Consider the following 213,467-nt stretch of genomic DNA (forward strand, 5'->3'; position numbering starts at 1 on the left):
AAACTACGGATTAATGACTGTTACAGACCTATAATTCTGTTGCCTTTGCAGTCCTTATTTTTCCCAGAAAGTATTGATTTAATCTGATGCATCTTTCCCTTTGAAAATATGGTCAACGTTCAGTCAGCATGTTAGCAGTTTATAATAATTGTTTTTCACCAGGCAATTTAAGTTGATGGATCGATTGTGCTTTCATCTCATATATTCCTGAGGTTTTTAAATAATTAATTCTTTATTTCTTTTAAGAACTGAATGCACACATAAAAGTTTCTACATTACTGTCGTAGAAGTAAAATGTCTGGCCCACAGAGACAGCCTAATTTTTCATTTTAAGACATGAAAGCACAGCAACTATCCTTTTATAAAAGTGTACCGTAGTGACATTGACGAATGCATTCAGCACTTGTTTGGCTAAGGCATCACAAATAAAGAATGAAATAAATTGTGTTATTTTGTGGTAATGGTCATCCTGCCAGGGTTTATTTAGCAAAATCAAGCATCTCACTATCTTAAATAGTACAAAAGAATGGGGAATAATGTGTGGCATCTAGGGCATGTTTTTTTTGTAAGATGCTCAATTGCAAATGATTAAATATTAAATTATAACTGTATATCACAAGTCTTTTTTATAAGAAAAATCCCTAAATGAATTAGAAAATTTTTATTGTTTGATTGGAAAACATAGATTTAATTCTATAACTGACATAATCTGCAATCTTCTATACAGGTCTGTAACCCACCATCATTTCATCTTCACCATCTATACTGCCCAGGTCACAAGAACCCCGGAGCAGGAAAACAGCTGACAAAGAAAAGAAGAAGTATTGGCTTCCAGAGAACGATGGATTTTCTAAGAAGAGGAAGATCCCAGTGCCACAAACAACTGTGGAGAACACTGGTGCAGTGAAACAGGGCCTCTGGAACGAGGAATTAAAACCTGACTGATGGTGCCAGGGTCATGCCAGGGGTTCAAGTTGACCCACAGGGGCATCGGAGGTCAGTCTATGAAGCTTTGTAGAAGTGAGAGAGGAAGTTGTTGATGTTATTGTGTTGATTTGGCACATGTTGGGCTTTTATTTAAGGAAGGCATTTTTCTGCCCGCTGGCATTTTTGTTACTTTGGCACTTTACTGACTCTGCAATATATGTCTTCTTGAGTCTTATGTAACAATGATTACAGGAAATTGGTTATAAGAATGAACATTAATTGCCACTGTAGAGAGATAATTATGACTCAATATAAAATGTAGCCCATAAAATAGCAAGTTATTTCATTTTTCTATATGAAAAAAAAAATGTCATTGAAAAGAGCAATTTTGGATTCAGGTTGACTTGTGTGATGTGACGTGGAATCTTTCATCATCCAAAGTCCATCATTAAACCCCCTTTCATTCACATTAGTAATAAGATAAAAGAAGAGGGAACAATAAAGTACATTTCATGCTGGCTAAAATTCTTTCTCGCGTTTTGACAAATGCCCCTGACAATAAATGTCTTATGTAACAGTAATAAAGTAAATTGGTTGTAAAAAAATAAACTTATTGGCACAACGGAGAGATAATTATCACTCAGTATATTAAAAGAGCCATATACCTTTCTGAACAGTAATAAAGGCTCATGAACACTGTCAAAAACAATTCCAATAAAAAGGTTTACACCTCCAGTGCAAAAGTGTTCATTCAGTCCACATACCATTTTATCACTGCAAACACTGAATGCACTTTAAGTTGTATCCATCTTTTGCATAAATATAGAACTTGTGAGCTAAACCTATCCATGTAAATATTGTTTTTCCCAACGTGTGAGCTTGAGCTAACAAAGTCTATGGGTCAGGAAAGCCCTGCCTCCTTTAGAGCCTCCGTTCAGGGCAACAGATGTGACCTGCCTTGTTCTATTATAAAAGTAATTTTCTTTTTTACTCCATTTTCCTCCTTTCCTAAAAGTTCATGACCGTGTTTATTGAAATAGTCTTCAGTAAGGAACAGGCACCTCTCATTGAATGGTGATTATCATCAAAACAGACCTGCCTGGATTAGATACATTTCTGTTCCTTCAGCCAGTCCTGTTCTGTTCTTGCCTTATTCTTTCGTCTCATTTCATCAGCAGGACCCATTTCTGGCAGTAATAATGAAGTCTGAAAGAGGATAAAACACCCCTCCTGAGGTTCTTCTCCACTAGATTACTTATAGAGCGCGGTGCACTGTGAATGTATTTTCAATCTTATAATCTATTAGGCGACCCGGCTCCGTACGAACCTTAATGTCTGCTATAAATCTTATAATTATCAGAAATGTTTTACATCTAAACATGCGAGGTTGTTATTCGTGATCATGCATAATTTGCGGCAAAACAAATAAATTAGGCTCCTGTGGTTGTACAGGTACAGGTAATCACCAGACCTGTATTTCTTGAACTCTAAAAGCAGGAGCTTCGTATGATGCGGGGTAACAGGTGCAATCATCCCAGCAGGCCACACGGCTGCTTATCTGACATCCTGAATGCAGGTGCAGAGAGAAAGTGGCAGAAAAGAACCCAGCATTTCATCTGGGTTACCTGTGGAGATGGCTTTTCCTCGCCACATTTACAAAACCATTACAGGGCATTGTTAGCCCTAGTTAGACGGCACAATTTACTACCATTCACTCCCATTACCTGAGGTCCAAAAACTATGACTTTAAATAGGCTAACAACATCAGACCTGCTCCTACAGATGCTTTATTTGTTCAACTTCCATTTGCACTGCTAGTGACGTTCAATTGAAGCATTTTCTACCTGCATTGTTTTTGGCTTTTAGCTTGAACAAGTTACATTTTGTACAAAGTAGCCTACCAAAATGGACAACGGCACTAAAAGGGTCAGCCGTGTTAGAATAACATCCCCTTGTTGCATTACCTAAATAACACGACAGGACTGATTTTTATTGGATAACATGTTAGTCAATTGTGCTGAAATTGCCCTCTTCTTTATATCATTGTTTCGATAAACGTTGCTTGGTCAAGTTTGCAAGGCTCGCAGGAAGCTGACTTAACATCTATGGGATTTGTAAAGAGGTAATACCAGCTGTGATATATTACGTTTTTCTTTAGTAAAATTAGCATTTTTCTCTACAAATGTACAAGGCCTATATTAGTAAGTTCTTGCAATCACAGCTTTATTTGTTTACATTATTTGATGCATTACCTAACGTAATGAACTATCAATGAACAATATATTTAACAGTAATCATTCAACTTTTTATGTAAGTTGAATTATTTGGGTAAATGTTAGTTTGTTGTGTTTTTTACTTTTAATGTGTAGGAAAGATAAGATAAGATAAATACCTGCTTATGTCATAATTTATGTTAACATAGACCCAAATTGTAAAGTGTTACCCATAGTTTCTAGTGAACTGGAGCTGTAAATTAGGTAAATACGAAGTTAAACAAATGCTTTTTTTAAATACCAATGAAATCTCAGTAAATGAATTGCACAGACTAACTGAATAATAAACACTTTTTTCTTAACATAACCCAGTGCATCTAAATTCAATTGCAAATGTTCTTCAGCAGCATAACGCTGGAGGCGGTGGCTCAAGGGGCGTGGTCAATGACGTGCGCGCTCTCAAATAAGTACGAGCGTTCAGTGACAGAGGGAGCAGAACAGACTTTGGCTGGTTTTCTCACATCTGATCATTCAGCGTTTACAGAGATTGACACACTTTACTTTTATTCTGGCCAGTATCTCCTCAGACGAGACTTCCGCCACATTTAAAGTGACAAGGAAGAGATCAAATTCTCGTTTGGGATACTTAGGTTCCGAATCAGAAATCAAGACGCGCGCACGCTGCCTGTGAGGTTATAAACGCCGACTGCGACAGGTAGGTTCCCTGTCTTTACATGCTTAGCTATAGTGTATGTCGGGGAACTTTAACCACATCGCATTATAATGTAACGTTTACACATTTAATCTCGGATGACACGTGGACTGTTGATATATTGACATGTTAATGTACTTTATGAAGAATGTCACATTAAGTCACTGTAAATAATCACGTTTAATGTTATTTAACACGTTCATGTCATTGCATCGTAATGCAATAAATATAGTATAGATAGAGTCTTCTCAAACAAGTATGATTTCATTAGTGTGTGACAAAGCATCTATGAATATTATCTATGTTTTGTCGAGTTCATTGAAACATCAGGAGGATGACGTATGAATGCCAGCCAGATGCTTCTTTTGGTGTTTATTCTATCTTGAAGTCTCTTTTTAATGGGTACATAACTTAATAAAGAGATCAAAGATAAAAAACAGAACTGCTAAAATACATGCATTTATTTTTTGTTGACTTCATTCGGTGTGCTTGCTTTTTAAATGTATGCACCATTAAAGATTGAAGTTCCTCTCAAGGTTATTTGAGAAAGTTTTACATTTAACTGACATGCTTGTTGTTGTTTGTTTGCCTTGAAAAAACTGTTCCGCTTATTCTTGTCCTGTTTAAAATAACAGCGTCAGATCAATGCGCCCAACATCACTCCAGACTCACTGACCTGTATCTCTACCCTGTTTTGTGATGTATTGCGACAATTCGTGTCCCTCCTAAACCCACCATTGTCATTTTACACATTGACTATATTCTAATAAAAGCAAAACTACCTGTCTTGTCTATTTAGATTTATTTGGCGTGGAGCATGTTACTCCTACAACTTCCGTTGAGGTTATATATAACACATACATATAAGGTTTATACTCTCGAAGGTTCGCATCAGGACCAAAGGTGGTCTTCCTCCTGTTCCCAGGACTCCTGCACAGGGCATGGTTTCCGTCTTGCCTTCTCTCCCTTATCCGTTTCCCGCCAGAGAAGGGAGTAAGATCATACCATGGCCTTGGGCTTTTGTGTTTGGTATGCATTGCTGGCTAGTGGCCGTGTGCTTTTTTCCCTCAAGAGCTGCATCATGGTAAACTGTCTCTCTGTGGAGAATTGATGCGGCGCCGTATGAAGTCTCCACCTCTCCCCTTGTATCTTCCTCTTTGTCGTGGTCTTTCTTACCCTCCTCTCAAATAAACCGTTACTGTAGAGAGGAATAGTTTATGAGGTTTTCAATGGGAAAACAGATTCGTCATTACTACGTCAGGACTTCATGTTCAGTTTCGATAAAGTGTGACGTTTGGTGGCTTTGTGAGCAACTTCACAATATTCAGTTTTGTGAACGGCTATGAATGCATTTGTTTTCACTTATAGTCATTATTCAAGCACTTTGCACATATGGTGCATTTAAGGGTCCAGTGTATGAAATTTAGTGGCATCTAGTGGTGAGGTTGCAAACTGCAACCAACGGCTCACTCCACCCCTCCCTTTCGAAGAACTAAGATGTCCTCACGTCTTCGCTTCTTTGCTGAAGGAGATGACACATTTATGAAACATGTGCTCTTTAGAACAGTTTGTCCGTTTAGGGCTTCTGTAGAAACAACATGTCGAATTCCATGTAAGTGGACCTGTGTTGTATGTAGATAGAAATGGCTCATTCTAAGATGGCTTAAAAATGCATCATTATGTAAGATCTTTATGCACCTCTGAAGACATAGTTATGTATATTATATTGCATTTCCGACAATAGATCCTTCTAAAAATGACACACAGCACCTTTAATATTACTTCTCTCTTGACGTAGTGAAGGGAAGACCTTTAGCAATTTCATATATTGTATGAGAAGCGTCATATTATAATACAACTCCGATAAGAAATTATGTTCAAGTATCAAACTTTACTTGTGTTTAGCCAATTTAATGCTTAATAAGCATTTAACATTCACTGCCTGTTAGGTGCATCAAATCATTTACATCTCTGTGGCTCTTTCATACCTGTCCTTAAAACAAGATTTTAAGCCTTAAGTTATCATCATACAATGTGACACTAATTGGTAACAAAATGTTGCTTTTCTGTGTTTTTTCAGAGGACTTTCTTTTCTTCATGTGATCTCCTCTCTTTCGTCCTGCAGTAATGTGCCCTGTGCAGGGTATGTTTTGGCCATGTGCCTGTCTGCATTGAAACAAAGGTTCAAAAGTCTGTAGGTGACTAAGGTCGACCGTTGGCAGTCCAGACAGACAGCGTCACTAACTGCTCTTCTGTCAAGTGAAATCTACAACAACAGTTTACAGGTTTGTGGATTAGTTCGCAATTACTTTTGATTATTTTCAGGAAGAAATGTATATCATTATCACAGCGCTGTGCCGTGAGAGACAGTGATTTTTGTCTTTCATCTCTGGGGTGACACTACAAAGCTGTTTAAAATGTTTGTCTTGTCCTTATAATGGCCATAATGCAACATTTATTTCACTATAGAATAAAAGGTGCTGTATAGGACTAAACATGGTTTTTGGCTCGTAATCATAGGGAACCACTTTAAGTGCTATATAGAACCATATATTGGTGCTTCCGTGGTTCTTCAACGGTTCTTTGGGATGACTGAGGTGCTGTATACAGTAGAACCTATGAAGAAATATACAGCACCGCTTCCGTATAAAGAACCTGTTAAGCCCCTGTATGGTTCTACAGGAGTTCTACAGCATCTTGGTCATCCTAAATAACCTCTGAAGAACCACTGAAGCACAAAGACATGGTTCCAGTGCTCCAGACTAACTTTTTTTACTAGGAGGGCTGTAGCCCCTGACTGAAATTTTTTAGAGCGCAAGCAGGACATTTAGGGACACACCTTAAATCATCCTGCAATGCAATTATTGACATTTTCCCTCAATATAGCAGTATTACTGAGAAATACTTTGATAACAAATAGACTCAACTCACAGAAATGACAATGTTAGTTTCATTTCAAAGCCGGAATCTGCAGACTTTTTTATTAATTCTGTGCTATAATTTTGGAAAATCTGCAGAGTTCTGTGGAACAGTTTTTGATGTGTATAAATATATATGTATGTGTTTACTACCTGTCTAAGCATTTAACTGCAGCTGACAGTGGTTTGGTTCTGCTCATCATTTAAAAAGAGGCAGAGCCTACAGAGAAGCTTTAGGTGCAAGTTCAGCGTATTTCAAGTAATGAAATCGCTTGAAGAACATGGCACTAGCAACACCAAGGTCATGGGTTTAATTCCTAAGGAACACATGATGATATTCACATGTCACTTTGGGTAAAACATTTCCAAATGAATGGTCTGTTGTTTGATCTAGATTTAAATGTTATTATAGAAAACATCAAAGAAAGTTTGTGAAAATGAAATTAAATCATTGATTTTATTTTATTTGATTGTACATATGTGTAAATTCAGTTATGAATCTGGTCGTTATCTTTATACAACAGTCTTCAGGAATTATCCAGTAGTTTTAAATGAAATCTTGTCACCCAGACAAAGTGAGATGATGGAATTGAGAAGTGGCTTCATCCCAATTAATGATCTCCATAATAGCTCATTTTGTTTATAAAGCCTTATGATAAAAAATCTGATCCTGGTTAATGATCGGTCAAAAGCTGTGTTTCAGCTGTTCCAAAATAGACCGTTTAGTTACAATTATTACATGAGTGATTATACCAAAAACAAATGTGAGATTGTGATTTATGCAACTTATTTTGCATTGTAAAAAAAGGATATACGGCATATTATTAAAAATATAATGTGCCTATATCTTATTTACTATATATAATAAGCAGGGTATATTTTCATTACTGCCATCAAACCAGTGCAAAACTACGAAGAGATAAGATGCAAACGTTAGAATTTAAGTTCCAACATTGGATTTATTCAAGATTTATTCATTTGAGGTCTGTGGAGGTGAAACTTAATATGTATGAAATAATGTTCTGGGGTCTCATTAATAAACGTTGCGCTACTTTCCACTCAAAGGTTGTGATCTATTATAAACAAACTTAACGGGAGAATGTGTGCACCTGTAGGCAAACTCTGACCCATGCGTACGCACATTCTGGAGACAACAGGCGACACAAATGGTTGTGATAGAAACGATTATTAGCAATATTGCCTCACACACATTTCATTTGACCTCATATCCGAGTTATTTGATCTTGTATTGAGTGATAGTTGTTTCATGGACCTTGTTGTAAAATCCAACTCGGATCAGAAAAAAAAAAGATCTATAAACTTCAGAACACAGTGTTAATAAATACTCAAATATATTTTCCTTAAATTCTGTGCATAATCATCATATGTCAGTCTGATTAATATACAAATCAGTATTTACAAGGTGCTTTGCGTTTACTATTTATGGGTTAAAATGGGCGTGTAGAGGGCGGGATATCAGGCTGATTCACATACGCACACTTGCAGGTGATCTATGATCTATAAAGGGAATATTGCTTACAGGTGTGCGTACGCACAATTTTATATGTCGGAATAATTTTACTGTACGCTATTTTTGCCATGCGGGCGCACGCACACTTTTAGTAAGGGTCACGCACAGTTTTATAAATGAGACCCCTGGTGAGTATATTCATAACTGAAGGTGTTGGATTGCATTCTGTTACGCCTAACAGCATACTTTAGATTTGACTGCAGTATCACAGTCTAACAAAACCTCTTGTGCTTCATTGCTTTGAGTTTTATCTAATATTGGAAATCTCTTAACTCATGAGACCTTGATAGAAAATGAATATTTTAATCTTTCAACACGGGTTTATTTTGCAAACAGATTTTACCTGTTGATGCTTGTGTTTGCCCACAAAGGCCTTACTGCTTTATTTCAATATGTTTGTGTTTTAAAGAAAGAACTGTTGACATGGAATAAAAAACTCTTTTCCTTTCCATCAGTTGTCAACCTTTAAAACTGGATATTCCTTTGGATAAATTCAACAGTCCATATAATACTTCAGCATCTACAATTCTATATCCATGACTAAGGGATTAAACATAAGAAACAACAACAGTCCCCTGTTGATGATGCAACAGCTTTGAGCGTAACTGCGATCATCATGTCGGAGTATCCCGAGGAAGAAAACTCTGTACAGCATATGCAGGATGTGGACTCGAGCCGGTTGGGAAGTCATGTCCTATCCCCCATCTTTAACTCAAACTCTCCATCCCTGCAAGTGGAAAGCCACCCCATCTGCATCCCATCACCTTACACTGAACTTGGCCATGATTTCACCACACTGCCGTTCTACAGCCCCACTCTGCTGGGTTACGGCGCGCCTCCCCTTTCTGACTGCCCATCAGTACACCAGTCGCTAAGCCCCACCCTCTTCTGGCCAACACATAGTCACGTTTCTTCATTTGCATTGCATCAACAACAGACACGCCTTCAGCAAAACCATCCGACCAGTGGAGCTTGGGTTGAGTTGACGCCACATGATCACGCCGAAGAGGAAAACAGGTATGTGGATAAATTGATGATATGTATTTTACAATCTTTTAGCTATAAAACATTGACAGCCAATTAAAACCCTTTCAAATGTAAAGGTCTTACATGTTTGTAATAACATTACATCCGTTTGTGCACATGCTTTAAATGTACTGGCCTTTTATCATTACTCTTTTTCATTTTTAATCGGATGAGTTCAATGCTCAAAATGAGATCCTAACTACAATCACAATGGGTACTAAAAGGATACGAATTTGGATGTATAATTGTGATACTTGCATTAACAGCCCCAGATGAATACCTAATAATGAATAAATAATTGGGTCATTCTCATAAAACCATTAGAACATTATGGCAGTTATGATTTGAAATATACTACTTGAGTCAGTAACACAAAAAAATTATCATAATAATGTTCTCTACCTTGCACAAAGAATAATGTTAGTGTAGGAATGAGTTATTTTTGTATTTTATTGCAATTTCTGCAAAAAATCTCTTTACCGTTACATGTCCGTCTATGGACATGATTTTTTAAATGAAAATATTTGCAATTCTGGAAGAAGATATTTGAATTTCTTTCAGAAGCATATACAATCATTTTAACATCTGAGCCAGAAATTGCCATTTTTGGGGATACGGTAGGAAAAGCAAATTAATATGAATCACAATATGTTTCATTATATATGATCCTTCCTGGCTAAAAAGGAATCTGGGCCCACATTTGAAATTTGGCTTGGAGAACTAAATAATGTGCCCCCTAGAAAACTAAGATATAAATTTGCGAATAGACCCAAGACATTTAAAAAATATGGAAGCCAATAAAAATACTAATAGGTCATTTTCAGATATAACTGAAGGAGTCACTGGACAAGGATAAATGTCTGCTCTGTGTGCTTTGACTAAGCTACACTTTCACATTTTTAGGAGAGTTTTCTTATAACATCTGACAATTTGGAACTTAACTAGTTGCTATGGTTCTTGTTACAGGAGGGAGATGTTTCAACTCCTTCTTTATTTATTTTTAAGCTTTGTGTTTGTGTAGGTATGTTTACCCTAGTAAAAAACAATGAATTTAAAACGCATTTATTTCATACTATGTAAAAAATAAAACGGATCTACTGACGTGACTTACTGATATAAAATTATAATTAAACTTCATTCGGAGTACTATTTAATCACAATGCACATTTCTTCATAATAAGCCTGTGTTTAAATAAACATGTGTTCTTATGTCACTATCGATAAGGACATCGTGGCTTCTCTCTTTTTTCTCTCCCAAACATGCTATGAAATGGAAAGTTTTAGGCCGTTACGGTAATTCGATTTTTTATGGTCTTCTATTTCAAAAACGTGTTAACATGACATATGATGTTTTAATGCCTGTAAGAGGAATTTGTTGATGCAAATATCATTTTGTGTAAAAATTTTGTGAGAATCATCCACTTAAGAAAGTTGCTAAATGCTTTTGTCCGCTGTCATCTCCAGCAAACCTCTGGTGAAGAGGACAGCTGATGCTGAGGAGCCCTCTGCATCCTTCAGAAGTAAAGCTGACATGCACTACTGTGCTGTCTGCAGCGACTATGCCTCAGGGTACCATTATGGAGTGTGGTCTTGTGAGGGCTGCAAAGCTTTCTTCAAGAGGAGCATCCAAGGTATCATTCTCTATGAGTACTTTATTGTGTTCTTTTTGTAGTTTTACAAAATATTCTCCCAGGAAGAAGGTAGAACATGATATAATGCCACAATTATGTAACGGGACTAGTTAGATGTTAATTATTATGTTGGGGTGAATGTTTATTTTACAAGCGTAATTTTACAGAATGTCCCTGTTTTTTTGTTGTTGCTTACATATTTTCCACATAAAATGTTTTTTGAAATACTGTTAGAAAATGTAAAATTACAGTAAAAGACCGCAAATTTATAAGAAAATGGGAAAAGCATGTCATTTTACAGGAAAACTGTTATTTTACAGTATATCTCTTTCCTCCAGCTTTTTTTACAATGTTTGTAAACATAATACTTTTCAAGAAGTGATTGGTCTTGTTTTTCTGCATCCATTTAAAGCTAACTTTATACTACACATCTGATGATGGAAAAGTGGCCTTGATGCAATATTACTTAGCTGTTACACAAAACATTGTTTTAATAAATAAAAGTAAGTCTTCTAAATATGTCTTTACTCATTGGGTTTATTCATTTTCTCAGGACACAATGACTATATCTGCCCTGCAACAAACCAATGCACCATTGATAAGAACCGGCGAAAAAGCTGCCAGGCCTGCCGACTCCGAAAGTGCTATGAAGTGGGAATGATGAAATGTGGTGAGGCTCTCTCTTTCTCTCTCTAACAAAGGCCTTTTTACAGTTACCAAATACAACACCAGACCTTGCCAAACCTTGATGACTTTTATCCAATATCATGGACTTTAGTCTGTGTCTCAATATTAGGCATCTATCATGCCGAGAAGATGGATTGTCATGATAGGGCAATGTGATGTTTGGCCCTGGATATTTATTCAGGTAGATATTGGTCAAAGATGGCTTTCACCTAAACAACTCTGAAACAACAAATAGAAAAACTGAAAAGGATTGTGTTTTTTTATTATGTTAGGTATTATGTTTAAGGGCTTGTCCTCTAAAGATAAGTGATCACTCTAGCCACTATTGTTAGAATCAAGCCCTTGTTGCTTTGGAGACATTGCGCTGAAACAGCAATGGATTAGGATAGACAGTAGTGTACTAGCACAGCTTCACTCCAAGGTCAAGGTCTGTTGTCATTGGTTGATTTGGTTGTTTTGAATTATTTACACCAGTGGTTCTCAAACTAGGGGCCCCAAGGTGGATCCAGAGGGGCCACAGATTTTGTGCCGTTTCATGAAATATGGAATTCTTTATAGACTTTGTTATTATCAGAAAAGTAAGACCAACATCCAAAAAGATTGACGTTCCAGCATTGTATAACCGAATATGTTTTTGGGTTATTTAAAATGATAAGTTTAAGATTATAAGTCTTTATTTGGGGGGCCACAAAGCAATGCACTCTACACAAAGGGGGGCTTACAACCAGTGTTGGGTAAGTTACTTTGTAAAGGTAATGAATTACTAGTTACTAAATACATAGTCAATAGTGTAATTTGATTACTTTATAAATGACTCTCTCCAAAAAGTATTTAATTACTTATACTAATTACTTTTTATATCCTACAGCAACATTGATTAGAATTGATTCAAGGATAAGCACGAAACGGCTTATTTAATTCATTCAAATAAATAATAAAAACTACATAAATGTATCTTATTAACTGACCAAAGTATACAAATGTGAGAAGGATACCTTAGCATATATTTTAATGTTAAACTTATTTGTATGTCGTTTCCACCATTAAATATATTACACAGTTTTTATTTAAATTACATCAGAAGTGAATGTTATTATATATTCCGATGAATTTATTGGATAAACCCCTTGAGATGCATCATCTCGTTTTCAAGGGGGTCCTGATACATCGGTGTCTGAAAAACAAAACATACAATTATGTAATTGAATCACAGTAATCCCTTACTTGACTGTTTCAAGGGAAAAGTAATTCAATTAAAGTAACTAATTACTTAGTAACTAGTAACACCCAACACTGATAACAACGAAAACTGCTTTAAACTGCTTTAAACTGTATTTAAACTGCTTTAAACTGCTTTAAACTGTATTTAAACTGCTTTAAACTGTAACTGTGCACTATAATATTTTCTTCTGTTAATCCTTCACATCATTCTTTACACTGAACAACACCTAAAGGTGAAAATTCTGTCATCTTGCCTTTTACTAAATGACAGACTCTTTATTTTTCCTTTAACTTGGTTTGAGCAGCCTTCACTTTGCGAGCACACTAGGTATCGGAATACATATACTCTGTGTTTTCCTGTTAAAGTGAATTGTATACTTGTATCATGTTTTTATAGGATTACGACGAGATCGTAGCAGCTACCAACAGAGAGGAGCCCAGCAGAAGCGACTGGTACGATTCTCGGCCAGGACCAGAGCCAGCGGCCCGAGATCTCAGGAGGTTAAGAGTATCCCACGTCCTCTCAGTGAAAGCGAGGCTGTTTCTATGCCGCTGAGCCCTGGGGAACTAATAGCCCGCATCATCGACGCAGAGCCGCCCGAGATCTACCTGATGAAGGACATGAAGAGACCGTTCACTGAGGCCAATGTCATGATGTCCCTGACTAACCTGGCCGACAAAGAGCTCGTCCACATGATTTCCTGGGCTAAGAAGATACCAGGTGTGTGTAAAAGAAACGATTAAGAACTTGTTTCATTTTTAAGAACAGAGTATTCAGTCCAGTTACCTCGGATGTCGATGATGCTTTGTTTTATGGAACGTTGTAGATTTAGAGAAGTTAATTTACTTACGGGGTGGTTTCCCAGACAGGGCTTCGCTTAAGCCAGGACTAGCCCTTAGTTAAATTAGAACTTTAGTATTTTTTACAAACATGCCTTACAAACAAACTGATATATTTTAAGATGTCAGTGCAAGTTGTTTTTTTGTTTAGTCAGCTCTTACATTTATTTGAGTTTGGGACTAGTTTTAAGCTCTGTCCACGAAACTGCCCCTTGGTGTTCATCGAGTATGAGATTTGATGTCGTTGTTTTGTGCAGGATTTGTGGAGCTCAGTCTTTTTGACCAGGTGCATTTGTTGGAATGCTGCTGGTTGGAAGTTTTGATGTTGGGACTAATGTGGAGGTCTGTCAATCACCCTGGAAAGCTCATTTTCTCTCCTGATCTCAGTCTCAGCAGGTAAGCAGAATTAATTCTGTTTATCTCTCCAGTGGCCTGATTTATGAACAGGCACATCCATCTCCTCATACTTAAATTGTCTGTTTATTCTTGTGTGCTTTAGATCCACTGCAAAAATCATTTTCTTAATCAGTGTTTTGTCTTGTTGTTGTTTTATATCAGTCAAAAGAGGATATTTTATTTGATTTCTTAAAGTGCTTTCACTTTGAATTAAGTTTTACCTGATTTTGTGAGATGAGAACATTACAATGTTAATATTAGTGAATGTAATAGACAGATATTTATCTTAGTAAAAATACAAAGGCGTTTAGTGCCACGTAAAAAAAAAAAAGATTTTGAGAATAAAGTCGAAATATTACGAGAATAAAGTCGAAATATTACGAGAATAAAGTCGAAATGTTACGAGAATAAAGTTGAAATGTTACGAGAATAAAGTCGAAATGTTACGAGAATAAAGTTGAAATGTTACGAGAATAAAGTCGAAATGTTACGAGAATAAAGTCGAAGTTAGTTTGAAAGCAGAACCGAGGCCCATATTTTCATCGGTTTCGCTCTGCTTGTTTGGTGCGAACCAGGGTTAGGTTGGTGGCGTCCACACTCACACAAATAAACCGGACTAACACCGCAAACGCACCAGAGTTTGTTTTAATCGAACCACACATCCCGTATGTGAACACACCCTTACATACACAAAGATAAAAAGTTAGCATACTCAGTCTTTATTTATTTATTTTCACATTGCAGCATAATAGTAAAGTTATATGCTATGAAAAATTTGACCAAATAACAATTGATTTAATTTTGAATCAATATTAAATAGATTTTTTTAAACATGGTTTAACATTTAATCAATTATCTTTGATAACTGGGCAGTTAAGTGAATTTAAACTTTTGAACAGTAGTGTATATAACTTTTAAGTATTTCACATTTAAAGCATATCAAAAGCAGAGTTTGCGTCCATCCTCAAAATCAAATCATGCATAACAAAATTATGATGCAAAATAAATCATAGACGTAACGGAACCAGGTTATGGCGTCAAAATGAAGCTAGATAAATGAAATATAATAATCTAATGTAATATAAATTGTAATGTGTACTCTTTACCCCCTCCTCGCTTAACACGATTATAATGAACTGTGAGGAATTCCTAACAGCTGTTTCTGTTCAATACTTTACTGAATATGGATGTTGAAAACCTGCCCATTAAAACATCACCAGTTTGGCCGGATGGACTCGGAACTGTCACATCATGTTTGAGGAAGCATGGTGGGAACTAGAGAAACGCCAGTACCGTCACGCTTATCCTTTTGTACATCTTAACATGCTGTGTGTTCCTTTAGTAATATGAGATACAAATTAGTTTAGAGATCCAGATGCTCTGCAAATTTTATACTGGACTAAAGCTACAAAACTGTTCTAGTCATGAGTGGTTTCCCTCTTTGTTGGACAGCGCTGTAAATCTGATCTGTCACCAGACATGTTCTGTATTTTGATTGGCTGTGTTTTAGATAAGGAATGCATTGTACTGTAGCCATCTGGGCCCCTGAGTCAAGAAGGTGCAGAAAGAGCACATGCCAGCTTTCTGCCTGCAGTTGCCATGAAATGACTTAACCAGACTTAGCTCATGTCAGTGATGTATCATACTGTACTGTATGAAGAACATCTCTGTGTGTGTAGTGGTTTCCACAGGAAAGAAAAAGCACAAGTAAAATCTTTTTAATATCCCGCATTGTTTTTCTTCAGGACAGTAATGAATTAGATGGAATTCTATGAAATTTCTAGCATCACATATTTTCAGATGGTGGAAATCTCATGTGTCTTGAGATCTCAGCAATGTCTCAGACCGTACTAAGATCTATTTAGACACTAAAGTCTTGTTTTAAATTAAGTTGAAATCTGAATTTTGTCCATTTTAACATTTTATCCAAATGTTCCAATTTTTTTATAATACTTTAGCTGTAACTTTTGTCTCTTTATCGCCTCTTTTTTGTCTTTTTATCTCTGTTTGAATCACAAAATTGCAGGTCATCTTGGAATTTTAAGCTTCTATCTGCCTTCTAAGAAGTTTTGAGATATCAATACTTTTGCATTTGACTGTGTAGATGGAACCTTCTGTTTTATAAAAAAATTCTCAAATGTACACAACGTAAAGAAAAACATCACACATTGTACATACATTGTCACAGAACTGGAATATGTTTTTGTAAAATTTTAGAGGAATGGTCCACCTAAAAATGGAAATTCTGCCATGATTTACTCACCATCTTGTTCCAAATCTGTATACATTTCTTTGTCTGGTTGAACACAAAAGAAGATATTTGGAAGAAAGTTGTGGGGCACCATTGAGTACCATAGTAGGAATATATCTTGTGTAATTTATTTTTTTTGCCTTTATTGGTGATTTTGGAGAGGACAGGAAGCGAAGTGCATGAGAGAGAGGGGGTGGGGTCGGGGAAAGGACCACGAGATGGGATTCGAACTCGGGTCGCCTGGGACGCAACAGCGCCTTATGTCGGAGCACAAACCGCTCGACCATCGGCTCCGACATCTTGTGTAATTTTTTGTTCTGTTGAACACAAATAAAGAAATGTTGAGGAGTTTGGGAAAGCAAACAGTCCTGGGGCACCTTTGACTACCATTCATATTTTTCCTACCATCCCTTAAAGGTGACAACTTGTCTTTGTGTTGAAATACACCTGCCATTTCTTTGCAAAACTGGACCTGACTGCTCAAATTATAAATCATTATTATAAGCTTATGATTGTTCATATATTTGCTCGAAGAAAATTCTACAAAATGCAGCGTTAGGAGAAAGTTAATACCTGAAGTTTCCTCTCCAATGATATAACATTTACTTTAGCTGTTAAACGTAATGTTTCTCACACACAGGGCATCCGGAAAAGCTTGGGTTGTAAATATGATTTGTTTAAAGCTAAAGGAGAGTATCAGTAATGTCTTGATGCTTAAACTTCATTCCCACAAGTATTATTGAAGCTTTTACACCATCACCGCCGAAGACACAACTGCAGCATCTCAAGTTCACTATTGCTATGGTTTACTATCCACATACTGGACAAAATTCAGCCTTCCTGCTTTTATAAGTATGCCAGGTTTGAAATGAAGCTAGCGTGGTTGTAGATTAAGGGCCGGTCTCATGTTTTAGATGGGGTGAAGTTAATTTGCGGGACTAATCCATGCCGTTTTGTTTTGGCAGGGATGAGAGCAGCTGTGTGCAGGGGTTAGTGGAGATCTTTGATATGCTCCTGGCAGCCACATCCAGATTCAGAGAACTGAAATTACAGCGAGAGGAGTATGTGTGTCTCAAAGCCATGATCCTCCTCAACTCTAGTAAGTGTTTTTCTCATTGGAAAACGTTTGGGAAAAGATGCACAGGCAGCTTATGACGGGATCAAATCATTTCCATTTTCATTTTTCTTCATACTGTAGGGGACCGTCCACAGGGCATGAACACTACGACCAAGCCATAAACACGTATAAATCAGTCACATGATTGATACTCTCAAGTAAAGGTCTTGGTTTGGCAAAAAGCATCCTGGACATTTTGGTCCAAATTGACCGGAGATCACAATGACAGACTGATTTGGCTCAAATATAAGTCGCCTTTGCCTTCATCAGTTCCTGTTTTCCGTACCATCTCTATCATCAAAAGGACAACCCCCCCAAAATACGAATAAATTAAAAACATGACTCACCTCCATAGACCTAAAATAAATCTGAGAGGCTTCACTAAAGGCTCGTAACTCTCTTACAAGGTTACTACCATCCTCACTTCAATTGTAGGGAGTGTTGGCATGGCCAAGCGAGAGCAACGCTCACGCACGCTGTAAAATCTTAATGGGGACAACATGCCTGCTTTGATGAGCGTTCCAACCCAACTATCCATTTCATAAAAAAGGTTTAATGTCAGTAACAGGCAGTACCTGGTTAGTGTTGAGCGGATTACAGAAACTATTTCTTCCTGCTCTGATTCCCCTGAACTTTAGATTTCCGTCATACTTGATCTCTTCACGCCAGGCCTCCCCAGCATCATGTGTTTGATATCTCCAGATGTTTCACTGTGTTTCTTGAATGGGACATTTTTCTATTATTTCAAACGCTTATGGATGTTAGTGCCTTCTGACTTTCATCTGCGTCCGTGCGTCATTGCAGACATGTGTTTGAGTTCGTCTGAGGGTGGAGAGGATCTGCAAACCAGGTCTAAGCTGCTGTGTATGCTGGATTCAGTGACGGATGCTCTGGTGTGGGCTATCTCAAAGACCGGCCTGAGTTTTCAGCAGCGTTCCACGCGCCTGGCTCACCTACTCATGTTACTGTCCCATATAAGACACGTCAGGTACAGACACAATCACATTATTATTATTCATAATTATTTATTGTTTATAATAATAATATGTGACCCTGGATCACAAAACAAGTCTTAATTAGCACCGGAAAATATTTAGTAAAAGACAAAAAATACATTGTGTGGGTCGGAATTATCAATTTTTATTTTATGCTAAATAACTTGGATATTAAGTAAAGATCATGTTCTATGAAGATATTTTGTACATTTCCTACCTTAAATATATTTAAAAAAAAAATGTGAATGGATGGCCTACTTCAGTGACCTTGATTAACAACTTCAAAGGCCAATTTCTCAATATTTTGATTTGTTTTGCACTCTCAGATTCCTGAGTTTTAAACGGTATCTTTGCCAGATATTGTCATTTTCTAACAACTCATTCATAAACAGAAAGCTTATTTATTCAGCTTTTGGATTGTGTAAAAATCTCAATTTCGAAAAATTGACCCATAAGACTGGTTTTGTTGTCCAGGGTCACATATAAACAATGCATATTATTATTATTATTAATATTATTATTAATGACTTTTTCAGTGGACCACAAACAAATCATTTTGTTTTAAATGTTATCCTCTATTACCGGGCTAAAAATGGTGAAACTTCCAAAAGCACATACTGTACATGCCCTCATAAAAAAATCAAAAATCAGTTTTGTTACTAAATGTTTTTTTAAGTGAAATGTTTGTCAGACATTTTAGCGTAATTTTTGTATTTTATTAAGTAAACGACACGTTGTGTATTCATAACATACGGTACAAATCTCTTTAGTCTCTATTAAAGTCTCGATAGTGTGTTATATGGTTTCATTTCTGTAGGTCTAAGTGCAAAACCTTCCACTGACATTATATGCACTGTCTGTAGTAATAAAGGCATGGACCATCTCCACTGTATGAAGATGAAGAAGATCGTTCCTCTGTATGATCTTCTCTTGGAGATGCTGGATGCTCATATCATGCACAGCTCACGGCTCTCTCACTCCGTCTCTCGAATGGGCCCCGCTCCCAAAGAAGGCAAATGTACCCAGGAGACCCCTGCTGCCTCTCCCCAGCAAGGAGAGACATTGGGACCGTAATCTGGTGAGACTCAAAAACAGTGTTACTTATGCATTATTATGCAGGTATTGTGACCCCTTAGCTTCCTTCATCGGAAAAAGGCAGTTATCAGCCCAAAATGTATGTGCACATCATATTACAAGCTGAATAAATAGCACATTAATCATGTCGTCCACACAGTTTGCCTGTTCGCTCTATCTCTGTGCTGAAGGATGAGCTATAGTTTTGGGAGGATGGACAAAGACAGCGACGCAAAAAGAGAGGATTAAGATTTCACAAGATGAAACGCACCAATGATAGCATGAGCTTTCGGTCCAGCAGATGAAAAACTCCCAAAGACATTATTTTTGTAGACACACAACATTTTTACAAACCACTAGAGTGGTTCAGATTTCGTTCAAAAGTTGTGTCTGTACGATTTGTCAGGTTTTATAATAAACAATGTATGTAACGTCATAAAGTGTGTGCTAAAGCGCCTGTAGCTGTGTTTGCAACTTGTAAGGAGCACCGCTTGCATGAACAATATAATGATGGACTTAAAGCAAGCTACAATTTTCTGTCCTGTGTTTCCATGCAGTCAGCTTACTGCTTTCATTTGTTGTAGAACACTAGTTTACATCGTACTGTTGTTACATTAGCAACCAATGTAGCTACACCAGATATGGGCTGAACAAATAATCTGAATTGTGAATTACAGTGTGGACCTAAACCTAGACTCGATGCCAAAAACTTGTCAAGTGAAACAAATTCACTTGTATAATGCCTTTTTTCTATCAGCCATAAATGCCTTTTACAAAAACATTTGTATATTTTCTAGCGACAAATCAACTCCTTTAATGTTTAACATGACAATCTGATGACTGTTTCTCTATGAAAAGGCTTCGGATTTATTTCTAAACTGGACCACAACAAATTGAAAAACTTCTTGTACTATTACGCTCTGATGGTTACATTTCTGAAACCTTGCCTCGAGAGCAGTGAAAATATTATTACAGGCCAAAATGTTGGTTTAAAAGTACATGCTAGAAGTTATACGGACGAGTATCCCATCTGGAAAAGTAACACAAGGGCACATAAGTGTTATGTCATTTTAATGAACGCACAAGTGTTTTTAGAAAGTATTTATAAACATTATGCCATCTGCCTGCAATTTGTTTTTTTTTATGGCGAGAAAATGTTTAATCTAGTAAGTAAATACTAGTCTTCGTATATTTTTTAATGATACAATGTTTATTTTCAAACAAGGAATATAAATCTTGATTGGTGACAAAGTTTTAAATTCATTTTCTGTACACACGTCTGTTTTACTTTGCACTTATATTTACACTTATATGCTTATAAATCGCAAGGGTAAATTAACATTTCTTGTGTGTTTCTGACATTATTTAAAAAAAAAAAAAAGAATTTTAATTGGAATGCAAACATGGAAATAAATGTAGGCAAGCTAAATCCGATCGTATGCAAGAATTAAAAAATGAGACGATACCTAAATAGCAGGCATCAATTATGTCGCCATTAAATGCGGTTGGGTTGACAAAGTGGTATGGATGTCCATATTTTCCAGTTATTTTTACATTTTACACCTTGAAACCCAGATGAGCCAAAAGAAAGAAAATTCCCAAAATACCCAAATTCATAAATCAGTTAAATATTTAAACTCTTATAATAATTGACATCTTTCAGTGTCTCTGACAAAAGCAAAGGAACAGAGAGAGTTTGGATCACATCCAAGCTACCAGAAATGAGTCTCAGTAGTCTGGCTTTGAAAGGGGAATAAATAGTATAAAATCAATTACAAAAATAGAATCATTACAAATATTGTGGTACTCCACCACACGCTGACTCATGAGAACAGGACTGATGATTGATCTCTTTGGAGTCGGGCAGCTCATGTCGGTGGAGGGCCGTTGGTGTAGCGTAACATGGGATGGAAAGAGCGGGCGAAATTGTTGGAAAGCGTACAGCTGTTGTCATCCTCTGGAAGAGGGACCATGCAGGCCACAACCAGCAGCAGGAGGAAGAGGATATGCAGAGGAAAAGCGGCTCGCAGGACCCGATAGAAGAACGAACGCCGGGGTGATTGTTCACGCGACGCTGATCTGAAGTGGAGCAGAAAACAAGACCTTGGTTTAGTGCCGTGTATGAAATCGTATAAACTAAAAAATGTATGTTCTCACGATTTTGTTTCTTTTACAAAACATTGCTTCATGTATAGGTAACTTATGTGTACCTAGAGTGTCCTGAGGATGTTGCATCTCCAGTAGCATCAGTCTTGGACTCCTGTAAACATACAACAGATGAGTTTTCCAGGTTATCCCACGAGTTTATAAATCGGGAGTAATGTGGTTATTATGCTCAGAATTTAAAGACACAAATCTGTGCTACAGCTACAATTCAAAAAGTTAATGTTTAACCAGGACACAAAGCAAAACAGAAAAACAGAAGTTAGATCAAATTCAGTTTTTGAGTGGCACTTTACAGTCCTGTTCTACAGTTAGTACATAACATTAGGGGTATTTTGTTGGGTATGTAAACTGTAAATGCGTGTACTGTAAAATAAAGTGTGAAAACAAATAGTTAAAACATCGCACTATTTAATTGTAACAAAAAAAAAATGGTCTGAAGCGATTTGCATGAGATGAGATGAGAAATCGTCTTACAGACATAAAACCATCAACGTTTGAATAAATCCTCAAGATTCTAATAAAACTGTAAGCTTTTCTCTATTAATTTATAGCCTCCCATAAAGCATTGAGAAGTGGGAGCTGCCCTTTTAATTCTCTTCTCTTTGTTGTACAAAGTAGTTAATGGTTTTTGCAGAATGCTCTTACCAATCTCTCCCGAACAGTCTGGAGATCCAGGTTGACCTGGCGTGACAGGAGTCGGAGTTTGTTTCCTATGACGTGAAGTTTTTCTCGGGCTTCAGCGCTTTCTTCACCGCCGGTGTCTGGGAGCAGTTTAGAGGTGATCTCCTGCAGAGAGCTCACCTGCTTCTGCTTGCCCTCCAGCTCCTCTGCCAGAACCTGCCACCAGGGGGAGCAATACATTAGATGCCACTCCGTTGGGAAAATACAGTGAATACTGTATACGATGATCAAGAATGAACAGTCTAAATTTGTTAACATTCAAAATTATTAACATAAAAAGGAAGCATGAACTAACAGTGAGCAATGCTGGTTCTTTATTCACGTAAGTTCATTTTGAATTGACCAATTTTAACAGATACAACTTTTGATTTGAAAAAACTATTATTAAATGCTGATATAAGCAGCGGCCTATTTTATCTTAGACACATAAAAAAATATACCCTTATACCTTCAATAGCAACAAATCTCAGAAATGATATAAAGTCACCTATCAGAAATGTGAAAGACTACGAAAATGCAAAAATCATAGTGAAAAAAATCTGGCTTATTCGATCATATGTTCAATTTTGTATTGTGTTGTTTCAAAATGAATATGAACTATGCAGTATTTAAGGTATGCAAACATTATTTTGACAAGACTGTCCCGTTTTCTGAAAACAATCATTTGGAATTTGGCAGAAACGGTGTCAGAAGTTTACAGAATGAGACCATAATGATAATTGTACTTATTTGCCCCTAGAAATAGTGTATACATAATGCTGAAAATAATTTTGGATTGTTTTCTTCATTTTTTTCCACACCTGTATATTTTAACTCTACCGTAAACTCAGTTACGTTACGTTAAACATTCTAACTTCACATCCTGCTACAGAGAAATAACATTTCTCTTTCATATTACAAATTCACTATTTATAAGTGGTCTGATGCTCTTGTAAAATGTACATCTAATTATGAATCCTCTGTATGAATAACAATGCTCTTAACACACGAGATGAAGCCCCTCTAACTTGAATATTGTATCTAGAAATCCAGTCAAAGTCTATCAATATTTATGGCTGTAAAGAAATGCTTTTGTTGTTTTGAACTCACCTTTAAAGTGTTCCTGTGTTCCTGAAGCTCAGAGAGCTTCACAGAGGTGTCTTCCATGTTTACAGTGTAACGTCTGCTCTCAGCGTGGGCCAGCCACAACAGCAGCGAGTGCACCGTCTCATGAAACTCCTGGATGAACGCAAAGGATCACAACGGGTCAAACTGACACCTTTCTAACCATTGGTCTTCTGTTCTTCATGAATCACAGTTCTCTTACCTGACAGCGCATTAAGGTGTCACGTAGACTGCCCTCCCATCCCTCAAGACCGGCACAAGCCTCTGTCCAGCGGTGGTTCATGCTGCGCAGACCCTCCTGAAGCTTTTGTGCTCCATCACTCGGCCCCTGCTGCCGTTCTCGTCCACCCAGGTTCAGAGACAGCATCATGGTCTTATAACGTGCGAATGTCTTCTGCATTTCCTGTGTCGTTTCAAAATAAAAAGATGTGAACTTGAGAGACTTAAACCCAATCAGTCATGTTTGTAAATGTGAAAGGAATATTTGGAGTGTGAGTGGATGCTGTGAAACTCACTTTGAGCTCTTTGACTCGTGCTTCTAACATCTCTACAGTGGCAGATACCTCAGGCTTCTGGAGTCTCTCCAGCTCAGGGCTGACACGCTCCAGCCAGGAAGTGATGTCATGCAGGTCAGAGGTCAGCTGCTGTGGGTCTCGGGTGCTGCACTGCTCTTTGCTCACTGCTTGTGCTTGTAGCAGCTCCCAACGCTCTATCACTCCTGTCAAACACATTTATCATGAAGTTTAAATATCCATCCATCCATGTATCCATCTATTTATCCTTATCCTGTTTCCATCCATCAATATATTGATTTTGTTTTCATTCTTTCATTTTACCGCTTTTATCCATTCATCCATCCACAGTTTTTATCCAAACATTCATCCATCAATCTGAATGAATCTATCACTTAATTCTTAGGTTATTAGCCCTTCATCAATTCATTCATTCATTCACAGTTTTTTTCCCTCCGTGTATAAACAATAGTTATTCCATCCATTATATTTATTCATTAATCAATCAATCCATCCATCCTTCCATCGTACTTACCCATTTATCCATCATATCCATCCATTCATCTGTCCATCATACCCATCGGTCTATTCATCCATCATATTTTTCCATTAATCTATCCATTAATCCATCATATTTACCCATCAATCCATTAATTCTTCCATCTGTTCATTTATCCATCCATCCACCCATCATATTTATAACTATCATCTTTATTCCTCTACACTGTTTTTATACATCTATCCATCATATCCATTGATCTGATATATTTATCCATCCATCCCTCATATTTATCCATCATTCATATCCATCAATCCGTCATATTTATCCATCCATCCCTCATATTTATCCATCATTCATATCCATCCATCGTTCATATTTATCCATTCATCCATCCATAATATCCATCCAGCCCTATATCTATAATCTATCACCTTTATTCATCTATACTGTATTTATACATCCATCCATCATTTCCATCCATCTATCATATTCATCCATCCATCGTATTTATCTATCCATTATATCCATTCATCTGTCATATTTATCCATTCATCCATCCGTCATATCCATCCATCCATCATATTTATCCATTCATCCATCCGTAATATCCATCCATCCGTCATATTTATAATCTATCACCTTTATTCATCTATACTGTATTTATACATCCATCCATCACTTCCATTCATCCGTCATATTCATCCATCCATCGTATTTAACCATCAATCCATTATATCCATTCATCCGCCATATTTATCCATGCATCCCTCCATCATATTTATCCATCCCTCATATTTATCCATCATTCATATCCATCCATTGTTCATATTTATCCATTCATCCATCCATAATATCCATCCAGCCCTCATATCTATAATCTATCACCTTTATTCATCTATACTGTATTTATACATCCATCCATCATTTCCATCCATCCATCATATTCATCCATCCATCGTATTTATCTATCCATTATATCCATTCATCTGTCATATTTATCCATTCATCCATCCGTCATATCCATCCATCTGTCATATTTATCTATCCATCATATTTATCCATCCACCATATCCATCCGTCCATCATTTGCTTCCATCTGTCATATATATATATCTATCTATCTATCTATCTATCTATCTATCTATCTATCTATCTATCTATCTATCTATCTATCTATCTACCATCTATCTATCTACCATCTATCTATCTATCATCTATCTATCTATCATCTATCTATCTATCTATCTACCATCTATCTATCTACCATCTATCTATCTATCATCTATCTATCTATCATCTATCTATCTATCTATCTATCTATCTATCTATCTATCTATCTATCTATCTATCTATCTATCTATCTATCTATCTATCTATCTATCTATCTATCTATCTATCTATCTATCCATCCATCATATTTATCCATCATATCCTTCCATCCGTAATATCCATCCATCAGTCTTATTTATCCATCATATTTTTCTTTCCATCCATCATATTTTTCCATGAATCCATCCACTGTACTGTCCTTCAGTAGTAATTACATCTATCGTATTTATCCATATACAGTATCCTCTCCATCCATCATATCCTTTATATATCGATCCATGTATCTTTCATCTACATGAAGCTGAAACTAATTTAACTTGCTAATTATAAAGCTCGCTGAAGCTTTTATGCTTTTAAATGTTTCACAGGAGGTACAAGTTGTGCGCCTCTGCATGAGATCTGCGTTGTAAGTGGTTTAGTGTACCTGACTGCTTTTCTGCAGTGGTGAGATCAGTGAGGCCGTGTTCTTCCTGGTGCTCCTCATCATCCAGGATCATAGACACCCTCTTCACGCTCTTAATACTCCCGCTGCACTCAGACATCAGCTGGACCTGCCGATCAGACACACTTCTTTAGATTCAATCCTCTCAGGTGTACAAACTGTGTTGTGATGAAGATGTTTAGAGTGTACTAGAAGGACTCACATAGTCTTGTTTATGTGTGCTGGTGTGTGAAGGTGAGGAGGTCTCCATGTGGAAGGACTTCCTGTCAGACAAGTTTGGAAAGTTCCAGTTTTGTCCTGTGAGTACATGAGAGAGAGAGAGAGAGAGAGAGAGAGAGAGGGAGAGGGAGAGGGAGAGGGAGAGGGAGAGGGAGAGAGGGAGAGAGGAGAGGAGGAGAGGGAGAGGGAGAGGGAGAGGGAGAGGGAGAGGGAGAGAGAGGGAGAGAGAGAGAGAGAGAGAGAGAGAGAGAGAGAGAGATAGAGGGAGAGATAGAGGGAGAGGGAGAGATAGAGGGAGAGGGAGAGAGAGGAGAGGAGAGAGAGAGAGAGAGAGAGAGAGAGAGAGACATTAAACCACTTACTACAAACAAAACACTAGACTGGGATCAACTAAAATAAATACAAAATTCAATTTTAAAAAGCATAAGACCTCAGACGGGAAATATTTCATGACCCCTTTTCATTTCTACATTTTTCACTTTTACTGTGCATTCAAAAAAAAACATTGTTTTATTGTTTGAACTGTATGTTCTCTTGGAATCAAACGTACAATCTTGCCGTTGGAAGCACCAAGCTTTATCCGCCGTGTTACATGAGCTCTTTTAAAAACAATGCATACTTGCATTTCTGATATTGAAACAAATAAATGTTGTTATCTTTTGCATGAGGTTGAAAGCTGCGGAGGGGAATGAACAGGTGCACTGAGCTGCATCAAGCCATTCCCTCCCCTCCCTGAGACCTGGACATGCTCGAGTCACAGAGCCGCCCTACATGACCAAAGCTTTCATGATAAGAGCACATAGCAGAGCAGGGTGAGGACGCTTAGATCCTTTGATTTAGGAGCGAGAAATAGCTCTTCGATGGAAGGCGAAAAGTACCAGGCAAGTTGTTCTATTCAGATGTGCCAATACAGTGAATGTGGAGGATGCTGGGAGGGGTGGAAGAGTGGGATGGGGTTAAAAAAATGCTTAAAAGCTTTTGCAGTTGTGCTAAACTGAAATATCGATGAATGGCTGATTAGAAGTAAGACGCAGCCATCAGAGGAAGTGGACTGCAGGAGAAGTTTGCGCTTCCTGTTTAAATGGACGATACTGCCGCTTTCAACTCTTGGACACTCTTAAAGTTGATTTAATTACCTGACAAGGCAGAGAAGAAGTCAGCGTCCTCATCCTCATCATGTGAAGAAGAGCCACCAACATCCCCGGTGTGATCCCATTCCAGCGGGATAGAGTCTGCACTGACAGGGGTTTCACGACCAGAGAGCTCCTGAGGTGGAGCCAACAGGCACATGGACGGTTGGCTGGTGGATGCTGTGTCATGGCTGGTGCTCCTGGTGTCTAGGACCTCTGGTTCCTGCAATACCTGTTTGTTACAAACGGAGAGTGAAATAAAGTCATTTATGCCACCAAATTATAATGTTAAGAAAATCTGAGATTTAAAGGGATGACCAAAAATAAAATATCTGTTATCATTTACTCACCTTGAGTTGTTTTAAATCTGTATACATTTCATTGTTCCGACTAGCAAAGAGAAATATATTTGGAAGAATGCTTATGACCACGCAATACTGGGGCACTTTTGACTGGAAGTCAATGATAGTTTTTGTCCTACATTCTTCAAAATATCTTCTTTTGTGTTCAACAGAAGAAAAAAAATGATAATGTCATTTTTCCTACTATGGGAGTCAATGGTGGGCGAGATGTGTTTGGTTATAAGCATTCTTCCAAATATCTTTCTCTGTGTTCATCAGAACAACGAGTTGTTTCAAATCTGTATACATTTCTAAGGTGATTAAATGATGACCAAATATCATTTTTTGGGTGAAGTATCCCTTTAAGTGACAAGATAAAAGTACCGGTGGGAGGCTGGTGAGGCGCTGATGGAATCGGGCGACTTTGCCGAACACTTCCTGACAGTACATGTGTAGCTCCTCCAACTCATCTTCAATCTCAACAGCATCTTGAGGACAGCTCCTCTGAATCAGACTCTCGCCAGACACTATCAAAGAATCGATTCTGTTGGTGTTCAGACGGATCTCCTTCTTGAAACTCTGAGGGGTGAGACAAAAGTGTTGGGTTTAGAAGAAAAAGTTGAATTCATTTAAGTTTCATTCAAGTTTGTTCGGCTTTTTACAATTTGCAAAGCAGCTGTACAGAAAAAATGGATAAACAACCATACAATCAATATATATGGCACCAATAACTAATAACTCATAAATAATACATGAACTGAAATGTAAATTTACATGATCTAGTTTAAACTGTATAAATGAATGCATTTAGAGATGTTGCTTTCTAACCTTCAGCCGTTTCATCTTCTCTTGAAGGTCCCGCTCAGACAAGTTCTCCACATTGTTCATCTGAAGGTCTACGTCAGTGAGCCAAGCGTGGAGAACCTTGCGGGTTCCCTCAAACTCTTGTCTCTGGCTTGTGAAGTGCTGAATATGTAAAAGATGACAAAATTATTCAAATATATCTTTTTATAGAAGAAAATGCATAGCTACAGAATACAAGATTACACAACATAAAATGTATCATTTTGGCCTTGTCAACAGCAATGTTTATTAAAAGCATATTTTTATCAACATTCCTACTTCTGTCCACACCGAGACTGCATTTGTAAAAAAAAAAAGAGTTCTGAAAAGTGTACATTAGAAAACTGTTGTTGTGTGAGCTGCGAAAACACAGGCTTTTGTCATTTTTAGTCATTTGATGCAGTCATGTGACCCTTTCAGCCCAAAGCAAAGCTGTTAACTACCCTTCTTTAAGTATGTACTGTATTTATTAAATTTTTGTATTTATTGCTTATATTTATTTTTTCATTTATTTCTACCAATGTTTTTGTTTTGACAAGATCCACAGTCGACATTTTCGCTCGCTCTTGCAACTTTATAGCCTTGTGTTAGATTTTAGCAGGAGAGACAACAAATATATTTGCATAAATTTAGCTAAATACAGTATATAAGCACATTCTGTACCCTGAATACTACGTTGACAACATTTATAGCAGCATTTTGTCTGAAGAGTAATATTAATATAAAATCTTTCAATATAAGATATGTCTGCCAACGTGTTGAAATGTATAAACATGCCGCTATTTCACCAACTGTAGAGCAAATGCATTTGGGAGACATTGAAATAAATGGGCTTCAGTGCTGTGTTTGGAACTATAGGTCGCTCCACGGCACAAGTTACTTCCGCATTCCATTCTTCCAATGGCCGTCTATCCCACCATTGAACTCTGTATTTCAATGGCTCTGTTGAAGATGTAGCAAAATGCAGAATCTAGCTCTTATATAAACAGTTCACTTACTCTGAGTCTGCGCAGTATGGCGGCCGTTTTTCTCTGCAGCGCGTCCCAGCGTTCATTCCCCTGATGTACCATAACCCTGAGTCCCGTATCAGTACGGTTCTCTCTGGCCAGTCGCCTGTACTGCTTATTAATAATCCCTAGCTGCGTCAGACCATCATGAACATGCTTTTGGAAACCCTAAAACATCAACATTAAAAACATTACCATAACCACAAAATCAATATCAGAACCCTTGCAATACTCCACAGAGCATTATAACTACAGACCTCATATTTCTTAAGCTCCTCTTTGGCCTCGGCGTACGGGACATCAGATGAATTGGGTTGGGCAGCAGTTTTCTCGGCTGCATTGAGCCAGGCCTCGAAAGAAGAGTTATCGTCCTGAAACGTACACCACAACCTCCACGTCTCCTCAATCCTGCAGAGACGAATACAGAATAAGCTTTACCGCTCGTTACTCGAGCTACGAAGTTGAGAGAAGAATTTAGTACGGCTTAACTATCCTATACTGGATCCAGATTCTCACCAAATAAATCTGTATCCAGAAAACCCAGTTTGCTGACACTTCCTCCCAATGAGGTGATCCCAGAGAAAGACATCAGGAAGCGGTGTATGAATGTGGAGGTAACAGAATATATGGTCATACCTCATCTTTCTCTCCAGGGAAATGGAGCAGATGTTTCTCCAGCGCTGGTCCAGACTGTGTGTGGTCTGCCGGATGGAGTCATTCTCTCCATCACTGCTGCAGGCATCTTCATCTTGAAGGAGCACATCACACATCGTGAGCACAGATGCTACCCGCTCTGTGTGCTGCTCAATGTCACGCTGCAAGTCCTAAATGCACACAATTTAGAAAACAAACATCTTTGTTGAATAAATCGAGATTTATACAGTGTTTTTCTATATTTCTATTCTTCTATATTTTCATGTTTTAGCTTTGCTGACCTGCTGCTCCGTTAGTCTCTTCTGGATCTCATCTCTATGGCAGACATTGTAGTGAATGGGTTTGGCCAGGTCCGTCTCAATGCGGGTGAGCCAAGAACGAAGGTTGTTCATGTTCTTATCCAACTGCTGTACTGTCACAAGGGTCTCTGTCAACTTTTTCACCCTAAGTGTTTGAAAGAGAAAGCAAATTCATTTTAAGGCCTGACCATGATCAAAAAACTGACAATAGCTACTGTTTTTTACACCTGGATACAACCCAGATTGTCATAAATCAATTTTTGAGCACAAGTTGTGAGGTCAAGAATCTGTCTGAATCTACCTACATAATCTACCTAATAGATCATTTAGTTTCCCTAAAGCTTAACGCTATTTTACTTCACATCAGGACTTTACATCATTGTTTGCTTTGGGTTCCAAACAACAAACAGCTTAATTAGCATTGAAATTCCTGTCAAACTCCACCAGAAAATGGTCAGATAAACCCAGGTCAGATAACGCCAAAACACAGACAAAGGGTGTTCCGCATGGGTTTATCCTGAGCCCTTTTGTGTCATGAGTATAATGCCTCTCATTACATTGTTAAGGAGGGAAGTGACCGCGTGGCCCTTTCAAACCCCCTGAAGAGCCACACCTGCAGATGGTGGACTGTGGTTATAGCGTCCTTGAGTACATACTGTCCCCCTGGCCCCATTGTGCCTCTGTTCATAGGAGTTAATGTAAAATGACAGACCACTGCCCCCATTCCCTCCACCCTACTGTAGCTATACAGAGGGACTCAACCAGGCTACAGATGCCTGAAAAAAGCCATATGGCAAAGCCGAAGCCAACACGACTATGTTAATGCCCTGCTTCTAGTACCATCACCATATGGCTGTTTAAGAGCATGTCACACAGCTGGACCGGCCCACACCAAGACACTGGTGATGTCACACAAAGGAATTTTGAGCTCTTAAATACAAAATGTTTTCTGCTTATCACACCTTGCTCAGGATGATCACATGGTTAATACACATGACTTTATCTGTATTTTGGTAAATTGCAAGGGTAAAGGCCAACGCGTAATTTTAACCATCCAACATTCAATTGAATTGACTAAAACGCTAAGGATATTATTGAGTACTCGTCTCTTTAAAAATTCTCACCTGGCCTCAATGTGGTCGAACAGGTGCTGCCAGCGGTCGTTGACATCCCTTAAGGCCCCGTGAATCTCCGCCTCTTTAGTCTTGTCGCTGGCCAATAGGAGCTGCTCTCCCAGCTGCTTGAGGTGGCTCTTGTTCTCGCTGAAGAGGTTAATCTCCTCCATGCAGTCCTAAACAGAGAGGTACAATGAGAATCAACCCCTCTCATGTGCTTTTGTCATTAACACATCACAACACAAAATCAGCTAACTGCACTTTGTCTCTTGATGGGTCTGCCAGGTGTCAAAACTATAGCCCTTCTCTCAGCATGAGCTCTCTTTGTTTATCAAGCACTTTTCAGGGCCATTTCTATTAAGGAGAAAGAATCATTCTCTCAATAGCATTCTCTGTCATTCGTAAAGTTCTTATTTGAAGGTTCACCTGTTTTGCTTAGTTTCCACCAGTCTTTGAATGTCTCCAGTAACAGAGTCCTTGACTGACAATAGCTGCTTTACTAATGTGCAATCATTAGTGACACTGAGCAAAACCGCTTTGACAGTAAACTATGTGTTAATGACTGCAATGTATGCCAGTGCATTGAGAGAAACCGCATATAGGAGGCCATTGTTGTGTAGAAACAAAGACGTAAACAACCGAACACACTTTTAATGCGGTACAACACTGCCCTCGATTCTATAGTACATGCAATAGATTAGAGTTAAAAAAGACAAAGAATTCCCATGCACAAACTTGAAAATTAAAAAAACTAACATTGTTATATCCATGTAGATATAAAATGGATATTAATATTATAACTGAAATCACATTTGTAGCCTTTTTGAGAACATTGAACAAATAGGATGTACAGTAAGGGGATAAAATGCTGTCAAATTGTGAGGTGGCCCTTGGGGACGCTTTAGCAAGTGACATTGCATTAATCCTTCCAAGATATAAAACCACATGTGAAGAGTTTGGTTCCAAAATGATATAAATAATTTTTATATTTGTGAAAAATCATGTTTTTTTTATTGTGTATTCCAATTAATATCAATCAAACTGCAGTTGGTTTGTTTTGATTCAAGCCATAATAACTAAATAATAAAAGCTTATTAACACAATAAAAACATGATAACACAACGAAAAACTGGATTTTTTTAACATTTTTTAAACACGGAGTTCACATTTTAAAACAAATTCTTCATGTAACATCATAAAGACTAAAGTTACTTAACAAAATATAATCACAAGTCACAATGACAACCGTCTACTTAAACAAATGCTTGTTATGACTTAATACAGCCTGAAAAATTATAACCTTAATTGAACAAAAACAAAATAAAAACAATAATAAACTACCTTTTTAAGTTTCTGCACCATTCCCTCAATACTAAGGTTATCGCCCCTGTGTGCCACCTTCTTCTCCATCTGCGCGAGCCAATCACAGAGCTCCTTGTTCTTTTCATTGAATATAATCCAAGCGTTCAGACGGTCTGCTATTTCCTGTTTGCGAAGTGACACCTACACACAAAATGCAGAGTGAAGGTAAAATCCAATTCAGTGCTACAAACAATGTGCAGTCTAAAAAGTGGACCAAGCAACATTTTCTCTAGTCTCTCTATAAAATTAACTCATATCCATTAAATATAGTAACCTTAGTTTTGGGATTTATTTGTTGTAAAACATAACCACGAATTTAGCACAAATGTAGTTTCCCTCTGGTAACCATAGTATAACCATGATATTTGTAGTAAAAACATATACTTGTCATACAAAAAACTACTTTAACTATAATAAAAGCATGGGCACATATTCTAAAGGGTGGCGTATTTCAAGTTTACAGTTGTTGGGGGAATATTGGTCATTGGTTATAGTCAGTTAAGAGTCACTTGACCATTTCATCTGTGCTCCATTCACATTAATCACATTTATTGTCTCCTCAATGTAATCATAGATCTAGACTCAGATTATAGACGCTTTCAGCGGCAACAATGCTACGTGGCCCAAGCGTAACTTCAAGGAAGACCTCCACAAAGAATCAACTGTTGAGTAGTTTAAATTGAAAACCACAAATATAAAATGTCAATATAAATATTAAATAAACTCTTACATTACAACCAAACTGAAGATTAACTTGCGTGCATCCGATGAAAGTGTCTATAGCAGAACCGGTCACATTAGCCATTCAATTTTATCGTATTTTGAGAAGAGAAACACGTCTTTCACTCTCCGTCCTCTCTGAAGTTTAAAAGGTGCACTTGAACAGTGCAGTTCACTAACCTATTTCAAACGTGAGTCAAAGCTTTAAAATACCTTTATCCAAACAATACAATTTTATACTCTGAAAGCGCAGCACAATGTGCGGCTCAGCGTGAGATAGAACTATCACAGAAGGCCCCGAATTTAAATGGCTTTTAACAAAACACTCGTCTCATGTGGTGAGATTGATGACTGGACTGTGAGCTGAAGTACAGCAGAGAACTTTTAAGGCCTTTGTGTCTGTACTGCTTTCTGTAGGTAAGAGGTTTTGTCTGTTAAGCATGTACGAACACCGAGACACTAGAGAACGACTAACGCTTCGTAGTTGCTTTGTAGTTTTTTATTTTGCTCATGAGATCGAAGAGGCTTACAAGCAGCATTTTAAAAAAGAACGCTACATTTCAGTGAGGTCCATGTGTTTTTCTTTGGTCCATTAATGCCACAATTACGACTAACAACATGACATTAATCAAACTGTATAAAAGCATTAGTGTATTGAGGTTAGTTATTTCAATAAGTTCAGTCTAGGTCTAGTTGTTTTGTTTAATTACTTCAATGAGCTCAAAAACACATGGACATGACACACAAATGACCTGCTTCTAGAAAGACAAGGCCTGGCTTTACCATCTGCCATTAATTCCAGGGAACGAGTCCACCTGCAACCTGTTGGCCACTGACACACATGCGGTCTGACCTCATTAACTTAGAGTTTGTTGTCTTGTCTTCGTTTGAAACTCTGGCCGTCACCCAAGTCACAGCGTCAATGTTGTAAACTGAAAAAACGGTTCAGTAAACAAGGCTCTTCGATGTAATTTGGTGCGATGTCCCAGGGTTGGATGTAGGCCATGCATGATGTGTGATGAATGCAGTCGTTCTGTTTTAATGGCTCTGGTTGTTTACAGTTAAAGCCGATCCATTCACACATAACAGGGCCATTCACATCCTCAACAGCATCACATTGTGCTCTTCACAAGATAATCCCTAGAATCATTAGCTTCACTATGTTTGAACGAAGTTTAACAACATGTTACAGTTTCTTTTTGAGATATTTACAACCAATATATAACCAAGTAGTACTTTCATTATAGATTTTCTCATACAATGATTTTTGAACAGAATGTTGGATCATTGTACCCGGCAACTCTCCCGCCCAAAGAAAATTCACCTATTTATGGTAGTTAAAGTGTAGTAACCATGTTTTTTTTGGTGTGTTCTTTCCTTGGTTACCACTATGGTTGCTGCATCCGAAATCGCAAACTATGACAGTACTTACTGATTTAAATGGAGTACCTACCTATCGACAGTTAAAACAGTATGTTCAATATAGTTTGTGCGGGGGTAGTATGAATAATATTCAGACATGCTGCATCCGCATGTTTTCTTGTCATGTGACCTGTATGCTCCGACGTATTAACAACAACCTGTACCAAGGCGTGGTACAAACGTAATTTATTAACGTAAGTTGCACATGGCATCATGGGATAGAGAGGTGGCCGTCTGATGCACACTCACAAATCTCGCCAGAAGCAGTAGACCATCTGGGTATTTCTCGACTACTGTTTTGTCCATACTGAGGTTTCGGACATATGACAAATACTCATTTTCGCCTTCTGTATAGTATGGAATTCGGATGCACGGATATTGATGCTTTATTAGTGGTTACCATGCTTTTACTCTAGTAAAACCAGTAGTCAAATAGTCAATTTTCGTAAACGTCAATGTCTTAAAGTGGGCTGGTTTATGTCTCTTATATCATTCTACACTTTAAATGCATTTCTTCCTACATGACAAAAGTATTTTAACTCAAATATATTACTTAATAGTTAATATTTTTATGTATTGAATGTGCTAATAAACAGAGCAAATGCACAGCTTCACGTCAACCTTTTATCAATATTAATAATGACCACCTGACTTTACATTTTAAAGCATGTCACAATATACCGGTATTGACAAAAAACGTGATATTAAAAACTGTGACTATCAATATCATGTTTATTGCATCCTACTGGTATGATAATATTATAATTATTCAGCCTCCCTTTGAGTGAGTTTTTAACCATTGTGACTCAAAACTTACTCTTTGGCCAAAACTGAAAAAAACGAACTAAGCTTGAACTAAAAAGATTATTTCATCAATTAAAATCAGTAGATATAACAGTAATATTGTTACCTTGAATTATTTGGGCCATAATAATTGTGTGGTGAAAACTTGATTTTGTGAATTAAAAAATGTAATTGTTAAAGGCATTACACTGTCATGACAAACCAACAGGTGACAACTTTTCCACATGTCCATATCCTGTAACAAACATTACTGCCAGTGTGTCAACAGATTTTGATCCACTTTGTGAACAGATACACAATATAAATTTAGATCTCCATTCATGTAAACCCATTTCCCTCTCTTTTTCTGTGCCATGCGGCATTGTGAGTGCAGGCCGAGGCCCCGGCGGTGAAAGTATTGTGTCTTTTCAAAGTTGCCTGGACAACAGCTCCGTGTCCCTGCTTCCCTCCTATTATTTCCCTCTCCCCTAAACACAAACACACTCACCTTTAGGCACAGTTCCTCCCATTGGATGTGAAGTTCATCCACCTGTCCCTGAAGCAGCGCTACGTCTGCAGGCAGCACGTACTGTGACACGTCTGCCTTCATGTTGCTCAGCTCTTTCAATCCTCCAGCCCAGATCTCCAGCGTGTCCTCGTCCTTCTGCATAACACGACAGGCAGCAACAAATTAACCTCCCCTGCTCTGCTGCACACTAACCCTAGTGCTCTCTCTCTCTCTCTCTCTCACTCTCTCTCTCTGTCCACTGGATTAAGCCTTGGGACGGGGGAGGGCAGGAGGCGGAGAGGGGGAAGAGATGCGGGAGGGCGGTTGGGGGAGGGCACACAACCCATCAAAGCCCGTTAAGGGGTGATGGGGTAAAGGCCAGGCATGTTAAGGACACTATTTTTTTCTTTTGTTTGAGACTTCATCCAATCTGCAGGTCGTTTCCTCCTCATTAAAAATAGTTTCACCAATCATTATGTTAATAACGCAAATCCAAAGCATCATGATTAAATCAACAGGTGCTTTTGCTTGACCAAAGACTTCAATGATATTTTAAATTCATCAATGAACAGAGGGAGAATAGAATGGCTTAGAGATGACGTATTTTTGTATGCAAAACCCGGATGCAACTTCCGGTTCCGTCGCTCCAAAATCTATGGGTTTCTTGAATGGGTTTTGTGGAAATCTCCCGAAATAAGGTCTGTGTTAAACAATACCTCTTAATATTTTCCAGTTTATGCTATGACATAAAACAGGGCAATTATTATTAACACGCTTGTGATTTTTCAAAGGATTATAATGTCTGAAAAGGAGGTAGCTAAAATATAGCTAAAATAGAAGAGTTTTGGCGGAGACGTTAGACGTTATCGCGCATAGAAAGCTCACGAATAATGCATCATGGGAACAAATCTCTTTGCGGATTCATTCATTGAGTAATTACTCACCATGGAACACATTTTTTATAAAGTTTGAAAGAGTTGTCGGAGGTTTGGTGGTGACGTCGATATCGAGCGACCTTAAGTGTAGTCTGTTTATAGCATCGTGTTAGCTTTTAACTTGTGCTGAATGTATTTCAGCTTCAAAAGTAACAAATGCGGTGATTATTTTAAAAGATTATCTCGATAGACAAAACGTGTAAAAATCATAAACCTCTATGGGCCTTACTTACGGGTTAGCCAAAAAAATACTTCATCTCTGAGGTACTGGATACACTTGGCAGATAAATTCACTTTTACGGTATCTTTCAATGGAACACAAATGTGTGAACTGGCACAATTCATGGAGCAGCTGTCCCAAGATGCTATGCACATTTATGTTTCATTTATGTTCAATGTTGACTAATGTTATTACAGTAGGCTCCAAATGTATGGAGTCATTAATAAACTTGTTAATATATTTCTAACAATAAATATGGCTCAATACAAACAAATATATTAAATACAATTATTTAATAAATATAAACGTAACATAATAATTTAACGTAAATCTTCTCAGCATTCAATTTATGTCCTTCTTGATCTCAACACGATACATTTTATCCCCATTAAATATGTTTTATCATCCTAAAGGGTTCATTTAAAAATGATTTGCTTTCAGGCCTTTGAAGCCTGTGTGTCTGCTTCAAATTAATACTAGTTCTGATTTGCTGAATGCGAGTAGCTATCTACTAGGTTCTACTGAGTTCTTTAGATATCACTGTTCAATGTTTGTAATACCTGTATAAGCTCGAGCATCTTTAATTCTTCTAGGTTTTCTGGCAGTGGACTTTTCAATGTTGCTTTGATCTCCTCCAGTTTGAGAGCACTGTTGGCCAGTCCAATTTCACATTGCCTCCAGTTCTGTAGAGAAACACCCGAATTTGATCATTAATTGTAACATTTTCTATATTGTAGATCGCACAATAACAGGAATTAAAGCAGTATTCCAGATTCAGTACAAGCTATGCTTCTTGCAATATTTTGTTAGAAAAAGCTAAACGCAAACATATGAATGAACAAACATCATAGATTTTCATAAATTTTATGTGAAACCACTTTTCTACAGTAAGCGGATTGATTGACTTTAATGATGTGATGGGTGTGGGTGGAGTTTGGTCCATGTGGGTGGAGTTTGGTCCATGTCTGGTGATAGTCGAAAATGTGAAGTCCATTTTCTGGCATCCGTGCATACAGACTTAAAGTCACCATCAAATCAAACAGGAAAATTCGAAGTATTGCAGTGAATATTTTAAATTATTTATCTGTGTACGGTGTATATTTTACTATGCATTGCATGGCCTGGTTTACTTTGATTTTTGTGAGCCACTGGTTTGCTGAAAGTATTCTGGAAACCGTCTTTCACTGTATTATATCAGTTCAGATCTCAGATAGTAAAGAGGGATTTCCCTTTGACGTTTTGTGGATATATACCATCCCCCCACCATTTGCCACATGGACACATAAACACACATCTCACACATCACTCTCTTAACCCTCTTTTGGTTATCAAAACAATGTCAATTCCAAACAAGATGAGAGCCAATCAGAGCTTGTTAAAATGCTAAATAAATTTCACCTAGTTAGTGTGGTTTACAGGAATTATCCCAAAATTTACTCACCCATGCCAGCCAATATGATTCGTTTGCGAGTATTTAAAAAAAAAAACTTTTGTATTTAGCCAAGATAGACTATGAACATGTTTTGTGTATATGAGAAAACTACATGTGTGGTGGCGTCAGCCGTGTTTCAGAATCAATGAGACTGGACATTGACATACGTTGAGCCGGCATTTTGTTTCGCTTCAGAAGACATTAAGACTCTGGAGAATCACTTTCAGCATGGACAAATGTGTTTTTTGGAGTTTTTAAAAAAGGGCTCAATGCCATTACAAAGCTAGGAAGAGATGGGATATTATTTAAAATAACGTCTGGCTTAAGGATGACATGAGGGCGAGTAAATTATATATTGAAATTAAAATTTTGGTTGGATGTTTAGCATAGAGGGTATGCTTTGACGTCATTTTCCCCGTGAACATGTCAGGACACGCCGTGGAACACGCTACACTGGGTGGCAAAACACCCAGCAAAATGGCGAAAGAGCATAAGAGAAACAAAGAAAGCAGGACTAAAACACGTAATTATTTGCGGAACTTACAAGCAGTTGGACTCGACGGTGATCCTTACAGTTTAAGGTGTTCCTGGACACTGAAATGTTACGTGAAATTACGTTTCCTGATCATGTAAACCAGGGTTCCTCAAATCTTACCCCGGATGGCCGGAGCACTGCAAACTTTAGCTCCAGCCCTGATCAAACACACCTGAGCAAGCTGATCAAGTTGTTCAGTATCGCTAGAAAATCACAGGTATGCAAGTTTGATCAGGGTTGGAGCTAAACTCCGCAGTGCTCCGGCCCTCCAGGGTAAGATTTGAGGAACCCTGATGTAAGCAGTCATTTTGCCACTCACGGGGAGCGTTCCGGCATGCTCACGTGGTAAAATGACGACACTTCCGCACCCTCTATTGAGCCCACTTCAGGGAAGTGAACGCGTTTAATGAATACATTAGTGAATTGTTGGGAATTAGGAAGTTATACTCGCATATATGACCGAAGAGATTAGGTTGCTAATACACCAGACCGGATTACCATAATCTGCATCCTCAATTTTCCTTCAACATACCAAAACACTTGACCAACATTCCACATGACATGATGCTTATTAGTTTTATTTATTTTCTAGGTTTCATGCTACAAAATTCACTTAAAGCCGATTTAAGCATTTAAAGGTTTCAATTGCTGTCTTCTGCATAAAAAAGACCTAAAAATATTATGAGTAAGCTAGCATTATACACAACATTTTGTCCATCAAGAGAATTTACACCATCATACTTTGTCTTGATATATGGTTTCAATAAAGTTTCTTGAGTTTCGGAAAACAGAACCTTAATGAAATGAGACAAATTTAAAATTATGTTGGATTTAATATGGCTTCCACTTTACGGCTTCAACCATTGTGGGAAAGCTTGTGATGCTGACAGATAATCCTTAACAGTAAGTGTGCAGTGGTTTAGTCGCAGGGTTTTTTATAACCTTAGTGTGTTATGTGGCCCAGCTGCCTCGTTTATGGATTACAGCGAGATTAACGCTGATCTCTCAGCCTCTTAAATGAAGCACTATATCAGAGAAATAAATGTAGGTCAAATCACAAGACCACCATTCTAACCGTTATTGCCTTCACACTGACGTTGAGGATAAAAAAGTGAAATGTGGAAATATGTCTTGATCAGATTAATCAGAGTCCTTGTCATCTTTATTTCAAACATATTTAACTAAGTTTAGGAAGTTTCACAAACTCAGAAAATGGATCTGCCAAAACTTACAAGACAGCCCCTCCCCTGATTTATATAACGTCTCAGCAAATTCATTCGATATGGTTTCCTCTTGAGAACTCTAATCATTTTCTGCTATTATTTCACAGCTCATTCAAAGCTTTTGTGTATTTTAATAATTCGTGTGAAATAGCTTACTTGAGTTACGGCGTTTGCGAGAGCCTTCCTTTCCTTCACAAGGCCACAGCATCTCTCCCACGTGTCTTTGAGGGCATCAAGTTCAGTCTGCAGGCAGGCTTGCGTCTGCACATCTGCCAGTGCATAAATCTGCCTCCCTGCCTCCACAGTCTGGTTATAAAGTTTTTCATGAAGATGTAGTCGCTCCTCTGTCCGCTGTGGGATGGAAAACACCAATGACATTTATGGTCGATCAATCTATTCTGTCTGACATGATCGTATTAACTAAAATCTAATTGTATCAGTGTATTTGAATGCTCTTACCTCAAAGTCCTTGATGGTGTCTTGAAGCTTATGTAAGGTGCAGGGCACCAGTCCTGTTGGGGGCAGTTGTTCTTCAGATTGTTTGAGAAAGCTTAAAAGTTTCCTCAGGCCTTCATCATAAAACTGCCACTCCATCATCAGTCGCTCCAGATATTTCTCATGTTGCTGGACCCTTTTCTGTGTCCCCTGCCAGCGGCCCTTCAGTCTGCTGAGGATTCGGATCATATGACTCCTGCTCACAGTAAACATGTTGGCGTTGAGATCATTTGAACATAAAAAACAAACTAATTTTATAAAAATTATTCAATTATCATTTAAATTATTTAGAGTTTAGTACATCTAAACAAGATTATTAGGACATCCAAATAAGGTTACAAGATCTAAGCAAGGTTATTATAGTTTGCTCAGTCTAAACCTAAAACTCTTAAAATATTTCTGAAATGAAATAAAATACTGGCTTGAATATTATAGTTATAGATTAAATAATTATAAATGATAATTATTATACATATATTAAATATGTTATATTTAATATATATATTATCAATAAAAATATGTATATATATATACAACTTTTTTATCATAAAAATATTATTATTTATTAATAAAACAATATATAATACATATTTATAATTAAAATCATTATAAATATGATTTATATATTTATACATTTACGTCTAGGCATTAACAAAACACCTATTAAAAATACACAAAACGAAACTACAAAACTACAATATCTTCGCTTGCAATTTTTTTTTTTAATAGAGAATTCATATTAAAGCTGCAATCTGTAACTTTTGGCTCTCTATAGCCATCTATTGCCTCTCTATAGTTTAAAAATGCATAGCACAAAGTTATAGTGAATTAACACTTATGCAGGGATCATGCGATGATATATTGTGTGCTCGAGCTGTACTCCTGCCCTCCTGAATGCGTTCAGGGCGCACCTGTTTTCGGAAAATTTTTTACATCTGTCTTTTATAATGTGATCAAACTAAATACTCTATGAAGATATGAATCTGCATGAAATTGGCTGAAACTGCATTCGTTACGCTTTAACAAAAAAAAGTTTTGGAAGGTCCCATTGATAGCATCAATAATGTAGATGAGCAACACATAAGAGAGATGTAAAAAATTCTACATTGTAGCTTCATTGCTCTCAACAATACAATTGTTAATGCAGTGAAAAACCAGACATCATGTTAAGCCCAATGTAATAACTTGAACGCAGCGGTGCAGGACATCCATCTGAAGCAGCACTTATTGGCTGAAAAGAAACATGATTTCATGCTGTTTCCACTCTGGTAGCACATGAAGTTTCATTTTCCAAAAGTGAGCCAGCTTGAGCTCTAAAGAGCTCTTCCATTCCACATAACTCAAGGAGTTTTGGACTCAGCTGGAACCCGTAGAAAAATTCAGTTGGAGAATCTCCATTTAATTCTCTTTCAGAAAGATTATTACACCGCATTCTTTAATTCTATCCCACAGCTGTCCAGTCAATACGGTATCATTGGGGTTGCAGGGAATATGTTATCGACCGAGCTGCTACATAAGCTCACCTGTCATCAACCTGTGCGCTCTCCAAGAGTTGCAGAGCTTCACTGACCATAGCATCACATGACTGCTGACTGGTCAACATCTCCACTTTCAACCTCTGAAAGATTCATTATTAACATTAATCATTCATAACTCTGTAATAACCATCTCAACTCAGATGAGACTTATTTATGTTTCTCTTTCATATACAATGCAAAAATATTTTGTACATTTTCTTTTTGAATTAGAATCCATTGGCAAAAACATTATTCTTAAACAAAAGCACAACTTTTTTATATTTATCTTCAATCTAAGATTATATCTTGCTCTATGAATGTATAGATAATTGTGATGAAAACACAAAAAACTAAGAAAATGATTAAATGGTGTAGTTTTAAATTCCACAATCTTAGTTTGACTGCATTTTATGCACAAATATATTCAGACTTTAACTGAAATTGGGTCATATTTAAAATTCATTAACTCAACTTCCAGTAACCAGAGAATATTCAGTTTTCTAAAACTATTTTTTTTTACTTTTAACCTTTTGTTTTTTTATTTTGAATTTCATGTAAACATTTTATTTGGAACATCTTCTTTAATGATTATTTCTATATAATGTCAAAATGTAAGTGACCTTGTGTCTTATTTGCTACTAAAAGTAAAAGTAAACCATAAATCAATATACAGCCGTGGAGATAATTAACAGAACGAAAAACAGAACATTTTTAAATCATAAAAACAGTCTCTGAAATGGTATGTGTTTAGGTACAATGATAATTTTTGTCTCTTTCTGCAAACTACTAACAATATTTCTCCCAAATTTCATATAAAATATTGTTTCTATTTGCATTTATTTGCCAAAAAATAGATACCTCAAATACCGCTAAGAAAACAAGTTCATATTCACCTTTTAGCAAAACCATATTTTTTTATTTGATAACCTGGATTTTTATTGGTCATGCTGTCAGTCTTTCACATTGCTGTTGGATGACTTAATCACTCCTGAGGCTTGATTTTGTTAAAATTCAACAAGATTGGAACGGCCACAACACACCAGAAATGCTTATTTGAACGGCCTCTTAATTTTTTCCACGGCTGTATATCAGGATGACCGAATATAGATTACACGTCTAATGGATATAACAGCTTTACCTGATGCACAGCTTGCTGCTCTCTTATGACAGAACGGTTTCCAGAAACATGACAGGACAAACCAGCCTCAATTTTGTCCAGGAGTTGCATCCAGCACTCGCACTTCTCTTGAAAGTTCTGATCACATAGATGCTCTCCATACAGTTTCCTACAGAAATATCATCAACATGACACTTTTGCTTTCAATAATTTCGAGGTCTGACAAGTTTACATAGGGGAAAATGTCAACATGTACAATATGCATAAATAAAGCATTTGAAAACAAAGTGATTCTGGGATCAGATACAAACATGCATTAAGCAAAAATGTTCGTTGAACACTAGCTCAGAAAAGTTGCACTTGCCTGTGCATGTCCATGGCCTTCCAGAAGACCTGAACCCACTGTGTGTTAAGGGTCTGCAGCCTCTCGATCTCTATGGGGCTGAGGGTGAACCAAGGTTCTTCTGATTCAGAACACAAAGGTCAGGGTTCAGCCCACTCACATCTAACAGAACCATCTTATTGACGGCAAGAAAGAGAGAGAGAGAGAGAGAGAGAGAGAGAGAGAGAGAGAATTTACATGAAACTGATTCCATTCCTCTGGCATAAAAACATCTTTCATTTTTATGAGGTTACTGATTTACCTTAAGTCTGTCTATGCTCACATCTGAGGAGCCTGTAACACTTCCAAACATGTTGAGTTGTTGCTCTAATGAATCCAGCTCAGTGATAAAGCTGTGATGTTCCTCCAGCTCCTCCTACAGATCAAGAATAGCACAACACTTGTGTTTATGGGGTATAGTATAGTATGGATGTTAGCCATTGAGTAACAAAATAAATGACAACAGTAAGTCATTTTCAAAGTACACTCCTTAAAAACAAATGGTTCTTGTTGTGATGTCATCTTCACCACATTTCTTTCTTTCATAATCAAATGGATCTTTTCCCCTACAACGTTTATGTTTAGTTTAGTTGGATCTCAAAGGTTCTTTTTGGAACCATTCAGTCAAATATGGCGTCACAAAGCACATTTTCCCTCACCTGAGCTTGTGCTCCAATCTCAGCAAGTGTCTTGGCAAACTGGACCTGGTCACGTGACAGCAGTCTGGTTTGTGATTGGATTAGCAAAGCAGATTGGGGCTTTACGTGGCCAATGAGAAACTTTGCAGTCTCCAGCACTTTTTCAACACGGCTCTGCAAAGCCGTCATGGTTTTCTCCATGACCTGTGGAAGACATTATTTTCTAGAAATCACCGATTTAAAACATAGGTCCACAGGAAATGATTTAAGAGAATAACAGGTTGCTAAAACACCCATTTAAATATTTTCACATAAAATGGAAAAATTGAGTATCTATGTGTTTTCTTTGTGGGAAAACAGAGTACCTTACTGGTATTTTTAGCCGACTAACAAAAGCTCCAGCTCAGATGTTCCCGTCTTTTAAAAGCACTATTAAAGGTAAGTACCCATCTGTGGCCATCTAATGTTTTAGCACTTAACATGCTCGTGCTATAACTGGTGAATATGTCGTACTGAAGACATGTCCTCATTATTACTTTGGAAACTACATTTACAAAAAAAGTACATTTCACAAAAAGTTTAAAATCTTTTTTTTTACTTTTAACCAAAATGTTACAGATTTCAAGTTTCTTCTTTGGACTGGTCTCAATCCTCAACTTGTATCAAGACGGTTTTAACAAAACAACACAAACAAACGTTACTGCGCACATGCGCGTTGGTGGACTGCCCTTAACTTCCGGTACGCATACGCAAATGATAGAGTACCAATAAATTATTTCTCACAACAAGCAATGGAAACCGAGAAAAACCATTACTTGGCCAAACTTGCCTCTCCAGTAATTTGAATTTAGACTGCGATACCAAGCTCAACAGCTAGAGGTCAATGTACCATATTGTTTCTTTTAATGCGACAAAACTACAGGACCCATTCAACAAATTGTTTATTTAATTAAGTTATTATACAATTAAATAATAAGATAAATATATATTAACGTAAATTAAAGTAAACGTGCATAGTTAAATTGTTAGACACTAGCCGGACCGATAAACAAACACAGACCGGAAGTTAACTGCAGTCCAGGCGCACATGTACGATGAAACGGTCTATATTGTATATACTGTAGTATGTGTTACTCACATGAATGCTCTGTATCCTGCTACTGAGATGTTCTGCTGTGTTCTCTACTCCGGTGGGAGAACTCAGAAGTTCTTCAAGTTTCTCCCAGTGTTGATTCAGAAGAGCGTCGCTTTCCCCTATTAGATGTTCATATTCCATCCAGAGCTGCAGTGCATCCTGGGATTTCAGTAAATCTGCACGCAAGTCCTCAATGACTGCTAGACGCCTGACACACGAACACACACAAAGACAAAATCAGACATACTAATATGTCTAACAAAAGTGATTTTTTTAGGTAAACATTTATTAATATATTGGTCCATTACCATTGTTGGGACTTTTTGTTAGCACTGTTAGCTCTGTTATGAATTTAGAAATGTTAGCTTGATTGTGGTTTCACTAATCTGTAACCAGCTTTCTTGGTTAAAAGCAACTCACTTTTTATAGAAATTATACGAGAGATGCAGCAATACTGTTACTTCTAAATTATTTGGAGATTTACAAATAATGTAATTTCTAAGTAAAATGGACGTCTTTGCATGTGCTAGCCCGCCACTTTTTTGACTCAGTCAAATGAAATGCACATTAAAGGGCTAGTGTGCATTGCAGAAAACACCTATGTTTGCATTCTTTGTAAAAGTATACTTCATGCTTAATAGATGTGGGCATGAAAAAAGCTGGCAGAGATTGGAGAATAAAATGAAATACCGTGTTTTCTCCATCTCTAGTCGATCAGACAGCAGTGTGGCTGTACAGGGGTGAAGTTTGTCTCTTAAGTTACAGATATCTTCATTTAAGCAAGTCCATGTCTCTGATCTCTCCAACTCCTTTTCAATCTCCTGTAAGCAAGCAGGACATCATCAATTACAGTGAAATAAATAGGATAATCTTGTTGAATTCTGATGTGTATAGACGGTTTCAAAGCAACAACATAAACAAACAATACTACACATGTACACGTTTGTGAACCAAAAATAACTTCCGGTACACAAACGCAAATAATAAAGTCTCTGTAGATTATATACAAGCAAAATAAAAAAAAATGAATTACATAAACTAGCAAGCTAAAAGTGTTTAGCCAGTATTATTTCGGGTTACCAGTAGAAGAACCGCTACTTGGCTAAAGTTAATGCAACCGTTGCATGACCCATTCAACAAAATGTTTATTAAAACAATTTAATTTTTTTTTTTATTAATTTTAAAAATAAATTCAATGAAATATAAATAGTTATATTATGGTAACACTTTACAATAAGGTGGCGGTGCTGGTATTAGTTAACATTAATAAATGCATTCGCTACCAATGAACAATTTAGTTTTCCAGCATGTATTAATCTTTTTCAATGTTAGTTCAAGTCAATACAGTTATTCGTGTTAGATTACGATTAGTACGATTAGTAAAACATTAACAATTTGATTTCAATTTCTGCAGTTTCGTCAGTCCAACTAACTTGTAAATGTTGCATGTGAGCTCTGCTCTGCTCAGATGAGAACACAGGAACCCTGCAGAGCTCCAGTCTGTAGATCAACCCGGCGGTCTGCATGCCCACTGCATTCATTTCAGATTCAAAGTGAACCCACTCATCCCTGAATGGCTGCAGGTCGGCCCTGAGAGCGTTTATCTACGAGAAGCACATAGCAGTTCAGATGATACGAACATTTTTTTACCCAATGAAATCTGGTTGTTTGAGCCACTTTTAAGCTGATGTAAGAGAGATCCAACTAATGTAATGCCTTTGTAAATAGTGAGTTTAACTTTTAACTACTAACTAAATATATTTATAAGTGGACATCTTTCTGTCTTCTAACATCATGGAAATGATTCTGATGGAAACCATTTAAACATTCAGTGACAAAATTAAGTTGCAAATGTAGCCTGGCAGCTTTAAACAACCTCTTGTGGCTTACTGCAGTTGTATCACAACAAACAATACAAGAACACAGATGCCTTCTGTGTTTAAAACATTACCTGTTCGTTTAAAGCTTGGCGGTCCTGGACGGCTGAATTCACCTCAATGGAGAATGCTTCATCTCCAGGGTGTCGGCCATCCTGCTCTCCAAACACGTGGAGAGCTCCGAGACCGAGTAGCTCAGAGGAACTGACACTCAGCTTTTCCTCCGTCTCCTGAACAACACAGTCAATTTCACTTTCTTATTCTTACCCACCCTCACAGAAACAATCAAAACCAACAAATCAAGAGACAAATCAACAAATCAAACCCCAAATCCTCAAGCAGGTTTTTATGGATAAGAGACCCACCTTACACTCTTGTAGTGCCTGGTCAACTTGTGAACGGCTGTTTGGCGTCTTGCGGTTTCTGACCAATTCCAAACACTGAGAGATGGAGTTGCGAATACGAAGCAATTGCTTCTCTCTCTTTGCACAAACCTGCCATTTGTCCTCTGTATCATGTATCTACAAACAGAGAAAAAAGCAGAACAGAGGACTGAAGACCCGGGTTGTTGAACTTGTCACCAAGTTGGGAATTTCATCAATTTTAGGTTTTGCGCTTATAAACTCCAACATGGATGGATGACTTTAACTTTTGTATTCACCTCGCTGTCAATTTTGCTCTGTAGTATAAGCCATCTCATATTCAGAGCTCCCAGTCGCTCAGCAAAAAGGATGCAATCGTATCGATCGGTGTGTTCATATACAGACTGGTTCAGGAAGTCGAGACAGGATTGATGGCAGGATACCTCAGCCTTGACATCCTAAGAAGCATGAACGCAATGAAAGAAAACATCACAGGGTAAAATACGATTTAGAATAACGTGTGCAACTCGTGATACATAACATGAAGTCTTAATAGACCCAATAAAGATGTTTTCAACTCACATCCTTTGAGAAGAATTCATCTAAAAACCAGAACGACACAATCATACCTTCAAAGCATCTAGATGTCTAGACAGATCGGTGGAATCCAAGAAAAGATGGACTCCAGATCCTTCTTGTTCCAGTCGACTCTCAACATGCTCTAAACAGCAGTTCAACTCATCCAAGATCTGACTCTGAGACTGAATCGCCAGCAGCTAGCAGGAGGTAAAAAAAAAATAGACAGACAATTCCGTTAAATGAAGGAATGTAAGCAGTAATAAGATAGGAAACAAAGGGAGGGAGAGAAAGATATCAATGATCCCTACCTGTTGTCGTTTCTGGTGAAGGGTAGGCAGGACGTTAGCAAGATGTATCCATTCCTGCTCAAGCTGAACCAGACGTCTGCGCAGTTCTGCAGCCTCGCTGTCTGTCAGCTGCGATATACGTGTACCGGCGCACACCGCAGAATCTTTCTGCGCAGATCTGATGTTCAGCTCTCTAAAGAACTCCTGTGATATATGCACACAGACAAAACCATAACTATAAAGACGCATTTACTACAGACGTCAGGACTGCATGGGGTCAACATGACCGGAAAAATATAAATAAACAGGTTCTGGTTACCGTGATATGGCTGAGGATGACTCTGGAGTCCTGAAGGTCAGAATCAGAGACGCTGTTCCACTTTTGAACCTGTTCATTTGTACGACTCATCCACGCTTCTAGTTCAGCGGAGTCTCGCTGAAAGCTACAAAAAACAACAGTAATTTACACCTTTATGTCATTTTTAATAACAATGCTTGTCCTCTAAACAACAACGTATGGCAATGTAATGCTGACTAGATCACAGGCCTGATTTAAAAACATTGTGTATGGAACAGGTAATGTATTTTGACAAAACAATGTGCAGCCAATCATTAAGTGCATTTGTGAAGACATAACTGAAGACCGTGAGTCTCATTTGAACGTATGCACTTAAAAAAGAAAGGCATCTACAATAAATCCTTTCACTTCATATTACTGTGGAATACCATTTAATTCTTCCAACAAAATGACATTATTTCTCTTTTTATCATTTGTTATTATTTGTGCATGGTCTTTTCAGCACCTTTCATAATTCTTTATGATGGTTTTTGTAGATTGGATGTTGCGCTCTAGTTGTTTATGGAGGTTTTGCCAGCGTGTCAACAGCAGTGATCTTGGAGAGGTTTGGCCTGGTCTCTCACAGCAGCAACCTTTGTTCTGTAGGGTCCGGAGTTTGTCATGAATCTCTCCCACCTGAGGTCTCATGTCTTCAAGAGCCTTGCGCAACCCCTGACAATTAGAGAGAGAGTATTTAATTTTCCTACTTTTTATTATATGAAAATTATTATTTATATATATTATAATTTTTTGTTTATTTTATGCTTCTCTTCATACTTTATTCCACAGTATGCAGTATAATTATATACACACTAATCAAAATTAATATATTATTTTATTTAATTTTTAGAAAAATCTATTTAATTTTTTTTGTAAAATTATGTATACAATAATAAAAATAGAGGGGAATCCAAAAAACTATTTTTTAAAGAAAACTAAAAAGTATAAAGTATAATGTAAAGAATTGACAACAGTAATACAAATAAGAATGGAAACATAATTTGTAGACAATAAATATAAATATGACAACAACTGACTCTTAAAATGGTTTATTTCTGACAATAAATAATGCTTTCCCCTAAACATTATTATGAAGTATTGTGTTCTATATCAATATAAATCTTTTTTTGCACATTTTCTTTGCTGCATTATAGTTTATCTGAACAATACTGATATTAAACAAAATACAGCATTTTGTGAATTGAATCACAGTCCTTCTTATTCTTGCACAACACATTTCAATTTGCTCAGTTCTGAATAAAACAAGCAGGAAACATTGGTGGTGATTTGGGTGGTATTAGATGTTCTGATATGGTTAATAATAGCATTGTGCCCTCAAAGATTGAGAAGCACTGCTCAAGCTCATCTCATCTCATCCGCCTCAGCATCTCACCCCTGATCAACTTGAGTGGCTTATAGGGACATGAGTGAGTTGGATGTACATCTATTACAGACACACAAAAGGGTTGCATTCTGTTCCTCCCAAACCAATCCAGTTGAGTAATGAGCTTTGGTAATCAGAAGGGGGAAATAATGCGAAATCAACTTTTCATGGCCTGAGTCAGTGGAGCTGAGAAATGAGCTTTCATAATTGTGAGGGGCACAAATAATACAAGAGCGGCCCATGCAGGCAGCAGAACATGAAGTTCTGCAGATATGGCAACCTTCATTTTAGGTAATTTAATCTGGAACGAAGTGTGCCGGACATGAAAAAAGAGAAGATTCTTATGCAACATATAGCCAGTGAACTGAGAAGATCCCATTTGATTCTCTTTTGCCCTCCCACGCCTACGTGTAGCAAACACTACGATTACCATTGCTGTTTTTGCGCAGAATGCATCCAAAAACAATGACTTCTACATCATTAAAATGTAACAAAATAGTCCAAATATAGTTTTACTGCTGATAATATATTTTCATGACCTACACATTTTCTCCATTCACTCACTATTCATTTAATATTTTTACATAGATAAAACTAACCTCATAGGTCTGCAGCTGTACCTGCATGTCACCCTCCGACCCTGAATCTACTCTCGAGATGTCGGACTCCAGCTCATCGAAGCGCTTACACAGTTTCTCTGTGACATCATCAAACCGAGACCATTCCTGCAACACAGATACACAATGCCATGAAAGATTAATTGTCTATTGCACAGGTCTTTATATGAAACATTACAAACTATATACTTAATTTCCTTTAAATATTTAATAAACATACTTTCATAAACCGAATGATTAACCAATTTAACGAGCTCAGCTAAGCATACAGTTTTAACAAAAGAAAAACACTGAACTGAACTGTTCTGTACCTCAACGTTGTGTTGCATTTGGACCCCAAGGATTTGTGCTTTCTCCTGTAGTTCTGATATTAACTGTTCCACGTCTGCCTGGCCCTGCAGCGCCCCCTCTGGCAGCCTCTGGGACAGCAGCTTTACCATTACAAGCCTCTGTTGCAAATCTCTGAAGAATTTCTGTTACCAATCAAGTCCAAACAATAAGTCAATACAATAAAAATGGACATACGTTTGTAGAGCATAAATTAGCAACATTATTTATTACAGTTGCGTACCTTGTGAGCTATGAGCAGATTGTGGAGCTGGTTGCAGTCATCTGGGTGTGTATCCTGACTGCGCTGCAGCCGTTCAAAACCCAGCTCCTGGAGTTCCCTTAAACCTCTCAGAAGAGCTGCAGAACATCTGTACGTCTCAGAATCACTCCATCCCATTGACTGTCGGCGACAACGTGCCAGGGTTTGTGTGTCACCCTTACATAACATTCAATATTAATAAAGACCAAGTAAACAATCAAATAGACAGACAGCAAGAAATAGAAATGGAACCATGGACTTGCATGAATATTATGTTAGATATAAAATTTATAAAAATAAAATGGCAAGATTTATCTTCTTACTTGCACGGAAACATAGAATGATACCGTTTTAGTGTCACTTTAAAAAAGTTTTTTATTACATGATTATTAGATTGAGTTGTAAAATTCTGAATACAGTCATAGAAATATGAGAATTAAGTAGTATTTGAAAAGTACTTTATAGCTTTGTATGCTTTATTAATAGGGCGTGTACTGTATTTTGACTTAATTCTCAAAATATTATGACTTTCATGTTCTTCTATTTTGTGTGGCACTAAAGTGGTGTCTTACACACGAAAGAAAAAAAGAAAGAAAAATAATTTCTTTAATGTGACGATTTCTTCTATTTTCTGTGGCACTAAAGTGCTGTCTAACAAGAAAGATAAAGAAAGAAGAAAAAAGGAATGAAAGAAAGAAAATAAGGAAGGAAATGAGAATAGCAAGAAAAAAGAAAGAACAAAACGGAAAAAGGGAAGAACGAAAGAAAGAAAGAAAGAAAGAAGAAAAAAGGAAGGAAATAAGTAAAATAAGGAAGGAAAGAAGAATAGAAGAAAAAACATAGAAAGAAAGAATGAATGGAAAGAAAGAAAGAATGAATACAGAGAAAAGAAAGAGAGAAAGAAAGACGAAAATGAAAGAAAGGAAGGAAAGAAATAGAAAGAACAAAAAGATAAAATAAAGATAAAATAAAGATAAAATAAAGATAAAATAAAGATAAAATATTTTGACTTTAATGTGATAATGTTCTTATATTTTATGTGGCACTAACGTGCTGTCTAACAACAAAGAGAGAGAAAATAGAGAGAAAGAAAGAAAGAAAGAAAGAAAGAGGGGGGGGGGTAATGAATACCTTCAGACAGGAAGAGCCTTTGATGAGTTTGGTTAAGGTCTGAGATTCTCTGGCTTTAAACACGTCACTCTCTGACAGATTCTCTATAGTCTGTAAAAAGGGAGTAAAGTAATTTCGAAATACAGAAACAGTCAATTCTCTGAAAAAGACTTTCGACCACTGAACACTACAGATTAACTGCAAACACAATTGCAGACAGAAACAAGTTGACTTAATATAAGTATTTTTGCAGATCTGAAACTGACCCCTGCTGAATCCTGGCATGAGTCTGGAGTCTGCGGTCTTTCCTTTAATCCGAGGAGAATTTGGGCTAAAATCTCTTCATCTTCCTCTCCTTCAGACTGTGCCAAATCACAGAATGATGTTGCACTGCAACACATAAAAAAACTCAATTAAAAAACGATATCCAGTGAATGCTGAGTCTTTCATTAGTCTCTTATTGACATCTCTATGAAAGTCTTAAAATAGGTTTGAGTGGGATTGTTGCTTACAATGTGTGTTGCCGAGGCTGGATGTTGCTCTGTTGAGCAATGATCTCAATCAGATCTTTCTGCTCTTTTATCTCACACTGCATCTCCTACACAGAATATATAGTACATAAATATATATGTTTATGTCTGTTCACATGTGACACTAATACTAAACTGCAATTTAAATGTACCAATAAATGTGAGACCATAAAGATTACCAGTGTCATTTCTTCCTGCGATTTTGTATCTTGTGAAGCAAGCACAATAGACGAAGATGTGAAATCTGGCGGCTGTGTCCTAAGATCAGTTGAAATGTCTCCAGGCTTGTTTTGGTCACCATCAGCAACTTCTTCTGCTTCTCTATCAGATGCCTGTGAGTTTGAGTCTTTCTTACAGACAGGCAGGTTCACTTGATCCCTTTTGTCTGTTTCTATGGTTGTAAATCCTTTGTTCTCATCTAAAGACTCTTTGGTCAAATCACTGGTATCACTGGTTTTTAACATGGTGTTGTTCCAGTCTGATCCAGGCTTTGCAGGGACTGCTGTGGTTACCTTGGTAACCAGATGCTTGTTCTCATCTTCCTCTGTACTTAAAACTGTATCTTTATTCGGTACATTGGGTTCTGGAATACTTTGATTTGTAAACACTTCAAAGTGTGGGAGTGTAGGTGCAGCAGGACAGGTAATGTGCTCAGTAATTGATCTGTCTTCTGTCACAGATATCTCCGAGAGCTGAGGATCTGGTAAACAAAACCCTTGGTTCGATTCCTGCAACACTGACGCATTCTGGGCTGCGGCCAAATCCACCATCACATCTTCTGGCAAAGATTTCTAAAGACAGATACAAGAATATGACATATATTTAGCCAATAAATGTTATTTAGAGCTTCTGGCTAGAGCTAAATTCTACAACCGTTCTGTGTTTCCACAGCATAAGAGACGATTCTGAGCCTTTGGATCAGCACTGGCCCCATAATCCGAGGAAATCTCAAAACAGGAATTACGTCAGAGGCAGAGAAAAGTCTGCGGCTAGACTGATGCTACTCGAATGTAGTCTGCACGCAAGACTAGATAAGTCTATTACATCCATCAAGTTGACGGTTCATTTAGGTCACAATACACAGCCACTTTGTTCCTGTCGGTCTTTGATCAAAATATTTTGCAGTTATATAATACAGCCGCAGACCAATTCAACTCTTTTTATATCAAACCAGCATTTCTAGATGTATTGTGGTCATTCCAGTCCAGTGTTTGTTGAATTTCAACAAAATCAAACCTCAGGAGTGACCAAGTCATCATGTTTAAACTTTCCCTAAATACATGTATAAATATCCCTGTTGTATTGCTCAAAAGTGAATATGAACTTTCTTTGCAGTATTTGAGGTCTGAAAAAAATACAGAGTATCTTTTCTGTTATTTTGACCTGTTTCTCCAGGTCTCATTTTCTGCAAATAAATGCAAAAAGAAACAATATCTTTATTTGAAATTTGGTAGAAATATTCTTAGCAGTTCACAAAATGAAACAAGAACAATAATTTTCCCTTAACATTAAACATCTCCCTATAAATAGTAAAACTTTCAGAAAAACTGAAATTATGCTTTGAAACGGTCTCTTAATTATTTCCCCAATGCATCACCTCCAGCACCATCTGAATGAAAAAAATTGATAAAGTCTATACCTCGGTGACATGCTTTGCTACAGCAGTTGTTTCATTTTCCCATTCTTCTGTTGGTTTCTCATCTAGGTCCTGATACAGAGATAAAAAAAAGGAAATGATCAGAGATGCTGTGTGGTCAGTAAGAGGAATAAACCGTTTACAGGAGCGAAAATGTAGGTAAATTTGCACTCTGCATTGAATGCGTTGGCAGGGCAAATCTGTGGAAAAGCATGTGAAACATAGTCTGAATCATGAATGACTAACAGAACTGACATTTACAGAAACATGAGTCAGAAAAAGGTCAGCCAGGTCTTGTGTTGATGGTGAAATGTGTTAATTAATTCTGTGATAGTGATTGGCTGCTTGTATTTTTATTCAAATAAATGAACATATGCATTAAAGGAGCAATTCTAGCTGTGAGGTTGAGAAATTGCAACCAACGCCTCCCCAAAGCCCTCCCTTTGGAAGCACAACGGTGGATGCACAGAACTAAGGTGTCGTCACATTTTCGCCTCTCTGCCGAAGGAGATAACGTTTACGAAAAACACACTCTGCTGAGCAGTGCGTTTGTCCTTTAAGGGCTACTGTAGAAACATCATGGTGAATTCCATGTAAGGGGACCCGCTGTGTATGTAGATAGAAATAACTCATTCGAAGGTAACAAAAACATAACGCTTCATTATGTAAGGTCTTTAAGACATAGTTTTGTATATTATATTGCATTTCTGTCAATAGATCCTTCAAAAAACTACACACTGGACCTTTAATGCAGTTTGAAGACTACTGAGTGTTACTATATGAGACCTGAAACTAGCACAGTGTAAGCAATTGGTTGTACAATTTTACACAAATGTTAAACAAAATACAACCAACAGAACATTTATAACCAAATCAAAATGTCAAAGAAAGATTTAATTATTTACGTTCTTAAGATTAAAAACGTAAAATAAAAAAATGAAACTGGAAGTGCTTCTGGACCAATGTTTACATCTTGCAAAGGTGTCTACACTTGTTACCAGTTGATGTGCAAAAACACTTTTTTATATTCTTATCGGTAAATATATTTCTTGTCGGTGAAATAATATATGAATGCTGTTGATTAATGATGATGTGGGATAAAAAAAATCTAATTTTGATACCCTTTGAAAATACGTCGAAATTAAAGTCTTTACATAAAGACCCAAATTTGACAGAAAATTGAATCTTTTATTCAGGAAGTGGCAGAGAAATCAATTAAGCCTAAACTTCAAAGTATATGTTTTGAACAGATTCTTAGCACTTCTAGAAAGAAAAGTTATAGATCTTGACAGCTGTACCTCTGGAAGGCTGCATGTGAGTGTTCCTGAGGATGATGAGTGACTGCCGTCGTCTTCATCGTCATTGTAAGAGCTGTCTGATGACACCTGCTTAAAAGTATCGGGAATATGAGGATGAATTATTCCTAAAGCTCATATACACAATAGTAAGCACAGAGCTGATGATCTGAAAGTGCAGTGTTGGGTGTTACTAGTTACCAAGTAATTAGTTACTGTAATTTATTTTAATTTATTCATTCCCTTGAAAAAGTAAAGTAAGGGATTACTCTTATTATTCTGTAGTTTAATTACAGTTCCTTCTGATGTAATTGAATACTGTGTATTATATTCAATACTGGAGAAGACATCAAAATTATAAGTCTAACTTAAAAATGTGTGCTAATGTTTTCTTCTCACATTTGTTTACTTTGGTCAGTTAAAAAGAATAATTTATTTAGTTATTTATTTAATTGAATTAAATCATCCTTGCATCAATTCTAATTAAGGTTGATGTAGGATATAATGTAGAAAGTAATTAGTAATAAGCAATGAAATACTTTTTGGAGAGAGTTATTTGTACAGTAATCTAATTACACTATTGAATATGTAATGAGTAACTAGTAATCAATTACTTTTCAGAGTAACTTTCCCAACACTGATCACGTTTTGGATATTTTGTAAGAAAAAAAGTTACCGCATCTCCAGTGGAGAGGTGTGGCAAAGTGAATCCAGTGGTTTGATCAGAAGTGGGGATCATTTCAGCTGGTTCACAAAGAGAGGCCTGAAGAAAGATACAGCACAAATGATAAAGATCTCAGTATGAGGTTATGTGTTTTATTGCCTTTTTTATAGACGACCCCTTTGACCCCTTAATCGAGCCCATACAAACATCCGGTTATATTCCTGTTATCTTTAATTCTTCAAAGACATTTCAAATGCAAATGGTCAAGCACAAAGATCATCAGATACCAGACTACTATCCTAAAGGGATACTACGGTCTTGATTCCCCAACACAACATACTGAGCATTATCAGAATGTTCCCACACACAACATTTCCCATCTGAGTCTGCTTACAAGCACAGAATGCTTTCCTCCCTTCATCCCTTCAGACTTGAAAGAGAGGTCATGTGCTTCTCACGAACACTACAAAGACTGCAAATTTACTGCACTTTTACAAGATAGACTAATATTATGTTCTAAGCAGTCAAGGTCATGTTAAATAGTAGACTATAAATCTCTTAGTGATGCTGTCATAGGTGAAATAAAACAAAGGATGTGTGTCATGAGCTATTCACAACAAAACGATCCTTACAAAGATGGTTACATTGTGCTGATGGTTATAAAGGTCAGTAACAGTGCAAAGCTTTAAAACCTTTCATCTCATTAAATATCATGTCTTAAATGTATTTTATTTAAGAACATCTTATTTTTATGCTGGATATTCTGATGTTTAATAATCCAGGTTAATTTATAACCTGTCATTGGATATACACCACATTCTTTTTACAAATGTTGATAGTTTTTTGCCTCTTATGAATTAAATAGGCAAAAATGAAATGAATAGTAAGTGTATGAATAGTAGAGAGACAGACCCTGAGCGCTGTGCTCTCCTCCTCACTGAGCTGCTGGAGCTCCTGGATGGGCTGAAGGAGCTCTCGGGCCCAGTGGAAAGCGGTGAGAGTTTGTTCTGCTCCTGCGGGAAGCCCCAGATTTGCCCTGCAGTTCTCAATCTCATCAATTGTCCTCTTCATGGACTGGATGTTAGCTAGGATGATCTGTAAGAGTGGAGAGAGAAGAGTTGATAAGCCCTATTGCAATGCATTCTAAACAAACAAGCAGAAGATAAAATACCTCTCTGTTCTGCAGATGCTCCTCTGGAGATGTGTTCTCGGTGTCATTGGTGGAAAGGATTGCTCTGATCTTTTTCAAATTTGCCTCCATCGTCTTTACTTCTGTTTCAATAGCATCCATCTCCTAAAATTGTTGTTAAATAAGTAAATACAAGAATATAAGGAAGAAAGCGGTTTAAAATGGCTTCAAAGTACTTTATATTAATAACCCATTCTATTCAGGTCTCATTCATCACAAAAAAGGGTTTAGTCGTGACTAATCGTTTGCAAAATCGTTTTTGTTTACATATTATATGTGTGTACTGTATATAATCATTATTTAAAAATAAATACACAAACATGCATGCATCATTTTTTTTATTTTTATATTTGCATGCAGTATAATATAAATGATACATTAATATCAAAATCTATATACACATATACATCATTCATAAATATTGTGTATCCATATATACATAATTGGTATACAAAGTTCGTGCACATATATTTTTTGCCAAAAACTTTTATTCTGCAAACCATTAGTCTCAATTATCACAATTATAGAGGAAAGGGAACAATTTAACAATGAGAAGCGTTTGACCCGACGACAGAGGAGCAGTTTATCTATCGAGGCACAATATATTGCTATACAAATCGAAAATATTTATTAAATATTTCAGCCAATCAGAATCTAGTATTCAAACAGACCATGGTATAAAGTATTTTATTGTGCTTCTACACCTTTAAGAAACCCTCTCTTCAGAATTAGCATTTTTTTTTTATATACTGTGATACTTTTGCATTGTGAACTCATTTTGGTTTACTGTATCAATCCTGAGCTCAATCTATTATTACACTCCATCAATGAATAATATGAGTTTTAATTTCTTACAGCTGCTAGGTGCTGAAGTTGGGACAGAGGCTCCAGAATGCTTTCCTGCATGTTTGTGATTTTCTGAATAGTCTGCTTGAGAAACTTTTCTCGAGAGCTGTTGTCACACACTGGACTGATCTCCTGCTGGACGGCCTGGAAAGCTTCTAGAGATACTCTGTATCCATCTGATTCATCCAGTATCATCTACACGCCCCAACAAAGAGCCATACAAAACATGACAATCCAATTCACCAAGTCTAGTTCACCCTATTCAAAGCCTAGAGCTAAATTAATGTGATCAATTGTAAACCGTGTTTTGAGGCATTCGATCTGACCTTGAGCGAGTTGGCATGGCCTTGGAGACAGTTTGCGGTGGTGTAAGTTCTGGGGGCAACCAGCCAGGACTGAGCCTCTCTCAACCAGCAGGTGGAGCTATTGCGCAAACACTCAAATTCCTGTAGACAGCCAGGGATCTGATGGGGAAGAAGTTTTAAGCCAAAAGGATCATTGAGCCAAAAGGTGTTCAGTATGGTAGATACAGTTTGGTTAAAAAGAGCACTCTAGGTATTATTATTCTAAACAGGCAAACCACACGGATCTCCGCAGCATTATGTGTTGTAAAACAATTATTACGGGTTACATCTTACTTTACTGATGAGGGCTGTCCGTTGCTCTGCCTGCTTGGCTGTGGTCTGGTAGAGCTGCAGTGGTTCAGTGAGCTGGTCCATAAGGACATGTGCTCTCTCGGGCTGCTCCTCAGCCAGCTCCTGAACTTCAGCTTCTAGCTCAGCTATCCGAGTGTGCCACTTATCCAGCTCATCCCATATTCGCTATGCACACATAAACATAAAAGACTTCAATCAGAACAGATACAATATTTCTACATAAATAAAAACGGGTTCAAAAAGTCATACTGTCTCCAGCAGGACAGTATCAATAATGGCAGAATAATTAGAAGTTTTTTTTACTTAATCCACACCTAGCTACACAACAATTATATTAAATAGACTGACCTTCCAACCAAGACTGATGTTTAACTGTACAGTGCTAAAATCTTTTGATGACAATGCGATAGAAGACCTTAGTGGACTTAGTAATTATTTACTGTTATAAGTGAAGTAAAGTAAAGTAAGGGATTACTCTTATTTTTGCTGCGATTTAATTAAAGTTACTTTTGATGTATTTAAACTAAATACTAAATATAAAACTGAATTTTGATGTCAATTCCACTATTGCACACACATATTTAAAGTCTAAATAGGAAATCTTTGCTTTAATGTATAATTCTCACATTTATAATACTTTGGTCAGTAAATAAGAGTCCTTTATGTAATGTAATATTGTTTATTTTAATAAATTAAAACAGCTGTGTCACGTCTATCCTTGAATCACTTAACTAATCAAGGTTAATGTAGGATATAGAATGTAATTACTAATAAGTAACTAAATACTTTTTGGAGTGAGAATTTTTTACAGTAATTTTATTAAACTATTGAATATGTAATTAGTAACTAGTAATTCATTACTTCTTCAGAGTAACTTACCCAACACTGCTCGGGTCCTCACCAAATTTGTATTTACGTCAAATAAAACATGACTTCCACTCTGGCTAAGTCTACACAATACTTTGTACAAAAAAAGTGTAAAGACAAGCACTAAGATACCTTTTGGGTACGTTCAGCTTCAGAGAAAGTTGGGCTTTTTTGCTGCAGCAGGCCCTTCACGCAATTCAACCTGACAGTCACTTCCATCACCCGTTCACCCATTTTGTGAAGAGGACCACTAGTTTCCATAACCACTCCAAACTAAAACAAACAAATCTGTCTTTAGCTTTCCCTCATTTTCTTTGAGGTCTATCGTAATAGCACATTGCGGACATATGTTGTAAAAGGCACCCAACAATATAGCTTAAAAAGATTTTGTAACTGAGATAAATGAAAATTGCAATACTTTTTCTTTCGCCTCCTGAATTAAAACAGCAAGTTCTTCCTGTAAAGTCTGAATCTCTGTGGGCACGCAGCTCCATTTCTTCTGCACCCTGTCCATGACATCCTCCAATCTCGCTTTCTGTGTCACCAGATCCACTTTAACAGCCTATATTGTGTTAAACACCATACGATATAAACATCAATCGCTTCAGAGATTGACTATCCCCATAAACAAACTCAGCCTGTAAAGCACCAACCTGCAAACGTTCAGCAGCCGACTCTGACTGTAAAATATTCAATAGCGAAAGAACATTCTGCTGAATGACACCCATCTCCTCTTGGACCTGACCCAGCTCTTGGATCTCAAAAAGCACCTTTCGACGGATCTCACTGCTCTGATCTCTGATACTATGCAAGACAGTTGAAAATAAAGATTAACACGTTTGATCTTCGAACAAAGTTGCTCATGTACAGTACAGTATATGTGATATACCTCCTGCAGTGACCCTGCACAGACTGCAAGTCCGCACAGATTTGAGGAGACACTTTCAGCTGCTGCAGATTTGAGACCCAAAGCAATCGTGCCATGTGGTGTTGTAGAGATGTCAGGGTGTGGTGCTCCTGTTCAATCCTGTCCTGCAGGTGCTCTGAGAGGTTAAGAACACGCTGAAGCTCCACCAGGGATCCAGTCTCCACAGATAAAGCAGAAAGATCTTTTTGCACTCTGTCAAGACTCTCCTTGGATTTATTTAGCTGCAATACAAACACAAACTGATTAAGAAATTTTTCATAATTTGCATTTGTTCATTTTACTGGGACATAATAGAGAGAAATAAACATCACGATCCTCATGACATTCAATATAAAAAAAATTGCATTCTCCAAAGTGACTAAGTGCATTGAAGGTATATCTTTTATCAGTATGTGCCTTTCCTGGGAATTAAAGTTTACACTGCCAACATGACGATTAAAATTGCATAACGTAAAAGTTACTAACATGTGTTCCCAATTCCTTCCACTCGGCTTCTTTATGAGATGCACTGGCTTTGAGTGATTCCACTTTGCACTGCAATAGAGCCCAACACCTCCACAGATGTCCCAGCATTAGATCAGTGGTCACATTGCAGCGTCGCCCCGGACAGCTCTTACCCAACTCCTCCAACCTTTCAGCAAGGTTCTTCATTTCTGTCTGGAGCACCTGGTGATGAACACGTAGTTAAACATATTTGCTGTTACACAAGAAGGAATGTAGCATGACAAACATAATTATTATATTATTTTGTTCTCAATGGTGCTTCATGTGGATGAGGTTAATAAAAATATAATTTCATTGTACAACTAAATATGAATAAAACTGCTCCCATCATCTGTTGAAAAAGTCCATGTATATTATCAAAATGCGTTGACAAACACCAAAAATAACCAAATAAACAGACATTGAGGGGACAGTTCATTGTTCCAAATCTGTATACATTTCATTGTTCAGACGAACACAGAGAAAGATATTTGAAGGAATGCTTGTAACCAAAAAGTTCTTGGCCACCATTGACTACCATAATAATCAAATGTGCCCCAGAACTGTTTTCTTTCCGACATTCTTCAAAATATCTTCTTTTGTGTTCAACAGAACAAAGAAATGAATTGAGTAATTTGTCCTACTGTGGTAGTCAATTGTGGCTAAGAACTGTTTGGTTAAAAGCATTCTACCAAATATGTTTCTCTCTGTTCATCAGAACAAAGACATTATTACAGATTGGAAATGACTCGAGGGTGAGAAAATGATTACAGAAACCTTTAGTTAATTCTTCCATCCAGGTACTATAAATGGCATTGAAAGGCAACACACCTTTACTTTCAGCTGCTGGTCCTGGCAGGCATCTAAATGAGTCAGTTTTTGGCTTAAACATTTTGAGATTTCAGAATCGATGTTTTTAAGAAGCTGCTTCATTTCGTCATGGTGATCACTGTGCACACTTTGGTCTCTCATGCACCTAAATTGGAAAGGACAAATTGAATTATTACAGACAGCTGAATAAAACTGCCACTGGTACATTTCAGTTAATAGATGTATTCCATTCAGCCTTATATTTCTGGGAAAGACTGATTTTTAAGTACTGCTCATATGGCAGGCATTTGAAGAGCTTTTTGAAAAATTCCTGATTACTTGTACAAGTAATACATATTTTAACCCTTTTTGGTTCATAAACTTGGGAGTATCAACGCGAATCAATCAAAGATACGTTTTTTTTTTCAAATTGGAAATGTCATAAATAGAGGCAGTACGAAAATAACAGCAACGCAAAAAAAAGATCTGAATGTAACATTATGAATAATTGGTGCATTAACATACAAAGCGATTCATTCTCAAATGATAATAACACGTGAAGTGCTAAGATACAATCAACAATTGATGTGATCTAGAGCAGGGGTTCCCAAACTTTTCAGACCACGACCCCCAATATTAGACTGCTGACGACCCGCGACCCCCCCCCTCCTCCCCCTCCTTTCTCCTCTTTGTGTTTTCCTCCGACAGCTTGTAAGGATTTGCGATTTGGTTACATACTGACAGAGCTAAAACAAAAAGGAACACAATCTCTAAACCAGGCTATTTTATTAACAAATTATGGACAAAAACAAATACATCCCATAACTGTGAAATGATTAAAGACAGAATACGAACAAGCTGCCTGTAACACGCATACAACAATAACTTTGTATTCAGAAAAAAACGCCTAATGTGATGGATGGGCGCTGTGCGCGGAGCAAAGCAGATCGCCACCCGCAGATCATATTCCACGTTAAGCCGTGAACTGTGTTTATTCTTAATGTAAATCAGCGCGGAGAATGTCTTTTCGCATAAATACGTAGAGCCAAATTGCATGAGTACATCCAACGCGGCTTTCGACGACTGTGGATATTCCAGCGCAACAGAAACCCAGAACTCGAACAGTTCTATCAGCGCATCTTCCATATCTGACGCCAGATTATTTTCCGTGGTTACATTAAATGGTGACCTTATCCAGTCATATTGGTCGGGAAGTTTTATTTCCAGTTTATTTTAATTATCCTAAATTTATACTCGCATCATTACTACCTTTTTAACATATACAATTTTTTTTTTTTAATTAAGTTTCTGTAAATCATCTCGCGACCCCCCGCCCCCCACTAAGCGACTCCCCGGGGGTCGCGACCCCCACTTTGGGAACCACTGATCTAGAGGATAGTTTAATTTAGTTTTTGATACAGTTTTAGCATTTTACTTTAAGTGTTTAAAGAAAGTTTCTAGCCAGTTTTTATGTTGTGAGGGATGCAACTGATCAATTAGAGCTTGGAAGATCGAAGTGATTTTGAACGCGAATGTCTCTATTATCATAAGTCCTTTCAACGCATCTGCAGCAGCCACGTATTTTGACATGATGCGTGATGCACATAGGTTCACGTGAAGAACTGAATGTGTTTTTGAGGAGGAGGCACCAATCACCAATGATAGAGAGTGTGTGAGAGAGAGAGAGAGAGAGAGAGAGAGAGAGAGAGAGAACCGTTTCAGTAAGACTTACCTTTGTAAGGCCTGGAGCCTAAGATGAGCCTGGGCTTTTAATTTGGCATCTTGGACTAAAAGGTGACTCAAAACCTGGATATGAAGTTGCTCTGTTAGTGGTATGGAGAGACATGAGTGCTGGGGTACGCAAGAACCAACTTCAGCTAAGTGGGCCTGGAAACCCTCAATCAAACTGGTATGAGTCTGATGAATATGCCGCTGTTCCTCCTGGCAGTTTTTGAAGCTGACAGAGGGCTTCATGAGATTGTAATCGATCTGCTGACAAAAGCTCACTGTGCTCTGAATGGCCCAGCGGTAATGTTTCAGTGCTTCCCCAGCCTGGATCAGCTTGTCCTAAACAACCAAACATAAAGATAAAATTGTTCAAATGGACTGTAACCCACTGCTTCTTGGGGCTTATTGCCTAATATAAAGTAAAATATTTTTTCTTTGCATAAAAGAACAACAAGCTTTCTAGCCATGTTAGAGATGTCAAGACTCTTACTATATGCATATGGCAATCTTTAAGAGTTGTTTGGCCAAGACTGGTGGTTGTCTTGTAGTTTTCAGCATTTCCTTGACTCTCGCAGCTTGTCAACATTTGAAGTGCAAATTCCACAGTCCTAACCAGCGTCCAGTACTTTCGCAGCTCTGCATCAATAGCCCGATTATCCGGCTCCAAAACGGTCTCCTTCAGCTCTTGTCTGACACTGTTGAGTAGGTCGCTAAGCTCACCAAGTTCTGTGGAGCTGCTGACACCCTCCATCAGACGGCCCCCTATGGTTTTAGCTTCATTACTGGCTGTGAACTCCAATGAAGCCAGCTGCTCAACTGTCCGACGGATCCTCTGCCTTTCTGCTGTAAGCTGGGATGGATAGAGATCTTTTGCAATGGCCTCCAGGTGATCAGCGGCCTCTTGACATGTCAATTTCAGCAGAGGTAGCTCCACTAGAACCGTCTGACAGAAACGTAGTCTTGCGTTAGCGTCAACGCTCGTATCAACACTCCGTGGCTGACTCTTCTCCACCGCCATTCTGGTGTTCTCCATTTGCTGCCTTAAATTGAGGTACTCCTTCTGCCCTGTGGCTTGCTGGTCCAGCAGATGTATTCTGCTCTGTAAGTCTGTTATCGTGTGAAGCAACTCATTTCTCCGATGTTCTGGACAATGTCGAATTTCTTGTACTTTACACAGAAGCTCCATAACCATGTGCTTGACAGGCTCAAGAGCCAAAAGTGAATCCCTTGTTACAGGATATGTTTGCCTCATGATGTCAGCGTTGATCTGTCTCAAACTCTTCTGAATGATGTTCTGTTCTTCTGCAGAGGATTCTTGAGCATGAAGAAGCTCTTCAAGAACCCAGTGTGAGGCCCATTTACGATTCACAACCTTGGAAACTTCTTCATGTAGGGCTGTAAGCTTGTCAACAAGATGAAATGCTTCTGATACACTTAGATCCTGATTTATGCTCTTGGTTTCGTCTAACAATGTTTGTAGGTTATTCGCTTGTCTCTCAGCTTCCTTTAGAGCTTCTGTGCCTATCTGAAGCTTGACCCTCAATTCAGGAATGGTCGTTTTCAGTTCAGACGCCATGGATTTACCAGACTCCTTCTCCAAAACTGAGGTTAGCCAAGAGCTGCTGTCAACAATCTGCTTCCAAAGTCGTTCTCTGTAGTGCAACATTCTGTTCATTTCTTCAACAGCACTGTTAACTTTCTCTGAAAGATTAGCATATGAATCCTCTAAATAGCGGAGTGTGGGTGACATGGCTATGGAATCGGTTTCACTGAGTCCTGTAACTTCTTGTCTCAGGTCTTTCAAAACAGAAGCCAGCCGACTGCTCTTCTGAGATATTTCCGACTGCAGTTTCTTTACGTGGTTGACCTGGTGACTTGCCTCTTCTGGATAAAGAGACAACCTCCAGCTCCTGTTGATTTTGCACTCAGTTTCTTCGGCCCATGTATAGTAGTCTCTTATTATCCTTATGATGGGTGAACAATCACTGCTGTTGGAGGTGTGAGAGCTGAGCTTCTCTTGAGTCAAAGCAAGTTGAGAAGTCAGACCATGCAGGGCATCCTCCACATCGCCAAGCTCCTTCCTTCCCAGTGGACTTGAAGACAGAACTTGTGAAATTTCAAGGAGGTGCAGGTAATGCTCCTTCAACGCTACCATGTCTGCATATTTTAAAGTTTGCTGGAGTGCATTTTGAGAGTCTAACTGTCCCTGAGATGGGTCTGACTGGGAGACTGACTTCTCGAGGATCTCTAGTTTACATCGTAGCTCTCCAACCTCTTGTAAAAGTGGAGAAACTTCTGCAGTGCAAATGTTAGCTTGCCATAGAGTCTTTCCAGCAGCGCCTTCCAGAGTCTGCCATCTTTCCTGGAGGGTCCTGACAGGTTCAAAGCAGGCCACGGGTCCCTCTGCCTCACCCAGGTGGGTTGAGATCTGGCAGCATGTTTGTAGGAGCTGCTCAAGCATGCCTTTCTTCTTCTGCATACTCTTCAAAAATGCTCTCAGCTTTTCTGCTTGCAGGGCGCTGCTTTCAGTAAAATCTCTTTTGATGAGAACATAGTAGTTACTTACACATAGAAATAAATCACTGAATAAAAAATGCGCACAGACTAAAACATCAAGGAACTCACAGTGTTATTGTGCTGATTTCTTCTTCCAAGGATTGCAGTGTATCTGTAAGAGTACAGGTTTGGTGGCGGTACTGTGTAACCAGCTCAAGCTGTGCTTTTTTATACTCTACTAGGGTAGAGGCATTCTTCAGTGTTGCATTGCATATTCCCTCCAAGCTCGGCTTGGCCTCTGTTGAGGGCTCTCTGGTAGCTTCATAATGAGGTAGTCTAGCCACCTGCTCCAGGACACATTGCCTGCAGGTCTAAAACATCCAGGAGGGCATCACGTTAAAACATAATACAATTTGTTAATGGACATTTGAATGGTTATAGACCTCCAGATTCAATCCAAATGTGGTTTCATAAATGTATCTCAGAAAATGTTATTTAAATATAAATAGAAGTTCAAAGATGAAAGTAAGACATTAAGAAGGTATAGTATATTGAGACAATTGTTCAAAGAGGAAATGTGTCAAAATGTTTGAAGCTATAGTGAACATTCAGTCAGGGTACAGAAGCCGCAACCAACATAAGATCTTTCCGGGTGAATAGCTATAGATGTTTGGAGGAACCACTGCAATGAGAGAATTACTGTACCTTAGCTTCTTCCAGCTGGCGGGTCGCATGTGAAATGCTAAGTTGTGCTGGTCTGTACCGGCATCTGAAAACCTGCAGGAGAGTCCATGCAAGACTGATCTCTGACTCCGTAAGCAATGAGTGCTGAAGGCAGGCAGCCACACCTGACCTGGTCTCCTGTCAAAATTAAAACCAAAGTTTCTCTAGTGAGCATTTGAAAACACAGAGCGAAAAAGACAATTGTGGTTTAAAGCAGCACAGAACACAGGAAATCTCAACAGCCTCCTTCCTGTGTAATTTCCTCTCAAAAGCCTCGAGGGAATAGATGGACATCAATTCCAAGACAGATCACAGACAGACAACATTATCTGATAAAGACCTCTCACACTGTAAGTGTACTTATATTTGAGAGGGAACCTAAAGTTTTGTTTTGTTTTGTGCTTTTAAGTTGGAATAATTTCTATTTATGTCTGTTTATTAAAGAATCTCTAAATGGCTATAAAAGTTTACACTATTTTGTGCATCGCGTGCGACTTGTGATCTGTATTGCATAACATGCATAACATACTATATAATGAAAACATATTCTAAATATAAATGCATCTAAATGAAATTTTCAGTAGGTTACTTCTACCAGGTCAAAAGCTTAAATGTTTACCACACCATAGTTTTCTACAGTTTTTTTGTTTCATTTTGAAAAATAAAGAAAATATGATACATTCATAAACTTACCTCAGAAGCATGGCTGGTCGCCACAAGTGGCTGAACATTAGTGACAGCGTCTCTTAAAACAGCCCACACATGTGCCCCTGCACGGCGCTCTGCCTGCCTCGTCTTATCCTCGCCATCTGATTCTGACCTTATTTTTCGTGAGAATTTGTGCCTCCCAGATTGATCCGGATTAGATTTGTGCATTTCTTCTTCATTCTACAAAATGAGAAAGGGTTGATTCATATTAAATTGCAAAAGTTCACCACAACACAGCTTCCACCTGCTTTCAAAGCTCCATTCGAAACAGCTCTGCTATCAATTCTGTTGCATCACAGTTTCAGAGGGAATAAAGGAATGCTGCCAAATTGGGAGATGAGCCGTCCCATTTAGGTGTGGTGAATTCTTAGGAAAACTCAAAAGAATCACTGTTACAGGAAGTACTGACAACTTAAAAATACAGCAAAAAAAACAGTTATGACTTTACAATTGTTAAGCAGTCACTTTCATTTTTGTATTGATATCCACGCCCACATCTTACAATCCACTCATTACACTCGTATAAGGGCTTTTAGAATTGTTACTTACATAACGGGCTTTATTCCTCATAAGCGACACATCAAAAAATACAATTTTATGTCCTATTAAGAGCCGTCCCTCCTACTTTTGTTGGGTATTATTGCTTCTGGTTTGTGCATTTTGATTAAAATCCTACAAATTATGCTGTCTTTCAAAAACTTGTCGAATCCATAACACGTTATTCCCTCATCTTAAATAGAAAACTTGTGCACAGACGGATATGATTCTGTCCAGGCTTTTGGGTTTAGAAAAATATGAACTAATGGTTCATTATATTGGTAATAAATACATTCTCTCAGAGTTTATATTTCAGGTTTTGACAAAAAATGTCACATCAGTTACACTGGAATTGCCCATAAATAGACCTGGTCTTGCACACATTTATTGTTAAGTAATGTATGTCATCACAGTTTGTACTTCTCATTGTTTTCTACTCTTTGTTTTTCTACTCCTTTTCTGGCTGTTGTATGGATTTACTGTCCGTCTCTGATTTTGTGCCTGTCCGTGACTCTGTTTTTGACTTTGAGCAATAAACACACGTACAGTCACATGCCTTCTGTGCACTCGGTGTTACAGAAATTTTCAAATGGTAAAATTAACATTTTGTCGACGCACATAAAATGAGGAAAATTATTTTAGACATACTGCACATTATAAAAAATTGATGATATTAAATATCTATAAAAAGGCTACTTAAAAACCTTTTAAAGTAAGCAATGAAACTGAAGTTGCAATGGTGTTTTCAGCTAAATGTAATGGATTGAAATGAGAAAAAATATGGGGCGGGCTATATTTAATCCTTCGGCCATCGATTGTATTGTTAGAAGTTGATAGCCTGTTTATTGGACAGTCAACATTGTCACACTCTCAGGCTGAGAGATGTCACACAAACATTTTTTTGGAGGGGATGTTTCTGATTTTAATTGTGAACATAAATAAATAAAAATACCAGACTTAGATAAATCATTTATGGAAAAACACTGCAATTTCCCGTCCAAAAAGTGCTTGAAGATGTTATATATGCCTTAAAAAATTATGTTACCTATGAATTCTTTTTAATGTCAAAGCAAATATAAAATGAATCTCACCTGCATATGGAAACGGCCACCTGAATCATCAGCTCCTTGTTCTTCAGTGTGGATGATTTTGACTTTTGGCTCGGATTTGAGTGTTGTAGGAATTTGTGTGACACACTCAGCTGAAACATCTGTTGGCATGGACTGCACAGATTCCAATGCTGTTACAATCACATCATCTGGAGGACATTCCTCTTTGGCATCAGTGTGGACAGCTCCAGCAAGAATCAAGCTAACCGTCTTTATATGTTTATCCTCAGTCTCTGACTGTGGGCCTACCATTGAATGTTTCTCTACTGTGCCTTCTGTTTTCAACAACACTGTAGTGTCTGGCTGACTAGTGTCAACAGACACATTCAGAGATGAATCTGTGACGTCCAGCAAAGATGTCTGAAGGCTTTCGGAGGTAGCTATATGTATGTCTACCGATTCCACATATGGAATTACATCCATGTCCGCTTCATTATCCTTCTCTGAGACACCTGATATATCATCAACCTTTTCTATAGGGCCTAATCCATGGTCCTCAGGTTTCCAAGAGTCAGAGGAGCTCCTGTGATGACTCTTGATATCTGAACAAGAGTTTTCACTTGTTACAGCATGTTGTTCATCTGTAGCGACATCAACGCATTGTTCTAAATCTTTCAACCTATTCTCCGACATCTCTGTGGTTTCATCATGAACAACTGATGTTGAAGAATCTAGCTGTGTCAATGAGATCTGGTTGGGTTTGGTAGGATCCGAGATCAGTTCAGTGGTAAGAACAGGTTTGGGGATTTCAGGGTTGAGTGAACCGACGCTTGATGAGTCATGACTGACACCTGATTTCACACATGTATCATCAAAGTCATCTCTTATTACAGGTTGAGTTTCATCCCTCTTTTCAGGTACAAACATGAACTGCTGTTTCCCTGTGTCCTCGCCCTGTGGGAGGCTCTTCACATCTGCGGTTTCATGTTGTACTAAGAAAGATGCCTGTGTTATATCTGGTGTACCTCGGTTTTCCTCACTAGGCACGACTGTTTCGCTCCCATGGTCGATGTCATCCACAGCACTGTCAGAGGTCACCTGCAAAACAAGTAAACAAAACTGTTACAGTAAGACTTTGAACTGCGCTCTTGTTCTTTCTTTTGTTGTTGAAGTGCGTTAATCTACAAACTTTCTTCATACAAAACGATTCGCACTCACAGAGATACATTCCATCATTGGTGGACAAAGACACAAACGTTTCCAATAATGTCTTCTTCAGTGTGTAGTCAGACTTACATTAACAGTTTATTCATGCAAAATGTTTTAAATAACTGAAGTAATTTTCATTGTGCCACACACAAAAAAAGAAAACATTTGAAGAATGATAGAAGTGGATGGGTCCACTGTGTTTTAGAATCTGTACTGATAAACATAATCTTACCTGCAAAAGTAGACTGCTGTCCAACACTTCAGGTCTCTGTGGATCAATGTAACTGCTGAGTTTTGACTCTGATGGGAGTGTTGTGGGACTATGTGCTGTTTGTTCAACTCTCACACAAGGTGTCGGATCTGTTGCCACTGGTTGTGAAGCCCATGCATGTGTTGACTGTACTGATGACGTTGAATGGACAACTTCTGAGGGATGGTCATCTGAGGAATTTAAACATGATTCAGAGATGATAAAAGATTTTTGCACAGTGTCCATTCCTCCAGGATGTTTGCATTCTGCTTTTGAAATGTTTGACTGACTAGATTCTGAAGACACAGTCAGTGATGCTTCTGTAGTGTCCTGTGGCTTTAACTCAGAGATCTGAAGGATTTCTGAGTCAGTTGGGCTTTTGGTTTTTCTACTGCAAACACTGCTTGTCTGTTCAGTTTCAGGTGATTTTCTGTTCTTCTTTCTACCTTTAGCAATATTTGGAGGCTTTTGTAGCGGTTCGTTTGCTTCATCTGAGAACTTTTTCTCTTGCGCATGTTTGTACATGTCACCACCAACTTCATTCTCATGAGTCTTAATTATTGAGACGTCAGGCTGAAGAAGTACAGAGCCCAAAGCACTGTCTTCTCCAGTCTGGACTTCCACTTGGTTTGATGTGTTTGTATTTAGGATTGAATGTTGACCTTCTACAGTCTTCTGACGTGGTTCCTCTATTTCATCTTTTCTAATGTCAATCTCAATGACATCAGGTGTTTTCAACTGGGTAAGGGCAACAGACATAGGATCAGGTGATAAGTCTTCCTCAGGTTTAGGACCGATATCAAGTTTAGGACCGAAATCTCCACTAGTAGATTCAACATATTCGGGGAGGATGTTCTCATCAAGCTGATCATCTGAAACAGTAGTTAATTTTGTTTCAAAATTCAGTTTGTTAGAATCCGAGTCTAGTCTTATGGTAAAGACAGGTTTTGGGGTTTCAGGGTTGAGTGGATCAACGCAGTATGAAGCATGAGTTTCACTTGATTTCACTTCTGTATCATCAGTGAATTCTCTGATATCTTCTGTCATTACAGGTCTGGTTTCTTCCCTCTCTTCAAATCTGTATATAATCTGCTGTGGATCTGTGTCATGTTCTGGTGGGATGCTCTCAACATCTGTGACTGATTCTTCTGTTGATTCAAGTGATGCTAATTCATCCTGTGTCCGTCTTTTTTTCTCTATGGGTATACGTTTTATACTTTTATGACCCATGTCATCCTTTCCACTGCCAGTATCCACCTGTAAGATTGTGACCCAATAATAAAAATTGTAAAAGGTATACGCCTACATGATTTCATATTAAATATTTTATTCGTCATTGTGCCAACAGAAAATAGAAAATCAAACTGATTTGGAATTATTATTATTATAAGTAAATTAGTAAAATGGCACAGCATTTGAGTATATCTCATTAAACACTTAGAGAAAAATCTTTGATACTTGTGCATATTAATAAATGTTTTTCTTTGTGAATTGTATTGAGAAAACAAAATCTTACCTGCAAAGATAAACTGCTGTCTGATAATGTGGTCCACTGTGTTTCAGACTGAACGATGAGTTTTGACTCTGATGGGAGTATTGGAGAAATTTGTGTTGTACATTCAGCTCTTACAAAATCTGAGGGTTTTGTTGGCATTAATTTTGAGGTTTCTGAATCTGTTGTGTTTGGATGTTTGGATTGAGGAGTCTGTAACTCACTATCACTGCTTGTATGTTCTTTGCCAGATTTTCTAGTCTTCTTTCTGGTCTTAGTAATATTTCTGGGCTTTTGGGGTGATTTGTTTACTTGACCTGCGAGCTTGGTGTCTGTTGCATTTGTTGTTTTGTCACTTGTGACCTCCTCCTCATGTCTCTCCATTATTGTGACATCATGCTGATGAACCCCAGACACCACATCACTGTCATCTGTAATCAAGTGGCTTGATGTCTCTATTTTTAAGATTGTATGTTGGCCTGTCATTGCCAGCCGTTGTGGTTCCTCTTTTTTAACCTCTCTAATGTCAATCTCCGTGACTTCCAGAGTTTTAGGGCAAATTAGTGTTTCCCTCTGTTCTAGTATAATGCGCTCTTGAGCTTCAACATTAATATTTGCAGATTCATTTTCTGTCAGGGGTCTTTCAGGGTGTGAGACTTCAGGTTTCTCAGTGTTAGTTGAGCTCTTGTGTTGACTCTTGATATGTGAATGAGAGGATTCACATGTGTAAGAGGAATCTTCAGGTTCATCCCAATTCGTTTGCTGCAATGACTGATAACTGTCTGATGGTGCTGTAGGTGAAAAAATATCAGTTCCAGTATCATCCCTCTCTTTAGAGACAGAAATGGATTGCTGTTTATTTGTGTCCTGGCGTGGTTGGGTTGTTCTCTGTGCTTCAGGGTGGATGTCAACTTTTGACACAGAGCATTGTGTGGTAGGAATTTGTGATGCATCAGTTGGTATTACTGTAGAGACTTTAGTGTGTACTGACTGTACAGATTTAACTTCTCTTAAGGCCACATCATCCAGAGAACAGACATCTGTGACATTAGTACCTTCAGCTCCAGCATGAGAGAAGCTAACAGTCACTGAATGTTGATCTAAAGTCTCTGTGTTTGACAGACTAGATTCTGAAGACACTGTCAGTGATGTTTCTGTAGTGTCCTGTGGCTTTATCTCAGATGTCTGAAGGGATTCTGAGTCAGTTGGGCTTTTCATCCTCAGCTCTCTACTGCTAACACTGCTTGTCTGTTCAGTGTCAGGTGATTTTCTGCTCTTCTTTTTATCCTTAGCAATATTTGGAGGCTTGGTTTGTCTAGTCAGTGGTTTCTTTGCTTCATCTGAAAACTCTTTGTCTTGTGCATTTTTGTTTTTGTCAAATGTGACAGGCTGGTGAAGCAAAGACACCACATCTTCTCCACTTTGGTTTGATGTGTCTGTTTTTATGATTGAGTGTTGAACTTTTACAGTCAACTTACGTGACTCCTCTTTTTCACCTTTGCTAATGTCAATCTCTGTGATATCAAGTGTTTGCAGCTGGTCAAGTGTAGTTTGCTTCTGTTCAGGCTGTACTGACACCACATATGGTTTCATTTCCCTCTTGTCTGTGAGGCCTGTATCCAGGTTTTGGTCTTCAGTTCTCTCAGTATTAGAAGAACTCTTGTGTTGACTCTTGATATCTGAATGAGAAGATTCATCTGTGGGAAAAGAGTCTTCAAGATCTTCAAATTGTGTCAGGTACAGTGACTGATTCGGATCTGATGTAGGGTCATCAACATCCAAAACTATAGCAAATACTTTCTTTGCAGCTCTTGTAGCTTCTTTATTCTCTGGGTAAACAGGCACAGAATCAGTCGACGAGTCCTCATCAAGTTTAGGAGCAAAATCTTCCTGAGCAGGTTCAACATGATCTGTGTGAATCCTCTCAGCAAACTGCTCATCTAAAACAGCATTTAGTTTTATTTCAGGATCTGAGAAAGTAACATTCAGGTCGAGTTTGTTAAGATCTGAGTCTGGTTCTGTGGTAAAGACAGGTTTTAGGGTTTCAGGGTTGAAGAGATCACGGCAGGATGAAGCATGAGTTTCACTTGATTTCACTTCTGTATCATCAGTGAATTCTTTATCATCTTCGGTCATTACAGGTCTGGTTTCATCCCTCTCTTCAGGTCTAAATACAAACTGATGTTGATCTGCGTCCTGGTCTTCTGGGAGGTTCTCAATATCTGTGACTGCTGTTTGTGTTGATTCAAGTGAATGTGATTCATCTTGTGTTCTTCTTTTTTCCTCAATGGGTATGACTTTTAAGCTCTTACGATCCTCTGCACTGTCATAATGCACCTACAAAACATACAAGCTTAACTATAAGGTCCCAACAATACCAAATTCTGTAATGCATTAATTTATAAAGAACATTTCATTTTATAATGTTACAATAAGTAAATTGAACAGATAAAAAATGATATGAAAGCAAGTTGGTGAAATAGCACTGTATATGAGTATTTTTTAGTTTAGGTGGTAAGAGAAAGCCATGTGATACTAATTACATAATACTTCCTGTAATTTCTGCACAAAAACAGAATCTTACCTGCAAAGATAAACTGCTGTCTGATAATGTGGTCCACTGTGTTTCAGACTGAACGATGAGTTTTGACTCTGATGGGAGTGTTGGAGGAATTTGCGTTGTACATTCAGCTCTCACAAAATCTGAGGCTTTTGTTGGCATTGATTTTGAGGTTCTATATATGTTAACTGCACAGATTCAACTGCTGTCACATCATCAGAAGGATGATCAGCTGTTGTCTCGGTGTTGACGGGTGTAGTTTGAGTGATGGTAACCGTCTCTGACTGTTAATTCACATTTTCTGGTTGTATGAGTTTTAAGGATGTATCTGTGAGGTCTGGTAGGCTTATGTCAGAGGTCTGAATACATTCAGGGTCTGTTGAGTTTGTATGTTTGGAATGAACAGTGTTCAGCTCTCTACTACTATCACTGCTTGTGTGTTCTTTGCCTGATGATTTTCTAGTCTTCTTTCTACCTTTAGTAATTTTTGTGGGCTTTTGGGATGATTTGTTTGCTTCACCTGAGAGCTCGGGGTCTGGTGTGCTTTTGTCACTGGTGACCTCCTCTTCATGTCTTTCCATTATTGTGACATCGTGGTGATGAGCTCCAGACACCACATCACTGTCATATCCAGTGTGAACATCAAAGTGGCTAAATATGGTTGTTTTCATGATTGTATGTTGGTCTTCTACAGTCGGTTGATGTGGTCCCTCTTGTTTACCTTCTCTAATATCAGTCTCTGTGACCTCAGTGGATTTCTGCTGGGTGGAAGGTTCTGTCTGTCCTAACTGTTTGTCTTCCTGAGCTTTAATATTACCCTCCTCTGATACAGAAACTCTTGGTGTCACTTTGTCATCTTCTGACAGGACACTTTCAGGTGTTAACACTTCAGGTTTCTCAGTGTCAGTTGAGCTCTTGTGTTGACTCTTGAAAAGTGACTGAGAGGATTCATGTGAGCGATAGGAATCTTCAGGTTCGTCACGTGTTTGCTCCAGTGACTGATAACTGTCTGATGGTGCTGTAGGTGAAAAATTATCTGAAATGACAGTACATGCTGTCTTTGCAAGTTGTTTAGCTGATAGGTGTCTGTCAGGTTCGGGTTTGAAATCAGATTCTGATGAAAAATCTCCCTTTATATTTTCAGCATCTCTTATTTCAGGTTGAGTATCATCCTTCTCCACGGAGGCAGAAATGAATTGTTGTTTATCTGTTTTCTGATGTGGTTGGGTTGTTCTCTGTGCTTCAGAATGGATGTCAAGTTTTGACTCTGAAATCAGTGTGGAAGGAATTTGTTTTACACACTCAAATATCCCAACATCAGAAGCATCCGGTGACATTACTGCAAAGGCTTCAGTGTGTACTGACTGTACAGATTTCACTTCTGTTAAGGCCACATCATCCAGAGAACAGACATCTGTGACATTAGTACTTGAGAGATGAGAGATGCTTAAAGTCACTGAATGTTGATCTACAGTCTCAGTGTTTGAATGACAAGATTCTGAAGACACTGTCAGTGATGTTCCTGTAGTGTCCTGTGGCTTTATCTCAGAGGTCTGAAGAATATCTGAATTAGTTGTGCTCTCATGTTTACAGCTAGGTGTCTTCAATTTTCTACTGCTTTCACTGGTTGTGTGTTCTTTGGCAAATGATTTTCTAGTCTTCTGTTTACTCTTAGCCATTTTTGTGGGCTTTTGGGATGATTTGTTTGCTTCACCTGAAACATCTGTGTCTGGTTCATTTCTTGTTTTGTCACTGGTGACCTCCTCCTCATGTCTCTCCATTATTGTGACATCATGCTGGTGAACCCCAGAAACCACATCACTCTCATCTCTAGTGTGAGCATCAAAGTGGCTTAATGTTTGTGTTTTTATGATTGTATCTTTACCTTTAACAGTTGGCTGCTGTGGTTCCTCTTTCTTGTCTTTTCTAAAGTCAAAGGTTTTTAGCTTTATTGGTGTTTTTCTCTGACCTGGTTGGATATCTTCCTGTCTTTCGGGTGTTAAAACTTCAGGTTCCTCAGTGTCAGTTGAGCCCTTGTGTTGACTCTTGATATGTGAATAAGAGGATTCACATGTGTAAGAGGAGTCTTCAGGTTCATCACGTTGTGTTTGCTGCAATGACTGATAACTATCTGATGGTGCTGTAGGTGAAAAAATATCTGAAATGACAGTAAATACTGTCTTTGCAAGTTTTTTAGCTGATGAGTGTTTCTCAGGTTTATGTTTAAAATCAGATTCAGAAGCAAAATCTTCCTTTACTATGTCAAGGACAGCTGTTGGGGTTTCAGAGTTGAGTGGTCCCTCACAAGAAGAGTCAAGAGTGACCCTCGATTTCAAATCTGTATCGTCAGTGGACTCTATTACATCATCTCTTATTACAGGTCCAGTTTCATCCCTATCTTTCGAGGCAGATATAGATTCCTGATTATCCGTGTCCTGACATGGTTGGGTTGTTCTTAGTGTTTCATAATGGCGGTCAAGTTCTGAAACCAGTGTGGAAGGAATTTGTGTTCCATCAGTTGCAATTACTGTAGAGACTTTAGTGTGTACTGACTGTGAAGATTTCACTTCTGTTAAGGCCACATCATCTGGAATAGAGACATCTGTGACATTAGTACCTTCAGCTCCAGTGTGAGAGATGCTAAAATTTACTGAATGTTGATCTATAGTCTCTATGTTTGACTGACTAGTTTCTGAAGACACAGTCAGTGGTGTTTCTGTAGTGTCCTGAAGGATTTCAGAACCAGTTGTGCTCTTGTGTTTACAAATAGGTGTCTTCAATTTTCTACTGCTAACACTGCTTGTCTGTTCAGTGTCAGGTGGTCTTCTGTTCTTCTTTCTACCCTTAGCAATATTTGGAGGCTTTAGTGGTTTCTTTGTTACATCTGATAACTTTTTCTCTTGTGCATGTTTGTTTTTGTCACTGGTGACCTCTTCCTCATGTCTCTCCATTATTGTGACATCGTGCTGATGAGCTCCAGACACCACGTCACTGTCATCTCCAGTGTGAACATCATAGTGACTTGATGTGTCTGTTTTTATGATTTTTTCTTTGCTTTCTACAGTTGGCTGATGTGGTTCCAGTTGTTCACCTTCTCTAATATCAGTCTCTGTGACCTCAGTGGTTTTCTGTTGGGTGAAGGGTTCTGTCTGTCCTAACTGTTTTTCTTCCTGAGCTTTAATACTACTCGCCTCTGTTACAGAAACACTTGATATCACATCATCAATTTCCATCAGGACTCTTTCAGGGTGCAAGACTTCAGATTTCTCAGAGTCAGATGAGCTCTTTTGTTGACTCTTGATATGTGAAGGAGAGGATTCACGTGTGTAAGTGGAATCTTCAGGTTCATCACGTTGTGTTTGCTGCAATGACTGATAACTGTCTGATGGTGCTGTAGGTGAAAAAATATCTGAAATTACATTAAATACTTTCTTTGCAAGTTTTTTAGCTGATGAGTCTTTCTCTGATTTAGGCCTGAAATCAGATTCAGATGCAATGTCGAGAACAGCTGTTGGGGTTTCAGAGTTGAGTGGTTCCTCAGAAGATGAGTCATGAGTGACACTTGATTTCACATCTGTATCATCAGTAGATTCTCTGATATCACCTCTTACAACAGGTAGAGTTTTATCCCTCTCTTCAGAGACAGAAATGGATTGCTGTTTATTTGTGTCCTGGCGTGGTTGGGTTGTTCTCTGTGCTTCAGGATGGCTCTCAAGTTTTGTATCAGAATTTGGTCTGGTAGGAATTTGTGATGCATCAGTTGCTATTACTGTAGAGGCTTTAGTTTGTACTGACTGTGCAGATTTCACTTCTGTTAAGGCCACATCATCCAGAGAACAGACATCTGTGACATTAGTATCTTCAGCTCCAGCATGAGAGAAGCTAACAGTCAATGAACGTGGAAATACAGACTCAGTGTTTGAATGATAAGATTCTAATGACACAGTCACTGATGTTCCTGTAGTGTCCTGTGGCTTTAACTCAGAGGTCTGAAGGGTTTCTGAGTCAGTTGGGCTCTTAGATTTATAACCTTTCATCTTCAGCTCTCTACTGCCAACACTGCTACGTCTGTTCAGTTACAGGTGATTTTCTGTTCTTCTTTTTACTCTTAGCAATATGTGGAGGCTTTCGAAGGGGGTTATCTGAGAACTTTTTCCCATCTGCATGTTTGTTTTTGTCACCAGCCACTTCATCTCATGAGTCTCAACTATTGTGACATCCGGTTGGTCGAGCAAAGACCCCAAATCACTGTCCTCTCCAGTGTGAACATCAAGTTGGTTGGATGTGACTGTTTGTATGACTGAATGTTGACCTTCTACAGTCACCTGATGTGGTTCCTCTATTTCACCTTTGCTATTGTCTATCACCTTGACATCAGGTGTTTTCCTCTGGATAAGTGTAGTTTGTGTCTTTTCAGGCTGTTCTGTATCTTTTTCATCATGAGATTCAAACCTATCCTTTTCTGATGTAGAGATTTTTAATTTGATATAACCCTCGTCTGAAAGATCTCTTTCCAGGTTTTGATCTTCAGTCTTCTCGGTGTCTGTAGAACTCTTGTGTTGACTCTTGATATCTGAATGAGAGGGTGCATGTGTATGAGAAGAGTCTTCAGGATCCTCAAATTGTGTCAGGTTCAGTGACTGAAACTGATCTGATGTAGGCTCATCAACATCCAAAATAATAGTAAATACTTTCTTTGTAGTTCCAGGTCTTGCAGCTTCTTCATTCTCTGGGAAAACAGACACAAGATCCGTCAACAAATCCTTCTCAGGTTTAGGACTGACATCATGTTTAGGACCTATATCTTCCTGAGCAGGTTCAACATGATCAATGTTGATGTTCTCATCAAGCTGATCATCTGAAAAAGTATTCAGTTTTGTTTCAGGGTCTGGGAAACTAAGATTCTGGTTGAGTTTGCCAAGATCTGAGACTAGTTCTGTTGTAAAGACTGGTGTTGGGGTTTCAGGGTTGAGTGGATCACACCAGGATGAAACATGAGTTTCACTTGATTTCAAAGATAAACTGCTGTCTGATAATGTGGTCCACTGTGTTTCAGACTGAACGATGAGTTTTGACTCTGATGGGAGTGTTGGAGGAATTTGTGTTGTACATTCAGCTCTCACAAAATCTGAGGCTTTTGTTGGCATTGATTTTGAGGTTTCTTTATGTGTTGATTGCAAAAATGTCACTGCTGTTAAGGCCACATCATCTGAAGGATCATCTGCTGTATCCGTAAGGAGAGCTGAAGCATGAGTGATGGTATCGGTCTCTGACTGTTCATAATTAATTTCTGTTTGTAGGAGATTTATGGTATCTGTCTGAACGGTGAACAATTCTTCTGGTTGTTTATCTATATTCAATGACACTGGAGTGTTTGACTGACTAGAATCTGAAGACACATCCAGTGATGTATCTGTGTTATCTGGTAGTCTTATGTCAGAGGTCTGAATGCGTCGTGAGTCAGTTAAGTTAGGACTCTTTAACTCTACCTTTCTATCACTGCTTGTATGTTCTCTGCCAGATGACTTTCCAGTCTTCTTTCTGCTCTTTGTAATTTTTGTCGGCATTTGGGATGATTTGTTTGCTTCACCTGAAAGCTCTGTGACTCGTGTATTTGTGCTTTTGTCACTGGTGACCTCCTCCTCGTGTCTCTCCATTATTTTGACATTATGCTGATGAGCTCCAGACACCACATCACAATCATCTCCAGTGTGAGCATCAAAGTGACTTGATGTGTCTGTTGTTATGATATTTTCTTTGCTTTCTTCAGTCGGCTGATGTGGTTCCAGTTGTTCACCTTCTCTAATATCAGTCTCTGTTACTTCAGTGAATTTCTGCTGGGTGAAGGGTTCTGTCTGTCCTAACTGTTTGTCTTCGTGAGCTTTAATATTACTCGCCTCTGTTAAAGAAACACTTGATATCACATCATAATTTTCCATCAGGACTCTTTCAGGGTGCAAGAATTCAGATTTCTCAGTGTCAGATGAGATCTTTTGTCGACTCTTGATATGTGAAGGAGAGGATTCACGTGTGTAAGTGGAGTCTTCAGGTTCATCACGCTGTGTTTGCTGCAATGACTGATAACTGTCTGATGGTGCTGTAGGTGAAAAAATATCTGAAATGACATTAAATACTTTCTTTGCAAATTTTTTAGCTGATGAGTCTTTCTCTGATTTAGGCTTGAAATCAGATTCAGACGCAATGTCGAGAACAGCTGTTGGGGTTTCAGAGTTGAGTGGTCCCTCACAAGATGAGTCATGAGTGACACTTGATTTCACATCTGTATCATCAGTAGATTCTCTGATATCATCTCTTATAACAGGTAGAGTTTTATCCCTCTCTTCAGAGACAGAAATGGATTGCAGTTTATTTGTGTCCTGGTGTGGTTGGGTTATTCTCTGTGCTTCAGGATGGCTCTCAAGTTTTGTATCAGAATTTGGTCTGGTAGGAATTTGTGATGCATCAGTTGCTATTACTGTAGAGGCTTTAGTTTGTACTGACTGTGCAGATTTCACTTCTGTTAAGGCCACATCATCCAGAGAACAGACATCTGTAACATTCGTACCTTCAGCTCCAACATGAGAGATGCTTACAGTCACTGAATGTGGATATACAGTCTCCGTGTTTGAATGATAAGATTCTAATGACACAGTCACTGATGTTTCTGTAGTGTCCTGTGGCTTAAACTCAGAGGTCTGAAGGGTTTCTGAGTCAGTTCCGCACTTCGATTTATAACCTTTCATCTTCAGCTCTCTACTGCCAACACTGCTTGTCTGTTCAGTTTCAGGTGATTTTCTGTTCTTCTTTTTACTCTTAGCAATATGTGGAGGCTTTCGTAGGGGTTTATCTGAGAACTTTTTCCCATCTGCATGTTTGTTTTTGTCACCAGCCACTTCATCCTCATGAGTCTCAACTATTGTGACATCCGGTTGGTCGAGCGAAGACCCCAAATCACTGTCCTCTCCAGTGTGAACATCAAGTTGGTTGGATGTTAATGTTTGTACGACTGAATGTTGACCTTCTACAGTCACCTGATGTGGTTCCTCTATTTCACCTTTGCTATTGTCTATCACCTTGACATCAGGTGTTTTCCTCTGGATAAGTGTAGTTTGTTTCTTTTCAGGCTGTACTGTATCTTTTTCATCATGAGATTCAAACCTATCCTTTTCTGATGTAGAGATTTTTAATTTGATATAACCCTCGTCTGAAAGATCTCTTTCCAGGTTTTGATCTTCAGTCTTCTCGGTGTCTGTAGAACTCTTGTGTTGACTCTTGATATCTGAATGAGAGGGTTCATTTGTATGAGAAGAATCTTCAGGATCCTCAAATTGTGTCAGGTTCAGTGACTGAAACTGATCTGATGTAGGCTCATCAACATCCAAAATAATAGTAAATACTTTCTTTGTAGTTCCAGGTCTTGCAGCTTCTTTATTCTCTGGGTAAACAGACACAAGATCCGTCGACGAGTCCTTCTCAGGTGTAGGACTGACATCATGTTTACGACCAATGTCTTCCTGAGCAGGTTCAACATGATCAGTGTTGATGTTCTCATCAAGCTGATCATCTGAAACAGTATTCAGTTTTGTTTCAGGGTCTGGGAAACTAAGATTCTGGTTGAGTTTGCCAAGATCTGAGACTAGTTCTGTTGTAAAGACTGGTGTTGGGGTTTCAGGGTTGAGTAGAACACAACAGGATGAAGCATGAGTTTCACTTGATTTCAAAGATAAACTGCTGTCTGATAATGTGGTCCACTGTGTTTCAGACTGAATGATGAGTTTTGACTGTGATGGGAGTATTGGAGGATTTTGTGTTTTAGATTCAGCTCTCACAAAATCTGAAGCATTTGTAGGCATTGATTTTGAGGTTCCTATACAAGTTAAATACACAGATTCAACTGCTGTCACATCATCAGAAGGATGATCAGCTGTTGTCTCGGTGTTGACGGGTGTAGTTTGAGTGATGGTAACCGTCTCTGACTGTTTATTCACATTTTCTGGTTGTATGAGTTTTAAGGTATCTGTCTGTACAATGAACAATTCTTCTGGTTGTTTATCATCTATATTCAATGACACTGGAGTGTTTGACTGACTAGAATCTGAAGACACATCCAGTGATGTATCTGTGTTATCTGGTAGTCTTATGTCAGAGGTCTGAATGCGTCGTGAGTCAGTTAAGTTAGGACTCTTTAACTCTACCTTTCTTTCACTGCTTGTATGTTCTTTGCCAGATGATTTTCTAGTCTTCTTTCTGCTCTTTGTAATTTTTGTGGGCTTTTGGGTTGATTTGTTTGCTTCACCTGAAAGCTCTGTGACTCGTGTATTTGTGCTTTTGTCACTGGTGACCTCCTCCTCGTGTCTCTCCATTATTTTGACATTATGCTGATGAGCTTCAGACACCACATCACAATCATCTCCAGTGTGAGCATCAAAGTGACTTGATGTGTCTGTTTTTATGATATTTTCTTTGCTTTCTTCAGTCGGCTGATGTGGTTCCAGTTGTTCACCTTCTCTAATATCAGTCTCTGTTACTTCAGTGATTTTCAGCTGTATTGGTATTTCTGTCTGTCCTGGATGGATATCTTCCTGAGCTTTAATATTACTCGCCTCTGTTACAGAAACACTTGATATCACATCATCATTTTCCATCAGGAATCTTTCAGGGTCTGAGACTTCAGGTTCCTCAGTGTCAGAAGAGCTCTTTTGTTGACTCTTGATATGTGAAGGAGAGGATTCACGTGTGTAAGTGGAGTCTTCAGGTTCATCACATTGTGTTTGCTGCAATGACTGATAACTGTCTGATGGTGCTGTAGGTGAAAAAATATCTGAAATGACAGTAAATACTTTCTTTGCAAGTTGTTTAGCTGATGAGTCTTTCTTTGATTTCGGCTTGAAATCAGATTCAGATGCAAAATCTATCTCTTCTGTGTCAAGGACAGCTGTTGGGGTTTCAGAGTTGAGTGCTCCCTCACAAGATGAATCAAGAGTGACACTTGATTTCAAATCTTTATCATCAGTAAATTCTCTGACATCTATTATTAATGGTCGAATAGTTGCATCCCTCTCTTCAGATATAGATATGAACTGCTGTTGATCTGTGTCCTGGTCTGCTTGGAGGTTCTTGACATCTGTGACTGCTGTTTGTGTTAATTTGAGTGAAGGTGATTCATCTTGTGTTCTTCTGTTTTTCTCAATGGATATGAGTTTTAAGCTCCTATGATCCATGTCATCAACTGTTTTGCCATTATCCACCTGTAAAACAGACAATCTTAACTATCATATAACAAAAATAACAAATTCTGTAATTGGTGTATAAAGAATATGCCATTTACCATGTTACCGTAAGAAAATCGAACACATATGGAATGTTATGAAGTTAAGTAGGGAAAATACCACTGTGTGTGTGTTAAGAGAAAGCTATGTGATACTTATTACATTTTAATTCCTGTAAATTTACCATGAAAACAGAATCTTACCTGCAAAGATAAACTGCTGTCTGATAATGTGTTCCACTGTGTTTCAGACTGAACGATGAGTTTTGACTCTGATGGAAGTGTTGGAGAAATTTGTGTTGTACATTCAGCTCTCACAAAATCTGAGGCTTTTGTTGGCATTGATTTTGTTAACTGTGTTGACTGCACAGATTCCACTGCTGTTAAGGCCACATCATCTGAAGGCCCATCATCTGTTCTATCAGTGTTGACAGCTGCAGTATAAGTGATGGTTACAGTCTCTGACAGTTTATCCTTCATTTCTGGTTGAAGGAGATTCATGGAATCTGTCTGAACGGTGAACAATTCTTCTGGTTGTTTATCATCTATATTCAAAGACACTGGAGTGTTTGACTGACTAGAATCTGAAGACACATCCAGTGATGTATCTGTGTTATCTGGTAGTCTTATGTCAGAGGTCTGAATGCGTCGTAAGTCAGTTGAGTTAGAACTCTTTAACTCTACCTTTCTATCACTGCTTTTGTGTTCTTTGCCAGATGATTTTCTAGTCTTCTTTCTACCTTTAGTAATTTTTGTGGGCTTTTGGGTCGATTTGTTTGCTTCACCTGAGAGCTCGGTGTCTGGTATATGTGTGATTTTGTCACTGGTGACCTCCTCCTCATATCGCTCCATTATTGTGACATCATGCTGATGAGCTCCAGACACCACATCACAATCATCTCCAGTGAGACCATCAAAGTGACTTGATGTGTCGGTTTTGATGATTTTAGCTTTGCTTTCTGCAGTCAGCTGATGTGGTTCCAGTTGTTCACCTTCCCAAATATCAGTCACTGTGACCTCAAGGGTTTTCTGCTTGGTGGAGGGTTCTGTCTGTCCTAATTGTTTGTCTTCCTGAGCTTTACTATTGCTCGCCTCTGATACAGAAACCCTTGATGTCACATTGCCATTTTCTGCCAGGGGTCTTTCAGGGTGTGAGATTTTAGGTTTCTCAGAGTCAGTTGAGCTCTTGTGTTGACTCTTGATATGTGAATGAGAAGACTCACGTGTGTAAGAGGAATCTTCAGGTTCATCACATTGTGTTTGCTGCAGTGACTGATAACTGTCTGATGATGCTGTTGGTGAAAAAATATCTGAAATGACATTAAATACTTTCTTTGCAAATTCTTTAGCCGATGAGTCTTTCTTTGATTTAGTCTTGAAATCAGATTCACATGCAAAATCTCCCTCTTCTATGTCAAGAAACGCTGTTGGGGTTTCAGGGTTGAGTGGTCCCTCACAAGATGAGTCAAGAGTGACACTTGATTTCACATCTGTATCATCAGTGAACTCTTTTACATCATCTCTTATTAATGGTCTCGTTTTATCCCTTTCTTCAGAGACAGAAATGGATTGCTGTTTATTTGTATCCTGGTGTGGATGGGTTGCTCTCTGTGCTTCAGCATGGTTGTCAAGTTTTGACACTGAGCTCGTTGTGGTAGGAATTTGTTTTGCATCAGTTGCTCTTTTTGAAGAGGCATTTTTGAGTATAGATTGTGCAGATTTCACTTCTGTTAAGACGACATCATTCGGAGAACAGACATCTCTGACATTAGTACTTTCAGCACGAGCATGAGAGATGCTAAAAGTCACTGAATGTTGATCTACAGTCTCTATGTTTGACTGACTAGATTCTGAAGACACTGTCAGTGATGTTTCTGTAGTGTCCTGTGGCTTTAACTCAGAGGTCTGAAGGGTTTCTGAGTCAGTTGGGCTCTTAGATTTATAACCTTTCATCTTCAGCTCTCTACTGCCAACACTGCCTGTCTGTTCAGTGTCAGGTGATTTTCTGTTCTTCTTTTTACTCTTAGCAATATTTGGAGGCTTTCGTAGGGGTTTATCTGAAAACTTTTCCTCTTGTGCATGTTTGTTTTTGTCCCCGGCAACTTCAATCTTACGAGTCTCAATTATTGTGACATGAGGCTGATGATGCAAAGGGTCTTTTCCAGTGTGAACATCCATTTGGTATGATGTGTCTGTTTTTATGATAGAGTGTTGACCTTCTACAATCATCTGATGCAAGTCCTCTTTTTCACCTTTGCTAATGTCCATCTCCATGACATCAGATGTTTTCAACTGGATAAGTGTAGTTTGTGTCTGATCAGGCAGAACTGACACCACAAATGTATTTATATCAATTTCATCCTTAGCATCAAACTTGTGCTTGTCAGATTCTGAGATTTTTGATTCAATATCACCATTGTCTGAAAGGTATTTTTCTAGGTTTTGGTCTTCAGTTTTACCATTGTCAGAAGAACTCTTGTGTTGACTCTTGATATCTGAATGAGATGATTCATCTGTGTGAGAAGAGTCTTCAGGATCATCAAATTGTGTCAGGTACAGTGACTGATTCTGATCTGATGTAGTCTGATCAACATCCAAAACTATAGTGAATACTTTCTTAGCAGTTCTGGAAATCTCTCCATATTCTCGGAAAAAAGACGATGGGTCCTTCTCAGGTTTAAGACTCACATCAAGTTTAGGACCAGAATGTCCCCGAGTAGATTCAACATGATCTGAAACAGTACTCAGTTTTGTTTCAAGATATGGGAAACTAAGATTCTGGTTGAGTTTGTTAAGATTTGAGTCTGGTTCTGGTGTAAAAACGGGTCTGAGTGAATCACCGCCGGAGGAAGCATGAGTTGCCCTTGACTTCACTTCTGTACCATCAGTGGATTCTCGGTCATCTTCTGTCATTACACGTCTGGTTTCAGCCCTCTCTTTAGATCTTAATATGGACTGCTGTTGATCTGGGTTATGGTCAAGGGGAAAGTTCGCATTATCTGTAACTACTTTTTGTGTCAATTCCGATGAAGATAATACATCTTGGAAACATTCATTAGTGGTATTATTTTTGGTAGCTCCAGTATGAGAGATACTAACAGTCTTTAAGGTCTGAATGCATGCGGAGTCCGTTAACTCACTAACAGGGCTTTTGTGTTCTCTGCCAGATAATTGTAGTCCTCTAGTCTTCTTCTTACTCTTGGTAATTTGTTTTTCTTTATCATGTTTTCTAATATCAATCTCCACGACACCAGAGGTTTGCATTTGGGTAAGTTCAACTTTCGTCTGTATTGTTTCCACACATGTGATTACATTTATGACTTTCTGAGCTTCAGTACTGCCCGTCTCTGATTTGGAAATTCCTGATATCCCATTATCCTTTTCTGAAAAGCAGTCTTCATTGTCCTGGCCTTCAGGTTTTTTTGGGCCTGTGCACTGTGTTAGTTGCAGTTTGTCTGTTGATAATGCATGTGAATCTATTTCACCCATTGCCACCTGCCAAACAAGCAAAAAGAACTATTACTATACACAACAATACCATAACTGTGAAAAATGAACTTAATGATTATGCTCCATTCAGCAAAAGAAGACCAGGTTTGGAATGAATTGGCATAAATGAGTAATAGAAGTATGTGTACATCAGCAAAAAATGATTGAGCAGTCACTTTAAGGCTCCGTATTTAATTCTGTGGCCTTCTTTTTGCCTTTAATTTAAAAGAAACGCAAGCAAGATGGAAAAGTGTAATGCTCTTTCTAAAAGTCTGTCCTTTTTCGGAGAAACCATTAAGCATAATTAGGTTAACACAGCAGAAGGGTAAACTCTGACATCAGCAAAGCATCTACGTAAAGTGCAAGACAAACAACATCCAGCAAATTCTCAAATGAAGCCCTCTGATGTGGAATTCAACCTTAATAGCCCTGGATGCAATACAGAATGGGTACTTCATTCACAAACTGAGCTGGATTTATCTTAAAGTAGAGTCATTATGTGCAAATCCCACAAAACTAGGTTTGTCTGTGTACTCAATGGTTGGAAACCCGATGACACCAGAGCTAAAAAGAGTGTTTGTCTGTCAAGGAATTAACAAAAGAATCTCTCTCATGCCCTCTCTCTCTCACCTACAACACCTCCTTATCGTGTCTGCATGGTTGCACAGATTTACTCCAATCATCTAGAATAATCTACTAAGGAAACATGAAATTTTCCTAATTTCCGTTTTGGCTGTTTTGTTAAATCAGAGCCTGATGAGCAAAACATTCAAATATAAAATAAACTTATATAAACCTGGAGCCCAGATAATTTCAGCTATTCAAGAATTAATTTTACTTGAGTGCGTCAAATGTTCCTCTTACTGCATGATGGACTGAAATGGAGTTAAAGATCGTTGTTAAGCGGCAACGCACAATGCACATTACGACTATTTACCTAGAAACAAATTGATTATAACTCAAAATGATTTCTCATAACACAACTTCATCAAGAACATACTTCAACCGAACAACCTGAACCAGAAAATTACCTTAACTGCTACGGAGCTCCCAAGTGCCTGGCCGTTCTTATCAACATAAACCTGTAGATCACCGGCCCAGGTGCCAACCTCCTGCTTCAGAACGTCCTGCATGTGGTCTCTCTGTGACTGTTCCTCTGTTTGAGGACATTGAGTATCTTTTGTTGGATGATCTTGCGTTGTTTTAGGCTTGATGTGTTCTTGGACCGTCGGAAGTTCTTTAGGCCTAGTGGGATTAATTACCCACTCTTTCTTCTCAATTATCAGATCTCTGGTTCTTTGTATGCTTTCGTGAAGTCGAGCTCCATCTTCAACCAGTGCCTGAAGGTTTTCTGGACCTGCGACACTGGCTAGAACACAGATCTCCTCTAGGGAAGCATTTGATTCTTCCGCTTCCATCTGTAGCTGCTCTGACAAACCCTGTCAGTCAAAACAATTACATGAAAATTCAATTCAAGCAGAAATTAAACAACAGGATTAGACTTCATGTTGATATATTTTTGCATAATGGTTAGATATTCACCTGGATTGTTTTGAGAACCTGTGGGGTATCACATTCAGTCAATGTGTTTAGGACATTTGTGATGGTCTGGATTGAGGACAGGTGTTCTGCGATTGAAGATGCAACCTTAGCTTTAGCAGCTACAAGCTGTGTGAAGACATCTCTGGTCTCTGCAAAGATCTCCTTCACCTCTTCCATCTTTTTCCTCAACTGGCTCTCAATCACCTTTACAACAAATCATGTTGAAGATCATTTTCTTGAATCATTATTCCAGAAGCATAACATCATTCTCAAATCTGTATTATATAATATCAGAATACTATATAATATATAGTGTTAAATAATTCTGTAAAGCAGCACATTGTGTTTGTTGGTGTCCCTGAGAATCACCTGAAGCTCTAGTGGAAAGTCTGGATTCTGCAGCAGATCCTGAATCTCTAAAGATCTACGATGAAAACGTTCAATGTTTTCTTCCTGAGTCCTCAGCTCATCCTGCCAAAAATACAATTGACACACGTACTGTCAAATGTGTCTCAAGCATTTTCTGTCTTGTCTTAAAATGACGCTTTGCACAGTGTAATGCAAAAAAAACGAATGTAATCTTTTTTCAACTAGAAATGTTTGCTTGGGGGCTGTAATGTATATTATATTCATACTTATAATATATTAAACATTAAGATCAATCTAAAAATGATCATTTCATACTGTAGCTGTATTTAAAATGAAAGTTTTTACCTGCATGGCAGACACATCTTGCTCCGTCTGGAAGGGGTGTGTCTGAGCAAGTGACTTCATCCTTTGGGCGGTCCAGACCTCCACCTCTCCAGCCAATAGGAGGAGTTTTTCCCAAAGTGAAAACCCAGCCTTAAGATTTTCCAAGTGGCAGTCTGTCTTCTCGGTGACCTGTAATAAGAACAATCATAGCTGGTTAATGGTAACACAAGCAGTGCTTCATATAACAGAACATATGGAGTAAAATATGGAAACATACATCAAGCCAGCGGTCCATTAAGGTGTCAGCCTCGCGCTCAAATGGGGCGTCTGCGCAGTCTGGGATCATTTTCAACTGAGACTGCAGCTGTCTGCACACAGCTCTAAACTCCTCGACCCCGTTTCCGAGACCATTCAGCTCTGATTTAATACTGGTGACCTGGTCATGCATGCACACACAATTAAAAAAACACTAAAGTTCTGTCCACTTAACATTTGTATTTGTTTTATTTTGCTATTATGATTTTGGCATTTTATTACCACGGCTGTGACTCCCTGAAGATTGTTGTGCTGATATACAGCTGTAAAAGCACCTCGTATACAGTGATGGGTGTAACTAGTTACTAAGTCATTTGTTATTGTAATTTAAGTACATTCCCCTTGAAAAGTAAAGTAAGGGATTACTCTTATTTTTTCTGTAATTTAACTAAAGTTGCTTCTGATGTAATTGAACTAAACAGTGTTTAATATATTCAATAGTGGAAATGACATCAAAATTATAAGTCTAACTTATTTAGTTATTTATTATATATTTGAATGAATTAAATTATCCGTCTCGTGTCTATACTTGAATCAATTCTAATCAAGGTTGATGTAGGATATAAAAAGTAATTAGTAATAGTAATTCAATATTTTTTGGAGAGATACGGTAATATAATTAAACTATTGAACATTTAATTCGTAACTAGTTATAAATTACTTTTTCAGAGTAACTAACCCAGCGCTCCTTGTATATTACTTGTTAATAATATGTTAATAGTATGCAGTTAACATCGCCATCTACAGTCCACCAAGAATAAATACCACTGAGCCTGTACCTTATTGATCAGCAGCTGTAGATTGTCTTTGCTCATGTAAGAGGCCTGATCCCCGATAGTCTGCTCAGCTCTCTGCAAAGTGCAGCTCAAACCATTACGACAGCTCTGGAACTTCTTCAGGAGTTCGATTAATGTGATGCACTGTTCACGACTGTAAAAAAAAGGATTGGTTAAAGAAAACGAATACTGGCCGAAGACCAGCTCGGCAAGTTTCCTTCAAACCAATGACTGTCCTCCTCACCTCTCAGTGGATGATCTGTGAGCATCTTCCCATAGCGTCTGCAGTTCACTGACGCCTGTTTCTGAGGTGCCTGTATGTGCAGATGCATCTCTCAGATCCTGAATCTCAGAGCGCAGTGTAACAAGTTTACTCTCTGTGTCTGTGAGGAAGCGCAACCTGAGAGAGAAAGAGAGAGATGTACTATGGAGTCAAACAATGTGTTGTGAAAGGTGAATAGTACACCAGAATCAAGTCTGACATTAAAGGAATAGTTCACCCAAATATGAAAGTACTTTTATAGATTTTTCAGCGGCAACAACATAAACAAACGTTTGTGGACCAATTTGTTAAATTGAATACAATTAATATTGAATTAAATATTCATTTAAATTAAATAAATGTAAAAATTTAACCAAACACAGACTGGAAGTTAACTTCGGGCCAGGCACGTGCGTCTGATGAAACTGTCTATAATTTACAATAATTTCAATAATGTTGAATCTCATTGGTTCAACATTATTGGTCTTGACTTATTGTCACGAGACACATGACTTTGTCACGAAACTTGCAAGAACCGATGAGATTTGACATCGTCATATTTAATCTTATACATACACTGGTCTGTTTGCTACATATTTATTACTAAATATAACTAATAAAGGTTCATTACTCTTATGAATTCATTTTAATCGTCTTAACTTAATATTTAATAGTGATATGTTTTGATACACGTTTATGCTCTTTATTATTATACATTAATATATTTTATTCTTAATACATGTATATTTTTTATATAATAGTTCAAAATATTAAGACACTTCTCACAAAATCTATTTCGCAACAACAGACATTTATCTACCCACTGGAAATATTTGCATTGTTTCTTTGGATAGATGGGTGTACAGCATGTGCTTTTTCAAGCTTTGCCATGTTGGCCCCATACGATGATAGCATTTTAATATAAATAATTTGTTTATGTTAAACTGAAAAAATTAATATGAGTAAGTAATATATCAGATTTTTCCATATTTTATCCAAGTTTGATAAAGTCAACGATACCAAAACAAAACAAACAAAACAAAGGCATGCACATCTTTAAGTGGGTACTCAACCAAATAAAAACGATGTCAAAGAAGGCCACTTACCTCTGTTGTAGAGCAGGAAGTGTGGGCTCCTTCAGCCCGTGTCTTTCCAAGTCTGTCAACACCTCTCTCAGCGTGACCTGAAGAACCAACTTCTTTCTACCGAACGACCTCTCTCTCTGCTCTCCCTCCTCTCTTCCTTTCTCACCTTTTCCTGCTCGCTTCGACCCTTCAGTCGGTCTGGCCTCGACCTCTTCCGCGAGCAGAACCATAGCTGACACTATCTCATGACAGCTGCTCGGTTCATCATCTGTAGCTATTCTCAAGCCAGCATCATCCAGAATTCGGTCTAGCTGAACCGATTCCTCACTGGCCTGATGAAGGCTTTGCTGGATGGAAGCCGCAGTGAGGTCAACATTCACCTGTTGGATATGGGATAGGAAGTTCTCGAGAGCCACCAGGATCAACTTGATCTTTTTAAGATGCTGTTTGTGTTGCTCCAAGCATAAAGAGCGGCTGTGGAGAGTTTGCTGCAGATGGGACTGGAGCTCGATGTGACTCGGATCATCTGAACCTTTAGCATTATGAAGGCGATTGAGCTCTTTGTCAATATTTTCCTCTAGACGCTACAAAAAGAACAAGAGATGTGTTTGTAAAATGAGAATGCACATGCAAAGTACATCAGTTTACGCAAACATTTTAAAGGGACATTTTCAAGGGAAAGTTCACCCAAAAAATGTAATATTTAACCTGTATATACTTCTTTGTTCGATTAAACCCAAAGAAAGATATTTGGAAAAATGTTGACAACTGAGATTTCTTGGCCACAATTGACTTCCATAGTAGGAGAAATTATTTTATTTTTTGTTCTGTCTAACACAAATGATATTTATATTGATATTTTGAAGGATTTAGCTAAGCAAAAGGTTCTGTGGCACTTTTGACCTCTATGTCCCAGAAATGTCAGTTACTAACATTCTTCCAAATATCTTTCTTTGTCTTCAACCAAACAAAGAAAATTATGTAAATAATGATATCATTTTAATTTTTGGATGAACTATCCCTTTAATGATAACATTTTTTAGAGGCTCTTTGTGTAAGTTGTAATGACGAGAAAGTAACCGATGAAATAAGATAATTGAGAATCCATTCAATGTATTTACATTTTTGCAAATTATGTTAGAGAATCTCATACCTTTAGGTCTTCATATAGAGTTTTGCTTTGATCAACAGTGAGGCTTCTAATATTAACAGGTTTCTGACTGATTTGATTTAGCTGATCAGAGATCAGTCGGATCTGAACGTCCACTGATTCCAGCAGCTTTACTGCACTTTCGAGAGACTTTATCCTGCACGACATATAAAACAACATTAGTTACTGTATTTCTTTATTGAAGAGAATCATTGTAATTGTATGCGTTTTGTGTCTCACCGGCCCTGAATGCAGATCTGCTGCCCCCTCCACTGTTGAATGAGTTGAGATCTCTCCTGCTCCATGCTGCGGCCGTCCTCCTTCAGCTGTGAATACTGAAGCTCAAACTCAAACCACAGTACATCCGTCTGCGCCTTTAGAGCCTAAACAAACACGCACTTAGTCATTGTATGTTCTCTACACAAAACACATCCCAAATGCAGTGTAGGAGACTGACCAGTAACTGCTGCAGATAACTGCTGGGGTTGATGGGAAACTCTGATCCTAACTGCTGATCGTTCCTCAGCAGCTGTTGCTGGAACACTGACCGTGCATCACTGTAGCTGGAGATTAAGTGACAAATAACTTCTGTCACAACTATAACATATACGCTAACTTCACAACAGGCACATAACTGCAGATGGGAATTTATAAAGAGCGCTTCTACATAATTGAAATCAAATGTATTATAAGCATACATAATTCTAATATTCATTTTATATGCTATTTACCTTTAAGAAAATCGACTACCTTAGCAGAAAGTGTTGCTTTAGTATTATGGTAACGACTTTCTATGAGCACCAAAATAAAGCTGACCTGATCTGTGCTTCCTGTGGAGAAACCTTCACTTCCTGTGCTGAGGAGGGGTGGACGATGGTCCTCTCAGGTATCTGTTTTATTTCCACTGTGGTCGTCTGGACCACGGTCTATGAAAGAGCAGAGAAAGCACCATTACAAGTGAGATCAAAAGTACCCAGAACATCCAAACACGCTCTTAAGCAATCCAGGCCAGCATGAAGAGATTAACCTAAAAAGGCATAAGAAGGTCAACAACAGCCAAACGGGGCTAAGATGTTCTCACATGGTTCATCTCTGTATTTGGCTACAAGCACGCTGATCCATGCCAAGAAAACGTGCCATGCTAACACTGGCAATAGATAAGGGTACCCTGCAAGGATGTGGTGTTATGGATTGTTTTTAAACACTTGCTATTCATAAAGACATATAGAGTCACACACTGACATACAGTACAAAACATGCACATGTGTACCTGTGATGGGATAAGGCTTTGTGATTGGTTCTCAAGCAGTGCAAACTTTCCCAGCGGGGTGTGATCCCGGACAGCTTTCTCCCTGTTGAAAACACACATGTTGTTTTTCTGCATTTACAGGAACTTTCCATTGACTTCTATTGTGTTAATAAAGAGCTCAGGATATTTGACAGTTATGTCACTTAACCTACAACTAAACCTCAAACATGTCTCTTGGTCTTTTTTCGTTTTCATAAAAAAATGATATAGTTCGTTTATCGAGCCATTTTACGCTAATGATCAATGCTGCTTTCCACGAGAGAACATGTAGTACTGGTTACAGTTTATTATCTAGCCCGTACTGGCATGGTGTGGAGTCTGAGTGGTGCTGTACGGTCTCCATCCTCTCACTGCGTGTCCTCCGGTGACTGGTGGTGACATGAAATGTCTCTGAGAGCTGCAGACTCTCATTCATGCTTCTCAATGCTTCTAGATGCTCTGAAGACTCAACAGCTGTGGAACAGACCTGAGGATTGAAACCACAAACCTTTAATCAAACAAACTTTCTCTAAAACACTGCAACAATAGGCTCCTTAATAAATTAATATATTTTAAATGAATAAAGAAACAAAAATACAAAATAAACAAATCTTGGAAAATTTGACTGCACACCTGAATAATGTGCTATTAATATTCCTTTATCCAGTGACTAGAGTTTATATCAGAGGTGCGTATGGCTGAATATGGAAACTCAAATAGTTCTCAAAAAAATGAAAAAAAAATATCTTTAGCTGTAGTAATCTGAATAGCCTGTCATTCACTTTATGTCCATGTACAAATCCCAAAATGATGCTTCAAAAAGCATATTTATCTTTAATAAAACTATTTGAAATCACACAGACTGTTACTAAATTTCTTAAAAAGTAATAGCTGTTTGTGAGAAAATAATATTTTAATCTTATTTGGCATTTCTTTTTACAAAGAATAGACACCAATTATTAATTGGTCAAGTTAAAAAATGTAGATTCTCCGATTCTAATCATTCCCAATAAAAAACTCATCGATTCCTAATGTGCATGCTTCAGATGACGTTAATATAACATGTAATTCGCTTTAAGTCCTGAAGATGTCGCTATTTTCACTTTACTTGAAATATAGCCTGAAGATTATGATAGAATTCCTTCCAGATAGATGCTTCATCCGTTTTGATTTATTAAAGCTTTCTTAAACACGTTTCAAGTTGGGTTTGAATTTCATTGTTGTACATTATATGCTTATCTTATTTACAGTATTTTCCAGTTTGTGCTTATCTTTTGTGTATTGCATATGCATGTTTATGGTTTATGTTTTATGAATCTTGTTTCAATGTTTATTACTCCAAATAAAAGCATAAAGAACTTAAACATAATTGTGCGGGCCCATTGTTAAAGTAAATGTGTATTTCAGTTATATATATAGCCAAGTTGGAGGTTTTCAGTAACCAGCATTTATATTTAAAGTCACAGTGAAATTAAAAATATTTTTGCACGTTTATAGTAAATAGCTTATCAATGTGGGACACTTTCTTTTTAAAATTCATGTACCCTCATAATCTTCTGTTTAAATCTGAAAATGCACTTCTGCCCTGAAATGACTATCCATCACAAATGACATAAACTAGATGACATAAACTAGAGGGCTTGGCCGGAGCATCCGTTAACTCCTCCCCTTCAACTGTCAGTCTGCTGCCAGCTTCATGTCAAATCCAATGCAAAGCATGTTTTTACACATCCAATCAATTCGCAATGAATAAAGCAAGCCAGCCCACAAATTTTCTTTTCCTTTTCACACTTAAATGTGTCTGAAAATAGAAGGAAAAACGATTGCAACTTCCCGTTCGCGGGGACTTTAAATATTGATAACTAATAGATCTTGAATCAAAATGGTAAAAAATCATAAATCGAAACTCCGAATTGGTCACAATAACCAGGCTTATTAATTCTACATATGGAAACACATCAACTTCTCACACACTTCTAGCATTTCGGAAGGCATTTAGTAACCAGATATATGTCCTTTTGGAGCTTCAACATACAATTATTTTTTATTTATGTATAAAGCTGAAAAACTTCATTACTGCTAGAATGGCAAAAGGACGAGTAATTGATCAAATATTAATTTTAGGATGAACTCATTTTTTAATGACGCTAAAACATAGATAACTTCTAGTCATTAGAGAGGAATGTTGACAACATATGATTATACAGTACTCTATTGCTGAAAGGCAAATATCAGAGAAAAAAAATCCTGCCCAAACATGCACCCATCAATAATTTATACCTGTTAGAACAAAATAAGTCCATTAACTAATGTTAAGAGAGGTAAAGCAAACGAAGAAGATTCCTTGTGCTATGTGCATGTAAATTACTGAGCAAAACAGAAGCAGAAGTAACAGTGTGCATGTAATGCAGTTAAAATCACAAGCAGACACATGTGGATTAAATACCTGTTGGTTGAGCACACACTCTGCATGAGACGGGGAGCTGTTAGTTTTAATCTGACATTTCAAAACAGGCAGGTTACACCCCGAATCAGGTGAAAAGGCAGCTATGGCTGCACGGACCGCCTAAACAAAGACAAGGCTTTGATATTAATCAAATTTTATTTCAAAGATTACAGTCTTTCTCTGCAAAAGTATAAACAAACTGGGTTTGAACATAAACAAAAATCCACAGATATACTGTAACTCACATTAAGGATGATCCGCCATACAACTATTTCCATTACAGTTAATGGTACACTTGCTTTTGCAACAAATCGAAAAGACACTCAGAACATGTAAGTGTCACTTAAATCTGAGCAGATTGCCAACATTGCAACCAATCAGAGCCCTTTTCTGAACCTGCCAAATCTAGTTGGTTAAAGTAACACAACAACACTCTTATAGGTTTGTGTTATGTACTATCCTGAATATCATGCAGTGCCAAGAGGGCAAAATTCTTTCATACCTCCCACTGGGCCTTAACCGACTCGGAAAGGAGGTCCATTTCTCTGAGTTGGTCATCAGAGCAGAAAGCATTCAATCCTGTCACAGCCTCTAGAAACTCGTCCAACACAGCGGGCCTGAATAGCCGTGATGCCGCCTGTGGAGGGGAAAAAAATGACATGTAGTAGTAACACAAAATTAAAGATTACATTAAGTCATTTAGCAGATGCTTTTATCAAAAGCGACTTACAGATGAGGGAAACAACGGAAGCAATTGGAACGACATAAGGACAACAAAAGCATAAGTGCAATAAAAAAAAAAAGTTTAATAAATTAGTAAAAATGTAGTAATTTCATTTGTAGTGGTATGAAAAAATGTAAATTGTCAACTTAATTGACATTCTAATGAAAGCTGTTCACATTTATGGAGCTAGTGGCCCCATAGAGGCCAACATAAAGCACACTTTCAGTCACCAAATGAATAAATCATGGCTACAATGGCATTGCTTATTAAAAACGTTTGCATGATGCCATTCATTTCAATGGAGAGCTGTCGATTTAAGACGACACGCGCAGTAGCAACCGTTGGCGACTGGATGGGGTGTGTCCAGCGATGTGATAAAGTTGTTAAATGTTTAATTTCAAGCAAATAAGGAGCAACAGCCAATAGAAGAAAAGATGGCAGCTAACGTAATTCTACTCCTATCAGCTTCTGCAGTGACCCACCAGTAGTAGGAACATCCACTAGTGACCTAACTGCCAACCCCCGGCAATGTTGCACTGTTTTAAAGCGCTTTATAGATAAAATTGAAATTGAACAGTCGCTTGTAATGTAAACAAGGCATAAGGGTGCATATTTGATCAATATTTACTTTTGATGGCCACTTAAGTTAGAGAAAACCATCAAAATATGAGTTGTGTGGTACAAAACGGACAAAACTAAAATAAATTGATAAAAGCAAATCATTTGACTAATATGTGAAAAACTTCAGTGCATGAGGGAATATGGGTTTTATTCGAATATAAAAAAAAACTGCATTGAAAAACAAAAAGCTGACAGAAAATAAAGAATACATTGAGTACACTTTTATATTAATTTATTTTATTTTATTTTATGATTCTCTTGTTTTTGATTTTAAAAAGTCATCTCCTGGCTCTTCCTTCTCCTTGACTCCTTGAATATTTGCATACATGTGGTAATTTTTTGCCAAACCGTCTTAAATTTTTCACACAGCTGAGTTCAGTTTCCAAATAAATTTAATACATATTTGATCATATATTTATATGTATTTAATATATCTTCGCCTTGAAAGTAAAAGGGCGAATCACATTTCGCGTCTAAAACCGAGCAGAAAACGCAAGCTGCACTGCTCTCTCATGCGGATGGGGCAATCTGAAAAGTTGAACAATTTTCATCTCGATGCGGCGCCCCCTATTTTGCATGCGCCGGCCGCTCATCTACATTTAAAATAAGGAATATGTGAACATAAAAGACACAAAATGTGCTTTTTGTGAGAATTGAGTTATTCACATATTTTTATTCTGTGTCAATTTATCTACATTATGTGATGTTTTTTTCTTTATGTTGTGTACATTTTGGGACCAAACGGTTTTATCTACAAAGTCAAATGGAATGCAAAAACTTTGAAGCTCAATATGTCAAAACTGCTCACAACGCAGATAGAACCTTATATTTCCAAGGCGATGATACATAAATAAATTTAAATATTTTTATAAATACATAGAGCACAAAGATATACATTTTCCAAAGTTGGACATGACTTTTGGCCACTACAGTAAACTAATCCCAGACCAAAAAACAATTAAATAAATGTTGTATGCTTTTGCCTGATCATTTTTTTATACGAAACAAGTAATACATTTTGAAAGGTGAAATTGTCTCACCTGCTTCCTTCTGACTTGTTTTTTAGACAAGTCTGTGTTACTGAACACAGCAATGATTTCCTGTATGTGTTCTTGTACGCGGTGTTTGGCTCTTTCCAGTCTGCTCTTGGCTAAAGCCTGTGCTCTGCAATACACTTCATTCTGTAGTGGAACATGAGGAACAACTGGCTGGCTGGGTGGGATACCCAGTTTTTTTGTTTGCCCTTTTTCCTCTCCCTGTGTTTGTGATGGTTCATGAGTCTGTGGAAAGCTAGGACCTTTGGCAAGAACCTTTTCCCTTTGGTGTGGGGTTGGTAAAAAGTGTTGAGCTTGCAATTTTTTGGGGGTTGTCCCAGCGTGTTGTTCATTTGGTGTTTTAGGTGGAGTCACTTTCTTGAGTCCAGTTATTTGGCTTGATGTAGGTGACGAAGACTGTGTTTGTAATGGCTCCTGGGGCAGTGGAAGACTGTGACTTTTGGACAGAACTCTTTGCCTTGGCTTTGGGGTGATCTGAGATTGGGATTTTGGAGGAGTACCAAAGTTTTGCTCGAGTAGCATGGTGCTTGGGTTTGATGACGATGAGGAAGGAGTCTGGAGAGATTCTGATGATGCAGTGATACTGGTTTGACCCGAGTCTACAGAAATAACCTGAACATCCATCTGGGGTTTTATGCGAGTTGTCCTGCCAACAACAGATGACAGCAATGGTAGTTTCACTTCTGTCTGTTGTACCTGGCATATGGCTTTTGTTGGGTCTTTGGGGTGCTTCTCTAGAAACAGAGGACTGGTAAAAGTGTGAACTTTAGGTTGCATGCTGTCGGTGGCCTGCACCTGGGTGTCCAACAGAGAGGAATGACTTTGGGGGTTTTGAGGCTCTACCGGGTTCTTTAAAGAAGATCTGCTGGTTTCGGAGAACATTTGAGCCTGATATTTTTGAAAGGTTCCAGACTGGGGCTCAGGTTGACAATATGCACGCACGATAACTTTGGGAGGTGGCTGGTCGCCATCAGACTGTCCTTCACGCTTCACTCCTTGACAACTGAGAATCTCAATAGCCTCCTAAATGACAGAAAAATATACAATGTAGTGCAACTTTCGTCCCCATTCATTGTATTTCATGCTAAAATACATTCTTCAAAATAGCTACTTTTCTGTTACACAACATGATCATTTTTATTCTTGGATGCACTTCCACTTTAAGCATTTCTTGACTCAAACTTGTCTGTAGTAAAATGCAGTAAACTGGTACCTGACACAGTAAGACAGTCCGCTTCGCCCTGTCATGTAGGCCTGATGCATTGAAGTAAGGCAGGGGACAGCTCTTTTTCACTGATGCCAACAGAACCTGCAGATCTTCAACTTTTATCACCACTTGTCCCTCTAGCTGTAAACCTCTGTGGATCAGCGCCTGCATAAGCAAATGTAAATACAGTGTAAAGTCTTTATTTCAATCTAACATATGGGCGCATTAATAAGCGCATTAATAACTATAGAATTCGTCTCACTTTAGCCATGGGATATGGCCCCCGTTGTCCCCTACGATGGCATTCTTTAAGATGAAGGCAGATCTCTTGGGCCTCTGTGCTCCAGTTTTCAAGCCCGGCCAGTCTGCCTTCTAGAAGAGACGATGCTCTCTGCAGGGATTCACACCATTGGTCCACACGGTTAAGAGTCTCTAACATCTGTCAAGAAACATGGATGTTTAGTAAAACAACTATTACACGGATAATAGACACAATACAGATGAAACGTTTTGAAACGAATGACTAGAATGTTTCTCATGATTTTAAAATCTTTAAACCCAAATGTATGTTTAAATGTTTAAAAAACTTTTGTAGACGAAACAATATAATTCTGCCAACATAAAAGTTTATTTTATAAGAAACTTCATTTTATTTAAAAACACTAATTACAAATAAACGTACATATATATACATGTATAATATAGTACGATTTTGCTTATTCAAGGCAACTTTGGCGGCTATTTAAAAATACAATATATGTTTTTTTCTCAAAATTCCAACAGTTACAATTGTGTTATTATATAGTGTTACTACTATGGTAAAATGTAAAAAAATATAAAGAATGACTAAAAATCTTAACTTTTTAAAGGTAGTGTATCTATTTCAGATTGGAATGTAAGCTCACCTGTGGAAGAGTTTCTCTTAGTTTTTGAAGAGTTTCTTCACTGCAGTCTGAAGACGGAGAGAAAGAGTGCAAATCTATCCCTGCTGTCTTCTTGACAATGCGCTAACATGGAATGAAAATAAGGTTAACAACAATAGATGTCAAATGCAAAAGAAAAAGAGATGAACAAGAATCATAGCATTACAATTACCTGAAGATTATTCCTGTATTTACGTAAAGGTCCAGACGACACCTCCACTGCCTCTCTAAGCACCCAGCCTATTTCCTGCATCAGGCCCTGAGCAGCTTTTACACCTGGGGCAGCACAGATGGGCTGAGGGACTGCCTGAATACAGAAGAATTTAACACAAATGTTATTTTCTTAATACCAAACATAGAGGTTGTGGGTTTGAATCCCAGGGAACACTGATTCAATGTGTAGCTTAAATGCACTTTCACTTTGTATACAAACATCTGCCAAAATGCATAAATTTGCATTAACGCATTTGGCAGACGCTTTTATCCAATGCGACTTACATTGCATATAAAACGGTCAGTTCTGGTCCTTGGTTCTGATTGGCTGAGCCGAGTTCTAAGCCGTTATAACCCCCATATAACGGCTGACCGAATGACATAGCCTCAATATAATTTTATTTACTTTATTTTATGAAATCTTGCTATGCATAAAAAATAACCGTTTTATAAAAATAATGAGTTCAAAAATATAATTCATCACCGAATCATACTGTTTTAGTTGTTTTGTACGTATTTTTGAAATACGGTAAGAAACATCAAATTACAGAAAAAGACTGCCAATTTACAAGATCACGGAAAACATTTTATTTATTTTCGTGCCCCAGCCACCGGAAATTTTCACGGATTCTGTGTATTGTTTGTCTCTGTCTTTGACACCACACCCACACACCTGCCCTGATCTCTTTACAATTGAATATGTTTCATTGCATGCTGCACTCGATAATGGAAAGCATTGCTTGAAATAACCATCTCCGGTCCGATCCTGGCTAGAATATGCTAGAATAAAGACCTATATATGCCATAGTTAAGTCTACACAATACAGTTCAATTGTTAAACAATCTTTCTTTAAAATCAACAAATCAATCAAATCAAGGGTGTGGAAAGTTATAAAACAAAAAAGCGTGCACACCCTAATAAACAATACTTGCACCATTTTAAACACCCTAGAAGATTGTTTGTGAAGATCCTCCACCCAGCTTATAAAACTCGCTGAGAACATTCCCGCAGTTTCTAGACAAATCAGTTTATTCCATTCAGTGTCAGAAACTCAATGAAATATCTTTACAAACTCACAAATTTAGTCCTTTTAATAAAGTCAGCCCACAGCATGTTGAGTCTGCTGAGCTCATCCGACACAGAGCTGCTGGTGGAGGCGTCACACATCTCCATGAGAAAGTTTCCCACCTCGTTCAGCTGGGCTTGACGTGAACTCCATTCAGACCGGCTGGAAGACTCCTGCTTATATATAAGGTCACGTGACAAATAAATGGCATAGAAACCTAACAAAAAGCATCTTCAAAGGATTTTGGCACAATTTAACATATTTTTCTAAAATAATACTTTGGCTCCGAAAAGTATTTGAACACTCGCCTTTGCTTACCAATTACAAAGTGTCAAATATATCAATAAAAATAAATATATATAAATAAATAAATAAAAAGTCAGTGAAAACCCAGCTTAAGTCACACTTTGTGATTTTTCTACATAAAATCATCCTATATAAATGAAATATAATAAAAATACCTTCATTTATTTAATATTGAGGGAGTAAGGCCATGTCAAAGATAGAATTCAGGGTTAAAACTTTGATTTCTCAGTTTTAGATAAATCAGTTTCGAGATTTTAGCCTGGTTTTCACATACTGGGACACAAATATATCTTTTATGTCATGCTGTTGATCATTTTACCATTTTAGACATCACTTGACGTCAAAAATAAAGAGAAGTAGAGATACAAAAATGTCATGTTTTAAACAGAGGTGGTGATAGAGGGACAAAAGTTATGGGTTGCAGCTTTTCTTATTTAAAGCAATGACAAACGTATTCATACATTAACTCACATTATCGGTCACACTTTTAGGGGCCACTTCTACATCTTTTTTTCATGTCGTACCTTTTGTAGTTCCTCCTCCTGCCCTAACAAGACCTGTAACAGACAGGGGCAGTCTTTGTAGGACTCCCATGCCGCCACCACCCGTTCCATGGTGCCCCTCACCGCCTCTGTGGCTTCTGTGCTCAACCTCTCTTCATCCTCAAGTTCTTTTACTTGCCTGTTCACCACAGGCGAGTCTTCAGCTGGAGGAGAACCAGAAGTGAAGGAACAAACCAGACATACGTTAAAGAAATTCTGAATTCCCTTTGGTTTCATTCAAACTAAGGTGTGGCAAAGTTGATCTTTTAACTCCCAGCAATCCAATCTTACCCATGGCTGCTTTGTTTGTGTATGTGACTGCTGTGTTTCTCAGCTTATGGAGTTCGTCCTTTATCCTCGACACCAGTCCTTGCTTGTCAATGGTGTCCTGATGGACATATTGTAAAGAGATAAGAAACCGAATATTATTTTTAGCCTGTTAAGATATGGCGTGACTAAACTCTATAGGGTCACATACGTGCCAGTCCTGTAGAAGAGAGTGTACAGACTCCTGAGAACCGTAAGGTCCTCTCCACAAGGTCAGTTTTGACTTTAGATGTCCCAGTAGGTCATAAACATGATGCATTTGCTCTCTGTACTGTAGCTTGATGTTGTGGTACGTGACTACCACTCTGGCACTGGTGAAACTATGGAAAATGATGGAGACAATATGAGAACAATAATAGAAACTGAAGGATTGCCCTGCTGTAAAGACCATCATGAACATCCATGATGGTTCAAACTGTTTTTGGTGGACCAGCAAAGTTAGTTATTAGCTAAGCTTACTGAACAGAATGGTCTTTCTGATGAAGATGGGCAACCAAGGATTCCGACCAAGGAAACCTGTACGACTTTCTTCTGCAGAAAACAAAATAAGATATTTTGTAGAATGTTGTAAACGAACAACGCTGATACCCATTGACTTGCATTGGTTTTGTGTCCATACAGTAGAGGTGAATGGGTACCGCCGCTGTTCAGTTTTTTTAATTCAAAAATATCTTCTTTTGTGTTCTGCGGAGGAAAGAAAGTCATACAGGTTTGAAATGACAAGAGGGGGAAAACAGATTTTTGGGTGAACTATCCTTTCAAAAAGCATCAAACTGGCGTGTCAGCATCCCATGTTAGCGAGCAGCTATCAAAACATCATGCTGGTCTACTCGACAGGAAAAACAGAATAGATGATTATGCGAACCGTCTCTTGATCTCATCCAGTTTCTCATCAGGCACCAGAGGAAAACCATTCTCATCGGTGTTGCGGTAGTGATGAAGGGTGTCCAAGTGTTCACTTATGTCCTTACCCAAGACCTGAGGAGATAATAAATAGTAAACACACAACAAAGTGACAAACATTTTAATAATACACATTTCAGAGAGAAAAACATCAGAACACTGACTTTGAGTCGCTCTTGCTTGTTTCTGGCATCTCTGGCAGCACGAGCGTGATCTTTAGTGTCACTCTCATCTGAAAGCACCGCCTCCATATGCTGAAGCCACTGGCCCAGTATGTTCAGAGGGGCTGGCAGACAAACATCTAGTTCTGCTCTGTACTCGTGTATCTGTGAAAAAGTGATGAAGAACGTAAGATTTTACCGATAAGATATTTATGCACATGCTCGCAAGTGAAGTTAGCAAGTATGATTTTCCACCCTAAACTGAAATTAAAATCAATGGCCAGACGCGATTTCTTTAAGACTGCAAGGGAAGCTCAGCTTCCCCTATAATTGTCAAAAAAATTAATGGTCAAATATATGTACAATTATGTTAACATTTTATTGACTAAAAATGCGTTAAACACGTTCATCTCGAACGAAAACAATTTCGTTCAGAATCAGCTACTTAGGTCGGCTGACTCGATTTCCTTCTCATTCATTCCCGTATCGTACGGTGCATTACTCTGTTGAAGCCCAGCGTCCATTGACTTCAATGGGGCTGCTTTAAACAGTTTTTTTAAGTGCTTAGAAACAAGACGGTCATTGGATAATGCTGCGATTATGTCCCGCCCACGGACGCTCAGCGTCTCTGGGATGAATGGAGGAGTGGGCTGGCCCGGACTCCGAGCGTCTGCGTGATGATTGGAGGGTCTGTCATCTCTTTTTAATCCACTTTTATGTCCTAAAACGCTCGTCTTTGGGGTCGACAGCTTATAAAAACGTATTTCTTGTTTTTTTTTAGCTTGTTTGCTATACACATTGTCACATATCAGCTTTTAGACATTTTTTTTTGTTGTTGTTATAAATCATAAATGACAAGGAGGCGGCAGCTTCTCGCAATGCAAAGAGACGGTTGGTGTGGGCGTGGTCTTCAGATTATGACGTGTATCACTCTGTGTCTCCATTTCCAACTCAGTCCCATCGCGGATTTTGCATGTGTAGTCGAAAGACAAACTGCTGCAACCTTCATCGTATACAGTGTTGGGTGTAACTAGTTACTAAGTTATTAGTTACTGTAATTTAATTACTTTCCCCTTGAAAAAGTAAAGTAAGGGATTACTCATATGATTTCTGTAATTTAAATACAGTTACTTTTGTTGTAATTAAACTAAATACTTTGTTAAATATATGCGTGTGCAACAGCGTAATTGACTTCAAAATTCAAAGTCTTACTTTAAAATCTGTGCTTTAATGTATAATTCTCACATTTGTAATACTTTGGTCAGTTAATAATATTATTTGAATGAATTCAATAAGCCGTTTCATGTATATTCTTGAATCACTTAACTAATCAAGGTTGATGTAGGATATAGAAAGTAATTAGTAATGAGTAACAATACTTTTTGGACAGAGTAATTTGGACAGTAATCTAATTACACTATTGAATATGTAATGAGTAACTAGTAATCAATTACTTTTTCAGAGTAACTTACCCAACACTGCTCGTATATTTCACACAATTTCACACCACATTCATTGTTTCAGTTTAACATAATTCCCACACTTCCTCCCGTTGAATTAAATATATATATATATATATTAGATCGTTTGTTCATTAATTAAAGTCACTGGAAAAGACACCTAGTTGGTACGACAGGGTTACAGAGCATTTCTTGAAAATGAACGTAGGGCAGAATTTAAATATAAATAAATGGACAATTTTTATGATTTAGGACGAAAATGAGCTTCCCCTCTTTGAAAGATCAGCAGCCGCCACTGTCAATGGCCCATAAATATTTCACTGGCACTACCACAAAACTATACATTTTACAAAATAATTTTAAATAGTATGTTTAAGAACAACATCTTTTTAATATTTTTTATTATATTTTTAATATTGTTATTTTGAATTATTAATCGTTTTATTTTATGACTATAAATAAATGATAAATAGTAGAATGTGTATAAAATAAATGCTGTTTATATACATTATGTACACATTTATGTTTATGTGTATATTTTGTAAATTATTTGTTTTCTGGTATATTTAAGTACACGTCTTATACCTGTAAGTGCATTGTCTGGTGCGTGGACAAACACTTCCTGTCTTTTGGGTGTGTGACAAAGATGATTTGATTTTGTAGGAAAAAATGTCAATAGTAATTTGTGTTTTACTTGATTTTAATGTGTTCTTTTTCAAGTGTTATTACACAAAAAAGATACACTGTACATACTCTAAGGATAGGTTATGTTTAGGGCTGGTTGATAGTAATTACGCACAAATTACTGTTATTACTACAGCGAAAAACCTTTTCTAACAAAGACACTGTGACAAAAAGTTACTGTGCTTCTGTAAGAGGTGTATCCTAAATTGTACTTTTAGTTTTACGCCCAAAAATCACAATTCTTTCATCTTTTACTCGACATCAAGTAATTTCAAACCTGTTTGACTTCCTTACTTCTGCAAAAAAAAAGTAGATATTTTGAAGAATGTTGGTAACCAAGCAACACTGTCCCCCATTGACATCCATTGTCTGGAATGGACAATTTCTCAAAATATCTTTTGTGTTGCACAGAAGAAAGAGTCATATAACGGTTTGGTACAACATGAGGCTGAATAAATGATGACAGAATTTTCATTTTGGTGTGAACTATCCCTTTAATATGTGCAGGTATGTATGCATAATTCACATGCTGTACAAAACGAAAGATGTGATGAATGACTCCCAATAAATAAAGTTTGTATCAGTGACCTACCTTCTCCTCCATGGTATCCCAGGTCTTCCTCAGTGCTTGCTGGTCCTCGCTAGGTTTAGCAGAGCGTTTTGTTGCATTGAGCAGTGGGATAACTGGAGATCTTTGCTCATAGTAACTGTTTACAAAGTTCTGGAATGCCTTTAAGTAAATGACACATGCAGGGGCTATCAAAACACATTTTGTGAGAAGGCATGACATATATAATTTACAGTATTTAACATTTACCTGATACTTCTCTGCATATCCTTTCACTTCTGCGGAGGTCCACGCCTCCAGTAACTCCTGATAGGCTCGCTGCAACCAGTGTGTCATCTCTCTGGCTTTCTGATTGGGTGAAGCCTGAGGGCATTGTAGGAGACATTCAACTTAAACAAAATGATTTCTCAAAATACGAAACGTGATGAAACCGAGTCCAGACTTGCAGAAGCTGACTCTAGAATGATGTTTTGACAGAGGGAACGGTAGAGGAATACATAAGCACAGTGTGGTGTTTGTACCTGGTGCAGTGGGGAGGCCAGCACAGCAGGAGTGAAGAATGAGGGCAGGTTGACAGGAGAGAGGCAGGTGGGAAAGAGCAGAGATTGAAGCTGCATCCAGTCAGGGGGGGCGACAGAGAGCAAAAAGACCCATTAAAGGGATACTTCAGGCGAGAAAAAAAACGTCCCCATGTTTTACTCGCCCTCAAGGCATCCTGTCTGAATATGACTTTCTTCTTGAAGGATAATGCAGTCGGAGTTATAATAGTCATTTTTTTTCCAAGCGGTAGAATGGGAGGCAATTTTTTGAAGCTCCAAAAAGTGCCTCCATCCATCAGAACAACCTGAAATGGCTTTATGGTCTTAACAAAGGTCTCCTGAAGCAAATCGATGCGTTTGTTTAAGAGAAATATCCATATTAACAGCGCTATTAACGCTAATGTCTAGCCTCCTTTCTAGTTTCATGTCCTAGTTGTTTGATGGATGGATGCACTTTTTGGAGCTTCAAAAAATGTACCACCTTTCATTCCCATTCTACCGCTTGGAAGTAAAACGATACTTGGTTTTATAACTCTGACTGCATTATTCTTCAAGAAGAAAGTCATATTCAGCGAGGATGCCGTGAGGGCGAGTAAAACATGGGGACATTTTGTTCTTGCCTGAGGTATCCCTATAAAGGAGTAGTTCACCAAAAAAAAAGTGATGTCATTTTTTATTCACCCTCATGACATTCAAAACCTGTATATGGCTCGTTCTTACGCTAACACAAAAGAAAATGTTTTAAGAACCGTCTCAACAGTTTTGTGTTCAGGAGTCAATGGGGTCCGATGTTGTTAGGTTACCATTGTATTTTAAAATATCTTTTTTTATGTTCTGCAATTGAAAGAAATGACATAAAGGTGATCAAATGATGAATGAATTTTCATTTTCGGGTGAACTACCCTTTTAAAATGGCTAGGGAGAGAGGCGAAATGTGCAATTGAAAGACAAGCAAAGGGACAGATCCGACTAGGGATTCGGTACGAGGTGGTCTTACCTCAAACTCATCATCAGCTGAAGGCAGATCATTGGAGTACTGCAGGAACTGAGCAACGTATGTCATTATGGACTTATCATCGGGGTTACTGACATCGATATCTGAGAAGAAAAAGATTTTACAAACTCAACGTACATTAACATTAAAATAACACTGCAATTTCATATGGTGCACTATTAATAATAGCCCTATCATTAATTTTTATTATCTTAATGAGAATTTCTATTACATTTTATGTTACTGTATGGCAAGAAAACCAATTACACACAAATCAGGCTTTTAAGATGTATTTTGTTTGCAAAAGTTACTATTCAACACAAACAGAAAAATATGTTTTTACATTTATGCCTTCAGTAACTGCTTTTATCCAAAATAACTTGCTGTGCATTCTATGTATACTTTTTATCAGTATGTGTGTTTCTTAGGGTTTAAGCCCTTGACCTTTTCATTGCTAACACAATAGTCCTCTACCCAGAGAGAACACTTGTACACCAGACAAGAATAAAGAGCTCTTTTTACCCTCTGGCTCGAGCAGTCTGGGAATTCCCAGCTCTTTCTCAGCAAGGTGAAATGCCTTCTCCAATTTTTCCAGATGGCTGCTGGTTTGGACTTGGGAGAGATCCACCAGATCTGGGCGAAGAGAACACAGAATGGCCAAGAACAGCTCACCACTCCTCCAGCTGGACTTAAAGTCCTTTACACTAGCTGTGCAACCAACTCTGGGAAATGAATGATTTGAAGATATTTCCAGAGTGCAAAATGAGAGAGATAGGCATGGAAACTTAAAGAAAATCATCCACAAATCAAACAATGCTTACTTCTGGCACTGGTCCCGAACCCACAGCAGCAGAGACTTCTTAGCAGTAAGACGGAAGCGGGTGTGGAGCGGTGATGTTCTTCGAGGAATTGGACTACTGACTGGAGATCCAGATGCAGAATCCAGGCTGGACAGAGAGTCCAGAGAGGACGAGCGAGAGCCAAAAGAGAGAGTGCTGGCCAACTCCTCAATCTGTTTTAATGGAAAGAAGTGTGAATATTAAGCTGGCAGTTACTGCTAGAAAGCAAATCAGGAAAATATATCAGGACATTTTCAGAAAGATCTGGAACTCTATCTGGAACAAGAAGGTCACTACTTAATGTATTTACCTAAAATCCAAAGACGTCACGATAATCGCTAGTTGTAGTTGACCTTCAAAATGAAAATTTGTCATTTCAAACATTTATGACTTTCTTCTTTCGCAGAACACAAAAGAAGATATTTTGAAAAATGTTGGTAACAGAAGAGCACAGCCTCCCCATTCACTTCTATTGTATCCCATGCAAGTGAAGGGGGAGCCTGTTAGCGACATTCTTCAAAATATCTTCTTTTGTGTTCTGCGGAGGAAAGTCATAAAGGTTTGAAATGACAAGAGGGCGAGTAAATGATGACAGAATTTTCATTTTGGAGGTCAAATACTCCTTTAAGTCATAATCTTGTACTTTTATTGTTATACTCACATGACAGTGTAGGATGATAGTCCATATCAGGCCCAGAACAATAGAAGGTTTCCCCTCTAATATATCTGGGATATTTATGTTCACCAGTTTAATCTGAGGATGCACAAAGCATCACATTTTACTAGTAAAAAAACACTAAGATTGTCCAAAACATGTGTTGGATTAAAAAAGGACCACTTACTGATTTACTTCTTAAGAAGTTTAAAGCCGTCTCGATGTTTCCTCTCTGCTGAAACAAACCGTGACCCTTTTCCCGTTTCTATACGGGATATAAAAAAATTTTAGACATTAATGCACTTCGGTAAATAAACTTCCCAGAACTTGAAACATGCTCACCATGGGCTGGCCGGTCATCACCTCCAGCAGGTCCAGCAGTCGAGTCCCATCTCGAAGATCCGAGAACAGATCCTGGACGGAGGTCAGACGACTCCTCTGAAACACACATCAGGGTCATCTGAGTCTTACCACCACTGTAGTGTTTAAATGTTTGTTTTTGTGTTTTTTTGGGATGTCCCGAGCTGATCATAAAGATCGGAGCCAATCAATTTTTTTTTTACCTGATCGCCTATATTTTGCCGCTGCCATAATGCAAGTTTGGTAAACGAAAGCATGACTGCAGTGTCTACAGTGTGGAAATGTGCAGCGGAAAAGCCGCTTGAGTCAGCAGTGCGAGCATTCTGCAAGGCGTTAGCAACGGAGCTTTGTTAAAAAATAACATAAAATTTAAAATAATAATACCAAACCCTAAAAAAATTATTTCAAAATGAAACTTAAAATATAAGTTGACCAAAAAAGACAGACAGAAATAGTGCATTAAAGCTTCAAACATATAAAAACACGCAGATCATTAAAGATCTAGACAGGTTATCACTTGCTTCAGGAGATTCAAGATCGCTTGTGCCTGAAAGGTATCCAGGCAGCTCCGGAGGGGTGCACGGCTCATGTTACCGCCCGTTGAAGAGCACCGCTGCCGGGTGAGAACTATAAATAACCAAACTCTGTTCTATATACATATGTCAAAGATAGATAGGGCACAATCAATTTTCGAATGCATGGTTTGATGTATGACTGAAGAATGAACTTAAGTGAGATATTGTGTTGTCAAAAAACAAGTGCTGTTTTTGTAAATAAAAAGGATGTTATTCAGAAACTTTATTAGTAAAAGTGAAAGTTCTGAGATGTTCCTGCACTTACCTTGGAAAGCTGAGCATTGATCCAGTTGGTGAAAGTTCTCTTTTGAATCTGCTCCTGTTCCACTGTTAAATAAAATAATATCATGTATTTTATAAGAGGCATCACAAAATATTGGCAATAACTGTGACAGTATTCTATTCTAATAATGGTACACATATATCAAAAATAATTTATCTCCACTCGTGTTATTAGTGTGATTCATTTGCCAAACAACAACACAGAATAAACTAAATAAAAAATGAAGCTGACTGATAAAGCATTATTTTTTTAAATAAATTGACAACTCTAGATAGTATTACATCATCACTTATAAGATTCTATCTGACATTTTTAAAGCCGCCCTGCAACGATGTGTCATGAATTCTGAATTCTCTACAATGTTAAACGTGCGTCTTCTCATGCTTGTCACTTGTCAAAAATCGATTTTAGGGCGCATTACGTATTATTTCTGTGCTCTATACACTCCCCCAGCCATTGGACAGGTTTCAGAAAGTTTTTTTCGAACAGATAAAACTGTTTGCAACAACTTTTCTTAGTCCCTTATTGGACAATTCTCCCGGATAAGCAAGCGACACCGCCACATGAGAGCAGGAGAAGGAGCATGCGCAGACGACACTTTCACTTGTGTGCAGGAGAGAGAAATAGAGAAATAGAGAAAGAGAAAAAGAGAGAGAGAGAGAGAGAGGTGGATATTTTTCATTTCAAACCTGTTTGACTTCCTCTCTTTCACAGAACACAAAAGAAGATATTTGAAAGAAAGTTTGGGACTATACCATGCCGGCACCCATTCACTTCAATTGTATGGACACGAAACACAAAAGTGAATGTGTGCTGCCGGTCACAAACTTTCTTCAATAATATCTCCTTTTGTGTTCTGCAGAAGAAGAAAAGTCATATAGGTTTGAAATGACAAGAGGGTGAGTAAATGATGACAGAAATTTCCTTTTTGGGTGTACATTTTGATTTTAGAAAACTTTGAAGCTCAAAACCTCCAAACGTCTCAGAGTGCATATAGAACCTTAAAATTCTTGACAATATTACCCCGATTTACAAACACATACTGTATTAACAAACATGCTGTATGTTGAAGAGGTGCTTCAAAAGGTTCTTCAATACCATAGAAGAATCGTTTGGTTCCATAAAGAACCTTTAACATCTGAAGAACATTTCTGTTTCGGGCAATTCAAGCCTTAGGGACGTGACATTCTGCGTATGGACGTGACATAAAAATGCTCAGAGAATGAATTTGTAACGATTATACTGAACCATCTGTTTATATTTGACTGAACCCTAAGTTAAGTCTAAACATAAAAAAATGTCAGTATATGAAAAAAAATATTTCAAAAAAGGGAAATAAACATGCGTTATGGATGTGACAAAAAAGGACGTCGTTTTTGGGAGACAATAAACTTTTTAGGATTTCTGTAAAATAAAATGCACAATCCTGAAGCAATGATACCCAATGAATGGAGAAGGGATGCCTCTTTATAGAACATAAAATAGTTACTTTATATCAATTTTCACGTGTCCGTTTATGAGGAATATATAGCGCTATGGATGTGACAATCCTAAAAATGGCACTTACGTGACTATGAAAAATCATTATAAATTTGAAGAGAGATCTCACATGCGTATTTGAACCACCAAATATTTCAATCGGAGACGTTACCAGAGTAAAAAACGGTAAAAAAAAATTGTGGTAAGATTGACATTTTCACGGAATGTTCTTTATGGCGAAAGATGTTCTTCAGATTATAAAAGAAGAAGAAAGAAAAGATGGTTCTTTAAAGAACCTTTGACTGAATGGTTCTTTGTGAAACAAAAATAGTTCTTCTACTGCATCGCTGTGAACCTCTGTTTTTTAAGGGTGTACAGAAGTGTGTTGGAAAAAGTGAAGCGGCGTAACTAGAACGGATCCGTGCACAAACATGTACAGATCATGCCAGGAGACAATTTTGTGGCTTTTGGTTCATAGCACATAAAACACACATGTCATTCATACACATCTATTTATAACCCTGGAACATTGTATGAATACTGGAAACCTGGATTACTGATCTGAGAGATGCCATGTTCCTTCTTTTCTGCCTTCAATTTTCCCTCATTTAGCATTTTTTCAACCTGCCTGAAATGCCAAATCTGCAGGAACCCAGCCGGCTAAAGCTGAAACTATACTACTAGAGGTAGACTGCATGGGCCTTTCCCACGGGAGATGTTCATTCAGTTTCATGGGATAAGATCAACCAGGCTGACCATATGAGTCTGTATGTAAATATGATATGAATCTGAAGTCTCACCATGCACAAAATACATAAAATGAACAGGACATAGAACAGTTGCATTCATAAAACCAAGCTAAAAAGGTTAACTTGTAATAGTGTGTGGAAATCTTTAACTAGAGGCATCACTGCGCTAGACACAAACATATGATGTCACTTCAGTGAAGGTGCCTTGCTTTAAGACCGCCTGGTCGTCATAGCAAACAAACAGTTGGTAACATGGCAACCATGCAAGCAGAGATTGTCTGAACGGCATCGGACACACCGATGTTTTTTACAGACGCTAATGACATGGAGTGAAATGACCCCCACACAACAGTGAAAGTCAAAGGCAATGAAACAAGAGACGTGACAGCTTGAAATTCACTATCAACGTCAAGGTCATGGGTTCAATTCCTAGAAAGCCGAACTGTTAAAATGTGCACCTTAAATGCACCACTGTGAATAAAGCATATGCCAAGTTAAACACAATTTAAATTCACTCACTATCACTTTAACCTGAGATCACATTGAGATCTGTGTTGTCTTATATTTTTCTGGCTTATATTCCTGCTTTGTTACAGTTGATAGGCTCGAGTTAGTATGTTCATGACCCGGTTTACTCAAGATGAACAGGTTCCAAAAAATGAAGATGAGTTACGTTTTGCTCTTCAGCGAACAACACAGATCTTTTAGCACGCCCTCTCTGAACATGTTTTTGTGGGAAAACTTCATGAGTCAACAGTTTACGGTATCCACCCTAAACTTCAGAAAGAAAAGACAAATAGACGAGTGCTCGTAAAACAAAGAAAAAAGCAAACCGCAAATCTCAGGTGGTGAGAAACACATTCATCAAGAGATTTGTTTGTTTGCCAAATGCCACAGGATATTTTACGACATAACTTCTCATCGCCTTGCCACAGTAGATAACCTGATTATTTCCTTATTTCAAATCAATGCTCCTTATAAATACACAGAATCAGAATTGAGTCTCATCTAACAGGATATAATTGACAATTTAATCAAAAATTTTAGATAATGATTATGATTCACACTGACCTTGCAGGACCATGTGCACATCATCAATGTCCATCATGGAGGTCCTCTCATCCTCGGCCAGAGAAGAGGTTTCTCCTCCCGTTGCCATGACTCCTGCCTTGATGTGCTCACATACTCAATCCCACTGATGTGATGGAGAAATGTTTTATCATTAATACACAGCAATGGATTTATGCATCTTCAATCGCGATTAATCGATTGCAAAATAAATATTATATGTGTGGCGTGTATATGTACTTATAACTACAAAAACGCAGATGTATGTAAAATATTTAAGAAATTTAACTAATACATATATTTATACATTATATAAATTATATTAAAATATAAATGAATATATATTTATGTAAATATATATTAATTTGTGTTTCTTTTTACAAGTAGCTACATTTAACAATACATATTACATAATAACAAACTTGGAATTCATATTGGAATTGATTAATCGCGACTAATCGATTTAAAAACACTTGTTTTATTACTCTCTGAATCCTTAACAATTATGAACAACACTTGACTCAGTATCAATTAAATCATCAATCAGAAAAAACAGGCACATGATACACAATATGACCTGACTTTTATTCAGCATCATCAAAGCAAATACAAAACCCCTAACATGACTGACATATTTCACATTGTGGTCCTCGATTTTACAAAGATCTGCTGATCCAATGCATCTTCATCAACCGACTCTGAAATTTCATAAATAATTCAGACAGTGAAAAGTTACATTGTGATAAAGTCAATGGAGAAAGTCAGCCCTGAGGAGATAAAGCTAATTCAATTCCAAACCCACAACTCAGACTGCCAACCAAAATAAATAAACACACTATAATATTAATGAATTACAAAGGAAGTATTACACTGTTTGCTTTGTATGGCCGGTAAATGACAAGCACAAGCGAAAACACACAAAACCCAACGCAATCTGAGGGCTTAACCGAACATTAACAAAGCTGAAACACTACATTCTTGTGAGGGTATATCCAGGGGTGGCTAATGGGCTTAAATCTCATCCTGCATTAAAAAAAATTCTTCCAAATAAGCTGTTCTGTTCATAAATCAAAACATAAATTCCACCATCAAGAACTACTCTGAATACCTTGTTAAAGTGACAGTACACCCAAACATAAAAAATCCTCATACTCGCTCTTTTGTCCTTTAAACCTGTCTTCTGCAGAACACAAAAGAAGATATATTGAAAAACGTTAACTGGACCCCATTCCCTTGCATTGGTTTTGGGTCCATACAATAGAAGTAAATGGGGTCCGGGGCTGTTCGGTTACCAACAATCTTCAAAATATCTTGTTTTGTGTTCTGCAGAAGAATGAAAGTCATAAAGGTTTGAAATGACAAGGGGGTGAATAAATAATTAAAGAATATTCATTTTTGGGTGAACTATCACTTTAAGCATTGCATAAATGTCTAAACACAAACAGTTAATTACATTTAGTCATTTAGCAGACGCTTTTATCCAAAGCGACTTAAAGGTGGGAAAAACAATGGAAGCAATTGGGTCAAATATTAGGACAACAAAAAGCATAAGAGCAATAAAAACATCTCTCACAATGCCTACAGCAGTGTACAGAGCAAAGTTTAGTTTATCTAAGCATGCTTTTTTATAGAGATATATAAATCAAAAATGATCATTGAGGTGCTGACGGAAGAGATGTGTTTTCAGCAGATTCTTAAAGATGGCGACAGAATCTGCTGATCTTGTAGCAGCAGGCAGATCATTCCACAAATGTGGAACCGATCCAGAGAAGCTTCGTGAAAGCGATTTTTTCCCTTTTTGGGATGGCACCACACGAAGTTGTTCGTTTGCAGAGCGTAAGGATCTGGCAAGTAAATAAGTCTGCATAAGTGAATGAAGATAAGGGGGTGCCAAACCAGTGGTGGTCTTGTATGCCAGGAGCAGAGTCTTGAATTTGATGCGAGCGACTATAGGGAGCCAATTTTACTTCATGAAGAGAGGAGTGAAGTGTGCTCTATTTCGTTCATTAAAGACCACTCTTGCCGCTGCATTCTGGATCATCTGTAGAGGTTTGGTCATGCAAGCAGGAAGTCCAACTAGTAGCGCGCCGCATTTGCAATAGTCCAGTTCTGACAGAACAAGAGCCTGGACTAGGACCTGCGTAGCATGCTTGGATATGAAAGGTCTAATTTTCCTGATATTGTAGAGGATGAATCTACAGGACCGAGTGATGCTGGCAACCTGATCTTCAAGAAAAGTAGTCACCCATTTGCTAGGTGCGCACGCACACACACATGTATGTTTTATTATCTCCGTGGGGACAGCCCATAGGCGTAATGAGTTGTATACTGTAAAAACTGTATATTTTATTCCCTAACCCAACCCCTAAACCTAAAGATCGTAGAAAACTTTTTGCATTTTAAGATTTTCAAAAATGATTGTTTTGAAGAATTCATCAGCTTTTGTGCCCGTGGGGACCTCAATTTTGGTCCCCACAGTGACACGAGTCCCCCTGAGTTGGTGTGCATTCAGGTTTAGGTCCCCACTAACATATAAAAGTCTACTATCTCCGTGGGGACAGTCCATAGGCGCAATGTTTTGTATACTATACAATGAAAACTTGCATTTTAAGATTTAAAAAAAATTGTTCCGTACAATTTAAAAGCTTTTGTGCCTGTGGGCACCTCAATTTTGGTCCCCACGGTGACACGAGTCCCCATGTGTTGGTGTGCATTCAGGTTTAGGTCCCCACCGGGATATAAACATGTCAACACACACACACACCTGTTGTTCCTGGACGAGATTCTAAAACAGTGGGCTGGGTCGCGGCTGCCAATATAGTGACATCAAAGGGGGAAATACAGCTTTGGGAATATGCAGACATTATCACCAGCAGACCATGTACTTTTTTCCACACGTACACACAGATGGACAGGGACAGGAGAGATAGAAAGGTCGAGATAGATGAAGAGACCTGTGTGGAACTTGATGTTAAAAATAGAATAGATGCGCAAAAAGTGTTCAGTCTCAGTCAGCCAATACTTGGTTTACGTGTCACATATGCAATGAAGTGAATTGCATTCATTTGGCCTATTTCTGTTCAAGTGGTGCATAACAAAAATGAAAAATCTGTCATCATTACTCACCCTTTTGTCAATTCAAACCTGAATGACTTTCTTTTCCAGAACACACGATATTTTGAAGAATGTTGGTAAGCGAACAACAGCGGTAACCATTCACTTTTGCTGTATGGACACAAAACCAATGCAAGTGAATGGGTTCCCGCCGTTGTTCGGTTACAAACCATCTTCTTTTGTGTTCTTCTTCTGTGCAGAAGAAAGTCATAAAGCTTCAAAATGACATGATGGTAAGTAAATAATGAAAGAAATATTTAATGGACAAAATTATTATACCACAAATGCAAAAAAGCATTCAATGATCCTGAAAACATCGTTATTCTCTTTGTGCAGAATACAATTTCTAAACAATTTAATAACTTGACTGAAATTTATAGTCAACACATTGCACCTCTAGGTTATGATATTAACTCACAATGACCTACATAACACTGTCATAAGGTCCTCATAAACACAAATCATAATTAGGTGACATATGCGTCCTCGTTCTTACTGTATCAAGTGACAATGCCTGTGGTAGTTGCATGCAAAGAGGGTTATTATTATTGCATGGCCACGGTTTCCAACGTACCGCTATTCTTCCATGCTATTCCATCCACACCTATTGCACTGCTAGTCTTTGCCCCCCAAGCGCATCTGTGATATAACATACGACGACTACACCCCAAAACATTCAAATAATTATTGGAATAACATGACCAGACAAAGCCTTATACTGAAAAGACCTGCTAGGTGCGGTGTGATACATACATGGGTGGGGAAAGGCATTGATAACCACAGTCAAAAGGAATCACATTACTTAAACACAAGGGCAATACTGTTTATCTCATGCTTGTGCAAGAAAGCCGAAAGAAATGGGGTGGATTACTTGATACATCTGCAGGTCCCTGATCTTACAACTGTTTGGTCGCCCTTGCATGTCAATAAATATGCAGTGCTATAGTATAAGTGGAATTGACCCATAAAGAATGTTCTTAACTCTGATTATCTATCATTTACATCATAAAACCATTTACACACAGGTTAAGTTATAGATGTTACAACATTTAAATTAAAAGGCATTACAGATATCATGCAAGTTTAACCAGTGGTGAAAACCTGAATGACATCAGCAGCACAAGGGCAACATGAAAGTGAAGCTGGACAGCCATCCGGGCAATACATTCATGATAGCATTGTAATGTAAAGTAGTGCAAAGTTTAATGTCTTTAATTAAGCAGAATCCAAGCCATTTATATTTCTCTCATATTACACATGCATTGTATACTTTTTCTTATAAATGCGAAATGAAGGCACCGACAACCTCCTAAACTGCGTTCACCTGACATTAACTACGTGAAACAATCCGTGGCTTGCGTTAAATCGTTCAGTTACAAAAGTTGTATAAACTCACATGAATAAACGCTGTCTTAAGTTGTTGACGATTCTTCAATTAGATTCCCAAACAGATTCGCGCAAATGAAAGTTGCATTGAAAGCAAACTGAGTGCAGCGTGGCGGCAATGATTTGTTTGAAGTGACTGAACCCCGCCTTCTAACCTCATGAACACACCGCGTTTAGGGAATCGGTTCCTTCGAATGGATCGTTTCAGCTGAGTCGTGTGAGAAAAGTTACCTGTTTCTGTTTTGTTTTTGTGGACACATATATCACTTATCTACGGCGTGTAGATGTTGGTATTTATGATTCAAACAAATTTATAGTTTAGCTCTCATAGGTCCTTTTTAGTCCAGTTGTGGATAAACTCTGTTGGTTTTTGAGAACCGGTTCGTCACATTGACTCGTTCGCAAAATCGAGTCAAACAGACTTACATATTATGCAAATGACAAATCATCTTCAAATCAGACCTGTTTTGTTTGTTTATTTATGTTTTACAATAATGTCTTATTGTTTAAAAGATTCTGCACACCCACAGCTGTACAAAAGCAGCAAATACTAAATAATGTTTAAATAAAATAATATAATATGTGACCCTGGACGACAAAGCCAGTCTTAAGGGTCCATTTTTCGAAATTGAGATTTTTACATCATCTGAAAGCTGAAGAAATAAGATTTCTATTGAAATATGGTTTTGTTAGGATAGGACACTGTCTGGCAGAACAACAACTGTTTACAAAGCTGGAATCTGAGGGTTCAAAATAATCTAAATATTGAGAAAATCGCCTATGAAGTTGTTTATCTGAGGCACTGTAGACTATCCACTCACAAAAATAATTTTTTATACATATACAGTAGAAAAAAATATAAAATATCTTCATGGAACATGATCTTTATATCCTAATGATTTTTGGCAAAAAGAAGAATCCTAAATTTTTACCTCTACAATGTATTTTTGTCAATTACTAAAAATGTCCCCGTGCTACTTAAGACTGGTTTTGTTGTCCAGGGTCACTTATATTAAAAACAATAATTAAATGTTTCATACTTGCATGGGGTAGAATGTACAGTAATGATCAGTTCTTTAAGGGTGTGTTTACTCAATAAAAGAATGAAGACAAGAAGATGAAACAAGAATAGACCTGTGATTCAAAGCGTGCTTATTGTATTTGGGTCAATGACGTATAATATTTTTTACGTATAATATTTTATGACGTGCAAATTTTATACTTACTGGTCCTAAACCAAGAAAAATAAAGAAAAATAAAGTTTATAATAAAATAAAAAATAAGTTAAAGGTGCTAAGTACCCCACACCGGAAAAAGTTTGAATTAAATAATTCAAAGTCAAATCAATGTATGCGCGTTCGTGTCTGCCATTAGTGCATAATTCATATAATTATACTTTGCTGGACAAACAAGGTGTAAAGTTCAATTGTAATCACATGCATTCCAATATTGAACATTACAATAACGAAGGAAAAATATATTTGCAGACATTCATTGCAGATAAACCATAAAGCAACATTTAAAGAGTTAAATTGAGTAAACGGCCGCATTTACACTGCAGTTAAAAAGAGAGAAAAGAGGCAGAGGTGTCAGTTTAAAGTGCTTCCACAATCTCTGTGTGATGAGTCAGAGCGGTATGAAGATCCATGTGCCACAGAATCAGTTCACCGTCTTTTCAGTTGAAGAGTTCCATGAAGCTCATGTGAGATCAACATGACACCAACAGACAACATCAGACCGAAATCGTGTTGTGTTGGGTTTTTGTCTCAAGATTTAAGGCCCATCTGAACCATCAGCTTGTTCACATACCAAGCCATTGCTGCCATCGTGATTCTCTTCAGAGAATAAGGATCCATGCCACCCAACAACCCGTCCTCCTGACTCTTTGAATGTTACATATTAATAAAAAACCTGTAGTTGTAGTACCTGTAGATATTTGAGTACATGTAACGTGACAAAAGCAAATTATTTTGAATACATTTGTTTAGTTGAGTGTTTGATTTGCTAGAGGTTTAAAAAGGCTTTTGCATAATCCGTAATATATATTTTTTTTAGAATCAGGGCTCAATATTGTTGGATTGTGTTTAGACACAGTAAATATATAAAAATAGATAAAAATGTTGTGGTGTAAATATAGTTTAATTCTGGGAAAATTCTGGCTTATGGTGTATCAGCCACATGGGCCACATAGGCCTAAGGGCTGTCAGTCCTTTACTGAAATCAGCCAAACAAGATTGACATATAAGAGCCACATATGGGCCACATCATTCTTTATTATATGGCACACTGCTGGTGGAATTATGGCACAGCAAAGATCTGGTCGAGTTGTTGCTAAGAAGATGTGGGCCAGATCTGGGTCGGGGAACACTTTCTTTAGTGGGCCACAGGTCAGCAGTTTATTTTGACCAGATCTGCATCAAAGGGAATTTGCAGACTGTGTTGTTAAAGAGGCATGAATCATGTCAAAGCACCATGTCAAAACTTTTTAGACATGTAAAAGCTTTAAAAATCGCGAGCAGGATATGTCTAGAGTGTCTTATGTCGTAGATTAAAACATGAAAGCATTCAGAGCTTTTGTTATAGTCAAAGACATTATTTTATAAATGATTTTCTCACAATAAGAGCATATTCAGAGAGGTCCTTGAGTGAGAAAAATCACACGAATTGCGTCCAAATTTTAAAGGAATGCTTAACCATCGGTTTTGAGGTGTGAATAGATATAGGCCAATTTAAACAGAGTTGGGCAGAGGTCTACAAGAAGAGGTCTTAAATTTGAACAAGGACGTAAAGGACAAAGGTCAGTGTTGACTCCTTCATGTACTCCTTCAATTCAATCACAGTGTTGCTATTTATGGTGAGTGGTAAAACCAGTAGTGGCTTTTGCTATGTTTCACACGTTTCATGCCCTCCCATCACAGAATATTTTTGTAATTAATGTATTGTTTAAATTGGTAAAATAACATATCAATTATAATAACCCATGTTGATGTTTTAAAAACAAGTGTGGGGAAGTCTGGAGAGATTGATGATATTTTTTTATAGACGGATAAACGGGTCCTTTTTATAAGGATAATATTCCGCACTGTAAACAGAAAAGTCCTCCACATCCACGCCACACGGTGGCAGTACTGAAACCCTGGTCGACGGCACAACTTCCCAAGTTAGCAATTTAGGCAAGGGAAACAATCCCCAAAAGTTCCTAAAGTGAGGAAGGGGGTAATTATTCAAACGCATTTAAATAAACAAACATTCGTAAAAATAAATGCATGTCAATGCAAATCTGACTGACTCTTCATAAATCTCAATAGTGCACGCTTGTAACGGTAAGGTGTCTATCACTAAATTAATCTATTTAAACGAACGCCTATTGTGGTTTTCCTCATCTTCTGTTATTTATCTGAACTACAGAGTGATCAATGGACTTCCCACAGCTACCCCCTCACACCGGGTCAGTGTTGTCTGTAGTGGACATGCACACAGGCGGCGAGCCCTTGCGCGTTATCGTCAGCGGGTATCCGGAAGTTAAAGGGGACACTATTCTCGCCAAACGTCGCTATGTTCGAGAGCACCTCGATCACCTCCGCAAAGTGTTAATGTTTGAGCCACGTGGTCACTATGATATGTACGGAGCGCTGTTGGTCAGCAGTGAGTTGCCTGAAGCCGACCTCGGGGTCTTGTTCATGCACAATGAAGGCTACAGCACTATGTGCGGTCACGCTGTCATTGCGCTCGGGCGCTTCGCTGTGGATTATGGCTTGATCAAAGCGCCCACTTCACCAGAGACTCAGATCAACATACACTGTCCCTGCGGTTTAGTCAAAGCTTTCACTCAGTATGCAGATGGCCAAACTGGGGCTGTCAGATTCCACAGTGTACCTGCCTTTGCGTTTGCTACAGGTGGAGTGTGAGATGTGAACCGTAGAGCAACATTGAATCCTTTTGGAATTAGACCTAAAGCTGAAACACAGATTTTTTTGTCGGTTTACATTGAATTCATATTTAACAGTAGATTCATATTGGCTTTATTCTAGTTAAATTCTTTACTATTTGTGTGGTTCTAGATGTCAGTGTCTCTGTACCTGGATATGGGAACATCACTGTGGATATAAGTTATGGCGGAGCTCTTTATGCTTTTGTGAGTGCTGACAAGTTCAGATTGGATGTGAACAAATCCAAAACCAGAGATTTGGTGGATGCTGCAACTGCGGTGACACAAGCTGTGAAATCCCAGGTATTGAGATGTTTAAAACAATCTATTTGATAAAAAACACTTGTTGATTCTCCTGTTTTTATAAAAATGTATTTCATTCATACCTAACATATTTGTCATGTTCCTTTGATAGGTAAAGCTGTCCCACCCAGTGAGTGAAGATTTGGCATTCCTCTATGGTACAATCCTTACTGATGACAAAGATGTTTATTCTGAAGAACCCACTGCCAATGTGTGTGTGTTTGCTGATGCACAGGTACGGACCAACATTGCTTAATTGGTCTGATTTAATTTATTTCTATTCAAACGCGGCATACTCTTTAACAACCATCCCAATATGAGATCAATTATTTGAAACATAATTATTCTCCATTGAGGAGTTGTTATATGGGTTGTCAGGTTGATAGAAGTCCAACCGGGTCAGGCGTTACCGCTCGCGTAGCTCTTCAGTACCATAAAGGCTTGATCGGACTGAACCAGACCAGAAGCTTCCAGAGCGGAGCTACAGGATCAGTATTTACAGGAAAAGCAATAGAGGTACCCGTCGCGGATCTCAGCATGTCAATTTGACAAGATAAAATTAAGCATAGCATGTACATGTGCCACTAGCAGACAAATGAAACTACTTGACTCTACGCATGGAAATGGTGTAAGAGAAAGTATAAAAAAAAAGCTTTATCTTAACAAGTGCAGTTTTGGAATTGTTGCAGAAGACCACATGTGGGGATTACAGGGCTGTGGTAGTGGAGGTCGCAGGTCAAGCTCACTACAGCGGTGTAGCCAGCTTCACCCAAGAGAGCGATGACACCCTCAGTGGAGGTTTTCTGCTGCGCTAAATCAGTTCCAGGTTACAGCGCAGATTTCGGCATGATCGCAGATACAGCGCAGGACCATCATCCCAAGGAGTAAATTCAAGGGTCTACAGTTAAACACTAATTATATAACAATCTAATAATTGCAATAAAAACTTCAGCTATAGTTATGTATAGAAATCTAAATTTCAGCTACATATTGATCGTTTGCAATAAATAGTTTTAAGCAAATCGAAATGCAATATTCTGTGGACTGTGTTATTGTGTCAATAATACATTTTGACTTGATTGATTTTACAATGCAAGCACAATATTTTAATATGTACTATGTGCGTTTTATAAACTTGACCTAAAATGTAACACTTTTATACAGTATTTCACGGGGGTCATATCAAGCTTATTTGGTCTAAATAGAGTCTAAGACCTCTGGTTTCATGAATTATAAATCAAGAAATATGTGGTGTGAATTTGTAAATAATCTACTGATAATTTAAAGGGATAGTTCTCCCAGAAATGGAAATTCTGTTATCATTCACTGTTTTGCTTGCTTTCTTCTGCAGAACACAAAACAAGATATTTTGAAGAACGTTGATAACCAAACAACACTGTACCCCATTGACTTTTATTGTATGTGCACAAAACCGCTGAGATATTTCTCATTATTTCTTTTATGTTCCACAGAAGTCAGTCATGTGACGATTTTAAATAACATGAAAGTGAATAAATGACGACGGAATATTTATTTTTTGGTGAACTGTCCCTTTATCTGAAACATAATAACATAGTTCGTAGCTTTCCTGTGGCTCAGTGGTTACAGGATGTTTAGCAATGCCAAGGTCATGGGTTCGATTCCAGGGGATTGCACATAGTCAGAAACAAGTGTATAATACAATGCAATGCAAGTCAAATCGTCTGCCAAATGCATAAATGTAAATTTAAATGTTAATTTTGCTGTGCTATTGGAATGTGTGAATGACCGCCAGGGGGCATCATCTTACTGTGTTTGGTCCAGAAAATACCTGCATGTACTCTGTGAACACATGCGTTTTAATAAAACATTTCTTCATCATGTTAGTTACATAACCATCAAATAAGGGGTTATTTAAATCAGCGCTTTGTCAACTGAAAATGAAGGCAAAAACAGAAGCAAAAATAACTTAACTCATCCATTTATTCTGTTAAGATTCCTCTCCCAATGGAAGGCTGTGTTTTTCTTAAATTAGAAAAGTCCAATCGAGGTATTTACACTGAAAAAGGAAACTCTGTCACACCTTACAACTAGTTTGCAGATTACAAAAAGCCTGGAGGGACTCAAGACAGAAAGGAAGAACAAGAGGGGAAGTATTGCCTTGATTCAGTTACTTGCAGATCACTTTAAATACGACTATATTTCACGTGAAAAGTCCTCAAACAGACCAGCACTTGACATCAGAAACTGCATAGAATCTGTACAATGACCGTCCACAGTGTTTAAGACAACACGGGGACCCGCGGTGGCCCCTAAAAACCTTAAAAAGTCATTTCCAATTCGCTTGTACAGCATATAACAAACAGTCATCTTCTATAAGGGCTTTTCTGCAATGAGCTACCCGCAGACCTGGTTCTTGACGTCAGTAAAATATGAATGTAAGTAAAATAATGTGTATTTTCAGGACCCTTGTAGCGCAGTCGCATAACAAGTATTCAGTGACATATTTACAAAAGTGTAACATATTTCCACTTGACATTATGTAAGGAACAAATGACGACGGGCCGTTACTGAAAGTTAATGCACACCGCCGTGGCCGTTACACCTCGGGCGTGCATTACTTTCGAATAATTGAACGGAGTCAATTATTCTGCTTATACCACGGGTACCACTCCACAGGACATTGTTCAATGTTTAATTTCAACGTTTATCATGTTATCGTCTCTAAAATGCTGTTGATAGTACTACTTTGTTTAGCGAACGGACTCGGAAGCTTGTGTCTCGTTTCGCAAGACTGCGTCCTTGCGTCCTCCAGAGGTATCCTCCTATGCGCTATAGGAGTATTCAAAGGAGTGGTCCTTCGTAGGACATACTTGCAGAAAAGGAAACCGGAAGTACCGCGTTGCTATGACAACACGTTGCACTCACACACCCGTCAGATTGGTTCAAATGATTTCTACACGATTTAAGAGGTAAAAAGTTGGTCACTTTCTACCCTATACAATGCCAAAAGAGCTCAAGAACTATAAAAAAATGTCTGTTTTTAAACGTTAAAAAATGACAACCTGTTTATATGCCTGCTAAGTTTAAAAATCGTGACACAAATAGTAAACTGTTAACATTTAAACACCACATATTGGATTGAAGGTGCAGTCGATTATTCAAATAACAGACGTTGGCCGACGCAAAGAATTGTGGGTTATCTTTAGGAAGGAAGGATACTGTTCATGTGTCCTCCGAATTCTCGTGAAAGTAGGTCGCGTTAGAAGGGTGCATACGGAGTGTCCTCCCTGCTTTTATAACGAGACCTCCGGAGGACGCAGCCTTCCGAAACGAGACATGCGACAGAAAAGACGGTGATAATAATGATTTATTCCTCGTATTGTTTTAACCATCAGCAGTAAAAGAATCACGCATGGTTTGAAAGAGTAGGTCAAATTATATTCGTTATCAGTTGTAAGCATCATGAAGAGGAAAACGAACCAGGCTATCAGGGTTTATTAATGCATTTTGGTTTTCAATTGAGTTGTTTTATTGATTTGATTTCAGTAAATGTATTTCTGTATAGTTTTTGAAATGCTTTGTTTATTATTGCACACGCTAATAATTAACAGTAAAGTCTGACATACGTCAGATGAAGATCAGGGTGCTGTGTTCGGTAATGGCCTGTAGGCTACACTATAACCTTTCTGTTTAAACTGGGCCAAGTGATGTGGGGCTGTCAGCAGACCTGGAACACATTAATAGTTGTGCATTTACTGAAAGTATTCCCATAGACCAATCAGATTGAAGCATTCAAGCCCCGTGGTATAAGCCTTTTTAAAATATCCATTCCGACCTTAATGCATCAAAAGCTAGAAGTGGAAGAGTTCATTGTGACGTTTGGCATGCTGAAGTCAGTGTTGTAATATTGGCGCTTTGTTTCGTTCCAGTAAGGTAAAAGGGGTGGGTAAAATCTTTCATCTTAATATTTGGTTAAAATCCCATTTAACCGGATACAGTCTTGTGATTCCTGGTGGCTCCAGCACCGAGGAAACACGCTCCAGCACTCTTTACAAAGTTTCTCATTAAATTAGGTTCATTTGGCAGCCATGTTCTTAATATATTGGAGTCCTTTCTCTCTGCTTCCAAACAGGTCCTCCATCAGTGACTTGAAGCTCATGATAAAATGACTGTCTTTGGGTAAACACGCTTTCTCTGGCCAGTACTGTGTTTGATGTGAGGATTTCCCCAGACATTCATCATGATGGTTGGTTGTAATGAAGTGGATCCTGATAATCTCTCTCTGTACTTAAACTCAGCGGCTGTTCAGAAGTTAAGCTTGGTTATGGGACGCTCCCTGCCGGTGTCTGACGTCGAGCTGTTGATGCGCTTGCGGTTGCGTTTCATCTTTGACAGGTCTTTATCGAAAACCTCTGCGGAACGCAAAGCAGACACCAGGTCGTCAAACTCGCCCCCGTCGTCCTCTCCATTCTCTTTGGCTTTTCGGGCCTTTCTCTCCTTTTCTCTCTGTTCTTTGAGCTGAAAGACAAGAATGTCAGAATGATGTTGATTTGAAAGCAGATTAATGTAAATACAAAATGTAATAACGTAAATAGTATAATATTTGATTGTTTTTATCACACGGTATATTTATAACATGGAATACAGTGACAGTATTTTTTCTATAGGTTGTATTAGTGTTTTACGCAAAAGATTGGCAGACCTGAGCCTCCATGCGTGCCCTGCGCTCCTCCTCCTCTTTGCGTTTTCGAATGTTCTCGTTCTCCTGACGGGCTTCTGCAAAGGACTGCAAGAACTGGTCGAATATCCCGAAGAACTCATCAGGCTGCATCTTACTCGCATCTTCACCAAAGTGATTGACTGCCTTTAAGAACTAGAGAACACAAAGGTCTGGTGATTTCAAAAGCATGACATGATCTCTCTCTCCTCTCACAGTAATGATTAAATACCACAATAAATGTTATTTATTTGAATCGTGTTAATTCGTTTTTTTCCAGTGAAGGGGGGTCTTATGATGGGTTCACACCAAACGCAAACAACCGCGTTCCGAGCTCTATATTACTCGCTGGAAAAGCTTGTTATTTTCACATGAATGACGCGATCTAACAAATATTTTCAACCTTCGCTGAAAACGAGATTGTTGTGTCGTGTCAACTTTGACGAAATCCTTGTGAAAGTGTGAAAGTGACTAATTTGTCAGTTATGGTGACCCATATCCGAGATATACCTCTGCTTTTAACCCATCCAGAGAGTAGTGAACACACGCACAGCAAGTGGTGAACACACATACACCCAGAGCAGTGGGCAGCTATCGCTGCAGCGCCCGGGGAACAAGTAGGGGTTAGGTGCCTTGCTCAAGGACACCTCAGTCGTTACCCGCCTGACCTGAGGATCGAACCGGCAACCTTCTGGTCACGAGTCCAACCCTCTAACCATTAGGCCACGACTGCCCCCGACTGTGTGCATCAACTAGCTAGATAATGTGACTATGACACATTTGCGACATGTTTAAATAAGCACAGTTTGCAACAACATTCAATTTGATCAGAAAACGAAGTGTTTTGCAAGATATGAAAACGTGTACATCAACTTATAAGCAGTGCCGGCCCGAGCCTCTTGGGGGCCCTAAGCAGAATTTGATTTGGGGGCCCCCCTCCCAGCACGCGGTGTCACCTGTGCATGAAGATTATTACTGATACAAATGTCACGCTATAATGTTACATTAGAGATGAATACAGTGAGGTTATGTATTTATACAAAATAAAAATAAAAAAATACTCAATACGATACTTAAATAAAAGACTTTACTCTTTAACTTCTGAATACAAACTGTCACAAAAGCGCAATTGCGCATGAATCAACCGCTAGCAGTCACAGCAGTGGCTGTCGGTCAACTCAGAATTTTCTTATCTTGAATTATTCATTTCATTTATTCATTCATTTATATAACTTGTTTTAAGTTATTTAATTGTAAAAAAAACATTGGGGGCCCCCTGGTGGCCAGAGGGCCCCAAGCAGCCGCTTAGTTCGCTTATGCCTCGGGCCGGCCCTGCTTATAAGTGACAACGCACACAGTTCTATCGACATTGAGTATTCTTATTATTGTGTGCTTTAAAAACCTAAGTGATATTTCTTGAACAGCCTGTCTTAAAAAAATTATTAAGCAAGTGTAAACGGAGATGAAAAGAAAGTACAGAGGAATTGGCGAAAAGCAGCCTAACAAACTACGGGGGTCTAATGAACTTCCAGTAAATGAAGTGTATGACACAGGTAGTTATCCGGGCACCGGTAGCCAGGCATTAAGCGGTCTTGTTAACCCAGATTTCTCCAGTGGCTGATTATAGTTTAAACACAGGGGACTGGAGTCTTGCCATGGCACTGCGGCAGCCTCGTGCCGTCTCACCGCAGGGGAGGAGGCGTAGCCTTCCCACAATGTCTTTGATGTGTCTTTATCACTGCCATATGGAACACTCCTGCATGCTCCTTAGCCAAAGGGCATATTTTTATTTCTGTTCTGCTCTGGTTTTGTGTCTCTTCTTATCAGAGTTAAAACCGGAAAGACACGTTAAAGCGTTTCTGTTATGGATTGCGTGACTCGAAGAGTTTGTGTACTTTGTAGTACATGTCTTATGCAGAGTTGTTCTACAGGTTTTTTTGGCGCTTTTATATTTGTACTAGAAAAGTTTGCACTATTCAAGAATATTCAATCATATTTCGTAAATATCATTTAAATTCATTACAAATAATGACATTTTTCTTTTTAAATTCAACCTTGGTGCCGTTTTATTGTGCGATTCTAACCGTAAATTACACTTTTTATTAATAAAAATAATTATTATCATTTATGCATGTTTAAAAAAATAATTGTATCATATGATGACTAATTTTTAGAGTTACAGCATTTTACCTCACAATCAAGGTTGAATAAAAAAGACCTTGACTTCTATACCTGTTTCCCCAAACAGGACATTGAAGGATTTTGTCTATTGAGCATTTTAACACCTGTCTGTATTTGCACCCATGGAACATTCGAAAGCAATTAGAGCTGTATGTCCCGTTTCACTTCTGTGTCCTGTGGAGCCCCCATTGGCCGATAAAAGTGACAGGGTCACTGCATAGGAAGTGTTCACAGTGTGAGGTCAAAGGTCAGCTCCTGCGTGCAGCTGGAGATATATGGTGACTGCAGTCTGTTTCTACAGCTGGTCTTTGAAGGAAGATTAAGGAACACCGGGACAAGCACCTTTTAAAATACACATGCAAACAAATGCATACTCACCAGTTCTTTAGCCTCGTTGAGCGAGTCTTCCACGTCAGTGAAACTGAAACTGGCCAACGTGATGAACTGGCTGACCACAGACACAAACTTATCTCCATACTGCTGAGGACTATTGCTCTGATATTCTAACTCCTGCACGAGAAAGTATTTTATTAATGACTTGCTCGTAAGATAGATGAGATAGTGAGTTAATGTTCTTAAGGAGGAACTTACGCTTTCTACGCTCTTTAAACCACTGCGGAGATTATTGATCTCCTTCTCCATTTCAGTCATGCTGTAAAGGAGAGAGAATCAGAGTCATTTAACAAGTAATCATCCCGTTTACTATATACTGTAGCATTCTAGGTGACTGTTCACATTGTCTTTTTTGCAGCTGCATTTTCAGTCCATGAAATTAATATTTACAGTCATGAAAAAAAAAGACCACCAGTTTTGCCTTTAATCAGAATTTCTAAATTTATTGCAGCCATTCAAGTCCAGTGTCTGTTGAATTCCAACAGAAATAAACCACAGGAGGGACATAAAGTCATCCAACAGCAATGTGAAGGATTGAGAGGATGCTAAGACACAAAAAGCTTTGAATAAATATAATTTTTGACTCATTCAATGGAAAACAATAATACTGTATTGTTTGAAAATGAATAATAATTCTTATATAGTTTTATACATGAACTTGTCTTCAAAATCTGCAAACATTGCATCTTTTTTGTTATTTTGACCAGTTGCATTCCGAAATGCAGTCACATTTTAATTTTCTGCAAAAACAATAATAATAGTTTGGGGAAGATGTTGGCCATAATTTACAGAATGATTTTTATTTTTATTTACACACATGCATAGTAAATACATAAAAACTGAAAATAAATGTTAGAGTGGCCTCTTAATTTGTAACACGACTTCACAGTAAATGAAAACTAGAGCTGCATATCTCTAAATTATTAACTTTTTGCAATATTGCAATAGTTTGATGGATTTGAACACCTACATTTTTTCATAGATTTGTAAAATTATAAAGTATAATCCAAGTTTTAGGCAAATGCAGATGTGCTTGTGTGTGCGTGAGTCAAACATTAGTTATTGATTATATCATTTTTAGTTTGTTAATATATTTTAATATAGTTCAAATTGATTTATTTTTTAGTCTTTTACAAGGTATTTTACAAAGCATTCCTTTAAAGTGATAGTTCAAATGTTGTCATCAATTACGCACCCTCTTGTCATTTCAAACCTTCATGACGGTCTCTCTTCCGCAGAATACAAAAGAAGATATTTAGAAAAGTGTTGTTCATTGGACCCCATTCACTTGCTTTGGTTTGGTGTCCATGCAATAGAAATGAATGGGGTCCAGTGCTGTTTGGTTACCAACTTTCATCAAAATATCTTCTTTTGTGTTCTGCGGAAGAAAGAAAGCCATAAAGGTTTGAAATGACAAGAGGGTGAGTAAACGATGACAGAATTTTCCCTTTTGGGTGAACTATCACTTTAATGCATATTGTTGATCGCATTATTTAACAAGAGACCAGTCACATTTGTCTTTGACATAATGCAGCCCTCATTAAAACCGTTTAAATATTTGCCATTCAGTACTTACTGACTGCCACATAGTGTCTTTTTAACCTTTTTATCTAAACAGATCACAGTTTGATAAAACCCACAGATAGATCTATAACAACATCCAGCCGCCTGAACTTTAACCTCTATGATGGGGCTAAAGTGAGTCCCATTACCGAGATACCGCCTATAATGAGTGTGAATGGGTCTGTTTAAAGCTGTGCTATTCTTAGCTGAAGAAATGACCGCAGTGTGAGCCATAGCTGGTGGCCTTCTATCAGTGTCCCCTTTATTCCACCCTACCAACAAATAGGCCATTGTTATAGTCAGAACTGTCAAAACACACTGATGCATACTTATGTGGTATGGAAAACCTAGCAGTCATACATAACACTCAAAAGATTTATCCAAACACTTTAATTTAAACATCTGTGCTTGCTATCTGACCGCCCTTAGACATCGCACTAATATATTTTTGTCTGAATGAGACGCAGACACTGACTTTAGCCTGTGGCAGATATGAAATTTCTTTTATTCATTTTACGCTCTTAAATGGGATTGAGGGTAAAATCTGTCTTGTGACTTCACTCTCTATCGCATTAGTCTCGCTGACAGGACTGAATACAGGCTTGTGTTGTTTGCAAGACTTTATTGTTAAGTCACATGCCTTAACTCTCCATTTGAACGGTATTAACTGCTATGTCCTTCACAGCCACATGCAAACTTTAGAGGTCATCAGGTGTAGTTGTATTTACACTTTTTCGACTATGGTGGCCGTGCATCTGTTTCACTTATATATTTCAGCACCTAAAGCCAAAGAGCCAAGGGCCCCATTTCCTGCTAGCATAATGTAAGGTTTTACTCTGCATATATGGGAAACCAAGGCTTGTGTGACCCACAGGGTGGATTTAAACCCGGTGGTGGGAGGGAAGTGCGACCGCAAAAACTATTTCCAAAATCCATTTAGCACAAGTAGACCCAAAAGGGCTGTAAATTTTGAAAGTCGACGAAAGAATAGCACGCCAGCCACTCCGCAGCTATACCTACTTGACTTTGGCAGCTTCCGGCACATTCTGCAGCTCCTCCGGGAAGAGCATGACTTTCGAGTACTTCTTTTCCAGAATGGTGATCAGGTAGTGTAGAAGAGTGATATTCCTGCGATGGGACAAAAAATGTTACGATGAAAAGTGTCAACATCAAAGACTTGTGCACACATCTGTTTTTATATCAATTGTCTATTGAATGTAAGCTGCAATGGTGTGTTTGATTAATATATATACAGTATATATTATGTTCATTTACGGATTTCTTATAATCTCAGTAAGTTATATATTGTTTTGATGCAATGCCTTCACATAAAGTATTAAATGACAGGTATTTCTGGCATCTACCATATCTTGATTTTCCAATTACTAAATCTGATTGCATCAGTTCAGTCCTCTTTCTATTTAGAAGCCGATTACAATCTCGTAGACATGTATGTTTTACATTAAGTTTTGCTAATATACATTTTATGAAATAAAATTATACACAATTGCTTATTAGCACTTTGAATATAAAAGTCCTACAGACAAACCTATAGACAACCTTCAGTTAGTCATGTCGATGTACATCTTACTGAAAATACTGCAATAATACCATGTATTTTATATATTTCATATTCTCCTCATTAAAATTTCCTTATTTCTATTAATTTCTCTATTGACTGCAGTGTTGCCAAGTCAGTTTTTTTCCTGCGGCTTTTATAATGTTGCCACAGGTTATTTAATTTTTTATTCTGTAGGTTAAAATTGGCAGGATTTTGTTCAGCAGTAGTCATTTTTAAGGAAAGATTATTTATTATAATATTATTTTAATAATTTTAAGTTATTTATAAAAACAGACTGTTTATGATTCCAACTACACAGTGGTTTTCAGAAAGAAAGTGTATTGCATAATACAAAATATGTAAAATATGTATTTTAGCGAAAGGACACGTCAGTGCCACTGTCTTGTTTTAAGCTTCAGATCAGTAAGATTTTTTACTAACATATTTTTCTAACAGCTTTGTGAACCGGGCCTTTGAGTCTTGGTGCTCGGTCAAAACTACCCAACCATAAAACGACCTTAGGTTTGTTCGTAGATCTGGCAACCCTGTTCAACTGTAAAAGGGCTTTGCAACAATGCAAAATTTTAGGTGAATTTGTATTGACACAGCGACATACAACATTAATCGTTCTATGTTTTTGATTGAGACCATATAAAGATGGGTTGAGAAATGGATGGGTAAAGACAGACACAGACAGACAGCTCTCTCACTTGTCAATGCTGGACTTAGTGTCTGCAATCTTGTTGAGTGAGGAGATTTTGAAGCCGTATGCATTGCCCCTCTGCCCTTTGTTCATGTAATTGCCGAACGCCAGCACCACCTCCAGCAACTGCTTGAGATTCCTGCTGTGAAAAACCTCTTTTGAGGCCTTGCTCAGAGCTGCAAAGCAAAAATTCAAACTGTTATCAAAACCCATTTGACGTGCATAGACTAGATTTTCAATGATACATATAGTTTGTGAGTCAAATAAGCAGTAAATGTAATAAATGGAACTATAACACATTCATACCTTCAACTTTGGGTTTGATCTCCGAAATCCTCTCAGCAAACTTCTTCTTAAAGTACAGAGACTGTAACCTTTGCTGATAATGGTTTATTCTGTGGGGAAGAGGAATAGTAAATGAAGAATAAACTTAAAGTTTATCCTCTATATCACCCATTATAGATTCTAAATGAACTCTAGAATTTTACTGCCTTAAATATAAAGCAAGCATGAGATGCATTGTAGACATTTGTTTCATTAAATAAAGAACAAGCACAGCCTGAACCAGCAAAACCTAGTCTCCGCCTCAGCCTCAGTTAGCTTTACGTCTGATGCATAAGGCACACTTTTCTGGAAACACTTCAGCACGTTCGAAGTCGACATCTGATCAGGATTTCCAGTAGACGTGTGTTCTTTAACGCCCCGCCTGGTAACAACACGAAGCCGTCTGATCGAAGAAGTAAGCTGTCGTGTTTACAACGGTTGCAATGAGAATTCCTCACAATCTACTAAACACTTAATTCTTAAAAGTATGCGAAGTTCACGGCATGAAGTTATAATCATTTTTGTTTCTATTAACTTTTGGCACGCTCGTGAATTTAAACCGGTCTGTTACTGCGGGAAGATCTCCACGCCTCCAAACATGACGCGGAACAAAACGAAACGTGATTGGTTGCTTAACCAGTCAGTCATATGGCCACTCGGGCGGGCCTTGGCCAAAGAAGGTGGCGATATGTTCCAGACCTTCAGTAAGAAGGTCTGACTACTCGAGACTTAGTAAAACCAAGTTAACACTGCCGTGTTGCCTTCAGCACCCTTGTGCCGAGGACCATCACCATGGATACCGCACTTTCCAAGGGCCCAAACACTGCCCTGGGACTTAAATCAGACAACCCGCTCGATACTTGGAAAGATTTCGCTTCCATCCTCCAAACACAAGACGTTTCAACCACAGCGGAGTGAAAACTTTCACTAGGGCCTCATCAAACAGAGAAAGAAAAACAAGCAAGTCAAAGCACCTGTGCTTTGTTTGGCATACGGCCTTCCGCTACAGTAGATAGCATGAGGCAGTTGCAAAGCCATGATGGGACAGAACCTATTAAGTTACAGCAAATATTGATGCTCAATAGGATCTTCAGATGGATCAATGTGTCACAACCCCTTTGCCTCCTTCCTGTAGGAAATCGCATTTGCTCTTGACACTGTGTGTAAGCCAATGCAGTGAATGTGAAGTAGTGGGTGGCCTTCACAGACGACATGTTCCTCACACATAATGTGCCAGACCAAAATTGTGAAATGTGGGATTGTGTAGGTGAACAGTGAGACTTTATTTTTGGTGCCAAGATAAAACATGTTTAGATCCAAGACAAGGGGTCTTATGTGTAGTTTGTAACACTTCCCTTTAGGATTAAGGAAATGTTTCTTGAGCAACTTAGACTTTAGACAGACGGCAAAACCTTTCTTATGTTGTCTGAATTTTTTTTAAGTGATTTCAAACCTCTATGACTTTTTTTCCTTGTGTAGAACACAAAAGAAGATATTTTGAAGAACAACAGCGGAACCCGTTGCCTTGCATTGTTTTTATGTCTATACAATAGAAGTCAATGGGTACCGCTGTTCGGTAATATTCTTCAAAATATTTTCTTGCAATGATCTTCTTGCAATGATATCAATGATTTTTCACCAATCCCTTTAGTATGTAAATAATAGTTAGGAAATCATTATGGCTAAAGGTAGTCATCCTTTCCTTCTCCACAATGTCAAAATCTCCATAATGACAGATACTGTCAGCATGACATAAAGAGACATTAGTCATTAGTATGGAAACCGATACACCACATATTGATCTGAATAAACAGATCCAATTTTAGGACTTGCAAAGTGAAAGCGCACACAGTCAGACTACAGATCAAACACTTCAGATCTATATGCAGTTTAATGTCTTGCACAACACCGTCTTTAGACAGTTTCATTTTGCACAAATAACAAATTGAAAAAAAAAAATCCCCTCTCAACACATCTTTTTAAATAAGACACATAACTTAGTTAAGCCATTACATTTATCAAATTAAATAAAGCTCCATTGAAAGCAGATTTGTGGGAGAAGGAGGGAAAACAACAGAATTGAGTCACAATGACAGATTTAGGTTTTATATGTTGAACCTATGTAGAAACTAGCCTGAATAAAAATCTGTAAAAAGAAAAAAGGGCACAAGGTGCATGTGTAGGATTTTCTTTTTGTTTGCATACAAAATTATATATATATATATATATATATATAGAGCTGTCGCGGTAACCGCTGTATTGTACTACCGCGCTACTGACAAGCGAACCGCAGGGACAGGAACACAACCGCAGAAACCGCGGCAACCACCTTTTTTCAGTATGGCATCAGGGTATGCTTTTCTTTTTTACACCTTTGCATTCGGCAATGAATGTTTAATAAATCAATGATGAATACAAGAGTGTTACGTGTATCATTGTCCCGCCAATTGTTCGTAACGGTTGTTTTTAAAGATGGACGCAATGCAGGCGCTCTGGTCCCAAAACCTAATGTAACGTCGCCAGTTTGGGAATACTTTGGGTTTGAACCGAATGTTAAGGGAGAGCCAGCTAATTTAGATGAGCCGATATGCAAAATTTGCAGAAGAAAGGTGCTTGTAACACACAGCAATACGTCGAATTTGAGGTCTCATTTTACATACAACCTCCGCATCAGCGTCCGTACCTAGGAGAGTTTGCGCAGATAACGAGCTCATGTGCTAATAGACTCTAGCGCAAATCCACTCTCCTGGTGGCCCAAAAACTAGGGCAGATTTCAGATGCTCGCAAATCTGTATTTGTGCGACCAGCACACCATCAGAAAGAGTCTTCAATGGCGCCGGAAAAATTATTATGGCTGTGTTCGTCCCTGAAACCACATAATTTTTATACGTTAGTTTTTCTAGCACGAAACAAGGACAAGATAACCCAGGATTAAATCACATTTCTTGACGCTCAAGTGAGTGAAGTCACATTTATTTAGTTTTTATTATTTATTTGCTGTATTTTCATTTACACTGTTTTCATGTGATACTCGAGTTCTTTCGTTTTTCAGATTGAATGCATGTTATTGTTATAGCGTATTGCTGTGTTCGGCAGTTAGCATTGGACAAAAAAACATTTTATAACCCGTCTCTCTTTCATTTAAAAAGTTAATGCTCAAGTGAAGATATATCCTATTTATTATATTTTTATTTGCTGTATTTTGATTTAAACTGTTTTTATGTGATAGGCTAATTTAGTTTTTTCGTTTTTCAGATTCAAGGCATGGTTCGTGGTGTTCTGTTCTGCATTTAACAATAAAAAAATATATAACAAAAAATATATTTACTTCAATGTAACAACTGATCAATAAATATTTAAATGCACTAAAATAATGATAAATCACTCAAAAAATGTGGGTGGGTGCGGTAATATCGCCTACCGCGCTATTGTGCCACCCATATTTACCGCAAGGGAAATTTCCTAACCGCGACAGGACTATATATATATATGAAGAGCTCTTTTCCAAAACGCATTAAGTGTCAAATTTAAAAACAAATGAGTTTGTAATGCAATTTTGCTGTGTACTAAACCTATTCACTGCTCCATCAATGTTTCATTCCAAATCGCTATATTTCCTTGTTTAAAATGTACTGCAAGATGCAGTTTCTTTCCAAAACGCTATAAATCCCGAACCTGTTTTTAGCCTAAATGCGATTTGTCCTCTCGACCAATCAGAATTCGCTCATTAGTGGTATTTGTATGTGTTATTTCAAAAATGATTTGTTGTATGTGGTGGAAAATATTGAAACATGAAATTGAAAATATTTATTTTATTTTGCAATTTAGTTTGTTGCTATTAATTTTATTTGGCTGTTATTTAATTTCATGCATTTGCATTTATTTAATTTATATTAATTTATAGTATGAGTCCCTGGTGTCATATGTTTCATGTTCTCTTGTTTGTTTGTTTTTAAAAAGAAATAAACCCCCAAGGATTTGAAAAATAGGATGGATTTGTAGCTATAAAAAAAAAAAAAATCATTGATTAACATGTTCAGACTGTGCAAACAGACCATTTTAACAGGATAAATTGAATAGTAACAAAATGTATTAAAAAATGTATTAAAAAAGAATTAAAATGGATTTATAATGTTTTGGAAAAGAGCTCTTCATATATATATAAACAAAAAATATTTTGTTTAATCGATTAACCGCTTGAGAGCCGTAGTTAAAACCCTACCTGCTCATTTCATAGAGGAAACGGTCTGCCTTTGCCATGCGATCCAGCTCGTGTTTATGCTCCTCCAGCAGGTCCACATCACACTTCTCCGGGATAAACTTCAACATCTGGAGGATTGGAGAAAACCTCATCACTCAGTGACATGCGGACAGTTACATAAGCCTGTTTTACGACTAATGTAATTGACTGTTATTGGAAGTATGATGAACAGTGGCCATCTGTTACTGGCAGATCAGGTTTTACAACGCAATGCTCACAATTTTGAGCAGTATCCCAGAATGCTTCATCTCGCATTGCATACCGTTGTTCCCTAGACACTCACCTGCTCCAGCATGTCCTTAGGCAGATCTTCCTGTTCGTCCATAGTCAAAATAGCTCTCTTTATTTCCTCGTTGGAAAGTTTCAATCTGAAACACAAGCACAGGATATAAAGATCAGGCGGACAGGGACGCATAAATTCATCAGAAGAATGAAATCTGAGTGGAACTGATAGTGCTAAATCAGCGGAGAACCCACCGAACTCGAATGAATCACCTCGAGAAAACGAAATCTGGTTTAGCTGGGATCCAAAACTTACATCAATTTTCCTTTGGCAAACAGTTAAAATAAACGAATGTATGTTATTTAGATGGGGTATTAATCGTGAGGCTCTACGTTGAACCCAAATGTTTGTTCCAGTTACAAAGAATTTTCCTGGCTAACGTTATATATAATTACTAGACACTAGTTACATTTCAGCAAGTGTACATCTGTCTAAAAATATGATAAATAGATGATAGATAGATCTGCTTGTCTAGCCCACCCTCCTATATCACCCAATAATAATACAGTAACGCATCTAATTCAGCGATAACTGTGGTGTAAATTTAACGCCAAAACAGAACAGGTGTTTGACAGGCCTGAGCTCAGTGCTGGAGAGGGCCCTTCTTCATACTGCCAGGACCCAGAGAGGCTGCAAACCGCAGCAAGGACATGAAACAAGGCCAGAGCGCTTTCCATGTTGCGGTCCACGTGTTCGTGCCAAGCAAGACTTCCAATTCTCAGCATTGTGTTATTAAATTACTCCTAACAAAATTCAGTGAGGAACATGGGAAGGAATATAATGAAATACTGCCAAGTTCAGTTGTTTTAAAGGCAAGGCAATGTCACTGTTAAGAGGTCGGTAGTATAACCTTAGGTCTCACGTGTTTGTTATTTAATCAACACATACAGTATATGTGGAAGAGATTTATCTAAAAATGTTCGTGTTGCTGGCTGCAGTACGCTTAATGGCCACAGTGGTCGCTAATAACAAGATTCAGGAACAAGAGTTCCTAATTCTACAGATAGCACCTTTAAAGGCATAGTTCATCCAATAATGCAGATTCTTTCATCATCTCCTCACGCTCAAGTCATTCCAAACTTGTATGATTTCATTCTTCTGCAGAACACAAAAGAAGATATTTTGAAGAACGTTTGTAACCAAACCGCATTGACACCCATTGACTTCCATTGTATGGATACAAAACCATATTTCTTAAAATATCTTCTTTTGTTTTCCACAGAAGAAAGAGTCATATACAGGTTGGTGAATGAGGGTGAATAAATGATGACAAAAAAAATGATGTCGGGGTGAGTTGTCCCTTTAAGGAATTTGAATGTGAACAGACACACATATCAAATGAATGAAAGGATGGATTATGTTCAGATTTAGTGTAGTGTGTTTCATTTCCTCCTCTGAGAACTGTCAACAACAGAGTTTTTATGTAAAAGAATCGCCGCATAAGTTACTTCTTTATCTTTAGTTATAAAACCTCTTACCACCTGCTGCAAATACTGCAAAAAAGGACATTCTTACTGAGCAGTTTTGTCTTGTTTTTTAAAACTTTTAAAATCAAGATACATTTTCTTGACAAGAAAAGTGAGCTAAGAAATTTAGTCTTGTTTTATTAAATAAAATATAAGAATTAGGGAAGTTTATGTTTAAAACGAGCAAAAAAGAAGCCAATGGGGTGAGAAAAATAAACTTGAATTTAGTTTTTCTTAAGTCCCTTTAATTAACTTTTTCTCACCCCATTGTCGGATTGTTTTTCTTGTTTTAAACATAAATTTTCCTAATGACAAAATAGCTAAGCTCACTTTCCTGGTCAAGATGAAGATATTTGTCCTTTAAAACAATACAAAAATGCTTTGTAAGAATGTCGATTATTGCAGTGTACAAGTCTCATTTCTTCTTGTGCCACACAGCTGCCCTTGATGTGAGTCCTGAGATGCCAGTTGGCTTGTTAACTGTAGCTCGAGTAAAAAAAGCATTTGACTTGCTGTGAACTTGAGAACTTCTGGTGTTTTGTACCATGCCAAACCATCAGTTAGTGAGTCATTATAAATGTGAGGCTGTCTGGTTTGCCAGCTGTGACCAACTGTTAAAGTTTGTGGGATTTCTGTCCTGAAAAGGACAATTCTGAGATAACAAGACTTGACAAGATGAGATTCGGAATCTCTAATAGAAATGATCAATCCACACATTCCCAAGGTCATGAATTTTGGTTTAGTAAGCCCTGATCGTTTCGTTACAAAAGTGAATACAAAACGTTGTCTGACATTGACAAAGCAATCTTTAAAGAAGAAATTAAGGCAATGAAACATGCTCAATTCATAAATGTGATGCATTTGCACAGTGTCTAGTTATTGAACAGCACTGTGAAACGCTGTGTTGTAACAGCTGTAAAATAGCTAACTCTGAGGTTCTCTGTCAGATGTGAAATGGCTTTAATAATAACAAAAAAGTCTTACAATAAATCAATCTGTGTTGTTTTCAATATAGGCCTGGATTTAATACATTATGTAATCATTAAACTTGTTTGAATAAGAAGTTCTGCATTGATTTCTGACATGAATTAAAAGCAGAACCTCCAACCGAACTCAGGAAAGTTAAATATCATTCTTGGCAATGACAAGTAAGTTTTGAAGAGCAAAAAATTATTTCATAATTTTGAAGACCATCTTAATTAATGAGGCATACTTCCTGTTCATTTCAGAAGCCCAGCATTTAATCACCTCTGACATGAGAAATGACATGGTGACCAATGTACTCACAGGATATGACACCGAATAGGGTGACCTGTGAGTGCCACACACATCAGCTGGAGCTAAACTCATACCCAGGGGAGAAGCATACTGTAACCAAAGTCCGTCTATGGAAGTCGTGCGACTCGTGCCACTCGACGGCCATGTTTGCAACACCTCTGGGCAGCTATTTACATTATAGGAAATCAATCTCCTTGAATGGTGGAAGACTGATATTTATAAAATGGCTGTCAAAAATTACAATTAAATTGCATATTTCCCGTCAACGATTAAACCTGATATGGACTGTCCCATATCTTAAATTGTGCTAAAATAATCTCATTTTCCAAGGTTGCTTCAGCTACTGCGCATGCTCACATGCTGGCAAGCGCCTCACAAGAGCCCACAAAATAATTCTTCAATTAATTTGCTTTCTTCGCTAGGGTGGCCATATAGAGCATTGCATTCCACCCCAGTCATTGTCATCTTGTAAATATATTTATATTATCTTTGCTGTGACACTCACCGTGAGAGAAGGATGTTGCAGTTCTGTGCGCGTCGACCATCGATGACAGAGAGCTCTTTGACTTTTTTGGAACTCAGGACATCGTCCTCAGTCTCTTTCTGTGGTCAAAGAAGAAGCATTTCACTCAATCAGCAAATTAAAAAGTCACAATTTGCCAGATGCTGCAAACAAGTGTAAAACGTATCAGTAACACCTGAATGAATAGACGTCTATAAGCTGAAAATTGAAATATCAAGCTTTATTGATGAGAGGCTGAGAGGATCTCAAGATATCTATTATTGGACAGTTTTAAGGCTACAACTGTTATTTCATAATTTTGATGACTTCACTATTATTTGAAAATGTGTAAAATGACAAATAAATAAGTCGCATTTCCTCATGTTTGACTTACGTTGACCCTTAAAGTCAGCATGAAATAAAAAATGATCATTCTAATTGTTTAACACAGTGGTAAACGTTAACCTCCTCCACCTCTCGAAATGACCTCTCTTCACCTTTGGTCACAAGGGATGGTGTGAGGGCGGGGCTGCAATGACTGACAGATTGCAAATCTTTCAGCTTTTATGATTCATTCAGTTGTCGGTGGATGATATCAAGTCCCCCCCTTATCTTTTTCTCTTTTCAGAATTCATTTTACTCGGCTACACATCACGATACGGAAATAGGCAATCGCTACTTCAGTTTCATGCCGACTTCAAGTCACAATTTGTAAAAGTGGATAATACACAGAGAGGATTACACTATCAAATATCTCAAGCACACTTACCTGCTTGGTGTTATTGACCATAAAGAAGTCCTACAACGCAGGCAAGAAGCAAGGAAGAGGCAGCACATGTTAGAGAGACAGCAATTTGATGAAGTCAGCCAAAACAAACTCAAAACAAGCATGTGCACATGATGACATCACTGGGGTGGGAGATGGTAAGCGTGAGGGTGCGTGGAAGCAGAGACTTCTGGGGTAATGTGCTGTATGCCAGTGCAGTGTAAGTGTGTGTGAACTGACCGATGCTTACTAGGGCCTGTTAACCGCCTAATATTTTAAAGGTTGTATAACATCCACATGTGTCTTTATCCATAAAAGCAAGTTGAAATTTTAAGTTCAAGAATTACATCAAATCACATCTTTTCATTTAGCAAACCAATTTGTCAAAAATGCTTTAGTCAATCGTATATATATGAAACATATCATAACTGATCAAATTGGAGAGGGCGGACTGGCTTAATGAATATGAATTTGAATGTATTAAGCATTCTTACAAATTTTTTTAATGAGTTATAATACATAATGTTTGTTTTGAAGACAAAGCCAGAGAAGTAAACATCTCAAGCTGTATCCAACATGGTTAAAGTTTTCCTTTTGATCTTTTCCACTCTAATTTGACTGTAAATGCATAAAATACTTATGTGATTGCCTTATAGCAGCAAGTACACGGCAGCAAGTATGTGGTTCACCAACCATAATGAGGACGGTTTGCCAAAGTCTGTTTTTCATAGAAAACTGTTCTGTAATGCCTGGTGATATCAGTGCATTTTACATTCTGTTAATTCAAACCCCATGCTTTGTGATTTCGTGATGCAGGATTACCATAGGCATATGAATATCATGCATGAGAAACAGTAAATGCTTTATGAGATTAAAACAATGTTAAAATTGGGAGAGAGAAAAGCCTTTAGTAACCTGTTGCCTCTGGTATGCAGAGAAAGTCTTCTCAATGTCCGTCAAGTCAAGGATTTTGAAAACTTTGCTGTCATCAACTTCTGCCCACACTGTGCCCTCGAGTTTGCTCTGTGAGAGAAAGAGAGAGTGAGAGAGAGAAAGAGAGAGAGAATTTATTTCAATTATTGTCCAGTCAATCTGTCACAAAAAAACAAACATTTGAATGACCCAACTGTTTTCTGTAATGCATGCCAGTCTCACCTCAGACAGCTTGGCCCAGTTGAAGGACTTCAATGGATTCGTCGGCTGAGGAATGCTTTTCTTCTTCAAGGACGGTCCCACAGGTGCTCCTGGTGGAGGCGGAGCCATGGCAAAAGGAGGCCGTCCAGGAGGTGGTGGAGGACCACCAGGGGGTGGTGGTGGAGGTGGTGGCATCATAGCACATCCTGGTGGAGGGGGTGGTGGAGGAGGCATCATACCAACTGGTGGAGGGGGCAGGAGAGGTCCGCCTGGAGGACCAGGGACAGGAGGACCTCCAGGAACACTGGCTATCTGTTTCTAGAAATATAAAAAGGATCGTCCTAATTTTGCTTATGTAGACTGTTACATCTGAAAAAGTATACTTAAAAGTAAAAAATATTTTATAAAAAAAGGACAACATGAGCCTACAATGCTGAGGTAATGACATCTATTTGTGACATAATCAGCGAAGCATGCTGAAGTCATCTTAAGTATTTGTATCATCATTAGCAGTGTTGGGTAAGATACTATGAAAAGGTAACTTATTACTTATTATTAAAGGTTACTTATTACGTATTCAAAAGTGAAATTAGATTACTGTAGAAATGACTCTCTCCAAAAAGTATTTAATTGCTTATTACGAATTACTTTCTATGTTCTACATCAATCTTAATAAGAATTGATTCAAGGATAATTTAATCATTCAAATCAATAATAAATAACCACATAAATTATTCTTACTAACTGACCAATGTGAGAAGGATACCTTAAAGCAAACATTTTAAAGTTAGACTAATCATGTTAATGCCATTTCCACTTTTGAATATATAACACAGTATTTAGTTAACTGTAGTAACTGTAATTAAATTACGGAAATAAGAGTAATCCCTTACTTTACTTTGTCAAAGTAATTAGTCAAAGTTAGAAAGTAATTAAATTACAGAAACTAATTACCTAGTAACTAGTTACACCCAACACTTATCATTAGTGTACCATGGTGAGGTAGGATCTGTGACATCATCAGCATAGTTTGCTGAGGTCATGTCAATAATGCGTGACATCATCAAAGTATAGTGTAAAGGTCATGTCAAGTATACCTGACACCATCATAGTCCCTTGTTCAGGTCAATGTCAAGTATGTGTGACATTATCTGCATACCATGCTGAGGTCATGTCATGTATGTGTGTGTGACATCATCAAAGTATAGTGTTAAGGTCGTGTCAAGTATGTGTAACATCATCAGCCTACCGTGCTGAGGTCATGTAGTCGGGCCGTCAGTCCTGCCACCTGCTGTTTGACCAGTTTATGTTCCCCCATTTCTCTCTCTAACTTTTCTTTCATCTTGTTGAGCGTCTGCATCATTTCCTCCTTCTCCTGCGTTTTAGCATCACACTCTCGCTCTTTCTTCTCCATCTTCTGCTGAAGCTCATGGTGGTCTGCAGGACACAAAGGTCGAACTTTCAGGTCACAATGTCTGTACAACCAAGACACAGCATTCCAACCGACAGAAACTAAATTCTTGACTATATAATTTGGATAAAAAAACTCAAATCATCCCGACCTTTACGCATTTTTTCCGCCTGTTCCTTCCACTGTTTGACCTCATTTTCGTTGACAAGCCTGAAGAGGGTAAACTCGTAAATGAATGGATTTAGGAAAAAACTGATTGTTCCGGTACAGATAATCTCGGCTCATTGGGTGAAGCCTCAATGAGTGGATTCAAAACAAGCCAAACAAATTCTGCCATAAACTATAAATAAACCAAAGCAAGAGATTAATGCCAAAGAGAACGAATTGAAAGTTGACAAAAGCAAGTTGAGCTCACATTCGAACCACATTCTTCACGTTGAAGTTTTCTAACGGGGTCACATCAGGGTCATGACCTCTGTCGTTCTGCAAAACCATCTGCTGGACGATACGGTCCAACAACAGCCAGTACTGCACTGTGTTCCCACTTCTTTTATCTGAAACGGATTGAAAAGTGCAGATTCAAACATTTCTTAACACATAACACTTAAAATAATCTAAACAATATTCATAACATCTTCATTACTACTTCCAACATTTGGTGAAAGGCTTGCCATTTCAATATGCAATACTGTGGGTCTGAATGATAAAGGAGAGAAGGGGAAAACTATGAGCTTCATGAAAGCTTTTGGAGACAAAGACAATAGACAAAAGAATGATGGAGCCAAATATTACATATAGTTTCTTATTCTGTCACTACGTAAATTGATGGATAAGGGACTCACGTGGCATAAACAGGCAATGGTGAAGAACAGACATGAAATGCGGGTACGCATCCGTGTGGGCCAGCTTCTTCCGTACAAGCTCAAAAACCTGTGTAGCACTCTTTGTGTCTATATGAAGCTGAAAATATGCAAATACATTGATTCAACACAACAGTCTTATGAAGGCAGTACCAAACAAAATGCCATTTATAGCAACTACTCACAGACTCAAAGCGTTTCGATAAAGTTAGTTCATCGTCGTTTCTGAGCATCTCAAAGTAATCCAAGTGCCTGAGGACGCACGCAAAAATAAAGATGGCTTAGATTTGCTAGAGAAGTTCGATAATAAATGCTACCAATGTGGAACTCACCTGTCTAAAGTGGAGTTTTCATGTGACCTGAGTTTGTCAATGATGGGCTGAATCCCCAACATGAGGAACTCGTATCGCAAATGAATCCGGAACTCAAGGCTTGTCTGAGGGTTCAAGAAAAATGGATGAAATCGCAGAACTGTTCAGGTGACACATGAAGAAGTGGGAAAAATATTTTGGGTGATTTTTACAGAAAAAGGAATTGATTGAGCAAGAGAGTGAATCAAGAGTGATGTGAAGGGCATAATGTGTGATAAAAGCTAAAACGCTACTCACTTCACCAGCTCCCTGGCTTAACACTGCATTGATGAAGGACATAATGGCTGTTTTCAGGCTGACCTCATCCCGGTATCGACCTGTACTTCTGTCCAGGTCATTCAGCAATGTCTAAGAAAAAAGACAACACATTATGGTATAAGCAAAACAGTCTAAAGGCCCGTGCATACCAAGGACATCTAATGGTGTGGATTCTAATACAGATATCAATATATTTATCGTTCATAGTGTGAATAGACTTTTAGATAGTCTCCAAGGTTACATTGACATTACATTGCATTACATTGAGTCATTTGGCAGACGCTTTTGTCCAAAGCGTCTTACAGTGCACTTATTACAGGGACAATCCCCCTGGAGCAACATGTAGTAAAGTGTCTTGCTCAAGGACACACTGGTGGTGGCTGCTGGGATCGAACCAGCAACCTTTGATTTACCAGTTCAGTGGTTTAACCCACTAGACCACCATCTCCATCTCCAGGTTCCCAATACTCTCTAAAACCAGTAAACCAAGTAAACCAGTTTAGCCCAATTGAAGCCATTACTTCTTTTCAGTTTTTCAGTTTTGTCTCGGAACACTTTAATCCTACCTGAAACCGCGTTCGTTCACAGGCGAACTTCTGATAGTGCAGCATGGCCTCTAGAATCTTCTTGTGACCCCCAGGCACCAAACAAACAGCACCCATGATCTCCAGCACCGCCACTTTAGTCTTGATGTTCTCGGTAGCCAGACTCTGGGCGATGATGTTGATGCTCTCCGTGTGTGAGAGAACGTGGGCACGGCCCTGAGAGTTGTTCATCAGAGCTTTGATGCAGCCGATGAGCGAGGTGTGGATCTGACACTCGGTGGTCTCATAATCCATACTCTTCAAGAAGTTTAAGATGCATGTCAGGCCATCCAGGTCAATGAAACGTGTTACAAACCTATGGAGGGTGAAGACAGAAGCTGTTCATTAAAGGAACAGTTCACCTTCAAAATGAAAACAATCACTTCGAATCAGTGCAATTTCTATCTTCTGCAGACCACAAAAGAAGATACTTTGAGAAATGATGGCAAACAAATACCGTTGGTCCCCATTGACTTCTACTATATGCACACAAATCAATGCAAGTCAATGGGGACTAACAGTTTTTTGTTACCAAGATTGTTTAAAGAAACTTTTTGGGGGTTCTGCAGAAGAAAGAAAGTCACACAGGTTTGAAATGACAAGAGGGTTTGAAAGTAAACTATCCCTTTAAATTTCATTAATCATGACAATGATCTAAAAGCTCTCATTTTTCAGAGGAATTGTGTTGTTTATTCCGGCTATGCTTTCAGTAAAGGCACCCACATCCCCCTTATAAGCTTCACAGCTCAATGTGACTGAAGCGCAGGTGCATTTATTTTTTCTTAACTGCAAAGCTGAAAACGATGAACTCCACACTATTTCTCACAAACATACTTCAACTGATTTATGTCCCTTATAAAGCGAAGGTCCTTAAATTCAGTTGGACAAAATCGAAAAGAAAAACGTTTCAAATGCAGCCGAAACCTCATCAGGCACAAAGAGACAGGAGTTTTTTGACCCGTGGCCTATAAAGGTCAGCGGTTTTGACCTGACCCTGGGATCAGATGGTCGGGGCATGAGCTGCTAATGGGACGCATGCGGTTGTGTGAGCATATGTGCGACAAAAAGTGATCTCCTTTGCTTAATGAGATGCGGTGCACAAAAGCCTACGGCAGAAGGGAAGCGTTTACTTAACAAGTGAGAAAGAAAATCAATGACGTGCATAATAAACTACAAGCTTGAGACAGCTGCGCACGATTTTAACTAAAGCCAACAATGTGAAAGGATTTGCTGATAGTATTTTTGTGTATTGTTTTGACCATATATGACATAATAAAATACAATATACTGTATAGTGACGGTTTAGATTTAATATATACCTCATGGGTTGTGTCCGTAGTGCCGTTTTAAGGCTTTCAATGGTCTTGTTACGTTCTTCTTCTTCTTCTTTCTCCAAGGCCAAGACTGTCTTCCTCTGTTAAATCAAATGACAACATATTTTTACACGAGAACCACAGACAGCATGTTAAAGCAAAAATGTATTTCACGTCACATCTCCGTGCCCATCCGTTGGACGGGTGGGTTAAGACTTGTTAGCCATTATTGCGACTAACTGACTATTCGCATGTCTATTTAGATTAAAACCAGAGATTTTGGTTATCAGTCTTGTTTTGGTAATGTAAACACATAAATGTGTTACAGGCAAAGCTTAATACGAACATCATGATGAAAATCAAGTTCGGTAGGGACAGTTCACCCAAAAATAAAAATTCTCTAAGCTCATCATTTACTCACCCTCAAGTTGTTTGAAATATTAATAGATTTTCTTTGTTTTGATGAACACAGAAAAAGAAGTTTGGGAGAATGTTTGTAACCAAACAGGTCTTGGCCACCATAGATTATTATAGCAGGAAAAATTCACTTCTTTGTTCTGTTGAACAGATATTTCAAAGAATGTAGCAAAGTAAACAATTCTGGGGTACATTTGACTAGCATTGTAATTTTTCCTACTATGGTAGTCAATGGTGGACAAGGCCTGTTTGGTCACAAGAATTCTTCCAAATACCTTTATCTCTGTTCATCATAACAAATAAATGTATACAGATTTGGAACACAAAAGGTGAGTAAATGATGACAGAATTTTAATTTTTGGGAGAAGTATCCCCAATTAAAGAATAAATATTGAAAACTCTGTAAATCTGACTGGATTTTAAATTCACATTAATTCACTTTCTTAAAGAAAAGGTCTGTAAAAAATACTTACAGCTGCCATTGAACTAAGCTGGTCAATGTAGAACTCTGGCCAGCTAGTAGCACCTTTATTCTCCTCTTGTTCCTGAAAAACATTCAAACACAAATCTTAACAAACATAGCAGAAACAGAGACTAAAATACAATCAGATAAATGATACCATCATATCATCAGACTTGTTTTCACGTCAAGCACACATCATTAATCTCTGTTATCCTCAGCGTGACTCCGGGACACGGGCCGTCTGCACACTGATCGGTGTGAACCCAACAGGAATATGAAACTGGGAATAGTGGAATGTGAAATAACATCGAGAGCTGGGAAGGAATGTGAGATTTTGGAATGTTATTGGGAATGACATCATTTGGACGCTGTCCAATGAGCGATTCCAATTTCTGCGCATGTGAAAATTTTTCTTTATCTTCACGGTGAACACGATCTTATTTTGATACTGTCCAGTTGTGTGAAACCAAATTTTCTAGCTTTAGTTACGTCTTTCTTGATAGTTATCTTTTTACTCATTTTTCTTTCCATGATTTTGTTGATCAAGTTCATTCCTATATTCTTTCCATCCTGCTGCTGATGGCCTGATATGCAAGAAAGTATCCGTGGATTTATTTTTTTATTTGTCCTTTCCCCCGGGATAGCTGAAGTATCTGCACATTTTTGCTTACAGCTTTTCTAGGAGCAGTAGATTGTAATTCCCATGCATGTATTCTCACCACCCCCAACAGGCACACTCTCCCAACACACACTTGCTCACAGAAGAACGGAAGCACAGATCTAAAACAGAACATCAAAGTCCTGTGGCAGAAATAGAGCACACTTTAAGTAGGCCAGCACAGATTCAAAGACGCAGCACCCAGACCGAGTCGACGCCATGGTAGGATCAGGAATGCAAAACTACATATTTTCTAAATCAATTAGTCAGTGGGATGAACTATAGTTGACCATGAAGTAATAAAGAACCTATTATACTGTAATAATGCCAGACAGAACACACATTTGTATGCCATTTTTGACACCATCTTAAAAATATGCAAAAAGTTTAAAAACATAGTAATAGCCAAAGATGTTCGCCAAAGAAGCCCTTATGTTTGTTGAACAAAGACACACAGCATCTGTGAGAATTGTTTACTCTTATGTTCAATTTAAACACAAGGAAAGCATTTCTTGGAACCTACATTCATTGAATCACAGTTGAAAAGATTGCATAGTTTTTCTTTCTTGAAAGCTCCTCAGCATCTGATAGAAAAATCTCCATCCTGGTATTCCTCACATGCTAGCTGTTTCCCAGTTTAAACGATGGGTACTTCGAAGGATGCTGACTTTGAAGGCGATGACTCTGTCCACAAAGTACACTTTGAAGTTATCTAAGGTTTAGGCTATGAAGGATGTCCTAGTTGCGTCACCTGTTCCCGCCCACCTCTCCTGTTGACTTTGAAAGAAATATGGAGCCAGAAATCTTAATTTTATATTCCAATATTCTATATTGCTTTAGATTCTAATTGCTAAATCTATATTGCTATTGCAAATTAATCAACCTTAGAAGTAATGCAACGTGCACATAATGACGCAGTAATATGAAGGCGAAACCTAGTATAGTAGTTAACTTTACTATAGTAGCAAAACCATGACAAAGGATTTGAAGGATCTATTCGTTCTATTATTCGCAACTCGAAGAAAGGAAGTAGTATTGCAGTACCTGTAGGTGATTTTGGATGTAGGACCAGATAAACTAGCCAACTTCACTAATACATTAGTCCGGTTTTGGGATACTAGTCAATCATTGCGACCATCTCTAGTTAATCTAGCTCTAAAATGCCAATAGCCCATTACGACTAATGGACCTGAGACAGACTGCCAAAAACACTGAAAGTCAACTAAGCAAAACTCTGAGGAAGCTCTGAGGGATCGAAAACACTGCCTGCACAGTCACTAATAAGACAGAGTTTCATTGTAGCTCATGCTAGTATGATGATGATGGGCTCTGTATAATTACTGCATGGGACATTTCACACTGCCTGCCAAGCCTTCTGGAAGATGATGGCATCTTACAATTGTGCATCTGTCGGGGCGAGTGAGGATTCTTGGATACAGGCCAGAGGCTTGAAGACCACCCTAATCCCCCATCTTACATTTTTCTCCTCAACTCACCATTTGGCCTTAATGAGCAAAGCATTAATGTAATGTAGATCTCTGGCAGGACTCGGGTTCCACGCTGTGGAAGTTCACTACAGGACTTCCTTCAGCCCTCCATGAGCACTTCATTCCCAGACATGCTTATGTCTGTTTGTGTAACAGCTGTGATGTTTGGGCAGAGGTTGTGTTTGTGTTTCAGGATGACTTTACACTTTAACTAGAATCAAGAGGCAAGCCAGAGGTCAGTTTGGAGAGGCACTCCTTCTAAGAACCAGTAGACCTCGATGTGTCCAGTTGTTCTACTAATAATACCGCAAATAATATTCTTTTTTATTCATTATGTGTATTGTTTTCTAGTATAAATATATTAAAGAACCATATACATTTATTTGTATATAATTAAATAGCAAAAGGAACAATAAACTAATCTGGTTAGCATTGTCTTGCAAAAAAACACAAAAACTATCTTAACAAGCTGAATTTGTTTTCTCATCGTTCAAGCGAGAGATGTTACTGTTGTCTTATCTTTGACATCTGCTGGGCTGCGGCGGGTCAGAAGCTTTTTTCTTTCTTTTTGAACCTGTATTTGTTGGCCGGCAGCCCAAAGACTTATGGTGAAACATTTGATAGCAAAGCCACTGACCTACAAATATTCATAGCAAAAGGACAAAGATTCCTTATCTTGTGAAAAAAATGACAAGAGGTTTTAACAAAACGACAGGTAGTTTAACATTACAAGACTATCAGATTAATTCTGTAGAAATGTGAAAACTCAGATTACAGATTTTCCACAATAAAACAATTGAGAAGACACAGAGTGATATCTACATGAACAATTCATAATGCTTCTATGCCAGGAGCTAGACATTTGATACTATACTTTACTTATATTGTACTCTGAGCTTTGAGTCTGGGCCAGGAGAGGCTTGCACACTGGACTGCGCTGAGACCAGGGTGCAAGTAGAGAATACTCACTGTGCTAAGCAGAAACAGTTTGGGAATCAAACTTAAAATAGCCGGGGTTATGAGAACTCTACAATGTCCTGTTGTAAGAATACCAAACTACACGGTCCTGTTATACAAGTAATATACTGTTCTGTTATAGGAATACAGAACTGTCCTTCTATAAGAAAACCATACTGTCCCATTATGAGTTCTATATGGTTCTGTTCTAAGAGAACTATATTATTCTTATATATTAATACTATACTGTCCTGTTATAAGAGTACTTTTATGTGCCGCAATAGGAACACTAAATGTTCCTATCATAAGAATAATATACGATTCTTCTATAAGACTACTATAAAGTTCCTCTATAGGAACACTAAACTCACCTGTAATAAGAGTGCTATACTGTGTTCTTCTCTAAGAATACTATACTGTCCTGTTTTAAGACTACTATACTGTTCTTCTGTAAGAATACTATACTGTCCTGTTATAAGAGTACTATTATGTACCGCTATAGGAACACTAAACTTTCCTGTTATAAGAGTGCTATACTGTGTTCTTCTCTAAGAATACTATACTGTCCTGTTTTAAGACTACTATACTGTTCTTCTGTAAGAATACTATACTGTCCCGTTATAAGAGTACTATTATGTACCGCTATAGGAACACTAAACTTTCCTGTTATAAGAGTGCTATACTTTTTTCTTCTTTAAGAATACTATACTGTCCTGTTTTAAGACTACTATACTGTTCTTCTTTAAGAATACTATACTGTCCTGTTTTAAGACTACTATACTGTTCTTCTTTAAGAATACTATACTGTCCTGTTTTAAGACTACTATACTGTTCTTCTGTAAGAATACTATACTGTCCTGTTATAAGAGTACTATACTGTTCCTATATAAGAATACTGTAATCTCCTGATATAAGATTACTATGCTGTTCTGCTATAGGAATACTATACTCTTCTGTTATAAGATCCCTATATTGTCTTGTTACATGAATGCTACACTGTTCTTCTATAAGAATACTGTACTGTCTTGTCCTTAAATATGAGTAACATACGGTTCTGTAACAGGAATACTATATTGTCCTGTTATATGAGTACAATACTGTTCTTCTATAAGAATACAATACTGCCCTGTTTTCTTATACAAATACTATGCTGTTCTGTTACAAAAATGCATATACTGGTATAAGAATGTTAAAGGTATACTTTAACAGAGAAAGATATTTGGAAGAATGATTATAACCAAACCAATCTTGCTCCCCATTGACTCCCATAGTAGGAAAAAAAATTGTTCTGTTGAGCACAAAAGAAGACATTTTTAAGAATTTAGGAAAGCAAACAGTTCCTACAATGGTACCAATCTTACTATGGTAGTCAATGGAGAGCAAAATATGTCTGGTTATAAGCATTCTCCCAAATATCTTTCTCTGTGTTCATCAGAACAATGAAATGTAAACAGATTTGGATCAACTCGAAGGTGAGTAAATGATGACAGAATTTTCATTTTTGGGTGAAGTATCCCTTTAAACTGTACTGTTATAAAAAAATACGATACTGTCCTGTCATAGTAATAATACTATATATATATATACTCTATAAGTATACTGTAGTGTACTGTCCTGCTATATAATTATTATACAGTAAAATTCTGCCAAAAGAATACTATACTATGCTGTTACAATAATACTGTTCTGTTCAGCTGAAAGAATACTCTACTCTTTGGTTTAAAATACACAATAATGTCCTTTTATAAGAGTACTGTTTCCATCATGTTACCCTTTCAAAGGGCATAAAAGAATCAGAGCTCCTCAAAATATGGTTTTATTCTTTATATTCAGCTTTTGTTTTCATAGTACAACAGCCACTTTTGTTTCACAAGATAAAAAGATCCTTTTACTACAGCTCACTTTAGGAACCAGGGTTTAACTTGAAAACTTTTAAGAAGCTTGTCCAGCATCATTGAGGGATGTGTCTTCTAGGTTTTTCATTACCCAGTCTGGCGATACAACTCTTTTATCAGGTTAATCTTGTCATCACCTCTTTTGATGCCATAAGAAATATCAGAGAGCGCCGGTAACCTATGACTCATCCTATTTAACATCGGTGCTGAACCTGTGATCAGATTGCACAGCGGATAAGTGTTCAAAAGCCATGACTGATAACCACACAGTGAAGAAAGATCCATGACCTTATGCATCGTGCCAAAGAGATTGTGGCCCTTGTTCTACACTGCTACATTTAAATGGTACCTCAAGAAGACAATGCCCATACTATACATGATGAATTCATACACAGGGTGAGGGTATGTAATGTATTGGATAAATTTAATTCACTCTGAATAACCTAAATGTCAAGGTTACAACCCCAACGCTTCCTGAGGGTTGACAGACCCATCTAAAGCCCGGTCCTTGTAGACAGCATAATTTGCACCTGCAAATGAAGGCCATCCTGTTTGCTTTAGACCAGCCGCTGCTTCCCTTGTCCTTCCACCCTCCGCTACCACATTCAAGCTCTGGGGAACAATGCCAAGGCCTTGCTTTACTAGTTCTAGTCAGGGCACTGTGCTGAATCTGCATTAATGCTGGTACGCTGCCCGTCTCTTGACAGACATATTCTTCCTTAATCCCATCCATCCGCTCACCATCCAAAATCTTTTTCATCGCTTCCATGTGTGGAATCCAGGAGCGTCACCGCCTGATGCATGTCGAGCAAAATTTGTGGCTGAAAGACACTTATCAAAACACAGAAACGACATCCAGATCGGCAAACCGAGCACTCTGATGCACTTCCAAAAATAAGGATTAGGTCAGAAAGTAGGTCAAAAAAACGATTCACTAAAGTTGAAAGACAATTGTAAGCGCCCTACTTCACTTTGGGTCTAGCGTCCTGTGACAATGAATAATTAGGTCTGTAATTGGGACGCAGCATATGTGGCAATGTGAGACACGGTCTACCTCTAACTATTACCAGCTCTTGGATGCAATACATCTTTAACATAGGAAAATCTAATAAAAATCTCAGTCAGGAAAATTATTGCTTTATCATCTGGGCCGTTGTGTTACCGTGTATGCATAGAAATCAAGAAAATGTATCCAGATCACATGTCTAGAGAAGGATCAAGGGTCAGGTAGAATCCAGCATTTCCTATTTCTGGGTAGATTTATTTCAAGGGGTAAAAGACCCCCGAGAAAATGTTTGCTTGCATTGAAGTATTTCCTATAGAAACAGGTGAAAATAACATGTTTCCTCTTTATTTTGGATGTTTTTCGTTTAGGGTTTAAAAATGCATAAAAAGATTCTCTGTAAAAAATATTTTCTTATATATTCTCGATAAAACAATCCTCTCTTCCATACTGTCTTTGCCAGACTGCTGTCTCTCTGCTTTCGATTAGGTCATTGAGGATAAACGTACGACTTGGCTACGTTGTAACCTGCGTTCCGAAGCATGCGGCGACGTCCAGTATAAATGAATAAGTGTGATTTCTTAAAACAGGATTTGCTTGTTAACAAAACATATACTGATGGGAACGGCGGACCCATGTGAACTCACGCTGATGTCTTCACCAATGGCAACCATGTGCAAAATACAACACAGACAGAGTGAATTCCTTTGTTCTCAACATGGAGCGATCAAGCCTTTGTAGTGTCAGCAAGGCATCTCCTGTGTATTAAAACACTAGCTCTGAGATCCGTCATGCCTTCATCCTGATATCAACAGATAATAATAAGACAATTGCTTGTAACTTCTCACTTTCTCAAAGAAAGAATGGGTCTGTTTTTTGCTCCTACATTCTCATAGCATCAGCAAGGGCTGTGAATCATCACTTTGTAAAGTTCTCAAATGTTTTTAGATGTTGATGAAAGTAACGCCTAAGGAAACAGGCTCACCGAGTTAGTGCCAAAGTCTTGGGAGAAGCAACAAATTATCCTGAGTATTTTAGGAGCAAGCTCTGTTTTTAAAGGAACAGCTCACCAAAGTTTGTTCCAATAACAATTTGAAACAATCATCATGCAGCACTTTTTAATACAACATTTTAAAGGACCAGTGTGTAATTTTATGGAGGGTCTATTGACAGAAATGCAATATAATATATTTAACTATGTCTTCAGAGGTGTATGAAGACCACACATAATGAAGAGTTATGTTTTTATTATCTTAGAATGAGCTATTTCTATCTACATACACTGCAGGTCCCTTCGCTGTGTTGTGTCAGCCTCTGTGGTGCTTCAAAAGGGAGTGGTGGAGTGAGCCGTTGGTTGCAATTCACAACCTCAGTACTAGATGTAGCTAGATTTTAATGATTGGTCCTTTAATGTGTATAAATCTGAATGCTCTCCATAAACAGAAAAACGCAAAGTATATTGCATGTCTCTCCTGTTAGAAACGTTTTTTTAAATATAGGTTATTATTTGCTGAAAATGGAAAGTGGCAGTGACCAGGTCACGACGAAGAAAAAAAACCAATAGAAACTTTTACTGAAATTGATGGATTAAATTGTTCTAATGGCAATTATATTGGTATTAAAGGGGTCAAATGACACGGCTAAAACGAATATTATCGTTTGTTTTAGATTTAATGCAATGTGTTTACATTTTTTAAGATTCAAAAACACTTTTTTACACATACCGTGCATTTTTGTATCTCCTCTTTGCCCCGCCTCTCTGAAACGCGCTGATTTTTTACAAAGCTCATCGCTCTGAAAAGAGAGGTGTTCTATGATTGGCCAGTTAACCGCTGCATAGTGATTGGTCGAATACTGCAAGCGTGTGACGGAAATTTAACGCCTCTTACCATATTTGGAACATAAGGTTCCAAAGTAATTGTACTGAAAGGTACACCCATCTTACTTGCGTGTATATTTGGGCGGTCTTAGTCAAATCATACCACGAACTGACGTAGATTTGAGGGGGTGTGGTTACACAAGGCATTTCAGGCAGGTCTGGGTGAGCAATCCCTTTTAGATAGAATGCATCTTTTGTTCCGATACTTTAATTTTTGCAATTTTACGTGTCTGATACATGCATGAGCAACTTATAACACACCAAAGACACAAAAAAACATGCATTCACGCCATATAACCCCGTTAATGGTAACTATAATGGTTTTGAAGGTGTCTCCTGGTAATGTGTTGGGTTCTACTGGTGGGATATTATCTGGCACGTAGGAACTAACAGAACACTATTAAATTCTACTGGAATAAGACCAGAAACAAGCATTTTTTTTTTTTTGCATGGATAGGAGAGTGGAGAGTGACACACGAAATTATGGGATGAGAGAGAGGGAATCAGCAGCCGTGAAAGGACCACGAGTAGGGATTCGAACTCGGGTCACCAGAAGTGCTACTGCACAATATGTGGACCCTTAGGCGCCGACAACATACTAGAATTTGCAATGGTTTAATGGTAAATAGCAAACGGTTCATACTGGAAGCCATTAGAATTTGTATGAAATCTGTCAGAATTTATGTGATGTTTCTATTGTTTTTAACATGGACCTCATGAAGGTTAGCTGCTTTTATAGGGCGGTATATTTTTTAAGCTTGACAGACACGGTCGCATGGTGCTTCAATAGATCCTTCAAGATTTGAAGTGTTTTGTTAAGTGGATAGGAAAATGGTTTTAAACAAAAAGAGGAGAAATACAGTAAATACCAAAAATAACCAAACTGTATGGGGCGCTTCTTGCACTACTTCTTTCAAACTTTGTCCTGTCCAGCTAAGAAAAGACTAAACTGACACAATGAAAATGAACAGATGAATGGAAACGTTTAACGGTTCTTAAACGGGATTAGAGAAACTAGAGATAAGGAGCATTAATGTCAAATTCTGTTTCTTTGAGGTGAGGAGAGGTGATTCATTGATATATGAGATGAACCACTCTGACATGAAGCTCTCACTACAGTTTTATGTGGTTCATTGAATCTTTCTCCTGAGGTCAAGAGGGTGAACAGAGAGAGAGAGAGGGGAGAGAGGTCTTACCTTTTTCTTGCTGCAGTATATCTGCCATTTCTTTTCAGCTGGTAAGGCAAACATGGCCTCTCTGTGCTTCTCTGTGAGATCCAGCTCATCCTATAACAAGAGGTGAAAAGAGAAAACAAAGATAAGATGATTTTGAAGCCATTACGGACATAGCAAAACAAACTGTAAATCTCTCGAGATGGGGTTAATATCTAATGATAAAAGTATGTGGAAACCACATAACCATAAATACTTCCTTCTGTCCCCAGAAAGACTCCAACAAGTCTGCAATACTGTACAAATCATTAATTAAAATAATTCTTCAACTCAGAGTTTTGCCCAACCCAGATGCAAGTACACAAAGAATAAAACACAGCTACTACTCTCGTAATAAAAATCTCTAGAAATAAACCTCCCTTATAATTTCCTTTTGTTTCATACTTGACATAGCAGTAAACCACAACAATCACTGTTTTGTGGCCGACCCAGAACAGTGGGTTTAGGTGTCTACAAAGACGCCACTGTTGTTTTTGTTCACTTGCTCTCTACATGGGAGTCCCGTGCGAACCAGAGTTTCCGCTGTGATTTCCCACAGGTACTCGTGCTAACACACAAACAGACAAACACACATACACATTCAGCTGATATTATTTATACCAGGGGGAAATCTGTTCTCTTAAATGTGCACCAATCAGTCTTTATTGAATCTCTTATGACAGAATGGTGTTGTCCCATCACAATGCATCATTCTGTTGTCCTCCAGGGAAATAACACAGCAGCAAGGTTTTCTCATAGCCTCTTACAGCAACACAAATGGAGGATTAAACATGGTCAAAACCATTAGTGTTGAAAACTTTATAAAATAATTAAATATAACCTGCGAATAAAGATGTACATGTTGAAATCTGTCATGATAAATTCTGTCAAAGTTGCAACGGTAGTCAAAAGTGCCTCAGAACTGTTTTCTGTTCTGAACTGTTGGGGTGGCCAAGAACTGTTTGGTTACAAGCATTCCTCCAAATACCTTTCTCTGCGTTCATCAGAACAAAGAAATGTATACAGATTTGGAACAACTCGAGGGTATGTAATTAAAGACGGAATTTTCATTTCAGGGCGAACTGTCCCTTTAAGTTCCTACACAGTTTAATAGAGCTCACCGTAAATTGGCACAGAGGTTTGTGTTAGTTTGAACGCATTTACAAAAAAATAAAGTTGAAATCAAATAAGTAATCCTTTCTCAAATATGTTCTTCTATTTAAACTTAATATGCAGAAACAATCGTAACAACTAATGGGCTATTTCTGTAAACACTTTGACACCATCCAACACTTTTTGGCACTAAATATTGCCTTGTTAGCTTCAGAAACCCAACAGCAATGTTGGCATTATTATTTATAATTTATCCTTAATATTTAAATTGTATTATTTACTTAATGTATTATTATTGTTTAATAATAAAATCTGTTTAATCAATGCGGGTTTAAAACCACCCAATTGTTTACATTGTTTAAAATAACTGATCCGTTGTACATAAATGCAAGATGATTGATCTGGGCACATACTCTGTGAACACATCAAATAGAGCCTTTGTCTGAAGGGATGAATATTATTACAATACCACTCTTAAAAAAAGCACACATGTTGTACACTCCTCCAAGCGGTCAAGCAGGCCCACAATCTGAACTGAACCACATTCAAGGAAGCAATCCGACATCATCCTGTTCATTTCACCATCCGTACCTAATAAAGTGTCTGTCGTCTACTTTACATCTCCCACAATAAATCCCTGTTTTAAAGACTACTGAGAGAATTTGTCTGCCAAAACTGGTAACGGCTTCCTGTCTGGCAGCTCTCTGTGACAGCGATGTCCCTGGTCCAGGGTCCTCCTCCGAGAATCAGGAGAGAGGAAGAGCTGCCGTTCTTCTCATCCGGCCTGGTGTCTCTTCCATGTCTCTTCTTCCTGTGAATCCCCAACTCATTTACCCAGCTGCACAGTCAGCTAAAGTCTAGACATCCCCGGCGCGGAGAACACACACATGTAGTGTCTCATTACAGTTAAGAGAAGCCCATATGTTCCATTCATGCACCTTACCTTATCTGAACCCGACACGCCACATCAAGTCATAGCCTTTTAACTCAGAACAAACACTGAAACTGGGTTGTGAACATCAATCTATCAATGCTCTCCTGCTCTCATACAATACCGCACAATGCTTTCAGCATTCATTATAAAGCCAGTCTCCATTGCAGAAGTCTCATGTTTGATGTGTTGGGTTCATTTACTGTTCCAAGACTATTTTGTCTCTGTCACCAAAGCAATACGGTTATAACTTTTACTGCAATATTATCCGTTTGATGAATATTAATTTAGATACAGGATAAGTCCCCCCCCCCTTTAAACCCTCCCTCATTGACATTAAAGGACAATAAAAAAGGTGATTTATAGTGATTTACCAGCAGGCAGTTTACATTAAAAACGTTATTGGATCCATAAACAGCATAATCTCTTTGCTCACGGTTTATATACAGATGTTAATTTCTATGCCATATAAGGGATTACAATGAAAGTTTGGATCAGACTCTTGCCATGTTTTAATGTCACACTTGGTGCCAATCCTAACACAAAAGATTGAATATAATCTCATGAAAAATGCTACGGCTAAATCACATGAAAACCCCGCCATGTATCTTATTTTGTCATCTCTCCATGAACAGCCCCTTTGTTCAAAGATCTATGTTTGTGAATCAAATGTCTTCAACGCGTTGAACTGCACAAGCTCAGGCACGAGGCTAAACTTGGATGAAAGAAACAGAACGTCAGCATTTCAAATAATGAATTACAGTAAGCATCGTGTGAAATGTAATATCACCTCAATGGTAAAAGAGAGTAGATGTGAAGTAGCAGGCAGGTTGCCAGTTACGCGAGACTGATTTACAAATTCGACAGTAACTTGCCAGAACGACACGTGCTGGGAGCATGAAATCTATCTGTGAGGCCTTTGAAAAGAGAGAGTCGGCTGCTGTTTTGTGTTGCACGTCAATTTCAACCCGAATACAGGGAAGGAGAGGTTAAGAGCGGGTCACACCAAAAACAAGCAATTAGTCTGCCAAGCTGTCCGAGACACAAGCCACTCAAAGAGACCCATTCATGTGCAAAGTGGAGGCTGGCAGAGAAATCGAGAAGGGGAAAGAGCGCAAGAGAGAGAGAGAGACTCCAGCATACACATTATCACAAGTCAATTACTCCTTTTAAATTACGCTAGGGAGCAAAAAAAGAGAAGGTGGGGAATGGATAAGAATGCTTCATTAGCTTATTTGTTATACAGACACTCTTCATGTGTGAACATAATAGTATGGTGGCATTCAAAACAAATACACCAAAACCGCCATTTTTAAAGAGTAGGTAGCATGAGATCATGAAATTGACATTTCATCCAGTATGTTATGTTGCCGTGTTTGAAAGTTAGCTGTCTGCCAAGTTGTAAGTCCGAACGTGAATAAATAACAAAGGGAAAAATGCTTACAATTAATTTTTCCAACGATACCAAAGGAGTATAACCCCAGAGTTTAACTGTGCGTGCGTCATTTTACCGAAGATTGCTTTAATATTCATTGCGCGTTCACTGCAGGGTATGTGAAATGACGATCCTTTAAAGAGTGGGCAATACCAACTCTATTTGGACCTGTAAGCTCCACCAGCTCCACACTGTAAGTGTGACTTTTGATTTTTGTCTTAACTTCAAGAAATATTTTCATACCTTATGTCTGTGTTTAGCTAATGCATATAACGCTAACATTAGCATGTACCGTTATTTCTGGGGTGTTACAGTTTGTAACAACTTTGCATTTTGACACATTTGCCGCACGTGCACCTATATATAAATATTTGGGTGAAACTACAATCATTTTTCATAACATCGACTTTCTGAAATGCTCTATGTACCATGACAACGCACAGTTAAGACAAAATAATAGTATTACTAACGTAATCACAGTATTTTAAGAAAAAAATATTTTATTTCATTGATGAGCAAAAGCACAACATGCATGTTGTCACACTGGGAGTTTTTATGACAAGAGTTCACACTTGCCACTGACAAACATCCTGCTCCAGTCGTGGTGGAGTTTGTTGTGGATTAGCGTCTTCTTCCTCGTCAGACTCGGGCTCAAATTGGTACGGTAAAGTCGCCGCCATCTCTAGCTACACATTTAATATACATGACATCCAACCACATGTAAACCGTAATCCTGTAATGATGGTAGGGGGGTTCCATCTGAGACAAATGATGAACGCGTTTGACCAATAACAACAGACTACACCATCGGACCAATCACATGACACAAGGTTAGCGGGTAGGCGGGGCCTAGACGGATGAATCGCGGAACGAATCATTTGAGAGTCAGTCAAGAAGTAAGTTATGAATAACTGCCTATTATTACGACATTATAGTGACATAAAGTTTACATAAACTTGTTGTTGGACACTACATAGCCAAAGTAGGGCCTAAAAAACATATGCTAGGTACTCTTTAAACAATATTTGCTTTCAATGCCCCCTCTGGTTGTATTACACCATTACACTATGAGGTGTGTGATGACAAGGTATTTATGACCTATTTCCCTTACATGGGAATGAAGGCAAACAGTGAACCAGGGATTATGGGTTTTATTTGAACTGGAGATGTCACAATTGCCCAGTATTGACAATAACCATAATCATATTAAAACCATGATAATCTATCATTCAATTTTACCACTACACATATGATGATATCGTAAATCATTTTACACCCATTGCTTAAAGCAGACATATTCTGGAAAAATTTACTTTTATAAGGTGTTTGAACAATAATATGTGTCCGTATTGTGTAAAAACCAGGCTATAATAGTAAAAATCCACTGGCTCCATTTGTATAATCCACGTAAACCAGAAGTAGTCTCTTCCAACGTGTGGTTTCAGATTCTCCCCTACGAAGACGTCATTACGGGAAAACGCTGCCCAGAACAGGCAACAACCTGTCCTATTAGCAACGACATACCCCAGAGTCAGAAGCACAGGGTCCGCCATTGCTGTATCCTCTCTGTAGAGTTTGTATGATGTCTGTGCCAAAGAGGCATTACAAATGTTTTTTTGGATGTACCAACGACCATAAAAGTCTCCATAGACTTCCACCATCTGTCTCACTGAGGACATCCTGGTTCAATTTTATTTTTGAAGGAAATTTTATTTCTGCTGTGAAAGCTGTTCTGTGTAACACACTGATGTAGTGTTTCTTTCCACACCTTTAAAAACACTTCTGTGTCTCTTCTACTACTTGCAAATGTCTGCTGATCAATTTGCTTGTTTTATTATTTAGCATTACTGTCCAGATTGTTTTTACTATTTAAAGGTGCCCTTCCCCGTGATGCTAATTTTCAAACTTTTGCAAGTCCGAAATGTTGCTGTTAGAGCATAAACAATACTGCAAAATTATATTGCTCAAAGATCAATGCCAAGAGAGATATTGTCTTTAACAGAATTCGCTTTTCAAGGACTACAGAGAATGGCTGGAATCAGACTACTACCCTTTACTTCCCGGGTACATGATGTCACTATTCTGAGATTTCAAAAAACCTCCGCCCAAAGGAATACAACAAAAAAAGGGGCGAGGCCTTCCTTAGAGAAGAGGAAGAGCCGCTAGAGTAGTGTTTGGTGAACTGTTTGAATTATTTAATTACTTTCACTTTCATCAGAGTCCTACAGCTGGTCATAAGAATTCAGCTACACACATTCTAAGATAACCAATGGTCAAATAACAGCTTCCATGACTTTAACATCGGCTGTGAGGAATTTTATATAGACTGGTATAAATCCAGTCGTTTTCTTAGAAGAGGGAAAGTGGTGAACAATAGACTTGAAATATGTGAAATATAAAGCTTATTTTTTATTAGAAACAAGAACATCCAGTGTTAAACACCCAAAAAACATAACCAAAGCTTTAAAAACAGCAAAAGAATGCCCCCTTTAAGGTAAAATATGTTTAAAAAAATGTTTTTTCACAAACTAGGAGGGAACTCCCGTTAGAGTGCACCACAAAAACCCCCAAAAATCTTGAGATATGACACTTTTAAGAACAACAGGTTACAAACTGACTCTCAATGAGTGTAATTTATTAGCCAAAAAAAAGAAAATAACAAAATTAAAGATGAATTTGACTTTTTGTATTATAAAAACATTGTTATTATGATTTATATTGCCCACAATAACCAAGTAGTGAAAATCTGATATTGTGACAGCGTTATTTCTAATATGCTAAATTCCACAGAAAAACTAAAAGCTCACTGAAAATAAAGCTCTCATTCACAAGGCCTGGGCTTTGTCTCAGTATGTTTTGTGCATTTGTTGTTCGTTCTTTTTGCTGCCTCCTTAAATTCTTCTCAAAGCTGAGCTTTAGTTAACATTTCAAGCAAAACTACACAAATGTTTAAAAAAAACAACCATGTCACTTCAGTGGACAGTTTCAGCATCTCCTCACAAAAATCACACACAATAACTACTGACTGAGGTCGTAAATTCATCGTTGAAATGGGTAAATATTAATATAAGACCTTACATAGGCCACTTCTGTGGAGCACACAAAGATATGCTTGCAAGGGAGACAGAAATGGTAAAAATATACAGTAAGGTATGTACATACCACCAGCTCAGAGAACATGGCATCCAGCTCATCATAACTGGGGATGGGCAGGGCAGGCTCCAACGCCTGCAAGGCGAAGTCCTCCCGCAGGCGGTAGGTGATCTCTGGGTGGTCATTGCTCTGGAAGCAGCAGAAGAGGAAGGACGTGCCGTGCCCTCCGCCCCCGCGTTTCCGTGGCGCCATGGCTGCTTCGGTGTGGGGGCTTAAGGGTGAGGGATGATAAGAATGAAGGGGTGATGGTCCTCCCCCAGGTGAGAGCTACACTTGGGTCACTCGGGCCTGCAAGAAGAAACAACGAGAAACTTTGGTCAGCTTATTGGATCTTCTCATAGCAACACGGCTTTCATTTCCCTTTTACACTGAATCTAACAGTTCCATTTCGTCTAAGAACGTCAACCCAGAAAAGCTTAACCAAGCCTAGTCAACACCACAAGCAGTGACAAAGCATGTGCAATCATCAGATTGGTTACTTCCATTAAACCACATCACAAGTGTGACTACACACCACAAGGCATCACTTCCCACACAGGATTATAGAGACCATGCAAATTAAAACAGCTTGCGTCCACATGTACATTTATATTTAGGACAATAGAAGGCAATCTTGGCTTTAAAGGACCACAGACAAAAATAAAAAACTCTTCAGAAGATCAGAAGCTGCCAGACAAGAACATTTGGAATGGTTGGATTCGGAGGTCTTGCCTTTCAGCAATAAGCACTTTGACCCAAGGCTAGTAGCCCATGGTCTTGGCATGCTTTCCAAAAGTACAATACATATGCTAAAAGATCAGTGTGTGCACAACAAGATGTAAAGTGAAATGACATCTGCCACTCATGCCCGAAAGCAGAATGTCTATCAGCTGTCTTTATGGCTTTGCATTGGGTGTGAAGCCACAAATAAACAAAACATGGCAATGAGGCCGGAACGATGAATAGGACCACAAATTTTGAAACTGCAAACTGAGCTAAATTTCTGGAGGATTTTAAACGTTATGGGCATGCAGGTGTGCGATCACACCCGTGAGGTATTTCGATTACTTTATGACAAGAGAAGAACTGTTTGCCCAATAGGATAAAGATGTTGATCACAGATGTCTTGCCCTGAGGTCTTTAAGTAACAGACTGTGGCAAAAGGCAACACATGTTTAACTGTAAAAAATCCTGCGGTTATAAATTGAGCATTACTAATGGTAAACGTAAAGAATGAGGAAGTTAAAAATAAAGTAAATATACAATATTGAATACACAGCGAAAAATAAAAGGGGTTCTTAATATAAAATAAACAATGAAATAAAAAAATTCACATGGATGGAGATTAGGAGAGTGTCAAAATATAATCTCAAGAACAGATGATAACCAAAATATTAATAATTATGATTGTTTATATTGTGTTAATGGGCTAGAAATTGTATGTTTTTGTGCAATTCCCATCAGACAAATTCCTTTTCAATTCGAATTTGGAATCGGAAACGAAAGGTTAGGAATCGGATACTTGAGATAAATGAATTCCTCTTATCAATTCCTGTGTGCATGTTTTCAGAATAGTACACAGGTTGTGTGATCTACTGATATCTCAATAAAAACGAATAAAACTAATTATGAAATTAAAAACATTTATCCTATCGTAAGCATAGTTTAACTATAGTATTTGCATTAAAAAGAACAGGAACCACAAATTAACCGTAGTTTCATAGTTATCATAGTTTAACCATGATGTAGTTCAGCTATGGTAATACAAATTGTAATAAAAAAATTATTTTATGTGAATATATACACAAAACTGGGCTCATAAATATTTATTTTTGAAAACAAGTCAATAAGCAGACTAAATGACCATACAGGTTGATATCTACATGTTTTACTTCTTAACTACATGTTAAGAATCGAAATCGATAAGCAGAATCGTAATGGGAAACGATCAAATCCAGATTCCCAACCCTGCTCGTAAATAAGAAAAAAATCAGGTTAAATTGTCTGTCAACTCAACGTATTATTTAAAATTTTGGGTGGGTATAAGTTGTAACTAATAAAAACAAATAAGTGAATGTAAAAATACACTGCCATGATGTATTGATCACATATGTTTTAAATAATATTACTCTCGTGAATTCTTTTGGGCACGATAATATTGTAGTGAAAACCTGATTTTGTGACTGCCCTGGTAGAGACATTAACGTTCCCTTGGGTGGGCGAGATTGGCACTTATGCCCTTCGACCGCCTGTCGGTCACTGATATAAATCCACACAGCTGGAGTACAGCTGAAAGTAAAGCCCATCAACCCATCTGTTGTCTCAGTGGAATTCCCAGCTGCCCCTCCCTTCAACTGGATACGGTTCAAAATGCCCCTTTTTAATCTCAACTACAAACATATGTAATAAGATCCGTCAGACTCCTATACAAAAAACTAAATATGTGAAGGAGGTAAGCTTGCGAGTTTTTCCAAAAATAACCCAAGAATCATGTTTGCCAGGCCTTTGTTCAGAGTAGACGTCTGGATGCACTTACTGGCATTCTGCATACCAACAGAAGTGATCTGGCAGACTCTAAGATCATCTATCGTTCTACAAAAGATCATCATACATTACTACATTACAGTAGTGTAATATCTAAACACAGCCAGAGAAAAAGACCTATGGCCAAGGAGCGCATTGTGACTGTGAGGAAAATTCTACGGTGTGGCTGGCACGCCAACAAACATCCAGATAGGGAAAGCTGAAGAAGAGAAGCTCTTCTCTCACTCACATTCTCTGGCTAACCCCTGGCTGACTCCAAGCTGATAATAAAATAACATTGAACAGCATTAGACCATAAGGTTAGCGTCAAAAAAAGAAGCCACACTAGTAATCAGTTTCACTTGAGGAATGCTGCTAACGCTACAAATCGGAATGGTTCGGTCCGCAATTTATTAGTATTTTTGTAATTTTTACCAGTGAAGATATTCAAATATACCAACTCCATCTTATTCCAATTATTACCATTTTCTAAAATGACAATTCATATACAATGAACAATCATTTGTACATTTTAGAACAACCAGCTTTCAGAGAAATGATCACCTCATAAAATAGTTATATTTTCACCAAAGATTAGGTTAAGCATCCTTTAAACAAGATTCGAACTTGTTTGAAAGACTGTTAGCAGATTATTGGTAAAAAAAATCTATGTGTTTTAAGTGATTTTGGAATGTTTATTGTAATAAAAAAACCTACAAAAGGTTTATTTTTCTTTTAACGAAAACCCCCAAAATTTCATAAGTCAAAGTTCCAAGGGTCACCAGGCTTTGTATCAAGTTTGGTCTCGACACACAGTTTTATAGCTGCTCTATTACAAAAATGTTTAGCTGCTCTATTTTATATGCTTCCATGATTGGTTTTAACACTTGATCTGAAATTTGACCACAACAGACGTTGAGTTCCCTTTTGTTTCGCTTTTTGTTTCATTATAACTTTTCCAATTAACGGACAAAAGACTATACAAAAGCACAGAAAACAATATAAGAACAATACATTTGTAAGAAACTATACTTTTGATGCACACTAATTTATGAATCAATTATCATTTATGTATCAAATTCTCTTCCTACATAAATTATTCTTCTAAAAACTGATCAAATCAAAGATTCTTGGCCCTTTACAACAACAATGTTTGTCATGATAAGATAAGAATTTGCATGTAAATTATTGAAGTATAAGTAGGTGTTCTGCAGGAGGCATTTATTTTTTATATGCAGTTGTAACAGTTGTGTTATGTTTTGTTAGTTTTTTTCCTGCCGTGGGTAATATCATTATAAGTTTATCCCCATCACCTGTTGATCCCTCGTTATCTGTTGTATTTAAGTCTTTTCCTTGTTTGTATTCCTTGTTGAGTATTGTTTATGCTGCGTGTGTTTGATGTCAACGTGTGTTCGTTTCCTGTGTTCCTGGTTCCCTGTTTGCCTCTTGATTTCTTATTAAAATACCTTATTTGGATTTACCTGTTAGTACGCTCTCTTTGGCAAGCACGTGACAGCAGTCATAATAAATCAATTACACTTCTTACAAACTTTAATTTATGAAACAGTTATAAAATTACACCTTTCCAACGATATATACTTAGTCATGATAAGATCAGAATTTTCACAAAAATAATTTAGGAGGCCCGTCGGCGGGCATGTCAAAAACGTAAGCACACTCTTAAAAAATAGAAAAAAATACTCTTCCTACATTAAAACACCAAATAAAACTGTATTCTAGAATCTTAGACTTTCCAATGATATATAGTTCGTCATCATTTGATTAGAAATTACATGCACAATATTGAAGGTGTCCCATATAGGGGACGGTGGCAGTTAAGGGTTTTAGCTATTTTATAGTAAAACAAGAATTAAACAAGAAATAAAAAGACTATCAAGTGTTCTTCAACTGTGCAAAGCTGACACCATTATGTGAACTCTCCAACTCAGGGTCTATATTAACTGGTTCTATTGTTTACCAGCTCAAAGTCAACACTGGGTGAATTTTGCATCAGATTTTGCCAATGAAGTTGGTTTGTGCTGTTTGACAATGTCTTGCCTGGTCTGTAGAAATCTATGTTGTGGTATTCCTAAGGGGTGATTGGAGAACGGTGACCAAACCAGTGTAGTCTTGTCAGGAGTAACAGAAGTTGAAATGAATAAGAAATCAATGAATGCAATTTGTAAAGAACTAACAAAGTCTGTTTCTAATAGTTCTGTTGTTTATTGACAGTAGGTTATACAGCTACTGTATAAAAGCAGTCAATATGAATAATACAATTACTGTATTTCCTTTGATTAAAACAAACAAATTCTAATAATAGAAATACATTTTAAAGGTCTTATCAGCAATGTAATATTATTTAATTGGTTTTGTCATCGCAGTGATGATATTTGTTTTATTTCTGAATGCTATTCCGGCATCTATGGCTATATTCGTTGCAAGAAGAAGTTAGTCCACACAATGCCAGAATTATTAACTATAGCATCATTATTATTAAATTGTAGATGTAACTAGACATGCACACTTTTTATGGCAGATTACAATACACTGTATTACATCACAAAAATATTTGAGTAAGCAAGCAAGCAGTCAGGTAACCTACAGGCTATAACTAGGAGTCCCAGGAACACAATATCCTCATGCAATTGGCATAATTCGTTGTTGGGCTCGAAATTGCGAGCATAATGAATACCTGTGTCACCTCAAAATATATTTTGGAGCATTTGTGTGAGTGCACATTTTTGTTGTGGTGTGACCTGTTTTCATTACTGTACAGAACACTCTGATCAGCAGCTGGGCTGACTGTACAACAAGTACAGTTTAGAAATTGCCAGTTCACATACATTTAAATACATTCAGAGGCAAACCTCTTCAAAAACAGATAATCTGTCTCTTACTTTAGTTCAATGTAAGCATAAAACATGATGTGTTTATGTAGTTTTAACAGTTTTTCTGAAGGCTATGAGGGTTCAGTCAGTGGAGGAAGGAGGATTGACATTGTGATGCCTGTCAGTTGAGTTTTATATATTGTTTATTACTCCATAATTTATTAAAATAGAAGTTTAATTTGTTTCATAAAGTACAAGGTCCTTTTATAATGGCTACATTTTTTGCATTTTGTGTTTTTAAGGTGAATAAAATACAATTTTTACCTATATATTTCATAATTTAGGATTTCTTTCAAAAAGTCTAAAAATCGTGTCTCGTCTCGTTCTCGTGAACCCAGTCTTGTGTCTCGTCTCGTTTGATAAACGTCTAGTCACACCCCTATTTATAACATGTCCTTACAGATTTTGCTCAATGTAACATGCGATTAATCGTAAAAAAATGTAGATGTGGTAATAGGCAGCAGAAAAGCTCTTTACTTAACAGTTTGACAGACAAACTACATTTACATTTAGGCATGTAGCAGACGTTTTTATCCAAAGCACAAGTGAGTAAAACAATAAAGCGGTTGATAGGACGCAGTAACACAAGAAGTGCTAAACAACAAGTTACCAGGTTTCAACCATCTTAGACAATACATGTTGAGAGAGAGAGAGGGAGAGAGAGAGAGAGAGAGAGAGAGGTTAGAGTTTTCATTTTTATCATTTTCAAAGAAGAAGGGTTAGCATGCTCTGAAAATACGTAAAAATAAACATAATTTGCATACAGTATGCCCTGTTACTAAAGTCTGTCCTGTCCAGGTCCTCCCATACTTAAATCAGCATTTAAATATGATGAATTAGTGTATTGTGAAATAAATATAAGACGACAACAACTTTTTAAAATTTCTGAATTAATGTTTTATTAACAAAATGTAGAAAATGCTAAATATAAGATGTGCTTTTAGTGCAGATGTATTCATTCCTTATTAAAATTGACTCATGGTGTGGTTTAATACCACTTAAAATAAACAGTTTCATCGGTCAGCATTTAAAATGAAAGTGTTCAGGCATTGTGACTTGTTGACATGCAATATGATCTCTCCTTTCTACCTATTCAGCTGACACAACAAACACAGCTGGTCATGTGACCTGACTGCTTTGCATTGAGAGAAGAAACAAGGCACCAGGCAACCATGTGACTGCCTCAGGCTTTGCTGGTAAATCCTTAACAGTAAAATTCATTCAAGAATGAATTATGGCTGATGTAAAGTCTGAACGGCAATAATGCCTCTTTAACAGGATGTTCCTGCGGCATATTAAAATGCGGAAAAATGTGGCAATTGAACAGAGTTTACAGTAAATGACTTCCTTGTTTGTTCCATAGAGGTGTAATGTGTTCTTAGTAAGAAGACACACGAAAACAAGGAATCTTTCGTACACAAGCACAGGTCAAATGTTTATCTAGACACACTGGAGACTTTCGACAGACATTGTCAACAATATAAGAAATTGTCTGCTGACTCACACTGGTCGATGTACTCTAAAAACTTAATTTAGTGGCTTAAAGTCCATGTCTATCAGCTAGTTAATTCCCAAAATAAACTTTTATTCTTTTTACCAGGAAATGGGAAAAAAAAAATATGATCAAATGTTTCTAGAATAAGTATACCGCTTCCTCTAATACCACCTGCTATTAGCAAGTAGCAAATAATGATACATTGAAAGAGACATTTGCTTTGTCAAAACCAAAGACAACATGTTCTGATGAAACATGCTCTTTCAAAGAAAATTAAAACTGTGCTACCAAATAGATTTTCTGTTTTACTTTTTGTTGTATAGCATACATATACTTCAACCATTTACCTTGTTTTTAACAATTTTTTAACCCATTTGCCGCCAGCCTCTTTATAAAAAAGTTGCCAGCGTTTTTAACATTTTCACCCAACTTTAATGGCTCACAGTAAATTTTCTGTAAAGAATATATGGACAAACAATATGACAAATGAAAGAACAAAATCTCAGCTTTTACACAAAAGAAACCATATTCTTCTATCTTCATTTGTTCGTTTTTTTATCACTTCTTAGCTGTGGGTAGGTTACTTCAAAAATGCATCACTTTGATTAAACAGCTGAGATAATTAACGTTTCTTTGTCAACTCGTCAATGGCAATGACCAGAGAAATGAGCCATACTGACAGAAAATGCAGACAAACTCATAAAACAAACAGGAAGCAGGTGAAAAACATTTTATAATGACAGACATTACAGCTCCCAGACAAAGTCTCTCAACAACAGCATCCCGAGAGGGAAGCAAACACATTGCAGCATTCAGGTTTACTATTTTACTCCACCTTTTAAAAATATTATTACATTGTCATTATCAAACATAACATTTCTTTGGAAACATGGCTCATTTTCTCATTGAGATTCACAGCCTTTTACATGTGATTTATACAAAATAGGTTTACTGTTGTTCGCCCCTTGAAACCCGCTGGTGTTCCTATTGATACAGTAACTGCATTAATCTTCCATCTGAGCTCACCTCTGGCCCTGCGGAGAGCCTAATCTTCCCCGTGGGCCTGTCCTGACAGGTCACATTCCACACATAACCAGCCGAGCTTCTCATAACCTCACTGCCATCCCTCACCATGCACCCACTTGTCACTCTTCCTGTGTCCCCAGGGTACCAATGGTAATTGGGTTCAAGTCTATGTTTGAATCGGGAACTCCTTGGATTCTGTTGTTTTTCAGTCAAAGATTTCTAAAACAAAGAGACCTTATTGCGGACACTACATTTTGCTTTTGGGGGGGGATCATATTGTATATTGAATTGACATATAATGTCATCAGTGTTCAATGCGAGTTGGTGCCAGTACCAGGAAGAAATAATGTGTAGCTTCATCTGGCCAAGAAACATCCGTTTAGCTATGTCGATGTCTGAATGGAATGTAAAACCTTTGATGATCAATCACACTTGTGGTTTAACGTGACAGTAAGGAACGACGGTAGAATGTGATGGCTCGGAAAACTTGCTACAGTATTGCATGTCTTGTTTACTTGGGTGATTCTCACAAAATCTTTGTTCCTTTGTCAAAAATGTATTTCTTAAAAACATACAAGGTATGACATATTCAAAACTTTACTGAAAGTTTAACACAATTTTGAAAAATATTTGTGTAAAAAAGGTCTTAAAAAATCTCATTACTGTAGTAAAAAAGTATTTTTGTCATTTGAACCTCCAATTGTTTTTGTTTCAGAATGTTTTATTTGACTTCGATTACAACATATCAGCAGGAAAAAATGATAAATTCGTTACCAAAATTAAAATGATGTTATGTGCATTGTAGAGAACACATTTTTTATATTATGATCATTTTTGTGTTACCGAATTATGATATTAATACTTGAAATCTTCACTGCTGTGATGGTTCAGTGGTCCCGAGAATGACCCACCTGTAACTGTCTGCCACATATGAAATTCTTGCAACTTTTCACTTTTGGTTTGCACTGACCACTGTTGTCTTCAGCCAACTCATTTCTTTTTTAGATATTTACATGTACATTTATGCATGAGGTAGACGCTTTTATCCAAAGCGACTTACATTGCAATATCCTACACATTTAAACATAGGTATGTGCAATCCTCTGGGATCAAACCCACAACCTTGCGGTGAAAACGCAATGCTCTTACCACTGAGCTACAGGAAAGGTGTAGCTGTATCTTTTAATGCTTAAAGTTTTATTGTCGATGTGGACCACAAAATCCCTCCCACAGTAACGGTAATGAGATGACATGACTGAAAACATTCGGATTTCATAATATTGTCCTTATGTGGCTGGCCACATCCACTTTTGCGCTTGTGTCGCAAGTTTACCTCAAATAGTGCTACAAACAATGTTAATGAATCAATAGATTAGAGAGCAAACTTTGTTTACACAATAAAGGAGCTATTTAGAGTCAATTAGCTTACAAGGATAACATGGGAGCCTACTTCTATATTGCAGCGATTGATGGCTTAGATGTGGTGTATCCTTACAGGATCACCACTCGACTGGGTGGTCGAACACAGTTGTCAAATATCAACACTTAACACTGGGTTGACACCAAATGCGAAATAATCATTTTGTGCGAGTAAATTACATACAAAGTCAATGCAAAGACAAGTATAGACGCAATTGCGCCGAACGCGTGTCAATCTCATCTTCAGTGAAGGTTGAAAATATTTGTCAGATCGTGTCACTCAGGCGGAACTAACAATCTTTTCCCGCGAATAATAAAGAACATGGAACGCGATTGTTGGCGTTTGGTGTGAACCAGCATAAGTATTGCTTGCTTGCATGATATAGAATTTAGTTGAATTTTAAGTTTACGATTTACATTTGTTTTTAGCCACATGCGTCTGCATCTGTTCCACTCGTTCCATAATGCGCAACCTATTTCCTTATGTTGTTAGACTAGTGACCTATTTTACAGTCGCACACACCCGAGTCATTCTAAAACAACTATAGTAACACAACACCTGCAGACAATAGGTGGAGATTTGGTGTGTTTAGCGTTTAATGTGTTGTTGCTTTGGAGATTATGTTTCAATACTCATCCAGTCAGTCAGGTCACCAAACAGAAAGAGAAACGTTGAGGGAAGTGGAAAGACAGGAATGAGAGTCATTTGTCAGGACATACTGTGTATGACTTGATCCAATGTGACAGACCGGACACAGTCTCTTTACATTCTCTCTCTCTCTCTCTCTCTATCTGTTCTCACCTCTTACTCAGCAAAAACTCATAGGGCACTTAATCAAATAACTTTCCTGGACTAATGTACAGTTTAGACAAGGAGACTAGATATCGAGCACATAAGATGTATAAAAGGAAGCAGTCACAGCTGTGTCTTACCGTGAATAAAAAAGTGGTAGAATAAGGCTTTGTAAGACCAATTTTATTGCACTTATGCTTTTTGTTGTCCTTATGTTGTTCCTATTGCTTCCGTTGTTTAACTCATTTGTAAGTCATTTTAGATAAAATGCTAAATGACGAAATGTAAATCACCTTATACAAAACTCTAGCACAAGGCAACTATATAAAAAATGTATCTTCTCTTAAACAGACGTACTATTCCATTGCACTGTTGACTAATGCTGAATATCCAACACAAAGCTTGTCAGCTGACTGTACAGGGATTATGAAAAACATTAAACATGCATTAAAGGCTATTAAGATTGATCCACAATGATCCATGGGATGATCCATAATAAGTACGGTTAGTCAGCAAGGCATGCATCTGCAACTTGTCTTTCTTGACTTGGTTTCTGTATAACAATTATTAGACATATCGAGTCTTAACATTCATGACTTCATCTGAAGACACACATAGTGAGATCTTGGAGCCGTTGGTGCAAAGGTGACTACCACATGTAGAAATTTCAACAGAGCTGCAAACACAATTTACAGTTCTCCTGTGAAGCTAAATCTCACTTGTAAATATTAACTACAACCAGCCAGACTGCCAAAATATTTAGATGAGTTATTGCAGGTGAACTTCGAGTGGCCAATGTTTATATTTGGTTGTCTGGACGGACGCTGTACCTTATTGATTCCAATCTTAAGTCGGAGCGGTTTTTGAAGCATGAATGTCACTATAACAGTGCTCTGGGATCAGATTTTTCTCAGAATACTGACAACAGGGAAGGTGGTAAAGTGTGTTTGAACTTTGAACTTGCCCAGGGTCCACAATGCTAACATGTTTTATGACTGCAAACATGCCATTTTCTGAAGTGTTTGTATTTAACACAGTTCTATATGTAAAGTGCTGTACTATGCCAGAAGCTGGATCCTGTGACACATAAGCAGGGTTAAAGGGTTGATTTAAAAGAATGGTTCGCCCCATCTTGTCATTCAAAACTTGTATGTGGAACACAAAATAAGTTCTTGTAAGGTTTTGTGTCAATACAATGGATGTCAATAGGGGTCAATGTTGTTTGTTTACCAACATTCTTAAAAATATATTTTTTGTGTTCTGCAGAACAAAGACAGTCATACAGGCTTGAAATGAGCCAATTTTCATGTTGAGTGAAATGTCCCTTTAAAAAATAATGTTCCTCGGTGCGGCACTGATTTTAAAACCCCAAACACATTACACACACCGATAAGTCTCTAATGCTTGTCTCAAATAGCGGTCTTAAATCAACATTTAGGACAGGAGAACTGCGGAACCACTCTATGCAAGCCATCGCCTCCCCCCCCCGCATTAGGACCCCTGAGCCAGTCTGGAAAGTGAGATATAGTCTCTGCCTTTCAAAAGAAGTGTTGAGTAACACTGTGTATATGCGAGAAGTCCTTCATTAATCATGAGGGTGGTGGTTTGGCTATGGCTAACAGCTACGTCTCCCCCTCACACTCTAATGAACTGGATCTGGATGGACGAGAGAGCACCGCAGCACGAGCCAGGCGGGGATTCCTCCTATCCAGCTCCGATGTGAACCTGAAGCTGGGGATCAGATTCCAAACTCCATTTCTGTCTGTGGTAATTTAGAAGGAAACCAGGAGGAGAAGATGAAGAGGCTTGAATAGCTTCTCCCCCTCGCAGACAGCCTGTCAAACATGTTCGGCAGACAATGAGACCACCCTCCCCCCTTGACACTTGCACAAACTGCATACACAAGCGCGCACACACACATGCACACACACACACACACACACAAACACATATAGCATGAGCATTCCAATCCACACCGACACACCCTGTGAGGGGGCACACAAAACTGGGTTAAGAGGAGCAGTCAGTGATAGTGTTTAAAAGACATTTAACCTTTTTCAGGGGTTCATTACACTATACCCATTTTTACTGTCAATTACCAATTAAGAATGTTGAAACCGAACCAAAATGACTTGCAGTCGGTTACCAACACTCCAAACATCTTGTTTGTGTTTTGCAGATAGGTTTAAAAGGCAAGAGGGTGAGTAAATAATGAAAGTATAATCACTTTTGAGTGAACTATTCCTTTAATCTCTGCAGTGGCTTTGTACACAGTGCTTAAATATTTGGAAGATGTGGTGGGTCAATGTAACCCACATTAAGAAGCTCAAGAAAGCAGGCATGTTTGCAGAAGGTAGTCTGAACTTGCCTCGGTAAGGTCTATGTAGGGCCACGCCTGTGTGCATTGGCCTGAGGGCCATGACAGCTGCGTGGGTCATAGAAAACAGATAGGAGATTAGTGAAGAGATGCTGGTGAACCCTAAAACCTTGAAATGACAGGAAATGACACCTGACTCAAATGTATAGCTGCTCACTGGCTCCATTGTCTACCACGGATGCTAATTCGATCCTGTACCTCCCTTAGGGGTAGAGACATTCTTACAAAACGTGTCAATTTTGTTAACACAAAAGACGTACTTGAAGACAGAAGACCACTACTGTGTCCAACAGTAAATCGTTATAATATATTTTCGTGCACATTGAAAAAAATGAAACGTCGAGAATTTTGATTTTTGTTTTGACTTGAAACTACGTGTATACCTTGAGAGAGTAATATGTGACATTTGCCTCGAACCGACACGTACGCATCGAGGAGCTACCGTCCATCCCTCCCTTCTGTTGCCATGGTAACCAGCACATGCAACGCCAGCCGGCATTAAACCCTCTTTTTACGATAATCCGAGGACTGACATGCAAAATTGGAAAAATCCTTTGGATGACATCCGCCTAAAGCCGTCTCCTCAAATGACCCACTGAATTGAGAGCTTTGTCAGTTTAAGTCAAATCATGGAGAGGATGAAGCACCAATGGTGAAACTCACAGGGTGAGCCACACCCTCTTATTAAAACCAACTACTTTAATATTTGAATGAGAATTGAGCCTATAAGTTAATGGGCCGAATTCATCTTCCCTTCATGACGTTAACTCCCAAAGCAACCCAAATATGAACAGTAATAATGATCACAATAACACCTGTCAGTTATACATCCGAGATGCGGTTATTTTAAAGCAATTTTCTTAAGAAATACAAACGTGCAACAGGACACGGGTAGAGATTGAGACCGGTTTAAACAGCTGCATTGCATGCATTACTGCCTCAGTATTAACCTAGATACATCTGAGTGTGAACAGATGTGACAACAGAATTGAGCTTGAAACCAAAAGACCATAACTAACCTCAGAATGACAGCTCAGAGCTGAGGGGTGGGCACGGTCCCTTAAAGATACAGTGAGAAATGATCACTTCCAAGAGTAAAGAAAAATGCAACCCAAGAACTTTGCCTTTCACGCCTGAGCAAGAATGCACCCAAACATACAGTAGCTACATAGAAAACAAGCCATACATGAAGTGATGACTATACAATTTTTAAGACAGCTCTGATAAGAACAAAATAGCAATAAAGGGGGCTTTCTATTTTCAAGGTGATCTCCATTATCTGCCCTACATGAAAATGAATGCCTGCAAGCCCTTTAAGATCTTTCCTTCACACGCACATGCACGCGCATGCACGCGCAGCTCTGATGGAGAGTTAATGCATCATTTGCATTAAGCAAGCAGAGCTGCACGATGGCACTTGATCAAATGCGTAAAGACAGGGATTATTCAACGGCCAAACCCGGTGGCAGACACGATAGTCCACGTCCACACCGCACACCTGCCCATCAAAACTACCCGGCTGCCTTTGCGGAGGGACGGACACGGCATCGTGCACTCCCAACCACAACCGTTGAAAACATTCATTCCGAATGCCATGCGAATTTAAAACATCAAATGTTCAACGCAATGCGTGTTAACTTACCCTTTGGTGCGTGTGAGTAAAGTCCGTTTAGCGTTACATCCCTGACGAGGAAATAATACCGGTCTCCGAACGCAACGACACGCGCACAGGATCTTCTCTAAAGGGCTCGTGAAGCATGTAGATTCAAGGATGTCACTTCAGTAATCGGAGTCATTGCGGACATGAGCGTCGTAGATCAGACCAACAGGGTTTCCATAATCGCGCTTGAAATCCTAAAACAAGTAACGAACATAAACGATCCGACACGATCGACCGGCGAACATACGAGCAACGTCGCCCTGCTGTTCAACAGCCTCATACAAATGCCCCACTACCCCCGTCTCACCCTTCCAGTCACTGTTTTTTGCTCTCTCTCTCTCTCTAGTCTCTTTGACGACGCAGTCACAGATGATCCTGTAGACACACCTCTTTTCAACACTCAAATCTCTCATAGGACGTAAGCTGGATGTAGACCCCGCCCACTTTGAATTTCGCTCCTCCCAAAGCGCTTTGCGTTCTGCTGCGGCAGTGTTTACAGTTTGTTTGTGGAAGGGCTGTGAAAGCTGAGTTTGTGTGGGTATTTGTGCCTAAATGAGAGTGAAAGTTTATGAACTTGTGGATTTAACAAGTACCCAGAAGCTTCCAGAGAGATATTAAGAAGTCTTAAGAATATTTTTAAAAAGAAAGAGACACCTTAGTCTATCTTCAGTTTATGTAGGCAAACAGTCAAAATGAACTTTTTATCCTGGGAAAATAAGCAAAATTCACTTTTACGAGGAGGTGAATGTTAAATGTCAGATGAAATGCTTTTAAGAATGAGAATGACCCCTCCTCCTTACACCACCTGCCAACAACTTGCAAGTAGACTTCATGGTTTATTGTGTCTGTTTGAAGACTAGAGGAAAGTAGTTCTTCGGTAGGCTGTGTCTTGCTCAACATGTTTCCAAGGAAATCTGCACTTAAAGCAATTTAATGCAAAACACAGAGCTCGAGCTGCAAGGTATTGTAATAAAATAGAGTACCTTGATTTATTCTTCAAACATCAACGATTTAGACACGTAACAAATGCTTCACTTTACAGCTTATTGCTAAAAGCTTGACCAAGATTTTCTTCAAGCAGCAGAAAATTGGATTCATGGCTTAAATAGCAAATTGAGGGATAATCTAATGGTAGGGGGTATAATGTCTATTGTTGGTGTTTGGCACAAGTGACAGTGTGGCAGCTGCAGACAGACTCACTGTTGAAGGCAAGAAACAAAACACTGAAGCCACCCTCCCGCGGAGCTTGTGCAAAGTTTGTCTGGAAAAAACCTCTTCATCACCTCAGTAAACAAGATAACATCAATTTAACCAGAACTTAATCACAATGAAGAAAGTGTGATACATCTCAGCTCCGTCAATTGATAAGAAGTTAATGCATTTATAATAGTTAAAGGACCAGATCATTATTAACTCACACTCATGTTGTGTTAAACTTAAGGATAAAGACTGTAAGAAAATACTTTAATTTCTGTGTGAACTATCCTTTAAATATATACATTTATACACTCAAGCTAACAACACAGAATGTCTGGAATGTATATGCAAACACACACACGCATACCAAACACGCACGCACTCACACACGCAATGTCAATCATTTTATTATAGAGTATTCATCCAAAACATCCATGACTTTATGATGAACTCATTTCACCCCACTAGACAGAGCATTTATTCGGTTTATTTGTCAGTTTATTCGGCTTGACTATAATAACTGACAATGCTTAAAGTTGGTTCACCTGTTTGCTGTAATCAACAGTTTCATGGCAGGCATCTGATCTACTTTGCTTTCTAGCTTTCTTCTGAAAAGCACCAACAGCAGCTGCAAAATCAGATGACCCCTATTCCCTTGAAACTAGCCACAAGAAAGAGTGAAGAACAGACGCAGAGGGTGGGTTATATGGCTGGTATCTAATAGGGGGTTAAACCAGACCCTTCATCCCCATTTGATTGATTTTGGGGATTTAAGGGATAAACTGACATTTTACCTGATACAAATAGTTGAAAATGATTGTTGGTGCTAATATGGATCATATGCCATCCTTTCTTCTGAAGAAGACAAAATATATTTTGAAGAACATTTGTAACCAACAATACAGGTCCCCATTGACTTTCATTGTATAGACGTAAAACCACTGAACATTTTTCAAAATATCTTCTGTTGTGCTTCATTACAGCTTTTAAATGATATGAGGATGAATAAATTGTGACAGAGTTGCTTAATTGTTTAATGATTTTTTAATAATGTTTGATTTCACAATGCATATTTGTAAGGTTTGGCTACTAAGATCAAACATATGGATCTGCTTAAATCGGCCATACGAAAAAGGGCAACTTGCACTTGTTTTTGCAGGTCTGGTCGTGCCTCCAGCCTCATCCATGTGTGATGACGAGGGCAATCCCTACACCCTAAGGCCACTCTCGCACAGAAAACAAACTTTATGCGACCAGCATTGTTGACTACATTGTCATCAATGACCACAGAACATATCATCATGATTAACTCAAACAACAGCTGGATTGCAGGCTCGTAAAAAGATAGTGATGATGAGATCATTTTGTCTCATAAAAGATGATTAGAAACAACCAGGACCCCTGGAGTCTGCTCAAGTCACAGGACTGCCACCAGGAGTGCATGAAGGATAATCTCGGCCCTTTAACCAAAAAATATAATTTATTAATATATATATATATATATATATATATATATATATATATATAATAACATTTATTTACCTTCATTTCATTCCAAACCTGTATGACTTTCTTTCCTTTGGAGAACACAAAGGAATATATTTTGAGAAATGTCTTTTGTTTACATACCATGGAAGTCAATAGGGACAAATGTTGTTTCGTTATCGACGTTCTCAAAATATCTTCTTTTGTGTTCTGTAGAATAAAGAAAGTCGTACAGGTTTGTCTCACAATAAAAAAAAGCGTAACTGGTTTATAATGACAAGTTATTTTCATCGTATAGTTAAACTAGTACTTTAATATGTCACAATGCAAGGACAACAGAAATTACATAAAAAAGTACAGAAACTGCCTCCAGTTTTTTAAACCCTGCTGAAAACTTGACAGGTAAGCAAGCTAAAAATAGGCACATGCGTCACGGTTAATTTAATGTTGCCGAAGGGTTCATTCATCCTTAGTTCCTATGGCAAAGAAATCGCGGCCAAACTTTGGGGCATGTTCTGCCAAATTTACTGTTTGGAGACACGCCGTCAAAGAGGGAACGAGATCTAAATCTCATCTCTCAGAGATAGATATCTCCTGAACTCCCTGAACGCCTACAGGATAATGCCATGTCTGGACTGCAGCTGTGCAGACACAGAGAACTCATTTAGTTTCTCTTTTATGGTGTTGTTTCCGCCTGTAAGTGAGCTGAATTAAAGTTATCTGATGGAGCTGTGTGCAAACGTTTTTTAGCTCTATTTGGTTATCCCTTGGGAGCTTCGAGTGCAACATTTCATAAAGTGATAAATTCATTTAAATTACGTTGTATTTACAAGATGAAAGAAAAAAATGCAACACAATCTCACGGGAGTTTGTAAGGCACAAGGTTGCTATTTTCTGTGAATGGATATGATCTTACTAGTTAGGTTTTAGTACAATATGGTTTCATGCCAGTGGTTAGGGGGTGTGGTTAGTGGAGGAGATTTGGTATATCTTTTTCAAATAATCTTACGTTTTTGCACAATTCACATTGTATAAATTCATACGAATTAGCCACGTTGTAAATGTGTCACGTCAGGTTGTCATCAGGTTGCTTTATGCAGTGAGATGCTTTAAAAGGTATAATTAACCTGAAAATGGTGTTTTTGACACATAATGCAATCACATGGCTATACTGTCAAAAAAATAAATAAATTCAAGTTGTTTCACACTTGACTTGTAATTTGTATTTAACAAAAATATATATAAAGTCTGTAAAATAAAACAGTAAAATTACAGTTTTTTACAGTAAGTATAATATACAACAAATTCACTTACATGTCTGGTCAGTACCCCTTATGTAATCCACTGCAATAAAGATAAAAAACAATTACCAGATCTTTTTAGTCAAACTATGTCTTTAAGGTATCCTAAGACATTATTATTAAAATGATGCCCTTAATTCCTTTACAGATACATATTTTTCCTTTCACTCAATGCAGACCTTAACACAATTTAATGGAAAGCTCTATGTGCACATGGCTGCTCCAGCCTGCCAATTACCCTCACACACAAAAGCCACATCTTCAGATTCATGACAAATTTAAGATGTGCGATTTCCACAGAAACCACATTCCCTGCTTTTGGACCCCTTCATATCACAAATTAAATATTTGGAGAAGGGCTCTGCCCACCCTCACCAAGCTTCTAATTAACAGATCTGCATCTCACAGACCATTCACAGTCCTGTAATCTTCTGTTCTCTGGCACTGCTTGTCTCACTCACCAAAGCCGTGGAAAGGTTTCTTAACTTGAACCACCACATGTGTCAGGAGTGGTAGAAGAACTTGAGCGAGAGCTGTACTTTCATCAATCAAACTTATATGTTTGACTAAAGTGTATTGGGTTTCTTCCTCCATCCATTAAAGTAGATTTTGATTTGGCTCACAGCGGGGAGATGCATTCTGCACAAATGCCTTTGTGTTAAAATAGAAAAGGGAATGATTAGATAAAGGCAAAGAATACAATCATGAGTAAGATGGGTTGGGACGTGTCAGAAAAAAATGAGGTGTAAATAAACCACAATGTAGTGCAATATGCCACACAATATGGCCACGGACAAATAAAACTGGGATCGTACAACCCTGATGTTTTTCTACACTTGGACACTTGTGGAAGTTCACACTCACCTCAACCTCTCTTCCCTTCTGGTTCCAGAAGCTTTGGTTTACAAGACAACTATAGGGTGCATTTTCCATTGCACATTCCAAAGCCATGATGTTGACCCAAGCTTGTGTCTGCTATCTGGAGAGCTCTTAGCATTATCATCATTACCCCCGAGAATCAGTCAAGGTCTAAGTTTAGAACAGTTCTGGGTTAATGATGAACTTTTGGAAGAATTCACATTCAGATGCAGCTAAATTAGAGAATGTTTGGGGCTGGACTACAGCTGTTGGAAAAGCCAGAACCACGCTTACGCCAGATTACAGGAATTTGAAGGTTAACAACTCCGGTTTAACTTGTAGATCCCAGATGTGGTGTCCTTTTTGATGGCAAGAGACTTACCGCACTGATCTCACGCACCCTGTGAGATCTCTTTCCCACACGGCGTGCTGGGAACGGCCTGTTAACAGCCTGGTCACGCTGCGTTATCCATATGTATGACTCCGCCTACACTTTGAGCCGATAAAAGGCAGCGCCGATGAAGGGATTAAAGCCATGATCACATTACGAAAACCTATTCGTGTGAAACATCTATATTGGTCTCCCCCACAGTGGCGTGCATTTTTCATAAAGCCTGAAATATCCTAGACAAGGGCGTCGTGATCCCGTTTCTGCTTTTCTGAGGGGCCGCTAATGGCAGTTCTGGATCACTCCGTGCCCTAGGTGAAATAATTCATGACATGGAGGAGAACGGCTTTGACACTTGGCCTAAAAATATGAGGGGGCACGTTTGAATGGGTGGATGCTTTTGCTAGTCATGCTAGGCTAGATACTGTGCATCAGTTTCCCATCTCAATGCAGACCCGCATGTTTCTGATTGTGCATTGTAATGAGTGCCAAGAGACACAGTAGAGCTAAAGAAATAACCACCACGTGATGCTTGGGAGAAAGGAAACGAATCTAGACGCACTGGCCACTGCTGACTCACGGCTAAATCTGGTTATCCTCTTACACATTACCCGTAAACCTGCCTGGTTGCACATGTTTAGGTCAAAACACACGTGAATTAAATAAGCGCCACACCTTTGAATGTATACAAATTAGATCTTAAATGCAACATAGATTTAGTGAAAGGTGGGGTAGTAAAGCTAGGTGAGGCAAGGGAGCAACCCAGAGCTCCGCCCACTAGCTGAGTAAGTGAATTAACCTCCCGTTAGAGCTGAAACATTAATGCCAGTGACCTAATGACTTCTGTGTCACGGTGTGGTTTTCAAACAAAGCACAAAACAGGTTTGACAATGGTGGTTTTGAAAGTGCATTCAAAACTTTATGAGATGACGTTTGCGAATATCGCAAAAGTGAAAACAGCACGCTAAAGTACTGCAATATTTGACATAAAAGACATCTGTATCAGTCTGTCGATCTGTAGGTTTTTGTTTATTTTTTCCTCAGGTGGCAGCTCATGTGGGCTGAACTTGGCTAAAGAGCAAAGCACAGCAGGAGGGAATCAACCTCTGTCATTCTAACATGCCTGAACAAGACGGCCTGTTTGTCTGTTTGTGAGAAACAGGATATTTTGTTTTCTTATAGGTATACATCTTAAAACACAAATCAAAGCAGGTCATGTTCTTACACACATAGTCCCTGTATGCTGTGGGTGAACCAGACCAGACCTGCAACACAAAAGCAGATAGACAAATCAAGACCTTTAGTTGAGTCCTAGTCAGATTCAAAGGGTAGAACAAACTAAAGCGTGTCAGTCTTTCTGTGAAACAGTGAGTAAGACGATGATAATTCTAGCACCTCCCATAAAATGAGGCTTTCCCCTCATTTTTTGAGAAAAGTTCTGCTTGTATCCAGTAAGGGCTGCCATCTATACAATCATTTTTGATAAACTTGAAAAGAATAGTACGGCCCATATTAAAAGTTTGTTATCATTTGCTCTGTTGATCTGACTAAAACTCATGTATTTCAATTACTTTAACTCATCAAAATAATTTAACTAATTTCAACTTAATTTTTATAAAAGTTCACGTTTTTAAAGTACATTTTTTTAAGTTAAAACAGAGGGATTTTTTTGTGCTCTTTTTTCTTCCTTTTCTTTTCTTTGCCTTCCAAGATCATATATTGGGTAAAATGTCCAAACTGATCTTTTCTATACATTGAAAATGGATGATTAATTATATCTCAGGGCTTGTACCATGTACTGTATTAATGTACATGTACTGCTTAAAAATAACCAAAAATAATTAAAAAAACAAAAAAAAACATAAGAGGATTTAATACACAGTGTCAAGCTGTAATGGTTCTTTTTTAGGGGCTCATGAAAAATAAAAGTATTATTTGCAGTTTAGGTAATTAAATGACTGTTTTGCTGTCATGATACATAACATTTCTGCACTATCACGAAAAAAGGTCAAAAAGTGTCCAAGCTGTAACTGGGACGATGCAGTTTAAAGGTCCATTGTGTAATTTTTTTGGAGGATTTATTGACGGAAATACAATATAACTATGTCTTCAGAGGTGTATAAAGACCTTACATAATGAAGCGTTATGGTTTTATTGCCTCAGAATGAGCTATTTCTATACTGTGCACCATGGGTCCCCTTTCAGGGAATTCGCCATGTTGTTTTTACAGTAGTCCTAAACAGACAAACCGGTCTACAGGGCACATTTCATAATAACATTGTCACCTTCAGCAAAAAAACTAAACGTGAAAATGTCGTGGTCGAGTGTCAACCACTGTACTGCTTCGAAAGGGAAGGGTGGAGTGAGCCGTTGGTTGCAATTCACAACCTCACCGCTAGATGCCACTACATTTCATACACTGTACCTTTAAAAGTGTTCTAATATTTAGGTACAAATATGTACTCATTTGGGACCAATATGTACCTCTGAGGCACTAATATGCACTCTTTATGTGCAAAAGTGTACTTTTTGAAACGGTAGCACTTCAGTGACAGCTTCAGTACACTTTTAACCATTTTTTCAGACAATGTACATTTGGCAGACACTTTAATCCAATCAAATTGTAGTGCATTCAAACAAAGTATACATACTAAATTCAACCCATGATCTTGGCACTATTAACACAATACTCCAGAGGTTGATCTACAGTAACAATGGCATACTGATGTAAATGTATTTAAACGATAGGCAGTAGCCTACAGGCAATGCTCTTCTACTGTCTGCTGGCAGCAGTGCTGTTTAGAGATTGAGGAAAATAGGTCATTGCTTGTTATTGGTCAGAAACCAAAGGGTTGGTCCCCAAAGCCCAAAACACACAAGTGCATCACTAGACTTCACTTATGTACATTAAATCAGAAAAGGACTAACCACTGTAGGAGGAAGTGGATTAAGCAAAAGCAGGATTTGGCAAAAACATTGAGCAGACCCTGAAAAACATGCAAGCACGGAAACATGTTGCAGTCTGTTTTAATGCACAAACATAGCCAAGAGCTCGTCCTTCAAAGTCCTAGTTCTAAAAACTTGCATCGCAGATGCTTGAAGTCAAACCTCAGAAAATGCCCTTATTTTGAAGAACTAGAACAGCCGGTGCTGACACTCCAGGGGACAACGGCAATGAATTCTACTCAGCCCAGATTCTAGGTCGGAAGCAACCCAGTTCTGCATCTGTATTAGAAGTTAAGAAAAAGGAACACAACTTTTGTGTACATGTAGGCATGAAGACATTGAGTCAGAGCCGTGTGTACATACAATGGAAGTTAATAGGGGCCAACATACTTCAAAGCTTTTTTTTTTGGGGGGGTTGCAGAATAAAGAATTTATCATTCTGGGTCTGAATATTTCTTTGAGTCACATCAGCTTGTTAGACAGACCAAACTAAAACCACATTCAGGCTTTACAAGGGAGACTTCATAGAGGTTAAGAGAACATCCTTTTCAAGTAGACTTAAGATTGGAAACATTGCCTACTTTTTCCACTTCGCAATAAAACATTCTTTCAGTTAAAGAGACATAATGACAATTTATGAGACCTCTTTTGACCCTGCTAAGCTTATATCTCGAAAAAGTCCCTCTTGTCTGCCTCTGGGATCTCTTTAGACTTTACCCCATAAGTACTCCAGAATGTAGGAAAACATTATTATTATTATTTCTGTATTATTATCATCAACTGTACAATACACCTGGGGACATGAACATCAATCAAGTTAAGAATTTTTATATTTTTCACAAAGCTTTTGAAAGCTCCTTGGATACACAGAACGGTACCATCTAGCACTGAATGACATGGTAGATCATGTTAGTGTTTGAATGCCTGTAAAGTTTTTATTTTCCACTGGATTTCCTCCAGTTATACTTTTGTTTCCCACCCACTTTCAGCACACCTGGAGCTTCAGCTCATCTTTGGATCCAAATTAAGTCACAGCTGACAGCGCAGAAATTTAAGAACAAGTACAAACAGCAGCATTGTAAAAAGCCAAACGTATGCCTGTTTGACTGATCTGACTTTTTCAGATAGGATGATGATCTAATAGCACTTAGATTTAAAAGAATAGTTTCTGAAACGTGTTTTTCTTCACTCACCCTCATGTCAGTTCAAGCCTGCACAGAATTTTACTATTTTTCTACCGTTTTAACGTATTTTTGATATACGGTAAAAACACCCGTCTAATAGGACAGAAAATGACTGCAAATTTTCTAGAAAAACATGGAAAACTGTAATTTTTACTAGTTTTTTACTGCATTTTTTACAGTGATAATTTAACATAATAAGGTAATGAACGGTAGTGTCTCGTTGTGAGTTAATCACGGAGGTGGAGGAGTTAAAACAAGATAAAAATAAAAAAATGATGTGCTTTCTTGTCTTTTCTTGTAACTTTCAATGATTCTGACTTGGCTCTGACACAAGAAATGAACATGTGTGGAAAACATGGTTTCTGAAGTGTAAATCCATGCTGTTTTAACATCTACAGTGCAAGAAAAACAGCATAGCTGAACAAACGACAAAAACGAAACGTTCTTACCTCACTTAAAAATCTGAAGGAGCTGATTATCAAAGGAATGTGACTAACTTTACAACTCAGGTGTCGCCAGCAGGCTGTCTGCGTAAATCATACCTGTATAGAAAGACATGTACCCAATTCTCAGCCCCTCCACTTTTCAAATTTAGAGCCCCAACAGCCACACTTCACCTCCTTCCAGAGGCACGAGGGAGATGATGCTTCAGTTTGTTTTGGCCGTTAGTTTTGTTTTATCTGACCATCCCCAGCAGCGTAGGAAGCACCATTTCTATGTGCATCCCTACAGTTATTGCGATACTCAGATTACACTGTGAAGAGAAAACACATTGCCACTAAAACCACAGGCCTAAAGATAGTCACCACTGGACATCCCTCTATGAAATCATCCTATGGGAACACTTCTTTAGAGAGGTCAACAGCAGGAAACTGTCAAATAAGAAAATTTGCTTGCCGTAAACGGTTGCATTTATCCGACTGAAGAATTTGGAAAAGAAAATACAAAGTTGTACTGTTGAAACACCCTGTTTTACAAGACAAAAAAAGTATATGGCAGCACTTTAAAAAGTGCACCAATTTCTTAGGAATGTTGGGCATTTGGTTTAATGTTACTGAAATATTAACTTTACCAGAATGACACAGAATTCTGAGATTTGCCAAGTTGTTTTAAGGACATGAAATAGCATTTCAATGTTGACACCCTGTGTAAGACCACCAGATGCCTAAGAACTCAATGGGAGATTTTTTCATAATGACATGAAACAATAAAACTAAATCCAAGAAGAGTGCATTTGGGTGAAGTCTTTTTCCTAACGGAATTAGTGTTGTAGGGAATCACTACACTTTTAGACGACTGAATTAAGATCCTTCTTTTAATTTGAGGTCCCAGCAAGTGTTAATAAAACAACAATGCTCCAGATGCATGATTCTCAATGGGAGCAAAGTTGTGGAATGCACCAGCAACCTTCAATGAATTAGGAAAACCAGAGCAATTAAAAAAAGCCTGAGATTGACCTGCTCCTTGACCCTGGAGGAATAAAGAAGGTCAAGCGGCCTCCAAGAGGAGAAAGACCTCATGGCTCTGAGGCGCTGAGGAATGACCAAAGTACCTCCAAGAGTTGTACGGAAAATATTTGTATGACTTTCTTTAACCAAATGCAAAAGAAGATATTTTGAAGAACATTGGTAACCAATCAACATTGGACCCCATTGACTTCCATTATATAGAAACGAAGCCATTATTCTCAGAATATCTTCTTTTGTTGTCTGCGGAAGCAACAGTCATATACAGGCTATGAACGACATATGGGGTGATAAAAAAAGGACAACATTTAAATTTTGGGGTGAACTATCCCTTTAAGGCAGAAGCAACTGGAAAGCAAAAACGTATTTAAGGAAAACCAGGATTATGATGAAAATAAGTCAAGAATTCTGAAGTATTTACAGTCACACTTCAACACACATAATCTTTTCTGAGCCGAGATGAAGGACAACTTGAGGGTATGACCAGAAACAGGATTATGTCGGTAAGTATGTGGCGTAACGGCAGTAAGCTCTCATAATACAAGCACACTACTTGTTTTCTTTATTCATTTTAATGAGTCTGAAAACAGCCACAGACAAAAGACCTCGATCCAAAGTACTGAAGGTGTGTGGATGCTGTACGATTGGTACAGAATGCAGCGAACATGAGTGGCCTGGTGACATGCAGGGCCTCTGGCAATGAATGATGCAAAGTGAAGCCATTGTCCAACCTAAGTGAACCACACCACTCAGAGAATAGGACATTCAAACAGTCACACAGGCCCATTGTTATGGCCAAGTTGAGCAGGACAATATCTCACAAGGTCTGGCAGGGTCGGAAGGCTCAGTTTATTGCCAAGCCTTATAAAAAAACTCCTCATCCAATTCTGTAAGGAGTCAAGCACTGACCTACTGTAAAAATAAACAATGCTTAAAGGCGCAGTTTTTGATTTACAGCGGCCACTTGTGTTGTATTAAAAGACAGCGAGAGCACGTTTTACTCTTTTATCATTTTCATCATTTTCTCAATGATGAATAAATTTACAGTTAATCTGTGGGTCACATGTGTTCCGAACCGTAGAGCATGATCTGTACGGATAACGGATCATCCACGATACGTTTTACCACTACACTGCAGGGGAGAGGGAGAGGAAACGCGCGTTGTAGAGTTGGTTGTACGTACAGGGCTGCTGTACAAAACATGACAGCGAATTCAATATATGTCGGCCCACTCTGTATGTAGATATAAACAGATTATTCTAAGGTGTTACAAACATAACATTTCATACGTAAGGTCTTTATACACCTCTGAAGAAATAGTTTTTTATATTATATTGCGTTTTGGTCAATAGATCCTTCTAAAACCATTCCTTTAAATGATTTGCAATACATTTCATCTTAAGGCTTAGTTTGACTGGATGTACTGAACATTTGAACAAAGGACTCTGTTTTTCTTACCATAAACATATGGTGCAATAGTAAATATACAGTATATTAAAATAATTTGCTATAAAGAATCCTCTGAAGATTAGATTCCTTAGGTTTCCCATAAATATATTTAATTTTTGGCACATTGCCATGGTAACAAGCCTAGATATGGAGAAAAGAGGCCTATGAAGGGGTCTGAACTTTTGTTTATTAAAGATTAAAACAGTGCTGAAAATTTAAATGAGTCATTTCATGTCATCTCAACGTCTTGCAGGTTAGATCTCTGTACACGAAGATGCAGTGTATACCCGGATAAGTTGCCAAATATAGTTTTAGAGGATCTTTTTCAAATTTTGATTACTGTTAAGTTAAAGTTCTTACCAAATCTTAGCAAGTGCGACTTAAATATTTAATTTATCCTTTTTATGAAATTAACTAGACAGAACTTAAACAAATACAGACACCAAATTTGCATTTTTAATTTATCTAAACTAAATTCTTTCAGTTTCTTTATTTTATATATTTCCTAGTCTTAATATGCGAATATATCAAAAACCTTGACTTGAGCAAGAAATGAGCAAGAAGAGACTGATCACAGAACTGGCATTAGAACAGTTACTGCTCACTGGTAACATAATACATGTTACATGAGTTGAATTAACGTTTTTAAATTAAGTAAATTGAACAAGGAGCAGGTCCTTTTTTATAGTTTTAGTAAAAACTTCAAGTAAATCAAAAAGAATCATTATACTTTACTCACTTTTTTATCAAATTAAGTTTACATTACTTAATCTGTTTGATTATTTTGAACATTTGGGTTTACAGTGTGGCATTTAAAAATGTAAAAGTTATCAGATTTAACCATCCTAACAAACCACTGCTAGAGGAAAACAATAGGTGAAATTGGTTTGCCCTTGTCCCCGTGACCCGAGGTAGTTCGGATAAGCGGTAGAAAATGGAATGGAATGGTTTGCCCTTGTGACAACAAGCCCCGGTCTCTCTTACATGGTCAAAATGTTTCGAACACTCAAAAAAATGTTTTGCATTTCCTTATAAAGGTTTTCATCTGAAGGTGTATGCTTAAATGTCAAAAATGTAATTGTGCAAACAAACTTTTTCATTAGAAACTAATATTTTTTAAATAAAAAAATGTCCTTGAAATGGATTAAAAAGAAAAAAAGAACAGCAATAAGAGCTCAGAATACATGGGAACTCCTTTAATATTTTTTAAAATACATCTTAAGGGGAAATTCCAAGAAGAGTCAAATTTTAGGATTAAGATTTTTAGCAAAAAAATACTACATTGAAGATGCTAATATGTAACTAGTTTCATTTTAATGTTGTGATTTTTCTTTTTCTTTTTCAAAAATTTGGGAAAAAATTTGAATAAGTGAGTGTTCAAAAACTTTGACCTGTAGGCCTAGTGTATATATTTGTCTGATCTCAATAATGCAGACTGGTGTGATGTTCCGTGCTGGTGTGGGATAATCCCAGCTGTCCCGCCACCACCCTTTCACCAGCGGAAACAATTACGACTCCCAGCGGAGTATAGCCTTTCTCTTCATTAACAAACATGAGCTGTGGAGGGGAAGAAGCAATCATCTGACTGGCTGTAACCCTATCCTGAATTAATTAACCAAACACCACATACACTTTGCATCCATGAAACCCTCACCTGCACCCAGGCACGTGGCTTTACAAAAGGGGTGGTATGATGACGGGTAATTCAGACAAAAGAAAACAGATGCCGTATGCCACACACATACACCCACCCATGAAGTCATCCATAAACATGGACAGAACACTGCTTAAACATGTCTTTGTTTATTGTTACTGGAGGTTTACGCACAAAAAGAAAGTCAGACCTTTCACCCGTGTGTGGTTATGTGGAATGCATTGATACACAAAAGAAACGATGCACTGGAACACAATCATTCTTATCAATGGTTTTAGAGGCAACAAACGTTGTGTGGCCCAAACTAACTTCTGGTAGACCTCCGGAAAGAATCAAGAACTCTACAGTTTTCATTTAATTTAATACAATTAATACACAATAAAGTATAAATTAAATCTAAAATAAATTGTTTTTACCAAACACAGATTTGAAGTTGAATTTGGGCCAAACATGTGCATCCAATGAACCTGTCTATAAACAACTCAATATCAGAGGAAGGGACACTGATGCTGCTAAGAATTGCATTACAAATGAACTAAAACATCAACTTGACTGTTGTTTTGTCTACTAATGTACATAATTAAAAATAAAAAATAAAGCAAGTTTTGCTTTTAAATTGTAATTATAGTTTCATTGTGTATTTTTGTAACACAACACATGGTAGCCAGGGTAAACCATGACGTGAGAAACTGTGTGTTGACAAAAATCCCGCTTTGAAACCTAAAGCCTAAAGATAATAATGATGTTTCCATAATCGTTGTCTGTGCGTGAATACTTATAAAATGACAGAAACCTGACGACACTGATCTCAACAGACATTGTCTGAAGTCTTAACAGACATTGTCTGAAGTGATCTTGACAAGTAGCACTTTTAAGGGATGGTCCACCCATGATAGTCTGTCATCATTTACTCACCCTCAGATTGTTCCAAACCTGTATATTATTTTTGCTCTTTCTGAACACAAAGGAAGATATTTGAAAGGATGTCAGATCCCACATCCCACATTTACTGTCATACTGTGGGGAAAATAAATCAAAGTGTGAGGAGATCTGTTTGGTCACTGACATTCTTCCAAATATATTAATTTGTGTTTAGCAGAACAAAGAAATGTATACAGGTTTGGAACAATCTGATGATGAGTAAATCATGACAGAATTTTTGAGTGAACTGTCACTTTAAGTATAAGGAAAGAAACATCAACAATTCTCTTACAATGGCATGACGTGACTGGTTCTTAGCTTGTACATCAAGTGACCCAACAAAGTACCAGTAACTTTTCATAAAAAGTGAAGAAAGTAAAGAAAATACCATAAAAGACCATAAAGTGTACTTATTTTTCAATGCATTGTCTGAGTTATATGCAAAATGTTTGACATGAGATGGGCTGAATAAGAAATGGCATCTCCTGAATTCTGATGGTTTCATGCCATTAGCAGCTAATAATTCACCAAACAAAACAATAGAAACAATGTTTGTCATTATCAGGTGATCACATTTAGTGTTGTTTAGTTTGATTGAATACTATGAATTATGCATTAAATAGTTTGTCTCCTGTTTATGACCTATAAGAAAGAAACGCAATGCATTTTTGATGGGAGCCCCTTTGTCTAGTCATTTATACATCTTTCTGTGCTTAATCTTCATAACAAGGAGCGTGCTGAGAACCAAACCTTAGCAAAGTTCGGCAGAGAATGAGCTCTCTGTATCAGTTCCTATCTAATTATATTGACTGGCTGTTTCTTAGCAATAATATCAGCTTATTAGGTTTTCACTTCCTGCTGTTCTGTCTCTTCTTTAACCATATTGAATTAAAGAGCAAAGGTTATCATCTGAAGCTTCATTCTGAAATTAGCAGCAGAGTATTTGCTTTGGATGTAACAGGGGAATAAATGGACATTGTTACCCGCTGATCTGAGTATATGGGCTTTTGGTTATGTACAACACAGTTCAAAGCAGATGCCCCAGAATTTTCAGTCTGGGGCGTAATGTGACAGTTTTCTCAGTTCTTCTGTTTTTTTAAAGCCCCTAGACCCACAGGCACCGGATCTTTAGCCCATCCAGCCCTACATTCAAGATAAATCCATGAAGGAACATATAAAAAAGGAAAAAGAGAAGACATTCAATATTTTCCGTGTTTCCATGGAACTGTTGGAGAGGATGGGGAGATGATTCCTTAACAACAAACATGAAAGAAAATACTTCATGCGATGTTCAGAAATGTGCCCAATGGAAGATTTTATCGGTGGTCCTTGATTATGATAATAACATGATAAAGCGCATCATTTGGTTAGAGGGCTATCACGTTTATTTGATTTATGTGGAAAGCAAAGCCCAGATCAACTATCATGGGTTGTGGAGGATGTTTCTCTTAAAAACCACATGACATAAAAGTCAGAGGAAAAATGATGAATTGTCATTTGTCTTTCAGCATTATGATCAGATCACTTCCCACCATAAAAATCAATTGTTTCTTGAATAAAATTGTGTCAGCTATTCAAATAAATCGAAAACTAGTTCTTGGGTGTTTATTTCTTTAAATCCTTACACTAACATTGTGCCTGATGTATAAACGTTGCGGATGCTCAAAATGGTAGTGAGCAATTTTCCATAAACAATTTGAGGATTTATTTGGAAAGAAATATATATACATTATGTGGCCTTTTATAGCCACTATTGTTCTGTGTTTCAGTGTGATTACGATTTTATATATCTATGTACAGTATTATAGGTACAATAAAAATATTTACTTTTTTATATTTACTAAATTATAGATATTTACTTTTCACTATAAATCATCACTATTAGTTACATTTTATGTTTGTCACTGGGTTTTGCAAATACCTAATCAATAAAAAGCATTTGAAAGTGCTTGCCAACTTTGACAACATATTACTTAGTCATTTAAAAAGTGCTGTGTTTTTTTCCATTTCCTGAAAAACATTTTGGACATCCAAGGTTTTGGAAGGAGAATCATGATATGTTGTTTTTTTTTATGTCAAGTTATACAGTTTGTTCTGCTTTGCTGTACAGTATGTACAGTACATGGGTAATATAGTGTACTGTAAGCAAGAACATGATCCCTTCTATTGTGCACTGTTATAAATCAACACGGGTTGACGGTTGAACTCATATTTATAGTAACATGCACATAAATGATAATGAAGCAGAGATGGGGCCTAATTTTAAATCTTAAGAATGCAAAAGTATGGTGGTTAAATGTTTTTGGGGGGGGCTCTGTTGCTAAAAGCCCTCTGTTTGTTTATATGCACAACACCATATGACTTGAAATAAAATGGATACCAGATCATGAACAGCAAATATGAGGACAAAGGGGAAACAAGCAAAGAACCACAAGAATCGTGAAAAGTCATACAGTATGTCCACAACAATAAGTGTCCATCTAACAGCTCATGCTACTGAGCAGCTGTACTTACCTCCTTCAGTGGAATTTTAAATGAACCAGAACCCTCTTGAGGCTCTCCCAGCTGTTAAGTGTTTCTGAACCAGCACCGAGCAGATAGACCAGGTCTTACCCTGGGTTTTAAGACTCAGTTTGTCAAATCCCAGAAGCACTGAGGTTGAGCTCTTGCTAGAATAAATCAAAATGCAGTGACCCTTCAACATCACACACTGAGTGATTCATGACTGCAAATGTACGTGGCATGACACCTTTGTCTATTTTTTTAAGCTACTTATCAACACTTTTGCCATGGAGTGACCACCAGATGGGATTTGTTTATTCAGGTTCACTTAATTATGATGAGTTTAGTAACTGCCTTTAATCTAATTTAATATATCATCCCTATAGTATTTACTTTGCAGCAATGTTAACTGTGGGTTAATATTTGTACAAGATGAGAGAAATAGATTGTTTAATGATTAAACAAAACCCAACAGAACACGCGTGAAAAACATAATTTGTCTTGCAAAACTGAGTTTACGGCTGATCTGACCGGTTATGCTTCCGTCATCAAAACCACTTTAGCTGTCACATCTGTAAAGCAGAACACCTGTATGACAGATCAAAGGGCAGGATCTCACAACACAACACAACCAAAGCCATAATTTTACAGCACTGCGGACAGGTGTTGGCACACAGCAGAATCTGGTTCTAAAATACTGTCAACAAACAAGAGACAAGATTGGTGTTTATGACCGAAAAAATTGTGTTGGGAAAGTTCCTTTGTAATATTGTTTATGCTCTTGTTATGAGTGATTCGACTATAGAGACTAGTTTATTATTAGGGGATTTTATATTCTATTTGATATCAAGGTTATTGTGTCTGTAATACAGCTAAACAAAGTATAAATAGGTTGCAATGTGTAGCATGCTATGATAGTAACAAAATGCTAAACTCCAAAATACTGACGATGCCAATCTATTTAGGGTAGTTAATAGCATTACGTTAATATTCATTTGAATAATTACGTTTGAAATATCATTTGCCTTTCTGCTTTTTAAGGATTTTTTTAATTCTAAATAAACGAGTCAATTGAGTCATTCATAAAGATGTGTTTTATTCTTGAGAAATCAGCCGTCTTGAATGAATCGGTTAAATGATTCAGTGACTCATTAAAAATGTCGCCACTTACTGGTCGATTCATTCTAAATTTAAAACAATAGTGCTGTATAGATGAAATGTCACACATTGAAAAACTTAAAAATGTTGCAAAATCCTTTAACATTTATAGTATAATATAGTAAAATGTATGGACAATGCAGTGTTTTTGAGCACTTACCACAATGTAATTTTTATTTATTTAAAATTTGACTTGTATCTTTAAGTTTGATTAACATAAAATTTGAACGTCAACCAGGTATTTTTTTTTTAAGTTGAACCAAACTGTGACTACAGAATTATTTTTATAGTTATTTATGGGTGTATTATCATTGAACACTTTTTCAAAAGAGAAATAGTGACTACAATATTTTTTTTAATTTTAGTAAAAACTTCAAGTTAATCTAAAAATAATCATTATAATAATTACTCAAAAGCAAAAAAAGGGTTCCAGGAACTTATAATATTTAAGTAAGTAGAACTTTATAAAAAAAATGAAGTTCACATTACTTAATCTGTTTAATTATTTTAAACATTTGGGTTTACAGTGCATTAAAAGATATTAAAATCTGGTGCTGTTCTTTTCGTAGATCTGAGCTATGAATTACCAGATCATTGTTCAGTATCACGATACTATTTGGTTTTGTGATAGTTCAGGGTATTGTGTCATAAGATGTTTATGGTAGCGTGACAACCTTAACATATGTGTAGGCTTGTACTTATTCTGTACACTATATGCCGCCATTTGTTTTAAACTTATATCAAAACCCCACCTCAACCTTTCCTAAAAGAATTTGGTTTGGTATTTTACAGTAGACTATCTAAGATTCAGTTCACACCCTCAAAGAAAGACCGCAAATGGTAAACAGGAAGTCTTTCCCATTTCATTATTTACAGTTTCATATGTTGTAGAGAAGGGATGCATACTGTATTAATGGAGCTATTCTTCTCTCCGCCTGAAACAACAGGATAATGGGTTGAACTTGGAAATGTTCCAGAGTGGACTGTCCTGTGATGTAAGTGGACATACTCAATATCCACTCACATGTGTGTGACAGGAGCATTGAAAGGTCAGAGTCAAACTGATTCTTTGTTTCCCTAAAGCAATGACTTAGGAGTCTGTTCAAGGAGCTCAGTGGCATAAACTGTAGGCCTAGTATATATACTGTTTTTATATTGAAACCTTTGGACTGGCTTTTCATAACATTTTTATTTTGACAGACAGGTTTCAAGATCTCCTAAGAAAGGAAAAAAATCTGATGAACCGTAAGTGAAATTTGAACTTTCTCTTAACAACGTCTGCAGACATATTAGGTAATGTTTTAGGGGTAATAATGTGATAGACATGATGTCTGGTGTAGAGTGTCTTCTTCTGTTGCCACGGTGTCCTTGTTAAAACGTGTTAATGAAAGAGTTACTCTTCATTACAGCAGGACCCGCGGGGCACCAGCATGAATCAAACAAAACACACGCAATGGAAACACACAGGCAAACCGCCCTGATCAACTTTTTTAAAGATTATTTTATCTAACCTTATCTCAACTCTTTTAATCTATTTCTCTTGAATCCAATGTATAATATATATCACACTAAGCTTCATACAAAACTTTCTTCCACTGTAGCAACAGGAAACTATGATATTTTCCTTATTGATTTCAAGACTGAACAATGCACTTAGTGCCATGGCTATGAAGTACTTAGTCCCATGAAATAAAGCGGTAGAAAATGTTCTCCTATACATTTACGACATAATGTTTATGGAATAATGGCTTGGCAAAGCATTAAAGTTATTGCTTGGAATTTTACAAAGCCAGTTCCAATAAAACATATAGATTTAGAATTTAATGGATTGGATTTTCAATGCAGGACACAAAATGAATGTAAGAAGAGATACAGAAAATGTTAAGAATATATCAATGTACATAAATTCCCATTTAAAACATTTAAGTCCACATGAAAAGTAAGTTGCAATTGTTTTTACTTCTGTATTTTGACGCATTTCCGAGTGAAACGGAATTTTGAATGTGAAAAGTAGTGGCTTGCGGTTTTTTGTGATTTGGGAGGATGAATAAAAACAGCCGTCGCATTTCGAAATGGAACTGTCAGCAGTCTGACAGTGGAAAGGGAGGGGTTAACAGAGGCTCCGCCCAAGCCATCTAACATACATCCTTTAAGATGGATAGTCACTACAGGGCGGAAGTGCATTTTCAGATTTTAATTGTTATGAGGACACACACATTATAAAAGCAGAATGACCCACACTGATACGCTATTTAGAATAAACGCTGCAATATTTCCTGAAAAATAAGCATTGTAATTTTTATTTCACTGGACTTTAACATAATGTATAACTGTTCAAAACTGAACAGAAAGTAAGAGAAAAAAATTGTGGGACACTGGTAAATCACAAATAAATTAAGGGATTCTTAGGACGTGATTCAATGACAGTGTGTGTAAATATTACACATACCGTCACATATTTCATTTTTGGGAGTGTTTTAGTTGAGAGGTCACAGATAAGAGGGGCTGTCCATGATCTGCTTTCTGTCAATTCTCTGAGCTGAGTATAATAGACACAACTCTCGTATTGAACAACTCTCTCCTTTTTACCAACAAAGAGTATGCAGAATGTAGTGCAATGCCCTGCTTTTATCAATGCCTCTTTACGAGATGGGCTGGAGGGCATAATTGTACAATTACAACCCAGCAGACCGGTTAATGGTTTTCAGCCCAGGGCCCTTTCCATGATGGCTTATGGGTTTAATGAAAATCTCCGGGAGATGGATAAATTGATGGTTAGAGGGGTGCACAACAAAACCTTTTCTCTCCTCACCAGATGCTAATGAGCAGACATGCTGTGGCTCTTGTCATTCCAGGGTTGATGTTTTTGGGCATCTCTGACTTGGAAAGCTCACTAATGGGCTAAAGGGAGCAGTGTGACAATGCCAAACACTGGATCTCCAGTAAGCCTATGCCAAAATGGTTAAAAAAGGTGGAACGTAAAGAATAAATAAAAGTCATCGAGTCAAAATATATAGTGTCATATCATAATAACATATGTCATTTTTATTCTACTGTATGTTGTATCTAACAATAGATGATGCTCATCTGGGTCTCTGTGAGCTTTTTCCTATTCAGTGTCATCCATACCCCTTCACATATAGGAAACCAGTTTTGCCAATAAACATCTGAGGCTCATGAATATAGGGCCATCTGGAGAGGTGGACATGGGTTAGTGGAGAAACACACTTACTGTCTCCCTGCAGCTGTCGCTCTGCCCCAGGCCTCTGTAAGCCAGTTAGGCCCCGCCCCCTCACTGGCCAACTCCCCTGGGAGGAGTCATTTATCCTGCTTCATTCCACGGACATATCAGTGCAACCATTCAGACCCAGACCCCCGATGATCTATGACTGCTTGGGGGATGAGGATGGTGGGCATTGGTTACACTCAGCATATGTTTGTTTTCATTAGTATCTCAGACACAGATGTTCAATTTTGTTTGAATGAATTGAATAGGTCGGTAATGAAACACATGCAAAAATGTGCAGAAGACTGAATTAAAGTTGTCCAGGCCTTGTTAAACAAGCAGTTCAATCAAAATTACAATTATTTAATAAAAAGACCTTTAGTTATTATTTACTCTACCTCATGTCAATTCTAACAGATTGTGGTACACAAAAGGGAATGTTATGAAATACATGATATCATGTACTAATAGGTCCTTTGTCCGAGTTTTCTTTCTTTTTAATTCCCCAGGCACTTTCCTACAGTCAACAATGTTGAAATTTCCAAAACATCATCCTGCAATGTTTATCTCCAAGATTCAGCTGTACCCAAAAACCTGAACCAGATCATCATCAACAGACAGGTGTTATAAGGCAGAAGCACTATTAAAGCTATTGGGAGAACTAAGTGAATTCTGAATGACAATATGTAGCCTACATTTCTCTTTCGAAATGCAATCGTTAATGGAATGATTATTAATTAATCAAGTAATTTGATGTGACAGTGCTCAACATTGGAGAACAGATGTGCACTTTGTTTAGGCCTGCTGTAAATCCTGCATTAGCCTACATAAAGCGCAATTATTGAAATGTGTCAAAGGTAAATACAATTTTGATATGCATTTACATTAACTTTATTTTACAAAACATATCTACAAAACATACCTTAGGAGATGCATTTATGCATTTACACTCATTGCTTCTACTCTAAACGATGCTGTCTGTATTCGTTGCCTTCTGATCTGCATGAAGCTTTGCTGCATTCTTCTGGTCATATTGTGCAATGCAAGAAATTGAATGAAATCTTTTACCAGATTTAACTATATTTTTCTTCTGTGGAAAATTATTTATAAGGATTAATTGTTAGTTATAGTTAAGTGGGTTAAAAAGGGATTAGATGAGATGTTTAAAAAGTAAAAATGTGGCTTGACTTTATACAGATGTCTCAATGGCAGAAAGTGCATTAGAGAAAATGAAGCAAAACCTCACAGAATAAATCAGTGTGGATTAGTCAGAGGAGAAAATTTGTTTTAAGTTTAGTGTGTAGTTTTGTTTTAATTTTAGTGTTTAGTTTTGCTGCTCGTAAAATAAAAGTCGTTTGGGAGGCAGTGAGAATGTAAGTGAGAATTATGAACATGATTACTGATCTTATTCTGAAATATTTTTCTGAGGTTTTTGTCAGCAAAATGTTTTGGCAAATAAAAATAGGCTATTTAAAGAAGTATATTTTTACAGTAAAATGAAGGCCTGTATTGGAAATGTTGCTTTTTTAGTAAAAACATTGACAAGCATACTGTGAATGATCAATTTAGATCAATTTATACAACTACAATTTTATAATTATATTATTATGATGCTCTTTTATTACACAGACTCTCCCCACAAGATTTAGGTAGATAAAAAAGCTCTTACTATATATTATTTATAGTTAGGAGGCCGCATGGTTTCCATTGAGGGAACTCTTTTTGTTTATTTAATCGGCAAAACCTTACAGTATGATTGAGTATTTAATGTAGTGGTCTTTTAATGTAGTGGTGGTCTTGCAGCATCTTCACCAAACCTTTTATATTATATTAATCAAACTTTATTTAACCACTAAGAGGCGCTAGTTAACAGTTACTTTTTAGTTACTGCATGTACTAACATTCTTTGTGCGTTGTAAAGTAATCATTCAGGTATTTTGAATAAATGATGTAACCGATACTCCCCATGATATTGTATATTTTGATATGTTCATGTGTATTCTTTATTTCTGATCATGCATAAGAATACGCTACTCATTTCAATGACATACTTTTATCATGTATATTTATCTTTATCCTATATAAGCTTAATTTCTCGCAAATGCATTGTACGTTTACTATTTCCACGTTTGTGTTTGGTTAATGAAAGCTAAAGGTGGCTTATTATCTTCTTTGTCACATCCCATGAAAACATTATCTTATTTTGCAGATGGACACAATAGGTGGATGCAATATCCAGGTTATTGGCATAGAAAAATGACGTGGAGTCATTTAACCAACATAAGGATGTAATGAGGCAGTTCTCTTTTAAAATTGTGTCTGTGGTCAATTAAATTATGTGTTATTATTCTGCCATTGAAGATGCCATTATTACAAAGCAAGCCTTTCTTCAATGTGCAAATGTTGGAAATACAATTCATGTAAAGGTTGCCTCAATCTTCAAATGTTAATATTTTGCCTAAGGCCCTAGTGTGGATTACAAATATGGTACATTTAGATTCATTAGAGATTCATACTACAGTCAGGCCATGTGCTCTCATAGAATTGTGTTTGCAGGTAGGTTTGATCCACACATAATGATAAAAATGTATATATCACGAATGCAATGATGTAAACTACTGTGAATTTAAACTGGCTGCCAAATGCATTGCATGTAAATCACCAACCTTATTGCTCATCCTCTGTGGATTACTTATGAGAATGTCAACAGGATATTAAAAGTCAAGTTCACACAAGCACAAACAGTGGAATAAAACTGTGCAAAAAACATCTTCATTGTAGTCAGTACACAACACCACATGCCTTTGGGCGATGGGTAAACGCATAATTACCTTGTGGTTGTTCACAAACTGTAAATGAATGTCAAAACATTAAAATCGACATTTAGTCACTGGTCTGATGAGGAGGATGATGCAAGAAGTCACTCCATTGAACATCGTCTGCCCAATAAATGACTTTTCACACTGCAATAAACTATTGACATACAGTTATAAGCTTACATTTCACACTTCAGAGTAACGTGAGAACACATCCTCTTTGCAACAGACTACAAAAAGAACAATCACTTTGAATAAATAAAGTCTGAAGTCTTTTGGGAAATAAGTGATGATGTTCTGCAACGGCTGATACAGTGACATTTGTGGGATTGAGTAAGTTACGCAATTTTAAAGAAGCTCCCCAGGCTAAGGGAAACTGTTGGAATGTTGAAGAAGAAAATCATAACCATCTATACAGTCATGGTAATAGGTTACATAAGAACCTCAATAACGGGGTAATATTCCTTATACTTCATATAGCTGTTTGCCCACTTTATTATCAAAGGCAATGCTGATTTGTCCAAAAATCGTCTAAAAACATATATTTTGAAATTCAAACGTCATTTGTAATAAAAACAACAAGGTTTGATGTGGATGTTAATGAGGAAGATGAAAGCACTGAACAGAGTGCAAAATAAGATTGCAAAGCAAAATTGCAGGCAGTGAAAAACGGGCGCTCCTGTAATTAGTGTGTGCGTTAATGGGCACACGATGAGAAACACATTCTTAATTTTATTACAGACTTTAATAATTCAGGGAACAACAACAAATTCTGCAGGGTGGCAGGCGACTGATCTCTGTTGCACCTGAAGACACATTTTCTGGCTTAAAGCATATTACCTGTGTAAAGCTCAAAGGATGCAATCTAATTTACATGATTTAAGTAATTGCTATGATTTTTTAGGCTTAAGGGATTATTAGGTTTTACAATATATTGTATATTATATTATATCATATTCTTATTTGCATCTTCCCCACATAGTATACTGCATATCTGCAGCATTTTTATTGTGTTCATGTGCATGTGAGTATGTTGATCAACTCCTTAGTGGGCTGAAAGACAACATGGGTTCTAATTAGCACCTTGAAATATCAGTGTTTACTCCTGCGGCCTGGAGTTCCCTCTCTAATGCCCACAGCTGTACACAACGGAAGCTTTGATTACACAGAGCCTTATCAGACTGAGGGAGCGAGAACTACATTGCGTGCAGCTGCTCTCCGCCCATTGATCTTCCTTGATGGCAGTGTCAGTATCTTATCATATCAATAATCTTTTTTTCCCGACCTGTTTTACAGTAAACAACGTCAGAAGAAAAAAACATAATACCATTTTCACATTACCTGTTGACATGCGGGTGTGTACATTTGGTGTCTGAAGTCATTCTTTAATTTTTTTGTTCAGATGGGGAATATTTTTAATCACCCTAATAATGAGTTACTCAGTGTCATGGATAAAAAGATGTTTCAGGCCGTAACAATACGCTTTTTTTGGTTAAAATTTTTTTTAAATATGTGAAAATCATGATTTCTTTTTGTCATATTTGTCAGTTATGTTTTTCCATTATGTATCAATGTCAAAACTAAATGATAAACTCCTACCTTTCTTTTGGTAATATCTCAGTTATTATTTATTTATTTAAGACCAAAAACTCCATAAAAATGACTTGACGAAAAAAATGATCTGACGATAAATCTTATGTCAACTCTGTTACCGTACCATACTTTTCTTTTGCATTTGTGTAATACACTTGAAACGATGTCACTTCCTATAACTGACAAGATCCGAAGCAATTTAAGGCATGTGTTCTACTTTGTGGAAATAAGTACTTCATAATTAATATAATTAAAATAAGTAAACATAATTAATCATTGATCCTACTGCGGGTTATTTAAAATCTTTAAACCATGATTTGATTATAACAATATGCTCCTTGCTGGCAAGTTTTTTTGGTTAAAGCCTAAAATTGTACAATATAACATGGTAATATGACAGGATGGACAGGATTGTCACTTTATCAGTAATAGTAGGATAAATGGTGGTATTTCACCCGTTCAATATTTTGCCTTTAAAGCCCACAACAGTTACAAACTCTTGCTATCAGGACTTACTATCATAAAGCATGGAATTTCATGCTGGTGTGCTCTGGTCTTTTCAGTGGGCCACATTTAAGTCTGTTGACAGATGTGAAAGAAAGTTTTAGTGTAAACAGCACAAAATTGCATTGCATTTAAACAGCGGGAGTTCTACGCAGTGTAATTACGCAGTGCTCAGAAAGCCCGGCAACCCAAACACACACAGAATGGATGTAAAGGCTATTTTAGTTTACCATGATTAAAACTCAGACTTGATCATTTATCAGTTGTATAAAGAGTCTAACATGCCATCTATAATAAACACCGTAAGCATGGGAACTTTATGTACTAATGTTAAGAGGAACAGCATCTTACCAAACAGAAAATTACTCTGATGCTATGTGCTCATTTTTGACATAATGTGCCCCTGCTAGCTGTAGGGCAAAAGTAAAAACTCCTGGGCAAATGCATGTGGGAGGGCATGTGTGATGACGGAAGTACGTGTGGGGGGAGAATTAATCGGGTGATGTATGAAGTAAAAAAATGAACTGTGATAAAGTTGTGTGAGTCATACGTTTTATTGCTTGTGTCACTCTTTTTCCATGATGCTCTTGGGTCACAGAGACCCTGAGCTACCCAACTAACCAATAAGTGAGAGGGCAAAGATGACAATTAACCCCCCCATTCCATTTCACTACAGCAATGGGTCGGTCAAACAATCTGGTGGTCTTTGGTCATGTCAGCAGAGGTTGGATCCATGCAAAAATGATGCAATAGATTTTGATTAATAACTTAATGTTCCATTAAACAGCGACAACATGCAAAAATTTGATAACTGTTACAGATGGTGCAGCCACAGCTTTCTATTTTCCTCTGTATTATTATATATATATATTACTTTCCTCCGTATTTTTTAATTATAAAATGTGAAGTTTTTACCATTTTACAATCTTTTTTTTTATTTTTATTTATATTTATATTTAAAAGTTGGCACTACACTGGTTCCCTCGACTGAAAGCATAAATTAATTTATCCCAGACCACATTTGTTACTTTAGAAGCCAAAATATAATTGGCAGAAGGTAAAAGCTAACATGAGGCAGTCTACACTATGGTCCCTTGATAACAACTTTTTTCAAACTTTATTAAAAACTAAATTTGAAAATGTAGGGCGGGGCTTTATTGGTTATTTTTTGATAAAGATCTGGAGATATGAAAAACACCTGCTGTGTAAATCTGCTTTACATCTTAGAAAGAGCTGTTGAACATCCATTCTAAATCATACACATCTTACAGGCATCTTCTAGAGGTCCATATGACATCTGACAGCAGACATCTTTGAGATGTAGGGCAGATGAGCAAACAGCATCTGCCAGATGTCTTGCAGATAAAAATGCAGACATCAAATAGATGTACGTGTGTTATCAGGGTCTGTTCCTTCTGTAGTTGTCTCCCAACCATCATATGATCCGTTCATTTTGGTGTAGGTTTATGCACTTGTTTCCATCTCATCTGAATTTTGTCCCGCTTTTTCTTGACACTCAATGTTTATTAATCCTCTAAATTACATTTCTATCTCATCATTCCCTTCCCATCACTCTCGCTGAATAAATTATCTCCTGTGCAAAACCTCTCGTTGTTTTTATTTCAGTCTTTATGCTTCTTTATCATCCATTCCCAGTTGTACACACTAAGCCCTCTTGTAGGGATATTCACTGATTATTTATTCACTTTGATATTTAGCCGATATTTCCCAGTGGCGCTATGCTTAACTGTGTATCAAATCTCTCTCTCCCTTGTGCGTCATGGCGGCAGGCACACAAATTCACCAACACCCTACCTAACACATTCATTACACACATTACATTACATCGCAAAGGCACATAAACTGATAAACACATTTAAAACACGTAGTTTTAAAATATAAACAATCTTCATCCACTAAATAAATACACATTAATATCACCCAATGCCCTGGAACGTAAGGCTGTGTCCTAATGCTGAGAATTTTAATAAGAGCCCATAACGTTCTCGTTATAGAGCCCAATACATTCATAATGAGGAGATATAACACATACATTGGTTGAATCTAATTATTTGTATCTTTATACTACTCAGGGGAGCTACTGCCACACCCAAAAACAGGACAAAGCTGATTACATAAAGCTGAATGTCATACTTGTTTTTCCCCATGGGACTTCAACGTTATTCCTCGCAGTTCATTGAAAATGTTATGAAATTTAGAGCCCTGCTGTCTGTTTCAATAGTGTGAATTAAGCATCTCTAAGGATGTTAATGGAATGATGATCACGTGATTATAAAAGCTTGAAGTTTACTTTGATTTGCAGTCTGGATTTTGAAAAACGGGCAAGGTCTCATTATAAGAAAACCTATAGCCATTATTATTTCCTACTTCCTTCCGTCTTCATATCCTGCCCTTATTGACATAATAAAATGTATTTAAGTGGCCTGGGCTGAATTGAATTCCCTCTCTGTATAATAAGACTTAAGTTTAAATGTATCTTTTGCACTACAGTTGTACACATAATATTAGTTGTGTTTATTTTCCACTTATTGCATTATTTGATTCTAATGCTGTTATTAATAACTCACATCTGTCAATCTAGTATAGTGGTACTGAACGTAGTTAGACATCAGTGTTTCATTGTATATAAATCCCATTTTATTCCTTTCTAAAATGAAACAGACAAAACATTTATTCAGCTTTATCTTCCACTACTATCTTTCTCACTGCAGGCCGAATTCAATTTAGGGTCATGTCCCTTTAAATCAATGCATAATGAAATTACTTTCAGCCTTTGAATGTGCACTGGTGCTTTGGATCAAATGGAGAACCTGTGATGCAAATTCGGGTCCATCAGGTCGTGTTGCGTTCTTTTACTTAAACTCATCTCAGTTCACAGCAGCACAAGGTCGGCTGCAGTTCTCCGATGAAGAAAAGTCCATGTGATGTATTGTTTCATCATTTAACTTGGTGCTTCCATGTATTATGTACATAAAACTGTAAAACTGGTCAGTCCAGACTTTGAAATGGTGTGTTTTTCTCCGTTTGAATAAATAAAGTATTTGCAGGTCCTGTCACCTTTACTTTTGTTGGAAAGATTTACTTTTCTCAGACTATCATATCGCTGCTGTCCTTCTGAAACCTTGTATCTCTGTATTTTATGAACTCATTTTTTTCTCAAAACTCATTATTATTGTCCTCTACGTTTGTTATTGGGTTTTGCAAATATCTTACCAACAAAAAGTATTTAAAAGTGCTTATCAACTTGGTTGATAAGGTTGGCTGGTGAAGTATTTCTATTTAACAATAAAAGTTTTTGCCTATAACATGTCTGAGCCATCATTCTCATTTAGAGAATAATGTTGTGGATTTTTTCTGAATATAAATTAATGTAACTGTACCTGACTGAATCACAAAGACCTACTGAACCACTTAATTTGAATCTGGAAAATCACACATATTTTACCTGCCCCTGTGGTGTTAGCTCTCATTTCTTAAACAAATATGTATCTCTGTCTTTGTACATCTGTCTATCAGGCCATCCATATTAAAGGGATAGTTCACCCAAAAATGAAAATTCTGATATCATTTACTCACCCTCGCGTTGTTCCAAACTTGTATAAATGTCTTTGTTCTGCTGAAAACAAAGAAGATAATTGGAAGAATGTCGGTAACCAAACAGATCTCATCCACCATTCGCTGCCACAATGGGGAAAATAAATATCATGGGAGTCAATGAGGGGATGAAATCTGTTTAGTAACTGACATTCCTCCAAATATATTCCTTTGTGTTTTGCAGAACAAAGAAATATATACAGATTTGGAACAGTCTGAGAGTACCCGATGACAGAATTTTCATTTTTGTGTGAAAAATCCCTTCGAATGTGCATACAACATAACAGGCATTTTTTATAGTCTGGATTTAACAGATTGAAGTGTAAATATTTCTCTTTTTTTTAGTTTTCCCCCAGTCACAGCAATGGATGACTGATTTCAATAGACCAACAGAACTTGTGTAAAAGGTTTGCCAACTGCATCACCATCTAAACCTTGTAAAGTGACTATTGAAACCAAAAAAATTAATTCTAGGAATACTGTTGAAAACAATTGTTCATGCTTCTTTAAAATCCAGATAAAATTAGACCTATATTGGCTACGGCTGGGAGGTGAGTCAAATTTCCAGGAATTAATTACATGAAAATGAGCTTCAATTGTTTGAACACATCCATAAATGTCTAAATCATTCACTAGAGGGTTTGTCTTTTTTATGTGCAGGAAATACTTTCGAAATCTAACTGTATCTCACAGCAAATCTCATTAACACATTCACAGCAACCTGAGGGCGCAAATAAGCTTTGGCTCATTCGGCTCAAGGGATATCTGTTGCTGTCCACTGGCCGTGGTGCTGAAACGCACTTTGATACCTTTACTTCATTTTTCCCAGTTTCCAATGGTCAATTTTTACTTTGTTTGCGCGTAAACATGATTAAAGCAATATAACATATTATGTACTCTTATCACAGTCCCTGAATTCTGAAATATCGTGTCTGTTTGATCTGTAATGCCTCTTTTCAGCCAGAGAAACGACCAAATTTAAACTCGTTTGTGATTTATATTAAACATCCACATTTAAACAAGGGCTTTTAAAATATTTATACAAAACATAGCAAACACATAGTTAAACACAAATC

The 213,467-nt window shown here is 37.7% G+C and overlaps 4 protein-coding genes and 1 long non-coding RNA gene across 7 annotated transcripts; 2 read left to right on the top strand and 3 right to left on the bottom strand.

Moving 5' to 3' along the window:
* Window positions 1–3,642: 3,642 nt before the first annotated feature.
* esr2a (estrogen receptor 2a) lies at window positions 3,643–20,592 on the top strand. 2 transcript variants are annotated; one of them, XM_056764601.1, is made up of 11 exons: window positions 3,643–3,855; window positions 5,933–6,137; window positions 8,757–9,318; window positions 10,792–10,958; window positions 11,512–11,628; window positions 13,264–13,587; window positions 13,964–14,102; window positions 17,319–17,452; window positions 18,275–18,458; window positions 19,329–19,543; window positions 19,700–20,592. In XM_056764601.1, exons 3-10 carry the CDS (start codon window positions 8,918–8,920, stop codon window positions 19,537–19,539), a joined length of 1,677 nt encoding a protein of 558 aa, XP_056620579.1. In that variant the 5' UTR covers window positions 3,643–3,855; window positions 5,933–6,137; window positions 8,757–8,917; the 3' UTR covers window positions 19,540–19,543; window positions 19,700–20,592. The 2 variants fall into 2 exon arrangements, with proteins under 2 accessions (XP_056620579.1, XP_056620580.1); XM_056764602.1 differs by lacking the exons at window positions 18,275–18,458; window positions 19,329–19,543; window positions 19,700–20,592 and adding an exon at window positions 17,552–17,691.
* A 136-nt stretch (window positions 20,593–20,728) lies between these two features.
* LOC130433944 (uncharacterized) lies at window positions 20,729–121,270 on the bottom strand. The gene is given in 108 exon segments (XM_056763751.1): window positions 20,729–21,618; window positions 21,750–21,799; window positions 22,351–22,542; window positions 23,476–23,604; window positions 23,693–23,893; window positions 24,006–24,208; window positions 26,258–26,384; window positions 26,478–26,572; window positions 27,631–27,856; window positions 28,350–28,544; window positions 28,794–28,931; window positions 29,807–29,983; window positions 30,073–30,223; window positions 30,452–30,639; window positions 30,751–30,913; window positions 31,893–32,059; window positions 33,225–33,386; window positions 36,679–36,834; window positions 38,394–38,516; window positions 41,180–41,374; window positions 41,483–41,714; window positions 43,042–43,136; window positions 44,174–44,321; window positions 44,517–44,607; window positions 44,610–44,670; window positions 44,797–44,910; window positions 45,194–45,376; window positions 46,311–46,515; window positions 46,998–47,128; window positions 47,741–47,911; window positions 48,259–48,414; window positions 48,550–48,705; window positions 48,846–49,004; window positions 49,176–49,322; window positions 49,434–49,616; window positions 49,732–49,855; window positions 50,216–50,421; window positions 51,733–51,858; window positions 52,062–52,223; window positions 52,322–52,516; window positions 53,471–53,560; window positions 53,716–53,839; window positions 53,962–54,047; window positions 54,159–54,770; window positions 55,619–55,687; window positions 56,914–57,003; window positions 57,587–57,673; window positions 58,487–58,669; window positions 58,746–58,868; window positions 59,619–59,804; window positions 59,936–60,073; window positions 60,248–60,430; window positions 61,265–61,405; window positions 61,551–61,694; window positions 61,786–61,936; window positions 62,022–62,281; window positions 62,526–62,726; window positions 63,375–63,519; window positions 65,086–65,420; window positions 65,572–67,618; window positions 67,707–67,948; window positions 68,283–68,438; window positions 68,994–69,188; window positions 70,637–71,692; window positions 72,036–73,310; window positions 73,570–75,882; window positions 76,130–76,273; window positions 76,402–80,167; window positions 80,198–85,353; window positions 85,578–88,868; window positions 89,894–90,301; window positions 90,405–90,608; window positions 90,774–90,875; window positions 91,119–91,286; window positions 91,375–91,533; window positions 92,192–92,342; window positions 92,433–92,588; window positions 93,557–94,119; window positions 94,689–94,842; window positions 94,926–95,068; window positions 95,143–95,248; window positions 95,502–95,611; window positions 95,956–96,037; window positions 96,297–96,460; window positions 98,420–98,539; window positions 98,922–99,056; window positions 100,805–101,842; window positions 102,033–102,191; window positions 102,289–102,465; window positions 102,932–103,033; window positions 103,122–103,256; window positions 104,241–104,405; window positions 105,060–105,241; window positions 105,369–105,465; window positions 105,556–105,724; window positions 106,270–106,382; window positions 106,472–106,633; window positions 109,205–109,342; window positions 109,430–109,543; window positions 110,717–110,817; window positions 111,236–111,435; window positions 111,535–111,725; window positions 112,214–112,306; window positions 112,395–112,472; window positions 112,550–112,645; window positions 113,408–113,469; window positions 116,725–116,848; window positions 121,232–121,270. Coding segments are annotated over 107 exon segments (35,868 nt in total). The 5' UTR covers window positions 116,813–116,848; window positions 121,232–121,270; the 3' UTR covers window positions 20,729–21,407.
* A 3,078-nt stretch (window positions 121,271–124,348) lies between these two features.
* LOC130434068 (trans-L-3-hydroxyproline dehydratase) lies at window positions 124,349–126,985 on the top strand. The gene is made up of 6 exons (XM_056763945.1): window positions 124,349–124,544; window positions 124,630–125,118; window positions 125,283–125,452; window positions 125,565–125,687; window positions 125,831–125,968; window positions 126,142–126,985. Exons 2-6 carry the CDS (start codon window positions 124,638–124,640, stop codon window positions 126,265–126,267), a joined length of 1,038 nt encoding a protein of 345 aa, XP_056619923.1. The 5' UTR covers window positions 124,349–124,544; window positions 124,630–124,637; the 3' UTR covers window positions 126,268–126,985.
* A 287-nt stretch (window positions 126,986–127,272) lies between these two features.
* daam1b (dishevelled associated activator of morphogenesis 1b) lies at window positions 127,273–182,457 on the bottom strand. 2 transcript variants are annotated; one of them, XM_056763943.1, is made up of 26 exons: window positions 182,111–182,457; window positions 167,975–168,253; window positions 161,319–161,408; window positions 152,254–152,325; window positions 151,370–151,464; window positions 150,033–150,366; window positions 149,446–149,556; window positions 149,170–149,273; window positions 149,023–149,089; window positions 148,820–148,937; window positions 148,393–148,531; window positions 148,129–148,187; window positions 147,816–148,003; window positions 146,588–146,884; window positions 146,348–146,455; window positions 145,436–145,465; window positions 144,670–144,767; window positions 141,421–141,505; window positions 141,099–141,205; window positions 136,859–136,947; window positions 136,560–136,728; window positions 135,309–135,416; window positions 132,924–132,984; window positions 132,711–132,842; window positions 130,137–130,307; window positions 127,273–129,952 (listed from the first exon to the last, which is right to left on the bottom strand). In XM_056763943.1, exons 2-26 carry the CDS (start codon window positions 168,155–168,157, stop codon window positions 129,740–129,742), a joined length of 3,228 nt encoding a protein of 1,075 aa, XP_056619921.1. In that variant the 5' UTR covers window positions 168,158–168,253; window positions 182,111–182,457; the 3' UTR covers window positions 127,273–129,739. The 2 variants fall into 2 exon arrangements, with proteins under 2 accessions (XP_056619921.1, XP_056619922.1); XM_056763944.1 differs by lacking the exon at window positions 145,436–145,465.
* A 1,966-nt stretch (window positions 182,458–184,423) lies between these two features.
* On the bottom strand, window positions 184,424–187,913 carry LOC130434676 (uncharacterized). The gene is made up of 3 exons (XR_008908701.1): window positions 186,573–187,913; window positions 186,125–186,154; window positions 184,424–184,785 (listed from the first exon to the last, which is right to left on the bottom strand). It is a non-coding gene; the product is annotated as an uncharacterized LOC130434676 (long non-coding RNA).
* Between the last annotated feature and the right edge of the window lie 25,554 nt (window positions 187,914–213,467).

Source organism: Triplophysa dalaica, chromosome 13, assembly GCF_015846415.1.
Source record: "Triplophysa dalaica isolate WHDGS20190420 chromosome 13, ASM1584641v1, whole genome shotgun sequence".
Taxonomy (NCBI): Eukaryota; Metazoa; Chordata; class Actinopteri; order Cypriniformes; family Nemacheilidae; genus Triplophysa; species Triplophysa dalaica.

Coding starts and splice junctions, on each gene's coding strand:
- esr2a (XM_056764601.1), top strand. CDS start 8,918: ATGTCGGAGTATCCCGAGGAAGAAAACTCTGTACAGCATATGCAGGAT. Junction 11,629..13,263: donor AGTGGGAATGATGAAATGTG/GTGAGGCTCTCT, acceptor ATGTTTTTATAG/GATTACGACGAGATCGTAGC. Junction 13,588..13,963: donor CTGGGCTAAGAAGATACCAG/GTGTGTGTAAAA, acceptor TGTTTTGTGCAG/GATTTGTGGAGCTCAGTCTT.
- daam1b (XM_056763943.1), bottom strand. CDS start 168,157: ATGGCGCCACGGAAACGCGGGGGCGGAGGGCACGGCACGTCCTTCCTC. Junction 151,465..152,253: donor AGCTTAGTTCAATGGCAGCT/GTAAGTATTTTT, acceptor TTGATTTAACAG/AGGAAGACAGTCTTGGCCTT. Junction 145,466..146,347: donor CTGCATACCAGAGGCAACAG/GTTACTAAAGGC, acceptor CCTGCGTTGTAG/GACTTCTTTATGGTCAATAA.
- LOC130434068 (XM_056763945.1), top strand. CDS start 124,638: ATGGACTTCCCACAGCTACCCCCTCACACCGGGTCAGTGTTGTCTGTA. Junction 125,119..125,282: donor TGCCTTTGCGTTTGCTACAG/GTGGAGTGTGAG, acceptor GTGTGGTTCTAG/ATGTCAGTGTCTCTGTACCT. Junction 125,453..125,564: donor CACAAGCTGTGAAATCCCAG/GTATTGAGATGT, acceptor TTCCTTTGATAG/GTAAAGCTGTCCCACCCAGT.